This window comes from Schistocerca piceifrons, chromosome 3 (assembly GCF_021461385.2).
Source record: "Schistocerca piceifrons isolate TAMUIC-IGC-003096 chromosome 3, iqSchPice1.1, whole genome shotgun sequence".
NCBI classification, from domain to species: domain Eukaryota; kingdom Metazoa; phylum Arthropoda; class Insecta; order Orthoptera; family Acrididae; genus Schistocerca; species Schistocerca piceifrons.
This window is the reverse complement of record NC_060140.1, coordinates 169,704,663-169,993,020: the sequence shown is the minus strand read 5'-3', so window position 1 is coordinate 169,993,020 and position 288,358 is coordinate 169,704,663. Positions and strand designations below refer to the sequence as shown.

The 288,358-nt window shown below is 41.2% G+C and overlaps 2 protein-coding genes across 3 annotated transcripts in view; one reads left to right on the top strand and one right to left on the bottom strand.

The window, feature by feature from the left end:
• The window catches only part of LOC124788063 (melanotransferrin), a 120,616-nt gene extending 63,986 nt beyond the window's left edge, over nt 1-56,630 (bottom strand). The window contains exons 1-6 of the mRNA XM_047255153.1: nt 56,435-56,630; nt 53,405-53,550; nt 41,316-41,448; nt 25,963-26,105; nt 20,268-20,385; nt 12,637-12,816 (exon numbers count right to left, since the gene is read on the bottom strand). Coding sequence (XP_047111109.1) covers nt 12,637-12,816; nt 20,268-20,385; nt 25,963-26,105; nt 41,316-41,448; nt 53,405-53,550; nt 56,435-56,513 — 799 coding nt within the window. The 5' untranslated portion in view covers nt 56,514-56,630. The remainder of the gene's footprint in view (nt 1-12,636; nt 12,817-20,267; nt 20,386-25,962; nt 26,106-41,315; nt 41,449-53,404; nt 53,551-56,434) is intronic.
• An 81,646-nt stretch (nt 56,631-138,276) lies between these two features.
• On the top strand, nt 138,277-287,710 carry LOC124789693 (phosphoacetylglucosamine mutase). 2 transcript variants are annotated; one of them, XM_047257135.1, is made up of 12 exons: nt 138,277-138,522; nt 162,985-163,055; nt 205,450-205,579; nt 205,675-205,770; nt 231,479-231,671; nt 235,368-235,517; nt 261,642-261,810; nt 263,942-264,054; nt 275,761-275,918; nt 286,662-286,839; nt 287,360-287,475; nt 287,555-287,710. In XM_047257135.1, exons 1-12 carry the CDS (start codon nt 138,407-138,409, stop codon nt 287,664-287,666), a joined length of 1,602 nt encoding a protein of 533 aa, XP_047113091.1. In that variant the 5' UTR covers nt 138,277-138,406; the 3' UTR covers nt 287,667-287,710. The 2 variants fall into 2 exon arrangements, with proteins under 2 accessions (XP_047113091.1, XP_047113092.1); XM_047257136.1 differs by lacking the exons at nt 138,277-138,522; nt 162,985-163,055 and adding an exon at nt 182,915-182,934.
• The last annotated feature ends 648 nt before the right edge of the window (nt 287,711-288,358 follow it).

Genomic DNA, 288,358 nt, shown 5'->3' with positions numbered 1-288,358 from the left:
CACAATTACAGAAAACAAAGAAAAACAAACTCAGGGGCAAATTGAGACCTCACATATCCAAACATTGGGGTCAGTACTGATGGAAGGCATTCACACTACTGAATCAGAGTCTAGACCTAAGCCAGAAGTGGGAACTGTAACCGAGAAGCTAGACCAGATTAAGATCAAAGGCTTGTCTGGGGCCCAGAGGAGGAAACTACTCGGGGAATAGAGGAAAAAGGAAGGGAAAGAATGGCTTCCTAATGACGAGTGGAGGGAATTTAAGGGATGTGAACCTAAGACCCCCAGGAAGAAACGTCTCAGGTTGAAGGGGATACACAGACCTCCACAATATCAAAGACAGGTAGCAAGCAGATAAGGGAGGCATCAAAGACTCCCTGCTCCCTGGATAAGCAAGTTCAGAAAAAAGGGAAAAAAGAAATAGGGAAACAGACCTATAGTACAGCAGTCTCGGTTTTTAAGATGGCACTTATCCAGGAAGGCTATCCACTGGTGGCCATCAAGTCACAAGCAGGAGGAATTGGTAGAGATGGCCCTCTTAGAAAAGATTGGGGGGGGGACGCTGGCCCAGGAACCAACTTCAGGAGGATCTATCTAGATTGTGGCGTCGCCATTTTTGTCCTGAGGGGGTGCACATGGTGGAATGGTTCAAGGACAAGGTGCCCATGACATCCCCGTGGGAAGATGTGAAGCTGCTGGTTAAGATGGTAGCAGAGCTTCTTAAGACTGGATAGATATCAATATGGGTACCAAAGACCCTTAAGGAAGTCTCTCCTAAGATTCTGTTCGGGAAAATAGGAGCCCAGAACCCAAAATTCTCGACAAAAGACTGGAGAGTGATCAACCAGAAGGTTGCACCGGAAGGACAAACCCTGGTGGTGGAGCTCAGAGACAAGCCCTGAAGGCGATGCGGGAGGAGTACCTGAAATTGTTTTTAGGGTTCTTGCATGTCACCGTCAGGGTTCTCAGAGACCTTAAAGATGGCAGCAAGACAGAGACTGGAGATGCTGCAGATTAATCTGCAGCACAGTAAAGGGGGCCTCTGTCACCCTGAGTCACTGCCTGGGGAGGCAGGAAGTGGACGTGGCCCGGATACAAGACCCATATTCATATAAAGATAGTGTATCGGGCCTCAGTGGGACTGCAGGAAAGCTGATTTATGCTAGAAATGTAAGAAACTCCAGAACATGCATCTATGTAAGAAATGGAATTTATTTCATGTCAATGATGAATTTCTGCTCTGGGGACTTAGTGACCATTAGAATGCAGCAGTGTGAGGAAGGTATCACGAGCGAAATTGTTTTGGCCTCAGCTTACATTCCTTACGAAGACAGCTCTCCTCCACCCTTGGAGGTGAGGAGACTGGTAGAGATTTGCCATCAACAAGGTGACCAACTGCTGGTGGGATGGGACGGCAATGCCCACAACCTAGTGTGGGGCAGCAAGTACACCAACAGTAGAGGTGAGTATCTTCTTGAATTTCTTTTAGCTAACAACTTAGAGGTCCTGAATAGGGGCAATTGCCCTACATTCAGGAGTAGCAAAAGAGAAGTAGTAATTGACATAATCTTTGGTTCCATGATGATGGGCAGCTATGTCAAACAATGGCATGTGCTGATGGAGCCATCTTCATCGGACCACATGCACATTAAATTCAAGGTTGAAATGGGAATCAGACAGATCACAATCTATAGGAATCCCAGGAAAACAGACTGGGAGACATATAGGAGGGACCTTGATTTAGGCTTATCAGAAATTAAAGCCTCGATAAGGAATCCAGAAGAATTTGAGGAAGTAGCAGAGGCTTTTACCTCTGACGTAGTGACCTCATATCAGGACAACTGCTTAATACTGTGAGACGTAAAGGACAATGGGCTAAATATCGTGACGCCCTTGTCAATTACAATCTTGCAATCAGACAAGCAAAGAAGGCATCCTGGAAGGCATTCTGTGAGGAAGAGGAGAGCATGGCTGCACAAGCCAGACTTCACAAGATTCTCACTAGAGTACCAACCAATCCAGGAGGTACGTTGAGGAAGGAGGATGGGGAACATACAAAGACAGTACCATGAGACGCTGGAACTGCTCCTAAAAACTCACTTTCCTCAGTATGTTCTGCCGGACTACACAGACCAGAATGTGATCCCCGAGAGACAATGGTTCTCAGGCACTCGAAGAGAGGACTGGGAATCAGCCGAGGAGTATGTGAACTTTAATAAAATCTAATAGGTGGTGGGAACATACCAACCATTCAACTCACCTGGCCCAGACGGAATTTTTCCAGCTCTCCTGCAACAGGTAGGAGAGTAGTTCATAGGAGTCCTATGCAGACTATTCAGGGTTAGCCTAGCACTAGCTATCATTCCCGATGCATGGAGGGCAGTGAAGGTTGTCTTCATTCCATAGCCAGGGAGAATTTATCATATCAAGGCCAAGGACATGAAACCAATCAGTCCATCCTCCTTCATTCTCAAAACAGTGGTAAAACAGGTTAATGTATTTGTTGGAGAGAGGAGGCTAAGTAGGGCCCCTCTACATTTAAACCAACACGCATATCAACCAGGTAAATCATGTGAGACAGCTCGCCACCAACTCATTGGGAAGGTGGAGAAAGCACTTCACTTCCAAGATATAGCCCTCTGCATGTTCCTGGATATCAAGGGGCCTTCAGTAACACGACCTTCGTTTCCATGGCAAGGGCAGCAGAGGTGCATGACCTGGGGACCACCATATGCAAGTGGACCAGGGCCATGCTTAGTGGGAGGTAGGTAGAGGCTACCATGATGAATTAAAAGATGGTAATTAACACCACTAGAGGCTGCGCACAAGGAGGAGTTTTGTCCCCTCTGTTGTGGAATCTAGTGGTGAACGAAATCAATGAGGAACTAGGTTGCAGACAATGCTTCTGCCAAGGATACGCAGATGACCTTGTCATAGTAATACTTAGCAAATTTACTTACACAGTTGGAAACATGGCATAAGGAGGACTGGACATTGTGCAAAATTGGTACAATAAAAAGATCTGAGGGTTAATCCTAAGAAGTCTGATGTGGTGCCATTTACAAAGAGACATAATCAACACTCAAGTTGGAATCTAAAGCTCTTTGATGAAACTCTACCTGCGAAGAGGATAGTGAAATATCTAGAGGCAATCTTAGACGAGAAGCTAATGTGGACCCCTCACATTAAGAGCATCTGCTCCAAGGCAAAAAGAACTCTAGTGGGTACTAGAAGGTCTTGTGGCAAAAACTGGGGCCTAAGACCTTGGGGTATGCACTGGATATACACCACAGAGATTAGACCAAGGATTTCCTACGGGTTTGTAGTGTGGTGGAAGAAGGTAGAACAGTGGGTTGCAGCTAAGGAGCTTGCTAAGGTGCAGAGATTGGCCTGCTTAGCCATAACAGTTGGAATTAGCAGCACACCAATTGCTGGAATGGAAGCCACGTTGGACATGCCTCCACTACACCTTTGGGTCAAGGTGGAGGCAGCAGCTGGGGCACACAGACTTAAAACTGGCAAAAACTGGGTTTCATTCGGATGGCTGGGGAAATGCCTGCTGACTATATAACAACTCCTAACTGCTCGACAGCCCTTATGTGTGTAGGAGAATATGCATAGATGCAACAAGGACCGTAGCATCTACATCTATTCAGACAGCCAGGTAGCTCTGAAATCATTGGCAGTTCCTGCAACAAGATCTGAGAATGTTGCAGAATGCCACAGGGCTCTGGTGGAGCTAGGGGGAAGCAATAGGGTAAAGCTAATGTGGGTCCCTGGCCACTCAGGGATCTGTGGCAATGAACAAGGTGACAGATTGACTAGAATGGAGGCAACAACTCCATTTACTGGACCAGAACCTTTCCTGACAATCACCAAGGCTATGATCAAATTAGAACTATGGAACTGGCTTAGGAAATAGCATGTAGGATATTGGACCAAGGTCTATAAACAAAAACATGGTAAGGTAATGATGCCCAAGCCATGTTTTAAAAGAAGCTCTGTAATCCTGGGATTGAACGGGAAAGAGATCAAACTCATGACTGGCCTGATGACGGCCATGGGAATTTCAAAAAACTCCTTTACTCAATGGGTACAATGGAAGAGGACCCCAAATGTAGGACCTGTGATGAAGGTGAAGAAACTTCATCACACCCAATCTACAAATGCATAGCAGTGGAGAGCAAAAGATACAGAATCTTCGGGTCATCGGAATCTGAAGAAATTGTGTCTAACAAAAAACTGGTAGAGGGACACCTTGCGCTATTTAAGGGCATTGGTTGGCTTTACTAGATATGCAGGGAGCGATACCACACAATAAACCTAGTGTCGCTGCAGGCAGTAGCGGGTTAGACCTAAACTGTTTTAGCTTCCCTGTTAAAATCAAATCAAATCAAATCAATCCCCATCCTGTGTCTAGTTCACAATATAATCATACAAACTGTCAACAGATGTCCGTACAAAAGCATTCTGCAGGAAACAGGGCATTCCGGTCCATGGACAACCATGCCATTGCTGACGCCAGAGCACCTGTCCATCAGGGTAGTGTTTGATGGCTAGTTTCACATCCACAATCGCTGTATACATAGTCACAGATGGTGCAGCATGGCACAGAGAAGACACCTACCAGGCACACTGCGGTGGAGGGCTACAGGAAGAATGGAAGCAGGACAGTTGGAAACTGATGTGACCTGATAGCTTATTGCAAATAATTCTCTTGTTTCTTGGATGTGGCAACAGTTTATAGAGACCCAAACTGAATCCCAAAGACCGGAGCAGGGCCAACCATGTGTGACATCAGAAATGGAAGGCCAGTAATTGGCTTTTAGGGCATGGTGGTACACCCTTAGTACAGCATGGCAACTGGCATTTGACCTTGTAGCATCCACTGGACGTGTTGTATTGAGGTAAAGGGTGTACAGAAGGCATCGGCAGAGTGGCCTTTATTGTCAGAGACCTGCTGTTGTGTATCTCTGGCATGTCTTCACAGAAGGAATGTCTGGAATGGAGTCATCAACATGCCACCTCACCAGTCAAACAGTGGGCCAACCTTCTTTTCACAGAGAAGTCCTTATTTGGTACGGAGATTGATTCTCGACGGATTCAGATCTGGAGGGAACATGGAATATAATTTCGGGAAGGAGACCAAGGAGGATTCCTAATCGTACCGACAAGAATTACATTGACCACACGAATACCTCTTCTGGAAATCGTACAGGTGAACTGGCAAAGTTTAATTGCTGTCAGGTATTGTGATGAGATATTGGGACCTCATGTGCGGTTGTTGATGGATGATAATGCTTGACCTCATACAGCACACGTGGCTGATGTTTTCTTGGATACCAAAGATAATGCACACATGGCATAGCCAGCTCATTCTCTTATTTGAATCTCATAGAGCATGTCTGGGTTGCACTAAGGCGATGGGTTGCATCAGCATCCATCAACCACTCTCCAAGAGTTGCCAACAGCTCTGCGAAGAATGGGCATTATTGCCTCAACATGAGATTGGTGACATCAGTCACAGCATGCCCCATTGTTGTCAGGCCTGTATTGCTGTCAAAAGTGTAATACATCATACTGAGCACATTAAACAGTTGTCTGCATGTGTGTGCAAATCAGTTATGTTGGAAAAAAACGAACTTTTTGTCTTCCATTATGCATCTTGTAGTTGTTTATGTTCTGTATTCTTTACAATGTTTCCACTTTACTACCACCAGTTTATATTGTTTTGTGGGAAAATAAAAGAAACCTTGAAAAATTTCCATTTGCTGCTTTAATTTTGGACACTAGTGTATATACTACCATGTTCTAACCACAATAAATACTCTACATCCTCAACAAAAATGTAGGATTGCTGTATTCATGCAAGACTTCAACAAGTACAATCAAAGCAATATCGATATATAAGTACTGATGATGAATTTCAAATATTCAGAATACAAGTTCCATCTTGGATTACCACAAATAAAACAGGAAAAAGGAGTTTTGTCCAAGAGCCACAGATTACCAATAAAAGGCTGGTGTATAGTGTAGAATGTAGTGGAACTCAGATAATGACATTAAGAACAAAATTCAGATTGTAAGAAGTACACCATGAGAAGGTGTGAAACAAATATGAGTAGGCAGCTGATCCATTATTAGGAAAAGGCAATAAAGCAAAAGACTCAACATTCAGAAAAAAAGGAAACAGAAAGTATGTATGACAGATAATAGAAAGGTTGAAGAATGCTCATAGAGGAAAAAAAAAAATATCTGAAGAGATTGTAGGAATATTTCATGTGAAACAAATGAATGAGAAACAAAGTTGCAAGAGTGACAGATTGCAACAGTGCGAAATATTTTGTCAAAAGTGAAATAATTCTAACATAAATATGGAAAGGATAGATTGCTACTCACCACAAGTGGAGGCATTGAGTCACAGACAGGACCACTAATATATCAAAACTTAACAGACAACAATCTCCTGCAATAGAATACACACACACACACACACACACACACACACACACACACACACACACGCACACACTTGCGCACTCTCACACTGCCGCCATCTCAGGCCACATGAGCCTGACAGCAACTGCTGCATCTGGCAGAACAGCAATGTGCTGGGATGGATGGTAGTGGTAAGGAGTGATGAGAAGGGTGTTATTCCATCCAAGACTTTTCTTCTTCCTCCTCCTCCTCCTCCTCCTCACCTTCTTCTTCTTCAATTCCCTAACACTTTCCAGTGTCGGAGCAGCCTCATTCTATCCATTTCTTCCATTCCACTCCATTTTCACACAATCTTTTCTTTACATGATTGTTTTTCCAGGCCTTTTGTCACAGTTTCTTGACTCTGTCCTCCCTTGCACATGCCTTTCAAATACTTGTTTAGCTTTTATTTCCTCTCATGTTCTCTTAACGTGCTCACACCATCTCAACTGAGCTTCTCAACCACCACACGCACTGGTTTCTTTTGCCCAGTCTCTTCTCATATTCTTTCATTTCTAACTCAATCTATTCTTATCTTTCCTACTACTTTCCTCATAAACTTCATATCTATGACAGTAATCCCACTTACACATTTCTCTTGTAGTGTCAATCTATCTTTCACTGTAATTGCTGCATAACTGCACTGTAAATTATTATACTTATCTCTTACTTCCCTAGTATTGTGTTATTCATCTGATAGTACCTAGAGACTGCTTTCTTAATTCTATTTAGTACCTCTTGTTCTATTCTCCCATCATTACTTAGTACGGTGCTAAGATATTCCTAACTGTCATTTTGCCAAGAGGCTTTCATTACAGAGTATATTGAGTTGTTCTTCCTGCCTGTTCTGTTTTGAAACCCACATTGCTTGTATTGGTATTCACTAACATTCTCTTCCCCTTCATATCATTTCACACCGGTGTCAGCCACCAACACTATATCATCTACACAGAGCAATGTTTGCAGATACGTTAGACACAGTCTCCACATTCCATGGTTTGTTGTATGGGTTCCCTCTTGCTTGTTTTTGCTACTTCATCTAGAAAGATATTAAAGAATAAGGGTGTGAGGCTACCACCTTGCCTGATTCCTTTCTCAATGGGGAATTCTCTTGACCTTTCACCACCTATATGAATAATTCCTTCCGGTTTTTCATAAGCACTCTCCACGGCATTCATAAACTTAATTTGTACCCTCTTTGCTACAAGTGATTCCCACACATACTGCCTTGGCACAGTCAAATGTAGCTTTAAAATCGAGAAACGACAGATAAAGGTCACAGTGCTTGGCTATGCTTTTGTCCACAATTGTTCTTATAGTGTAGATGTGGTCCTGGGTCCGTTGCCCTGGCATAAAAGCAGTCTGCTCCTCTCCAATATCCTCTTCCACAGCCCATCTCAGTCGCCTTTCTAAAATACCAGTATATGCTCTATAGACAACTGATGACGTGTAGATAGCTCTGTAATTACCACTTCTTATGCAACAGTATGACAAAAGTTCTTCCGTTCCTCAGGGATACTAATCTCCTCCCACACTCTCTGGATCTGCTTAATGGGCTTCTCTACCACAACTACTTCACCATTCTTGATTAGTTCCAGAGCTATCCCATTAAGGCCTGAAGTCTTCCTTATTCTAACTTAGTTAACCACCATTTCTACTCCTGTTCCTCTATCTCTCCTTCAATTCCTGGGTCTTGTGTAATTTCATACTGTCTTAAGATAATTTCTTCTGCTTTCCTCATTCAGTTTTTTTGGACTTTTCTTCCTAGTGTCTTCTCCACGCTTCAAGTACTGCTGCTTTCTCTGGCACTAGCTTACCCCCATCCTTAATTGTCCTTGTTTGCTTCCCATATTTCCCTCTTAAAGCTGTTTTGGTTTTCCAGAAGCTCCTTATGCTGTTCTCTCTTGCCTTGCCCTGAACCATGTTCTCCAATTCCTCCTGAGTTTTCCTTTTAGGTTCCTTCACTACTTGTTTCATTTCATTTCTTCTTTCCCTATACTCTGCCCTTCCTTCTTCTATATAAGATGCTATATGTATCTTTTCCAGGTTTCCTTCTTATCCTTTAACACCTGTTTCACTTCCTCATTCCACCAAATTTTCTTCTTTGTATTTGCTATCCCACTTACAAATAAATCTAACTGCAAGCTCTTTGACTTCACATTTCTGGAGGAGGTAGAATGAACCAGGGGGGGTGGGGGTGGGGGGGGGGGGGAGGTCGGGTAAATATGGGCTCTAAAATGCATACCTTAACAGCCATGGCTACTTGTTCAGTAGAAGAGATGTGTTTCACAGCTCTTAAGGTATGCATTTTAGAGCCCATGCTGACTAGAATTTTTTTTCTCGTTTTCGTCCATACTACCACTTCTGAAATTCACCTTTCCTATAATCTCAGCAACAACAGTACCGGTGAATTTATTCCACTATCAGAGGTTACAAACAATTCTCATTTACAACTTACGACTTGGTTGTTTCCAGACCAGTGTCCCTTACCTCACGTTGATACATTTACCCTTCTACATCATTCCTGAAGGTTTGTAACACTGTCACGGAAATCACCCGCTATACTACTTCCACCTTTCAGCTTTCCCTTCTTTGCTTAGTACTGGTTTTCTACCTGAGCATCTCATCATTTGCTGTGCTAGTTAGCACATAAACTCTCACTCCAGTGGTGGTTGTTGGCGTCATGTTTATCTTGGCTATGGTAATGCAATCATTATGCTGTCATTGCAGTTTATCTGCATTCCTACTTTCTTATTCATTATTAGACCTACTCCTACAATACACCAATTTGACTCTGTATTTAAAATGCTGTGCTCACCCGACCAGAAGTCCTACTCATCCTGTCACTGAACTGCATAAATCCCCACTATATCTAACTTCATTATGTCCATTCCCCTTTCATAAGGGGCAGTTAAATGAAATCGAGACAGATGGAAAATGTACATAAACTGTTTATTATTGCAAAAATAATCACCATAACTGTTAATACGTTTATCCTGCTGTGACACATATTTCACGAAAAAATCTTTTCCGTTGCCTATGGGATCATAATGTTATCCAGGCATGCATTTCTTCATCCACAGAAATTGACCACAATAAATGTCTTTTGGGGGCTCCAAAAATATGAAAATTGCAGGGGAGAGATTGGGACTGTATGGAGGATGTGTAAGGGCTTTCCGGTGAAACATCTGCAGTGTAGTGAAACAACAGGCATGCCAGCTCCGAGAAAGTTGTAATGATCTTTTTTGTCGACTGTAAGGGCCGGCTGCTCAATGACTTTCAGCTTAAAGACATTGTGAATAACAATAAAAAACAACCAACACTCAATAACCACTCAAATTATCATAAAAATTATAACAATTAAAAAAGTCAAGAATGACTAGGTGTTTCCAAAAGCTGCATAGTTGTATTCTCGAGGTTTCCATACTATTGGATTAATTTTTGGATGATATCGTCCCTTGTACTACTAAATAGACGTTAGTTAATTTTTATGCTTTTTATTCCTGTTCATGTTATTTCTTTTCCCCTGGTTTTGTCTAGGCCTGGCTCGTTCAGCAGTCATGCTTTGTGCAATTTTGATAAACATCTTTTGGGTGTACTCATCTTTATTAAGACAAGCCAGCAAAGCAGTTTGACTCTTAACCTGCATAAGTTCCCAAATGTTGGGATTCTGTAATTCTCCACATACATTATGAAGATATAATTACTGTGATTGATTGTCATTGTTTTTTGTTGACTGTAAACATTATCTACAATTCTGTATTTCTACCATTTCACACAGTGATTTGTATTCTTGGCAGATAAACCCGGATACGTGTGTGCTCAAAAGTGAAACCAGTAGTTGCGAATAAAGCACCTTCATACAGCTATGCAGCTTTTGGAAACACCTCATCATTCTTGGCTTTTCAACTGTTATAATTTTATGGTAATTTCAATGGTTACTTTCTGTCATTACTGCATCCGAACTGGTATTCAAACAATCATTCTTTCCACACTCCGTAAGTGAATGAAACAGGAAGAAACCCTAATAATTGGTACAGTGGGATGTACCCTCCGCCATGCACCTCACGGTGGTTTGCTGAGCATAGATGTAGATGTTGAGTGTTTTGTATTGCTATTTAGTTTCTGAAACACTATGCCGCAATTCATGTACAGGGGTACAAGGACACTTTGGAAAAATTGAAGCACACCATCCAGATCAAACGCTCATGAATGCTGACAGACGGTATCACTAGGTTGTAGGATACTGCCCACCACACACTGCTGGGGTTGTTTCAGATACAATGCACAAGTTGCACTGCGAAGCTCTCACACAGTTATGATCTCTGATGTCTCATCATGACGTTTCCATTGATCTGCTTTGGACGAAGAGATGCATGCCTGGGTAAAATCAAGGTTACGCAGGCAACTGCGAATATTTTTCCATGAAGGCACTGACCATCTTGTCTCACAGTGGGATAAATGTATTTACAGTTAGGGAGATTACTTTTGAGATAATAAGCAGTTTATGTACTTTTTCTATCTGTCTTATTCTCATTTGACTGCCCATTATAAATTTTCTAACCTACCTGCCTGATTAAGCGAGCTAACATTCCACACACTGACCTGTAGAATGCCTGTTAACTTTTTCCTGATGACATCATCCTGAATAGTCTCCCACTTGGAGATCAGAATGGTGGACCATTTTACCTCAAGAATATGTTACCCAAGAAGTTGGCATCAACCATACAGTATGGCTGCATACTCTCAGGAAAAATAATGGATTTAGTTTTCCCTGGCTTTCAGCCATTCGCAGTAACAACGAAGCAAGGTTACGCTGGCTCACGTTACACGGCCATATCAGACAGTCATTCAGATTGTTACCGCTGCAGTTATTGTAAAGCCTGCTAGCCCTCTTCAGGAACTATGTTTGTCTGGCCTCTCCACAGATAACTCTCTGTTGTGGTTGCATCTAAAGTACAGTTATCTGTTTCGTTGTGGCACACAAGCCACCTCATCTCAACCAGACCAAGTTTTGTGAAATGGGCCATCTCCCTTCACTCTCTGTCTACTTTTCATCTTTTGATGCTCTCGTATCACAAACGATATTTCTTTCATAATTTGTCATTTAGCTAACTTGGATGTTCATCAGTTGTACAAGTCAAAATGCATTTCCCTCAATTCCCAAAGTTCAGTTACATTCTCTTTACACTGAAAAAACACTTACTCATTTATATTTGGAAAGGTAAATTCCTGCTCTTCACTGAGTTCATTCACAGAGACCTACTGATCACCACACGATACATATTCACAAATGAAAAACGTATTTCAATTCTCATTTAACACCCAATAAACAACCCAATTATTACACTGACAACCAGCTCAGATTTCACAAGGATGAAATCCCAATCTGAATACTCCCTCACTAACAGAATCATTAAAATTACTTTTTATTTGACATTTCTCAAGTTGCGCTCATGTTGCCACAGTGACTCTCAGCGGCACCTCAGCTGAGACTTGGACAACTGAGAGTGGGCTGCTAACATAGGCAGAATGCTCTTCTGCCCATTGCACATTATTTGCATGCATCACACTATGGAAACACTGCAAGTGAGGTATGTTGTGTCTCATTAGCAATGGTGGAGAGCCCGCGCAGGACATTGCAAGCTCTTACTGAAGTGCAAATACTATGTGTCAGCTGACAAATCATTTTTATAAGATTATAAGTTAATTAAGAAACGCAACAAAAACTTCTGAATGAAGACTGCTGAATTTATGTTTGAACCTAAGCGCTCCTTAACATCAATCTTATTAATTATCCCATCTTGCTCAATCAGGAGAGGTAGCATTTTGCAAACCACTTAGAATCTGTTCAGTGTGTGCTATCTTTTAGATAACCCTGGAGGTTTCAAGTATCATTACTCACATGAAGCACAGTTAATAAGAACAAGAAGGTTGAAGTTTAATGTTCCATTGATGTCAAGGTAATCAGAGACAGAGCACAAGCTTTGGTTGAGAAAGGATGGGGAAGGAAATTGGCCATGTCCTTCTCAGAGGAACCACCACGACATCTGCTGTTGGAAACCACAAAAAATCTTAATCTGGTGGCCAGGTGGGGATATGAACTGATGTCCTCCTGATTACAATTCCACACAGTGTACAAGAAAATAATTTACTAACCAAAATTTGATCCAGTACCCAGCATCGAGTCCACTGTTGTATGTTTTAAAAAAGCAACGTCACCAGCTTCAAGAAGGCACTGGAAGGCACCCTCAGAGTCAGCATATGGATCAGCACTTGTGCAACGTTGTCCAGGAACTGTACTAGCACAAAGCTGACACAGCTGGTCAGAGTTATCACCTGGAAAACAAAACAAAAACAGTGATGATTTAAGGCAACATTGTGATATCTTCACAATTACATGGTACCTTATCCAACTCTTACTTACTTTGTAAACTTAACATTTTCAGATGACGCTTACAGTATTATTTAAATAAAAGGGCCTGCATATTAAGAGAGGGGCTTAAATAGAACTTAATGCTCATGACAGAAAAACTATACGCTACATGGAGCTCAAACTTAGATCTTTGTTTTTTGCCAATAAAATGCCATTGCCAGCTACCAAAGAATGTCTCAGCGACTGGTGACATACAAGCTACATCTTGATACCTGTTTTCAAATCCCCATGCAAAATAGAGGAACATCTCTGGGAGAAAGCACACTTCTTTCTGGAGAGTGGCTCAACAATGCAGTGATCCATGCTGTAAATATTGCTTATATGGCTGTGGTTGACTGTGCATGTAAACTCCAAATAAGAAGTCAATAATCGTAGCTTTGAACATAATATGAGATTGTTAAATGGAAAACAGTTGTCAATTAGCAGAATGCAAAACTGGTAATCATTCTGAGAAAATGGTAAATGGAATTACACTTAAAGGAGTCATATGTACTGTATAAGAGATCAAAGAGTACAAGCTACAAGAGATATTATAAATAGAGAAGATAAAAGATATCAGATAGTAAAAAATTACATGTGAGTCAACAGTGCACTACATAAAAAAATGACAAATCTTCTGAAATATCAATTAGACAGAAGCTGTACAAAAATCAAATACAATTCAGGAAGGTAGGAAAGTTATAAATACGCATACATAAGCAAACAAAATTAAGTATAAAACATGGAAAGATTTGAGTAAATGGAAGAGAAAATAAGTAACCAAAATTTTTAAATACTAAGAAAAACTAATCTGCAGCTTTTGGTAAGATGCAAACTATGTCTCTTATTAATTTCCAATCTGTTCTATTCTGCCATCACCCTTTGGCTTAGATTCACTAGCATATTTCTGATCCATTCTTCCTGCAAAACGGTTCTGCTAATTTTCCAACAATCATCACACTTTAGTTTGTCAAACATCATTTTACATTTTTTCCTTTTTCCGATTATGTTCAGGTTCTACGTGAGATTTTCAAGTATTGGAAAAAAAACTGGGTGGAATACAAACAATGCAATGAGCTATGGCACCATTTGCTATATACTGGAGGAAATGAGCAGCAGATAGGAACACAAAAAAGAATTAGTTCAGCATAAAAAATGCATTCTTCTTCCATATGTCACTGTTCTATTGGTTTGACTTGGTAAGGAGTTGTGTTGGGTGGAGGAGGTGAGATGAACAAGGAGAAGGCATGGGAAAGGTAGAGGAAGGCTATGAGAAGGAAGGACAAAACGGGAAATGGCTAAGAATACTGCATCAGAGAGTTTTCTGCTGTGCAAACAGGGAGTTCTACACAAGGTGATATAGAGAGAGGGTATGCAGTAAGAATAGGTCATGAAAAGACTGGTGGGAAAGGAAACCACTGAGAGAATAGTGTTGAAAAAGTCCACAGGTCCAAAGAATTATGAGTAAATGTAAATAGATGAGGCAAGAGTGAATACTACTACCTTTCATTTTATGCTGAGACAAGGAACATCTGCCCAAAGTCTTTATAATTCACTCCAAAGTAATATTTAGCTATTCATTCAACTAGCCCAATCTTATGCCACTAAAGCTTCCAACACTTTGACACATGAATCATATGCAAATGGCAGATCCAGATGAAAAACATGTCCCATATATTGCCCAACATATCTTATTCCATCAAAGGCAAGGCCATCTGTGAAAGCAGTTATGTCATACACCAACTCCATTGTCATCCATGATCTGCCTTTTATGTGGACTTTTCCATTAACCAGCAGGCCACCTGCACACCATCAAATTGAGGCCCACAGCAAAGGCTAATCACTCAGTGACAAGAGCACGCCAAGAATACAAAACATTCACTTTAACATCTACTAAGCAACCCATGACATATGTGTTCTCTGTCTAACACAGACTTCTCTGAATTGCGTAGGTGAGAAGTGTCCATTCAACACATCTTCCGCCTTTGCTAAAAAAAAACCGTATTCTATACTAAGGTCCGCCACATTCCCTACCACCTATCCCACAGAAATAAGCTGCGTATTACTCAGTACTTCACTCAGGATCTTTATTTTTAATTCAACTTATGATCCTAGGAGTCTAAAAACATCTTCCACAGTGTCTAACAACACCTATCTTGAACATCACCATGTGCATCACTTTACTATATCTGCTCAAACTACGTTAACCTTTCTCCAGTAGTGAATTCCTAACCACTGGCCATCCCTTTTCTTTGCCACTTCCCCTCTCTTGCTTCTCCCTTGCTACATTTTTCCCATATCACCTAATATAGCTCATCACGTCTCCCAACACTTGGAATGGGAGTGACTGTGTAAAGTACACTTATATGTGACTGGATAGAGAATGCACTACAGGGAGAGCTGTAACATATATTTCCTTGGTGGCTGTTAAAAGGAAGAAAAATAAGTAATTTAACATAAAATACGCAGCGCATAATTATGAATTAGCCTAGGGACAGACATGTTACAAACCTGCTGGTAAAATGTGCTTACTAATTCAACACACATCATAATACATTTAATCTTTTCAGAATATTCAGTCACTGTTGTTTTAGATTTCTATGCCATCTCCAATTTTATTCCTTCAATGTATCACACCCTAGTGGCTATACAGCACCATCACTATTTGAAGGTTCATTGACCATAAAATACCACTGTGACTTCCACATAAAAAGTAGAAGTGAATATTCAATTGGACCTGCAGGTTTGACATGTAGATCACGAAATACTTAAATGACATGACGCGATGAGTAACTGGACACTTTGCCTTCAAACGGTGTGAGAGCAGTTTCCCCAGTAAATCCATCCATAAAATAGAAATTCATTAACAAATTCAATATTGTGACATCAATAGGTTATCTACAATGACTGGCAGACGCACGCTATTTAAGACTGAAAGTATTATTATTTCATAAAAGTACATAACATTACCTCTTACTACATTAACAGTGATAACAGAATTAAGTCACAAGAGGGGTAAGTCTCAGCTTCCTTAAAATATCATTTGTTTCTTTAAGAAAAACGAATGTGGTTTCTAAACAAAGATCGGTTCTACCTTGCATATACATAGTCTCTGAATTTTCTTTAAGGCTTGTTAATTAATCATTACACACTACTCATAATAAAATAGTTTTTAACAAGGAGAAAGTTCTTCATATAAAAAAGTTTTTAATAAGTATAATGTACACCCTGGCAACTGTATACAAGCATGAAGCTTCATCCTAGCATCAGCAGTACCTAATAATAGTGACAAGCTAAACAGACAAAATATTGTATCGGTATGAAATTCACAACCAGCTGCATCTTTAGTTACTGTCTGGTATTTTTGGTTCTCTTTATATCTAGCCACATCGAGGGCTGGAAAACTGTTTCTTGCACCTGGTGTGTACATTGCCCACCAGAGCAGATCAATAAGGCAGGTTGATACTGTTACCACACAACACATCTGTTATGCAGGGTAGCACATGTGGCAGTGGCTGAAAAAATACATTTCTGCCCAATACTCCACTCCTATTGGAGCTAGGTTATAAACCCATAGTGCTGATACTTATGAAGCTTGCTGTTTGTGTGCCAAATTTGGTTGAAATCGATCTAGCGGTTTAGGAGGATATTCCAGACATACCCAAATATATGCTGCTTCATACAGTGTGTCCCAGCTAACTCTGGCACCACATATTTCTGAAATGAAACAAAATGTGAAAAATGCAACTGGCCAGGATGCATCTACACCAGGGGCTCACACAACACAAATACACAATCCATAAATGTAAACAAACATCACTTTCAACACAAAGTTACTTTTTTTTTTAAATTGCACATCTATATTTTTCTATCGAAATGAAAACTGGAGGTACAATAAGTGACGTCTGACTTGTTTTCACTGTTCTAAACCTCACACCATCTTAAATATGTAGACTTTAAAGCATGGCAATGGCACCACAGTTTTACTGTAATTCACTGAGCAAGAGTTGCCTACAGCAGGCTCTAAGACAGTGCTGGCAACCCGCATTATGGCATCACGGCAGAAACTGTGGCATTATCACCAATTGTACCTCTAGTTTTCATTTCAGTGGAAAGAATGCACATGTGTCAGTTAAAAAAAAGCTGAAAGTAATGTTTGTTTGTTTATTTGTAGGGAAAGCGCTTTCCTGCCCATTGTGTGAGCCCCCGACATGGCTGCATCCCTGATCAATTGCATTTTTCACAATCTGTTTCATTTCGGAAATATGTGAGGCGGCAAATATACGTGGGACATCCCGGATGCGTGTAACCTTTTCCCCACTGCTTCACTCACATAGGCATTTGACATATATATTGCCACATATCTCCTCCTCCCCCTCTCACTGACCATATATTCCTCTCCCTCACTTTGTCTATAACCTTTTCCACCTCTCTCAGACCATATCCTCCTCCTCATCATCATCTTCCTTTTCCACCTGCCTAGTCCTCTCTACACTTTCCACTTGCCTCCTGCATCTCCCCATCTGTCCAAATCTTCCTCATCTCTCTCTCTCTCTCTCTCTCTCTCTGTCCATCTCCTTCAGCCCCCTTTCCTTACCTATCTCCTCCTCCCCAACTCTCCCTATCCATCCCATCCTGAGTCCTCTCTCTATCCACATCCTCCTCCCCCTCTAATTGTCTCCTCCTCCTCTGTCTGTCCATCTCTTCTCTATCCATCTCAACCTTCCCCTCAGCTGTGCCCATCTGCGCTAGTAGCCCTTGCCAAACAGGTTGATAAAGCAGGCCAATACTACACCCACAACACCTCTGTTGTGCAGGGCAGCCTACACATCAGCTGTTTGAAAACTGTTTCCCAGTCCCTGACAAATAGGCTGCCATGCAAACCAGGTCAATGAAGTAGGCCGATACTACTACAACCCAACATGCCTGTTGCGCAGCACAGCCTACGCATCAGGGTCTGGAAAACTGTGACGATTTCTTTTTGTGTGGTTAATTTGGTTGATATCGTGATCCCAGAAAAATATACGTGCCACTTCACATTTATACACTATACTTTTCTTTGCAGCTTCACTCGCATCTGTGATTTGATACGTATATTGCAGACATCTCCTCCTCCTCCCTCTCTCTCTCTCTCTCTCTCTCTCTCTCTCTCTCTGTGTGTGTGTGTTCACCTCTTCCTCCCTCCCATCTCTCTGCCCTCCTCATCCTTCTAGCTCACCTCCTTCCCATTCCTTATCTCCTTCTCCTCCTCCTCCCCCTCTCTTTTTCCATATCCTCCACCCCTCTCTACGAAGTCATCATCTCCCCCCCCTCTCCTTCTGTCCATATCCTCTTCCCCTCACTCTGTCAATATTCTCCTGCCCCTCTTCCTTTTTCACCTGTCCACTACCCTTCTACACATTGCACCCACCTCCTGCATCTCACCCCGTTCAATGTATATCCTTTCCCCTCCTCTCTCTGTCTGTCACCACTTCGCCTAACTCTCTCTTTCTCCTGCATCCCCTATCTCCAAACATCTCTTCCCCTCTCATTTCTCAGTCCAGCTCATTCTCTTCCTCTCTCACAATCCATCTCCTGTCTCCTCTTTTCTCTGCTCAGCTGGGCCCATCTGCAGATGTCCCTGCAGAGAGTTCGATAAAGCAGACTGATACTACAACCATAAAACATGCCCGTCGTGCAGGGCAGCCTAAACACTGGGGTCTGGAAAACCATTTCTTGCCCCTCATGTGCAGACCACACTGTAAAGCATGGAGGTAAAACAGACCGATAATCCTCCTATTCAATCCATCTGTCATGTAGGGCAGGGGCTGGAAAAAAGTTTGCCTTTATCTCCACTCCTATGGGAGCTAGGACGTTATAAATCCCACAGTGCAGTTACTCGGTACTCCTGCTGTTTCTGTGCAAAACGTGGTTGAAATCGATCCAAAGACTTGGGAGGAGATCCCGGACATACACACATACATTCTTGCTTTATATATTAGTATCTGTAATGGTTCACTTTCTCTGAATGTTGTGATTTTAGTCTTTGCTGGCAGACATTCATTCAGAATAAACTGCTCTGCTCGTTTCATTAGTGTGTACAGCCTCCAATGAAAATCATCTGGTATAGTGTATGTCCTTGTGTAATCTCTGCCTGTGAAGTGTTGTATCCTCCTTACTCATCACGAAGCTTTCATTTAACTGGTAGCTCTTTATTTGGATCTATTAGAAGCAAAACTCTTCATTTCTACACAAACAGAGACTCCTGCATTATTTATAGCTGTTTTATAAATGTGAGTTGCAGTCTTCCTTGGTCTATCTTTCCTTATAACATTCAAGTAATCTGTCACATAACGTTCTGATTAATATTCTGTTGCATGTACTTTGGGCAGCCCTTAAAAAAATTTATGGTAACCACTTGGTTAGATATACCTGAAATCACTTAACATCATTTTCATAAACTGCTGTCTAGTAGTCAATGAAAGCATTGTAAATGAGCATGATATATTCTCTGTAATACCTATTAGTTGTGCTACGTTGAACAGTCAGTGGAATGTCTCTATGTGTGTAAGCCATTTTCAATGTCTTTTTGAATTGTTTGCACAATCACAAATACATGCCACTGAATTATGTTGGCATATATTTTGCAGATCCTGTAATTTACAGTTTTCATTCTTTATATTTTTTCAATTCTGGGCATAAAAAAGCTACATTCTGTTCCGCAGGTGGATATCTGCAAGTCCAACAACAGCTTAAGAAGTTCACCCATCAAATTTTAAAATTCAATTGCCCACATTTCAGCAATTCAGATTTTCTGTCATCATATCATTGAGTTTATTTTCAAATGTTGAGAAAAATTATCATTTGGTCTACATAAATATTTCTGTATAGTTGCACTCCCCAGTCCTACGTGGTCTCCACTCTTGAGAGTCCAGAGATCTGTAAAATACTGTGGCCACTCCTCCTGTAGAATTGGGTTAATGGTGAGCTTATCTTTCCTATTTAGAGCAAATGTCTTAGTATGTGGCACATTTTTTCTTGCCTGCCATGAGCACCTCAACTCTGTCTTTTGCCATGGCCTTCTTTTCCTAACTTATCTAGAGAGAAAATATTTTATCCTTGGTGTTCTTTAACTGTTCTAATTCAACTTCTCTAGCTTGCTTAACTGGATTTGGTTGCAATAGCTCATAAAGTAACAAAGACTATTATATTATCACAGAGGAAAAATGATGAAATTCCTCAAAAGACAGTCAAGTGATGTAAGTATTTCTACTACCAAGTGCTCCACTCTCAATTTCTTTCATAAAAAAAACTTGCAAATCACATATAGCACAATGACACAGATGAGGTTTAAAATGTAACTCTCTGAAAGAGAATAACTTCCATATTAACTTACCAATCGGATTATATTTATCTATCAAAGAATTCACAGCACAACTTGGACCAAAAAAGTTTATGGCTGATTTCACATGATTATTGCAATCTATCACTTCCATTCCACCTTCTCTCATAAGCTGAAAATAAAACCATCACTGTTATGTAACAGAAAACCAAAGAATTGCAATACAAACAGAGCTACTCACATGTAAATATGGTTACAGTTACCTAATGTAAAATACAGTGATTATGTCTCTTGCAGTATGATACAATCAACTTCTTTGTAAACTCTGTTCAGTGATAATGAAGCAACAGGAGAAAAGAATATGTAATAATACAGAAGTTAGTACACTGAGAAAAATGTCAAATCAAGATGCAGAGCATGCATCAAAGGAATATCAGGAAGGAACAGCCGAGGTTAAAACTGCCAACAACTGGAAAAGATGAGGATCTGAAAGGAAAGACAATCAATACATAGGAATAACTTCATAGAAAATAAATAGAAAATAATACAAGTTTGTAGGTATCCATGAGAAGTGTCACTTTGATTAAACAATGTTGGATATTTGACCACGTCATTAAAAAACAGTAAAGCAACTAATTGCTGACGTTTCTACCAACTTTGCAGCAGTCCTTTACAGAGTGCTTAACTATAGTAAATGCAGTTAACCGCCCTAAAAGGGCAACTGCATAGTAGGTTGAAATGTCAGCAATTAGTTGTTTAGTGTTTTATAATGACGTGACCTAATATCCAAAATAATTTTATTCAATCATAAAACACAGTTCTGAATAACAAATTATTTAGGAATAGAGGAGATGACTCACTGAAAGCCAGAAGTTCTGCATCATCAACAGATACACAACAGAGCCTCACTCTGCTAGCATTCAGAATGAAATTCCTTTCTCAAGCTGTAGGAGAAACACACACACACACACACACACACACACACACACACACACACACACATTCTCACTCTCTATTGGGTGGGGGATGCGGGTACAGTGAGTAACCCTAGGTTTAGGTTAGGGAGGTTTTGTGATTGAAGCCCTGACAAAGGACATGGTTCAGTCATTCCAGTCCCGGGTGGTAATGGGTGACACTTCTTTGTGGTTGGTTTTTGGGATAGATGTGAGGATCAGGTGTGTGTGTGTGTGTGTGTGTGTGTGTGTGTGTGTGTGTGTGTGTGTGTGGGGCACAGGAGATCGGTTTGTTTATTAGGTCTGTGGGGGAGGGGGGGGGGGATTGCCTGTCTGTGAAGCCTTTGTGAGGCCTTTAACATACAGGGTGAGGGAGTTCTCATCACTGCAGATGCATATGCCATGGGTGGTCAGGCTGTATGGGAGTGATTTTTTAGCGTGGAAGGAGTAGCAGCTGTCGAAGTGCAGGTACTGTTGGGGATTGGTGGGTTTGATGTGGACTGAGGTGTGGATTGGGCCATCTGAGAGGAGGAGATAGGTAGGCATCTAGGAAGGTGTCATGATGGGTGGAGGAGGACGAGGTGAACTGGGTGGGAGAGAAGGTGTTGAGGCTGTGGAGGAATGAGAATAAGGTGTCCTGATCTTGAGTCCAGATTATAGAGATACCATCAATAAACCTGAACCAGATTCCAAACCTACCACTTCATTCCTCGTACATCTAACCAACTACATTCTAATGCATAACTATTCCAGTTTTGAAGATAAGGCATATAAACAAATTCGTAGCAGAGCCATGGCACCCATCCTGCCAACCTCTTCAGGGGCCACCAAGAGGAAACATTCCTTGCTTCCCAAAACCCAAAACCTTGGCCCGGTTCATGTTTACAGACGACATCTTTATAATCTGGACTCAAGGCCAGGACACCTTATCCTCATTCCTCCACAATCTCAACACCTTCTCTCCCACCCCCTTCACCTGGCCCTCCTCCAACCATCATGCCACCTTTCTAGATGCTGATCTCCTCCTCTCAAATGGTTCCAGCCACACCTCAGTCCACAACAAACCTACCAATAACCAGCAGTACCTGCACTTTGCCAGCTGTCACCCCTTCCACGCCAAAAAATAACTCCCATACAGCCTGGCCACCTGTGGGAAACGCAGCTGCAGTGATGAGAACTCCCTTGCCCTCTATGCTGAAGGCCTCACAAAGGCCTTTGCAGATAAACAATACCCCCAGATCTAATACACAAACAGATCTCCTGTGCCATATCCCCACACACACCTGATTCTCACATCCATCCCAAGAATCAGCCACAAAGAAGTGTCTCCCTTGTCACCCAATAGAAACTGGGACTGAAATGACTGAACCATGTCCTTCGTCAGGGTTTTGATTATCTATCATCATGCCCTGAAATGAGGGACATCCTACCCAAGATGTCTCCATCTCCTCCCAGAGTGGTGTTCCACCACCCACCCAACCCCCACAACATTCTACTCCATCTCTATGCTACTCCCACCCCCAATCCCTTGCCACAGGAATCATACTCTTGTGGAAGACCCAGATCCAAGACCTACCCTATACACCCACCGAGCACCTCCTGCTGCAGTCCTGTCACAGACTTATCCTACCCCATCAGAGGCTGGGCCACCTGTGAAAGCAGCCACATTATATACCAGCTCTACTGCAACCACTGCACAGTGTTTTACATTGGTATGACAACCAACCAGCTGTCAACCATAATGAATGCCCACCGTCAAACTGTTGTCAAAAGCAAGGTGCACCACTCTGTGGCGCAACATGCAGTAGAGCACAATATGCTAAATTTCAATGGCTTCACAACCTGTGCCATCTGAATCCTCCCCACCACCACCAGCTTCTCTGAGCAGTGCAGATGGGAACTATCCTTACGGTAAATCCTTTACTCCTGTATCCTCCCTGGCCTAAACCTAAGGTAACTCACAATACCACCACCCAATAATATATATATATATACCCTCCCGACCTGGCACAGAAGCAAATAACCAGAGCCACTTCCTCATCCTCTCAAACCCAGAACCTCCCACAGAAGAACCACAAAAGTGCCCCACTTGTGACAGGATACTTTCCGGGACTGGATCAGATTCTGAATGTGGCTCTCCAGCAGGGATACGACTTCCTCAAATCCTGCCCTGAAATGAGATCCATCCTTCATGAAATCCTCCCCACTCCACCAAGAGTGTCTTTCCGCCATCCACCTAACCTTCGTAACCTCTTAGTTCATCCCTATGAAATCCCCAAACCACCTTCCCTACCCTCTGGCTCCTACCCCAGTAACCGCCCCCGGTGTAAAACCTGTCCCATGCACCCTCCCACCACCACCTACTCCAGTCCTGTAACCCGGAAGGTGTACACGATCAAAGGCAGATCACCCACGTGATCTACCAACTGACCTGCCTACACTGTGATGCATTCTATGGGAATGACCAGCAACAAACTGTCCATTCGCATGAATGGACACAGGCAGACAGTGTTTGTTGGTAATGAGGATCACCCTGTGGCTAAACATGCCTTGGTGCACGGCCAGCACATCTTGGTGCAGTGTTACACCGTCCGGGTTATCTGGATACTTCCCACTAACACCAACCTATCCGAACTCCGGAGATGGGAACTTGCTCTTCAATATATCCTCTCTTCCCGTTACCCACCAGGCCTCAATCTCCGCTAATTTCAAGTTGCCGCCACTCATAACTCACCTGTCATTCAACAACATCTTTGCCTCTGCACTTCTGCCTCGACTGACATCTCTGCCCAAACTCTTTGTCTTTAAATATGTCTGCTTGTGTCTGTATGTGTGTGGATGGATATGTGTGTGTGTGTGTGTGTGTGTGTGTGTGTGTGTGTGTGTGTGTGTGCGCGCGCGAGTGTATACCCGTCCTTTTTTCCCCCTAAGGTAAGTCTTACCGCTCCTGGGATTGGAATGACTCCTTACCCTCTCCCTTAAAACCCACATCCTTTCGTCTTTCCCTCTCCTTCCCTCTTTCCTGATGAGGCAACAGTTTGTTGCGAAAGCTTGTATTTTGTGTGTATGTTTGTGTGTCTGTCGACCTGCCAGCACTTTCATTTGGAAAGTCACATCATCTTTGTTTTTAGATATATTTTTCCTACGTGGAATGTTTCCCTCTATTATAACTATATATATAAAAACAAAGATGAGGTGACTTACCGAACAAAAGCGCTGGCAGGTCGATAGACACACAAACAAACACAAACATACACACAAAATTCAAGCTTTCGCAACAGACTGTTGCCTCGCCAGCGCTTTTGTTCGGTAAGTCACCTCATCTTTGTTTTTATATATAATTTTTCCCACGTGGAATGTTTCCTTCCATTATATATATATATATATATATATATATATATATATATATATATATATATATATATATATATATATGTGTGTGTGTGTGTGTGTGTGTGTGTTCTATGGCTTGAGAAAGGAATTTCATTACAGAAGTTAGAAAAGTACAGCTCCGTACCTTTTGCTTGTGTATCTGTCGACAACATAGCACTTCTGCCTTTCAGTGAGTCGTCTCCTTTATCCTAAATAATTTGTTATTTTCAACCAGAACTTTCTGTACATTAAAATACAGTCCTGTAAGATAAACGGGGTGATCCCATGCCAAATGGTCTAATTTTTAGAGAAATTCGGCAGTTGACTTTACAATTTTGTTCAAGTTTGCTGACCAGGTTCGCTAAATGACAAAGGAAGGTATACAAATTTCTAGGCCTCACATTTCAATACTATGAGAGATGTAGCCTTTTTAGTGAGATACAAGAGTTTAAAAATAATTGATTTTTGCAGTAAACCTTTTTCCTTCAAATATATATATAGCACCAAAAGTAAAACACCAAGTTCACAAAAAGAAGAGCTCACTCAACCAACAACGTGAAGAGAATAAGTTTCAGAAACTCTGGAGAAATTTTGTACTAATTAAATTTATTGACAACTTTTGTACCATTTTGAGCAAAAATAATGAATCAAACGACATGAAACTTACAGAATGAACACAATGCAAACTTTTTGACCATCTTTCCATGTTTTGCAACTTTACAATAATTATTCCGTGAAATGAAGTACTTCAAACATGGTCCAAAATTTTAAAATGTCGCTGCAGTATTTTGTCACCTATCACCCAAGAAGCTTCTTCTCACACAGTATTGAAATTTGTGGGCTAGAAATGTTTGGCTCCCAAGACATTTGACATGGACATGGAATTTTATCCGTAAACCTAAAATTGAATTCTTAATGTTACATGCAGTTACATTGCAGACAACCCTTATGACTGTAAAATTGGCACTAACATGTACTAATAGATCTAAGAGTTTAAAATAGAATCAAATGCTCAGACATCTCTGAGATGTGGAAGCCACATTAAAAAGTGCAAAATATTTTATGATTAACCAACTCTCTGGGTTATTAACTTTTTCTTAAATAATTGGACAACCAAATTATTTAACACATGAAATAAAGAGTTAGAAACAGAAATTAATTCTACAGACATGGGCAAACACTACTAAAACAATACTCAATGAAGTGCTAAAATCTTCCAAAACAACTGTTATTAACTACTGCTTGGGGGGAGGGGGATAGTAATAACAAATTTTAAAAATCCCAGAATGACTTTTGATCAAAGTATGAGGCTAATGGCAGTAATCTATACACTGACATTTGGATACCAGGATATTAGCTACATAGACATCACATACAAATAGTATGACGAACAAACATTTTTAGCTTTTTTATTTTATACTCACGGTATAAACAGGTATAACCCAGCCTGCCATCGTTCCAACACTCCCAAAGCAGGCACGCTTGCCACGTAGAGCATTCAGACTGTGCACATCAGACATGTTCCCACGTTTCACCACAGCCACAGCATAGTAGAATAACTGACCATCTGCAGAAGTACACATTTTTAATTGTGTCAATTGTGTTAATAAATTGCTTCCCTCATTTAAGGATTGGATGAAAAGTGTAATACTGCTTAGAATGGATAAATGACTAAGAAACACTTTACTTGTATCACTGCTTTAATTGATTTTTAATTAAGATTGTGTGCTTGTTCTGCACTGCTTTTTATTTGTATTCTCAATAGATCTGGCATGGTAATTTGTTAATACAAAGTTATATGAAAATGTTTACCTCTAAATACCCTCAACACCCCAAACACACTAAACGAGAGATACCAAGAATGCTACTTTACAACTGGGCTATATACATAGGCAGTTTTCTGGAGAAAGGAGAAATGAAGGGAGAGGGAGGAGGAAGGGGGGGAGGGTGGGAGGGAAGGAAGGAGATCATTATGAATTGCATCCAATTCAACTGAATACACATCACCAACTCTAGCTTTTACAGGGAAATTTGTATCTAATTACGACTGCAGGACAAAGAAATTCTTACACAAAAGGTAACAGTATTTGCCTTCCATGAAGCAAGAATTAAAATGCAAGCCATGACAAGTACCAACATATTCTCACAACTGGAACAAAATGCTAAACAATAGCAACCACATACAACATGTGAGGGAGTAACAATCTTTTATTTAATAGCTGAAAAGGCATAACTTTAGTCTTTAACATTATAACTGACAAAGAAACAGCTTTTTCTGCTGCACAGTCACTACATATGCTGAATTGCCAGTCAAAGTTCATCAGATAAAAGGATGGGAATTATTACATACACAGACTACAATTGAAATGTAAATCAGAACATGTAATAAAGATTAGGAAGACTAATGCAAACAAACTACAGAAGAAAATCAGAAACTAGTATCTATGCCTTCAAAATATGTCACTAAACTGTGCTCACCTTCACTGTGTTACATTTTTCAGCTTCCCCAATAGAGTTCAGCTTCTAATACGTCCAAATCCATGTCATTTGCAAGTCAAAAATAAAGGAATAAAGAAAAGGAAAAAAGGAATGAATTTCTTTGAATAATTCTGAGAACTCAAAGAGTATTGGAACAAAATTTAACAATTCTGATTTTAGAAATAAGCAACAGTAACACTATTTGGCCTCTACAAAAACTTGCAATAAGAGCACAGAATGACCACTATAGGTTTCATCCTTTACAGTCACATAATTTTCCATCCATATACTCCCGACATTTTCTTTCACAGATCTTCACAATAAGATTAGTGCCAGCTGATACAGCTATTGCACCATGTTGGCTTATGGATAAATCATCTTCACATTGGCAAGTTGTGATCATGGCACCTTCTAATGTAAACAACCACACAAAGTTGGTGAAAATGGTCATACATATGGTTCAGGAGAAGAGTTTAAATATAAAGTAACCTCAGTCAAAACTGGACTGCCTTTATGAATCTACAGGCTCATAAATCAGAAAAATAAATAAAATGACAGGCAGGTGACATGCCTCAAAGGGCCATTTGAAGCTTAGACTATGCATGCACTGCCACTTTATGGTTGAAAATGTTGTGAACACAGGAAGTTTCCCACCGAATTGGTTTATGCCATGGTCACATCGTCTGAACATTTGACTACTATCATTAGGCAAGAAATATTAATAATCAATCTTGTAGGGTCACCACTGTCAACAACACTGGCTGTTCATCACTGTACAAATTATGGCTTGTTTGTATTATGCAGACACTTTATGAGGAGTGTGAGAAAAGTATCTACAAAAGCTTTGTTTTTTTTTCCAAACAATAATATTGTCCCCTACAAAGTAGTTCCCTTCAGCAGCTATACATCAGTGGCATACTCATTGTTCCCAGTCTTAGCAGCAGTGTTAAAAGGCTCCAACTGGTAGGACCTTGAAAGTGTCAGTCACATTCCTTTGAATGTTCTCCTTTTGAATGTCATTTTAAGACTTTTTCAATTTTAGGAAAAGAAGTAAGTCACATGGTTTCCTATCAAGTGAATGTGTGTGTGTGTGTGTGTGTGTGTGTGTGTGTGTGTGTGTGTGTGTGTGTGTGCGTGTGCGTGTGCGTGTGCGTTTGTGGTGGGGTGGGGTGTGATGGAAGTGGTAGTGTGACACGGGGCGTTGCCATGATGCAGCATCAACTTGTCTGCAATGTCTAGTCCCATTCGATTCACCCTTTTCCTGGGGCTTTCAAGGACATCTCTGGAAAACACTTGGTAGACAGTTTGTCCCAGAGGAACAAATTCTTTATGTAAATCGCCCTACTATACTGTCAAAACAGCAAATCAGAATTGTTTTGACCTACGGTTTGCTCGTTTGTGCTTTTTTTAGTGGAGGAAATGTCTCAGTGTGCCCCTCCTCACATTGTCTCTCTGTCTCAGAATCACACTCAAAAATCCAGGAACCATGAGCTGTGATCACATGAATGAACCATTTGGGGTCACTGGCAATCCCCTCATGAAGATCAACATACGCATTTCTTCAACAGGCCTTGTGCTCAGTTGTGAAGGTTTTTGGCACCCTTTTGGCACAAACCTTTTGCATGTGCAAAACTTTGGGCAAAATCTGATGCATAGTGAAAGTGTTTTAAGTTTAACGGGCCACCCATCATCCTTATTGTTGAATGTCGGTCTGATTTCACAAGAGCTCACACATGTTCAACATTTTCTGAAGTTGAAGGCCCCCCTGACTGAGGTTCATCTTCAACGTGCTCTCAGCCTTCCAAAAATGATTTGTACCAGCAAAAAACTTGTGCTCTTGACAACAAATTTTCCCCATAAGCTGTTTCAACATTTCAACGGTCACACTCGCAGATTCCCTTAGTTTAACAGAAAACCTGATGGCATAAGATTGCTCTAAATTCCACAGCTCCATTTTCATAACACACAACATAAACATGACTTCACTGATGTCACTCAAAAATCACATTCTGGCTGTATGGAGCTGAAACTCAGACTAAGCATCTGGAAGGCATGAACACACTGATCTACACAAGTAAAAGAACACAGCATTGCCAGCTCACACACAGTTTTATCACTGTCATTACTTTTTTCAGACACTTCGTACAGTGGCACTTTTAAGAGCGGGGGGAGGGGGAGGAGAGAGGTGTTCTGAACAATATTTGCATGAGACACCAATAGAGTCTGAACTACCACATTTATTTATTATAGTGCTACCAACCTCAGCAAACAATTGTACTGTAGCTGTTACTGAATCCTTTGTGTTGTGGGTTCCTGGTTGTTTCCTTTCCTTATATAAGTTTTTGCACATTTACAAAAATGTCATGCCATACGTACAAGGTGGGGCAGAATGGACTCGCTAGTTTCAAATAATCACTGAAAAGCATGTAAGTGCAATAGTGGAGTGGGAGTAGTGGCGTTACGTGGGGGAAATGATGCCACTTTCAGCAGTCACCATGCCGTGGTCTGGTGAGCATTGAGGCTTTGTTGTAGAAACATTCTTTAAAAACAATGATAGTGTGGTGGTGATGCAGAGGGCTTTTCATAGGTGGTTTGGTTTGAATCATCATGACGGGGTTCCTGATGCTAAAACCATTAGGAAATAATTTACTAGTGTTAGGACGACAGGATGTGCAGTTCCTAGAAAACCAGCTGGCCGACCTAAAAGCGTGAGGACACCTGAAAATGTCGTGGTAGTGCGAGTGTCCACGGAACAGTCTCCATTGTGCTCTGTACGGACACATGCTTCTGCTCTTGGAATATCGTTCAAAACGGTAAGACGAATTTTACACTCTGACCTTCCTTCACTTACATTCCTACAAGTTGATGGTTGTTCAAGAACTTAGTAAAGAAGGCTGAGTAAAATGTACCAATGCTTGCAGTGCAATATTAGCCTCTTTGTAACCTGACACTACTCTGTGGTCTAGTGATGAACTGCATTTTCACCTATCCGACTCAGTAAATAAGTAAAATTTTCGTTATTGGGCGACTGAAAACAATCATGAACTTAATCAAATACCTCTGCACAGCCCTGTGTCCTCCAGAGGCATTACTGTGTCTTACTTTTTTGAAGCTTGAGGTACAACTGTTAATGTGAATTCTGTGCACTATTGTGAGATGGTGGAGAAATTTTTACTCTCCAAAATGGAAGAGTATGATGAGGAGTATGACACAGAAGCCTTTTGGTTTCTTACTCCCCATCGTTCATGCCAAATACTGCAAGAACAGTTCCCGGCCTCCTGATCTCCTTACAAGGAGATGTTCCATGGCCCCCCTTCACTCCCCAGATTTGAGCCCCTTTGACTTTTTTGTTTGGGGATACTTCAAAAAGTTTGACCACAGACATCGGAAGCTCTTAAGAAGGCAATTGTAGATGTCATGGCTGGAATAATGCAAGATATGATGGGAGTCCATTCTGCCCCACATTGTATAATGAATACATACACCAAGTTTCACATTATATACTACTATATATTTATATAATAGAGGGAAACATTCCATGTGGGAAAAATATATCTAAAAACATAGATTATATAACTTACCAAACGAAAGCGTTGGTATGTTGATATAGACACAAACAAACACACACACACACACACACACACACACACACACACACACAAAATTCAAGCTTTTGCAACCCATGGTTGCTTCATCAGGAAAGAGGGAAGGAGAGGGGAAGACGAAAGAATATGGGTTTTAAGGGAGAGGGTAAGGAGTCATTCCAATCCTGGGAGTGGAAAGACTTACCTTAGGGGGAGAAAAGGACAGGTATACACTCGCGCGCACACACACACATATCCATCCGCACATATACAGAAACAAGCAGACATATGTAAAGGCAAAGATACAACCTTTTTACGCAATGAACGGACCTCAAAGTCCAAGACGAAGACACTGATAATGATCCTATTGTCCTTTGGCCCCCTATGTACGACAGACAAAGTGAACACCCCATCGCTCCAAGTTCATGTGTAGTTCATCATAAGACTGTGAGAGCAAATGTCTGTGGAAAATGATGCACTGAACTGTACTATGACTTTTATAGGGAGTGACAGTCACCGGTATATCACCTAGCTCGTTATAAGCGAGCAGTGCTCATGACTCGGCACGAGATGCCGTTTTGATCAAAATTGACCCACTCTTCATTTTGGAGATGGTTGAAACTTCCTCAAACTTGTCCTCTATAGTTCCTATAAAGAATAAAGGCTTCATGGCCAAGACGGAATCCCCATAAGTCCTCGTCCAAACGAAGTATTGGGGGAAGTATTTCTCTGCTTGCCCCTTAGCCCTACATTCCTCCCAAGGCACAGCTAGAGAAGGGAACATTTTAGGGCCATATCTCTCTGCATTAACCCTTTGACTGCTGGAGGCACACCACTTGCTTGGCACCCTGAGTGCTGCAGCCTGGAGCATAATCCAGCTACCTGTGCTTGTGCCCATTCCTCGAGCCGCCGCCTGGACCAGAGCAATCCGCACTGCCCCACATGTCCCTGTGCTGAATATTTCTGGAGTGATAACGACTCCAGACGAAGCACTGTGCACTCTCACAGCTGATACAAAATAAATGCTCTAACTACATAGTTTCTCTGCAGATGAATTACCGCAAAATCAGATTGAATCGTTAAACTATTTTCCATCACTAAGAATTATATCTTTCTTGTAGTTTTTTTTTTTTACACGATTTTTGTAGCTTATGTTGAAAGTGACGCAATTCATTAGATTTACCCCAATAGTTTACTATTTTTTCTTGCATACCCGTTTATAACATCTGATTTTTCTCCATGGGTTCCTCACTGTACTAACTCAAGAACAAATCAAATAAGCCATAGATTACAGATTACTATATGGTGTTTTTCTTGTTCAAAATGTCATATTACGTCATTTATGGGAGAAAGCAAGACACAGATCATATTTCAGATTGCACTACAACATCGGAATTTTCTGTGAGCAATGGCAAGAACAAATTTTATTTCACTTCATTAAATTCATTTTCTGATTCATTTGGAAATTTCAAACGGTTTAGTATTTGTTTCTGAGAATACATCAAACTGAGTGCTTAGTTATTCGCAGTCAGACTCTTTACCCGTAATAGGTACACTGTGTAAAGTTTTCCATCCAGGCACAGATGCAGCTGTCCTTAGCAGATATATAAATTGAAAGCTTTATTTTTATTAGCATATGTATTTTTTTCTTTAGTTTGGAAGTGCTGTCATAATTTGGAATTGCTGGAAATGACTGACTGACTGAAACAAATTGTTTTTCTTGTGCTATACTTCTAATTGTTGCACATTAAGTACTCAACAGATTTTCCAACATTTGAAAGCTGTGAAGTCTCTCTCTTTTTGTTAGCTCATTAAATTCACTTATAGAGAAGATTCAAAGTCATTAACTGCAAATTTAGGAGTACCTTTTATACTCTGTGAATATATTTTCCATCCTTCTTTTTGATCCAGGTTTTGGACCAGGCCTGACAAAGATAAAAAAATCTTTTTATTTTGTTTTTTACTTTTTTATAATTTCTTTTTTCGTTTTCGAAGTTTTTTTCTGATAGCATTGTTGATTCATTCTGTGCTGCAGTTAATAATTCGTTTTCGTGTTGTAACTTTCAAAACAGGGTACAACACACAATGGTACCTTGCATGTTTTACTTTCATACTTGCTTTCTCGACACACTTTCTGTTTCCAGCAAACAATGCATCTACATGTTACTGTACTTTTCTTGGAATGCTCACTTGTTCCAACATTTGGAAAATGCCTTCCCACAACCCTTACACGATAATCATCAGAACACCTTCCCCTGCCAGCTTTTCTGCACTCTGCTGCCTTTGTTTCAGAAAGTTCTCTTACCAGTGACAGATGAAACTCCGCTATTGACATTTTACAACATATTAGTGCCCTGTGTAGGGCGTGAGCATTTAAAACACAAAGATTAAGAACATGAAAAAAGAACTACTTATACCACTTCATTGTTTTCCTCACACATCTGACAGAGCTAAGCAGCATATAAGAACGGCCGACTGTTCCCATATTCAAGTTATAATCTACAATGCTTCGTGGTTTCTTAATTTTCTCTCTGCTATTCCTGCCAGGCTTTCCCATGTCAACTATCATATCATGTTACATGTTGTCAACAGCCACACTTCCCTTTGTCACACCACTTTATAGCAAGCACTGTATTAGTACACATAAACTGAAGTTTCGCTATGTTGTGTCTGTTCTTAAGGACATAGCTGTGAAGCTAGGGAAATAAGTCTGGGCTTGAATACCAACTATCAAGGTAGACGGTAAGTTTACGTTCTAAACAAGGCCTTATAAGTGTAGCCACTATGTCACGACTTTTCCCCAAACTGTGGAACTCAGTTTCTGACGATGTCCCTGTATAAAAAATGAAATCTAAGACATAGCCAGTCTTACAATCACAAAACATAAATGTTTTTATTCTGAATCTACTCCGTTTTGATGGAATGAATTGCCTGAAAGATAAGAGTCCTTTCATCAATGTTGATATGGATTAAATGCACAACAGAAAGCTGTACAAACTTCATCGAAAATGTTCCTAATTTTGAATGATCTGACTCTGCTAGTATTGGCAGAGTTGTCACTGAAATGAGACATTCTCAAAGGTAAAAAAAAGCAGTCTCCTCACTTACATTAATTAAAAATTGGAATATTTAGAAAAAACCTCTGGTCCAGTATTCGCTAACTTTCATTTTTTTCACATGACGCATCAAAAGACAAACAGCCAAACAACAATAAATTTCTTCAAGTCCAGTATCTTTCCACTTTGATATTTGAGAATGCACTGATTCTGGAGTATTCTCCTTGGTGAACAAATAAATCCGATTCGTTTCGTCAGCTATACAGGGTGGTCCATTGATCTCATGAAATAAAAGTCAAACAAAAAAACTAAAAAGACCGGAACTTGGCTACCTTCAAGAGGGAAACCAGATGGCGCTATGGTTGGCCTGTTAGATGGCGCTACCATAGGTCAAGTGGATATCAACTGCATTTTTTAAAACAGGAACCCCCATTTTATAATACATATTCGTGTAGTACATAAAGAAATACGAATGTTTTAGTCGGACCACTTTTTTCGCTTTGTGATAGATGGTGCTGCAACAGTCACAAACATATGGCTCACTATATTTTACATGAACAGTTGGTAACAGGTAGGTTTTTTTAAATTGAAATACAGAATGTAGGTACATTTGAACATTTTATTTTGGTTGTTCCAATGTGATACATGTACCTTTGTGAACTTATCATTACTGAGAACGCATGCTGTTACAGCGTGATTACCTGTAAATACCACATTAACGCAATAAATGCTCAAAATGATGTCCGTCAATCTCAATGCATTTGGCAATACGTGTAACGACATTCCTCTCTACAGCGAGTAGCTCGCCTTCTGTAATGTTCGCACATGCATTGACAATGCACTGACACATGTTGTCAGGCGTTGTCGGTGGATCACAACAGCAAATATCCTTCAACTTTTCCCACAGAAAGAAATCCGGGGACGTCAGATCCGGTAAATGTGCAGGCCATGGTACGGTGCTTCGACGACCAATCCACCTGTCATGAAATATGCTATTCAATACTGTTCAACCGCACGCAAGCTATGTGCCGGACATCCATCATGGTGGAAGAACATCGCCATTCTGTCATGCAGTGAAACATCTTGTAGTAACATCGGTAGAACATTTTCTAGCAAATCAGCATACATTGTACCATTTAGATTGCCATCGATAAAATGGGGGCCAATTATCCTTCCTCCCATAATGCCGCACCATACATTAACCCGCTAAGGTTACTGATGTTCCACTTGTCACAGCCATCACAGATTTTCCATTGCCCAATAGTGGATATTGTGCTGGTTTACGTTACCACTGTTGGTGAATGACGCTTCGTCACTAAATAGAACGCATGCAAAAAATCTGTCATCATCCCATAATTTCTCTTGTGCCCAGTGTCAGAACTGTACACGACGTTCAAAGTTGTAGCCATGCAATTCCTGGCGCATAGGGTACGGGTGCAACCGATGTTGGTGTAACATTCTCAACACCGACGTTTTTGAGATTCCCAATTTTCGCGCAATTTGTCTGTTACTGATGTGCAGATTAACCACAACAGCAGCTGAAACACCTAATTGCGCATCATCATTTGTCGCAGGTCATGGTTGACGTTTCATGTGGCTGAACACTTCCCGTTTCCTTAAATAACGTAACTATCCGGCGAATGGTCCGGACACTTGGATGATGTCGTCCAGGATACCGAGCAGCATACATAGCACACGCCCGTTGGGCATTTTGATCACAATAGCCATACATCAACACGATATTGACCTTTTCCGCAATTGGTAAACGGTCCATTTTAAAAACGGGTAATGTATCACAAAGCAAATACCGTCCCCACTGGCGGAATGTTATGTGATACCACGTACTTATACGTTTGTCACTATTACTGCGCCATCTATCACAAAGCGAAAAAAAGGGTCCAACTAAAACATTCATATTTCTTTAGGTACTACACGAATATGTAATAAAATAATGAGGGTTCCTATTTTAAAAAACGCAGTTGATATCCATTTGACCTATGGCAGTGCCATCTATCGGGCCAACCATAGTGCCATCTGGTTTCCCCCTTCAAGCTAGACGAGTTTCGTTCTTTGTAGTTTTTTCGTTTGATGCTTATTTTGTGAGATATTTGGCCCAGTCAGTATCAATGGACCACCCTGTATATTTCATCAGTTCTTCTGCAAAATGAAAACTGACAGAATACTTGGCTCATTTCCTATTCGAAACACCTGTCCCAGTAGTTTATCATCAAATGCATGATTAACTGGCCAAAAATCATCTTCTTTCCAGTCAAATTTATCATTAAGACGTAGTTTCTTCATAGGCGTTTCACTATAACTTTCTGATTCTTCAGATTCAGAACAACTAACGTCTCTTGTTGAAACATGAGACTGCACTGACAACTCTGCTGACGTGGACGGTTTATGACCACAGCTTTCCGATTCTATGGAAGAGCTATCACTTTCGTCAAAAATCAAGCAGTTCATCCTTACTGTTGCCCCTTGTAGAATATCCGTAATTTCTTTCTCAGTGGACACATGATGTCTTGTCATTTTCTTTGTAAAATACAGGACATGAAGAACACCGATGTAAATTAAGATGAACAGTGAACTATAGTGAGAAGCCTAGGCTCACAACAGACAAAGAATTAAATGCCTAGCTAGCGGCAAGAACTGCAAAAGGCCAGTGAGACATGGGGCAGGAAGTCTGCTGTGCGACTTATCTCATCATCATCTCTTAGATGTGGTGCATCTACACTCATCATCAGCACTCAGGGGCAGGCAAACGGGTGTGACTTAGCTCGTCAACACCGCTCAGGGCAAAACCAGTGGCCGCGACTAAACTTGGCATCAGCACCCATGCAGCGGCAGGCAGCACAATGAGTAAACTCATCAACAGCAGTCAAAGGATTAAAAGAAGACTGTCCTTTCTTAGAGACTGCTGAGGCCTTATGGCCACCAGCGGGAAATAACTTTATCCACTTCATCTGTGGCTCATCTGCCATGGTGCCACATATTCTGAATGGGGCTATTCCCATTCTAAACGGGGCTATCCCCACAGGTGTCAGCAGCTCTAAGCAACAGCTGCCTGGCTAGTAATCTGTTGCTCAGAGTTCCCATACCACAGTCACGATGAGCACATACTCCTTGGCAGACATGGGAAGTTTTCAGCTCAGGCACCAACAGTGCGATCCCTGCTTGGTGAGGGGGCTACCATCATGCAGGTACATGATGACCACTCCACAATGGGATGGCTACTGTGCTAAATTTTGTGTATATTACCTTATTGAAGGGAAAGGTACAAAGATGGACAGGCACAAAGGTAGAGCATACACTGCATTGGGCTACATTCCCTGAATATCCCCACTTCTGGAGAATTCTGAAAATTGTTTGCAGGACAAACCCAACAATGGGGACCACATGTTTACTTAATGAAAAGTGGTAGAAAATGCAGTAAATGTAAACTTGAGTCCCAATCACAAATGAGGTCTAAGTAGGGTCTGCAACAAGAGAATCACCTGATGGAAATGCAAAGGGGGCAAAGATTGTGGAAGTATAAGCTTACGGCACAGAAAGCCAGTAATGCTGCAAAGGGTGGGGCCCTGAGATGGCTGAGCATGTACTCACAAAAAAGTTATGAGCCTCTGAGAGGGGGGGTTTCATGTACTTTTCCCAGTTAATTCTATCATCAACTTTCTTTTTTAGTTTTTTTTATCCTCACTTTTTGTGTCCCGTCTGTGTTTGCACCCCTGGCAGTGTCCTATCTCACCATCCTGTCAGTACAGTCTTGCTGATTAGGGCTATTGTAAAAATAATATTAAGAAGAAGAAGAAGAAGAAACGAGAATAATTAGTTTTCATTCTCTACAGTAAGACATGTAGCAGATGATTTCTCCATTCCTTCTAGCACTATGGAAGCAACCAAAAAAGTTATGTGTCTAAAAAGTGAGTGCCAGACGGATAGGAAATATAACTGCCTGAAGTGATAAGCTTTTGCCTATAAAACACTACGCACAGATATATTTACACAGGGGCCAAAGTTGCTTCCTCTTCGTATGATAGCAAATTTATACAGCAATTAAAACATTTCAAGCTGTTACATGTAAATTGCAACCAGTGTTTCAATTTCGGAATACAGAATGGCAAAATGTAAACTTTGATGAAACATGCTTAAATCAATGTGAAGCCCACACAGCAATATAGACAGTACTGTCACTCAAATTAATTGAATTAAAAAACTTCAAACAAACTCAGTCTCCACATCAGGTCATGAAAAGTGTGTGTTTGAGCCACATGTGTGTGCCTTCAGTTAGTTTCATGAAGCCATAATGTCAATAACATCTGGAAGTGCGGTCAATCACTTTCAAAGCTGAGACACAAAATTCAGAATCAAGGACATGAAAATCAGAGATCTGCATCTGTCGAGATTATTACGAACTTTAACTGAGAAGTTTTAAACACCCTTCCCCTATTGTGCTGCACTCTTGCCATACTGTGCTACACTCAGTGTCTACTGCCCATCACCATGTCTAAAGAAAGGCTTGCACCTCAATATTCTGAAGTTAGTGAAATGTTGAAAAAATATCAGTGTCTTTTTTGATCATCTTTTTCCAACTATTCCTTTCCTTTGAGATATGATACACGGTTGTTTCTATAAATGCACTTGGGCACACAAAACAACAAATTCTGCTGCATAGAGGGAAAAAATAGGTGTCACTTAATTTACCAATCAAGTACAGGGCTATTACAAATGATTGAAGCGATTTCATAAATTCACTGTAGCTCCATTCATTGACATATGGTCACGACACTCTACAGATACGTAGAAAAACTCATAAAGTTTTGTTCGGCTGAAGCCGCACTTCAGGTTACTGCCGTCAGAGCGCTCGAGAGCACAGTGAGACAAAATGGCGACAGGAGCCGAGAAAGCGTATGTCGTGCTTGAAATGCACTCACATCAGTCAGTCATAACAGTGCAGTGACACTTCAGGACGAAGTTCAACAAAGATCCACCAACTGCTAACTCCATTCGGCGATGGTATGCGCAGTTTAAAGCTTCTGGATGCCTCTGTAAGGGGAAATCAACGGGTCGGCCTGCAGTGAGCGAAGAAACGGTTGAACGCGTGCGGGCAAGTTTCACGCGTAGCCCGCGGAAGTCGACGAATAAAGCAAGCAGGGAGCTAAGCGTACCACAGCCGACGGTTTGGAAAATCTTACGGAAAAGGCTAAAGCAGAAGCCTTACCGTTTACAATTGCTACAAGCCCTGGCACCCGATGACAAAGTCAAACGCTTTGAATTTTCGGCGCGGTTGCAACAGCTCATGGAAGAGGATGTGTTCAGTGTGAAACTTGTTTTCAGTAATGAAGCAACATTTTTTCTTAATGGTGAAGTGAACAGACACAATGTGCGAATCTGGGCAATAGAGAATCCTAATGCATTCATGCAGCAAATTCGCAATTCACCAAAAGTTAACGTGTTTTGTGCAATCTCACGGTTTAAAGTTTACGGCCCCTCTTTCTTCTGCGAAAAAAATGTTACAGCACACGTGTATCTGGACATGCTGGAAAATTGGCTCATGCCACAACTGGAGACCGACAGCGCCGACTTCATCTTTCAACAGGATGGTGCTCCACGCCACTTCCATCATGATGTTCGGCATTTCTTAAACAGGAGATTGGAAAACCGATGGATCGGTCGTGGTGGAGATCATGATCAGCAATTCATGTCATGGCCTCCACACTCTCCCGACTTAACCCCATGCAATTTCTTTCTGTGGGGTTATGTGAAAGATTCAGTGTTTAAACCTCCTCTACCAAGAAATGTGCCAGAACTGCGAGCTCGCATCAACAATGCTTTCGAACTCATTGATGGGGACATGCTGCGCCGAGTGTGGGAGAAACTTGATTATCGGCTTGATGTCTGCCGAATCACTAAAGGGGCACATATCGAACATTTGTGAATGCCTAAAAAAACTTTTTGAGTTTTTGTATGTGTGTGCAAAGCATTGTGAAAATATCTCATATAATAAAGTTATTGTAGAGCTGTGAAATCGTTTCAATCATTTGTAATAACCCTGTATTATTTGCTGAAAAGTTTGATTAAAGTGCATGTACTAATTCTACACATTGTATGTAGTTTCTCTAATTAAATTAATCTGTCATATGAAAATATTATAAGAGGTGTTCAAAAAGAAATGAGCCGGAGTCTGGAATGCACAAACCGGTGACAGGAGGGTAATATTGTGGCGTGTGTAACGAAGTGTGGTTCCACTCAGAGGGTGGAAGGTCACAGCCCATCACTAGAGGGCACGTCACGTTAGTATACAGAGCTAGCAGCAGCATTTATCAAGTGTCCAACGCTGTCAGTCACATTGCAAACAGTGACACGGAGGTGGCAACAGAAGAGCAAAGAGGTGGCATTCGTTTCCTGACAGCAGATGGAGTAGGAGGAATGGACATTCATCGACAAATGTCACACGTGTACAGTGAACACTGCATGTCCCTTGCAAGAGTCAAAGCATGGCACAAGCACTTAAGGGATGGACGGGTGTCGTTAGCCAATGATGGACGGTCTGGAGCACCACACTGCATTACCGATGACATCGTCCAGCTGGTGGATGCACTCATTACCCAGGACCGTCCAGTAATGGTGAAAGCTGTGGCCGCCGTGGTCAGGTCGAGTGTTGGAAGTGTTCACACCATCAAGCAGGAACGACTGCACATGCGCAAAGTGTGTGCCCAACGGGTGCCCCACAGTCTTCAACCAAACCAGGAAGCAAGTCAAATGGCCCACTGTCCTGCTCATCTGCAGCGCTATGCTCGGGAAGGGAATGCGTTCCTGGCACGAGTGGTGGTTGGAGATGAGTCATGGTGTCATCACTTCGAACCACAATCAAAACGACAAATCTCCAGTGGAAGCATACAGGGTCACCACTACCAAAAAAGACCAAGGCCATCCACATAAGTGCAGGAAAAGTTATGCTGACATTCTTCTTTGACCTTCTGATCCACTTCCTGCAGCAGGGGACAACAGCGAATGCCCAGCATTACTCACAAACCTTGACCACCCTTCACCAAGCGATCAAATCAAAACGACCAGGCAATCTCACCCGTGGGGTCATTCTGCTCCACAACAATGCAAAGCCTCAAATGGCCAACAAAGTCACAGTACTCCTGCAGAAATTCAAATGGGAGGGTCTCGGCTACCCTCAATACAGCCGTACCTCTCTCCCCCTGACTACGCCATTTCTCTTCCCCTTAAAGAAGGCTCTGGGGGCAAACAATATCACCTCAGACGATGACATCCAGGTGTATGTGCACAACTGGTCAACATGGGAGTCCAGGGAATTTTATGAGACAGCCATTCACCACCTTGTATCACAGTGGGACAAGTGTCTCAACAGCCAGGGTCAATACTTCTAACATACAGGAACTGTTTCTGTAATTATGCCTCCAGCTCGTTTCTTTTTGAACGCCCCTGATATTTTATTCACACAATTAGCAGATATCAGAGCAGAACTTTTATACTAGGCAACTCAATCAATATGTAACAATACCTCACTTAAACAAGTTTGTTTCTGGATACAATACTGCAACATATTACAAAAATTCAAGCAAAGCTTACAAGTGTCTTCACACAGTAACATCATGTTTTAAAAGTAATATGTTCAATATCACAAACCTTTATGAACTTCTTGCATTATAGGAACAAGACTGTGATACCGGCCACCAATGAAGACTTCACCTGCATCAAGACTAATAATATCTGCCTTTTCTTCATCCAACAGTGTCATACACTCCTCTCTGCTAAAAGCCTGGAAGAAATGTTCAGACATGTAAATCCAGTCTTTATTTGTAACAAAATGCTGTAAACTGTGGTATTAAGACTAGTGAGTTTCACTGTGACACTCGAAAAGACGAGGTTTAAGACAAATGAAATGATGCACTATCTATCAAATATATGTTGCCACTACTGGTAGAATGGGGGACATATTTGTGGCAGAGGATTCTGAAAGCTTAATGGTGTACTTGGTATTTAGGGATGTGCAATAGAAATGATTACTGTGATGATCAATATTAAATTTGGTGGATTTTTTAAAAAGGGGAAAAAAAGAGAGCTCAAACCATGACTGACAGTCACTATTCCTTTTACTCTGTGATCACAACTTCTGGAATGCCATCATTGCAACAGAAACTCTTGTCCTCAAAAGTCAGAGCAGCATTTCCAGCACTATCTGAGAAACCTGTCCCAGCTACTTCTGTCTTATGCCCATGTGGGATTACCTATAGGCAAGAAATAGCCTACTACCCTGATCCAACAGCCCTCCATCCCTGCCCCCAATCAACTCCTCATAGTTTCTTAGCCTGTCTTGCTGACTTAACCCACCTTCCACATCCCCATAACTTCCTCCACTGTCTATCAAGCACACTGTTCTTGAACACCCATCCCATAACACTATTGTTTACCTTTCTGTCAGACATTTACAGAACCCCCCAGACATCACAGTACTTTCTAAAGGTCTCACCATTTTCCCAAACCTAAGTTCAACCATGCTTTACTTGTTACGGACCTTATTCCCTTTACCCATTCTCTGCTGTGGAAATATTGCTTCACCATGCACTCCACTGGCAACACTCAACCAAAACCCACATAAAATCTTGTTTTAAAACAGTTCCAACCTACTTCTAACTGCGATCCTCCTTTCCTTCAATCCATTCATTCCCTGGTAATCTTTAAGGACTTCCTTAATTCTAACTTAACCTTACCTTTCTTTCCTAAATCCCTTCCCAATGAGTGTAAATCATTCCTATGAAACACACTGTTATCCTCAACCAAAGACCAATCCAGATCTTATCATCCTTCCTGCAAACAACGCCTCCACCTCAGTGTTCATGCACATGAATCGCAGTGGCTGTGCGGCTGTGGGTCTCTGCCAACTTTCTGGTATCTCTGCACACAAACTTACAGCAATGATCCTATCCCAGAAGTTCAATAAGAGCTTCAAGCAGCTCTTTAACATGAGCTCCAAGCAGCTCCTTCCCAAAATCGGACACCTGAAACTATCTCCCTCCTCACACCAACACCTCCCTCCCCCCTCACTCTTATCTTTTACCCACTCCACAAACACAACCCCACAGGTCTGCTATTGGTCGTCCCATTGTGGCAGGGTGCTATGCTCCCACAGATCAAATCTCTGCCTTTGTTGACAAACATCTCCAAACTTAAGTCCGTAATCTCCCATCTCACATTCCTTCCTTCAACACCTTTTCAAAGTTCCTCTCCATAACCACCAGACTCACTGTTGGTCATTGTGGATGTGACATGCTTATACACCAACAACCTCCATGCCCACAGCCTTTCCCAACATCATACTAATACCAAACTCACCACCTCTTTCTAATCTTCCTAGCCAACTACATTCGACCCACAATTGATTCACATTCGAAAGCCAAATTTGTGGTACTGCCATGGGTACTTGCAGAGCACCATTCTATACCAACTTATTAATGGGCCATCTGCAGAACTCCTTCCTATCCAGTCAGCCAGATAAGAGGTTTCGACCTCTTATCTGGTTCAGATTGACTGATAGCATTTTAATGATCTACACTTGCGGCAAGGTCAACTTCTGCTCTTTTCTCCATAACACCAACACCTACTCCCAAATCAGATTCACCCTGACCTTCCCAGCACAAGCCACCTTCCTAGATGTTGATGTGCACCTCTCAGATGACTCCAAGAATATATCTGTTCATATCAAGTGGAGCAGCCACTAACAGTACCTCCACTTTGTCAGCTATCACCCGCTACATCTCAAAAAGTCTCTTTCGCACAGCCTTGCCACATATGGAAACTACACCTGCTGTGGAAAGCAGGAGTTGTCTAAATATATCAATAACCTTACCTGAGCCTTTACTGACAGACAATATATTATCCAGCACATCCAGAAGCAACTCTCCTGGGAAAGCTACTCCTTCAACACCAGTAAACCAGTTAATCAGCCACTGACCAGCACATCTCTGATCATCCAGTATCACTCGGCACTTAAAGTGCTCAGTCACATCCTTCACCACGGCTTCGAATACCTCTCATCCTGCAACCTGAGATGTGGGATATCCTACCCAAAATCCTGTCTATATCACCCAAAGCAGTGTTCTAACACCCACCCAACCTAAAGAATATCTTTGTCCATCCTTATTCCAGTACTGCTCCCAATCTTGCATCATATGGGTCATTCCCTGGTGCAAGACTTGTCCCATGCCCCATCCCACCATCTCCCACTGCAGTCAACAGGCATTTCCTAAGGCAGCCATGTTGTATACCAGCTATGCTGCAATTACTGTATAGCATTCAATTGTCATGACAAGAAACCAATCGTCTATTCGCATAACTGGCCACCACCAAACTGTGGCTAACTGCTGACTTGACCATCAGCTGCTGAACATGCTGCACACCAGAACACATATGACTTCAACCGCTGATTCACTATGTGGGCCACAGGGATATTTCCGATCGGCAAAAGTTTCTCAGAACTACGCAGTTGGGAAATGTCTTTCCAAAATATCCTGTGCTCTCACAATCCACTTGGCCTAAATCTGCACTAACCTGTTTCCCACTGCCTCATCCTTATCTACTTCCTTTTCTCTTCTGTCCACACCACTCCTTCCCTATGCAGATCATGTACTTCCTTCTCCCACCACCATTACCACTACTACTACTACTACTACTACTACTACTCCACCCACACCCATGCAGGTATCCTCCCTCCCTCCCTCCCCTCTCTCTCTCTCTCTCTCTCTCTCTCTCTCTCTCTCTCTCTCTCTCTCTCGACCTCCCCCTCTCCCCCTTTTCCACCCCTCCGCCTTTCTCTCTCCCCTAACTGTCCCTCTCTTCATCACCACCTTCTTCTCCTTTACATCCTTCCTTCCCCTCCTCCCTTGTTATACATCTTTTATATGCTCTACCACCTGACCTCCTTTCATGTTGATGAGCAGTCACTGAGTCATCTGCCCAAAAACATGCCTCGCACTATCCCACTACCTCCTCCTTCCATCGTGTATCCCTTCCCACCCATTCCCACCTCCATTAGCCCACGCCATTGCTCCTAATAACTAATAATCGATAATAAGACTCTCCGCAGCTGCAGGAGTGTTCATGTGTGTGAATGTGTGTACTTCTGGTAGAAAAAAGAGCAAGAGCTCAAAAGCAAGTGTGAATAACATTTTATTTTACATGTATCTATGTGCCACACATCAGTCTGCTATAGGTGTGTATTTGCCTTTCCCTTGTTTTACATATGGTTCCACTCAAGAATTTCTCTTATTGTTATAAAGAGAGAGAGAGAGAGAGAGAGAGAGAGAGAGAGAGAGAGAGAGAGAGAGAGAGAAACAGAAGTAGTGCACTTTAACAGGATATTACATAGTCAGGATACAGTGTTGAAAAAAAAAGAGAAAGAAACAAGAAAAAGTAAGTGTCTCCAACAGAAGTGACCTAGACACCTGTTGCAACTGACACAACAATCTCTTATACACATATTTGGAAAGGTCAAATATTAATGCTAATATTAATCAACATGCTATAGCATTCATGTAAAAATATAGTGTTGCATTACACATAAATAATGTAACTGTAATTGATCTGATTGATGTGGAGTGCATAGCTAACAAGACAATGCGGCGGCAGTATCTTCGCATTTGTGAGAAGCAAAGACGAGCTAGCCAACATAGAGATGATGTAGAATAACCAGCAACCACACAACAGGAAGCCCCTTTGTCACAATGATCTATGTAAATTATTAACCATAATAAAAAATCTTCTTTGTAAGAACTCTCAGTGGAAAAATAAACTGAAGAAGACTTACTATTCATCTACAGTGATGTCATGTTGCATTCATCAATGACAATTAAAGTTGTTATCAGTCTGAAGACTGGTCTGAACACTATAGCACTTTACTAGGTTACTCCGAATCTTGAGCTGACTCACCCAGTTAGCTACAGGGTGACCTACAGTCTGTGGACTCCAAACCATGTTGACAACACCACATTTGCTTCACATAGAACCCATCACTACTCAACGTAAATCATCAATTTTTAAGTGGAAATACACTGACTTATTTTTGTACAAAGTTAATAATAATTTTGAGATGCCTCTAGTTAAAAGTTTGTGAAACTGGTACAAACAACTTTACTATGCAGAATTACAGCAAGTACTACAAATAATAATACTACAGGTGTAATTAAAACTTTGTCAATTCATTTACAGATGCAAATTCATCAAAAAGTGATGAATCTATTTACATGATTCCAAGCAAAAGAACTTAAAGATAACATTATTTTAAGTTTTATTAAAACTTTCTTGTCTGTCTGAACATAATAATATACAAAACTACTACACAGATTTTTAGAGGTTTCACTGGCAACTTTAGTTAAGCTAGGGACACCGTATAGGTTATATTTGGTCAAAATTGGATTATAGAAAAAAGCAATTATACATTGTCTTACAGCCACACACACACACACACACACACACACACACACACACACACACACAAAACTCCTCCTCCAAAACCAATGGACCAATTTCAACCAAACTTGGTCTTACTGTCAGGAGAGAACTGCTGCAGGGATAAGAACCACCTATCTATCAAAGAGTTCAGAGTGGGGTTGAATAAGAAGTGGATGCCATGAATAATGAATACTCAGATTTTATTCATCCAGTATTTGAGAAGGAGATCACTTAGTGACTTGCAATAAACTTTACATCTAAACATGTAACTTCCAATTCTTACATAACATTTTCTCACTGACCCCCCCTCCATGTAATGATGAAAGGAAAAGTTAACTACATTTTCGTTGTTCATTTTTGATCAGCCACGATGTTTTAATTATTTATTACTTCTTCACTACTAACTGTATTTGCAACACATTTTGCACGCAGTGCTCACATACACCTCTGAATTTACCTACAATATTATATCATTGTACAACAGATCATGCAGGATATATAATGTGAAAAACAGTGAGATGCATGAAGAACTGTTGTATCATGCATGACATTTGAATTTATTATTCTGAACCTGCTGAACCAATGTTGATAAAATTAGGTGAGGAGATAGCTTGAACCCTGAGGCAGAACATAGGGTACTTTAGGAAGTGTATAATACAACACACTTATTGATTTAAAGAATATTATGTGAATTACAGAAAAATATTTAGTCTTTGAAAAAGTCTTTTTGATTTTTGAACTTTTATGTTGTGAAGCTGCTTTTCTGGTTGATATGTGCTACTTTATATGATTCAAAGTAATGAGTATACTGCTTACTTGAAAGGCAGCAAGTCCTTTGGGATCGCCTTTTTTTCCATTTTATTTGTTCACTTCAACTGGGCACATGCAATTAGAGCACTTGTATCAAGTTTGGCTGACAATGTGACAGATATGATGTTTATTAAAGAGGGCTGACAGTCGTCGTGTACTAAGTTCATTGCTAGTTAATTGCATGGAGTGTGTTTGAGGTGGCAGGGCTAAGTTTATATTTTGATGGGCAGTTACACTGGCAGCTGGGCAAAGGCAAGCTTGTTGGGGATTAATGGGGAAAAGGCCACTTTACTGGCAGTGTGGAGAATGAGGATGAGACATTACTGCAGGTATAGTGACTGGGCCTGAAAGCCTTGGTCATCGCTTTCACACAGGAGAACATATTCTGGCGTACATGGCCTGAGCAGCACATGGTCCCCTTGCCATGGGCAAAGAAGAGTTCTCATTCTCAGTAGATCATAGTACATTGTCTCAGAGCCTTGCGACAGTTTTTACAATTTCTTCAGCCAAGGCACGACGGACTGACAACCCGATAAATGTTCTCTGTTGATGAAAGTGCATTCTTCAGATTCTACAGGAATCCAACAGATTTTTTTTACCGCCCCCCCCCCCCCCCTGTGGCCTTCCCGTGAGATCCATACCTGTTAGGATCATGAAAACATTTCGCTACGGTGGCTGAAATGAGCTGGCATGGCAGGATGCCCAACACAATGTTCTTGGCATGGCCACTGCATTTTTTAGTGTCACATAGGCAATCATGCCAAGCTGCTCCCTGCACAGGCAGAGAAATAACGTCTTGATTGGGATGCTGATGGTACACCTGTTGTATGTCAAGGAAAGTGATACGACTGTAGGAACAGAATTTGCCAATCTTCCGGAGGGAGGCTGTACTGAGAGTGGGCAATTATGTGATTGGCATTTAGGAGTGCTGCCACATTGTGATTATTTGTTTAGGCTTTGATCCTGGCAGGGTAGTCAATTTATACATGTCTAGTTTAGTGGGAAGGTATGTGGTGTACCTCTAATGAATTTCTACCCTGGAATATTCTATTGCACAGAACCACCCTTCAGTTAAACCACTGTGAAATTAAACGCAACAGGATATTTAGACATAATTGACATATTTGAGTCCCTAGCAGTGAAACTGAAGTTGACACAATGGATAATACTTCAAAATAGCTCCTACTATATCCCACATAAATCAATCAAATTAATAAGTGACGAAGGAATGGTATATTTCAAAATAACAGATGACATTCAAGATAACAACAGATTTACTAAAACCATGAATGTCATTGGACATGAATATGCATAAACAACCTTGATTACATACAAGCTCCTGTTTAATGAAATTGATTATGTGCACATGTACATTTGATGAAGTTGGGGAACACAGGAAAGTTAACTTCAACTCTGACTTAAATTACAGATAGTGTGATCTGACTATTTTGTCTGCAATGATTGTGAACCACAAAAATTGGACAGCAGCTGCTGCTGTTCAAAAGAGCAAATCATGGATGGTGAAACTTTACCTTAAAGGTCCCTAATGCACCGGAGCTGCAAAGTCCTCATCACAACCCGCAGGAGTCCACAATGCGGCAACCAGTGTCCCTCTGTGTCAACTCTTACTATGAACCCCCATCTCCTCTTCTTGCCCCATGATCCGCGACCAGTCTCCAGATCAAAACCAAATACATGATCAGACTTGCCTCAGGGCCAACAACTGACTGTATCAACACACCATGCCAAAAGCCTGAAGCAATTTACTTGTGGCCATAGCCCAAATATATCCACCCAACTTCTCAGTCTTTCGACCACCGTTTTGAAATACATTCCATGTGGAGAACTCTCAAAAAGCAAAACAACTAATCACAATGTAGCAGTGCTTCTATATGCCACCATATAATTCTCACTTCTCAGTGCAACCTCCCTCCAGAAGATAAGTGCATGCTGCTCCACCAATCCTATTGCTTTTCGTAGTACAGAACAGGTGTCCAGTGGTACGTCCTCTGATGTCATCGTCAGCGACCCAATCGAGGTGCAGTTTCTCCAATCATATGGAGAGCAGCTTGGTGTGGGTACCTATGTGACTCTAAAAGAATGTATCCGCTATGCCAACAACATTGTGTTGGGAATCCTGCCATGGACACCCATTTCAGACACCGTTGTGATTCTGTTTCACAATCTTAACAGATACAGGTCTGGAAAGAGGGTTCACAGGAAAACATAAGGTGGATGGATATCTGCAGAATCTGAAGAACGCATTCCCTTGATAGAGAAGAATTGTCAGGGTGCCAGTCCATCGTGACTCAGATAAAGAAATTGTAGAAACTCTGCCAAAAGCCTCTACAACAATGTACTGTGATCCGCTGAGAGTACTTCTCTGGCCTTGGCTAGGGGACACACTGTTGCTCAGATCATGTATGCCAGTGTGCATTATTCTGCATAAAAGCAGGTCCAGTCATTATACCGGCATCCACATCCCTTCCTTGTTCTCCGAACTGACACCAATAAAGCATCCTTTCTGCCATCAACCCCCGGCAAGCTTTGCTTCACTCAGCTGCCGTCATAACTGCCCATCAAAATGTAAACTCAGTCCTGTAACCCAAAATTACTCCACTTAATTAGCTATCAATGAACTCAATACACAACCACTGTCCACCCTCTTTAATAATCACATCAGCACAGTGTCATCCTAACTTCATACAAATGCCCTAATTGCATGTGTCCACATGAACTCAATAAATATAGTGAAAGAAAGACAAGTGCAACGGACTTGCCATCTTTCACACTCTTTAGTGTGTTTAATTAATACACCCACACTATTTGTTGCATAATGTACACAGTGCATAACATATAGCTATTACACACACTATATAGTACTTAGTGACTTGCAACAAACTTTGCACCCAATTTCAAACCTTTATGAAACTTTTCCTCACTGACAACCCCCTCAAAATATGAAAATAACCAATGCTTATTGCTTACTGCATTTTGTTCTTCATGAGGCGAAACATGAAAAGGGATGACACCATTATGTTTAAATTTATTTCTTAAGGAATATGTGCCCTGCTGGATAATAATAATTCAAAATAGTTGGTGCTGCAGTTGTTAGACCAAAAAAGCTCGATGTGCTAAATATCATGCAGCACAGCAAGTCAATAAACTGTCTTATTGCTACTTCCATCATTGCAGTAAATTTTATATTCCTAGTTTCTCTCCTCGCATCTACTACTTACTCGAAGCCTGAAAAACTCTGGGAGATGCAATGACACATTGCGTGAAAAAAAAAAAAAAAAAAAAACAGTGACTTAAAAAGATGTCTTGCACAGAATGATGTATGTCCCGTACTCTAATACAGTAAGCTATCGTTGCACTTTAAAGGTTACTATCAATTCTATCTAAAAGCTTTCACCCCTACAGTCTTGGTAGCCATGGTAAACACATAGGCCAAGAAAATGATTCATTGCAAAATTATGCAAAACTGCAGATATTTGTAGCCAGGTTGAATGTGTCATTTCACACTACATTTTCCATCTTGTGTTTCTCTCACATTTAGATCTGCCAAGTGTGAACCTCAGGTTCTTGTTTGTTTGGGCTCCAACCAAACATGGGCATGAAGGAGATTAGAAAATAAATATAAAGAATAACACACAGTTAAAGCAAAGATATGAGTGTCTTATTCTTGTTATTTAAGTAAACCTAAGAATTATTTATAATATTTATCTCAAAAATTTCAATTTAGCTGTACAAGAATTTGGTTTAGAATCTTATTTACATTACCCTGTGCAATCTCTTTGCTCCTGTCTCTTTACTTTTACCATCCATGTGCCACCCAGGAAGAGAGAAAAATAATATCTACACACCCTCCAGCATAAATCATGTAAGGTGTCGTCTGAAGGCACACTTTATGAAACTGCAGCACATGTTTAAAAACTATCCTTCAAGTTCCCATGTTGTTGTTGTTGTTGATGTTGTGCCACAAACTTCTCTTCTCCCCAATCCTATTCAATACCTCCTCATTAGTTACGTGATCTACCCACCTTATCTTCAGCATTCTTCTGTAGCACCACATTTCGAAAGCTTCTATTCTCTTCTTGTCCAAAATAGTTATCGTCCATGTTTCACTTCCATACATCGCTACACTCCATACAAATACTTTCAGAAACGACTTCCTGACACTTAAATCTATACTCGACGTTAACAAATTTCTCTTCTTCAGAAACGATTTCCTTGCCACTGCCAGTCTACATTTTATATCCTCTCTACTTCGACCATCATAAGTTATTTTACTCCCTAAATAGCAAAACTCCTTTACTACTTTAAGTGTCTCATTTCCTAATCTAATCCCCTCAGCATCACCCGATTTAATTTGACTACATACCATTATCCTCGTTTTGCTTTTGTTGATGTTCATCTTATATCCTCCTTTCAAGACACTGTCCATTCCGTTCAACTGTTCTTCCAAGTCCTTTGCTGTCTCCGACAGAATTACAATGTCATTGGCGAACCTCAAAGTTTTTACTTCTTCTCCATGAATTTAAATACCTACTCCAAATTTTTCTTTTGTTTCCTTTACTGCTTGCTCAATATACAGATTGAATAACATCGGGGAGAGGCTACAACACTGTCTCACTCCTTTCCCGACCACTGCTTCCCTTTCATGCCCCTCGACTCTTATAACTGCCATCTGGTTTCTGTACAAATTGTAAATAGCCTTTCGCTCCCTGTATTTTTACCCCTGCCACCTTCAGAATTTGAAAGAGAGTATTCCAGTTAACGTTGTCAAAAGCTTTCTCTAAGTCTACAAATGCTATAAATGTAGGTTTGCCTTTCTTAATCTTTCTTCTAAGATACGTCGTAAGGTTAGTATTGCCTCACGTGTTCCAACATTTCTACAGAATCCAAACTGATCTTCCCCGAGGTTCACTTCTACCAGTTTTTCCATTCGTCTGTAAAGAATTCGCGTTAGTATTTTGCAGCTGTGACTTATTAAACTGATAGTTTGGTAATTTTCACATCTGTCAACACCTGCTTTCTTTGGGATTGGAATTATTATATTCTTCTTGAAGTCTGTGGGTATTTCGCCTGTCTCATACATCTTGCTCACCAGATGGTAGAGTTTTGTCATGACTGGCTCTCCAAAGGCCATCAGTAGTTCTAATGGAATGTTGTCTACTACCGGGGCCTTGTTTCGACTCAGGTCTTTCAGTGCTCCGTCAAACTCTTCACGCAGTATCTTATCTCCCATTTCATCTTCATCTACATCCTCTTCCATTTCCATAATATTGTCCTCAAGTACATCGCCCTTGTATAAACCCTCTATATACTCCTTCCACCTTTCTGCCTTCCCTTCTTTGCTTAGAACTGGGTTACCATCTGAGCTCTTGATATTCATACAAGTGGTCCTCTTCTCTCCAAAGGTCTCTTTAATTTTCATGTAGGCAGTATCTATCTTACCCCTAGTGAGACAAGCCTCTACATCCTTACATTTGTCCTCTAGCCACCCCTGCTTAGCCATTTTGCACTTCCTGTCGATCTCATTTTTGAGACGTTTGTATTCCTTTTTGCCTGCTTCATTTACCGCATTTTTATATTTTCTCCTTTCATCAATTAAATTCAATATTTCTTCTGTTACCCAAGGATTTCTATTAGCCCTCATCTTTTTACCTACTTGATCGTCTGCTGCCTTCACTACTTCATCCCTCAGAGCTACCCATTCTTCTTCTACTGTATTTCTTCCCCCCATTCCTGTCAATTGTTCCCTTATGCTCTCCCTGACACTCTCTACAACCTCTGGTTCTTTCAGTTTATCCAGGTCCCATCTCCTTAGATTCCCTCCTTTTTGCAGTTTCTTCAGTTTCAATCTGCAGTTCATAACCAATAGATTGTGGTCAGAATCCACATCTGCCCCTGGAAATGTCTTACAGTTTAAAACCTGGTTCCTAAATCTCTGTCTTACCATTATATAATCTATCTGATACCTTTTAGTATCACCAGGATTCTTCCAGGTATACAACCTTCTTTTATGATTCTTGAACCAAGTGTTAACTATGATTAATTTATGCTCTGTGCAAAATTCTACAAGGCGGCTTCCTCTTTCATTTCTTCCCCCCAATCCATATTCACCTACCATGTTTCCTTCTCTCCCTTTTCCTACTGACGAATTCCAGTCACCCATGACTATTAAATGTTCGTCTCCCTTCACTACCTGAATAATTTTTTATCTCGTCATACATTTCATCAATTTCTTCATCATCTGCAGAGCTAGTTGGCATATAAACTTGTACTACTGTAGTAGGCATGGGCTTTGTGTCTATCTTGGCCACAATAATGCGTTCACTATGCTGTTTGTAGTAGCAAGTTCTCTTGCAGAATAAGAAAACATGTTTAAGACTTTATATTACCCATGAGTTCCATGATTTCAGAGCAAGATGATTTAAGAAACTAATACTTACTTGAACACAGTCAAGTTTCATTAAATCTGGACCAAACAGGGCTTTGTCCCTGTCAACTGCATCAGCAAACTGTTTGCACTTCCTTTGTTCAGCTGAACTTGTAGTACACCAAGTCATCTTCTCCAGCATATCAATATCCGGATGCCCTTAAAAATTGTTATTAGGATGTCAGCTAAAAGGAGCAGTACATTTATAGGTTACAGAACATTATCACAGTTTCCAATAGCGTAATGAGAAATTCAGAATTGAAAGAAGAGTAATGCAAAGACAGTCCACATCATCAAAGCTATTCACAGTAGTTCCATAAGATGTTTATCAGACTGTTAACTGAAAAAAAGAGAAGAAATAGATCTTAATGCAACATACCTGAACACTCTTTGTTTTGATGATGGCACTGTACTGTTTGCCACTAGCACACACAGTTTTCAACAAGTAATGAAAGAACTAAACAGAACAAATTTACAAAATGGTTCAAATGGCTCTGAGCACTATGGGACTTAACAGCTGAGGTCATCAGTCCCCTAGAACTTAGAACTACTTAAACCTAACTAACCTAAGGACATCAGACACATCCTTGCCCGAGGCAGGATTCGAACCTGTGACCGTAGCGGTCGCGTGGTTCCAGACTGAAGCGCCTAGAACCGCTCGGCCACCACAGCCGGCCAACAAATTTACAAGTAGGGCTGAGAAAGAATAATATGACTTATAATCAACATACCAAACAGGAAATAGTACAAATCAACACTGAAAGCATAGAATCAGATGATAGAGATCTTGTATCAGGGAAGTTGAAGGCAATAAAGGGATGGACAGATAAAGAATCAAGCAGAAGAGTAAAAATGGCTTGGAGAGCTTTTAGCATACTAAATAGTGTTTTCAAAACTAAGCTTCCGATGTTTCTGAAAATCACAATTCACAATAAGTTTGTATTATCAGTATTTACCTATGACACTGCCACACAGACAATGTGAAAATCAACCAAAAACTGTGGGCAGTTCATCAAGCAACAACATGAATATAAATCTAAATCTGTGGTGGGAGGTGTTGAACAACTACTAGAACTGGAATAACATGGGGTAATACTTGAGGAACATAGTGTCTAAACATTTCAACAGCATACTGACAACTATTGGTACAGCACCTCAAATGCTAACCCCTTTATCAGCTACCTATAGGAAACTTTCCTTGCTACCAAAAATACTGAAACCTTTGTATGGGTCAGGTCCACCATTAAACAACAACCAAGTGTTATCAGAATGAGATTTTCACTCTGCAGCGGAGAGTGCACTGATATGAAACTTCCTGGCAGATTAAAACTGTGTGCCGGACCGAGACTCGAACTCGGGACCTTTGCCTTTCGCGGGCAAGTGCTCTACCAACTGAGCTGCCCAAGCACGACTCACGTCCCATCCTCACAGCTTTACTTATGCCAGTACCTCGTCTCCTACCTTCCAAACTTTACAGAAGCTCTCCTGCGAACCCGAGTTCGAGTCTCAGTCCGGCACACAGTTTTAATCTGCCAGGAAGTTTCATATCAGCGCACACTCCGCTGCAGAGTGAAAATATCATTCTGAAAACATGCCCCAGGCTGTGGCTAAGTCATGTCTCCGCAATATCCTTTCTTTCAGGAGTGCTAGTTCTACTAGGTTCGCAGGAGTAATTTCAGCATCTCTCTTGTTCATGTATTTGGACAGTTTCTTAGAATACTCATGTTTTTGGACTATTAACTACTGTCCTGTAATTAGGTTTGTAGAGATCCTTACAGGTTACAGATTCTTCCAGTTGCTTGCCACAATGCTACTGTTATAATGGATTAGTTATGAAATTTCAGTTCCAACAAACACTTCCAGATGTTGCTCTATGCAAAATAGTTAAGATAACTGGGTTTGTGACGAGCAATATGCACCTTTCATTCTGCACACATTACACAAAATGGGGATGGTGTTCAATTTTCAAGTTTATACACAGCTTTTATTGGTATTTGATGTACCTACCCAATGCAATACACTGCATGACTCCTTGGGGAGTAGAAATATAGATATAAATTTTAATATTGCACACTAGGTGTGCACCTGCCACACTATACTAAACATCAGACCTAACAACCGACACGAACTGCTGGATCTGCTTCACTGTAGCATTCTGCTTTCACCAATAACAGCTGGTGATCACTATTTGTAGGGCTTGCATGGACATAAATTATTCAATGGATATATGACAGAACTTACTGGTGTCAAATGGATGGGTTGCATCAATGAAAACAATCTGAAACTAAATTTAAAATGCCAACATCGTCTTTAGATGTAGTATCCTGAGAGCATCTTAGTCGCCTAAATTGCCACAATTGCACACAATCAAGGTCCCACCTGAAAAGGACCCTGCGATAATTGGCATCACATATTCTTATGAATGAGTGCCCTCTTTGTATGGAACTGAGAAAACTTTAGTAGTGAATTTATAATGAGCCTGATACTTCACTGCACCTCTTGGATGCAACCCCACATATCCAGTGTGGAGAAGGATCCATCCACATATCCAGTGTGGAGAAGGATCCATCCACTTGTTGAGTGTCATTATGTGGAAAAACTGGTCATTGTTGTTAACACAAATTAAGTGCTGAGCAGTAGAGAGACTTAATCTACGAAACTATAATTGAGAATGGACAAGATACAAACGGTCCAAATCATGTTGCACTGTACATGACAGAAGGACTCTATTCTGGCTCAGGATGCAACAAGGTTCATTTGACATGACGCAAAGGGAGAATTTAGACGAATGACATTGATGTTGTTGCATGCTTTGTGTGCTATGAATTATTATATTAACTGACGCAGGATTACACTTCATTTTCTCAGTATGTGTCATCAACAAGATGCCCCTCCAGATACAGGCAGTGCAGAGCTTTCTTGGTATGAATTGATAACAAGTGGCATAACAATACTCCTAATGAAAACTTTTACAGAAATATTTGACATAAAAGTTTCACAGTTTTAAAGCAAACGTCAAGTTTCTTAACATGTAGAGGCTTACCCTGCGTGTAAGCGTTGCAGCATATCATACTCCCCGTAACGACGAAAACCACAGAAATTAGGCGTAAACTACAAGACATTTTTAAACACACTCAATAAAACAAATGCACACAAAACATTAAACACATCCAAACCGTAACACCCACTAGTACGTCACATCACACAGTACCCGCCCTGAAATGATTACCAACAGAACAATTCGTTGACCAGAGATCATAATACCTATGAAAACCACTTGTGTCTACGGACAGCAAACCTTGGTGCCTATCGGGTGATCCGATGGTCTGCGCTCGACTGACATCGGATTTGCATTTTGCATCTCGTAGCGTTTTTTCAGTGGCAGACAGCGAAAACATACTGTATTGTCCTGTGCACTGTTTGCGTGTTTTGGTTATTGTGCGTAGTTTAGGTTAATATAACTTTCATTTCGAAAATGGAAAAATATAGTCGCATATTCGTAAAAATTAACAGTACTTATAACCTTTTTTTTCACTCTAGAGGAATCAAAATCACCTGAGAAGCTGGGAAAAGCAAGTTTCTGTTTAACGTGCATGGCCTTTCTGCAAATTACATTTGAAGGATTTCGTATATGCTCGCTTTACAGTAGCAAGTTATTGCAGCAATTTACTTGCGCGGAGGAACTTGCCGCGCGATTTGCGAGTGTAAACATATTGCCAAGTTGACTTGCGACTGTTGCAATTTATTGCGGAAGTGACTTGCTGCACGTTTTCCGCTTCCAGTGTGGACACCACGCAAGAAGTATCTGCAAGTAACTTGCAGCTTTTAGGATTTATTTCTATTTCCTGCAAATAGGAAGCGCAAGTTATAGTAAGTATGTCGTCTGCATAACACTCATATTTAACATTTTACTTAATGTGGTGACTTAATTTTATGCAACCATCTTGTTATATGCAAACAAATTTCAGAAATGGAGGAGAAACGTGAATGGATGAAGCAGGATACAGAACATTTTATTGAAGCCGTGGACAGTTACCCCGAAATACGGAACGTGCATAATCGAGACTTTAAGGATAGAGTGAAGAAGATGAGCGCATTAAATGAAATCTCGTCGATGTTCGACTCATCTATAAAAGAAGTACATAGAAAGTAGCATAACTTGAAGACACAACCCCTTTGCCACCTGCATCCACTCGCTTGTTGTTTTAGGAGTGTAGAAAAAGACAATGTGTAATTATTACATGTTCTATTTACTTAGCTTGTCACTTTACATTTTATGAGCATTAGAAAAAAAAACATTTATATAAGCATATCATTCTGTAAAATGCAGTTTATTTCAATAAAAAATTGATTTCATTGTTGTGTTTTCACATACCTTCAAATAATTTTCCCTTTTCAAGATGTTAAAAAAGGCTCTACATACATCGGGTACGATCAGAGAAATCGTGCTGACGGGAATATGAAACAAATATATTAGGAACTTGTATGAGTCTCCTACAAAGAAATGATTTCAAAATTCAAACTTTTTTGGTTGTGTGTGTCACATAAATAAATGAAATACCTATTTTTTTGGTAGCTCACCGGTAGCTATAAATCATAGAGTGACTAGCAAACATTCCTTTGCTACAATAGCAGTACCGAAGTTTGTGTCTCGTTTTGATATGACGGGCGCTATTAACATCAACAATCTTTTTCTTTTTCACGTTTTGCATTACAATTACAAGAGCTGCAGCATCTCACACCCGCCTACTTGTCATTTTACACTCCGGCTGACACTTGTAGCTAGTGGTACTGAAAGCATATGTAAACAGTATCAGCAAGTTGTTGACGCAAGTTTCTTGCTAAAGAACTTGCCGAAGAATCTTGCTTAATTCTTGTGCTGCTGTGTAAACACAGCTGCAAGCGGCTAGCAATAACTTGCAGCAATAACTTCTGCAAGCGACTTGCAGTGCAAACCCAGCTTATATAGACTGTCTCACTTGCATATATGCAATTTAAATATCTCATTTCTGAGACCTTTATAAGTTTACGAGTCGTATCAAACAAACGTACTGTCACCTAATTTATCCTTGTTCTCCCCATAAAAAATGTGCTCTGACAATTTGATTTACCGAGCGAGGTGGCGCAGTGGTTAGACACTGGACTCGCATTCGGGAGGACGACGGTTCCATCCCGCGTCCGGCCATCCTGATTTAGGTTTTCCATGATTTCCCTAAATCACTCCAGGCAAATGCCGGGATGGTTCCTCTGAAAGGGCACGGCCGACTTCCTTCCCCATCCTTCCCTCATCCGATGAGACCGATGACCACGCTGTATGGTCTCCTTCCGCAAAACCAACCATCCAACCAATTTCCTTTACTTTTTTAACACATTGTCATTAGCAGTGACAATTTTCATTTGCTTTTTATTTATCGGCGAAACACTAATGGCAATCGGACTATTTAGCCAGTTTTTATTGTACTAAAGTGATGTTAATAATCCTAAATTTCTGAAACATCTGGCAATTCCTTCATGTGAAATGTCTTAAACAAGAAAGCCTCTATATAACTCCTACTGAGACTATGGACTCTAGAAACTGTTCGCACATTTTTCAAAATATTTCAAACACATATAAAAAGCGCATAAAAACTGGTATCGCATAGATCTGGCTCTAATAATAGACTGTTTATCTAATTAGCTTATATCAAAAAATCTGCCAGCTATTTCTGATTCTCCATTCCAGTTCAGTACATTTATAAAGTACTTCTCCACCGCCAGGATTGTGAAAGCTTATAGCTAAAACAGTCTTTGTACTATTGGCAAATTCAGTCCACTGAAAGGAATGTTATATATAGCTACTGGTTAACTCCTGTAGTTGGATATGAACCTCTCGAGAGAAGTACATAAAGCTCCGCTACTGACCTTACGACTTATCTTAGAAGAAAGATAAAGAAAAGGCAAATCTACGTATCTAGCATTTGTAGACTTAGAGAAAACTTTTGACAATGTTGACTGGAATACTCTCTTTCAAATTCTAAAGGTGGCAGGGGTAAAATACAGGGAGCGAAAGGCTATTTACAGTTTGTACAGAAACCAGATGGCAGTTATAAGAGTCGAGGGGCATGAAAGGGAAGCAGTGGTTGGGAAGGGAGTGATACAGAGTTGTAGCCTCTCCCCGATGTTATTCAATCTGCATATTGAGCAAGCAGTAAAGGAAACAAAAGAAAAGTTCGGAGTAGGTATTAAAATTCATGGAGAAGAAATAAAAACTTTGAGGTTTGCCGATGACATTGTAATTCTATCAGAGACAGCAAAGGACTTGGAAGAGCAGTTGAACGGAATGGACAGTGTCTTGAAAGGAGGATATAAGATGAACATCAACAAAAGCAAAACGAGGATAGTGGAATGTGGTCGAATTAAGTCGAGTGATGTTTAGAGTATTAGATTAGGAACTGAGACACTTTAAGCAGTAAAGGAGTTTTGCTATTTGGGGAGTAAAATAACTGATGATGGTCGAAGTAGAGAGGATATAAAATGTAGACTGGCAATGGCAAGGAAAGCGTTTCTGAAGAAGAGAAGTTTGTTAACACCGAGTATAGATTTAAGTGTCAGGAAGTCGTTTCCGAAAGTATTTGTATGGAGTGTAGCCATGCATGGAAGTGAAACATGGACGATAAATAGTTTGGGTAAGAAGAGAATAGAAGCTTTCGAAATGTGGTGCTACAGAAGAATGCTGAAGATTAGATGGGTAGATCACATAACTAATGATGAAGTATTGAATAGAATTGGGGAGAAGAGGCGTATGTGGCACAACTTGGCAAAAAGGAGGGACCGGTTAGTAGGACATGTTCTGAGGCATCAAGGGATCACAAATTTAGAATTGGAAGGCAGTGTGGAGGGTAAAAATCGTAGAGGGAGACCAAGAGATGAATACACTAAGCAGATTCAGAAGGTTGCAGTAAGTACTGGGAGATGAAGAAGCTTGCACAGGATAGGGTAGCATGGAGAGCTGCATCAAACCAGTCTCAGGACTGAAGACCACAACAACAACACTTAAAGTTCATATTCATCTCCAGGTTAATGAAAGAAATCAGTGTCGATGATGTCTGCAAGACATCGACGATAAACTCGGGATAAAGACTGATCTATTAGCATAGTCCTCTATAGTAAGAGATAATAGAATTACAGTAGTTAGTAAACGCAATAAGAATGAGAACACTTTTCCATGAAAAATTCCTTGTAATTTGGGAAGAACATAAACTTAACTTCGTTTTTAATTGTCAGTTATATTTTCGAGGACATTTTTTTGAAGTAATCTGTAGGTCCTAAAAGCAGCATATGCAGCTCAGGTACTGCGACACATTGTGATGATAGTAGTAGATGTAGTTGTGGTAGTAGTTTATTCATGAAGCGATAATGTACATTGTGTGGATATCGTCAAAGAACATAATAAAAATAAGGTAAGGGTGTACAGTTTCCTACATAACACAATGGTTCATTGTACCCATCACAATTTTTTTGGGCAACATAACTTTGATTACTGTAATAATATAAAAGTATGGGAAGGATATTTTACATGAAATACATTAGAAGTAAATAATTGATTTAACACTTTTGTTCAGACCATTTCACAACATACGTTACAAGTAAATAATTGATTTAACACTTTTGTTCAGAAAGCGTAACACTGAGGCTGTGGCAAGCTTTTGATTCATGGTACTATCAACATATAGTAAATGAATGTAGTTACTTGCTATATGGTTACCGCAGATATTCATTTATACTATAATAGCAGTTGGTCATTAAGAATTTAAATATTGCTTCCTTCAATGTAGACAACGTTTTTCTTTCTTTTAGCTGAGTTGACAGTTTGTTGTACAAAATAGTTCCCTGAATATTGGTTTGTTTTCGTGTTAAACTTTGTTTACTCTTTTCATGTGGATATCATTGCACATTCTTGTATTGTATGAGTGAAGATGTGAGTTGGTTTTATAATTGTTAATGTCAATTTTTATATTAACAACACTTTTTTCTTATATACAGGCATGGTAAGGGTATTGCATCTGCATCTGCATATATTGGCCAGACGACAAGAACTGTCCATGAACGATGTATAGAACATGAAAGATACACCCGTCTGCGGCAACCGTCAAAATCGGCAGTAGCAGAGCACTGTATTTCATTGGGACATTCAATGGAATACAATGGAACAAAAATTTTAGCCCCGGTTTCCAGTTTTTGGGATTCTGTAATCAAGGAATCAGTGGAAATACGTCTTGCCAATAATCTTATAAATCGTGACAACGGCTTTCAGCTGGATAAAAATTGGAATCCTGTTATTAAAATTATACAATCACAGCGGAATCGACAGTGTCATTCGATACTCAATGACTAGATGAACCTTTATTTTCACCACCGAGGGCAGCACGTACAACTCGGCTATGCTGCACATGTCAACACCTGACGCATGCGCTGTAGGATGCCAGTACATTTCGCATGCGCGAGATTCGGCATAAATACCGCGACTGCACCTGGGCTCTTCAGTAGTTGTGTACTCACCTGATGATGGCCGGACGTCTCTGGGCCGAAATATCGTGGCAGAATGTCGACGGGATCTGGCTGCATACCCGGAAATTATTAGAAGAAGAAATACACCGGGAAAATTTCAGAAGTTATATAATTAGTTTTTGAAATATTTAAGGTTAGCTTGTTCTGTTCAAACCAGTTTTGTATGTATGCCAAAACTCTGGTTGCAGATGTTGGCTACACCCTATTTATGTCTGGTACAACAATATTTGTGTCATCACCAAACAAAGTTATGTGTGTACCACTGACTGGGATCTTGATATCATTAATATATATAAGAAATAAGAGAGGTTCTAGGACGATGCCCTGAGGTACTACATGTCCGATCTGTACACAATGATTTGGTTTTTATTGTTTGCTGAGGTAATTTGTACTACCTGTTTTCTATTGTGGAGATATGACTGATACCATTTTAATGCAACGCCTCGTATACCTATAGCTTCTAGTTTGTCTAGCAAGGCATCATGACAACTGTATCGAATGCCTTCAATAAGTCCAAGTTTAATGCTACTGTACTGTTATTTCTGTCAAGTGCTATTACAATATTTTCGATGAATTGGGTAATTGCTTTTTCTGTACTCATACCTTTGTGAAAATCAAGTTGTTTTACAGACAAGAGATTGAATTTTTCGAGGTAATTTATAATTATATTTTTCATGACAGTCTATTATTTTTGAAAATACAGAGAACAAAGCTATTGGTCTATAGTTTCCCACTTCACATATGTTACCCTTTTTATACAATGATTTTATTTTTGAAATTTTTAGTCTTTGTGGGAATGCCCCTTCTGCTAATGATATGTTTATGATACGTGAAAGTGGTTCTGCAATCACACTAGCGCATTTAATTATGACTGAACCTGGCACCTCATCAATTCCAGAGGACATTTTATCATTCATTGTTTTTATTATCTTAAGAACTTCTAATTTATTTGTGGGACATAGCAATATTGAATTACCACTTTGCTCTCTTTGAACTGTGATACTACTATTACTAGCAAAATTTTTATTCAGATTGACTGGATATTTATGAAATAGTCATTGACGTAATTTGCTAGAGTACCATTTCTGAGTAACACACCATGATCATCTTTTAATACAATGTCATCTTGCCTTTTAACACTTTTGTTTGCTTCCTTTTTTACCATATTCCAGAAGGCTTTCGACTTGTTTGCTATCCCTATCAATGGCTTCTTTTTTTAAAAAATGAGGGGCATTTCTTATTGAATGACCCTAGTAAATTGCTAGCATCAAAGGCGCCTTTAAGTTATTTTTTAATCATTATCCTTAACTTGTAAAATTTTCCTAAATAAAGACCACCCTCCTTGTTTGAATTTTATAATCTAATCAGCGGTTCTCAAATCGTTGTGGTAATGCTCTTTCTGTAGTTGTAGAGAAGACATATTTGGCTCCTCTAAATTTTATGAGTGCCTAAAGGGCTCGTGAGGTCTATTTTTATGAATATTGAATTTGTTATTTTAAAGAGCCATTATGCCCTGTAAAAAAAATTCAGCTGCTACAAGGGGTACTTAAACTGCCTTGTGCAACGTTTGTTAACTGCCTTAAATTTTCTGTTCTGTCATGGCTTCTGTATTGTAAATATAGTGTTTCTGTAAAGAAAAACAGACACTGTAAAAACGTAATACAGCAGGAAAACCACACCATGTTGTAAGAAGGTATGAATACACAATTTTATGTGCTCTTAAAAATCTGTAATTACTATTTAGAAACTAATATTTATATATATTACCACCCTATGTAAGAAGAAGATATGAATACACAATTTTATGTGCTCTTAAAAGTCTGTAATTACAATTTAGAAACTAATATTTATATTTATTTTAACAGTAAAGAACATTCCTTATGTTTAACAGCCATAATAATAAAAAACCAACTAATGATGCTCAACTACAGTGAAACATATCTGCGACAAAAAACAATATTGTGTTCTGCTAAAGGCAGACCCCATCCAAAAAAATACATTATTAGTATTTCTGGTTTATCACCCTCAAATCAGTCTTAAACAGTTAGTATTGATTTGTAAGTTATTGTTGTTTTAAGTATATCTTGTTAAGTAAATGATTGCCAACAGTTAGGAAACAACAATAAAGCAATAATAAAAAACCAACTAATGATGCTCAACTACAGTGAAACATGTCTGCGACAAAAAACAATATTGTGTTCTGCTAAAGGCAGACCCCATCCAAAAATATACATTATTAGTATTTCTGGTTTATCACCCTCAAATCAGTCTTAAACAGTTAGTACTGATTTGTAAGTTATTGTTGTTTTAAGTATATCTTGTTAAGTAAATGATTGCCAACTGTTAGGAAGCAACAAATGACTCACCCTCCACCTTCCTCCCACCCATTAAGTTGTTGTCATATCCTGGGGCATCCACTCAGTGCAGTGGTAGCAGAGCATGGTCGTTTTCCTCTTAGAAGTCATTTTTTGCTGGTTAATTCGTATATTGTGTCTAATATATTATAATTGTTTCAGATGTGGGTTGGCATGACGGAGATCAGGGCATGTGTTGGTTATCTTACTTCTGACGGGAGCAACTTCAATATGATACCCAAATTAGGCAATAAGAGGTCGTGGTGGGGGCCTGGGGGAGGGTGGGTGTCCATGAACTTGCGGCTCGATTACGCGGCGTCCAGTCGACATTACCATGGGTACCATTGGCGAGACAGGTGTCGCAATTTCTAGTTGTTGTTCTGTCTTAGAAGAACTCGACCAAAATCTTATGTTCCTTAGAGACTGTAAACCGACCCTCAAATAATTATAGCTCAACTTTGTCACTGGAACAATCGTTGGGTGATTCGGGGGGGGGGGGGGGCTCTCAAGTTAAGTTTAGTCAGTCGCAGCAGGAGGCAGCTGATAAGTTACAGGTTGAGGTTCAGAAATTATTAGTTTCAACTAGTACCTTACGATAGGAAGAGGTAGTCGTTGATACTCAGGCTGCAGTTTCGGCTCTGACCAATGCAGATCAGGGGATTCGATCTGGGTATCCCTTCGAAACCAAAGCTCATGTTGCCTCCACCTTTGCCAAATTGTCCAACCCGATTGTGTATCTGCTGAAGGACGTATCAGTGCTGTCAGTCGACAGTTAACTCAGGTAGAACGTATATTATCGTTAATTGTCTGTTTCGAACTTCATGCTGACACTCTTCAGGTACCTCATACCGCTATCCTTAGTTTATTGTACCTGCTAGCCCACAGCTCCCTAAGTGATTTTTTGGCCGAGGTCCTCCAAAGTTGGGATAGTCTGATTTGAAATGGTGTATTATCAAAGAGAATTAGAATGTACACATTATTGGCGCATTCAGGATCTGAATGAGGCTTTGTTTTACTTGTATAGTGCGCGTTCACACCGCAGTTTTTTTCCCTACAGAAGACAGTTGCGGGACTAGAGGACATTTTTACCATTTAGAAGGGATGAAGCGCGACGACAGGAAATTTTTGGCAATAAACCCACCATCTTTTCGGGATTAAACCAGTTAGTCAGTTCGACTGTGGCGTTAAGGTTTGCTGATGAACCTTTTATTTTAAATCTCCTCCTTCAGAAAAGATAGAACTGTTTCATGCCGTTCTACCGGTGCTAACAATTCTGTCCAGCTGTAGGAATCGGAATTTGGCGTCAGTCCTTTGGGACTCAATTACAGGCGAGAATTGTTAAACGTTTTTGGGGATTTCCTAATGTCTTGAGTGATAGACTCAGTAATACTAATCTCATCCAGTACAAAGTCCGTCTTACTGACAAATGCCTTTCTGCCTCTCCCCATTCAAGATGGCTTGTCTTTGGACAAGATAAATCAGGACGTCATTAGACCCTTCACTCTGCCATATGCCTCCCCAATATTTTTGGTTCCTGAGAGTCCAGACAATGATTATAGGCCAGTTATTGATTATCATACCCTTAATAAGAAATTAATTTTAGAGTCTATGCCACTTCCTTATCTTTATAACACTTTACATGTTTTTAAGTGCCTCTTACTTCACAGTGCTCGGTTTAAATCAGACATATTATCAAATACCTCTTCCTGAAGATTCCAAGCCAGCCACCGCCTTCTGAACTGACTGGAACCTGTAGGAATTCAAAAGGGTCCTTTTGGCTTGTCCACTGGTGCTACTGTTGTGTCCTGGATGTAGGATCATGTGTTGGGGGATTTAAAGTTTCGCTGCATGTATAACTTCTTAGGTGATGTGTTCATTTATAGTCAATCGTTCGCCGATCATCTTGAACATCTTCGTCAGGCTTCGGTACGATTGCGGCAGGCTTGTCTGACCGTTAAACCACTGGAGGTCAATTTGGCAAGGTGCCAAGTTTCCTTTTTGGGGCACCTGGTGTCCAGTGACGGAATTAGAGCTGACCAAGAATGCACGGGTGGCCTAAGCAACTTTCCCGCTCCTATTATTATTTACTTGTCCAGTTCTGTAGGACCAAATTGAGGAGCAAATCTCCAAGGTCATGAAACGTATCAGTACATGAAATTACAACATAAACGTAATAACAGATAAAAATAAATGTTCATGAACCTTAAAAAAAGTCAGTCCATAAGTTTAAGTAAACGCTATCAGCAATACAATAAAAATCAGCTTAATTTTTCAAGGAACTCCTGGACAGTATTGATGGAATGATCCATGACGAAACTCTTCAGTTCCGATTTGAAAGCGCGTGGATTACTACTAAGATTTTTGAATTCGAGTGGCAACTTATTGGAAATGGATGCAGCAGTATACTGCACACCTTTTTGCACAAGAGTTAAGGAAGTCCGGTCCAAATGCAGGTTTGATTTCTGTCGAGTATTAACCGAGTGAATGCTGCTTATTCTTGGGAATAAACGAATATAGGTAACAAGAAACAACAATAAGGAATATACATATTGAGAGGCCAATGTCAAAATACCCAGACTGGTGAACAGAGGTCGACAAGAGGTTCGTGAAGTCACACAGTTTATTGCCCAAACCGCTCGTTTCTGAGCCAAAAATATCCTTTTAGAATGGGAAGAGTTACCCCAAAATATAATACCAAACAACAATAGCAAATGAAAATAAGCAAAGTAGACTAATTTTCGTGTCAAACGATCACTCACTTCTGATACCGTTTGAATAATAAAAATGGAAGTATTAAGTCTTTGAACAAGATCTTGAACATGGGCTTCCCACGATAGCTTACTATCAATCTGAACACTTAGAAATTTGAACTGTTCAGTTTCACTTATCATATGCCCATTCTGTGAGATTAAAACGTCGGGTTTTGTTGAATTGTGTGTTAGAAACTGTAAAAACTGAGTCTTACTGAGATTTAGCGTTAGTTTATTTTCTACAAGCCATGAGGTCGTGTGCTGCAGTATTTGAAACCGAGCCAGCAAACAGAAGTATTTTAGAGTTACCCGTAATACTAGAGGGCATATCATTTATATAAATAAGGAACAAAGTGGCCCCAACACTGATCCCTGGGGCACCCTCCCCCCCCCCCCCCCCCGCCCCCACCTGACAGTACCCAACTCAGATCCCACATCAGAGCCGTTATCAACATTGTGAATAATGAACTTTTGCTGCCTGTTGCTAAAATAAGAGGTGAACCAATTGTGAGCTACTCCACGTATTTCGTAATGGTCCAACTTCTGGAGCAATATTTTGTGATCGATATAATCAAATGCCTTAGTTAAATCAAAAAATATGCCAAGCGGTCGAAAACTTTTATGTAACCCATCAGTGCCTCATAGAGAAAAGAGAATACAGCATTTTCAGTTGTTAAACGACTACTAAAGCCGAACTGTACATTTGATAGCAAATCTTGTGATATAAAATGATCAATCAGCCTTACATACATAGCCTTTTCAATAACTTTTGCAAACACTGATGGCATAGAAATAGATCTAAAATTATCTGGAATATCCCTTTCTCCCTTTTTAAAAAAAGCGCATTTACTACTGAGTACTTTAATCGCTCAGGAAACTGACCATTCCTAAAGGAAAAATTACAAATATGGATAAATACAGGGCTAACATGTGCAGCACAGTACTTTAATATTCTGCTAGGCACTCCATCATAACCATGAGAGTCCTTAGTCTTCAGTGATTTAATTATTGACTCAATCTCCATCTTGTCTGTATCACAGAGGAGTATTTCAGATGTCAATCTCGGAAAGGCATTTGCTAAGAAATTTATATGATTTCCTGTAGATACTACATTTTTATTTAATTCACCAGCAACGCTCAGAAAATGGTTGTTAAATACTGTACATATATCTGATTTATTAGTAACAGAAATATTATTACTACAAACTGACTTTATATTGTCAACCTTGTGCTGCTGACCAGACACTTCCTTCACAACTGACCATATGGCTTTAATTTTATCCTGTGAATTAGCTATTCTATTTGCATACCACATACTCTTTGCCTTCCTAATAACATTTTAAGCAACTTACAATACTGTTTGTAATGGGCTACTGCAGCTTGATTGTGACTACTTCCATTTTGATATATTTCCAGCTTTGTTCTACATGATATCCTTATCCCACTAGTCAGTCACCTGGGCTGCCCATTACTGCTAGTACCCTGTTAGGATATTCTAATGGAAAGTAACTCTCTAAGAGCATGAGAAATATGTTAAGGAAAGCATTGTATTTATCATCTATGTTATCGGCACTATAAACATCCTGCCACTCGGGTTCCTTGACAAGGTTTAAAAAACTCTGTATTGGTGTTGGATTAGCTTTCCTACGTAGTTTGTAATTAAATATGACATTGATTTGAGTACAAAAGCCCCTTAGTGTTAAAATTTGAGCATCATGGTCTGAAAGACCATTTTCACTTTTACTGACAGAATGCACATCTAGTAATGAAAAATGAATAAAAATATTGTCTATGGCTGTGCTACTGTTCCCCTGCACCCTAGTTGGAAAAAACACAGTTTGCACCACATCATATGAATTTAGGAGATCTACCAACATCCTTTTTCTTGCACCATCATATACAAAATTTATATTGAAGTCACCACGTATAACTAGTTCCTGGTACTTCCTACAAAGTGAATCAAGAACCCTCTCTAGCTTGAGCAGAAATGCTCTGAAGTCGGAGTTAAGGGACCTATAAACAACGACAACTATAAGTTCAGTTTCACTAAATTCAACTACCGCTGCACAACATTCAAATATCTGCTCAATGCAGTGTCGTGAAACGTCCGTGTACTCAAATGGAATACTGTTTTTTATGTAGAGATCCAATCCCTCACTCCACAAGGAAGTCCTCGAGAAACAGCCAGCTAATCTGTAGCCTGGTAAAGGAAGCCTCTGAATCGTCAAATTACTTAAGTGGTGCTCTGATATACCAATAATTTCGTAGTCAACATCTATAAGCAGTTCACTAACTTTATCTCTAGTTCCTCTTACATTTTGATGAAATATGCTAATTCCTTCTCTACTTGGAAACATTTCATCCTCAGAAGGTGAGCCCTTAGCTAGTGTGACTTTCTGTAAGTAGGTATACCAATCAGCTGACTTCAATCAAAAAAAGGTGCAGTTATAACACCAGCTACTCCAGGAATTTTTCCATGAGTGACACCACCACCACCCACTACAATGTCACCTATAATCCGATCTAATGACAGACCCAAGTGGCACCACTGAGATGTGACCTATTTGCTCTGCCATCAGCACCCTTCCCAGCCCCACGTTAACGCGCCTACCAGCCGCAGTAAGGTGAGGTCGATCATGACGCTGAAACAGTTGCACGAAATGTACATTAGTGCCACCAGTTTGAGTACCTATCTTTACCAGGTCACCACCTACATCATACTCCCTGTCCCTATCGAGACTGTTCCCTGCTCCACCCACAATCACTACCTGATCCTCCTTCATAAAATTCTTCCATAACTCCCCTATGCTGTCAGTCACCTGTGCCAACCGTGCACTAGGCTTCACAATGTTGGTGACCTGGTACCCACTCCCCAACACTTCCTGCAACTGCTGGCCCACACCTCTACTGTGGGAGCTACCTAGCAGCAGAACCTTCTTCTTTTTGCTAGACTTTGCGACTAACCAAGGCCTCCTAATTGCTGAGGACTGCTGCATTTTCCCTGAACCAAACGGGGGCCATGACGTCAGCTGATGATGCAAGTACCATTATCCAAGATGTCGGTTTTTCACGGGAAAGTTCCACACCCCCCTCCTCCAGAAAAATGGCATGAGGTTCAAACTCCAACAGGAAATGCACCACACCACGGTTATCTCTACTAAGCAAAGAAAATCGCGGGGGAGATAGACCACTTGGGCTATCTCCACTAACCTAAGTAACCCGACCGCCACTTCCTCCTATGAACTGGAGCCAAGTTTGAATTTTGGCGGTAAAAAAAGGTCACTTGGGGTTTTGGTGCTAATCTAAAAAATGGCATGAAAGAAAGGACACTTGTACTAACCTCAGTCACCCGACCGCCACCTCCTCCTAAGGATTCGTGGGAAAAGGACTTGGACATTAGTCTTTATTTAAACAATTTCAAGCAGTACAGCCATCTGGTGTGTTCACCACAAGGTTCAGAGCTCAACTGACTTAGTACACATCGCCACCACCAGAGGGTGCTCTCATCTGTGACATAATCCAAGATTCCAGCAAACAGCGCATTTAGCATGAGGTCTGGACTCCAACTGACTTAGTGCACAGCGCCACCAGCAGAGGGCGCTACCATGACGTGAGGTGATGACGCAAGTACCTTTATCCAAGATGGCGTCAAACAGTGTGTTTACCACTAGGTCTGGACCTAGTACACAGTAACACCAGCAGAGGGCGCTGTCGTCCCTTTTGTGACATAATCCAAGATGGTGGGGGGAAATGGCGGGAAAACGACTCTGGACACAACTCTTCATTTTGCAAGCAGTCTCTCCACCATGAGCTCTAGGCTGCAACTGACCTAGTACACAGTACTGCCACCACATGGTGTTGTCATCCCTCTTGTGATGTATTCCAGATGATGGCCTGTAGGGGGAAAATGGCGCCAAAATTACTCAGCCTGCACTGGGCTGCTGTATAGAGTAAGAAAGGAGTGCACTCTATTTTTTTTAACATCTTATTTAGGGATCGAGTACATTTATCACACTGATACAAAACACTAACGCTGATGTGCTTGGGGCCATGTCACACAGCCCACAGACCTGTAAACTACTTCTAAACAACGCTCTCAAGACATGCAAACAACTCCTAAATTAAAGAAATAATTTCAGTACACACTGGCAAACTCATCCTAAATAATGCAGCACAGTGATGTGCAGACACACTCAGTACTCCTAAACTGTCCAAATAACACATAACGAGGCCTACAGACCTGCTTGCAAAATAATGCAATCAACGCACACAAGCCCCCTCCGCCATCCCCGGTCCCCTCATGAAGTGATGCGTCCGTCAGCTGTCAAACTACTCACAGATGCCCTCAAGCCTGAGGCAGCGACAACCCTTTCATACTTGACACCAGAGAAATTCCTATCGCAATACATGTCCACCTAGACGCTGATGATTACACGATCGGATAGGAGCGTAGACTTATTTCCAGTGCGCAGGTACCCCAAGCTGAATCGAGCGCGCGTGTGGTCGACGCAGCCGACTTGAATGGGCGGAAGCGCAGACGCTCCAGGGGGCACATACATCAGCGAGTCGCCTCCGGACACAGGGGAAAGTTGTCTCTATTTCCAAGAATACAGTCACTGTTATATCGAGGTCACAGAACTCCAAGGCGCGTTCAAGTCTGTCTCTTACACGAGACACGTCAAGGCAGCACTTGCCTTTAGCGCTGATGACAGAACAGCACAGGCTGCTTTCCCCCTAGCGTTTGTAACGGACCAAGCGTGACATGTTCAGCTGTGCATACCCACCCCAGCATGGTTCACACCTCGCCTCGCCGCGAAACGTCTGCTTGGCGACTCGCCATCTAAAATGTTCTCAATGTTATTCTTACATCACATGGATTTGTTAAAAATAACAGCCAAGTCGACCTCTTGGGAATTGTATAGTATCCCAGAAATAGGTAACACTCGCTTTCTTGATTTCACAGCTTGTATGCACGGAAATTCTTATCCTAACAGAACCTGTTTGCGAAAATAACGCCGAATGCAGTCTTCCTCGCGGATCTGACGTGATAGCCTTCCCACTCTCAACATACGCAAATGTTCTCAGCGCTAGACTCCTATATCCCAGCACAAACGATGTCAATGAATCGAGCATTATCATTGGCTCTTATTGAATTTACCTGCCGGTATTGAAGCACCATCCACCTTTTCTTTCTGGGACTTTCAGAGGTAAAATTATTTTGCACAAATCGCTAAATTGAATGGACAGTTAAACCTGCAAAGTTGTCTACAGATCTTCAAATACATACGAGACTCACAAGAATATTGGAACCCAGGAAGTTGTTTACCATTGTAACTACACTTAAATATTACGATTGCTGTTACAGTCTGACACCAATCGATGTACAGGTAATGTCTCCTCTTGACAACTGCTCTTCTGGAGCGAATCTCAGTATCTATACCGCATATAATTTTCCACGTGAAAAATCTCTCACAGACCCCCGTTGTTATTGATGTGCTGAATCTATACGTCCCTCACGATAGGACACACAGTCATCCTCTCTAGTCATGCCATAACATAAACCATAGTAACTTTACAATGCAATATATACACATTTTACACAACATAAGCCACAGTAAATTCACAGTACAATATATACACATTTTAAACAAACAGTGCAGTTATCTTTTAAATCTGTACAGCACTCGAAAAAATTATTGTATGCCTACACTGACACCAGCTATATATCACGATGTTCCCCTCTTAGGAAAGCACTGTCAGCCTTTTCTTTGTTTCTACACACGAGACTTTCAGTGGCAGTAAACTATTTTACATTGATCACCATATCAATCTGACAACTAAACCTCGCAAAGTGCCATACATATCGTCAAATACGGGAAGACTCTTTCTCATTTACGCTGCTCTCCCACCAAGGACAGGAGCTTGAATATTAGTCTACAAAACCGATCTCCAAAGCGGCAGTATCTCACCACTAGGGCATCTACACCTGACGGGCGCCCACTGCACCTCAGAACCGTTCTACAAATTCAGGATCGTTTCCCCTCAGCACAAACGCCTAACTGTTTCTGCTTCCTTGCTTGCTCGCTTTTCTACACACATCTCCGGACTCAGGGTTACAAGAACACATGTATTTCGCATGGTTGGCCATAATATTATACCATTTTCGCCTGTACTTCTCGATATCAAGCACTAGGCAGAATCCTACCGATCACTAGCGCAACATAATTCCCAAGATATAGACTGGAAATCAAGACATAGTTTCTAACAACAAGAAAGCAAATAAGAAAATGAAGAAGTTGCCTGATTTGGGCTGCTGATTTCTTTGGTATGTATTTCATTCACTTCTGTTGTTAGTCACTTAATTTTCCTTGCTTCCTTCGTGTGATGACATTATTTTGTTAGCACCTTGTTCACTGACAGATTGTTTGAAAATTATTCAAATATTTGGTATTGCAATCAGCTCATTATAATGTTTTCAACTTATTTCTCCCATTATTTGGCAGTTGCTTGTCCCACATAGAATAATATAAAGATGAAGGTCCTACTTGTGGCAACAGGCGACAATGACAAACACAGTAGGTCTACAGAATGATAAATGAGCTGTCGATTGCTTTTGCATGTAGAGGTACATGTCTGTGCTTCTTATGTGTGAATCTGTGTGTTTATATTCTTTTGATATTAATGTGGTAAGTTGTGATTCCATCCAATGTCACAAGTGTTCCTTCACGAAAGTGTTGTAGCTTGCCACTCGATTCATGGTTTTTTTCCATACTTGCGATTATTTTAGAATCATTTTTTAGAAACATATATGCCTTCTGATACTACACAAACCCTTGGAGGCAAGAAAATAACTCAAATATTTCGTAAATCACGTAGGACATGGATGCAAAACAAACGTTATGCTTACGACACGTCCGACGTTCACCTCACTCGTCGCTTGGAGCGACGGTGTCGCTCCATCTGTCAAACGGTAACAACTTTTACAGCAGTGAGTGTCGCGACTGTTGTGTTAGACTGTGGTTAATATCTTGCAAGTATGGAACTGGATGTGAACAAAATTGTCGTTGTGGCGTTAGTTTACGGTTTTCTGTTTTGTGTGGATACTGCATTAGTAGTTCATGTAGCAGATCCAGTATTCCAGATTTCCATGATGATGAGAATGAAGATGAACCTTCTGTGCAGGAGTCCATTATCTATTAGTGAGAAAGATGATTTAGGCGTTTAAGATGTGAGTCATGTTTTTAATAGCAAATTTGTGAGACTATTGGAAAAGGTTTCACTCTCATCTTTTTTCTCCTATTCACTGCATAGAGGCCTTTGGTGTACAAAGGGTATTGTGTGACCCAAGAATAAAGGATGTTTTTCCACATGCAAGTCCAAGCTGCTCTGCTATTTACAGACAAGAGAAGAGATGTTTGTCTCTCCTACATGTTCAAGCCTGTCTGTTAGACATAAGTTACCAGTCTGAACCCACTGGACTCATAAACATGTTTTTGACCTGCCAGCTGATTTACTTGCAGTTAGTTGAATTAAATTTCAATTCAATTCAATTCGAATTGAGTTCAGTTTCAATTCTAATTCAGTTCAATTCAAAATCAGAGCACACATTCTTTACATTTAAAAATGTTGCTAGCCTATCTGCTCAAAGTTTAAACAATTCCTCTCTGACATCACTCTAAGTCTGGATCTGCCCATTTGTTTTGTGCTGGAAAAGATAGGAATATTTACATCTCTAACACTTCACACGATGTGAGAGGGGGAGACCACTTTGTACTACCCCTGCACCACTGTCCATGGTAACTGACTATGTCTGTGTGTGCCATGTGGTGAGCCACAAGTGCTGTGAGATCCCAATGGGCTACCTCCACTACTGCCTCCAGTGTGCTTGGGTCAGTCAGCTGTCACTCAGCTGCCAGCTCTGATGTAGAGCTAGTGCTAAGTGTATCTGATGTTAAGTTTGATCATATTTCAATACACTTTTAATGAAATAAAAAGGCATCCTTTCTGATAAAAAGGGTATACACAATTCAGATGTACCTGCCTACTGTGAAACTGACAGGGCAGATGTGTGCGTCTGCCTCAGTAAAGAAGTTAAAGTGTAAATGCGTCCATCCTATCAGGAAAAGATGTGTGCAATATAGATTTAACTGGATGTTATATATATATATATACAGGGTGATCCATTGATAGTGACTGGACCAAATATCTCACGAAATAAGCATCAAACGAAAAAGCTATGAAGAACGAAACTCGTCTAGCTTGAAGGGGGAAGCCAGATGGCGCTATGATTGGCCTGCTAGATGGCACTGCCATAGGTCAAACGGAATCAACTGCTTTTTAAAAATAAGAACCCCCATTTTTTATTACATACTCGTGTAGTACGTAAAGAAATATGAATGTTTTAGTTGGACCACTTTTTTCGCTTTGTGATAGATGGCGCTGTAATAGTCACAAACGTATAAGTACACAGTATCACATAACATTCCGCCAGTGCGGACGGTATTTGCTTTGTGATACATTACCCATGTTAAAATGGACAATTTACCAATTGCGGAAAAGGTTGATATGGTGTTGATGTATAGCTATTGTGATCAAAATGTGCAACAGGAGTGCGCTATGTATGCTGCTAGGTATCCTGGACGACATTATCCAAGTGTCTGGACCGCTAGCCGGATACGTTATTTAAGGAAGCAGGAAGTGTTCAGCCACATGTGAAACGTCAACCACGACCTGCAACAAATGATGATGTCCAAGTAGGTGTTTTAGCTGGTGTCATGGCTAATCCGCACATGAGTAGCAGACAAATTGCGCGAGAATCGGGAATCTCAAAAACATCGGTATTGAGAATACTAAATCAACATCGATTGCACCTGTACCATATTTCTATGCATCAGGAATTGCATGGCGACGACTTTGAATGTCGTGTACAGTTCTGCCACTGTGCACGAGAGAAATTACGATTACGGGACGATGACAGATTTTTTTGGACGCGTTCTATTTAGCGACGACGCGTCATTCACCAACAGCGGTAACATAAACCGGGATAATACGCACTATTGCGCAACGGAAAATCCATGGTAACTGCGACAAGGGGAACATCAGCGAGCTTGGCGGGTTAATGTATGGTGCAGCATTAAGGGAGGAAGGATAAATGGCGCCAGTTTTATCGATGGCAATCTAAAGGGTGCAATGTATGCTGATTTCCTACCTAATGTTTTACCGATGTTACTACAAGATGTTTCACTGCATGACAGAATGGCGATGTACTTTCAATACGATGGAGATCTGGCTCATAGCTAGCGTGCATTTGTAGCGGTACTGAATAGCATATTTCATGACAGGTGGATTGGTCGTCGAAGCACCATACCATGGCCCGCACGTTCACCAGATCTGATGTCCCCGGATTTCTTTCTGTGGGGAAAGTTGACGGATATTTGCTTTTGTGATCCACCGACAACTCCTGACAACATGTGTCAGCGCATTGTCAATGCATGTGCCAATATTACGGAAGCCAAACTACTCGCTGTTGAGACGAATGTCATGACACGTATTGCCAAATGCATTGAGGATGACGGACATTATTTTGAGCGTTTGTTGCATTAATGTGGTATTTACAGGTAATCACGCTGTAACAGCATGCGTTCTCAGCAATGATAAGTTCACAAAGGTACATGTATCACAGTGGAACAATCGAAATAAAATGTTCTAACGTACCAACATTCTGTATTTTAATTTAAAAACCTACCTGTTACCAACTGCTCATCTAAAATTGTGAGCCATATGTTTGTGACTATTACAGCGCCATCTATCACAAAGCGAAAACAGTGGTCCAACTAAAACATTCATATTTCTTTATGTACCACACGAATATGTAATAAAAAATGGGGTTTCCTATTTAAAAAATTGCAGTTGATATCCTTCTGACCTATGGCAGCGCCATCCAGCAGGCCAACCATAGCGCCATCTGGTTTCCCCCTTCAAGCTAGACAAGTTTCGTTCTTTGTAGTTTTGACGCTTATTTCGTGAGATATTTGGCCCAGTCACGATCAATGATGGACCACCCTATATATATACAGGGTGAGTCACCTAACGTAACCGCTGGATATATTTCGTAAACCACTTCAAATACTGACGAACCGATTCCACAGACCGAACGTGAGGAGAGGGGCTAGTGTAACTGGTTAATACAAACCATAAAAAAAATGCACGAAAGTATGTTTTTTATCACAAACCTACGTTTTTTTAAATGGAACCCTGTTAGTTTTGTTAGCTCATCTGAACATATAAACAAATACGTAATCAGTGCCGTTTGTTGCATTGTAAAATGTTAATTACATGCGGAGATATTGTAACCTAAATTTGACGCTTGAGTACCACTCCTCTGCTGTTCGATCGTATGTATCGGAGAGCACTGAATTACGTAGGGATCCAAAGGGAATGGTGATGGACCTTAGGTACAGAAGAGACTGGAACAGCACATTACGTCCACATGCTAACACCTTTTTATTGGTCTTTCTCACTGACGCACATGTACATTACCATGAGGGGTGAGGTACACGTACACATGTGGTTTCCATTTTCAATTACGGAGTGGAATAGAGTGTGTCCCGACATGTCAGGCCAATAGATGTTCAATGTGGTGGCCATTATTTGCTGCACACAATTGCAATCTCTGGCGTAATGAATGTTGTACACGCCGCAGTACATCTGGTGTAATGTCGCCGCAGGCTGCCACAATACGTTGTTTCATATCCTCTGGGGTTGTAGGCACATCACGTTACACATTCTCCTTTAACGTACCCAACAGAAAGAAATCCAGAGGTGAAGATCAGGAGAACGGGCTGGCCAATTTATGCGTCCTCCACGTCCTATGAAACGCCCGTCGAACATCCTGTCAAGGGTCAGCCTAGTGTTAATTGCGGAATGTGCAGGTGCACCATCATGCTGATGCCACATACGTCGACGCTTTTCCAGTGGGACATTTTCAAGCAACGTTGGCAGATCATTCTGTAGAAACGCGATGTATGTTGCAGTGCTCTCCGATACACACGATCGAACAGCGGAGGAGTGGTACTCAAGTGTCAAATTTATGTTACAATATCTCCGGATGTAATTAACATTTTACAATGCAACAAACGGCACTAATTACGTATTTGTTCATATGTTCAGATGTGCTAACAAAACTAACGGGGTTCCATTTAAAAAAACGTAGGTTTGTGTTAAAAAACATACTTCCGTGCATTTTTTTATGGTTTGTATTAACCAATTACACTAGCCCCTCTCCTCACGTTCGGTATGTGGAATCGGTTCGTCAGTCGTCAGTATTTGATGTGGTTTACGAAATATATCCAGCGGTAACGTTAGGTGACTCACCCTGTATATATATATATATATATATATATATATATATATATATATATATATATAGAGAGAGAGAGAGAGAGAGAGAGAGAGAGAGAGAGAGAGCATGCTTGAAGTAGAAAGCAATCAAATGACAAGGGTTTATCGAACTAGATTTATTTATCCATCAAAACATATTTCTGATAATATATTTTTATAAAAATATGTTGGACTAATTCATCTTCACATAACATACACTAACAGAAATTATTGCAACACCAAGAAGAAATTGTGCAACATAAACGAAAGTTGGCTGTTTCTAGGTCTGAAAGTTGACATCTATTCAGATTTCTAGCTGGTCACATAAGAGTGGCGCTAGTAGCGCCACTATGAGCATACAAATCAGGTTTGTTTTAAATACACGCTGTAATTATCGTGAGCATTAGTTATCTTTGAGATTGGACATAGTGAGTTAATGTTAGTCAGGAACGCCTTAAAGCGACAAAGATGCCATTATCAACATCTCACTGTGTTTAAGTGAAGTCGCGTAATAGGCCAACAAGAAGCTGGATGTTCCTTCTTAGGTACTGCAGAAAGACTTAGCAGAAACGTAGCCACTGTAAATGACTGCTGGTCATGAGAACGTACCATCGCAAGAAGACCACGATGGAGATGCCCATGTGGCACTATCAGGAGGGAATACCACAATGTTTTTGGTGTATGGTTCTGACACATCGAAATGAACCTGCAGCAGCAATTTCAACACCAGTTGCCACTATAGTGCCAAAACCAAGTGTTACACACAGGCTGTTTCAAGGACAGCTCTGCGCCAGAGGCCCTGTAGCGTGCAGACCACTGACCACAAACCACCTCTATTTGTGAGACCAGCGGTGTCAAGTGAGAGGTGCAGAGTAGAGGTCTATTGTGTTTTATGATGAAAGATGGTTTTCCCCTTGTGCCAGTGATGGCCATGTGCTGGTTAGAAGGAGGGCAGTTGAGGCCCTGCAACCAACTTGTCTGTGTGCTAGACACACTGGACCTACATCTGGAGTTATGGTCTGGGATGTGATTTCGACTGATGGTAGGAGCACTCGCTTGGTTACCCCTTGCAATCTGACTGCAAATTTGTACATCAGTCTGGTGATTCGACCTGTTGTGCTGCCATTCATGAATAACATTCTATATCACGCTTTCCAACAGTATAACACAGTCCACATACAGCTGTTGTAACAAAATATACTCTACAGATTATCAACATGTTGTCTAGGCCTGCTGAATCACCAGATCTGTCTCCAATCGAGCACATATGGAACATCTTTGTATGACAGATCTAGGGTCATCCACAACTAGCATTAACCATCCCTGTATTGGCCAACCAAGAGCAATAGGCATGGAATTCCATCCCACAAACTGAGATCTGGCACATGTAGAATACAATGCATGCATGTTAACATGCTTGCATTCAACATTCTGGCGGTTACAGTGGTTGCTAATGTACCAGCATTTCACAGTTGCATTGGCATATCTTTCGTATACATTAACCTGTGATCTCACAATGTTCATCACTTAAATATGTTACCTAGACAAATATATTACAAAAATTTCATTACTCTGTACTAATTATTTTTTGGTGCTGTGATTTCTTTTCTGTCTGTGTATATGTTTCAACATATAAAACATACAATTTGCCTCTTGTGCTGAATTTTTACATAATATACTTGTTTCAGCAAAAAAAATCGCCATCAAAAATTTTATATACAATATTTTAAAAAATTTTTGTTCTTCCAGCAGCTTTGAATGGTCGTAGCACAGTTTATAAAATTGTTGTTCGGTTGTGAGACTGATATATTTTATGCACTTTAACTACACTTGACATGAAATATTTTATTAGTTCCCCTGGAAGATATATCACTAAACTAAGTGTGATCTTTTTGGTATGGGTGACAGCAGTGAAATTTAATCTATTGTACAGACAATACACACATTTTGAGCGAAACAAACTCACTCACACAGAGTGCAGTAAACCAAAGTCACAGTGTGCACTCACACACATAGTGTGCAAAAATCAATGTAACTCGCACCCATAGTGTGTAAAAACAAACTAATTCACTTGGGTACTCAGTATGTAATCACACATATGCACTCACAGGTATACTGGCCTTTGTACACCATATTAAGGGGGTCATACTATTCCAAATTCATGCACGCTTTTTCACCATATATACAACACAGACACATATCATCTTATCACTCAAGTGAATATTGTGCATACAGTACATTTCCGATACTGTCAGCACAGATGAGCCATTTGTCATCATGTTGCGGCAGGCCAATTCTTAGATGTGATACAGTGTGCACCTCATTTCTTCATGAATGAATACTTAATTGTTGCATCATATGTGGAGTGGGAGATAAAGCGTTGCCGCCGCCGCCATGCGGGCGTTTCAAGTAGTCTTCAACTGTGATAACTACTGATGCACCACACCACACATTCAGCCTGTCTGAGGATGGCAACTGTCTGTACGGTACATTACCGAATGGAGACGTACAAACTCCATAATAGGTGGCTCATCTTTCATCATGCCAATAACCTTGTTATTTTCAGGTGTTACACTACAAGGATTATCAGCCACATATCCAGACATGTTGAACACATTGGATGGCACTTTCTTACTTCATACAGACTGCAACCCTTTGCCCAATAGATGCTGTCCATATCCATATAAGGTAATTTTGGATCTGCAAATTGAGTTTTTCGGACTCAATGGAAATGGTACATGTGGAGTTTAGACACATCTAATATATACATTACACACATAAACAGGTTTTTTGTACTTAATCGAAACCTTAGCTGTCTCCAGAGTGGCGTAATATTGTTGAAGATTGTGGCGATATAATCTGCTGTGCCATAATGCATCTCCCAGTGGATCCATGTTACCAAACAAGTAATCAAGACAACCACAATCGAATCACTGACAACAATATTTCTGAGCAGCATACCTGAACATCCTCATCTTCATTGTCAGAACTGTTGGAGAGACTGCTCCTAATTGTAGGTTAACTGGCACTAGACCCCAAAGACATGGCCCAGTTGGAGGTAGTAATGCTGCTGCTCATTGTGGTACTGACAGCACTGCTGCTGCTCAAAATGGGCCATCTGTGTGTTGTGTCATGGCCGCCAACGCTACTGGCCAGGGAGGTTGTGGTGCAGCTGCCAGCACTGTTGTTACAGCTCGTAACAGGCTGGCCACATGCAGTGCTGTAGCAGTGGATGCATTGCAGGCTCCAGTGCTTATGACAGTAGTAGTGCTGGTGATAGGGGCGGCAGCTCCAGTTTGTCAAGGATTTCTGAAACATCGCAACACAACACTCTACAGGTATCAAAAAATCATCACACACACAAGTGTAGAGATGAACATATGTTTACATAAAAATTCTACCTCATTCAATTGAATCAAGGGTTCATATCAAGGTAGCCATTCAGTTGCTTCATTAGCTCATTATTCTGAACTTTAGTTCTCCTCCTTATCGGTGGCAATGTGAGTGTGGTGATAAGGGTCGTACCTCCAATGCTTTGAGCATTTCTTTCAGAGTCTTATAGTTGGCTAACAAGAATCCACCAGCCTAAAAAACAAAATTCATGGCTTGCTGCATCTGTGTCATTAGAATAATAATGCTTTATTAAGTGCACATGAAAACAACAGCACTCAGTGTGTATAGACCTGCACATATGCAGAAAAAACAGTGATTTATTACTTACCATCGATAAGGTCTAGGATGGCATGGCCAACATCTCAATACCCAGGTTAATGTTTAATTGCTGGTGATGCTGAAAATGGTGTGGGTGCCAGCAAGGGCTCCGACTTCCCAAAATTTCTGTGGGTGCATATCAGTGGTGGTATGTAGTATATGTTTTTGGGGGGCGCACGATATTTTAAAAATGATTAGCTTACATTTATAATCTTTTATGAATACTGCCTGTGTCATAAAGACGTGTGCTGAGATAAAGTAAAATATACTGGTACTATAAGCATATGCTGAGACTGCACTAGCTCAGTGGGTCACACAGCTGACTTAAATGCAACAGAAGTGAGATCAAACTCACGTTCAAATGTACTTAGATGAACCCACAGAACCAAGGCATAACATACACGATACGGGCCTGCCTGCAAAACTAAAAATCGTCATCCTCTAACATAACATGTATAATCTATCATTAACTAACATAATTTTCATTACAGCAGGTAGAATAGAAATTTAATGGAGTGTGGTATAAAATCGCATTTTATATAAACAAAAATATCATTCATTTATTACATTCAAAGTATTAAACAAGTATTGTTAAAACTGATAAATGTTATTAAAAATTAAACATATTATCATGGTTGACAGTCATTATCAATAAGAATAGTTCTATCTGTTGTTTGATTGGTTTGTATTTATGAAACCTCACTGTACTCACCTTGACTACTAGTGAAACTGGACCATGTGGCGTAATTTCTGTGACAGAACATATTGATTATTTAACTAGCATCAATAGATCACTTTGGATACTGTTGAGGTTGAGTTCACTACTTCTGTTTTAGGTCATAGTAATCCACAAATAATTCTTTATAAGTATGAACTTCAAAAACAAGCGTTCAGCAAAAGAAACAGCAAAAGGAAGAGATAAAAACAGGTAAAATATTGTGCTGTAATGCGGAATCTATAGCTTCAACTGAATTCTCTGTTATAGTTTTGTTAGTCAACTATTGAGGTCATTAGGGGTATTTCTTTTTTCAGAGTTTTTTTGGAAATGGGAACTTTCTGGATAAATCCTCCTCATATCTATTTTTTGGAATTACTACTGCATTATAAATCTCTTCATTGGAAGCCAGTTTATAAATTTTGGGAAAATAATTTTGAAGAAATGCTTGACATTATGCTTACCCTCAAATCTGCTCTTTTACTTGGCTACAACAATTTCCAAACAGCCATTAGAAAGTCCTATTTCTTTGCCAAAGATGTGGCCAGTGATATTGCTTCTTAAAAATTGTGTCAATAGCAAGATAAATTATCAGCAGCATCTGAACTTGAAAACACGCTTTATTAAGCTCTACCTTTCCTGAGTGCATAATTTGAGACACCAAATCGTAAGGCTTTAATTGCAGCGCTATCTGAAAAATGCATTAGACAGATTGGTACCTCAAAGACGAAAGCATTAGATGAAGCTTTTTTAAGGAACAAGAAGATATCAAAAGTTCCCTTCTTTTAATTCTATGACTGATGGAAAGATACAACGTTTCTACTGTGTCATAATAGGACCTGACTTCTTGAATTCCACATGTAGCATCGTCAAGTGCTAGAGTTAAAGTGTGCACACACTATGCACATGTTTTTCATTTTTTTGTCTTTGTTGCATTCTCATTCTGATAGCTTTGTGTATGCCTGACATATTGGCACAATCTTGATAATGCTGACCACAGCATTTAGTTAAAAAGTCCCTTTTTATCTATTGCACTTAGTATTTCCTTTACTGTTTCTAATGCGCTTTGATCTTTCATTTCACGGAAACTTAAAAAGCTTTCATATATCTTCCTGTCACAAGGCTTTCCACCATAACATATCAACATATCTGAGTTAACTGATCTCTTTTTGTAATGTTACATGTGTAATAACAGAAATGAATTGAAGGTCTAAGGTATTTTTGCATATAGGCCTATTTTTGTCTATTTCTTAGATCGCGTAATACTATATTGTAATTAGAAAGATGGTTTCTAGAAAGTTTCCACAGTTTGATTTTTCCAATTTCTTCCTATGTCCCAGAAAAGCTATATTATTGGATTCCTGTGTTACTAGCATATTCACAGAAAGCTCAAGCACTTATTTTCACATGTTCTCACTTTTCCTTAGTTATGAATACATACCGGTGTCAACTGTATTTTTCTTATGAATTGAATACAACACACGTCTTCAGATTTGCATATAGTTCTGTGCCACACTATACTTCTGGTTAGCCACATCCAACCTCAAACCACTTTCCTCGAAGCTGAAACACTTTAACGAACAAAGAACTTCTCAATTTCATCATCTAACTGATAATCTGTTCGATAATTTGATTTGTTTGCAATATTAATAGGCCTAACTACATTTCTGGCGATTTTTCTATCATCTTCTTTTTAGCCTTGATAATTGCTTTTGTAACTTTTCACTTCAGAATAGCACTCATTTGTGACACTGCAAACTTCTGTAACTGATGTGCTAAACTCGGTAGACTGCCCTTTATTACACCATTACTTCTTACTGGGTAATAGACAGTGTTTCTGAATACGGATACGAAATAAGTTCAATATTCAGAAAAATATGCATTATACAGTCTCTGGTACACTAAACATCAAGAATGGATAATTTTCTATCTAAATGTGATAATTTGGTATACTTTTTCATTGTTGTCATTGTTCTGTAATAACTAACCTGCACCACACTTTTACGAGGTCCGAGGAACATGCTGCATCCGAAGTGGTATGAGAGGCAGCAAGGACAAGCATTGTTTACATGCTCTGTGCTAAACTCAAGTTAGCATTGACTGATTCCTAAGAAACCGTATTGATCTGACCATTTCTATGCATTTTACATTATTGTTTATTGTATACATATTTCTGTGTTCATATTTGTATATATTATATTTTCTATTTTAATTTTAACTCTTAATAGAATAACAATAATCTTTTACTTTGTATGGGTCGCGAAAGTACCAGGCAGACCTGCATTGCAGGCCCTAATATTACAGCCTTGTACACCCACACAGGTGGTACATTCCTGAGGTCTGCTCAGTCTGAAATGTATACTGGAGGAAGCCCTGGATCCAAAGTGACTCACTGACCACGCATCCATTCACACAAAGGCATCTGTGACAGGCAATGTTCCACATGGGCTGTTGCGCTATAGTTCAATTCTTTTATCTTGGCGGCTCACGCATGCCCGCCCAGACGCGGGAGATTGCAGCATCGCCAGTTGCAAACGACGCACGCGCCAAGTGAAGCAACGCCATAGTCTAGTATCGTTCGCAAACTTACGTTTAGGAGGGAGCGCGCAGTTTATGAAGTGAAGCCACCACGGCCGCATTAACCCTTTCGTTGCTACGGAGACGTGCTCCCCGCATTCCGCGCTGTGCGCGATTTTGTCATCACTACACTGCTCACCTGTGCTGACACATGGTGTTCCGATTGCTTTGCCACACTTATCATTCGATTTCACAAAAACTATTTAGCCCAAAAATATGGTTTTTAAACATCTTCTTGACTGATACCTGCCCCCCATAATTGACTTAACTTTGTTTCGATGTTCAACGCAGTTATTGTGCAGCATTAAATGTAGTAAACCATTGCACGAAATTTTGAAGAGTTTGCAGAGGTAAAAGTCCATAGCGTGCACTTTCCGTATGGACGATTTTAGTTGCCACAATGTTGAGAATGAAATATGGACAAGATACCTAAATTTCATATAAAATTTACTGTATAACAATATCTCATTTAATTTAAGTACCAGATAGGTGTTGTATGTAATATTGAGAAATATTCCGTCTTTCACGATTGTAATAAAAGTTTTATTCATATCAGAGTCATTTCGCTTTTTTCTAAAAAGATCTGATAAAAATGAAGTTGATGAAGTACACAAAACTGAATTGTAGACGTAAAAAAACATAGAAACTAAAATATATTGTCAGTGAGACGCAGTGCACAAACAATTTGTGTTTATCACAACGGACAGCAAATACTTGCCAAAACATAGATCAGTCAACATTAACATAGAATACGATGATGTTGCCAAAGCAGCGAAGCAAAGAATTGTGTCAGACAATCAAGTAGCTCGGCAACGTATGAGCCGAAATTATGCTCTGAATGATACTTTTAATACTGCCGCAAAAGAATATATCTCAATATGAATAGTAAAACAGCGACTGTGCAAGAGAAGATACACAAACAAAACAGATAATGTGAATATTGTATGTGTGTGTTTTCATTGTTTTTAATTGCTGTGAAAAGAAATATTGGAGGACAAAATTAGAAAAACCGGAAACTTATTATGATTATAATGAATAGACAAAGCACTAAAAATTTCAAAAAATTATATTCAAACGAATAAAATTCATGAAGTAAGACACTTCAATATTGTTTTTAAATAAAGAAAATATTAAGCACTGAACAAGGTTTGAACTACAGAACCTCTCGCTTAGCAGTCTAACACCTTAACCCTTACGCTTACGCAGTTCATCATTCAAGAGATCTCCTTGAGGGCTCTAATATATCACGACAACCACTGAAGGTATGACTATGAATTACGTTTCGTCGAAGTACAAAAGGAAATAAACAATCACCGCTGTTCTTTATTGCGAAAAAGCGGTTCGTGAGAATGATACAAACACCTTTCCATGCTATCGCCTGAATTAGGAGGCTTATTGCTTGTTTGGTTTAATTAATTAATAGAATATGAAGCAACTCGTATAGAGAATACTTTTTCCAAACTTTCTATAAAAGAAAGTCTGCTATCAAGTCATTGCTTTTGTTCAATTACTTTATAATGACTGAATGTTTCTAAAACTGAAGACACTCATCAATGCTCTGCACTGCACTCGAACTCTGGCAACATCGTTCTCTGTTCATTGGCTGATTGTGTTTTGTGATGTCAGATGTGCAGGACGAACCTAAACTCGGTCGCCGTCGTAAATGACGCGCACTATAGTGGGTTTGGATTATAAGGATAAGTTACTGTAACAAATATTCACAAATTATGTAATCATTGCATTCATCGATGCATTCTGTACTAAATTATTTGTCTTTATTCCACTTTGAATTTGCTGACAAAATGCCAGTTAGATCTGTGTCAGTTATTGTGCACTTTAAACAACTCATGTGCACAGTGACTGCAAGAGGCAACGATGGTATAAATGCACAACTAAAAGAAAATTACACATTCATACAAATTAAAATGAAAATAGTTTTAATTTATTGATGAAAGAACAATCCAAATATTTATTTGTGAACAGAACTACAAAATAACTCACTTTATGTACCAAATAATAATCATGATATATTAACCTTCAGTATAAAACACTTTCCTCCTTAGGTGATTTGCACACATGAATTTGTTGCTTATTTTGGTAATTAAATAGTTTTAGTCACTGTTTTATGAGCATGCAAAATTGACAAGTCATTCCTATCTTTTCGTGTCATTGTTGTCTAAGCATTGAAAACGATCACTCAGAGGTATGAGAAGTAACAGGTATTGTTAAAATCATTAGAACAAAGTTCACAATTTCTATGAGCCTTTCAAGCATGGGACCACTGTTTTCTCTGCTTGAAATATTTGTAATGTCTTACAAGTTGACCACTCCCTCTTTCTTTGTTCTGCACACATCTAGAAACATGTCCCCATGCAATGTTAGCTTGTCCTGATCAAAGTCTGCCCCATAGAACTGTAGGATTCGATCAGCATCAATTTGACCGATAGCAAAAGCTTCAAGTTGTGAAAAAAGTTCCAGAACCTTTCAGTCAAATCTACGATTTAGCAAATCCACAGCTACATCAATTATTTCAACAAACATTGGTCTTGTACATTTGATAGTGTGGGGATCACTATCTTCATCGTGGCGTTTTGGCATCTTCCTTTTTCTGGCCAAAACTAGTTGATCCGCGATGAGTTGCTCCGTTATCCTAATGGTCTTATTTCACAACTCCAAAAATATATCTCTTTGTGAAGCTCAAGTTGCAGCCAAGGTTTTCGTCAATGTTTTGTTTTCTCAGTATGACAATGATTTCTTCTGAGAAGAAGAATGAAGTTGATCAATCTTGCCGAAAACCGAAATTAATATTTCCGGTGAAATAAGAAATTTGAATTGATGCAGTTTTGAAAAATGTCCACAAGCCTCCTCACCGACTTCACTTTTTTCTTCTGGCAGAGCTTCCAACAATTTCAGGAGAATGTCGTAATTACTTTCCAACAATTTTAGTGATTGTACCCTGAGACGCCACCTCGTAGAACAGAAGGGTCGCAAAGTCAGTCTGTGAACATTTTTCACAGCACCATCTTCATTGCCTTTTGTAGCGATTGAACCACCGCTAGCCTCTTTGCCGAATGTCTTACAAATGATACTAAGTCACAAAAAATCATTAGAAAGTCTCGCACATAACTGATACTTTGAATCGCATCTTGTACCTCCAAATTCAAATTATGTGCCGAACAATGAACAAATATAGCTCTCAGCTCAAACTGACTAATCCTACTTAGTAATCCTGTTAAATGTCCATAGATATTGGTCGCGTCATCATAACATTGAACATGGCAGTATTGTATATCGTATGATTAGCGACTTCTAATATCCTGGACGTCGTCAAACGATGTCCTAGAAAATGATGAAGCTACTGCATGAAGCCTATAAAAACTTCTAAAAGTTTTTATTGACGTACCTGAAAGATATGGACAGTTGTTCCCTCACTGATATTTCAGAAGTCTCATCTATAATAAGAGAAAAAATAGTGCCTCCTTAGTAGATACTACAATGTTTTGCTGTGCATCGCTGGATAATAACGAGACAGTTTCATTCATTACATCATGAGAAACTCACTTATATGAAATTCGCTGCAACCAAGATTCCAATTCAGGAACATCTTCTGCTCTAAGTAGCAGCAACTGATGAATATTTGATGCTTAATCGGTGAGACTCCGAATTTTTGGTCCTTGCTAACTTAAAAACTGGAGGGACTTTATTATTTTTAGAATTGCTTTGCGTGCATTTTTCATACTTCTAGTTTAAGTGTTGAGAGAAGGGATGACACATTAGTATCTCGTTTCGTAGTTGCAAGAGCAGTCACTTACGAAAGGCGAAGTGTACATTTTTCATGAATTCCTAAACATTCAGTTGCCTTTTGCCACTGTGAAAATCCATTTCGAACAAATGCATTGCACGAATCGCTGTCTGCAGAAGTAACAGTTGCTGATGGAAGCTCTATATTAGAATCAAAAGTGTTTTTACACGCACTACAGAACACTTTGTCCAATTCTTTGTCACAATAAATCCAAGGAAATGGGTTTTTTCATCCTTCACAGTGTGACCTACCTGATGGTTTCTTGTCTCTTCTTGCTGATGTACTACAGAAAGTGGTAGAAGACACGTTCTCGGGTTCCTTATTTTTTGGCTGAACATACTTTTCACTATTCTCAGTGTTTGTAATATCTATCTATGACGATGACGACAAACTTATGACGACTTTATCCATAGCATATGATGAATTTATGCATAGCGAATAGGAAACTGTTCGATTTTTGAAAGTATGTATAGAAGCGATACTCAATATTGTGTTTCAGCTTTCGATAGGCGTCCAGTAATCGCCCAACGTTTTAAAACTGCGAAAATTTTTGCCTGTCAAAGAGTTTTTGGTCTATGCATCCGGTCAGTAGAACCACTTCTTTGTACTATACTTCATGCATCATAAGAATAAACCTGACGTAAACAAACACAAACGCGATGATTGTTCAGAAGCCGTAGCACATGTATACTGGTGGTGTCATGCTCTTGGAAGTAGGTCCTACTTATGTATTAGATATATTACTACTAAGTTACATTAAATTACAATTTAAGATATATAACTTTATTAACAGCCATCAACGTTTGTCTCAATCACGCTTTAGCTATGTAGTTTTCGTTTCAAAAATCGTGTACAGTCGTAGCCTCTGCACTTTCGTGCTCCGACTGTCGCGCTGTTGATGCGCAGTATGAAAATGGCTAGGCTGCTTCCCGTACCATAGCAATTATATAGTCGGCTTTGAAGTTTTCTGTAGGCCTGTACAGCTTCAGTTGAGTCACACCCACATACTGGACGTGTAGCGGAATCAGTAGCGTAATTGACTGAAAATCATTTCATGGTTTGCTGGTTCAAATCTCGTCTTCGTCGCTGTTTTTTTTTCTCGTTCAATTTGAAATACCTGCATCTCGTAATTGTAAAATTCATCATCATTTTTTGTGGATAATGCATGTCTTCTTGTTTCTAATTACATATTGCACGTGAAATTCCTGTTATCGTTTCAAATATAAATTCTTAATGATCGATATTTTATGAAGGGCTGTTAATAAAAGTTGCTTAAATTAAGGAAACATAACAATTCAATTTTAAAGCAAAAATAAAAAACCAAATACTCTTTATTTGGATTATGTCCATCGTTTTTGTGGTGTCACCGCCAGACACCACACTTGCTAGGTGGTAGCCTCTAAATCGGCCGCGGTCCATTAGTATACGTCGGACCCGCGGGTCGCCACTGTCAGTGATAGCAGACCGAGCGCCACCACACGGCAGGTCTAGAGAGACGTACTGGCACTCGCCCCAGTTGTACAGCCGACTTTGCAAGGAACGGTTCACTGACAAATACGCTCTCATTTGCCGAGACGATAGCTAGCATAGCCTTCAGCTACATTTGCTACGACCTAGCAAGGCGCCGTATTCAATTGATATTGAATTCTATTAATGTATCATCAAGAGCGATGTTCTACAAATGTGGATTAAAGTTAAGTATTCCAGAAGCTACGTACTTTTCTTTATAGCATTCATTACGTATCCTGTTTCAGACCTCACGGCATCCTACGTGAGTTTAAGCGCGTGCCTTTCGGCTTCCTCTCATTGTGTCTAGGCTGTCTTGTCTAGACACAACAGTTTTATACCACAGATGTAGATAAATGTCGTAGAAAAATGGAAGACAATCACTTTCATAGCATCGAGCACACCATACAAATGCTGCATTTTTACATTTGGCATTATACCATTACAATACAAACAGAAATTATCTGGAGCCAAGTTACTGGATTTGGGCCTAGAAGTAACAAGACTTTTAAGCTAGCAGACTTGCTGGAACTAACGCACGCTGGTTTTTTTAAATGTCATTGACGAACGCTAGCGGGATATATAATCCATTCATCATAAGAATAAACTTGTTGTAAACATTGCACTATGTATTCTTCGGCGTTTGATGGAGCCTCATTGGATTTCCGTTTCACGTGGGACTGCAGCCAAGCTGTCTCGAGTACTGTCACGTACGATAATAAGGGTACGTTTTGTGCTGTGCATTGCGCGCACATCGACTTTGTGATAATACCTGACAACAGCTTTACCGGCGTATTTAACTTTGACAGCACTGGCCGGTCAGCTGGGAGAAGCTAACCTGCAGTGACGTGGCCAGCTGCAGTTCACACGTGAAGAGAAACGAGCAGGGGAGCAATACCGCTTCGAATGTCATTTAATTTTTAAGCAGAATGAAATGATACAGTGCAAATCTCCCACAATACGCTTCTTAGACGACCGGACGAAAACCGCAATACGTTATCGTTTTTGGCTAACATACTATTGTAATTATAAACAAGGATGATGAAAATTCCTAACATAACCACAGGGTAATTTTTTCTGCATAAGCTGTGTGTAACGTAAGAGAGCACTGAAGGATTTCACCGTATGGTTAAATATTGAAGCCACTAAAGGTATTACAGTCAGTCGTCTGGTAATCTCTTAGCTCCTTCCTTATCCGAATCCGAGAAATACGTTTCAGCTCTGGAAGTGTCAAATGCTATGTTGATAACGAGCCTATCAACAACAGAATCCATGAAGCCAACCAGGTGCAGCATTTTCTCTTCTTCTTTTATGACGAGCCATTCCATATCCCGCCAGCGTTAGGCAGCGATGTGTGAAACAACTGCTTGCGTTAGTTCCAGTGCGTGTGGCAGCTTAACAGCCTTGTTACTTGTCGGGCCAAATACCACAGCTTGGCTCCAGATCAGCTCTGTTGCAATCATATTGTAATGGTACAGTAGCAAATGTAAAAATGCAGCATTTCTATGATGTGCTCGATTCTGTGAAAATTATTGTTCTTTTCCATGTTTCTACGATACTTATCTACCCCTGTGGTTATAATTTAAAACGATGGACTTGGTCCAAATAAAGAGGATTTGGTTTTTCAAATTTCTCCTTAAAAAATTAAATTGTTGTGTTTTCTTAATTCAAACAACTTTTATGAACAGTCTTTCATAAAACATCGATAAATAAGAATTTATATTTGAAATGGAAACAGGAATTTCATGTCCAATATGTAGGCCTAATTAGAAACAAGAAAATGCATTACTCATAAAAAATGGTGATGCGTTTTATAATTAAGAGATGTAGGTATTTCAAACTGAACGATTAAAAAAGTGATACTAGGAATGTTTGAACCAACACACGAATAACAACATAGTGCCCACGTTCCAGTACGGTGCCAACTGCCCTGCCTGTTTGATGTACCTCTGTGTATCAACTGCGGTATATACAGCGCTGGGAAAACTTCAAAGTCGATTATCTCCGGAAATTTATGAAAACCATTCAGAACAGCCTGTTTCTCGGCACTTTTTAATCGTGTTCCACGCGCGTGTTTCATTACGGAACAGAAAGAAGACTCGGCCATTTTTATACTACACATTAACAGCGCGACAATCAGAGCACAATGCTGCAGAGGCTGTGACTGTCCACGATTTTTCAGATAAGAACTACGTAGCTAAAGCGTGATGATGAAAAATGTTGATGGCTGTTAATACATTTCAATATCTTAAAGTTTTATTTAACGTAACTTAGTAATAAGATACCTAATGCATAAGTAGGACCTACTCCCAAGAGCGTAACATCCCCGAGTATGTGTGCTACGGCTTCTGACCAATCATCGCGTTTTTGTTTGTTTGCATCAGGTTTATTCTTACGATGAACGGATGATAGAATGGCTCGTCATAAAACAAGAGGAGACAATGCAGCCTCTGGTGGGCTTCGTGGATTCTGTTGTTGAAAGGCTCGTTATCAACGTAGCAGGTGACACTTCAAGAACTGAAATGTATTTCTCCGATTCGGATAAGGAATGAGACATCTGACTGTAATTAGCACTTTCAGTGGCTTCAGTATTCAGCATTATGGTGAGACCCCTGCAGTATGCTTTTGTATCACACAGCTTGTGGTGTCACCGCCAGACACCACACTTGCTAGGTGGTAGTTTAAATCGGCCGCGGTCCATTTAGTACATGTCAGACCCGCGTGTCGCCACTGTGTGATCGCAGACCGAGCGCCACCACAAGGCAGGTCTGGAGATACGATATAGCACTCGCCCCAGTTGTACGACGACTTTGCTAGCGATTACACTGACGAAGCCTTCTCTCATTTGCCGAGAGACAGTTAGAATAGCCTTCAGCTAAGTCCATGGCTACGACCTAGCAAGGCGCCATTAGCCTTACATAGTTTGATAGTTATCACATGAAATGTCTCATCAAGAATGCTGTATTCACATCAAAGAATAAAAGATAAGTATTCGAGGAGCTGCATACTTTTCTTATGAGAATTCACTACTTATCCTGTTCCAGAATTCACGCCCGTCTGCGTTAGATAGCGTGCATTTCGGCCACCTCTATCTACAAGGTGTTGGCACATTTACCAACACATCATTGGCGACGAGGATGGGATCTTGTTCTTTCTAATTGCTTACATTTACTTGTGTCATGGCTTCGCAGATGTACTGTCCAAATTTTATCGCTTGCAGAATCAGCAGACGCAGGCCTTATTGGATGCCCTTGGACAGCTCGTCCAGGGTCAACGTGCCATTCAAACCGATGCGGCAGCCGCTGCTTCACCGCTCCCGCAGCCACAACATGCAGTTACACCGCAGTTTCGCAATTTTGATGCGGCGCACGAGTCTTGGACCGAGTGGTCACGCCAGTTTGGATTTCATCTCGCCGCCTACAGAATTCAAGGTAACGAGCGGCAGCCTCACTTATTGTCTTGTGTCGGCGTGTAAACGTACCGTGTGATAGTAAAATTATTTCCCCACGCGACGTAGCGACTCTGTCCTACGATGAAATTTTGTCGGCATTGGACGCCTATTTCAAAGAAACAGTAAATGTCATTGCAAAAAGGTGTACGTTCTTTCGTACAAAACGTATGGCCGGTCAAACTAATTGGGAGTGGGTTGCAACTTTGCAAGGCCTTACTAGGGATTGTGCTTTTGAATGTGACTGTGGCCTTCCTTATTCAGATACTATGGTGCGTGATGCAATAGCACAGAACGTTTCTGATGTTCGCATACGGGAGCAAATTTTGAAACTAGTTAATCCCTCCCTTCAACAAGTGATAGACATATTGGATAGGCAAGACACACTTGAATGTGCTCAGGACTCATTTGCAACTTCGCCAGCCGTGTGTAACATTAACCGGCCTGCCGGGCGCGCTGCGCGGCCCGGTCAACTGCCCTCGCGCACACCAACGCAGCTGCCGCCACGCTCTAAACCAGGTGTGCCGCGCCAGCACACAAATGCAGTGAAATCATGCCCGCGGTGTGCTACTAGACATTCGCGTGAAAATTGCCCGTCACGCCAAGCTATTTGCTTTTTCTGTAATAAGAAAGGACATGTTCAAAGTGTTTGCCAGAAAAAGCTCAGATCAGATAATCACAACCATTCCAGGCCTTTGCTTCACGCCGGAATCGAACCAAGGATACTCAGGCTCGTGGACCTTCCCCCATGGACATTCATGTAGCTAATTCCACTTCGTCCAGTGCCACTGTCTCTAACAGTGACTGTGTTCGTCCCACAAGATGTGTGCGCCGGCGTCGCCGGAAATCACGTCAATTAGCAAGTGATTCTGTACCAGTGTCTGCTCAAATTGCACAAAACAGTCACTCTTGTCGTCAGCAAGACAATAAACTTTTTGTAGATTTGGACTTTAATGGCAAGGTCATACCATTCCAGCTCGATACCGGAGCTGCTGTTTCATTGCTCAATCACGACACGTACAAACAACTGGGCAAACCTCCGTTGCGTGCCGCAAATGTTCAGCTCAGTACATATTCAGGACAGAAAATTCCTGTGTTAGGACAGTGCAGCCTTCTTGCAACATACAAGGGACAAACAAAACTTGTGTCATTTTACTTTCTTCGTTCATCTACTGCAGTGAACTTGTTTGGTTTAGATTTATTTCAATTGTTTAACATGTCTATAGTAAATTAGGTCCTATCAGTGAATCAGACTGTGCCTTCAGACAGTGTTTCTCGTCTGTGTGAAGATTTTGCCGACATTTTTGCACCGGGCCTTGGTTGCGCTAAGAACTATGAAGCACATTTGGAACTGAAAGTAAACACGCAACCGAAATTTTTCCGAGCGCGCAATGTTCCCAACGCATTGCGTGATGAGGTCGCAAGAACATTAAACGATTTAGCATCACAAGGTGTGAGTGAATGTGCGCAATGCCTCTTCCATTTCAGCTCCGCTTCATCGCTTACGCCGTACAGGTGTTCCGTTCGTCTGGACGACGGAATGCGAACGCGCCTTTCGCCAGTTGAAATCGGCGTTGCTTTCAAATACTTGCCTTACGCCATTCGATCCCCAGAAACCCCTTTTGTTGATGGTAGAGGCATCGGATTTCGGGATCGGTGCTGTGCTTGCGCACAAAGTTGGCTCGCATGATCGCCCTATTGCCTTTGCGTCAAAATTGCTCTCGTCTGCGCAAAGAAATTATTCCCAGATAGAGAAAGAAGCTTTGGCTCTCGTGTTTGGTGTTACTAAGTTCCATGATTTCTTGTATGGTCGTCACTTTACCATCATCACAGAACACAAACCTTTGACGTCGCTTTTTCATCCGAACAAGCCTGTACCTCCGCGTACAGTGCAGAAATTCATTCGCTGGTCTCTTTTTCTCTCGCAGTACCGCTACGATATCTTGTATCGGTCCACTGCTAAGCACGGAAACGCCGATGCGTTGTCCCGTTTGCCTGTTGCTGAGGATAAAGCATTCGATTCTTCCGAACTTGCTTGCATGTTCATTGATGCGGAAACCGATGAAGTGGTCGAATCGTTTCCGATTGATTTTCGTCGTGTAGCTACAGCCACAGCTGCTGACCCTGTCCTTGCTACCGTTTTGCGTTTTGTTGCTACGCAATGGCCTTTGTCTAAGTCTCGGATCGAGGATCCGTTGGTTCGCCGATTTTTTGCTCACAAGGAGAGACTTTTTGTACGACGTGGTGTTTTGTTGTTGCGTTCTGATAATGATCAGTCCAGAGTCGTGGTCCCACGTTCGTTACAGTCCTCTGTCTTAAAGCTTCTTCACCAAGGACATTGGGGTATAGTGCGAACGAAACAACTTGCTCGTCAGCACTGTACTTGGTTCGGAATCGATGCTGCGATTACGAATATGTGTTCTTCTTGCATGGCGTGTGCCGAACAACAATCCGCACCACCGTGGAAAGTCTTTGCATGGCCAAAAGCCACTTCCCCTTGGCAACGCTTGCACATCGATTTTGCTGGTCCATTCTGGAATGCTCGATGGTTGGTTCTGGTAGATGCCTTCAGTAATTTTCCTTTTGTTGTCCGGATGTCTTCCACGACGTCATCTGCCACCATCCAAGCGTTGTCTGCTATCTTTTGCATTGAAGGTCTTCCGCAGACTATTGTTTCCGATAATGGCCCACAATTCATGTCCGCAGAATTTCAGTCATTCTGCCAGGCCAATGGTATTCAACATCTGACATCCGCGCCGTTTTCGCCTCAGTCAAACGGTGCCGCTGAACGATTGGTCCGGACTTTCAAGTCACAGATGTTGAAGTTGAAAAAGTCGCATTCTCGGGAGGACGCCTTGTTGCTCTTTTTGTCATCGTATCGCTCTCAGCCCCGAGATGGTCGCTCGCTGGCTGAGTTGCTCCACGGTCGTCCTCATCGAACCTTGATGTCTTTGCTGCATCCGCCGCATCAGGTTCCTGTGCAGCGGCAGACTCCTGCTTTTGCTCCAGGCGAAGTTGTATTCTATCGCAACTATCGCGGTTCACGACGTTGGCTCGCAGGGCGCATTCTTCGCTGCCTCGGCCGCGCGATGTATTTGGTTTTGGGGGCCTCTGGTGCGGTGCGTCGGCATCTCAATCAGCTGCGCCTCTGTCGTCGCACGGGTTCTGCCGCTCCCCGTCTGCTTTCAGCGACGGTGCCGTCCGGTCAGCGCCCTGGGGACCCATCTACTGGCTTGCCTCATCCCCAGGTGTTACCGACGATGCCTTCCATTTTGCCCCATGGCGACGCGCCGCCGCAGCCGCCGCCGCCGCCGCCGCCACCTGTTCTCCCGCCGGCGCCGCCCGCATTCGACGCTTTGCTGCAGCCGCCAAGCGCCTCCCTGGGTCCTGCGCCGCCGATCGCGTCCCGTGACCAGCTGTCCTCCGCCATGGAACTCTTGCCCGCTCCGGACCACGTGGCGTCTTAGCGCGTCGGATACCCCGACGTGATGGAGGTCGACCCTTCGGCCCCTCCTGTCTCTTTACGGGAGCATACACCGCATGTTGACGTGCACCCTGGAGTAGGTTTTCAGGCGTTTCCTAGCTCCCCTCAGACCGAATGGACGGGTGCGGGTGGCACAGCCTCGCCTGTTGTTAGGCTCCCCACCTCATCGCATACGTCAACATGCGGTCCTCCCCACGGCGGGCGGAAGCCTTATCACACGACCGTTCGCCGATTTGCGGGGGAGGAATGTGGTGTCACCGCCAGACACCACACTTGCTAGGGGGTAGTTTAAATCGGCCGCGGTCCATTTAGTACATATCGGACCCGTGTGTCGCCACTGTGTGATCGCAGACCGAGCGCCACCACAAGGCAGGTCTGGAGATACGATGTAGCACTCGCCCCAGTTGTACGACGACTTTGCTAGCGATTACACTGACGAAGCCTTCTCTCATTTGCCGAGAGACAGTTAGAATAGCCTTCAGCTAAGTCCATGGCTACGACCTAGCAAGGCGCCATTAGCCTTACATAGTTTGATAGTTATCATATGAAATGTCTCAACAAGAATGCTGTGTTCACATCAAAGAATAAAAGATAAGTATTCGAGGAGCTGCATACTTTTCTTATGAGAATTCACTACTTATCCTGTTCCAGAATTCACGCCCGTCTGCGTCAGATAGCGTGCATTTTGGCCGCCTCTATCTACAAGGTGTTGGCACATTTACCAACACATCACAGCTCACTCAGAAAAATCACCCTGAGTATAAATTTTCACCACTCTTGTTTATAATTAGAATATCATGTTAGGTGAGAACGAGACCATGTTATGCTTTCCGTCTGGTCACCTAAGAAGTGCGCAGTAGTGCTGGAGTTTCGCTGAATATTATTTCATTCTCTTTAAAAATTAAATGACATTCAAAGCTACATTGTTTCTTTGTTCGTCTCTTTTTATGTATGAACTGCAACAGCTCACATTAGTACAGGTTAGTTGGATCGCTGGCTGGGCAGTGCTGTCCCAAGTTTAATGCGTCGGTAAAGCTGTTGTCCCGCATTATCGCTCAGTCTATGTACATTTAACGCAGCATAAAATGTATCCTTACGATCGTACTTGGCTGTACTGGTCACAACTTTGTCTTCCACTCCACATGAAATGAAATCCAATGAGGTTCAACCAAATGCGGAAGAATACATGGCGTAATGTTTACATCAGATTTATTCTTACGATGAGCAGAGAATAGCTATTAATGCGATAACATCCCTTCAGCTAGGACATAAGATGCTGCGTCCTTCAAAGCCATTGTCTCACCAAACAAAGAGATAATAATCCAGATTACATGAAAACAATTTCACTGAAATCTTAAACCACAACTCTGTTATGTTTTTAAAAAAATTAGCTATTGAAGTAGACTGTAACAATCGGATTTTTTTAGTAGTTCATTACTTTTTTATAAAGGCAAACGAGAAATATTTATTTTATTTTGTTTTTATTAAACTAAAAATTTTGTGTAGGCGGCACACCCACAAGGTTATGTATGTGGGTGCTCGAGCCACAGTGCACCCATGTAGTCGGTGCACATGGATGACACAGCATCAGTTGATACTGAAACTGCAGGAATGACACTGGTTAAGCAAAAAATGTGAGAACAAAACAGAAACTAACATGGACATGTACGATTTGTGATACAAACGCTGAGATGGTGTAGCTAACATCTCATTGTGTGGTCGTCCACAACCCCTCTGATACTGTTGAAATTGTGACTGGTGTAGGTGGTTTAATGTTACAATTGATCGATCCTGAAACAGCGTGAACAATACTGGCTAAGTAAAATGAGAAAAAATACAGACACTTCACATGTATAGAGATACATACGATCATCGTCAGGATCCTGGGATGACCTAGTTAAATCAATCATATCAGACTCCTGTGGTGGCGTACATTGAGTGTTGCCCTTAATGTGTGTTCATTCATCATTCCTAAAACAACAACATAACAGTCAATAATTATCAAAACTACAGATACATATTCATACAGAAAATAAATGGTGCTTAAGTTCGAGATTACTATCTTCCATCACACAAAGGAATAAGGAAGACAATACCCCATCATTGAAGACATTCAGTGGAACACTGCCATTGTGGATCTCCACCTCAAAATGATAGCACTTATTGCTGCTGTTAGTGCTGTTGCCACTGTCACTGCCTGACAACTTCATGGTCGATGCTATTACTGTTCTTACGAATGTCACCCATGAATGCTAGAAGCAGACAGATGTGTCATAAATAGACGTGGCTGGTCGAGCAGTGGTGAGGGTAGATTTCAGCCAATACCCTTCTAGTGTCCACTGGGAATGGATACATGTTGTGGTGGCTCTTGGGATAGAGTGCTAGGCGTTTATCTGCAACATAAGAAGACATGAGAGATACTTTCAAAATAATTTATTTATAATCTAATTAAATAACACCTTTACATTATCCAATGCACATATAAAACAATTCTTCTTATTCCCCTGGAGCCTAAGGCGATGTATTGGAGGACATCCATATCTTTTTAGATATCTAACAGCGTCATTCTTCAAGACATCATGTATCCATAAAGATTTTTCCCCATCTTCCATGTAAACGACTGAGTCAGTGTGATCAAAATTTCAAAGTAACATCACTATATTTCCAAAAATCATTCCATTTTCTTTCAACTTAATACAATGATAACATTAACTCAATCATAACATACATTTACACGTTTCTTAGCAGCTGATGTCTTTGAAATTTTTATTTGAAGCTACGATCGTTGAAAATGTTATGATAACTCGCTCCTCATTCATAAAGGCGATAAATGTGAAATATTTAAATAGGAAATGTCCAGGTTTATTAAGGAAACCTTAAACTTCGATTATATTAATAGCAGTTTGAGGTGATATGGTGAAATGATTTAGTTGTTATGTTGTGCTTATTAATTTATACAAGTCTTTGCACAATTACAGTAAGTGGGTTATAGATGACGATCCGATTGTGTAGTATTAATTCGAATGCTGATGTTTTTTCTGGAAAGTCTTTAGAGGCTTCACATTCAGTATATAATAAATAGGACCACTCTTCACTGACTCATTCTATATGGAACCATCTATATTAACAATTGGAGTTTGCTCCTTAAATCCCCTTGGTCCAATCAGACATCCTTCATTCTCTTCACTCTCATAGAACACAGGACGATACCTAGTGTATACATCAAAAAGCAGACTGTGCATGTCATTAGGCCAATTTTGCTGTAAGTTGTTATTGGGATAAAAATTTAAGTAAACTCTGGCATTTGTTGAATTACAACTGCGACTGTCGAGTTCAATCAAATCATGTTAGAAGATCGCTTTCCTATCAGCCTGAAGAGCAAGGACGGACTAATGTTTTTATAGTCTATGACTGTCTAGATGTGCTCAGAAGCAGATGATATGCAAACGGCTCCCATGATCTGAAATGTAAAGGCAGGTGAATTCTAAATCCAAGTATCTTAAAAGTTTCAAACGTTCTTGATCAGTTACAGAGACCTGCAGCACTTTCCACATAACTTTCTTCGGTTCTGTCTTGTTCTTTTCTCCATTGGGACCCTGGATATATGCATAAGTAGTGGAGTTAGGATGAAGTCAGCCCAGTGTGCATTGTTACCAAATTTATTCAAATTGGTTGCTGTACCCCCCATCTCCTCTGCCTGAATGTAGGTGTGGTAACATCGCATGATATCACCCCACCCACTCCTCCCCCTCCCCCACTTATCCACTTCCCCTTCCCCCCCCCCCCCCAAATGCAAACCCTCCACCACTTGTGAAATAGCAGAAAAAGACTCAATCTGTGCTGACCTGCTGGAGAGGAAGATCATTGGATAGTGTCTTGGGAATTGTGTTCATTTATATATATATATATATATATATATATATATATATATATATATATATATATATATATATACAATCCTGGTAGAAGAATTTCCTAAATTTTGGTGGGAAAAACGAATTGATAATTACCCTGCAGCTTTGCTGTCAAAAATTCAAATAAACACAACAGCTTAAAATTGGTGGGATGATAGAAAAACATTCTCATGAAAAAACGGATCTCATGACACAAAATGGGCTGTAAATTCGAGCAATATATTGCTGATTTATTTAAACAGTAATTTACTTAATTAATTAAATTTCTGGAAAATGTATTCAATTGACGAGATTTTGGTATTGGATACAGAGTAGCTTGATAACTTCATTACCTGTAGGCGTACATCTGAGGCCTGCATCCACAACCTGATACTTGATGATTGGAAAGATAATGGATGAGCGTAGGGGCAATACTTTTCAGCAAATAACGTGATGCAACAGGATGGGCTGAGCATGCATTTCGCAACTCATAGGGGCTACTGCCTGTGCTGGAGCTGTTCTTGTTTCTTAAAATGGCCAGTCAGTCCACAGAGCAGGAGAAAACTCTACCCTATTCCATTAATCCAGACTGAATGGACCAGAGGTGCTCGCATAGATGTATGGGGCTCAGCTGAGGTCACTTGAAACGTGTTTTGTTCCCCTTTCCGATCGCTTGTGTGTATATGCTCACCTCAATGTGTGCCCTAGTCCACAATAACACTCGAAATTGGTGGGGAACTGTCCTACAGCAACCGCCAGAAGAACTGCCTCCTACCGATCTACAAGTGTATAGCAACTGAGAAACTTGTACACATATACATGGTAAGAAGGGATAGGACAGGAAACAATCACGGAAATGTAGGGAGAGTAACTCCTACCAATCTACAAGTGTATGACTACTGAGGAACTTGAAAGCACACATACATACATGATAGGAAGGGACAGGGTAGTAAACTATTACTGAAGTGCAGGAAGCTAGTACATGCTATCACATCTGACGTAAAATACTTCACTGCTCTAATTACACATCGAAATTGTTGTAAAAAGAGGCTACCACACGTTAACAATGGATCATAGTGCAACAAACGCACTATAATGTGTAATAACACAACCACCACAAAAACCGACCAGAAAAAATCTCGCCAGGAGGAAGTGGCGGCAACTGCATGTGTGCTGTTCTCGATGTGTGGGTACTGACTAATCAGCTCAGAACCAGTCTTACCTCCTCTCCTACCTCCACTCTTCCCCCCCCCCCCCATAGGTAGGGTACAGTTTTTCCAGGCCTGTACTGGAAAACCATCAGTGATGGTGGGCAAAGAGATATATCTGCTGGCAGTGATATACTGTTTCAGATCTGCAGAAATCAGCTACAGATGGACAAAATAAACAAAAAGAGGACGCTTACTGTGTGACACATCTAATTAATGGTAAAAGTAATTACAGTGATATACACTTAACAAAGAATATTTAGTACAAGTAGTGTATTGAAACTTTAGATTTCTTGGTGAGATACAAGATTCCATGAACTACTACTACATAAAGGAAAGACGCCATGTTATCTTATTGTGATGGCATGTCTTTTTGATCTTGTTGCTTAGCTCTTTTCTCGTCATCCACTCATAGCTCTGTATGCCATTTGATGTATAGAGGTTTGCTGCATATTCATGTAAGTTAAATTACCGTTAAATAATAATTTTGAGAGTGAATTTTAATAATTTGTTCTTGGTGTGAATAGGAAACCTTTTCCTCTCCTTATGATTTATGTAAATGTTGCCAGTGCATTGTATGGGTGGAAGCTTGTGTGGTGTTGTAATTTAATTCCCTAAAGTAGCTTAAAATTATTTTTCTTTCAATTATCACACTCTAAATTCTGAACAACATGCATTTTAAAATTATTTATGAAGTCCGATTTTGAGTACACATAGTACAGTTACCTTTGATTGTTGAAATTTTATCTTTTTATAAAACCACACTAGCAGAAGCTTGAATTAACTTTCGATTGAACCTGACGAAGTAATGTTTCAGAACTAAAAGAATTTTCAATTTATTTTGAATCAGAAAGAATAATATTTAATATCTATGCCATAGATATTTTTTGTAGCAGTAAAATATATCTATGATCTCAGAATAATAATGCCTAACATCACAATTTTTTCACTTTACGTAAAGGATATAATTGAAGTGCAATTTGCATCACTGAATGTAGGAAAGGATATTCATAATAATAATAGTATTTATCCTTGTTTCCCAAATAATTGTTTAGGGAGACACAGGGTGACAATGATCGAACAATACGAAAAAAACCTAAACTAGTTACAAACTACGGGGTGCACACACGTTGTTGTTGTTGTAGTCTTCAGTCCTGAGACTGGTTTGATGCAGCTCTCCATGCTGCTCTATCCTGTGCAAGCTTCTTCATCTCCCAGTACCTACTGCAACCAACATCCTTCTGAATCTGCTTAGTGTATTCGTCTCTTGGTCTCCCTCTACGATTTTTACCCTCCTCGCTGCCCTCCAATGCTAAATTTGTGATCCCTTGATGCCTCAAAACATGTCCTACCAACCGATCCCTTCTTCTAGTCAAGTTGTGCCACAAACTTCTCTTCTCCCCAATCCTATTCAATACCTCCTCATTAGTTACGTGATCTACCCACCTTATCTTCAGCATTCTTCTGTAGCACCACATTTCGAAAGCTTCTATTCTCTTCTTGTCCAAACTAGTTATCGTCCATGTTTCACTTCCATACATCGCTACACTCCATACAAATACTTTCAGAAACGACTTTCTGACACTTAAATCTATACTCGACGTTAACAAATTTCTCTTCTTCAGAAACGATTTCCTTGCCACTGCCAGTCTACATTTTATATCCTCTCTACTTCGACCATCGTCAGTTATTTTACTCCCTAAATAGCAAAACTCCTTTACTACTTTAAGTGTCTCATTTCCTAATCTAATTCCTTCAGCATCACCAGATTTAATTTGACTACATTCCATTATCCTCGTTTTGCTTTTGTTGATGTTCATCTTATATCCTCCTTTCAAGACACTGTCCATTCCGTTCAACTGCTCTTCCAAGTCCTTTGCTGTCTCTGACAGAATTACAATGTCATCGGCGAACCTCAAAGTTTTTATTTCTTCTCCATGGATTTTAATACCTACTCCGAATTTTTCTTTTGTTTCCTTTACTGCTTGCTCAATATACAGATTGAATAACACTGGGGAGAGGCTACAACCCTGTCTCACTCCTTTCCCAACCACTGCTTCCCTTTCATGCCCCTCGACTCTTATAACTGCCATCTGGTTTCTGTACAAATTGTAAATAGCCTTTTGCTCCCTGTATTTTACCCCTGCCACCTTCAGAATTTGAAAGAGAGCATTCCAGTTAACATTGTCAAAAGCTTTCTCTAAGTCTACAAATGCTAGAAACGTAGGTTTGCCTTTTCTTAATCTTTCTTCTAAGATAAGTCGTAAGGTTAGTATTGCCTCACGTGTTCCAACATTTCTATGGAATCCAAACTGATCTTCCCCGAGGTTCACTTCTACCAGTTTTTCCATTCGTCAGTAAAGAATTCGCGTTAGTATTTTGCAGCTGTGACTTATTAAACTGATAGTTCGGTAATTTTCACATCTGTCAACAGCTGCTTCCTTTGGGATTGGAATTATTATATTCTTCTTGAAGTCTGAGGGTATTTCGCCTGTCTCATACATCTTATTCACCAGATGGTAGAGTTTTGTCATGACTGGTTCTCCCAAGGCCATCAGTAGTTCTAATGGAATGTTGTCTACTCCTGGGGCCTTGTTTCGACTCAGGTCTTTCAGTGCTCTGTCAAACTCTTCACGCAGTATCTTATCTCCCATTTCGTCTTCATCTACACCCTCTTCCATTTCGATAATATTGTCCTCAAGTACATCACCCTTGTATAAACCCTCTATATACTCCTTCCACCTTTCTGCCTTCCCTACTTTGCTTACAACTGGGTTGCCATCTGAGTTCTTGATATTCATACAAGTGGTCCTCTTCTCTCCAAAGGTCTCTTTAATTTTCCTGTAGGCGGTATCTATCTTACCCCTAGTGAGACAAGCCTCTACATCCTTACATTTGTCCTCTAGCCATCCCTGCTTAGCCATTTTGCACTTCCTGTCGATCTCATTTTTGAGACGTTTGTATTCCTTTTTTCCTGCTTCATTTACTGCATTTTTATATTTTCTCCTTTCATCAACTAAATTCAATATTTCTTCTGTTACCCAAGGGTTTCTAGTACCCCTCGTCTTTTTACCTATTTGATCCTCTGCTGCCTTCACTATTTCATCCCTCAAAGCTACCCATTCTTCTTCTACTGTATTTCTTTCCCCCATTCCTGCCAATTGTTCCCTTATGCTCTCCCTGAAACTGTCTACAACCTCTGGTTCTTTCAGTTTATCCAGGTCCCATCTCCTTAAATTCCCACCTTTTTGCAGTTTCTTCAGTTTCAATTTGCAGTTCATAACCAATAGATTGTGGTCAGAATCCACATCTGCCCCTGGAAATGTCTTACAATTTAAAACCTCGTTCCTTAATCTCTGTCTTACCATTATAACACACGTTATTCAACAAGTAAACGTCATTAAAGATACTTTATTTCGATTTAGGTTATGACATGCTCGATATGCCTGCCATCAATGGCGAAGATGTGGCATACACGAATAGTGAAATCGTGCATGACCTGTTGAAGTGTCAGAAAATCGATACTGTCGATGACCTCCTGAATGGCTGTTTTGTGCTCAGCTATGGTTTTGTCTTTAATATAGCCCCACAAAAAGGAGTCGCATTCACACCCAGAGAATATGGCAGTCAATCAAGCCCAATGCCAGTGACCTCTGGGTACCCCAGAGCCAGAATGCGGTCCCCAAAGTACTCCTTCAGGACGTCAAACACTCTCCTGCTACGACAGGGTCGAGCTCTGTCTTGCTTGAACCACATCTTGTCGAAATCAGGGTCACTTTGGATAATAGGGATGAAATCATTATCCAAAACTTTTACATACTGTTTGGTAGTCAGCGTTCCATCAAGGAATATCGCACCAATTATTCCGTGATTAGACAATGGACACCACATAGTGACCTGTTGAGGGTGAAGAGACTTCTCGATCACGAAATGCGGATTCTCAGTCCCCCAAATGCGCCAGTTTTGTTCATCAACGAGCCCATTAAAATGGAATTGAGCTTCGTCGCTAAACCAAACAACGCATGCGCATACTAATTCCCAAAATGCACCGTGGCCAACCGTGCAGTTTGAACGTCCTGACGCAAAGTGTTCAGAAGTTAAGACGATTTTATTTCATGTAGTTCAGTTATTGTCACCCTGTATTTTCTCATTTTCCCATAATAAAATCCGATAGGGTTTGCTTTACCTGCGAGCCGTTAACGTATTTCTCGAGAAGACTGACCTCCCTGGAACAATATCTCGGAAAGACTGACCCCTTGGAAGAATAGCAAATATACCTGAATATTCGTCATGAATGATGAACTGAAAGATCAGCAGCATGTGTTTCAAATGTTCTGGATGTGCTGGCATTGTCTGGAAGTGGTCCTTGGCTAAGTAAATGTAGGCTTAGGTATGGGTATTACAGTGGCTTCACGCCAGCACCTGGGAAACGTGCCCTGTGCCCAGATGCGACTGGACGTACAAAGGAGAAAGTTCTTTGCCACAAGAGAAAGGTTCTGCAATATCTGAATGTGAACACCGTCCGACCCTGGAGCGGTCGATTGGGCTGAAGTGAGAGCATGATCCAGCTCCCTCATGGTAAAGGCGGCATTGTTGCACTCACGAATCTGAGAAGAGAATAGTATCGCTCAAGCCTCCACCACTCGTTTCCGACAGAGAAAGGCAGGATGATACCGGGTGGAGCTCGAAATCTCCGCAAATAGTAGCCCAAGGTGTTGGAGACAGCAATAGGGTCCACTATGACATCATCTTCCACTGTCAGGCTGTAAATTGGGGAATGGACCTCGGTTCCACGCATTCGTCGGAAGTTGGCCCACACGACGGAAGATTGAATGGGACTGTTAAAAGAACTAGTAAAGGAAATCCAGCTAGCTTTTTTGCTATCCCTAAGAACGCAACGACACCGTGCGCACAAGCATTTGTAACGAATGCAGTCTGATATCGTATGATGACGGTTAAAAGCGCGCAGAGCACGTCTACGTGCGCGAACTGTGTCGCGGCACGCCACTGTCCGCCAACGGACCTGGACATGGTGTGAGGAATGGAAAGTTTTACAGTGGTAAGGATAACGTTTGTAAGATATTCTACTTGATCATCACAAGGTCACCGGGGAGGAGCAAAGCCTGCAGTCGGCCTTAGAAAGCTGCCATTTGGGTTTGCACCTAGGTGGCGTAGGAGGCCGCAAACGGATAGCACATGGGAGGTAGTCGCTCGAGTATGTGTCAGAGAGAACTGACCACTCGAGGCGATGGGCAAGCTGGGCAGTGCAGAAGGAGAAGTCCAAATGGCAACAAGTGTGCACGGTGTCTGAAAGGAACGTGGGTGCTCTGGTGCTAAGGCAGATGAGGCTAAGCTTATTGAGAGGATTAGCCAAGAAAGCATCTCCCTAACAGGTTGTGGAAACCCTACCTGTCGACCTGGGGCTGGGAATTACGTGTTTGCCAGTCACCTGTTACACACCGGATGTGTGGGCAGGGCCTTCAGGAGCTCAGAGGAAGGAACAAGAAAAAGAGGAACTTCAAACGCCAAAGTTGAGGCAGGGTAGGAGAAGGGGAACGAAAAAAGAAAAAACGAACAATAAACAGGGAAAGACAGTTCAGATGTTGGTTACTGAAAATGTAGAATACATTCCCAAAAACACCCCAGGCATGTTTCCCTAGGGAGGGGAAAAATAATAGCAAGAGGACAGCACAAAAGGGAAAAGATGCTGCAAAGGCTGGGGTGCCGTGGTAGCCAAGCATGAACGCACCATAAAGCAGCGAGCCCCCTGAGGTCTAGTCCAAAATATTTTTTGGGATATTAGTTAATTGTATAGGATGGTAGTAAATGTTAAGATAAAAGTCATGAGGACTGAAGGAGCAGTTGGTTTGTCCTATATTTATTGCCTGGGTTTTGGGGAGGTTGATCTTGAGGAGCCATTGATTACACCAGGAGGTAAACTGATTAAGGTGGTTTTGGGAGGATCGTTTGGATTTCTGAAGAGTGGGGTGGAGAACAAGGAAAACGATGTCATCAGCATACTGAAGGAGGTGGGCTAGTGGAGGTGGTTTGGGGATGTCAGCAGTGTAGAAGAGAGAAAAGGGAGGACAGAATGTAGCATGAGTCTTTCCTGGTGTGGAATTGGGGTAATATTAATAATGACAAAGGATAGGCGATTAGATAGGAAGGATGCAGTGAGGTCGACATAGTTAATGGGAAGTGAATATGTCTGGAGTCTGAAAAGTAGACCAGAGAGCCAGAGGTTGTCATAGACCCTCTCGATTGAGGCAGAGAAAAACAGAGGTTTTATGGGAGCTGAGCTGGTGGGATATGAGATGGGTGAAATGCAGGAGCTGGTCATCAGAGGAGAAATTCAAACAGAAGTCACACTGGTTATTGAGAAAGAGGTAGTGTTAGGTCAGGTGTTGATGGGTGCGTTGAGAGGGCTGGAGAGCATGGATTCAAGGAGTTTTCTGAACACAGAGATGAGACATGGTCTGGTATGAGGAGGTATAAGTAGAGAATTTGCCTAGTTTGAGGGAAATTTGGATTCTTGGGTTTTCCATAGTTGAAGATAGTGTTACACCTGAGGATAGTATCCCAACAGACAGTAATACGTAGCTCAGGTTCTACCTTGGCACCTCTCGGAACTGAACCGGCTATAACAATGAATGACCAGTAGACTGCCAGCTAGGGGAAAGAGCTGAGAGAGTTGCAGCAAAGGGAGAATGACCTAGCGCCCAAGCCTGAGAGCGAAGAATAATGGCATCATGGAAGCAAAGAAATACTGTCATACTAATGACAAGGCAAATTCCTGTAAGGAGGCGTCGGTTACAATGCAACAACAAGTATTCAGGTGGCGAACCACCAGAAAAGAGCTTCTGAAAAGTGAAGTTGTGAATGTCTGAAGCCACTAGGAGAGCTGACTGCCAGGGAAAACCAGGACACATGATGTCATTGCCATTTTCACTGCCACACAGGAAGCATCAACTTAAATACCTTACCCTACTTAACGTTTTTCTGATTGCTGAACCTGGATTGCTGGCTGCCCAGCGCATGGTCTCAGACGTTGTGTCAGTTGCAGCTATCCAGTGAGGGGGAGGCTGTGGATCGACTATTGACATAGCTAGATGTCTTAGATCATCTATGGAGCCATTAGTTCAGGTGGAAAGTCACTGCTGCTGCCAGATGCACTGCCAAATCTGAGGAAATGCAGACAGGGCACAGAGCCTACTATCACCCTGCAAGGCTGCTGGAGGCTTGATCTACTTGACCAGAATATGGTCCGTCAACTGTCTTCGAGAGGGAGGGCAACTGCTGCTGTTCATCCCGTTCCTGAGGCCAACATTGATGTTGACAGCTACTTTGCCTTAATTAGAGGCTGATAGCTGACTCCTTCGAGCTGGAAACTACTTCAGGTGGCCTTGGGAGGTGATTCCTGAGAGCAAATCTTCAATGTCAATGAGAGCACTTTGGAGATTGGTGCTTAGAGAAGGAGGCCACTGGCGTCAAGGGGTCGACGGCCTCCCCATGATGAAACTGCTGCCTCTTTACACTTCACTGTGCCATTGGAACTGTAAGTCGAGCACATAAAAGCTCTATTCTATGTCCTTGTCACTGTATCCCACGTGGCTCTCTCTCAATGACTAGGAGTCTGGGAACGGATCCTGTAATAGTAGTGGAGAGAACAGTAGTAAAATGGATTGAAAGAGTGAGTAGAAAGGAGAGGGGGCATCCTATTATGTATCAACAGATAGTACAGTCAGGACTGGGCAAAGTATTGTGCTTTTTTTGAAGTTCTTTATTTATGTCATGTGCTGTGACTGGTGTATTTAATTCTGATTGTGATATGTCGTCTATGTATTGGAAGCTGGGGGCGAAGGGTGGGATGGTAGTGTTCATGCATTTATGATTGGTAGGGGACAGGGAGTACTGAAAATGGGGTTCATCAGGGATAGAGAAGATATCGGAGAAATAGGATACAAAGCTTTGCTCAGGCTGTTGGGTTAAGGGATGGTGGTTGTGAAGAAGTAGGTTGTGAGAGATGGGGTATTGTAACGAATCGATGAAATACTTTACAGTTCTTGGAAGTTGTCGTGTTGACTTTGGCGCATGTCTGGCGCCAGTGCTAATGTTGATTTTAATAAATTACAGATGTCTTTTTGAATTTGATTGTGGTGTGTGGGTGAATCCTCATCATGACTCTGCAAGAAGGAGTGCTACAAGTGATGTGGTTCTTAGAGAAGGTATGGGGCTTGCGGAGAGAAGGTGGGACTATGAGAATATATGGTCTTGATAGGAATGTGGGTGAGTATAGCGAAAGACCAAGTCTGCCCTTCAAAGGACGTGACGTGAGAGATTCGTCTGGTTGCTGGAAGGTTAGGGGATGTCTTTCAATCTGGCTTTCTATGGATTCCCGGCAGGCATTCCAGTTGGCTTGTAGGTAGTCTTGAAGAACTTTTGGATGGAGATTTAGATGGAGTACATGGTGGTGAGGCAATGTGTAGAAGACAGTGAGGCCAACAGCTTGATTGTTACTTCCAATTGGATCAATGTTCTGCTGTAACGCATCCAAGGAGATTGGGAGAAGTTAGGACAATCACTCCAGTGGTGTTTGGCGTGTCTTTTGGCATTACCTTCGACGCCGCCAACTCAAAATGCACCTATTCTCAGCAGGTTATCGTCAGCACAACCTCTGTGTTCCGATGGTTTCTGCGGTGTCCAGCTCAGCCTCCCTGTGAACAGCAAGAGGGCGGAGAAAATAACAACAGGGACATCTCCGGACGTGCATCTTTTGTTGCAACTAAAACAACTTTGATAGAAAATGCAATTACATTTACAACTATAATAAAAATGATTTGAAGAATAAAACTCAAAAAAATTCAGGTAATCAGTAAGGGCAAAAAATTTGAAAGGATATTCTAATATTAACAAACAGCAATTCATCAATCTCATTGAAAATAATAATGTTAATATTAATCATGAAAGCTAAGCCAGTGATAATTTATTTTCAAAATCTTCCGCTAGATAAATATCATGGATTTAAAAACTGCCATAAAATTTTTCTGTTTATAATTTCCTAAATCTCTATTATAACGAATATAAAACTAAAATAATTAATAGAAAAATTTCAGCTTTTAAATAATAACCTATGAAATTAATAATAACGATAATATTTTAGAACCAAAAAAATATTCAACAAAATAAAAGAAGAAATAGTTACTAAGTTTAAAAATATTGCAATGTAAAGGAGAACAATTAAAGTTAATATGAGAATTTATCATAGTTTCAAGAAACAGAAAGAGATACAAGAATTTAGTTTTAAAACAAAAAACCAAGTTTTATTAACACCAATAAATTTTGAAAGTTATTATTAAAGATCATCAAATAAATTGTTAACTGAAATGGAAGAAATGGACAGGAAACAGTCAAGTTTGGCTTTATGATCTAACAATAATTTAGTATGATATGTTAATTAGTAAAATTGATTTTTTGATTGTTCATACACCGATTTACCAACAGAAATTAAAGATAGGAAAACTGTAATTAATATTAAATAACGACCAAAAATGTTACACATATAAAAACATATACTTTATATTGAGCAGACGCTAAGGTAGAAAGAGTTAATATTTGTAAAAATAAAAGTCCAGAAATACATGCAATTTTTGAAAAAGAAAAAATTAATTTTCCTGTAGAATTTATAGACACTGGAAAATCTGAAAGGAAATAAAATATTGCAATTAATGATTCCCTTTACAAAACAAAAAATAAACAAGAAAAATGTGTTAACCTCCATTTAGTTTGGAATGAAAATAAACCAAATTGTTGTTGGATAAGAAGCTTCTCTAAATTAATTGGTCCCCAAACAACTAATCGAAAGGGAAAAATTTATCCTCATGACAGACATTTAATATTTTCTAACTGTGACGAAAAATTAGGAACCACACAAATGATTGTAAGGAATAAATGTAGTAAAAATAAGTATGCCTGTACAAGGAGATAAAAATTAAGTTCAAAAATTCTAATCATTTATTAAGTATACATTTTGTAATTTATACCAATTTCATATATTTATTACTAATTATTAGTATTTGTCAGCCAAACTCTGATAAATCTTATATTAAAGCATGTCAAAAACATTTACCATTTTCTTTCAGCTACTCTACAAAAATTTTAAATGGAGGTTATAAACCCTTGTAAGACATGTTACTGTTGACACACTAAAAAAATTTGTAGAAATGTTAAAACAAGAATCTTTAGAAATTTAAGCAATGTACAAAGATGTTCCAATAAGAATGGCAAATGAAAACAAAATAAATAAAAAATTCTGAAACTTGTCTTATCTGTGAAGAGAAACGTACTGTTAGAGAGGAAACACTAAGAGATGATTGTCATTTAACAAGAAAATGTTGAGGGGAGGCCCACAAGGATTGTAATGTTAGCTATGAAAATAATCCTTTTATATTCATAATTTAACAAATTATGATGAGCACTTGTTTATAAAGAATTAGGAGTATATAGTGCTGAAATAACAACCAAAAATTTATTTCTCTCAGAAAAATAACTGCAAAATATTATAACTTTAAGATTTATCGATCCATTCAGATTTTTATCGTCAAGTGTCGAAAAATTATCTTCTATTCTCAAAAAAGAACAATTTAGAGAAAAATCAAAATACATCAAAGATGAGATATTAGTTACAATTATTAAAAGATAATTACACATACAAGTAAATGAATTCTGAAGAAAAATTAAAATTAAAAAACCTAAGAAGGAATGTTTTATCCCAAACTTAACAAATCCCATATTTGTGATGATGTATTATTATCAAGTGAAATTAGTTTGGGAAAGAATTAATACTAAAAATTTACAAGAATATACGAAATTATAATACATCCTATTTTTTTATATTAGCAGACACTTTTGAAAATTTTAGAGATACTACTATTAAATCTTACAAACTCGATCTAGCTTGGTATTATACAGCTCCACATTTATCTTGGGACACTATGTTAAACATGAATAAAATTACATTAGATTTAATAGTCAATTATGCCACGATTTTAATCTTTGAAAGATGAATTTGGGAAGATATTTCCAAAAGAATTTATAGATATGCTAAAGCTAATAATATACAAAAAATTTTATTCTAAAAAAGAATAAAGTTATTTAGTTCCCTACATACAAATTTATGTGGTTGGGGTGTCTCAACATTTACCATACAGTGGTTTCGAATGATTACATCCAAAATATTTTAATTCTAAAAATATAAAAGAAATACTTATAATTATTAATATGGCTCTTTTTTTGAAAGTGATTTGGAATAACCAAAGGAGTTTCATAATTTACAAAAAGGTTTACTCTTAGCCTAGAAGAAGGAGATAAATTACCAACAACATTAAAATAAAAAAGAACACATGTTTTACAAGACTTAAACAATGTCTATATCATATATTAAAATGAACAAAAATTCACACAGTCTGAAAATTCAATCAAGCAGATATGTTAAAAAGGATATTAAGTTTAACACAGAAATGAACAAAAAGGCAACTAATGTTTCTGAAAAGTATTTTTATAAGTTTATAAATACTTCTGTTTTTGATAAAATGACAGACAATATAATAAAATAGTAATATATCCTAAAAATATACAAAACATATTTGTAAATCAAATGATCGAAATACAACATTTTCTGAAAATTTAGTAGCAATCCAAATGAAAGGAACAAGAACGTAATTTTATTAACAAGTTACGTTGGAATTAGTATTTATACTTTTCGAAAATAATAATGTACGTTTCTCACAATGTTACAAAACCAAAATTGGAGAAAATAATGGTTTTGTAATATGGATACTGATTTCTTTATATTTTCACATAAAACCTGTTTTGAACGGATTTGATACAAGCGACTATTCAAAACATAATATTTATAGTCTACCTGCAGCAAATGAAACAGTTTACAAAATTTAGAGAAGTAAACTGGACAAATTACATTAGAACACATTATTTTAAAATCCTAAATGATGGTACATAGAGTAGAGGACAAAGAATTTTGAAATATCTTAAGGGGTTAAAAATATGAAGTGAAGAACTGAAATACTTTCAACAATTAAAAGAGAAGTGTAAACAGTAAAATAAAACCGAAAAATGGATTTTATTATATCCTGCAGACGCAAATTATATGCTGTTGAATGTAATAAAATTGTTTTAGGTGCAAACATCAATAGATAAGTTACATTAGAAAATGGGATAGATACATTACTAGAAAGAGATAACAAATTAGAGAATTAAATCTGAACATTTATAAAAAAAAAATATTTAAAGAATTAGGCAATTAAAAATTTTAAAAAGTCTAAATATATGCATATCATGGTTTTTAGAAATTTTTAAATTATACTTGAGATTTCAGAATTCAAAAAGTTTAAAATAAAATTAATTATAATCATTTTTAATAGTTTTCCTGCTAAGCGTCTTTAGGGTATGTTTTCCAGGTCATTCTAGAAACAAATTTCCGCAAATATATTCAAAATTTTCACAATATTATTGTTTATATTTTTAGTAAGAAGCATTGACACTTACTTTATGAACATTATTGTTATAATTTAACAATTCTTTGGAGGTCCAAAGCTGCATTTCAGAATATACCCTTAGAGGAGTATGTTTCTTATTCCATTTATTAACAATTTCTGTTACATGTTTTAAATTATTTTTTGCATCTCTTCATTTTTATACAATCAGTACAACTAAATTACATAGAGCAAATTCTATTTTATTTTTTCATTATCTTTATTAATTCATTTGCCCATAGGACAAACACATATATACATATTTACAATATATATACATACATACACACACACACACACACACACACACACACACACACACACACACACACACACAGATATATATATATATATATATATATATATATATATATATATATATATATAAAGTAAAAAATAAAAATGAAACACAATGAAATTTTAAAGAACTAATGAAATAAAATTATATGAAAAATTTAAACCCCTCCTATTATGAAGACTTAATATGTAACAAAGTCTAAATTATTCCTTACACTCCTAAATATCTTCATAAATCAAATATAACAGGAGACATGACTGTGTTAATAAAGAAATAAGGAAGATTTAGTATTTAAAATTAAGTTTTTCTTTACATTGATTTTTTTTGACTTAAAAATTTTGAAACTATAAAAAATTATCTTTGCCATAATTCGTTTATAACGTTAATTGTTCTTGTGTTCCTCTGATTAAAATAATTTCTACAAAAGTAAATATTATTATTTAGTAGTACTCACATCCTAAGATATAAATTAAAAGAATTTGGTTCATAGTCTTAAATTAATAATTTTTCGAAATAGTTGTTGTGGTCTTCAGTCCCGAGACTGGATTGATGCAGCTCTCCATGCTACCCTATCCTGTGCAAGCTTCTTCATCTCCTAGTACCTACTGCAACCTACATCCTTCTGAATCTGCTTAGTGTGTTCATCTTTTGGTCTCCTTCTACGTTTTTTACCCTCCATGGTCCCCTCCAATACTAAATTGGTGAGCCCTTGATGCCCCAGAATATTTTCTACCAACCAATCCCTTCTTCTAGTCAAGTTGTGCCACAAACTTCTCTTCTCCCAAATTCTATTCAATACTTCATCATTAGTTATGTCATCTACCCATCTAATCTTCAGCATTCTTCTGTAGCACCACATTTCGAAAGCTTCTATTCTCTTATCTAAACTATTTATCGTTCATATTTCACTTCCATACATGGCTACACTCCACACAAATACTTTCAAAAAAGACTTCCTGACATTTAAATCTATACTCAATGTTAACAAAATTCCCGTTCTTCAGAAATGCTTTCCATGCCATTGCCAGTCTACATTTTATATTCTGTATTGTTAGTTATTTTGCTCCCCAAATAGCAAAACACAATTACTACTTTAAGTGTCTCATATCCTAATCTAACTTCCTCAGCATCACCTGACTTAATTCGACTACATTCCATTATCCTCATTTAGCTTTTGTAGATGTTCATCTTATATCCTCCTTTGAAGACACTGTCCATTCCGTTCAACTGCTCTTCCAGGTCCTTTGCTGTCTCTGGCACAATTATAATGCCATCGGCGAACGTCAAAGCATTTATTTCTTCTCTGTGGATTTTAATTCCTACTCCGAATTTTTCTTTTGTTTCCTTCACTGCTTGCTCAATATTTAGATTTAATAACATTGAGGATAGGCTACAGCCCTGTCTCACTGCCTACCCAACCACTGCTTCCCTTTCATGACCCTCCACTCTTCTAACTGAAATCTGGTATCTGCACAAATTGTAAATAGCATTTTACTCCAAGTATTTTACCCCTGCCACCTTCAGAATTTGAAAGAGAGTATTTCAGTCAGTATTGTCAAAAGCTTTCTCTAAGTCTACAAATGCTAGAAACGTAGGTTCGAATTTCCTTAATCTATTTTCTAAGATACGACATAGAGTCAGTATTGCCTTACGTATTCCAACATTTGTACAGAATCCAAATTGATCTTCCTGAGGTAGGCTTCTACTAGTTTTTCCATTCGTCTGTAAAGAATTAGTGTCAGCATTTTGAAGCCATGACTTACTTAACTAATAGTTTGGTAATTTTCACATCTGTCAACACCTGCTTTCTTAGGGATCGGAATTACTATATTCTTCTTGAAGTCTGAGGGTATTTCGCCTGTCTCATTCATCTTGCCCACCAGATGGTAGAGTTTTGTTAGAGCTGGCTCTCCCAAGGCTATTAATAGTTCTAGTGGCATGTTGTCGACTCCGGGGCCCTTGTTTCGACTTAGGTCTTTTAGTGCTCTGTCGAATTATTCACGCACCATCATATCTCCCATTTCATCTTCAACTATGTCCTCTTCCATTTCCATAATATTGCTCTTAAGTACATCGCCCTTGTATGGACCCTCTATTTACTCCTTCCACCCTTCTGCTTTCCCTTCTTTGCTCAGAACTGATTTTACATCTGAGCTCTTCATAAAAGTGTTTCTCTTTTCATCAAAGCTCTCTTTTATTTTCCTGTAGGCAGTGTCTATCTTATCCCTAGTGAGATATGCCTCTACATCCTTACATTTGTCCTCTAGCCATCCTTACTTAGCCATTTTCCACTTCCTGTCGATCTTAGTTTTGAGATGTTTGTATTCCTTTTTGCCTGCTTTATTTACCGCATTTGTATATTTTCTCCTTTCATCAATTAAATTCAATATTTCTTCTGTTACCCAAGGATTTTTACTAGCCCTCGTCTTTTTACCTACATGATCCCCTGCTGCCTTTACTATTTCATCTCTCAAAACTGCCCATTCTTCTTCTACTGTATTTCTTCCCCCCATTCTTGTCAATCGTCCCTAACGCTCTCCCTGAAACACTCTACAACATCTGGTTTAGTAAGTTTATCCAGCATCCATGTCCTTAAATTCCCACCTTTTTGCAGTCTCTTCAGTTTATACTAATACTCATAACAAATAGATTGTGGTCAGAATACAGTATGTGGTTGTTCTTTTAAAAGCGGGATCATTTGGGGGCTACCTTCTATCATTATATATATTTCTATATTTTGTTCTTACAGAATTTCTTTTCCTTTAAACCATGGTTCATTATTTTTATCAACAATGAAACATTACATACAGATTAATTTGTTGTTTTATATATCTAAAATTTGCTCCATTTAATAAATAAAAGAATTAGAAAAAATCGTAATAATTTGCATAAATGATGATTTGTATCATGTAATTTTTTATTTAATACCTATTATGTGAATTATGAAAACCTAGCAATTTACCAAAAAATGTATCAGCTTTCTTTTTAAACCTTTTTCTACAGAAAATTTAACTGGAAAATTCATGTTTGTAGTTCTTGTTCATATAAGTTTCCTTGTATTTATTGTCTAATTAAATTTTTTAGTTTCAGTGTAACTAATTTAGTGTAAATAACACTCAGTTTCAAAAATTTTTGTTGCTCAATTGGCTGTGTATCCTCATCAAAAATTTCTTTTCTTTACTTATTCCTACTGGATCTCTTATTTTATATTTTGGTTTATTATTAGATACAACACTGGCTGTCTTATAATTTAGCCTAAGGAAATTTTGAAAAAATTTCATTAACAGTCAATAAATATTTATGTCTTTATTGATTTCTGTAATTCCTTTTAAATATTAACTAGATTGGCTTGTCATAAATTATCTACACTGAAGGAAACGATTCTTCTTTTAAAATTTTTTGTAAGTGTTTTATGTAATGTATTAATTATTTCTTCATAAATATTAGACATCCAATCTAAGCAAGCTGCAACTCATGTAGTATTATTCTAACATATCCTACAAATTTTTAACAAATTTACTCCTTTAATAATACAAATTGTACAAAGACCTTCAATTATTTGTCTCCCATTTTAATTTGTTACCATTTTAGGCTGATAGGTTTTACAATTTTTCTACACTTAAAACATCAGATATGATTATCCACTAATATACATTAAAAATTTAATAATGTACCCTCATCTTCAATTGATCTAAAAACAATTCACCAAATAAAATAGTTTTTTACACTTGCTGCAAAAGTTTAATTCGACTATTAGAAAACTTGATTTACGATTTATTTTATTGATACAGCGGCGGCCTTAGTAACTTAATTTAATGTCAACAATGTTAAAAGATAATTTTTAATTATGTTTGGGCTCTTTTATATCTACCAGTCTCCTACCTTTAAAATCAGTGTAAGTCTCAAATAACATAAAAGAATTTAGTGTAAATGTTTGTGACACTGTTTTATTACGTTTTTCTATTCTTGGATCACAATTTCTAATTTTTGAATTTTTACTAATTCTTTATTAAAAACTGATTGTAATGTTAGTGTTATTTTTTCTAATTTCGGATCTAATGATTGAAAATTTTCTAATTATCATTAGCATTTGATTATAATTCATTTTTATATTATAGTCAAAGATGTTCATTTATCACATCCAAAAATCATTCAATTTATTTTTATCTGATAATAGTCATCAGACAATTAAACACAAACGACCACAAACAAAGTCACTAAAATTTGTAGTTTTTCATCATTGTAATATAGATTACTTTTCCCGAATTATTTACTAGGTTGGTCACTATCTTTCCACCATTTCAATGAAAAACAATTTTTGCACTTTTCGCTTTATAACAACAAATACAATGAGTACCTCTCTTTGTCATAAATATCTAAATTTACTATTCCAGATCAAAAATTTTAAGGCTGGTTAGCGACAGCTAATGCTGCACCAGCTGAAGGAGGGCTAGCCTACAGCCAGTCTTACAACTGTTTGCAGATAATTCATTAACCGTAATAACATCTCTAAATATTTAATTCCTTTGCAAGGTTTTCTGTATCAAAGTTTGATTCTTTTTGTTATATTTTTTAATTATTTTGGAATATTTTGGAAAGTTTTTGTAGATTTTCTGTCTGCTTTGTTCCTTCTCCATTATTAAATTACAACTCCTTTTTCTTCTAATTCTTTATCACCTTTCTTCTTATCTATAACCACTTGGCTACAGTTGCAGCTCTTCAAGCTAATGTACCAGCAGCAGTTAAAAATATTATTGTCACCAATAGCGAAGGAAGAAATCTTCCTCCATTCTTTGTTAATCCTGTGCTTTCTTTGCTGTTGTTAGATATTCTACACAGTTTTTGACATCAAAAATCCTAAATGTTATGAGTCAAATGCTACCTGTTTTATTATCTATCTTGCTTTGTCCTACTGCAATTGCCCAAGTCCCTTGGAATGCACAATGGACATGCATGGATGAGGGTTCAAAATCTTTCAAATGGCTCTGACCCCTCTGGGACTTAACATCTGAGGTCATGAGTCCCCTAGAATTTAGAACTACTTAAACCTAACTAACCTAAGGACATCACACACATCCATGCCCGAAGCAGGATTCGAACCGGCAACTGTAGCGGTCATGTGCATGCAGGTGATCAGACAAGATGCTTATGTATGTGTCACCTGTCAGAGTCTCATCTAAATGTATCAGGGGTCAAATATCATTCCAACTGCAAACGCCCCACACTGCTACAGAGCCTCCACTAGCTTGAACAGTCCCCTGCTGACATACAGTGTGCATGGATTCATGAAGTTGTCTCCATATCTAAACATGTCCATCCACTCGATACCATTTCAAACTAGATTTGTCTGAACAGGCAACGTGTTTCCAGTCATCAACAGTCCAATGTCGGTGTTGATGGCCCCAGCAAGGCTTAAAGCTTTGTGTTGTGCAGTCATCAAGGGTACACTACTGGTTCTTCAGCTCCAAAAGCGCATTTCGATGATGTTTCGTTGAATGATTCGCATGCTGACACATTGAAATATGCAGCACTTTGCAGAAGGGTTGCACTTCTGTCATATTGAACGATTATCTTTAGTCGTCATTGGACCCTTTCTAGGAGAATCTTTTTTCAGCCAAAGTGATGTCGAAGATTTGATGTTTTACCAGATTCCTGATGTTTGCAGTACACCCATTAAATGGTCATACAGGAAAATCCCCACTTCATCACTGTCCCGGAGATGCTCTATTCCATTACTCATGTGCCGACCTTAACATCATGTTCAAACTTTCTCAAATCTTGATAATGTGGCATTGTAGCAGCAGTAACCGATCTGAAAACTGCGCCAGATACTTGTGGTCTTACATAGGGGTTGCCAACTGCAGCGCCATATTCTGCCTGTTTACATATTTCTGAATTAGAATATGCATGTCTATTCCGTTTCTTTGGCACTTCTTTGATTCTTTCACATATAATGTTTTTTTAACATTTTTTTGTCCTTCATCAAAACATTTTTTTTAAACCTCTTCTTCATAATTCCCTGAAAAACTATTTCTTTCAGATTCTTTTATAGTATAATGTGTAATCTCCATCAGATTGTGTAATTGAATAAAAATCTCTCGGTGTACATGCCGTGTCAATTCAGGATAAAACTCCAAGCTTTCGACCACTACCTCCATGGTCGTCGTCAGGGCTAAAACTGACTGTCGTGAACTAGCGAGGTTCCCACTTTTATATGCAAACGACAGCTTCTGATTGGTTGGAATATGTCATAGCAACAGCGATATGGCGCGTAGTGAAGTGGTGCCCTCTACTTCCATAGATGTAGTTTCTATCCTGCCTTGCTTGCAGCGCCATCCCTTGAATCAGGAGGTAAAGTGCGGGAAGTTTTTCTCCGCGATTTTTCTTTATCCAGTGCACTCTTCCAATTGTTGCTAAGTGCATAGCCGTTGTCTCTGTTAAAGTTATTATCGCTAAGTCTAATTTCGACTGCTTCCCAGATCACAGAGTCCCAGTAATTCCATGCGTGGGCTATTACTCTGGTTTCTTCAAATAAAATCTTATGCTTGTTAAGCAGACTATGTTCGGCCACCGCTGATTTTTCCAAATACCTGTATTTCAGGTGGCGCTGGTGCTCGATGCAGCGGTCAGCAACGGTTCTTACAGACTGGCCCACGTAATTCTTGCCGCATTTGCAAGGAATAGTATAAATTCCCGGCGCTCTTAAGCCGAGACTATCTTTGACTCATCTCAACATTTCCTTAATTTTCCTAGGTGGTCTGAAAACTGGTTTTATTCCTTGCCTCTTCAGGACTCTGGCTATCTTGCTCGTTGTAGCACCGCAATCAAGAAATACGTCGCGAAAGACTTCGTAGCCAGATTGTGTAATTGTTGATATGTCATTGAATTTCAAATAATGGTGATAAGGAATGGTAGGAAACATTTGTTTTTCTACTTCTCTATTTTCTTCATTGGCTTTCAGTACATTGTCACCTAAACCTCTGATTCCTTCTTTTACCATTTTTATCATAGCTATAACAGGTTGATCATTTTAAATTTTTTATATTCTGTTCCTGGTTGTTTCTCCCAGTTTCTTAAACTCTTCTTTTCATTCTTTCTGTTTACTTCTGTTGCATCTAGAATTTTTTACAACCTCTGGTTCATATTTTGTCAACATTTATTAAAGAAAAAAATTTAATCGTCTGTGTTTTACGTGCTTCGTTAATGTCAGTGTTTTACATTCTTGTTTAACGTTTATGTTTCTCGTTTATGTCTAACATTTATGTGTAATTTGCTGTTCGACATCTGTATTTTCCTTCATTGGTTTTTCTGGTCATATCTGTCAAAAAGAATCTGAGCTCATCATTCCATCATTTCCTACAACTTTCTTTATAACCATCACATTTTACATCACCAGCATCAAACACATGTTAAATATGGTTTAAATTTATATGGTCCTGTCAAAAAACAATTTAAAAATTTAAATTATCTCTTACTAATTGTTTTGGTATTTTAGAATATGCCTCAGCTAAATAAAAACAACCTCTTCATTTTGGCGCCCTCTAGTAAAATATTATCTAACTACATCCTGATTTTTCCGAATAAAATCAACGAATACTGTGACTGAATAATTTTTGCATTCACCCAACAGTATAATTCAACATTATTTGCAATGAATGTATTAATCTTCCCATAATTTTTAACTCTGATTTCTTTTGACATTTTTGTAGATTCTGAGAATTTTGGTTTGTCTCAACTTTTAGTATAAATAAATAATTTTATCCCAATTTAACCTTAATAATGGGAAGATAAAAAGTAGGAAAAATTAAGTACCTTATCCTTCACAATTATATTTAGTGGGTTTTTTTAAAGACTATAAGGAAATTATGTGGGACAGAGATTTTATAGTAATTTTTAATTTGCACTCTAGCATAAAATAATTCGTTTTTAGCTGGGTTGATTATCATTAAACAGTGTTGAAGATGTGACCACACTTCCCAAGGATGGAAAAATGGTTGTAGAATCGATGGAACTCCATGTTCCTGTGGTTAAAAATGAACCAGAATATTCACTAAAGCTAGAGCAAAAATACTGGTTAAACCAAAGATTCACACATCTTTCTTTGGAACTGAAACCGTTGAAATTGCTTGATTGAAAGGAAAGGGATGTTTGAGTTAGATATAACTAACTCCTATAGTTCTGTGGACTTTGGTATGCCATAATTCAGCTTTGTTGTTTCCTAAACAAATCTAAAAAATAATAAACTAATTGAGTCTTCTTTATTTCATCATGTAAAATTACACATTATCTATATAAAGAACAAAAGAAATGAAGTTTCCCCCCAAGAATTGTGGAATCCAGATACTCCAACAATGATCTGAAATCATATGATACTTTCCGAGATTTTGAATGAGTAACACAAATAAATAGCGATGTTCGTGTAAATCCATACAATTATCCCACCTGTGTATTAATATGGCTAGGAGAATGAATGTGTTAGCTATGGAAAAACCGTTTTAAATTCACGTGCTACTTTTAATAACAGAATCCCTGATGATACTTCAGCTTATATAATTTTCTATGGGAAAAGGAATTTTTCTTCTCATTCTCAACACAGAATTCTAACTGAAAAAATTAGGTAAAATTCTGTTGTAAGAATTTAAAAATTGGATTATAACAATTATAAAGTGTTATTATTTTCTGGATAGCCCCTTTTCTGTAGATTGTGCTAGGTTTTTGAATTTTTAAAATCGGTGATATTTGCTTGAGAAATTAACGAAAATCGTTCTGCTAAACTGAGCAGCTATTTTGTGAATGAGCTGGTAATATTAGGGCCAACTAAAGCAGTTTCCTGAGTGTGAGTGACACAGGAAATGAGATACATATAACACCACAGCTATAGATATGAAATTAGAGCGCCATATATTGTCTTGTGCAAACAGCCCAGCGCTAATGTAAGTGGATTCAAATCATGGAATGTTCCTTAGCTGCATTTGTGTTTCGAATCCTGCTCAAAGATAGGGTATTTTTAAATAACCCTGGCTAGTATATCGCAGGGTTTATCCACATGAGGCAGGAGTTTTTCAGAAATAACTGTTTTAGCTGCAAATTTTCTACCAATTTTTTTCTTAAACGTAGCCAAAACTAGGTAGCTGAAAGTAAAGTGAAGTAATTTTTAAAAATAAAAATTGTGATGAAGCTTAAATTATTCTTCAATACTTTGTCATAATTTTAATTTTCAAAAATCTAAATAAATTTTTCTATATATTAATAAAACAACCAACAATGATGAGCTATAATACTGAAGAACTGTTAAGCAAGCTTAATAGTTTCAGTAATGGCTCTACAGAAGCGTTTACTAAATCAATAGAATTGAGGAAAGAATAAACCTTACAGTATTTCAAAAGCCAAACTTACACAAGTTGGCCAAAAAGTTACATTACTTCTAGAATAAAAAATTATACTTCCAGATCATCATACAAAAATCTCTTCAGAAGATGAAGATCAGCTAAAGAGTCACATCAGTTCAAAATTTATATATTTAGGTAAAAAACTAAGATTATTCTTTCCTGTTATTTAATTCAAATAAATTATTTTAGAATTTTTCTTACTTTTTATTTTTTTATTTCTTAATTCTTATTTTTTAATTCTTTATTTTTTAAAATTTTTCTTTCCTTACCTCAAAATTTTTAAATTTAAATACTTGGGTATTACTGAGTTAAAATCGGGAAATTCTTTGAATTGAAAAACATTAAATGTAAAAATTGTGATTTTTTTATATCAGGGAGAATTTAAAATTTACTTTTTATTTGTGTGTCCCAGAACTCTCAAACGATAACTATCAAAATAGATCTTTTATGTTTGTGTACCACCTGCTCATTTCCCCATGTATGGAAATTAGCTACCATTCAGCCTCTGTAATCGTTATTTTGAAAGCTCAATGAATGCAAACAAATCAAAACAAATTATCCTTTCCACTAAATATAGAACTTTGATCAGAAAACTATCTCATTCTGTCAGGACAGCATTAAAACGACACTCTCCTATCAACACCATCGATAACGGATCAGAGGGTATCACGTTCTTGAACCTTGACTGGGCTAGAACCGACTGTGATCAGTTACATGGACTGACAATACTTCTATCCATGTCCTCTAAGTTTACTGGATTTGTGAATTTTAAGTTAATTGAAATGAGGAATACTCTATTTTTCTTCAGTTGGCTGATTATTACATTCACAAATGCAAGTAATTACCCAAAAACTATAGAATTACGAATGAGCACCCATTAGCCAAATGAATCCACTAAAACTGAGCAACTCGTGACGCATTTCTAGCTATGAATGTAATGACAGTTAATGCATAGAGCGCAAATTTCATCAAGGAACCACAATAATTCTTGCAAGGTTAAATGTAGAAAAACAAAATATGCAAATGCAGATAACACTTACAGACTGCATAAAGAAATATTGGAAATTAAAAGCCAAAAAAAAAGAAACCAAAGTTGTTTTACTCTGCCTCATTGGTACTAGTAGCTATTGTTTGCATAAATGGTTGTGTCGGAAATTAATGAGTTTGTAAAGTTCTTACAGTTATGAAAAGTAATAAGTAAAAGAACAAAACCAAGTTTTAACTACTGTTCTGAATGATACTGAAAATAAAACTGAATAGTACAACAACATATCAATTTACAATTATGTAAAATGAATCACCAATGAAAGTTGTTGTTGTTTCTATATAAAGAGTTTTTAGATCAATGATTAGACGGATGAAGTTCTTGGTGTCTCTTAATCAATATGTCTTCAAAACAGTTTCCACTTTGCTGATGCTACCAGTGTCTTGAGTCCCAGATAATGTAGCGTGTAATCCAATAAATTGTGCCATCTTGCTGATGTCTTTGATCTCAGTGTTTTCAGAATTAATTCCAATCTGCAAATCTGCACACAACAGCGAAAATAATACACACTTTTTTCCATTAACGTGTGTCATGACTTAATGTCATAATGTATCTTGCTGTTTAGCCACAGTTTTCAGATTTATGGTTTATAATCATAGCATGGTATTTTTCACAGTATATCGGCTGCACAAAAGTTAATCAAGTCGATTGTACTGTAAATAATTAGTCCATGGTTTAAACCAAACAATAAGTGCTGGCACAGTTGTCTACACAGTCACTTCAGTTACATGGTGATCAGCACACCATACATCCACAGCTAAAGTTCGTCGTGACAACGTAGGACACGGAAATGTGTTCCATATTTTCTATTTCATTCCACAGACATTGGCAAGCACTGAACAGTTTTTGCTGCCTTTAATCGAAAAAAGTAGCTTTACTGCGTACCTGCATATCTAAGTTTTATGCTTAATGAGTCAAAACGCAGTTCCGGCAAATGAGCATCGAGACACATGAAGTCGCTAGTTCTGTAATCGCTGTACACTGCGAGATCATAAATATAGTGCAGTCCAAACACTGGTGTTCCTCATCGGCTATGAACACATTGTGTAACTGTACGAGTGCAGCACAGTAAACACTTTCAGTCTCTTCTTCTCTCTTTCTTGATTTCTTATCCAGCGACTTATTGATATCGCCCATAAACCTCACTTTAAATGACACTTTCAAAGATTCTGATTACATCGAATTATAGTTTTATACAAAATCACAACTTCATAATGAATTCAAATAACATGTTAACATATAAGGAAGTATACAGTATCAGAATAATTGAAAATGGCAGTCACATTCATAACAATTACATTACCTAAACAGAAACATAATTATACCTCTAACTCAATTTACAAAACTCTCTCTGAAATATCCTTTTCAATATACAATGAAAATAAGGTAGGAAAGAAGTAAAAGAAATAAATGAAAATACAGTAAAAAGGAAAAAAAATTATATCTGCCTGTAGTGTTATCTTCACACATCGGACAATATATACAGTATGGTCCATTGATATATCTCACGAAATAAGCGTCAAACGAAAAAACTACAAAGAACGAAACTTGTCTAGCTTGAAGGGGGGAACCAGATGGCGCTATGGTTGGCCCGCTAGATGCCGCTGCCATAGGTCAAACGATATCAACCGCGTTTTTTTTAAATAGGAACCCCCATTTGTATTACATTTACGTGTAGTACGTAAATAAATATAAATGTTTTAGTTGGACCACTTTTTTTCATTGTGATACATGGCGCTGTAATAGTCACAAACGTATAAGTACGTGGTATCACGTAACATTCCGCCAGTGCGGACGGTATTTGCTTCGTGATACATTACCCGTGTTAAAATGGACCGTTTACCAATTGCGGAAATGGTCGATATAATGTTGATGTAAGCCTATTGTGATCAAAATGCCCAACGGGCGTGTGCTATGTATGCTGCTCGGTATCCTGGACGACAAAATCCAAGTGTCCGGACCGTTCGCCGGGTAGTTACGTTATTTAAGGAAACAGGAAGTGTTCAGTCACATGTGAAACGTCAACCACGACCTGCAACAAATGATGATGCCCGAGTACGTGTTTTAGCTGCTGTCGCGGCTAATCCGCACATCAGTAGCAGACAAACTGCGCGAGATTCGGGAATCTCAAAAACGTCTGTGTTGAGAATGCTACATCAACATCGATTGCACCCGTACCATATTTCTATGCACCAGGAATTACATGACGACGACTTTGAATATGGTGTGCAGTTCTGCCACTGGGCACGAGAGAAATTACGGGACGATGAGAGATTATTTGCACGCGTTCTATTTAGCGACGAAACGTCATTCACCAACAGCGGTAATCTAAATTGGCATAATATGCACTGTTGGGCAACGGAAAATCCACGATGGCTGCGATAAGTGGAACATCAGCGACCTTGGCGGGTTAATGTATGGTGCGGCATTATGGGAGGAAGGATAATTGGCCCCCATTTTATCGATGGCAATCTACTATTACTACTACAACTACGCGATCAGGCCCAGGGGACTGCACACATCTACAAGTTTCCTCCTCCACTGTATTCTGTCCATTGCTGCTATCCGCCACATCTGGTGACACTTGGTTTAAATCTTCATGGAGTCCATTCCTCCAAAGCTTCTTGGGTCTCCCTGGCGGTCTCTTTCCTGTAGGGGTGAAATCCAGGAGCTTCTGAGGCAATCTAAATGGTGCAATGTATGCTGATTTCCTACGTAATGTTCTACCGATGTTACTGCAAGATGTTTCACTGCATGACAGAATGGCGATGTACTTCCAACATGATGGATGTCCGGCACATAGTTCTCGTGCGGTTGAAGCGGTACTGAATAGCATATTTCATGACAGGTGGATTGGTTGTCGAAGCACCATACCATCGCCCGCACGTTCACCGGATCTGACGTCCCCGGATTTCTTCCTGTGGGGAACGTTGAAGGATATCTGCTATCGTGATTTACCGACAACGCCTGACAACATGCATCAGCGCATTTCTAATGCATGTGTGAACATTACGGAAGGCGAACTACTCGCTCTTGAGAGGAATGTCGTTACACGTATTGCCAAATGCACTGGGGTTGACGGGCATCATTTTGAGCATTTATTGCATTAATATGGTATTTACAGGTAATCACGCTGTAACAGTATGCTTGCTCAGAAATGATAAGTTCACAAAGGCACATGTATCACATTGGAACAACCGAAATAAAATGTTCAAACGTACCTACTATCAGTATTTTAATTTAAAAAACCTACCTGTTACCAACTGTTCGTCTAAAGTTGTGAGCCATATGTTTGTGACTATTACCGCACCATCTATCACAAAGCGAAAAAGTGGTCCAACTAAAACATTCATATTTCTTTATGTACTACACGAATATGTAATAAAAAATGAGGGTTCCTATTTAAAAAACGCAGTTGATATACGTTTGACCTATGGCAGCACCATCTAGCTGGCCAACCATAGCGCCATCTGGTTTCCCCCTTCAAGCTAGACAAGTTTCGTTCTTTGTAGTTTTGACGCTTATTTCGTGAGATATTTGGCCCGGCCACGTATGCTTGTAGTGTTATCTTGACACATCGCACAGCTTCCCCTCGATGTGGACCTCGACCAATGCCACACAGCTAGTGATCTCATCCTCCATGATGCATTGTGGTGTGTCCAGCAGGGTTCGTCGACCAAATGCATAGCCTTGGCACACCCAGATCTACAGTCATTATTGGCACATTGACATGAGGTGTCCTCATGGGATGGAGTCGTTCTGGTACAGGGCAGCAAAGGTCGCACTCGGGCGGTCATTCCTGGGGTCCTCCACACCCTACATCCTCTATTTACTACATGTCCTCATGAAATGATTAGCCAGACAACATATCTACTGGTGGGGCCGCATTACAGTCCTGGTTACAGCCTGCCTTAAATGCCAAAGCAAGCAAGCTGCTCTGACAGGCCAGTACTTCCCTTGGCCAAAAACATCTACCCCTTGGTCCCAACCTTCACCTTCACTTTGCTGGATCCTTTCTCATTTTCTCATGACTTGTCACTGTGGATGGCGACATTGGGTTTCTGGTTGTCTCCCACATTACTTCTATCTCTGCTACTCAGACAATTAAGACCCTGACACTCATTTTTGTCCTGGAAGGTCTTCCAGAAACCATTGTAACTGGCAATGGCCCACAATTTACGTCCTCTGAGTTTCCCTCCTTTTGTGCCTCATATGGTATTTCTTTGAGGCATATTGCCCCTTTTCACACCACTTCAAATAGTGTGGCTGAACTTTTGTTCAGACAATTAAAACTCAAGTGTCCAGGCACTTGTGTCACCGTTCCTTGGATGTAGCACTCTTTTCCTTACATCATACTGGGCACACCTGCACAGATGTTACATGGCTGACCTCTCCAATCTTCACTTCCATTCTTCAACCTCAGTACAAATGCCACCTGTCCCTTCTTCCCCTCAACACAGGTTCACTCCCCAAGATCCTGTCTAGGTTAGGAATTTTATCAGTGGGCAGCCCCAGTGGCTTCCCACTACCATCTCCCGCCTACTTGGCTGTGTCATGCTCCTGCTTACTCTTCTGGATGGCACCCAATGCTGCAAGCATCCCCATCAGATCCACCCCCAACGTGTATTCCTTCCTACACTAGAGCACCATTCTCTGTTCCAGATACGCGAGACACAGTGGGATCCCCTGCAGACACTAAGGAACTGGTATTACCTCCTCCCAATACATCACATCACTAGACATTGCCTCCAGTCATTCTCAACTTGCGAGCGAGCGAGACCCACACAGACAGTGACATCATTGACGAGTTCAACACTTACCTCCACCTCTCCTTTGTAGCTTCCAGAGGGGTGGGAAGGGGGGAGAAATGGTGTCTCAGCTTCGCCATCGACGTCACCAACCCGCAACACATCTATTCGTGGAAGGTTATCGTCAGCTCAACCTTTGCATTCAGGCTGGCTTCCATGGTATCCAGCTCACACTCCAGAGGGCCTGCCAGTAACCAAACAGAGGGCACAGATTGCAAAAGGGTTGCTCCAGACATGCATCTCTTGCTGCATCTACTGAAACTTCGATAGCCAATAGGAAAATTTTAACCTTCCATCACGTGAGTATTTTTGGCCAGGTGGAGCCATCTAGAGCCAGTTCCATGTTTTCCAGTCAGCGACTGATGCACCACCACCACATGGACACTGCCTCAGATCAGACGTCGCATTCCCACCCAGACGGCTATGCTTCTGTGCTCTGTGCTCCATGCCTTGGTGTTCCGCACCATGGACAAGTCATGCTGTTCGTGAGATATATATTTTGTTTTGGAATCAGAGATTTCATTGGTGAAGAGAACATAATCTACGCTCTCAACAATATTTTCGTTTCGTTGGAGAACAGTCGTTTGTGACGAACTTTTCTTTCACATCATTAAGAAGACTTTCTGAAGAACGTTTATTTTATTTTGTTTTACAGCATTAGAAGTAGCAGACTGTTTGTGTTCAGAGTTCAATGTGAAAGTATTTCAAGTGAGGAACACTTCAGTGTTACTTTCAGGACCAGTGTGGTGTGAGATGGGAACAATGTTACCCTGCAGGAAGTAAGTAAACTGACACCATCTCTGGAGTTCTGCAGAAGACCTAATGTGGATGTTGATGTCAGGAGTGTGAATATAGGTGGAAAATGTTTGGTCTGTGTGGGTGAGGAAGTCATAGAGGATAGGGGATTAGGTTAGCTGTAGATTATGGCACAGGTAATGGCTAGGGTTTTGAAAAAGAGGGAAAGGATAAGGAATTTGGTGGGACTATTTCATACGGGTTGTGGCTGAACAGGGATGTTCTTGTGATGGCCAATTGCAACTCCAGCTCTGGCCAAGGGAAGGGGACTATCTGCATGATGGAGTATAGAAGGAGAGGTTTGAATGGTGTGGCAGAATTGGAGAAACATTTCATTAAGGATGAAAGGATGGACATTGTATTGCGACAGAGTATGCATTAATAGATGTTCATTGGTGGGTAGGGAGTGCATGTTGTGGTACCTGATTTTTTTGTGCTGTCGTGTTATAAGGGATAAGAATGGTTTGTGAAGGTGAGGAAATAGAGAGGTTCAGACAAGGGCGTCAAGGCAGGTGAAGAAGTGGACCTGGTTGTGAGAGTAGGTAGCTTAAGTGTTGACATGGAAGACAGACCAGGCAGCAAGAAAGATTTTTTGGAGGGTGTGTGGATGCTGGAAGGGATGGATGTTTTGGAGGATGATTATCATGCATTTGATAATGTCTTCAGCAGTGGGAGTTGGGTTAGTGAATTTCTGGAGTGAATGGGGCTATGAACGGAATGGATTAGGACAGTGAGTTCAGGTTTGGTAGGCTATGGATTAGCTTTGCATTTCACAGAGTAGATGAGGTTGTAGTCGTTGCAGGCAGGAAGGGAGTCAAGGTTAGGGCAATATTTAGGAAAATGAGAGGCTTTGCAGTGTAGATAGGTGTGTGTGTTTTTACAGTGTGCAGTGTGGTGATAATTGTAAAGGAAAATTTCTGGCTGTGGTAGAACTGTGTATGAATTTGGAAGGTTGACCTCGTGGCAGTGGTAGTATATCAGGGTTCCCTCTTTAAGGAGAAGCTCTGTGGTGGAAACAGATTCAGTGAAAACGTGCACAAGGTGAGTGACCAAAGCCATTGTTGACTCAAGGCGCTTTCTGAACTTCAAAATTCGGGATGTTGTTCAGTTTGGATTCCACTTCCTCATCCTTGATCTCAAGATCGACTTCAGTAATCACTGCAGTAAGGGTGGGAAGACGATAGGAAGTTAGGGTTGGTTGGTACGAGCTGTTGTGGAGAGAGGTGTTAAAGAGACTTTGGGACCAAATGTAATGCAAGGAATTTTGGAGAGGTCAATGTGAAAGTTGAGGTTCAGGGACTTTAGTAGAATGGAGTCTTTTCTTGGAATAATATGTTGAATGTAAAGACTGGATAGGTATTTTTTTGCTTCAAGGGTGAGAAATTTGGGTTTGAGAAATTTTGGGTCTGGGCTGCAGAAGATGAAGGTGTGGATGGTAGCGGAAGATGTTGGAGAGGGAGGAGTTGTGTTCATATAATGAATGTCATTGGGTTCAGTTTGTTATTTTTTTACGTGGTATTGGAAGAGACGACAGTTTTTTGATGCTTTGTTGCTTTTTTAATGGTGTTTGGTTGGAAGGATCGTTGTAGTAAGGGGGTTGGGGTGGAATATAACATTGTTGCGGGTTACTTGGAAGTCATGTAAGTACTTCAGCAAGAGTTGCACTAGTTGCTGCAGCGACGCCTGAGGAACTGACCTTCATAATGTCATCTGTTGCGACTGTTAGTTGGTGGGCAGTTGCATGTGTGGCAGTGGTGGATGTGGTTGCGATGAATAGTGGCTGAAAGAGAAAGATAGGGGCCGCTCGGGATGGAGAGAGGTGCATGTGTTAATTTTGTGGTAGGAGAAGATACTGTAGGTAAGGGAGAATAGATGCAGGGATAGGGGGGGGGGGGAGGCGAGTTAGAGGACATGCTCCGTATAGTGTCAGTGGGATCAGGAGATGGAGAGGTGTAGATGACAGACATTGTGGGATGATGCATAGTAGCAAACAGTGATGAGTGGTGTTGAGTGCGGTTGATTTCGGTTGAGAGCGACTGAAGCGGCGCTGGAATGACGGTGACAAGCTGTGGTGGAGTTGTGAACATGAGAACTTCTTTGATGTGAGAGGGATAGAAGTACCAATGTCCACGGTGGTGCAGTGGTTACATCTAAGAGATGGAGGTGGTGGCAGTGGCAGCGGCAGTGAGAGGGTTGTTTAGGAGTGATGCATTGTTGGCATCATCAATGGCGGCGGTGGTAGTGACGATGATCCACAAAATAATACGTTGACGGACACACATGCGCACATAAACATACAGTAGATGTCTTGTTGACGTAAACAAGATGCACTGAAGAAAATCTTGACGACGTAAGTGAAGTAAACAGACGAACAGGTACAGACGCAAGGCACAGGGAAATACCCCTGCCAGTCTATGCAATAAGGAAAGTAGCAGCAAAAGAACTAGTACGAGGGAGCACGCTAGCTGATCGAGTCGGTAAGTGCTGGGGAAGTATATGGATGTCGGCACTGTGAATACATCAGAGGGAAAGTGGAACATTCATGTCGATAGTTTGACTATGTTGACAGGGAATTCAACAATGAGTACTATATATTTACTGCACGACAATTAGATAGTTCCATACCATGAATGTGTTCACTGTATGAAGACTAAAGTGTTTTTATTTCCCTTTTTCTAAATAAGTGTTCTTAACATGGTAGCAGTCAGCAACTGTAGACTAAAAAAGGAGACTGTCATTTAGAAAAGTAGTGATCGGTTGTGAACTTAAAAGAAGATCATTGTTCGAAAAGAGCACTTTGTGAAAGTAGACATTACTGACATTAAGATACCAGTGTTTGAGGGTAAGACTATGGGCGCTGGAAATGGAAAACAGAAGTGAATCTGAAAATGAAGAAATGCTGTACAATGGCTTCAAGAGTGAAAACGCACATGGAGAAGGCGGATATTTCGTTTGAAGAAAATCTGACTTCAATGTGCTAGATAAACAGAGCAATCTCAAATAAGCAATTAGAATTCATGAATGATACAGAAACTGTATTTTAGATAATAAAAAGTTCGACGAATTATACCCCAGAGAATCAACAGCACTACAAATTGCGTGACAAAAAAAAAGGTAGACAAACTGAGGTTAAAAGACTGCAGTGATATGGCGACAGCTGTGAATGACGTAGCCAATGCGAGCATTAAACGCGGTCGTAGCGAGTTATCTTGTGAATTTTTATTCCATTTGCTGCAAGTTGTCATGGCTCATGGTAGTGGGAACCGACAGATTCTACACAAGTAAGTGAGAGACATAATCTGCAGGATGCATGCTTACATCAAATGCAAAGCGCATGAATGCAACTGTCACTTGGAAATGGCAACAATGCAATCCCTGACCGTTTCTCGATCTGCACGAACTGCCATCTGTGGATTGAACTATAAGTACGTCATTCCAGGACGACGCTGCTTGTCTAGAACTTGTGGTAAAGGCGAAATGTTAATGTTACACATATTCGCCCTGTTTTATATACGTTTGTGCAAGTCTGAGTTTTAGTAACAGCTATAGCACAGTATTGACATTGCTACAAATGTGAAGAGAAGTGTTTGAAAGGACAGTTACTTTTCAGAGGTATGCACAATAAGTGTATAATTGTAAATGTCATTGATATGAGCACTTTACGTGTTGAAAATAGTCGAGGCACCGTATTAAAAAGTCTTGTATTTTAGTGATAACTTCTGTGATAGTATGGGCATGAATTTATGAGAAGAGTGTTACATAAGTTTGCAACTGTGTTTGAGTAAACTGCCAGTCTGTGTGTACATATTGGTGCTATGTTAAAATACAGATAAAATTTATACAGGCCAGCGATCAATTTCCTCGAATTTATACAGGTTCTCAAAACGTTGTGTCTATCTAAGTATTTCTGCACGAGGCTGTTTCCTGTAGAGTGTCACAGTAATATAATGAGTTACAACAGACCGGAGAATAGCAATCAATGCAATAAAAAACGTAAAAAAGGATTGTTGACAGTCACTTCTTTTATTACTCCACTATTCGAACATCGATCTTGTATTTTTCTTTTTTATGTCTTGTGTATGGCTTTACTTTTCTGATGAGAGGCGAAAAAATATTATACTTATATGGATATGGTTTCTGATCTTTCGGGCATGTCTGAAAGAACAGACACCATTCATGTTCTGCAGCCATCTAGAACAAAATTAGAATCACATATTAATACCTTCAGCTGCTGACAGGGGTTGATATATATTAACGGGGACAGGTGAAAATGTGAGCCCCGACCGGAACTCGAACCCAGGATCTCCTGCTTACACGGCAGACACTCTATCCATCTGAGCCACCGAGGGCACAGAGGATAGTGCGACTGCAGGGATTATCCCGCTTATGCCTCCCACGAGACCCACATTCTCACATTATATGTCTACACACTACATTCATAGTGTCCCTACCCAACACTCTCATTACTCGTGGAATACCATCTTACCAAGTCCTGTAAGAGTTTGGGTAATATGTGTGCATCCACACAGAAGAAGAAGGTCATGGCTGGTATTGCCAGAACTATGTACTTGTATGGATATGGTGTCTGTTCTTTTGGACGTGTCCGAAGTCTAGATCGTTTCCAACTATAAGGTGGTTCCGTTCCTAACGGCTCGCAGTTCGGAGCCACACCTTCCAGCTCGCAAAAACGGCCAGCAGGCGGTGCTGTCGCCCAGACCTTAAGTGCAGAGGAAGACGGCACAAATGTGTGACTCAAAATATCGCCGGCGATCCAGGTATGAAATCGTTAAGATGTCTATAAAACGCGTATACAAAGATTCATGGTACTTCTGAAGGTGATCTGAATGTATGAGTAATAACACTCAAAACACGTCAAGTGGTACAGGCTAAAACGGGCTGACCCAAAATCACGTGAGTTGAGCTTCTGGAGATGTTGCGGCCAGAATTATCGTTCTGCGCGTCCGAATGCTCACTCCACAGAATTTTATACCTTATGGTTGGTTCGCGGGAAAACCGACTACTAGTGGAACACGAGTGAGCACCGCCGCATGCGGCCCCAACCCCGCCGAACGTTGTATGTTGGCGCTCGTTTACCCTCTATGGTAGAATCCTCTTTCACAGGTGCTCGTTCGCTAGCTTCGTTTTGGTGCAGACCAAGCTGTAAATGCGTCTTTGCGTGCTGTAATTAGTTTCGTAGTATCTTCGCAGGCTCTAAGGGACAATTATTGAACAGCACAACAAATAGCAGTACCTATTCGCAAGTACGGAACACCTTTTCTGCTCTTTGTTGATCCATTATGGATCGTGTGACGATGGTTGGCATGAACTTCTTGATGCAATAATTTACCAAGAGCCGTATGATTTGTAGAAGTTTATTTTATTTTATGACACAGTCTGTGTCGCCTGGCCACCGAGAGCTGTTGCAGGACGATTGATTCACGTCTCCAGTTATATGGCTTCTTCCGTGTATAGCGATTTTACGACTATGACGAGTGGGGCCTGAAGATAGCATCGATGTAATGCCGAAACTGGTAGCACATAGAAGTTCATAAAATAAAATAAAATAAACTTCTACAAATCATACGGCTGTTGGTAAACAATTGCATCAAGAAAAACCTTTTCTGCTAGTCCGCATGTTTGTTTACAACCATTTTAGCACAGATAATTCCATTTAATGCCGCGTATATATAAGTGTAGCATGCAGTCATGCTTTTTAAGAATTAATTTTTTTGTGTTGTTTCAATTCTTGTCTGATTACACATTCTTTAAGTTCCTCTTTTTATGACAGAATTTCCAGAAAATGATTCGAAACATTTGTTGGAGAGTGAATGGTTCACCTCTCGTATGTCCAAGTTTGGGAGCTTTATGTACAAAAAGTCTACGGTGTGATACAGCCTTTCCAGTCTAACAGTTTTTAACGGAACCCAGTAGTATAAACTGCACAAAATTTCTTTTTGGCGGAAAGGGTACAATACATTATGTTCTCTCAGTCCATCTCATTGTATAGGAGCGTACTGGCAACAAGTGTTACTCAAAGTGACACCAGTCGTAGCTATTAATAAGAGAGAGATGTAATATGCTGGCAGCTGGTTATTGTTGAACTCCGTGGCTGTGTTTGATATACTATGGGCTGTTGGTGGATAAGGCACCCAGCCATAATAACATTTAATTACACCAAAACCTCATATTGCAACAGAGCTATAACTAAATATTTTGAAATATTATACTAAGTTTTATTGTGCATTATGTTTTATTACAAAATCTTTCAATATTACGGCAGAGACGCAAGTTTATTACAACAAACATGATTTAATAAAGATAACTGTTATTTACTGCTGGTAAGTTTACATTCCACTCTTAAAGAAATTCTTCGGTTAACCTGGAACCTGTCTCGCATTTGCTAAACATGAATGTAGAAAAGGAAAAGGGATATTGTAACAAATTGTCGCAACAGTCCGTATTTCATTATATATTGTGTATTATCATCCGATAATCCCATATGTTTGTACGAAATCAGATTTGCTTCATACTACTTAAAAAACTAGCAAATATTTCATTATCTTCCGGTACACCAGAAGAAGAAGATCGGCACCTGGCTGAACCACGCGGCACAGCCAACAGTTGTTTACTATAACTGTCAACTCCAGTGACGTCAGAGGTGTGGTACGCATGCAAACAGTTGCGTGAGCAAACCGGGTTGTTTGGAAGTGGTACTGAGAAGTTTTGTATTGTGTGAGTGCGTATTTATAAGTAAAGAAATGTCGGGAGAAATTAAAACGAACCTATTTCGTGAAGCAGCAAAGATTGGAGCGGAGAAGCATCCGAGAAAGAGTACAAAAACTGTTGGGTATGGAACAGCTGGCTTTAGGACCAAGTGGGTATTTCATCACTCTGCCTGTGTTAATGTCACAATTTATTTTCATGTGTAGTCTTGTTACTAACAACAAGTGCCGCTATAGAAATTAATGTGTTAATGTACGTTACAGATTGATGTATTGGTATATAGGTCAATTGAATAAGGTACCGTTCTATTATAAAAACTGTTATCTGAGCAACTCTGATACGTTTATTGCCACACCCTAAATAGGTGAAAGGTCGATCTTGTTTCCAATGTACTTTGTCCATGAATATGTATCTTCCTAATGCAGTTGAAAAACTTATTCCTTGTAGTTCGTGTCTCGTACCAGTTTGGTAAGGTTTGCTTCACTCAACAGCTGTGGGCATTAAATTCCCTTATATCCTAACCCATAATTTATAACGTTCGCTTTCCAGTTGTGCGAAGGAAATCAATGATATTATGATGACAAAACTAACCTATCAGAGACCATGTAATACCAATCGCCAAATTCTTTCGCTTAAGACATAATAATACACAATATTTTGATGTCATGTGCCCACATGATGCGTAAGGTGTGTGTACCAAGTGGGAAGTTCAAGTTAAACTATATTTAGAAACTGTGATTTTCAGTATTAACTGTTTAGCTACTGGTAAGATGGATGAAAGTATCTTCTTTCATTCCAGCACGTTGACCTACGTATCATAATACTGAAGTAATAGTGGAGCATGAAAGCTTCTGAGTATGCAAAATTCTTTCTTAAATGAATTATAATTGAAACTAGGTTTCTACTTCTGTTGAGGTCTCAGCAAACCATTTTATTAAATCAAATGTGAATTAATTCTTGTGCCATGAAGTCAAGTCAAAGAAGGGAAAAAGGGAAAATTTTTGTATAGTCTCAAATCCTTGTACAGTTGTAATAGGGAGGATAATGAACAACATAGGGAGGGATGTGGCATTTGTAGGTCACACACTAATGCTTTGCTTGCAAAAATATTTCCCAGTACAAAATTAAACCACTGAAATTTCACACAACACATGCTGCATTCATTTTTTCTTCAGGGCTATCAGTTTCCTTGTTGTGAGAGATGGAAAAATCACAGATTATCAACAATAATGTTTTAATGATGTACAGTTGAATTTATTGTTAAATGAAGTGACTTAAGGACAAATATAAATAGTGTGTAACACATCTAAGTGGGGTATAACTTACTTACTTACTTATCGCGAATGGACCCAGAAGGATCACGCAAAGCTTTCTGACGTCGTTTCTTCCATACTTCTTTCATTCGTTCTCCATGTTTTCTTTTTCTTTCTTCTGTCCATTTTGTTCCTGGTCTCTTTAGTGCTTCCTTCTCCGACAATACAATCCACTTTTCCACCTTATTTCTAAAAGTTTTTCTATCTTTGACATCTTTAAGTTCAATATTTGCTTTTTGTAAATCTAATTTTACTTGGCTAATCCATGGTGTTGTTGATTTGACTTTTTCTATGTAAGTGAGAATTCTGTTGGTGAGTCGTGTGGGGGGGAAGTCTAGTGACATGTCCATAAAATTTTAATCTTCGCCTTCTTATGTCTGCTGCCAGGTTTGATATAGTTTCTGTGGTTCTTCTTGATTGTATCCGGTATCCTTCTTCTGTTAATTTTGGACCTAAAATCTTTCTCATAATTTGGCGTTCTTCTTTTAGTATTTTTTCTAAATCACATTTTGTGTGGAGTGTGAGCGTTTCACTAGCATATAGTGCTGCTGGCTTAATTACTGCGCAGTAGTGTCTGATTTTTGTGTTTGAGGAGATGCATTTTTTATTGTATATTTCATGTGTCATACCATATGCTCTCTTCATTTTCTGTTGTCTGATCTTCTGTGCAACTTTCTCTCCTCCGATTGGCTCCAAAATTTCACCTAGGTATTTAAAATGTTTTACTCTATTTATTTTTCCATATTTTGTGTTCAAACTCTGTATATGGAATTTCGTACAGAAAAATTCTGTCTTTTGAAACGAAATTTGTAAACCTACTTTATCTGCGCATTCCTTAAGGATCTCTATTTGTTTGGTGGGGTATAACTGTATTAAAACTGTGCTCCAGTGGTACAACAGAGTGGAAAGGGGTGGAGGTGGAGAGTTGAAGTGTGAAGGAAGGAAGGTCACCGGATTATTGCCATGCATTTCCCTCCTTTGTAGGTCTGTGAACCAAAGTGTGACCAGGCAATTCCCTATTATCTCTACCACACTACATCACAAAAGGCAACTACAGAGTGTTTCACAAAGTTATACTGATACTGCTGCAGCTCGCCTTACGAATTACTGGTTATGCAGTGTGCAGACATGCCTGGGGACGCTAATTTTTCACAAAATGCGTTAATGCTACATATAATACAGATAGGAATTACCCGTAATACTAACGCAGGCAGCACAGAAGGAGAGAATCTATGTAAATCTGTTCACATTGCTCTACACTGCTAGAGGGGAAACTTATTCTTAGCCATTGTGTACGGCAGCCATAGAATTCTTCTGGGAAAAACTACTCCGCCCCCCCTAGGAGCACTACTTGCTTTTCAGTTTACAAATGGACTATACATCCCTCAGCACTTCCCGTTCAGTTCTCTCATGTGAGTGGGCAAAACAATGTCACTAAGCTCAGGTTTATATAGTGAAGCTATTTTCAATTTAATGAGTGAGTATTTAATTGCAGTTATTAAATGAGCTATTGTGAAAAAAAAAAAAAAACCTGCCAGAGCTAGAGCTGCCTACTGTCTGCCTGTCTGCGACACTGAAGAGCCTGCCCAAGCGTAACATGTCAATACGTATGCAACCATACGATCATTTCATTTCAACGCCTATTTCATTGTCTCCGTTATCAGTGCTGGAATGCTCTTCACAGTGTGAGTGGTATCAAATGCAGCAGCTGAGACTCAGCTTTGCCAACATCTGAAGAGGCCCAGAGGCACAAACTGGGTCAGTGTTATGAAGTTCCATACAGCAGATTACTGTTCTACATTTGAATGTAAGCAGTCCTATTCTATCGGACATGCTGATACCAACCTTGCAAGATATACTGCGGAGGTGCACCAATTGACTGCAGCAGATTTACATTGCTTTACAGTATGCTGTCAACAACAGACAGTAACAACATGCAACATTTACCAATCCAATTCCTTTCCCACCAACACTACACAGGTTACTGACATCTTCACACGTAGTTCATTTAACAGCTGCAAATAAGTACTTGCTTAATAAACTGAAAGTAACTTCACCATACAAACAGCAGCTCACTGAAGTTATTTAGGCTACTCACGTAAGAGAATTGGACAGGAAACACTGAGGATATACAGTTTGCTTGTAAACTGAAAAGAGAGTAGCACTCATGGTGGGGAAAGTCATCTTTCCTGGTAAACGTACAGGATCATTAAGAATCAATTTCCCGTCTAGCAGTGTAGAACACAGTGCTTAAATTTATTTAGAATCCATTCATGTGTATTTTCTCTTTTGTTAGTGTTAATGCGTTTTGTGGAAAATAAACATCCCATGGTCTGCAGCTCGTGGTCTCGCAGTAGCGTTCTCGCTTCCCAAGCCAGAGGTCCTGGGTTCGATTCCCGATGGGGTCAGGGATTGTCACCTGCCTCGAGATGTCGTCTTCATCATCATCATCATCATCATTATTCATCCCCATTACGCTCGGAGGAAGGCAATGGCAAACCACCTCCGCTAGGACCTTACCTAGTACACTAGTGCGGGTCTCCCACATCGTCCCCTATGCTCTGTCAAGGAGTATGGGACTTCATCACTCAGGCATGTCTGCACACTACCTTGCCAGTGCGCTGCAAAAGGGTCGGTATAACTTTATGAAACACCCTGTAGTGGCTTTTTGTGACGTAAAGAGGTGGTGGGGAATTACCTGTTCGCTCTTCAGTTCACAGACCTACAAAGAACAGAAGTATCTGATGACAATCTAGTATCTGCCTTCCCTCACCTGTTTGCTTTCTAGCCCCTCCAGCCTGACACACCACCAGAACACAATTTATCCCTTAATACACTTGTACTGGACTTGTGAGTGATACACACGTAACATTTGTTCCTAACCACTTCATTTAACAAAAATCATCAGTTTCATATAATTAAAACACTACATTTTAATAACCTGCAATTTTTCTATCCCCTGCAATATGTGGAAACCATTAGTCTTAGGGAAAAAAATGAATAGGACCTTTTTTGTAAAACTTTTAATGCAGATTAATGTTGCACTGGGAAACATTTTTGTTAGAATAGGGCTTTTCAAGATGTTCAAGAAAAACATAAAGTTACCTTTAAACCCCCCACCCCCTCCCCCTTGCTAACTCCCCATGAGTCAGTATTTTTAGTATGTTGTGCATGACACATACCACTTACAAAAATTTGCAACTTTTGTAGTAGCTGCGACACTATACTCACATCCAAATGAAGCAAGGTTCAGTTTGGCCACACAAATATAGGTTTTTTGTGATTTCCCTAAATCGTGTTAAGACAAATTTTAGGATCATACTTTGAAAATTACATGACCATTTTCCAGTCCTATTCATGTTCGATTGGAGCTTGTCACCAGTTTCTAGGTATTACTACTATTGATAGTGTGTTAATCCTAGTCTTCCTGTCATTTACATGGATTAGGAAGAGCAGAGGGCCTATAACACTTCCTTGGGAAATGCCAGATCATGAACCCAGTCACACAACTGAGACAGTTTTCCACAGGCAACCAATTTGATTAAAAGTCGCTTGTGAGGAGCAGTACCAAAAAGCTTTCTGGAAATTTAGAAGTAGAGACTCAATTTGAGAATCCCTATTGATAGTACTCATTACTCAGGGTGTTTCACAAGAACAATATTTTCTGAACCCATGCTGACTGCTTGTCAATAGGATATTTTCTGTGAGGTTATTCATAATGTTTGAACACAGTATACGCTCCAAAATCGTGCAAATAGACGTCAGTGATATGGGTGTGTAATTCAGCAGATTACTCCTATTTTCTTGTTTGAGTATTTGTGTGACCTGTGCAACTTTCCAGTCTTTAGGCTTGACTCTTTCATTGAGTGAGCAGTTGTGTGTGGGTGCTAAGTATGAGCTACTATATCAGCATACTCTGAAAGGAGCCGATTGGTATATAAACTGGACCAGAAGACTTGCCTTTATTAAGTGATTTAGGAGGCTACAGCACACCAAGGATATCTACTTCTAAGTTATGTTGTGGAAAACCGTGTTTATTAACTTGTCTTTATTGGAACTGTCACTGGTAACATTACCATTCCTATTGCGCAGTGAAGGTATTGGTTGTGTCCTGCCACTGGTATATTTCATATACAACCAGGATATCTTTGCCCCCTGCGGTATTGGGGTCTAGAATAGACCTGTGGCTAATCCGTGCATATCATAAGAGTTGACTAATAGGAGTGTGTTTGTTTGGTCATGTTTTTACCTTGGTATTTTGACTACTCTTTCTACTTCTGAAGGTTTTTGCTCTTTCACTTTTTTTTTACACTTTTTAAGTTCGGTGCGACGGCTGGAGAGACCTCTAGTAGTAATCGAGGTCCATGCTGTCTGGTGCAGATTCGAAACCCGGGACACTCGATACCAGAGACACTGTATGATAGAGAGCCATGTGCAAGCAAGGACAGCAGGCAGTGCTCAATAAGGTGTTTCGAGGCCAGGGAATGAGGACGGTAATTACTGTAAGCGGACACTTCAGTGAAGTGTGCTGCAAACATTGGGCAGTATAAGAGGAAGAGTGCAGATGTTACCACTGACAAGGGTGCCACGAACTGCCATGAGTAATGGAATGGCTGCAAACATGGCAGAGTTTAGTCCTTACCTGGGATGATGGGGTGTGGGATTACATGGATGATACATATTACTCCTAACACTCCTGCTTCCTTTTCTTTACTAAAAACTGCTCTTTCGTGTAGTGTCTCTCGAATGCTATTAAATTATCCATACTGTGATGGTGCTTGTGCCGTTGAAGTGCCCTGCAGTATTCCCTGGTAACTGTGGCTATATCTTCAGACTACGATGGCACAAGCAGCCTCCAGGAAGAGTTGGAGGAGTAGGGTGTCATTGCTGTTGCAGCATGAATAATAGTATTGATAGTACTCTGCACCACTTTGTCAGTATCTGTCGCATGACTGACTGCAAAAGTGGCTGTAGAGGAGAAAGCCTGCCAGTCAGTTTTCTGAAGCGACTGACATGGAGCATGTTCCAGATGACTGTGGGTGGAGAGGGAGAGAACAATAGGAAAATGATCACTGTCACAAAGATCACCATGGATGCACCATTGAATCAGGGGTAAGATACATGGGCTGCAAACTGTGAGCCACACTGAAGTGTGTTTAAGCTCCAGTGTTGAGTAGGCAAATGTCCAATTCTGAAAGGAGACACACCAATGGCCACGGTCTCTACTGCAGTAGTATGGGGCACCTACTCACTGGAAGTATCATAGCGTATGAGGGTACAGATCTCATCAGATGCTCTCTCAATATTTCCGCAATTAGTAAGGTTTTTAGTTTTTCAGAGCAAGGAAGTGCTATGCCAATTACAGAGCAATTAGCCATTAAATGGCGGAGTTTGGTCAGATGGTGATAGCAGCAATTACAGTTCCATTGAAGGAGCACTGGAGTCAGATCTGGGAAAGTGGCGAATAGAAAGGATGGGTGTGATTACTTTGCTACCAGGTCATAGTCTATCTAATTGTGTGATCCGTCAGTGTGCATAGGCTCAACCTCTGTAGGGACAAGAAGCAGAAAATCCAAAGCCTCAGGAAGCAGTTTATCTTTCTGCATAGCCTTCTTTGGTGAGACTTTGATTTCTGTGAAGGTTTCCCCATTTTATCTTCCAGGAGCAAAGAGGCCTGTACTTTTCTGCAGCCAACAACCTGTGGCTGCTGGTCCTTGTCTTGAGAGGGGGGCACCTTGACAGGTGTACTTGTCCCTGATGACTCCAGAGGACAACTAGGCATCTCTGATCACACCAACAGTGGAGGAACCACCAGTAATATAGGAGTAGGGTGAGGGAGTTGACATTACCTTCCCCGACTGTAGAGCAGGCCCTGGAATATGACCAGGGCCAAGAGGTGCCGTGAGAGAACTGTCATTGCAGGACGTATGGACCATGGCACAACATTTGCAAACTTTTTCTTTGCATTTTGATAGAGAGGGAGTCAAGCGTTTTATACTCTTGCGCTTTCTTCTCCCTCTTGAGCACTGAGCACTGTGGTGAACCAGGAGGGTGTGGTTCTAGACGGTTGAAACACTGAGGTGGTTGGTCCACAAGGGTTGCCCTCTTGTGACATCCATATACGTGCCCTACAGACAGCCCCTTTAGAACAGCAGGAGGACATGTGTCCCAACCTTGGCACCTAAAACATCAGAGAAGACGAATAGGGCATGACATCACACCTATAAACCTGACTTTAGCTTTCTCAGACAAAATGTTGCCTTTGAAGGTTAGGATAAGAGCTCCAAGGTCCACTCTATTATCCTTTGGTCCCCTCTGGAAGCACAGAACAAAATGGACTCCACACTGTGCCAGATTAGTATGCAGCTCTCCATCAGTTTGTAGTGCTAGATCCCGATGGAAGATAACACCTCGAATTCTACTGAGCTTGATATGAGGAGAAATGGTGACTGGTATATCTCCTTTGTTGACACAGGTCTGAGGTCTCCTTGACTAGTTGGCACACGATATTTTGATCAGAAAAGCTCCATTTCTCATTTTCTTTATTGCAGCAACCTCCCCAAACTGACCTTCGATGTTTTCAATGGAAAACAATGGCTTTGTTTTAGCAAAAGATCCACCATCAGTTCAGGAGCAAACCAAGAACTCAGCAAATTGTCCACTTCCATTTCTCCTCACCTGGCTCTCGTCGTCTTGAGGCATGGTCAAAGACGGAAATGCAATAGGATTGTAAACCTCTCCATTAAAATCTCTTTTCCTGGCTGTTGAGACAGCATTGGACAGTTATTGCGCCACAGTAAGGTGCCCTTCCTCAATTTCTGTACAAATTGGAATGTGGAAGTCAAGCCCAAAAAGGGAACCAGAACTTAAAAAGCCAAAAAATGTGGACAAAAAAGCTTTTAAAAAGAGCGAAAATCTTCAGAGATAGAAGGAATAATCAAAATACCAAGATAAAAACAGGACCAAATAGAAAGAGTCCTATCAGTTACCTCTTACGACATGCAAATTATAGCCACAGGTCTATTCTAGCCCCCGACACTGCGGGGAGGGGGCAGAGATATTCTGGTTGTATATGAAGTATACCAGTTTGCAGGAAACATCAATAAGATTGATCCATTTCATCATGGCTCATTTCCCCAACGCTACTCACTCTGATCGGAGCTTCTCTGCGTGGGTGCCACCCTGCCAAGGTAAAGACCTCCTGGCACAGTAGCCATTGCCCCTGGCCCGCGTATTACGTGAGGGTGCCACAATGGAGCACGTGATCCCAGTGGCCAATAGCAACGTACTATATCAGGTATTTAAGTGCCTGCCTCTCACTCCGCTGGCAATCTGATATTCGCGTTAGTCTATCGACATCATGCCTACAGATAGCGTGTTTACTTGGTTTCCGTGTACGAGTGGACGTTGTGGATTCGTCAGTTTTCGCTTCTGACCCTGTTCTTATTTGCATGTTGTTGTTTGTTAGGTCTTGCTCGGTCGTCCGTCGTTGAGCCTTACAGCGTTTTGGCCAAGTGTTGAGATACGACCCCTGGACCTGTTGAAGTCCACACCCAAATGCTTAAACATCATCGTGCCGACAGCATGAAAAATGTCCTCGGGCTTTTTAATTGTATATGACAGGAAGGATAATTTCCCTCTCAATGACGGGAAGGTATTATTATTCCCGTTCTGAAACTGGGAAAGGACCCACAGATTTTAACTAACTAATGGCTAATCATTCTGATGAATGGGATGTGTGAGCTATTTGAATGAATGGTTAGCCACTATCTATGTTGGTACCTTGAAGCTCGAGGACATATATCACAATTCCATAGTGACTTTTCGACTTTCCGGTCCACCACAGATCAGTTGGTTCACCTGGAATCTGCAGTGCACAATGCTTTCACGTATCACCATCCTCTGATTGCTATGTTCTTTGACCTACAGAAAGCATATGATTCCACCTGGTGACATAACATCTTATGTACGTTTCATGAGTGGGTTTCAGGGGCAGTTTTCTCACTTTTATCCAGAATTTCCTATCTCTCTGACTTTTTCAGGTCTCGATAGGTTCAACTCTCAGCAACCAATGTGTACTGTGAACTGGAGTCCCTCATGGATCGATTCTGAGTGGTATGTTATGCGCTATCACCAATGCTGTGGGCCCAACAGTCTCTCCGTTGCTGTTTGTGGATGATTTTTGCCTGTATTGTGCCTCTGCAACGCTGCACATCACTGAGCGTCGACTTCGGGGGCTATCTGGAGAGTACATGACTGAACCTGAATCACAGTTATCAATTTTCTCCTGCAAAATAATGGGTTGTGCATTTTTGGTGACTCTTGAATGTGTACCCACACTTAGAAATTTATTTTGATGACCAATTACTTGAAGTCATTGCAACTTTTTAATTCTTAGGTATTTTATTTGACAACAAGCTAACTTGGCTGTCACATGTCCTCTGGTTCAAAGCAACATGTACAAAGAAGCTAAATGCTCTCTGTTTTCTTAGTAACTCCTTGTGGAGGTGGACCGCTTAGTTCTTCTGAGATTTTACAAAGCACTGATTTTACCCCATGTGGGCTAAGTATGTATTGCCTATGGGTTGGCAGCATCATCCATACTGAGCTTGGTGGACCCTGTTCACCACACTGGTGTGCATTTGGCAACAGGGGCCTTCCGTACGAGTGCTGACAGCCTCCTGGCGGAAGCCAGTGACCCACTGCTGCGATTTAGACGGCAGCAGCTTCTGGCAAATTATGCAGTCACAATCTATCAAATGCCTACTCACGCATCTCACTCATTCTGTTTCATAACCAACAGTTCAAATTGTTTTGACCTCAAGATGGATGCTGATCTTACCCTTCTTCGACACCTGTTTGTTCGATCCTTTGTGACTATTCTAATTTGGTATGCATCTACATGGGTGGATTGTAAGTCAATGACAGCATTAGTTATGCTATTGCACGTGCAGTTGGACATGAGAAGCACTTTCAGCAATGAATGCACTACAGAATTGGTTTGCCGTATCTGAAGCTTTGCGGTACATCAAATTCCTGGCCATGACAAACTTTGATCTGTAGCAATTCCATGAGTTGCTTAAAAGACATATCCCTGCTCTATCCCAAAAATCTTTTGGTTGCTAACATCCAGGATCTATTGGTTGACCTCTACAGCTCTGGAAAGACAGTGACCTCCACATGGACATGGAGCCACATAAGCATTCCAGGAAATGGATTCCCTGACTGTCTAGCTAAAGACACAACTGCAGGACATCAAATTGACATCGAAATACTGGGCACCAACATATGATTACAGTTTTGATGCAATGTTTTGAGGCTCTGGGAATTGGAATGGCAGGCTACTACAACCCAAAATAAGTTGAGAGCATGGCATACATCATTCCAAGCCTTTTGGAAAGATGCCATTATGTTGTGCTGACTATGCGTTGCCCACACAAAACTCACCAGCAAGTACTTTCTGCGTTCGGAGGATCCTCTTCACTGGAGCTGCAGTAGTCCAGTGACAACAGTGCATCTTCTTGTTGAGTGCATTCTGCTGGCCACTCTGTGACACACTCTCAGCTTGCCTACCTTACTACCTCAGATGCTTGCAAATGATGGAACAATCACTACCAAAGTGTTACATTTCGTGAAGGAGAGTGCATTTTACACTAAACTATAATACTCCTCTACTTTCAGCCCCCAGGGGATCCACAACACTTTTGTGGATGCGTGTGTGGCGAGCATGGGGCCCCGAGCTAGTGCAGTTCTCCTTCCTTTCCGGGCTGCCCTACCCCTCTTCCCCATCCCTCCTCATACCCAATCCTCCCCCCCCCCCCCCTCCCCTTACGTCCCCTTCACACTCCCTCTTCTTGGGAGTAATGTATCGAGCCTTTGTAAGGAGACGGACATTTGAAAACTCCAGGATCCTGTTTCCTTTGTTCTTCTCCATCCTCATACTTTCTTCCTCTATTGGTCTTTCCCTATGTTCACTCTATGGCACTGTTAAGGACATTGTTTACCATTTCTTCTGTTGCTGCATGTATGCACATTATTAGTGGGGTGATTACAGTATTCTGCAAAAAGAACTATCTCTGCTTGTTTCATATTAGCTGGAAGATCATTCACATATATGAAGAACAATGGTGGACCTAAGATTGAGCCTTGGAAAACATCATATGTGATTTCTCCCCAGGCAGAGAATCTCCCTTGATTACATTGATTGAATTACTAAGTATAACTTTCTGCATTCTTTTAGTTAGATACAACACTATCCATCAATTCCATGAAACTACAGTTTATCTAGGAGAATACTGTGACTCGTGCAGTCAGATGCCTTAGATAGGACACAGAAAACACTAACTAGCATTATTCTATTGTTTAATTCTTGTAAGATTTGATGAGTGGACATGTAAATGGTATTCTCAATGGAACAACTCTTCTGAAATCCAAATTGTGATTTGCTGAGGATATTATTTTGTTTGGCTTAGATACTGTTCTAGAATAGGTCACTTTCTCCAAAACTTTGGAAAATGATGTCAGCAGTGGAACAGCTTGGTAAGTATTGACAGCTTTCCTGTCACCTTTCTTTTAGGTTCAAGAGGCTGTAGATTGCAGTAGTTATGCAAAGTTGAAGACACTTGCACCGGATAGACTAGTGTGGAGAGCTGCATCAAACTGGTTTTCATACTGGAAACAACAACAGCAACAATGGCAACAAATCTGTTTCTCCTGCAGGTTTAGACATGCTGCCAATATCTCTTGCACTCCTTCAAATGTGATTTTATGCCTCCATCTGAGTCCCACTCTATTTTCTGGGTTCTTGTTACACTCTGAATTCGTTGGTAGTTTTGTACGATGTTTCTGAATACAACCTTTTCTCAGCTTTGTTTCCTGGTGTACTAGTTTGTTGTGGATCCTCTTTAGGGTTTTGTAAACATCACAGATTTTTTTTTCTTTGGGGGTTATGAAGTCCAGGTCGTCTCATTAAGCCAGTCCATTCTGTATATGTGCCAACTAACAGTTTTGTTTCTTTCTAAGTGATGTTTTTGGTTCTGTCTTTGTGTACAATTCTTTATTGGGTCTTAATTATATCTTTCCATTTAACCATTTGGGAACCTCATTTTATTATTACTTTTTCAATGATTTGTGTTCCTTTTTAATCAATTGATCCCTTAGTGCTCATAGTCAAGGTTTCTGATATGTGGATTCCTATTGTTTTGAAAACTTCCTATATATCTTATCTTTTCTGATATTGACTCAAGTGCTAAGTGCTTCATGTTGTATAAGTTATTTGTCAGATGATAGACCCAGTTTAATTTTATTTAATATCCTATTATTGATTGCTTCCTGCTCCAGCCCATATTTTTTGGCCCCCCAGGGGGTCCACAACTCTTTTGTGGATACGTGCGTGGCGAGCACGGGGCCCCGAGCCATTGCAGCCTTCTTTCTCTCCCGGGCTGCATTTCCTTTCCCTTCCCCTCCTTTCCCCTCCATACCCCTTTCCCCTCACCCTCTCCTCCCCCTCTATTGGTGTCCTTGCTTATGTTGGCCCCCGCTATCCTCCTGGTTCTGTTGGTTTTACACTCTGGCTTTGTTGCGTAATCATCTCCTCCTTTTGGCATTCCTTGGTCCCCCTCTGGGGTTTGACCTCCATTCCAAAATTTCTCTTCCGTAGTGTGAGCCATTTGGGGAAGAGCACCTTACCTAGTGTCTCCGACGTGTGCCCTCCTAGTATATTCCACCTTTCTTCTACGTCGTTGTCTGATGCTAGGGTGCATAGCCAGCACGGTAGCCAGCCCGTGTGGTGGGGTCGCTATGTACCCTTATGGTTGAGCCCCCTGAACACACAGGGATCACACTTCTGATACCTGAGCTGTGACCTCCTCATGCATGCCTTGGAGTGGTTGCTCGTCATCCTGGAGCATCGGAACTCCCGGCAATGGCCGCCGTGCCAGACGGCCCTTGCTGTGGCTGGGTGGCGCCCGTGAGGAGAGCCCCTGATCGGAGTGGGTGGTATCAGGGCGGACGCTACGCAGATCAAACGCATAAGGGTCCAAACCTCTGGCCGCTCTTCTGCGGCCGTCTCTCTGCGTGGTACTGATTCCTCAAGTGCTGCTTCTCTTGCCCCTTCGGCCTTCCCTTCCGTGGCTACCCCCTGGGAGGAGGGTCAGGCCCGTCGTCTAGGGGCAAAACCTTTCCCCCGTTATCTAGTTTGCACCAGGACTGATGGAGATACTTTCACCAGTGTCAAACCTTTATTCTTTGTGGAACACATTGAAGACAAGTTCGGCGAAGTGGACTCCCTGAGCAAGATGCGGTCGGGTTCGTTACTGATAAAAACTGCTTCGGCTGCCCAATCTGCGGCCCTTCGTGCCTGTACCCATCTTGGCACAATTCCCGTGTCCATTACCCCTCACCAGTCTCTAAATATGGTACAAGGTGTGATTTTTCACAGAGACCTCATCCTTCAAACTGATGAGGAACTTCGGGACAATCTCGGACGGCGGGGTGTTCACTTTGTTCGGCGTGTTCAGAAGGGTCCTAAAGATAATCGTATTGATACTGGTGCCTTTATCCTGGCCTTTGAAGGGGATACCCTTCCTGAGAAAGTTAAGATTATGGTCTATCGCTGTGATGTGAAGCCGTACATCCCACCTCCTATGCGGTGTTTTAAGTGCTTGCGTTTTGGCCACATGTCTTCTCGCTGTACCCAGGACCCTCTCTGTGGTGACTGTGGACGTCCACTCCATGAGGGGAGTCCCTGTGTTCCCCCTCCTGTATGTGTAAATTGTCATGGTAGTCATTCTCCACGTTCAGCAGATTGCCCAGTCTATAAGAAAGAAAAAAAGATACAGGAGTATAAGTCTCTTGATCGTTTAAGCTACACAGAGGCCCGTAAGAAATATGCACGATTGCACCCTGTGTCCATGACATCTAGTTACGCCTTGGTTACATCTTCCTCCCTTCCTCCCCCTTCCTTACCCCCATCCCGGACCCCTCTCCTTCCCCCCTCCCCTGCGGCTCCCACACCTTCTCCCCTGGGCGCTGCTCCCCCTCCCCAGCCGGAGAAGTGTCCCACTCCTTCGGCGTCTGCCGGTCAAGGGCGCCTCTCCCGGGATGCCCCTTCCCGGCACCTTCCAGGTCAAAGGTCTGCTGCAGCGCGGCGACCGCGAGAGCCGCGGTCTATCGGCCCCCAGGTCGCCCGGTCACTTTCTGTTCCTGATCTTGCTGCAGCTGGCTCCATTATGCCACACAGCCCTCCTCGAACTCAGCCTGAAAAGAAGAAGAAACATAAGTCCCGGGACAAAGAGCCTCTGGTGTCACCGGAGGTCCCTTCCCCGGCTTCACAACCGGATTCTGACCTGTCGTTTATGGATGTCGCCCCCTCCTTGTCGGTGACGGGTGGGGACCCGGCGGTATGACTGGATTTAGCGTGTTCAGCCCTCATTTAAACCATCGTTCTGTGGTTCTCCAATGGAATTGTAATGGCTACTATCGTCACCTTCCGGAATTGAAATCCCTTCTTTCGTCCTACTCAGCAGCTTGTGTGGTTCTCCAGGAATCTCATTTTACTGATGCTCACTCACCGACCCTCCGTGGGTTCCGTGTTTTCTGTCGAAATCGGGTCGGACCCTTGCGGGCTTCTGGTGGCGTTTGTACGTTGGTCCGTACAGACATTGCTAGCACGTGGATTCCTCTCCAAACTACATTGGAAGCAGTTGCTGTTAGGGTCCACTTAGACTCTGCAGTCACAGTATGCAATCTTTATCTCCCTCCTGACAGGACTCTTACACCTGCTGCCTTAACCACCCTTCTTCAGCAACTTCCTCCTCCCTTCCTCCTCCTTGGGGATTTTAATGCTCATCATCCTTTGTGGGGCAGTGCCTTTCCATCTAGACGAGGTCTTCTTATCGACCAATTTATTGCAGACCACGACCTGTGCCTTCTTAATGATGGCTCCCCTACTCATTTCAGTGCTGGTCATGGTACCTTTTCTGCCATTGATCTTTCTCTTTCTTCTCCCTCTCTCCTCCCTTCATTACACTGGTCGCCACACGACGACCTTTGTGATAGTGACCATTTCCCGTTGATTATCACGCTCCCTTCCCGCTCCCCGATGGAGAGGTTACCTCGTTGGTCTTTCCACCGCGCCGATTGGCCTCTATATACTGCACAGGTCGAGTTTTCTCCCTCTTTGTCGGGTTGTATTGATGACGTCCTACGTGACGTGTCTGACGCGATTGTTCGCGCTGCTAACCTTGCTGTCCCGCGCTCATCTGGACAATTTCGTCGTCGGCAAGTCCCGTGGTGGAGTACGGCCATTGCCATTGCCATCCGTGATCGCCGTCGAGCTTTGCAACACTTTAAGAGGCACCCATCTGTAGCCAGCCTTTCTACCTTTAAGCGCCTTCGCGCTAAAGCCCGTTATTTAATCAAACAGAGCAAGCGGATATGTTGGGAACGATTCGTTTCTTCCCTTGGTTCCACTGTCCCTCTGTCACGGGTATGGGCTACACTTCGCTCTCTCCAAGGTTGCCATCGGCAGTCCACCCTCCCAGGCCTTCACCTCCCAGATGGCATTTCTACGGACCCATTAGTTCTTGCAGAACATCTTGCGACCCATTTTGCAGTGGCATCAGCGTCGGCCTCCTATCCAGCTGCTTTCCTTCATCAAAAACAGCAGGCTGAAGCTGTCACCTTATGTTTCACCACTTGTGAGTCAGAATCTTACAACGAACCTTTCACTGAATGGGAATTTCTTTCTGCTCTATCTGCTTCTCATGATACGGCTCCTGGCCCAGATTCCATTCATAACCAGCTGCTTCAACATCTCAGTGCTCCACAACGGCACCATCTTCTTCGGGTGTTTAACCGTATCTGGCTCCAGGGTGACTTCCCTTCTCAGTGGAGGGATAGCATTGTGGTTCCTGTCCTTAAGCCTGGTCAGAACCCCCTATCTGTTGACAGCTATCGGCCAATTAGTTTGACCAATGTTGGTTGTAAGTTACTTGAACGGCTGGTAGCCCGTCGGCTCACTTGGGTCCTCGAATCTCGGGATCTATTGTCCCCTTACCAGTGTGGCTTTCGAGAGGGACGATCTCCATTCGATCATTTGCTTCGCTTGGAATCCGCAGTTCGGCAGGCTTTTTCCCAGCGCCGCCATTTGGTTGCAGTGTTTTTTGACCTTCGCAAGGCCTATGACACGGCCTGGCGCCATCACATCTTACTAACCCTTCATCAGTGGGGTCTTCGGGGCCCACTCCCGATTTTTATCCGCCAGTTCCTGATCCATCGGTCATTCAGAGTTCGAGTTGGTACTGCTTTTAGTTCTCCACGGACCCAGGAGACGGGCATCCCACAGGGTTCTGTCTTGAGTGTCCTTCTTTTCCTCATTGCTATCGATGGACTTGTGGCCTCTGTCGGTCCCTTGGTCGCCCCTGCCCTGTATGTGGATGATTTCTGCATTTGGGTTAGTTCCTCCTCGATGCCATCTGCAGAACGGCAGCTCCAGGTGGCTATACGGCGTGCCTCTGCATGGACCCTCTCCCACGGGTTTCAATTCTCTCCTTTAAAATCGCGGGTGGTCCACTTCTGTCGCCGTACTACGGTCCACCCTGATCCAGAGCTCTATCTCGCTGCACAAAGATTGCCTGTGGTTCCACAGTTTCGTTTCCTAGGTCTTCTTTTCGACAACAAGCTCACTTGGCTGCCCCATATCAGACTCCTGAAGGTAGGATGTTTCCGTAAACTCAATGTCCTTCGCTTCCTTGCCCACTCCTCCTGGGGTGCGGACCGTTCCCTCCTCCTCCGTCTTTATCGTGCTCTAGTTCTGTCACGTTTGGACTATGGTTGTCAAGTTTATGGTTCAGCTGCTCCTTCCACGCTGCACGTGCTGGATCCAGTCCACCATCGTGGTATCCGTTTGGCCACCGGTGCCTTCCCTACTAGCCCTGTTGATAGTCTCCTGGTTGAAGCTGGGATCCCCCCCCCCCTTTCTGTTCGGCGGTCCCAGCTTCTGGTGTCGTATGCCCTTACTATCCGTTCTTCTCCCGCTCATCCTTCCTATTCTATCCTATTCCCAGACCATGGACGTCGCCCGCCTGACTCCCGCCCTCGGGCGGGTTTACCGGTTGGGCTGCGCCTTGCGTCTCTTACCCGTGATTTTCGGCTTCCTTCTTTGTCCTGTCTTCCTCGCTCCCTCCCCTCCACCCCTCCTTGGTTAGTTCCTCGGCCTCGACTTCGGATGGATCTCCGCCGCGGACCGAAAGATTCCATCCCCCCGGTGGTGTTCCGTACCTTTTTCCGCCAAATTTTATGGGAGTTTCGGGATGCTGTTATTTTTTACACTGATGGCTCGAAATCTGCTGATCATGTTGGGTATGCCTTCACGTCCTCTGTTGGAACGGAAAATCATCTGCTGCCACCTACATGTGGGGTGTTTACTGCGGAATTGATGGCAATTTCCCGGGCCCTTACCTTTATTAAACAATCCCAACACAACCGCGTTTTGTTATGTACGGACTCGATGAGTGGCCTTCTTGCTATTGACCGGTGTTTTTCGCGCCATCCCTTGGTCTCTGCCATCCATGACCATCTCGCTGATCTTCACCGTGCTGCTTGTTCCATTGACTTCTTATGGGTCCCGGGCCATGTGGGTATCCCGGGTAATGAGCTCGCTGATCGTTTGGCTGGGGGAGCAGTTACTTACCCCCCGTTTTCCGTAACCCCTCCTGCAGCGGATTTACGGCTTCACATCAAATCCCACTTTGCACAGTCATGGGCCAATTCTTGGGAGGCTACTCCACTGTCTAATAAACTTCGTGCCATTAAGGTGAATACAGGCCCATGGCGTTCTTCCTTTAGCCTCTCCCGCAAGGACTCGACCACACTGTGTCGTCTCCGCATTGGCCATACCAGGCTGACCCATGGTTTCCTTTTGCGTGATGAGCCACCCCCGCTATGTGGTTGTGGAGCCTTCCAGTCAGTGGCCCACATTTTGGTTGAATGCCCCCTTCTTTTGGCTCTGCGTGCTAAGTACAGACTCCCCCACACTTTACCTTTGATGTTGGCTGACGATTCCCGGATGGTCTCTCTGGTTCTAGGTTTCCTCCGGGAGAGTGGTTTTTATTCTCAGTTTTAAAGTTTTTAATCTCCCTCTGGTGTTGGGGCAGGGCGGTGAGTGTTTGGGTGTCTCCCACTGTAGGCAGTGTTCAGAGATTCCCGATTCACCTCCCTGGCCGGAATCCTCTTTTCTTTCCCTTTTACTCTGTTTTTACCCCTTCTTTTTAAGGCTTGGTTAGTTTTTTCTATTCCCATACGTACTTTCTGCATTATAGCAGTTGTACCTTTTAAGTCACAGGTGGTCTTGCCTATGCTGTTTCAGCATAGTGTTGGGTTCGTTCTCTTGCCAACTTCCCTCATTTGTTTTTACTAATGACATCGTGACTGACCTTTTACGTTTCCCCTTTATCCGTTTTATTTTTCTGACTATACTGAGATGTCCCGTTAGCAGAATGGAGTCTATTTGAAACAAGGGACTGATGACCTTGCTGTTTGGTCCCTTTAACCTCAAACAACCAACCAACCAACCATATTTTTTGGAACCAGTACATCTATATATCTGACTTTATTGTCCCATTCAGTTTATCTTTGGATAATATTCATTCAGTTTGATCCATTATTGAAGTTCGAAATATAGTTGTTGTGATATTTAAGGAAACCTGTAGACTTACTCTTTCATCTGCTTCCTTGTATCACTGAAGCATTTTAATTTCTGAGTAGGTGTTGTTACTTCTATGTAGATGGTCAATATATACTGTTTTGGCTTTGGGTCCAGCCAAAGTTGATCCTCTGTGTGTTGACTCAGTATTTCATGCCAGTCTTCAATAACATTTTCCAAAACACAGCTGAAGAGAAGTGAAGAATATTCATCACTTTGTCTGCTAGTCTTGATCTCAAATGCTCCTAAGATATTTTTTGTGAATGTCACATTTGATGCAGTGTTCATGCAGATCTCTTTATTAGGTTCCTGGATATGTCACCCTCTCCATACTCTTCCAAAATATTAAATACTGATCCTCAGTTTATTGAGTCATACACTTTCTTGAAATTAACAAATATAACCCTCTGCCCTCATTAAAGCTGCCAGAAGAAAAAGAGAGGGCGGATTAGACACATAGTTTGAGCTTTAAGTGCTCTGAATGATCATGAACATCTATGTATTTCTCATTATGCGCTTTTGTTGGAGAGTCATCAGGAGTTGTAGAAGTAACTTCAGGTGTGCCCCAGAAAAGTGTGTTGGGACCATTGCTGCATATATTGTACAATAGTCACCTGGCACACAATGTTAAGACATTTTGCAGATGATGCTGTTATCTATAATGAAGCAGTGTCTGAAAACGGTATACAGATATTCATTTTGATGACATTTCAGAATGATACAGAGATTTGCAATTCAGCTTAAATGTTCAGAAATGTAAAACACTGCACTTTACAAAATGCAAAAACATAGTACCCCATGACTGCAATATCAGTCACATTTGGAACTGTTACTTCACCCAGAAATGAAATTGCTGACAAATACTCATGCAACCCGTCCTAGAATATATTTCAAATGTGTGAGACTCGTACCAAATAGGTATAGTTGGGGACATTGAATGAATATCACTCAGCATGAATGACAACATGTTTGTTAGACACAAGGTAGAGAGTCGTGGAAACTCTGAATAACCTGAACTGGTAGTTGCTTGAAGATGACACCAACTATCCTGCAAAAACCATTTTAACAATGTACCAAAAACCAGTGTTAAGTGAGGAATCTAGTAATATACGACAACTGCCCATGTGTTGCTTTCATAGTGACTGCTGAGACACACTTAGGTTAATAATGCATGCATAGCCAGTGCTCTATATGCAAATGGAATGGGATGAATTGCTAATGCAATCTGAAGTACCCATACCGTGCACTTCAGTGGCTTCCAGATTATGGATGTAGATGTAGCTCGAGATATAGAGCTTTGGTTCTTGTCTTTTTATCCTCCTTTATACTATGTATTACGCACACAGCATTTCTTGGTAAAACTGAAATTCGTCCAGTGGAATCCCTGTCTGTGCCTGTATTGTTTCACCCTCATGTTTTTTGTACCTTTGCCTTTTTCTGCCCCATCTTGGCTTTGAGTGGGCGATGTCTGTGGGGCATTTTTCTGTTTATAGTTCTCTTAATACCTTCCCTGTCTTAGCCAGAATTATCTGTTTCCAGAACTTGATATTATTCTCTCGTCCAGCTTAACTCCAGACAAAAATAATCACAAAGGGAGGGAGGGGGAGAGAGAGAGAGAGAGAGAGAGAGAGAGAGAGAGAGAGAGAGAGAGAGAGAGAGAGAGAGAGCATGCATGCATGAGTGCAGCACATTCATAGGATGATATTATTCCTGAACAATGATACACTACAAGCCTTTTTTTTATTTATTTTTTTATTGGTTTAGAGGGATGCGTGTGTGACAAAGCCAGTACTGTTGAAGCAGATGTGTATTTTGCACAGTGGGTCAAACTGAAGTGCTCCCTTCTCTTGCAGTGATATGATCGGGTTTCTTCTTCTGGTATATCTATCAGTATTATTTTATACTTCAAGAACACATTGAGTGAGTGTGGTTATGTAGAAAATCAGTGATTGTACCATGTACTGTAGATACTTGCAACATGTCCTGTAATTTTGTGTGTGCTGCTGTGTTTCAGATCCACAATAGTCTTATATATTGTCATATTCTTTTGTGGCTATTTTCTGTAGTCTATGAATTAGCTGTTTATAATAATCCTACATCTTCTTTCTTTCTGCTCTTAGTAAAATTTTTAGATTTGCATTCCGTAATGTTCATTACAAGGGTAACAAAACATTATGATTGTTGTGCCCAAGTAGCCGATAACAGTGGAACTTTATTGAGTATGATAAACAAAATACTATAAACAGAATCCTAGAATGTGAGTTGACACTACTCAATTCAGTCTGATAGTTAACTGATGAAGCACTGCAATGACCTAGCAGGTAAGCACTGACATTGCACGGGAATGTCCTAGCAGTTCATAACTGACATTGCACAAAGTTTTTCATATGTGGACATGTCCAGTGAGACAGTGAGCTCTGAGATGAAGTCCTGCAAAGCAATGAGCTGTGGTGGACTCCAATTGATGGACTGTTAAGGATGACTAATTTAGAGCAGAGAGCGCAGAGGACACTCAGTGGAGAAAATCTTGACTGATGGACGTCTAGGCTCTAGGCGCAGACGGCATAGAGCCGAGACCATAGAGCACACTTGGTGAAAGAACTCCAATTGAGAAACTACTAAGTGCATTCGGTGTAAAGCCCGGAGTGTGAAATGCCCGCAGAACAGTTGGTTGGTGACATGAATTCTCATATAGCAGAAGGATAATGATGGAGGCAAATGACTCATGGAAACAAATTCTTGCCACAGTGGCAGTGCTGTTTAGGCCAATTCTTAAGCCTCTGGCAGCAAGGCTAGTGCCACACCGTACCATGGCAGCTGGTGGATGTTTAGTTATAAACGACTAGATTCAAAATGACCTGATTTATTTGTGTGTTGCTGCAGATTGTTTTCGTCTGAGCTCCAGAGGAAGTCTTGTTAGTGGGACAAGCTGAGGCATCCTGCAATACTCAACCATGTGTGGTTTGTGGCGGTGTCACCAGGGAATACAGCAATCCTTATCCCTCCCCCCTCTCCCTGCCCTCAAGGGAAGAGATAGAATAACATCTTGAAGATGATGATGCTGCTGGAGGAAGGAGCCAGTCGAGGGGATGGGTGCTCGCAATGGCGAAAGCCAGTGAATGGTACTGGGGAATTGTGCCAAATGACTTGATTGGATCTGTGACTAATGGTGTGTGGTGCTGGTGCATCATGGCTATGGTGCATCATGGTGCTAGTGTGGAAACTGTGCAAGAGAATGAGGGGGGGGGGGGGGGTTGTCAGTCTATGAGGAAGGATAGCAGGATGCCAGGAAAAACATGGAGACCCCGCGTAGTAGTGCAGCAAGGGACCCAATGAGAATGGGTTGTGGTCGGGCATAGCCAGAGGTGGATGGCCTGCGATACCAGACTGGAATTGTGTAGAGTCTGCAGTGTGATGCCGGAGGCAGTGCTGCTGCCACCAGAGGCAGTGCTGCTGCCAAAGACGATGCTGCCATGCGGCAATGGCGTCTGGCAGCGGTGCAGATGGGTCCGGCGAGACTGTTCTGGAAAGGGCTATTGCTGCAAAAAGATGCCACTGGAGGAACAGAAAAGGGAAGGAAATCACATGTGAGTGTGGATTAGAGGAAATTTGGAAAGATACTGCACACGACAGGTGGGGAAAGGCCATGAGGTGGCAGGTGCACTGAAGGCTTTGAGTATGTAGATAAGAATAGGAAGGCCAGAAGGTGTTGAGGAGTGCTGTGGAGGATGCCAAAAAGTGTGTAAGATGTTGAGGAACAGCATGGAGACCACCAGAAAATTTGTTATGTGCAGGTGAACACTGAGAGTGCGAGGAGGAAGAGGATGGATGGGCAGTGAGGAAGATGCCACAGATATAGACTGTGCACTGGAGCATTAAAATTGGCATAAGAGATATTGAATTCCGAGTGGGCTTAGGGCAGGGGTAGAAGATCAGTACCTCAGTGAAGGAACTGAATAATGCCATATGTGAAAGCATCGGAGTTACCAAGGAGGTAACTTAATAGAGGCAGCGGGTTTTGACAGCACACATGTGATACAGAAAAAACCAGCAACATACTGAAATAGTGCCCAGATATTGAAGGTTACTCTGAGTAAGCTCAAAGCAAAAAATAATGCACACTGTGGGGACATAATCTCTAAGCCAAGTCTCCTGATGGCCATTGTAGTGGAGATGAGAATGCCGAATCTTCAATAGTTGGTGCAGCAGACACTGACTAAACATTGCAATCTTTGATCCTCATTACCATTGTTGGGACAAGGAGGGTGCAAATGTCGATTTGATCATCATTGACATTATAATGGGACAAGGAGGGAGCAAATGATGATCCTTATCACTATTGGAGTTGGACAAGGAGAGAGCAAATGGTGACCCTTGTTGCCATGGTAGTGTGGGACAATCTTAAAGCAAAAATTTATCGTCTTCACCATTGCAGTATGACAGTGAGGGAACAAACAGTGATCGTCATCAGTACTGTACTGTTTCTTGCAGTGTCAATTGGCGCTATGGGGTTCAGTTTGATAGTTAATCATTGGAGCACTGGAACATTCCAGTAAGAAAGCACTACTGTTGCACTGGAACATCCTACTAGGTAATCACAGAGATTGCACAGAGATGTACATATTTAATGAAGCCTGTGGTGATATTGTCTCATAGGGCGGTGAGTTCAGAAATAAAGTCCCACAAAGTGATGCGCTACAGTGGGCTCCGATTGCAGGGCCACAAGTTGCAGACAGTGTAGAGCATGGAGTATAGAGGGTGCTCAATGGTAGAACTCTGATTGATGAACCACCAGGCACAACCATCATAGAGCCAGGAGTATAGAATGCTCTCAATGAAAGAACTCCTATTGAGGGACCACCATGTGTGGTCGACATAAAGCTTGAAGTGTGAACTGACTGCAGAGAGCTCGGGTTGTGACCTAAATACTCACCTGCGAGGAGGATACCAGTAAAGGCATGTGACTCACAGGAGTGAGGTAGTGCCACGATGGCAGTGAGACTGATGCCGTATGGCTCTGTTGTGGTTGCTGGAGGTTCGGTTGTCAACAACCGAGTGTACTTGTGTGTTGCTGCGGGTTGTTTTCATCTGAGCTGCAGGAGCAGCATTGTAAGCGGGCCAGAGCTTTGGCAACCCTCAGTACACGAGTGTGTGATTGGTGGCTGTGGTGCCATGGGATACTGCACATTCACACATGTAAACATAAATCTTGACATTGTGATGAGTAAAATGAAAGCTTCCAACTTCGTGTATGGTGTTGGTAAGAGGAGTGAGAAATCCATTTTTCATTCCTTGTGCTCTGTATGACACGCAGCAAGCGGTTTTGTTATTGAATCTTCTCACATGCTGTTTTATCAGCTTAAGTTGTAACTGATTTTTCATTAGTGCTGCCAGCATTATTGTATATAAATATTCCTCTGTTGCTTTGTTCATTTTTGATTTGATAAATGCTAGAACTCATGCTAAAAGCCCCCTCTGTGTGGTTTCTTTACTTTTCTCTTATCTCCTTATTGATACAGAAAAGTAACCTTGGTCATGTTAAATGATTGTCAAGCACACATAAGCTTTTTGTTTGTTTTTCATTTTTTTTTTTTAGAGCCGAGACCCTGGACCATGTGATGTACAGAATGGGATTATTAGCAGTGTTAAGATCAAAGACAAAAGGAGGTAAGATTATCAGTTTAAATTTTTCACCTGTTGGTCACTGATATGGTACAGTCGAAACATGCAGTTTCCATATTAAAGTTTTTATTTATTTTTTTTTTACCTGGATTATCTTACAGTGGTATTGAATTTGTTATTGTAAGTAAATCTCAAAATTACACACACACAGAATATATAAGTACACTTTTAAGAGGACAAGATCGATGTTGGCTGTGGCCTTGGTGAGAGAACCAAAAGCTTCCCTGGTACTGATTTAGACTGAGTTGTGAGGAATGAAGGAAGTTTTCTTGCCGTTGGTGGGGAGGCTTGCGTGCCTCAGCGATACAGATAGCCGTACCGTAGGTGCAACCACAACGGAGGGGTATCTGTTGAGAGGCCAGACAAACGTGTGGTTCCTGAAGAGGGGCAGCAGCCTTTTCAGTAGTTGCAAGGGCAACAGTCTGGATGATTGACTGATCTGGCCTTGTAACAATAACCAAAACGGCCTTGCTGTGCTGGTACTGCGAACGGCTGAAAGCAAGGGGAAACTACAGCCGTAATTTTTCCCGAGGGCATGCAGCTTTACTGTATGATTACATGATGATGGCGTCCTCTTGGGTAAAATATTCCGGAGGTAAAATAGTCCCCCATTCGGATCTCCGGGCGGGGACTACTGAAGAGGATGTCGTTATCAGGAGAAAGAAAACTGGCGTTCTACGGATCGGAGCGTGGAATGTCAGATCCCTTAATCGGGCAGGTAGGTTAGAAAATTTAAAAAGGGAAATGGATAGGTTGAAGTTAGATATAGTGGGAATTAGTGAAGTTCGGTGGCAGGAGGAACAAGACTTCTGGTCAGGTGACTACAGGGTTATAAACACAAAATCAAATAGGGGTAATGCAGGAGTAGATTTAATAATGAATAGGAAAATAGGAATGCGGGTAAGCTACTACAAACAGCATAGTGAACGCATTATTGTGGCCAAGATAGATACGAAGGCCACGCCTACTACAGTAGTACAAGTTTATATGCCAACTAGCTCTGCAGATGACGAAGAAATTGAAGAAATGTATGATGAAATAAAAGAAATTATTCAGGTAGTGAAGGGAGACGAAAATTTAATAGTCATGGGTGACTGGAATTCGTCAGTAGGAAAAGGGAGAGAAGGAAACATAGTAGGTGAATATGGATGGGGGGACAGAAATGAAAGAGGAAGCCGCCTGGTCGAATTTTGCACAGAGCACAACATAATCATAACTAACACTTGGTTTAAGAATCATGAAAGAAGGTTGTATACATGGAAGAACCCTGGAGATACTAAAAGGTATCAGATAGATTATATAATGGTAAGACAGAGATTTAGGAACCAGGTTTTAAATTGTAAGACATTTCCAGGGGCAGATGTGGACTCTGACCACAATCTATTGGTTATGACCTGTAGATTAAAACTGAAGAAACTGCAAAAAGGTGGGAATTTAAGGAGATGGGACCTGGATAAACTAAAAGAACCAGAGGTTGTACAGAGATTCAGGGAGAGCATAAAGGAGCAATTGACAGGAATGGGGGAAATAAATACAGTAGAAGAAGAATGGGTAGCTTTGAGGGATGAAGTAGTGAAGGCAGCAGAGGATCAAGTAGGTAAAAAGACTAGGGCTAGTAGAAATCCTTGGGTAACAGAAGAAATATTGAATTTAATTGATGAAAGGAGAAAATATAAAAATGCAGTAAGTGAAACAGGCAAAAAGGAATACAAACGTCTCAAAAATGAGATCGGCAGGAAGTGCAAAATGCCTAAGCAGGGATGGCTAGAGGACAAATGTAAGGATGTGGAGGCCTATCTCACTAGGGGTAAGATAGATACCGCCTACAGGAAAATTAAAGAGACCTTTGGAGATAAGAGAAAGACTTGTATGAATATCAAGAGCTCAGATGGAAACCCAGTTCTAAGCAAAGAAGGGAAAGCAGAAAGGTGGAAGGAGTATATAGAGGGTCTATACAGGGGCGATGTACTTGAGGACAATATTATGGAAATGGAAGAGGATGTAGATGAAGATGAAATGGGAGATATGATACTGCGTGAAGAGTTTGACAGAGCACTGAAAGACCTGAGTCGAAACAAGGCCCCCGGAATAGACAATATTCCATTGGAACTACTGACGGCCGTGGGAGAGCCAGTCCTGACAAAACTCTACCATCTGGTGAGCAAGATGTATGAAACAGGCGAAATACCCTCAGACTTCAAGAAGAATATAATAATTCCAATCCCAAAGAAAGCAGGTGTTGACAGATGTGAAAATTACCGAACTATCAGCTTAATAAGTCACAGCTGCAAAATACTAACACGAATTCTTTACAGGCGAATGGAAAAACTAGTAGAAGCCAACCTCGGGGAAGATCAGTTTGGATTCCGTAGAAACACTGGAACACGTGAGGCAATACTGACCTTACGACTTATCTTAGAAGAAAGATTAAGGAAAGGCAAACCTACGTTTCTAGCATTTGTAGACTTAGAGAAAGCTTTTGACAATGTTGACTGGAATACTCTCTTTCAAATTCTAAAGGTGGCAGGGGTAAAATACAGGGAGCGAAAGGCTATTTACAATTTGTACAGAAACCAGATGGCAGTTATAAGAGTCGAGGGACATGAAAGGGAAGCAGTGGTTGGGAAGGGAGTGAGACAGGGTTGTAGCCTCTCCCCGATGTTGTTCAATCTGTATATTGAGCAAGCAGTAAAGGAAACAAAAGAAAAATTCGGAGTAGGTATTAAAATTCATGGAGAAGAAATAAAAACTTTGAGGTTCGCCGATGACATCGTAATTCTGTCAGAGACAGCAAAGGACTTGGAAGAGCAGTTGAATGGAATGGACAGTGTCTTGAAAGGAGGATATAAGATGAACATCAACAAAAGCAAAACAAGGATAATGAAATGTAGTCTAATCAAGTCGGGTGATGCTGAGGGAATTAGATTAGGAAATGAGGCACTTAAAGTAGTAAAGGAGTTTTGCTATTTGGGGAGCAAAATAACTGATGATGGTCGAAGTAGAGAGGATATAAAATGTAGGCTGGCAATGGCAAGGAAAGCGTTTCTGAAGAAGAGAAATTTGTTAACATCGAGTATAGATTTAAGTGTCAGGAAGTCATTTCTGAAAGTATTCGTATGGAGTGTAGCCATGTATGGAAGTGAAACATGGACGATAAATAGTTTGGACAAGAAGAGAATAGAAGCTTTCGAAATGTGGTGCTACAGAAGAATGCTGAAGATTAGATGAGTAGATCACATAACTAATGAGGAAGTATTGAATAGGATTGGGGAGAAGAGAAGTTTGTGGCACAACTTGACCAGAAGAAGGGATCGGTTGGTAGGACATGTTCTGAGGCATCAAGGGATCACCAATTTAGTATTGGAGGGCAGCGTGGAGGGTAAAAATCGTAGAGGGAGACCAAGAGACGAATACACTAAGCAGATTCAGAAGGATGTAGGTTGCAGTAGGTACTGGGAGATGAAAAAGCTTGCACAGGATAGAGTAGCATGGAGAGCTGCATCAAACCAGTCTCAGGACCGAAGACCACAATAACAACATGTGTGAATGACATTTACAACTGGGAAAGAAAAGAAACAACCAAGCAAATGAAGTTTCCTTATTTGCTAATGGCAGTTCTCAGAAAAATATATATATATTAAAAATAAGTTTTATTTATTAGTTGAATAGCTGTGGGGGCTTAAGGCATATGGTTAAACATTGGTATTGTCAAAAATCAGCCAAGATTGATGAGTCTGATGGGAGTCCTTATTTGTATTCGAATGGAAGAGAAGGTAGGTCAGGCTCATTTTTAAAAACACTCAAAAGACAGATATACAATTTTGATTTGATATTGCAGAGGAAAATTTGTGAAAAAGTTCTGCAACATCGTTTTTATTCAACATTGACAAGTCTCTATAAAAATCAGTTTGCATTTCAGAAGCAATAATAATGAAAGACTCATGTTGCTTTCTACATATGTCAAGTTGAGGAGGGATATAAATAGAAGTGATACGACTAGTGACTTTTCTCCAGATTTTGAAAATTATTTGCTACGTAGAAGTAATAAACTTTCACAAAAAATATTTTGGTTTGCAACCAAAATGATTTCTTTCCTGACATGGCATCACTAATACTCTTACATAAAATATTTTGACTTGCAACCAAGGTGATTTCTTTCCTGATATAATGTCACCAAACGATGAGAACGAACCATTTAAGAGGCCATATGATCTTGAAAGTAACACAAAACTGTTGATTTTTACTCAGCATTTCATTCTTAATCTGGAAAAATGGCAGATGTTCTAGTATCTTTGTGTGTAACCCAAGGATTATAGGACCATTACCATTCCCCCCTGCATGTTAGAGTAGGCCCGAGGTATTCCTGCCTGTCGTAAGAGGCAACTAAAAGGAGTCTCTCACTTTTTGGCCCTATGAGTTCAGGTCCGATTCTATGGTTTGACCTGCCACAGAGATGTAGGCCATATGGGGAAGGATGCCTTACGTGGTGCATGAGTGCCCTTAGATTTGATCTCCTGAATCTCTGTCATGGCTTTGCATCTCCACCTGTGATTCAACTATTTGGGTGAGGACACTTTCCAGGGTATGTCATCTTCTTCCATTGTCTCCTGTCCTCTTTCGCTCCATGACAATATTGGATTTCTCTGCACCCAATATCCAGCACGGTAGCCAGTCCGTTGTGGTGGGGCCGTCTTGTACCCATTTGGTGGTAGACTCCTGACAACACAGGGATCGCACTGCTGATGCCTGAGCTGTAAACTCCCCACATATGCCAAGGAGTAGATGCCTGTCTTCCTGGGGCATCAGGACACCCAGCAATGGCCATCATGCCAGTTGGCCTTTGCTGTGGCTGGGTGGCACCCAAGGGGGGAGAGCCCCTGATCGGAGTGGGTGGCATCAGGGCGGATGACCTGCAATGAAGTGGACTAAGCCATCTCTTGCTGGTGACGGTATGGCACCAGCAGTCTCTCAGAAGGGCAAGATAGAATACAATGTTGACAGGTATGACCCTAAATCGTTGCCCTCCATCGCTACACCATGGGAGGAATGTAGAGCTACAGAATGCAGAGAGCCATATTCACCTAGGTTTTTAATCTGTAGCAGAACTGATGGGGACTCTTTTTCTACTGACGAAGCCTCAATTTTTCGTTGAAAACCTTGAGGATAAGTTTGGAGAAGTGACAGTGCTGTCCAAGCTGCGAAACAGCGCAGTCTTGATTCAGACAGCATCCCCAGCCCAATCCCGAGTGTTACTCGCCTGTAACAAGCTGGGTGATATTCCTGTTTCTGTCACTCCCCATAAAAGCCTCAACATGGTCCAGGGGTTATTTTCCATTGTGACCTCTTGCAATCTGACGACAAGCTCCGCGCCAATTTAGAAGGGCGGGGTGTTCATTTCACCCAGTGCTTTTACAGGGGATGTCCACTGCACCCAGATACTCCATGTGCACCACCTCCCACTAGCATCAACTGTCAAGAGTACCACTCCCCTTGCTCGCCAGACTGCCCAGTACTCCCAAAGGAGCAGAAAATTATGGACTACAAGACCCTGGACCAGTTGAGTTGCACAGAGGCTAAACATAAATTCGAAAGATTACACCCAATTCTGTTGACATCGACATACGCTGCAGCTACATCACCATCACCATCGCCATCGCCGTCCCAAGTGCCAGTGATTCCTCACTCCGTGCCACGAATAGTGGGCCCTCTGGACCACCAGAATACATCTGCCCTCTTGGTGGTAGGGGGCAAATCTTCCTCCGTTGGTCCCAAATCACCTACTTTGGGAGCAAGGCTTCCGCAAATACAAGGGACATCTGTCCCCTCCCCCCTGCTGGAATATCAACAGCCTCCTCTGACTCTTTTTGTGCAGAAGGGGTCCCTTGAGGCCCTGTCTTCCAAGGTCTCCACTAATGCCATGGTGGACACTCGCCTGTGGCTCAAGGAGCCAAATGCTGTTGGATGAAGAACTTCAATGTCTTCCTCTGTGCCTGAAGCTGCTTCAGAGAAATATTCCCAGCAAGCCCCTTACGAGAAGTGAGAGAGCAAGCAAACCAAGTAGTAGTCTGCTAAGAAACGGAACCCTCTGGTGGCCGCAGCACCACCACTGCAATGTGGACCCCTGCCCATCATGGCTATAAGGGATATTACAGGCACTGTAGCAACTATAATAGTGTCAGGTGGCATTTGTGTGTATGTCCTGAACTCATTATGTAGTGAACCTGTGCCCCTTCAAACCCCTCTCGAAGCTGTGGCTGTCAGGATAAGGACGACACAGGAAATAACTGTCTGCAAACATATATCTTCCTCCAGATGGTGCAGTACCTCTGAACGCATTGGCTGCAATAGTTGATCAACTCCCTAAACCTTTCCTACTTTTAAGTACTGGGGCTGCCACACATTACAGTGTGGCACATGGCACATATTCGGCCATTGCTCTCTCGGTTTGCAGTCCTGGCCTTCTCCCATCTATCCACTGGAGAGCACATGACGACCTGTACTGTAGTGACCACTTCCCCATCTTCCTGTCACTGCCCTGGCGTCAGGCCCACAGACGCCTGCCCAGATGGGCCTTGAACAAAGCGGACTGGAAATCTTTCACCTCTGCTGTCACTGCTGAATCTCCCTCACACAGTAACATCGATGTGGTGGTTGAGCAGGTAACTACAATGATTGTTTCTGTGGTGGAAAACGTGATCCCTCGTTCTTTAGGGTTCCCCCAGTGAAAGTCAGTCCCCTGGTGGTCGCCAGAAGTCATAGAGACAATTAAGGAGTGTTGGCGAGCTCTACAGCGGCATAAGTGGCACCCTTCCCTGGAGCACCTCATAGCCTTTAAACAGCTCCGTGCCCACATTCGCTAGCTTATCAGAAGGCGGAAACAGGAGTGTTGGGAGAATACATGTCGACCATTGGGTGCCATAGGTCACCTTCCCAAGTCTGGGCAAAGATCAAATGAGTTTTTGGGTACCAGACCCCAACAGATGTTAACATAAATGACGTGCTATCTACTGACGAAAACACAATTGCTGAGCACTTTGCTCGCACCTCTGTGTTGGAGATTACCTCCCAGCCTTTTGCACTCTCAATTGGCGCGTGGAAGAGAAAGTCCTCTCATTCACTACATGCCACAGTGAACTCCATGACTCCCCATTTACAGAGTGCGAGCACCTCAATGCCCTTGCACATTGCCCCAACACAGCTCCTGGGCCCGATCGGATATACGGTCAGACGATTAAAAATCTCTCATCTGACTACAAGCAACATCTCCTTGTGATCTTCAACTGGATCTGGTGTTATGGCGTCTTTCCATCACACTGGCAGGAGAGCACCATCATACCAGTGCTCAAACCTGGCAAAAACCCTCTTGATGTGGATAGCTATCGGCCCATCAGCCTCACCAACGTTCTTTGTAAGCTGCTGGAACGTATGGTGTGTCGGTGGTTGGATTGGGTCGGGTCCTGGAGTCACATGGCCTACTGGCTCCATGTCAGGGTGGCTCCCACCAGGGTCGTTCTACCACAAATAATCTTGTGTCCCTCGAGTCTGTCATCTGAACAGTTTTTGCCAGACGCCAACATCTTGTTGCCATATTTTTTGATTTACGAAAAGCTTATGACACCACCTGAGGACATCATATCCTTGGCACATTATACAGAGGCCAGCTCCCGATTTTGTCCAGAATTTCCTGTCACATCGCACTTTCCGTGTCCAAGTTGGTGCCTTCCATAGTCTCTCCCCCCCATATCCCATATCCAGGAGAATGGGGTCCCACAGGGCTCTGTATTGAGTGTATCTCTATTCCTGGTGACCATTAACAGTATAGCAGCAGCTGTAGGACTGTCTGTCTCACCCTCTCTGTATGCAGACGATTCTGCATTTTGTACTGCTCCACCAGTACTGGTGTTGCTGTGTGGCACCTACAGGGAGCCATCCACAAGGCACAGTCATGGGCTATAGCCCACGGCTTTCAGTTTTCGGCCGCAGAATGAAATGTTAAGCACTGCTGTTGGCATCGTACCATTCATCTGGAACCAGAACTTTACCTTACTGACAATCCCCTCTCTATAATGGAGACGTATCGATTTTTGGACTGGATTTCGATGCCCAGTTGACTTGGCTTCCTCACCTTCGTCAGCTTAAGTGGAAGTGCTGGCAGCACCTCAATGCCCTCCGCTGCCTGAGCAACACTAACTGGGGTGCAGATCACTGCACACTGCTTCAGCTCTACAGAGCCCTTGTCCAAACCCAAAATGAGTATGGAAGTGTGGTTTATGGTTCAGCAGCGCCTTGAACATTGCATTTACTAGACCCTGTGCACCACTGTGGGGTTCGATTGGCGACAGGAGCTTTTAGGATGAGTCCGGTGACCAGCGTACTGGTGGAGGCTGGTGTCCGTCCACTACAGATCAGATGTGTGCAACTGCTCGCCAGCTACGCAGCACACATTCATAGTTCCCCTGCGCATCCGAATAACCGTCTTCTTTTCCCGCCTGTGGCAGTCCATCTCCAGCATTGGCGGCCCAGATCGGGGCTAACGATTGCGGTTCATGTGCGGTCCCTTCTCTCCAAGCTGGAGTCCTTCCATTTACCACCTCTGCTTGTGGCCCGTTCACATACGCCTCCATGGTGTACACCTCAGCCGCAGCTTCGTCTGGACCTTTTGCATGGCCCTAAGGACTCCGTTAACCCCGCCGCTCTCCGCTGTCACTTCCTCTCAATTCTTGACGGGTTCCGGGGCTTTGAAGTGGTTTACACCAACGGCTCAATGGCTGATTGTCATGCACGCTTTGCCTATGTTCATGGAGGACATATTGAGTGGCACTCCTTGCCAGTTGGCTGCAGTGTTTTCACTGCAGAGCTGGCGGCCGTATGTCGTGCTCTTGAGTACATCCGCTCATACCCTGGCCAAACATTTCGACTGTGTACTGACTCATTGAGCAGCTTACAAGCTATCGACCAGTGCTACCCTTGCCACCCTCTGGTAGTGTCCATTCAGGAGTCCACCAATGCCCCGAAACTGTCCCCCTGCTCCGTGGTGTTTGTGTGGACCCCAGGACACTTCGGAATTCCTGGCAACGAACTTGCCGAGAGGCTGGCCAAACAGGTGATGCAGAAACCGCTTCTGGAGATAGGCATCTCCTAAGCTGACCTGTGTTCTGTCTTACAACTCAGGGTTTTCCGGCTTTGGGAGATGGAATGGCATAACAGCAAGCATAACAAACTGCTTGTCATTAAGGAGACTATGAATGTGTGGAAGTCTTCCATGTGGACTTCTCGCAGGGAATCAGTTGTCCTCTGCCGGCTCCGCGTTGGCCATATGTGGCTAATGCATGGATACCTACTCCGTTGCGAGGACACACCTCAGTGTCACTGTGGCTCCCAAATGACAGTTGCCCACCTCTTGCTGGACTGCCGACTTTTAGCCACTCTGTGGCAGACTTTTAATTTTCCCAGCACCCTGCCTTTGGTGTTGGGCGACAATGCCTCCACAGCAGCTTTAGTTTTATGTTTTATCCGTGAGAGTGGGTTTTATACTTCTATGAAGGTTTTAGCGCATGTTCTTTGTCCCTCTGTGTCTTCCACCCTAGTGCTTTTAGGGTGGAGGTTTTAATGTGTTGCAGAGTGGCTGGCTTTCGCTTTTCATTCTCGTGGTTGGCCAGCCACTGTAACCTGCTTTCACGTTTTACTCTCTTCTGTTTCTAGCATCTCTCTGTTGTTTTTTTGTCCTCTTTTGTTCCTTTTAGTGTTTGTTGCCTTCTCTTTGTTCTTAAGGCTTTTCCTTTCTTTTCGTTTTGTGTTATATGTTTCGTTCGTTTTGTTCTCAAACTTGTGGCACTGTTTTATTAGGAACAAGGGACCGATGAGCTCGTAGCTTGGTCCCTTCTTCTGCCTTTAAACCAACGAACCAACCAACAGAGCCCTTGTTAAATCCCACCTTGACTATAAGTGTCTTGTTTATGGTTCGGTGGAGCCCTCAGCATTGTGCTACTTGACCCAGTGCACCACTGTGGCGTTCGGCTAGTGACATGAGCTTTTAGGACAAGTCCAGTGAGCAGCATCCTTGCGGAGGCTGGAGTTTCTCCATTGCAGGTCTGGCATGCACAACTGCTTGCCAGTTATGTTGCACATGTTCATAGTTCTCTTGCGCATCCAAATTACCGTCTCCTTTTCCCACCTATTGTGGTTCACCTCCCGCATCAGCAGCGCAGGTCTGGGCTTATAATTGCAGTTCGCATCCTATCCCTTCTATCTGAATTGGAGTCCTTGCCTTTATCACCTACACTTGAGGTCCAAACATGTACACCTCCATGGTGTACACCTAGTCCGCAACTGCAGCTCACTGCTGTCACTTCATCTTGATTCTTGAGATGTACCGAGGCCATGAAGTCATTTACACCGACAGCTTGAGGGCTGATGGTCACGTTGGCTTCGCGTATGTCCATGGAGGGCATATTGAACAGCATTCCTTGCCCGATGGCTGCAGTGTTTTCACTGCAGAGCTGGTGGCTGTATCTCGTGCTCTTGAGCACTTCCATTCATGCCCTGGGTAGTCGTTTCTTCTGTGTACTGACTCCTTGAGCAGCCTACAAGCTGTCAAGTAGTGCTATCCTCGTCATCCTTTGGTAGCAAACCATCCAGGAGTTCATCTGTGCCATGGAATGGTCCGGTTGTTCAGTGGTGTCTGTGTGGACCTCAGGACACATCAGAATCCCAGGCAAGGAACTTGCTGACAATCTGGCCAGACAGGCTACACAGAAAACGCTTATGGAGATCGACATTCTAATAACTGACCTACATTCATTTTTACGTCGCCAGGTTTTTTGGCTTTTGGAGACAGAATGGCATAGTCTCAGTATGCACAACAAACTGCGTGCCATTAAGGAGACTATGAATGTGTGGCAGTCCTTTGTGCAGGCCTCTCGCAGGGGCTGTGTGGTTCTTTGCCGGATCCGCATTGGCCACACTTGGGTGACCCATTGCTACCTCCTGTGCTGTTAAGACCTGTGTCAGTGTCAATGCAGCACCCAGTTGACAGTGGCCCATATTCTGGTGCACTGTCCCACTTTGACTGTTCTGCGACAAAATCTTCATGTACTGGACTTGTTGCTGCTAATTTTATCTGACAATGCCTCATCGGCTGATTTAGTTTTACATTTTATTCGTGATGGTAGGTTTTATCATTTGATCTAAATTTTAGTGCATGTCCTTTGTCCCTCTCTGGCCTCCACCCTAGTGCTTTTAGGGTGGAGGTTTTAATGTGTTGCAGAGTGGCTGGCTTCTCCTTCTTATACTCAGCCTCAGCCAGCCATGGTAATCAACCAACCATTACCATTAATGATTATATAAATGACAATTCACAAAACCAGAAAAATGTAGTACAGGAAGACCTGCAAAGGGTCAGCATTTCTTGCAGGAACTGGCAGTTGACCCTCAATATTAAGGAATGAATGTAATATATTCCACATAAATAGCCAGAAAAACTCAGTATTGTTAGATTACAGAATTGGTGAGCAATGCATGGAAACAGTCACAACTGTTAAATATCTAGAGGTGTGTGTCCAGAGCTATTTGAAGTGAATTGACCTTATAAAACCAGTTGTAGGAAAAGTAGATGTTAGACTGAGGTTCACTGAAAAAGTTGCAAGGAAATGTAGTTAACTGATGATGGAGGTAGCTTGCCAACATTTTGTTCGACTGGTTCTTGAGTATTGCTCATCACTCTGAGAATAAGCAGGTTTCTCCACCTGTTGATGTGGAATATAGTGCATTTATTAATGTTGAGAGTAAACTGCCAGTTCCTGAATCAAATGTCCAGTCCAGTAGTATTAATAAAGAAAATCTAAAGAACAGCAGTATCTGTAGTCATTAGTTAGTTTAGTCAGTACAACAGTGTTATGGAAGTTGTCCTCCAACTACAGTGACATGACAGACACCATAAGACTGGAACAGTGTATCATGGAGACAATTACTGATAACATCTTGAGAGTGATTTTGTTATTCAAGTTGAACAAATATATTTCAAGGAAGACGCAATACATGAAAGTCACAGATCAAGTAAACAGAGTAAGAAGTGTGTACACTTTAACAGTCAAATCATAACTGAGTCCAAGTCTAGCGGCCGCTGGCTGGCTGGCTGGCTGGCTGGCTGGCTGGCTGGCTGCTTAGGTGGCGCTGCTGCTGCATGGCTGGCAGACAGCGCCGCATGTAGAGGACGCACGTAACTGCGCAGCGGCTCTTTGAAAGATTGGCGAGTCACAACACTTTTCCCCTCCTTTGAAGTTTTTGCACAGGTCTTCATGGAGGTGGCCTGTAGATTGCTAACGTCCATAGGTGTTGTTTGACTGGCCGTAAAGTCTCGAGGAGGAAGCTTCCCGTACGGATGGATGTGTCCCCGATGATTACGGGTCGAGATGACAGGAGACGTGGGGGTTGAATCTGCTGGGGCCCCATGCACCAGTCTGCCCGTTATGGCAAGTCCGGTTGTTATAACAGGAGACATGGGCGATGTGTCTGCGTCCGAAGGAGAAGGAGGCGAGTAGAGTTGCTCCGACAGATGATGGTCATCTGGTTCCTGCATGGGCACGTCTCCTGGTGGCGTCAGTTCTTGTGCTGGCACCAATATGATGATGAGAGGACTGCGTTGTGAGTAATGAGAGATTCCAGTATCCCGAGCCGAAGGTGGTGTAGCTGCATCAGGAACAGGCATTGCTGGCACACGAGGCCAAAGCTGGTCCGAATGACACACTGAAACACCCGTGTCCATCTGGATTTTGTACAGGCATTGGCCATGGTGTCGTAAGATGTGGCCAGGACTCCATTTTGGCCATCTGCCATATCCCCGTACCCATACAAGGTCTTCGGCGGTGAACCGGCCAAGCGAAGGCACCCGCGGCCATGAGGCGGAAGGCCGCAGAAGATGAAGTAGCATGCGGGGCTGTCGGCCATGTAAGAGCTCAGTCGGGCTGTGGTCGCCCATGGGGGTGAAACAGTAAGAAGCCAGAAATTGGAGAAGCGCATCAGCAGCCGCAGAAGAAGTCAGGAGTTTCCTCATCTGAGCCTTAAATGTGCAAACCAGTCGTTCAGCCTCACCATTTGACTGTGGATGGAACGGAGGGGCCGTGACATGCATGACGCCGTGACGGGCACAAAAATCCTCAAAATCGGAAGAGGCAAATTGCAGACCATTATCAGTAACAAGAGTAGAGGGAAGGCCTTCCAAAGAGAAAATGTGTGCTAGAGCATTGGTGGTTGCCGCGGTGGTAGGCGACGTGCAACAGACAATGAAAGGAAAGTTAGAGTAGGTGTTAATAATGAGAAGCCAATAAGTACCTAAAAATGGTCCCGCGAAGTCATCATGAATACGCTCGCAGGGCTTCTCAGGCAAAGGCCACAGTGACAAAGATGACTTCCGGGTGGCGGCCTGTGACGCATAAGGGCCGCAGGCAGCGACCATGTGTGTGATTTCAGAGGCGATGCCGGGCCAGTACACATGACGGTGTGCCAGAGACTTTGTGCGAGAGACACCCCAGTGCCCTTGGTGAAGGAGGCGCAAGACCGAAGCACACAAAGATGCAGGTACCACAACACGCGGCGAAGCATTTTCGGTGGAAAGGAGGATAACACCATCCCTAGCCGTGAGGCGGTAACGCAAAGCGTAGTAGTTCCGCAACGGATCAGAAGTCTTAGCGGATGGACGATCTGGCCAACCCTTCTGAATACAGCGTAAAACCCGGGAGAGGGTAGGGTCAGAACCTGTAGCAGCCGCCAGCTGGTCCCTGGTGATGGGGAACCCGTCCACAACCCGCTGTTTGGCAACATCCAGGTGGAAACACAAAAGTTCGTCCCTATCGAATGCCAGATCAGGACCCATGGGAAGGCGAGACAGTGCATCAGCATTCACATGTTGAGCTGTCGGCCGGAAATGAGTCTCATAATTGAAACGAGACAAGTAAAGAGCCCAACGCTGGAGGCGGTGTGCAGTCTTGTCGGGAAGTGATGTTGATGGATGAAACAAGGAAACAAGTGGTTTGTGATCCATAACAAGATGAAACTTGGATCCATAGAGAAAAACGCCAAACTTATGAAGAGCATAAGTAATGGCCAAAGCTTCTTTTTCAATTCGAGAATACTTTTGTTGGGCATCCGTGAGCGTTTTGAAGGCAAAAGCAATGGGTTGTTCAGAACCGTCAGAAAAACGGTGCACAAGGACTGCACCGACGCCGTATTGAGAGGCGTCCGTGGCAAGAACAAGATGTTGGCCAGGTTGATAAGTAGCCAGGCACGGGGCCTGTTTCAGCATAGTCTTCAATTTCTGTAAATCCACATCGCATGGTACGGAACAGTGAAAAGGCACGTTTTTATGCAACAGGCGATGCAACGGCTGAGCCACCAAAGCAGCAGACAATAAAAACTTGCGATAGTATGCTATTTTCCCCAAGAAGGCCTGCAGTTCCTTAACAGATGTAGGGCGAGGAAAGGCATCGATCGCAGCGACAGTTTGCTGAAGCGGACGAATACCATCCTGAGAGAGTTGAAACCCCAAGTACGTGTTAGATGCCTGAAAAAATTTTGATTTCTGAAGACTACACTTAAGACTGGCAGTCTGTAAGACATGACAAAGTGTGCAGAGATTTTGAAGATGTTCGTCAGTGGTGGAGCCAGTGAGAACAATGTCGTCCTGGAAATTTATACACCCAGTGACAGTGAGCAATAATTGTTCCAAGAATCGCTGAAAGAGAGCAGGGGTGCTGGCAATCCCGAATGGCAATCGTTGGTATTGATAGAGCCGAAAGGCATGTTAAGGACCAGAAACTGCCGAGAGGAAGTTGATGATAAGCTTCTGACAGGTCAAGTTTAGAAAAATACTGGCCTCCAGCAAGTTTAGTGAAAAATTCCTCAGGTCGAGGCAGGGTAAGTGTCGATAAGGCATTGAGCATTTACAGTGGCTTTTAAATCGCCACAGAGACGAATATCACCATTTAGCTTAGCAATGACAATGACAGGAGAGGACCACTCACTGGAAGTGACAGGAAGCATGACACCTGAAGTAGTGAGACGATCCAGCTCCCATTTGACCCGATCACGAAGGGCCACAGGAATGGGCTGAGCCCCAAAAAACTTAGGCCAAGCAGTAGGTTTGAGCATGATATGAGCTTCAAAGTCATTTGCACGGCCTAACCCAGGAGAAAAAAGGGACAAAAATGTCGTCGACAATGAATCCAAATGAGCATAAGGAATAGCATCATAGACGATATTGACAGAGTCATCTATGGAGAACCCAAAAATGCGAAAGGCATCGTAACCAAAAAGATTCTCCACGTTACTATGGTCGACCACAAATATGGGAACAGTGCGAACGACAGATTTGTACGATACCTCAGCATCAAATTGTCCCAAGAGAGAAATCTTCTGTTTATTGTAAGTCCATAATTGCCTAGTGACAGGTGACAGGATTGGAGGACCCAACTGAAGATACGTTTGAGAATTGATGATAGTGGCAGCAGAACCAGTATCCACCTGCATGCGAACATCTCGACCTAGTATTTGGGCAGTGAGGAATAACTTCCCTGAAAGGGAAGAAGTACAATTGACAGACAACACAGAATCAGAAGCATCATGTATGCGGTCGGATTTGCAAACGGATGACACATGACCCCTTTTTTTTTTTTTTTGCGTTTGTGACACACGGCCCAACGTTGTGGACGATCTTCTCGTGAATGTTTCGTAAAACACCGTGGACATGAAGGAAGTTGCTGTGGGTTTTGCTGCAGTTTCTTAGAGGTTTGTGTACTGTTAGGCCGACGCTGCGCTTGGGAGCGTACTGCGACCACGTCGGCCAGCGGGGACACGCCACACACTTCTTCAACATCGCACAGAGGTTGTATTTCCCCGACATCGCCCCTTGCCTCTATTTGCGCTCCAGCGGCGCAAGAAATTTCAAAAGAGTGAGCGATGGATAGGACTTCATCTAGAGTTGGATTTGCCAACTGAAGGGCACGTTGCCTAACTTCTTTGTCGGGCGGCGATCCGATAATAGCATCCCGTACCATGGAATCGGCATAGGATTCTTTGTGAACTTCAGTTACTAATTGACACTTTCTACTGAGGCCGTGAAGTTCAGCAGCCCAAGTGCGATAGGATTGACTCAGTTGTTTTTGACAACGATAAAAGGCAACACGAGGGGCTTTTGAAAATAGACGGACAGAAGTGAGCACATTTCGCCAAAGGACAAAGATGCAGGATCTTTCAAAGGAGTCAATTGCGACAACAACCGATACATTTGAGGTGAAATCCATGAAAGGAACAGAGACTTACATGTTTGTTCGTCCACGACATGAAATGCCAAGAAGTGCTGTCGAAGACGTTTTTTGTAATCAGACCAGTCTTCCGCCATCTCGTCGTAAGGAGGAAAAGGAGGTAGAGACAACGACGAGAGACGCCCCGCATTTGATGCCGCGACGAAATCACGAATCACATTTGTGAGAAGCGTTTGCTGTTCTATGAGGCCTTGCAATAGTTGCTCTAAAGTAGCCATGGAAACATGTGGGTCAACGATGGAAAAGAAAAATCACTACCTTGGCGCAAGTTGTAATAACTTCAAGTTGAACAAATATATTTCAAGGAAGACACAATGCATGAAAGTCACAGATCAAGTAAACAGAGTAAGACGTGTGTACACTTTAACAGTCAAATCATAACTGAGTCCAAGTCTAGCGGCCGCTGGCTGGCTGGCCGCTTACGTGACGCTGCTGCTGCATGGCTGGCAGACAGCGCCGCATGTAGAGGACGTGCATAACTGCGCAGCGGCACTTTGAAAGATCGGCGAGTCACAACAGATTTCCCAAAAAGTTTCGAGAAACTTATTATGTTCTCCCACATATATCTCATGAAATGGCTGTAATGATAAAAATCAGAAACATTTGAGTTTGTAAGATACTCTTACTGACAGTTATTTATCTCATGCACTACTTGCAAGTAGGAAAGAGGGTGGTTGGTATGAAAACTGTCATTCATCCCACACTATGAAGTTTCACTTGTAGAGTATAAATGTATGTTGTTGAACTTTGCACATATATTCATCATACCATATACTCTGCTAAAGACTAACAGATTATCTCCATTGTAGCCCAGTGTAAGGATTTGCCATTGGCTAAACATAAGCATAATGTAAAAAATGTACGCAGTGAAGTATAAGTGTAAGTGGCAAACATGACAAATAAGTGTTCATTCATATGGTGCTTGGAAATACACATTCAAATGAGAGAAATTGAAATGCCAAATTCAATTAGTGGGGAAGGCAACTGGCAAATTACTTTCACAAAGAACTGTAACTTCTTTTCTGATGTGTGTTACTGATATGGAGGTTCAGATTTGGTATTTTGTAATTTGTGAATCAGTTACACGATCTATCCATATAATTTTCAGCATACTTCTGTAGCACCACATTTCAAAAGCTTCAACTCTCTTCTTATCCAAACTGTTTAGCAACCATGTTTCCCTTCCATACATGGCTACACTCCAGACAAATACCTCCCAGAAAAGATTTCCTAATATTGAAGTCTATATTCTATGTCCTTTGCTGTCTCTCACAGAATTACAATGTCATCGGCAAACTGCAGAGTTATTTCTTCTCCATGGATTTTAATTTCTACTCCAAATTTTTCTTTTGTTTCCTTTACTGCATGCTCAATATTTTTTTATATGACAAAAATGTCACAGGTGCGCTGTTTCCCTACTAGGGGGTCCATGAACATTTTGATGCTTGTAGCTATATGCCCACATGGTACCACTTTATTGGTTGACGTCAGAGCCAATGTCTTCTTGCATCAATAGCCTATGCATCATCCACATACTGCTTCTCACAGAGTGTATCCTTCATTGGAACAAACAGGTGGAACTTGGAAGGTACGAGATTTGGGCTGTAAGGGGAAGGAGGAAGAGCAGTCCACTGAAGTTTTGTGCCGATGTTTGACAAAACATTGTCACCATCAGCCTCAAAAAATGCAAGTAATTCCACGCAGATGGCCCTTTGTTGCTCTTTATGGTCTTAGGTGATGAGGAACCCAGCGGGCACACTTCTTTAAATATCCAGTGTGTTTGAGGTATTTCTTTGTGATTTGCTGACCACCTCAGAGGTGAGTGTCTGCATGTTCCAGCATTGCAGGAGTCACAGTTATGTGTTGTCGGATGGCGTGCGGGAGATCGGACAGGTTTGCACGATCTCATTGAGATGACGACAGATGCCTCATCCAATGACTCACCGTGCATTTGTTCACTGTCAGCTCTCTTTAGACATTCTACAAGCATCCACGGATATCTGTCATGGTCTGGTTCTCTGTCATGAGAAGTTCAATGACAACTCCCTGCTTGGAACGCATCTCCATTACAGATGTCATTTTGAACTATGTATAGGGCTGCTACCTGTCGGATGAAACTATAGGGTCTGAAGTGGGAATATTCCACAATGGCCTACTACAATATGCATTTTTGCCGCTGAAATTGGCCAAGGAAAAAAAAGTTGCATTACTCATTGAACACCCCTCGTAATTTCTATTTGTCTAGGTTGGTAATTATATAGCCCAAGCATGCCACTTGTGTTGTTGGCTGTTCATTAATGCAGAACAAATTGGTAGCTCATAAACAGTTCAAAGAGCAAGCAACAATTTGTGTTTTACATATGATGTCAAGATTGATATCTCCAATAGGCACAAGCTTGCAGTTGCCATATTTCATCTCCAGGTAATTAGATTCTCAGTATCTTCAGTAAATGAAGTAACATCAGAGTGCAGGCTAGGTAGGCAGAGGCAGGTATTAGCATAATACTGGAAAGCAGTATCAGCAGTTAGGTTTATCAGATCAATGGTATTTCTTATTTACTCTACTTCATGTTGCAAGATGCAGGTGCGGGTGAAGATGCAATTGTTTATGCATCACGGCCTGAAGCAAGTACTCAAGAGAGAGGAGTCGAATCTTAGTTATTTTGTTTGGTGTTACAAAACAACTGTTGAGATATTTCAATAGAAATCTATTTATTAATGGTTATAGTTACTTGTATGTTCCATGGACCGTAATTGTGATCTCTTGCTATATTGTGGAATACATCAATTTTGAAATTATAATACACTTTTACAGTGATAAATGTGACAGTGTGCTGAACTTTTGTTATGATTCCCCTTCACATTAATATTTAACCTTTAATTCTTTACATCCATTGATTTACATATGTTCAGTTACACACACACACACACACACACACACAAAATTACAACCACAATTATATTATTACACACTCAAAAATTCTTCTTTGAATTAGAAGCCGTGAAACAGGTATGATTTCAGATTTTTTTTTTTTTTTTTTTTTTTTTTTAAGTTAATTCTAACATCTATTAGATTCAAGATGTCACAAAGTAAGTAATCAAATATTTTTGTGACTGAAAACTTGATCAAATAGTGCTAGCATATTTTTGAAAATAGATGACACAAACAAGTAATGTGACAATAAAAAAAAAAAGTTTATATTGAGGGTATGGGAAACTGTTCAATGACTTATAAGATTAAACAAAATGAAAATTAAACAACTGTGCTAATAATCACATAGCTACCTTTCTTTGATTGTTAACTAACTTGATACAAAATTATATGATGTGGAAGTAGACTGCATGCTTGCATAGTTTGGAATTCCAATTTGATTGCAGCGTGGATGAATGAAATTTTTTAAATATGAAAACCTGTAGTGTGTGAAATTTTGAACAGACTGTTTTACCTGTGGTGGTGGTGGCTGCTATGGTGAAGGTGACATCAGTGATGTCGGTGGATGCAGTATGATTCGTGGTGGCAGTGCAAGATTAAGAAACTGGTGATAGGTGTAAGTATGGTGGCTGTGAAGATGCTTTATGGTAGAGATCCATGTCATGCTCAGAAATATTGATTTAATGTTGTTATTGTTGACAGTTAGCCATCATTTTATATCTTAATAGACATTTGTATTATGTCATTATTCCAAGAAATAGAAAATTAATACCAAGGCTAAGCTGTATGACCCAGACCCATTCCAAACTCTTGAAATATTGTTGTTGTTTCCAGTGTGAGTTAATCAATATGTTAAGCCCATCCTTACACATTTTTATTTCATACTAAAGAATAACTTTCTGAATTGTCTAACATAAATAAAAAATAGTTTGAATTTTACCTAAATGTTGCCTTCTCTAGTGTGCTAAACATGTGTATATCCATCAAACTGTTCCCCCTGCGGGTCCGGGGGTTAGAATAGGCCCAAGGTATTCCTGCCTGTCGTACGAGGTGACTAAAAGGAGTTTCACACGTTTTGGCCGTTATGTGATGGTCCCCTGTAGGGTTTGACTTCCATTCTTCAAAATTTTCTCAAAGAGCGGCCAATTGGGGAAGGGTGCCTTACAAAGTGCATAGAGTTCATCATGCATTGAGATCTTTAGTCCAATTTCTCGTCGTCGCATTGTAGTCCTGCCCATTCTCCATCTCTTGGGCGAGTACATCTTCCTGGGTGTGTTTTCCACCAAGCACTATGCAGTGTCGATTTCTGTGTTGACAATGACCATGGACGTCCTTGCACCTGATATCAACCACAGTAGCCAGTCTGTTGTGGTGGGGCCACCATGTACCCTGTTGGTTGTAGCCCCCTGACCACACAGGGGACCCCTCTGCTCATGCCTGCACCGTTAACTCCCCATGTATGCCAAGGGGTAGATGCCCATCCCCCTGGGGCATCGGGACTCCTGGCAATGGCCATCCTGCTAGGTGGCCTTTGCTGCGGCTGGGTGGCGCCCGAGGGGAGGGCCCCTGGTCGGAGTGGGTGGCATCAGGGCAGATGACACATGATGAAGCGTAGTCCATCATCTCTTGGTGGTGGTGAAACACCAGCAGTCTCTAAGCAATCACGAGCTCAATTCAGCGCACAGAAGTATGACCCCAAATTGTTCCCCTCCCTGGCCACACCATGGGAGGAACGTCAGGCTGAGGATGGCAGCAGATCTTATTCGTCCGGGTACCTTGTATGTTTGAGAGCTGATGGGAAATGTTTCATGATGACGAAGCCTTAGTTTTTTGTTGAGAATTTAGAGGACAAGTTTGGGGAGGTGGAGGGGTTGTCCAAAATGAGATCTGGGTCAGTCTTGATCAAAACAGCATCCTCTGCCCTGCCACGGGAGTTACTCACTTGTGACAAGCTGGGGGATGTTTTTGTAACCATCACGCCCCATAAGAGCTGAAATATGGTCCAGGCTATCATATTTCACAGAGACTTTCTTTTGCAGTCCGACGATGAGCTGTGCACCATTTCGAGCAGTGAGGTGTGCATTTCATCCGGAATGTCCACTGGGGTCTGAAGGATAATCAGGTTGACACTGGTGCCTTCATCTTGGCCTTTCAGGGTGATACATTGCCTGAGAAGGTCAAGGTGACGGTCTACAGTGTGATGTAAAGCCCTATATCCCTCCCCCGATGCAGTGCTTTAAGTGCTGGAAGTTCAGCCATCTGTCTTCCCGCTGTACTTCCAGCGTCACATGCCGAGATTGCGGATGTCCATCACATCCCAATACTCCGTGTGCCCCATCTCCTATCTGTTTTAACTGTGGAGAACACCATTTGCCTTGCACGCCTGACTGCAGGATTCTTCAGAAAGAAAGAAAAATCATGGATTACAAGACTCTGGACAGACTGACCTACACTGAGGCTAAGAGAAAATTTGAAAGCATGCGTATGACATTGTCTTATGCCGCCGCTACAACAGTTCTGGCACCATTAGCCCCACCAACCCAGGTCACCTCCCAGAGCCGGAAGCCTACACCTGCCCCCTTGGTGGGAGGGGGGGGGGGGCATTTCCCTCTCTGTTGCTCCTGCACCACCTACTTCGGGAGCAACACCCCTCAACCATTGGATACGTCCCTCCCCACTTCTAAGCCGGAGAAGCGTGAGTCTTCTTCAGTTCTCTTGCTAGGAAGGGGTCCCTTGGGTCACTCCCTTCCCAGGTTTCTTCTAGTGGGAAAGATGATACCCGCCAATGGCTGAAGAGCCCAAAAGCAGCAGGTCGTAGGGCTTCACGCTCATCCTCAGTCCCGGAGACTGAGCCAGTGAAGTCCTCCCAGCCAGGCAAACTCAAGGAGCAGCGAGAGAAATCCAAAAAGAAAACCCCTAAGACCAAGGAAATTGTGGTGGCACCCACACCACTGCTACCTACAAGCTCTGCGGCTGAGGATGGGGTGGAGATTTTGGAGTCCGCTGAGGACCTAGATCTCACTAGACCCTCAGACGTAATAGGTATAGACTGCTCAGGCAATAAATCGGTGGCAGCAGGTGACTCTGAGGTGTTAACTGCCTCATTGAATGTTCCCTGCCTTCCCAGTCTCATGATGTCATCCTTCAGTGGAATTGCAGTGGTTTTTTCCTCTGCCTGGCTGAGCTATGGCAACTGTTAAGCTTTACACCTGCTATCTGCATTGCCCTCCAGGAAACCTAGTTCCCAGCAATGTGGACCCCTGCCCTCTGCAGCTATAAGGAATATTACAGGAACCGTAGTGACTATAATAGTGTGTCAGGTGGAGTTTGCGTTTATGTCCTAAACTCGGTCTGTAGTGAACATGTGCTCCTTCAAACCCCTCTTGAAGCTGTGGCTGTCAGAACAAGGATGACACAGGAAATAACTGTGTGGAATATATATCTTCCTCAAGGTGGTGCAGTACCCCTGAATGTATTAGCTGCACTGATTGATCAACTCTCTAAACCTTTCCTACTTCTTGGAGATTTTAATGCACATAACCCCTTGTGGGTTGGTACCATGCTTACTGGCTAAGGCAGAGATGTCAAAACTTTACTGTCGCAATTCGACCTCTGCGTCTTAAGTACTGGGGCCACCACACATTTCAGTGTGGCTCATGGTAGTTGCTCGCCCATTGATTTATCAATTTGCAACCCAGGACTTTTCCCATCTATCCACTGGAGAGCTCAAGACGACCAATGTGGTAGTGACCAATTCCCCATCTTCCTGTTGTTGCCCCAGCATTAGCCGCACGGACGCCTGCCAGATGGGCTTTGAAAAAGGTGGACTGGGGAACTTCCACTTCTGCTGTCACCTCTGAATCTCCCCCACATGGTAACATCGATGTGAGCTGTCCCTGGTGTTACCATAAATGGCGAGTTACACTCCGACGCAAACACGATTGCTTAGCACTTTGCCGAGCGCTTTGCCGAGCGCTTTGCTTGAGTCTCAGCGTCAGAGAATTACCCCCCAGCCTTTCGCACACTCAAACGGCGGCTGGAAGGGAACATCCTCTCATTCACTACATGCTACAGTGAATCCTATAAAGCCCCATTTACAGAGTGGGCGCTCCTCAGTGCCCTTGCACGTTGCCCAGGCACATTGCCCCGACACAGCTCCTGGGCCTGATTGCATCCACAGCCAGATGATTAAACATCTCTCATCTGACTACAAGTGACATCTTCTCGTCATCTTCAACCAGATCTGGTGTGATAGCGTTTTCCATCACAGTGGTGGGAGAGCACAATCATTCCGGTGCTCAAACCCAGTAAAAACATGCTTGATGTGGATAGCTATCAGCCCATCAGCCTCACCAACGTTCTTTGTAAGCTGCTGGAACATGTAGTGTGTCGGTGGTTGGGTTGGGTCGGGTCCTGGAGTCACATGGCTTGCTGACTCTATGTCGGGGTGGCTTCCGCCAGGGTTGCTCTACCACTGATAATCTTGTGTCCATCGAGTCTGCCATCCGAACAGCTTTTTCCAGATGGCAACACCTGATAGCCATCTTTTTTGACTTACGTAAAGCATACGACACGATTTGGCGACATCATATCCTTGCCACATTGTATGAGTGGGGTCTCCGGGGACCACTCCCGATTTTTATCCAAAACTTCCTGTCACTCCATACTTTTCATGTCCAATTTGGTGACTCCCATGGTTCCATCCATATCCAGGAAATGGAGTTTCGCAGGGTTCTGTATTGAGTGTCTCTATTTTTAATGGCCATTAACGGTCTAGCAGCAGCTGTCGGGTCCTCCGTCTCACCTCTGTATGCAGGTGACGTCTGCATTTCGTACTGCTGCTCCAGTACTGGTGTTGCTGAGCGGCGCCTCCAGGGAGCCATCCACAAGGTGCAGTCATGGGCTCTAGCACATGGCTTCAAGTTTTCAGCCCCAAAGTTGTGTGTCATGCACTTCTGTCGGCGTCGTACTGTTCATCTGGAACCCGCACTTTACATTAAATATGATCCACTCACTGTAGTGGAGACATATCAGTTTCTAGGATTGGTTTTTGATGCTCGATTGACTTGGCTCCCTCATCTTCGTTGGGTTAAGCAGAAGTGCTGGCAGCACCTCAATGCCCTCCGTTGCCTGAGCAACACCAATTGGGGTGCAGATCGCTCTACGCTGCTGCAGCTCTACAGAGCCCTTGTCCAATCCCGAATTGACTATGGGAGTGCGGTTTATGGTTCGGTATTACCTTCAGCATTGTATTTACTCGACCCTGTGCACCACTGTGGGGTTCGATTAGTGATAGGAGTTTTTAGGATGAGTACGGTGACAAGCATACTGGTGGAGGCTGGTGTCCCTCCACTGCAGATCAGACGTGTGCAGCTGCTTGCTAGGTGTGCAGCACACATTCATAGTTCCCCTGAGCATCCAAATTACTGTCCCCTTTTCCCACCGGGGCAGTCCATCTCCTTCATTGGCGGCCCAGATCGGGGCTAACGATTGGTGTTCGCGTGTGGTCCCTTCTCTCCATACTGGAGTCCTTCCCTTTACCATATCTACTTGCGGTCTGTTCACGTATGCCTCCATGATGTACGCCTTGGCCGCATCTTCATCTGGACCTTTTGCATGGCCCTAAGGATTCCGTTAAACCTGCCATTCTCCGCTGTCATTTCCTCTCGATTCTTGACATGTTCTGGGGCTCTGAAGTGGTTTACACCTATGGCTCAATGGCTGATGGTCACGTAGGCTTTGCGTAAGTTCATGGAGGACATATTGAGCAGCACTCCTTGCCAGTTGGCTGCAGTGTTTTCACTGCAGAGCTGGCGGCCATATCTCATGCTCTTGAGTACATCCGCTCATACCCTGGCGAGTCATTTCTCCTGTGTACTGACTCATCGAGCAGCCTACAAGCTATTGACCAGTGCTACCCTTGCCACCCTCTGGTAGTGTCCATTCAGGAGTCCACCAATGCCCCGAAACTGTCCCCCTGCTCCGTGGTATTTGTGTGGACCCCAGGACACGTCGGAATCCCTGGCAACGAACTTGCCGAGAGGCTGGCCAAACAGGTGATGCAGAAACCACTTCTGGAGATAGGCATCATCTAAGCTGACCTGTGTTCTGTCTTACAACTCAGGGTTTTCTGGCTTTGGGAGATTGAATGGCATAACAGCAAGCATAACGAACTGCTTGTCATTAAGGAGACTATGAATGTGTGGAAGTCTTCCATGTGGGCTTCTCGCAGGGAATCAGTTGTCCTCTGCCGGCTCCGCATTGGCCATATGTGGCTAATGCATGGATACCTACTCTGTTGCGAGGACGCACCTTAGTGTCACTGTGGCTCCCAAATGACAGTCGCCCACCTCTTGCTGGACTGCCGACTTTTAGCCACTCTGTGGCAGACTTTCAACTTTCCCAGCACCCTGCCTTTGGTGTTGGGCGACAATGCCTCCACAGCAGCTTTAGTTTTATGTTTTATCCGTGAGAGTGGGCTTTATACTTCTATGCAGGTTTTAGCGCATGTCCTTAGTCCCTCTTTGTCCTCCACCCTAGTGCTTTTAGGGAGGAGGTTTTAATGTGTTGCAGAGTGGCTGGCTTTCGCTTTTTATTCTCGTGGTTGGCCAGCCACTGTAACCTGCTTTCATGTTTTACTCTCTTCTTTTTCTAGCATCTCTCTGTGGTTTTCTTGTCCTCTTTTGTTCGTTTTAGTGTTCATTGCCTTCCCTTCGTTCTTGTGCCATTTTCTTTCTTTTTGTTTTATGTTATATGTTTTGTGCGTTTTATTCTCACGCTTGTGGCATTGTTTTATTAGGAACAAGGGGCTGATGACTTCATAGTTTGGTCCCTTCTCCCACCTCTAAACCGACCAATCCATCAAACTGCCCTTGGATGATAAATTCTTCTACACCCCAAATAAGGGTAAGGCAAATGTTTTTAGGGCAGCAATGAAAGACTGTGTCAAAAATACACATATTTTTTTACTAAGGTCAGTGCATTTTATATCATATTTTTCCAAGTAGTGTATTCCATCTCCTATGTTCAATTTTGAAGTTTTACTAAATTAAACATTTCACAAGAAGAATTAAGCTCTATGCCAGATGGGTGCCATATTTATTAAGTGTGGCTGAATATCAAGTGAGAAAAAGAATTTGTTTGCAGTGTTGGAAGTTTTTCAAAAATAATCCAGTTGGTTTGTGTGACAATGTGTGCATGAGATATGGAGCAACCACATTGCACTAGAACAGAAACAGCAGTCAGCGTAGTGGGTGACCTTTTACTTAATAGAAGCAACTGATGTCATCTGCTGGAAAGGTTGTAATCATTGTTTATCGTGATTCAAAATTGATTACCTTGCAGTATATAAATTCAAGTGATTCCTACACAAATATAGTGGACTAACTGGATGGAAAATACTTGAGAAATCTTTGGGTGGTGCATATTTAGAGTCCAATTTTAGCTTATCCGTTTTCAACTGTACAGTGGATTCTGGTAGCAGCCCTTCCGCCGAAACTGGATGAAAAGTATTTTGTGGGAATAACCAACTGTCAATAATGTAGTACACATCAAAAATTGCACTTTAATTACACTTGGATGCTGAAAAAACAACTGTATGTGACCAGTTTGTGACCTGTCTACTGTTATTATGGTAGAGATAAACTGATAGCCACATACCACACTCAGATGATGTTTCCAGTTGTAGCCAAGTGTAATAACATGGATATACAATCACAACTATTCACATATGACAAACAAATAATTAGCACAGTCACTAAATAAAAATCTTAAAACATTGTTCTTTAAATCTGATAGTCATATCAGTGTGAAAATGATGTGCTCTGTCAGTTTCTTTGGAAATAACACCTTTCGTAGCCTGATCCTGTTGCTACAGTAAGCATTAGCCATTATTGGAATGTTAACACTGTCAATGGAAAAATTACAATTTCACAGTGAAATATCAAAAACAGTCATTTGAATCGTTGGGTAAACAACTGGAATATGAAGTTTAGGTTACACGTGGTACGTTTTCCTGACTTGTAATCTGCACTAAATCATCTATGATACATTTCCCATGTTGGTGGACACAGATATCGCTCATTTCAAAACTCACTGCAGATTCAACTAAAATGGCTTCCAACATGCCTCTTTCAGTAATTAAAACTGAAGTAGTCTATTGTTGCTTGCCCAGTTTTCACACTCTACAATTAAAGATTTACAGTTCTAATAACTGAATAGTGGATGGATATTCGTTTGAACATAAACTTTCAGATACAGTAATAATTTCTCTGTTAACTTATGGTGATTAGCTTTCCTAAATATGTGATTCTACTTCAGTAACAATGTTTTATATGAAAACGGTAATTACTCTGAAATTAAATGAGTGTAGGTGTTGCTAACAGATTTTCATTGTTGATTCTATGAATACCTTGTTTATAAATATATGTTTTATCTACTTTATCAGGAAGTCAGTAATCATGTATATGTTTATGTATGAACAGTGGTAATGAAATATTACTGTTATTCCATGATTAGTATGATTTTTAGGCAAACTAACAAGCTCATTATAATTCCAGTTATCAAAAGAATGTAACAGATAATAAAATTAAGTTGAATTAGCCCTGAATCAGTATTTGAGTTTTTAGGTGCTCTGCACATGTTGTATAAATGACCGCATTGAAAATATAAGTAACAATGATGATGATGATGATGATGATGATGATGATTTTGAGGGAGGAGAAACATAACAGCTGGAAAGAACCCATTTGCTTTTTTTCACATTGGAGAACTTGTGGTAGCTCTAGGTGTTGCAGTCAGCATTACACTTGCAGATCTTTCAAAAATCATATGTCTAGGTTGAAATTTAATGATAGGAAAATGTTGGACAGAAACAACTGGTCTAAGGAAAGCAAATAAAAAGCAGGTGCAATTCAACAACAAAAAATTTTTCACTTACAGGCAAGAGAATTTTTCTGATTGCCCAATTATGCTTGTAAAATAACACGTCATGTCTGTTACCCTGCTTAAAATTTCAAACTTTTTGTAGCTGACTGTGATGGCTTAGATACTGAGAAACCATATGTGTTTTTCATGTGGTGCAATGTTCAACTCTTTCTGCAGTGATTCTGAGTACATTTCCTGCAGATTCGCCAAAACCATTGCAGATAAATACCAGATTAGCATTTACATGCTGCATATGCTTCCCTCAATGTGTGCTCGATTTCAAATGACACCAGTGCTAACACACTACTGAATTTCAGCCTTCTCATCCTATTGGAATTATGCTCCCCAGTTGCAAGACAATGTTTGATTTTAGGCTTGTACATATCCATTGATATTTCTTGTCAGCTCAGTAATTTGTGTTTAATTGCTTCTTCACTGAAACATTCTTGCTGGAACAGACTGGTATTGATTACTAAAACAGTATGTTTTCTTTTTTGTGAGGATTGTTGGTGGTAGGTGAGAGAGTGTTGTTTATTTTCAAACTCAATAGATCTTTTAATTTCTACCAAGGAATTATGGCAGCTGGAAAGAAACCCTCAGATGATGTCATTGGACTCGCATTCGGGAGGACGACGGTTCAATCCCGTGTCTGCCCATCCTGATTTAGGTTTTCCGTGATTTCCCTAAATCACTCCAGGCAAATGCTGGGATGGTTCCTTTGAAAGGTCACGGCTGACTTCCTTCCCCATCCTTCCCTAATCCGATGAGACTGATGATCTCGCTGTTTGGTCTCTTCCCCCAAACTCTCCTATCCCTCAGATGATGAGATTTACTAGTGTGTCATTAGAACTGACCAACCAAATACATTTCAGAAAGTTTTAGATAAGCCTCTGGCAGATAACAAGACCACAAACACCTATAATGTCAATCAATATCTTCAAATAGATGGGTATGAGTAGATACTGTGTTGGGTGTTGGACTCAAGTAATAAACAGTCTTATTTAGACATCATACAACATAGTCTAGGTTGGTATTCCTGTTGTGCAACTGCGTGTTGTGGCTGTGGTAGCGGTGAAGCGGTGGCTGCCGCATCGTTTTGCATTGCACGTTGACCCTGGACGAGCTGTCCAAGGGCATCCAATAAGGCCTGCGTCTGCTGATTCTGCAAGCGATAAAATTCGGACAGTACATCTGGAGATTGTGGCAAAGCCATGACACAATGAAATTGAAGCAAGTATAAAGAACAAGACCCTTTTTTTACTCGTTGCCAAATATGTTGTGACTTAGCACGACAGCCAAGTCACAACGAGAGGAAGCCGAAAGGCACGCATTAAGCTCACGCAGATTGGCGTGAGGTCTGGAACAGTTAAGGAAATGAGAACTTAGAAAATGGACGCATTTGCTGTAATACTTAACTTTAATCCACATTTGTAGAACATCGCTCTTGATGATACATGCTTCACAATATTAATTATCAATTGAATACGGTGCCTTGTTAGGTCGTAGCAAATGTAGCTGAAGGCTATGCTAACTATCGTCTCGGCAAATGAGAGCGTAGTTGTCAGTGAACCATTGCTATGAACGTCGGCTGTACAACTGGGGCAAGTGCTAGTACGTCTCTCTAGACCTGCCGTGTGGTGGCGCTCGGTCTGCTATCACTGACAGTGGCGACACGCGGGTCTGCCTTATACTAACGGACCGCGGCCGATTTAAAGGCTACCACCTAGCAAGTGTGGTGTCTGGTGGTGACACCACATTCCTCCCCCGCAAATCGGCGGACGGTTGTGTTATAAGGCTTCCGCCCGCCGTGGGGAGGACCCCATGGTGACGTATGCGACGAGGTGGGGAGCCTAACAACAGGCGAGGCTGTGCCACCCGCACCCGGCCATTCGGTCCGAGGGGAGCTAGGAAACGCCTGAAAACCTAGTCCAGGGTGCACGTCAACATGCGGTATATGCGCCCGTAAAGAGACAGGAGGGGCCGAAGGGTCGACCTCCATTGCGTCGGGGCACCCGACGGGTGAAGACGACATCTGGTCCGGAGTGGGCAAGAGTTCCATGTCGGAGGACAGCTGGTCACGGGAAGCAATCGGCGGCGCGTGACCCTGGGAGGCGCCCCGGCGGTCGCAGCGACGCGTCCACTGCGGGCGTTGCCGGCGGGAGAACAGGTGGCGGCGGCGGCGGCGGCGCGTCACCATGGGGCAAAATGGAAGGCAGCGTCGGTAACACCTAGGGATGAGGCGAGCCAGTAGATGGGTCCCCAGGGCGCTGACCGGCCGGCACCGTCGCTGAAAGCAGACGGGGAGCGGCAGAACCCGTGCGACGACTGAGGCGCATCTGATTGAGGTGCCGACGCACCTCACCAGAGACCCCCAAAACCAAATACATAGCGTGGCCGAGGCAGCGAAGAATGCGCCCTGCGAGCCAACACCGTGAACCTCGATAGTTGCGATAGTATACAACGTCGCCTGGAGCAAAAGCAGGTGGCTGCCGCTGCACAGGAACCTGATGCGGCAGATGCAACAAAGACATAAAGGTTCGATGAGGACGACCGTGGAACAACTCAGCCGACGAGCGACCATCTCGGGGCTGAGAGCGATACGAGGACAAAAAGAGCAATAACGCGGCCTCCCGAGAATGCGACTCTTTCAACTTCAACATCTGTGACTTGAAAGTCCGGACCAATCGTTCAGCGGCACCGTTTGAGTGAGTCGAAAACGGCGCAGATGTCAGATGTTGAATACCATTGGCCTTGCAGAATGACTGAAATTCTGTGGACATGAACTGTGGGCCATTGTCGGAAACAATAGTCTGTGGAAGACCTTCAATACAAAAGATAGCGGATAACGCTTGGATGGTGGCAGATGACGTCGTGGAAGACATCCGGACAACAAAAGGAAAATTACTGAAGGAATCGACTACAACCAACCATCGAGCATTCCAGAATGGACCAGCAAAATCGATGTGTAAGCGTTGCCAAGGGGAAGTGGCTTTCGGCCATGCAAAGAATTTCCGCGGTGGCGCGGATTGTTGTTAGGCACACGCCATACAAGAAGAGCACATTTCCGTAATCGCAGCATCGATTCCAAACCAAGTACAGTGCTGACGAGCAAGTTGTTTCGTTCGCACTATACCCCAATGTCCTTGGCGGAGAAGCCGTAAGACAGAGGACTGTAAAGAACGTGGGACCACGACCCTGGACTGACCATTATCAGAACGCAACAGCAAAACACCACGTCGAACAAAAAGTCTCTCCTTGTGAGCAAAAAATCGGCGAACCAGCGGATCCTCTATCCGTGACTTTGACAAGGGCCATTGCGTAGCAACAAAACGCAAAACGGTAGCAAGGACAGGGTCAGCAGCTGTGGCTGTAGCTATACAATGAAAATCAATTGGAAACGATTCGACCACGTCATCGGTTTCCGCATCAATGAACATGCAAGCAAGTTCGGAAGAATCGAATGCTCTATCCTCAGCAACAGGCAAACGGGACAATGCATCGGCGTTTCCGTGCTTAGCAGTGGACCGATACAAGATATCGTAACGGTACTGTGAGAGGAAAATAGACCAGTGAATGAATTTCTGCGCTGTACGTGGAGGTACAGGCTTGGTCGGATGAAAAAGCGATATCAAAGGTTTGTGGTGTGTGATGATGGTAAAGTGACGACCATACAAGAAATCATGAAACTTAGTAACACCAAATACGAGAGCCAAAGCTTCTTTCTCCATCTGTGAATAATTTCTTTGCGCAGACGAGAGCAATTTGGACGCAAAGGCAATAGGGCGATCATGCGATCCATCTTTGTGCGCAAGCACAGCACCGATCCCGAAATCCGATGCATCTACCATCAACAAAAGGGGTTTCTGGGGATCGAAAGGCATAAGGCAAGTATTTGAAAGCAACGCCGATTTCAACTGGCGAAAGGCGCGTTCGCATTCCGTCGTCCAGACGAACGGAATACCTTTACGGCGTAAGCGATGAAGCGGAGCTGACATGGAAGAGGCATGGGGAATATATCGGTCGTAATAATTAATTTTACCCAGCACACTCTGTAGCTGCTTCAAATTCTGCGGCGAAGGCAAGTCTTGTATGGCACTGAGGTGCTCTGGACTAGGATGTATGCCTTGGGCATTGAGTACATGACCCAGATATGGTAGGTCATGAGCAAAAAACACACATTTGTCCTTCTGCAAGCGAAGACCATTTTGTCGCAAGACCTGAAATAATGTCCTGAGATTGGCTAAATGTTCTTCTTCCGTCTGTTCGGAGATCACAATATCGTCCAGATAGTTTGCTGCAGTAGGGACCGAGGCACAAACAGTTTGTAGATATTGCTGAAACAATGCGGGGGCGGATGCACACCCGAATGGCAGTCTTTTGAATCGGTACAAACCAAGATGCGTGTTAACCACCAAGACGCGCTGGGATTCGTCGTCCACTGGTAGTTGCAAGTATGCATCTGCGAGGTCCAATTTCGAAAAATATTTACCCGGGCACAGTTTGTCAAAAAGATCTTTCGGGCGGGGTAAAGGAAAAGTTGCAATCACTAGTTGTGGATTCACTGTAGCTTTGAAGTCCGCTCAAAGTCTCAATTTTCCGGAAGGTTTCGGCAAAATTACTAAGGGTGATGCCCAGAGAGAAGCCTGCACACGTTCAATCACACCTTATGATTTCAAATCATTTAATGTTCTTGCGACCTCATCACGCAATGCGTGAGGAACATTGCGCGCTCTGAAAAATTTCGGTTGCGCATTTACTTTCAGTTCCAAATGTGCTTTATAGTTCTTAGCGCAACCAAGGCCCGGTGCAAAAATGTCTGCAAATTCTTCACATAGACGAGAAACACTGGCGGAAGGCACAGTCTGGTTCACTGATGGGACCTGATTGACTATAGACAAGTTAAACAACTGAAATAAATCTAAACCAGACAAGTTCACTGCAGAAGAAGAACGAAGTACATAAAATGACACAAGTTTTGTTTGTCCCTTGTATGTTGCAAGAAGGCTGCACTGTCCTAATACAGGGATGTTCTGACCTGAATATGTAGTTAGCTTAACATTTGCGGCACGCAACGGAGGTGTGCCCAGTTGTTTGTACGTGTCTTTATTGATCAATGAAACTGCAGCTCCTGTATTGAGCTGGAATGGTATCACGTTGCCATGTATGACCAAATCCACAAAAGTTTATTGTCCTGCTGACGACAAGAGCGACTGTCTCGTGCAACGTGAACAGACACTGGTACAGAATCGCTTGTGACTTGACATGATTTCCGTCGATGTCGACGCACACTATTTGTGGGACAAACACAGTCACTTTTAGAGAGAGTGGCACTGGGCGGAGTGGATTGAACTACATGAATATCCATGGGCGTAGGTTCACGAGCCTGAGCATTCTTGGTTCGATTCCGGCGCGAAGCAAAGGGCCTGGAATGGTTGTTGGTGTCCGATCTGAGCTTTTTCTGGCAAGCACTCTGAACATGTCCTTTTTTATTACAGAAAAAGCAAATAGCTCGGCGTGACGGGCAATTCTCACGCGAATGTCTAGCAGCACACCGCGGGCATGATTTCACTGCATTTCCCTGCTTACGCGGCACACGTGGCTGCGCGGACGAGCGTGAGGGCTGTTTACTGTTCCGTGCAGGTCGCCCGGCGGGCCGGTTAACGTGACACACGGCTGGCGAAGTTGCAAATGATTCCTGAGCAAAGTCAAGTGTGTCTTGCCTATCCAATATGTCCATCACTTGTTGAAGGGAGGGATTGACTAGTTTCAAAATTTGCTCCCGTATACAAACATCAGAAACGTTCTGTGCAATTGCATCACGCACCATAGTATCTGAATAAGGGAGTCCACATTCACACTCAAAAGCACAATCCCTTGTAAGGCCTTGCAAAGTGGCAACCCACTCCCGATTAGTTTGACCGGCCGTACGTTTTGTACGAAAGAACGTATACCTTTTTGCAACTACATTGACTGATTCCTTGAAATATGCATCTAATGCAGACAAAATTTCTTCGTAGGACTGAGTTGCTACGTCGCGTCGGGGAAACAATTTCACTATCACACGGTACGTCTGGACGCCGACACATGATAATAAGTGAGGCTGCCGCTCATTACCTTGAATTCTGTAGGCGGCGAGATGGAATCCAAATTGGCGTGACCACTCCGTCCAGCTTTCCAGTGCTGCATCAAAATGACGAAAAGGTGGTGCAACTGCGTGTTGTGGCTGCGGTAGCAGTGAAGCGGTGGCTGCCGCATCGTTTTGCATTGCACGTTGACCCTGGACGAGCTGTCCAAGGGCATCCAATAAGGCCTGCATCTGCTGATTCTGCAAGCGATAAAATTCGGACAGTACATCTGGAGATTGTGGCGAAGCCATGACACAATGAAATTTAAGCAAGTATAAAGAACAAGACCCTTTTTTTACTCGTCGCCAAATATGTTGTGACTTAGCACGACAGCCAAGTCACAACGAGAGGAAGCCGAAAGGCATGCATTAAGCTCACGCAGATTGGCAGGAGGTCTGGAACAGTTAAAAGGAAATGAGAACTTAGAAAATGGACGCAGTTGCTGTAATACTTAACTTGAATCCACATTTGTAGAACATCGCTCTTGATGATACATGCTTCACAATATTAATTATCAATTGAATACGGCGCCTTTTTAGGTCGTAGCAAATGTAGCTGAAGGCTATGCTAACTATCGTCTCGGCAAATGAGAGCGTAGTTGTCAGTGAACCATTGCTATGAACGTCGGCTGTACAACTGGGGCGAGTGCTAGTACGTCTCTCTAGATCTGCCGTGTGGTGGCGCTCGGTCTGCTATCACTGACAGTGGCGACACGTGGGTCCGCCGTATACTAACGGACTGCGGCCGATTTAAAGGCTACCACCTAGCAAGTGTGGTGTCTGGCGGTGACACCACAATTCCATTAGTGCCAGAATTGGTTTTATTCTAGATCAGTGATTTAGATGGTAAGTATGAGAGATTATGGCAGCCAATGAGAGCAATCATACAGCCAGGGGACCAAAAACATAGGTGTTGTATATAATGATGTGCCTTGATGGTGTATCAAGTTTTAACAGCATTTTTGTGGAACACGTAACAGGTGACCCTTGGTCTAATTGATCATCTAGCAGTAGTGTGAGATATTATACACTACAATGTTTTTGTTGTTGTTATTAGTCTGTCAGCTTACCATTTTAGGAACCACAATAGTATTTCAATTGCCCATCTTGAAATTTTCCCATTGTATTAAGTATTTGATGAGGTTTTTGGATTGCAGCCTGGTGGCATCAAATCCTTGCCACAATCTGAGCAGCCATTCTCAAGTGAGTTTTACAAATGGGGAGTCTTGGTGCACATTACTAAATTTATACCAAAAATTGGCACTGTGGCACTTATGAGTAGGTGTGGGTTGCGTGACTGCTCTTGCCAATATTAATTCCATCTGTCACATATTGCTCCATTTGAGATCTGAGGGGCATGCATAACAGTGGTACTGCGTGCATGTTCTCCGCCAAACTGAAAACCAATGGAGTTAAAATTCAGTGGTCAAATTGATAAAATTAATTGTCGCTGTATGTTCTATTAAGTGTAAAATTCTGTCATTGTAGCAAAATTGAAGAGATCATCAGCTCCCATATTGTATCCATCTGCAAGCTACCATTATGGTTAATAAGCCAAATCTATTTCCGTAGATCAAATAACTGAATCCCAGAAGGATTGATGCAATGTCACATGGAGATGATAATCCTCAGCTATGGCTGTCTGTCCTACTGTGCTGTAAACGACAAGTGTGGCGATCATATCCCATGCTCCTTTCATGTAATGTACATGTGCTCTGGCTAGTGTAACCTTTTTACACTGACATGTAGACTGCAGCGTTCTACAAATTTGGATCATACTTTACCAAGTTGAGAAGAGCTCAGATCTTTGTAAGTGACTGGGAAATTATTTTAATATATACACTGTGGAAAAAAAAATCACTTTTTCGAAACACTGTAATTGTCTCCAGTTGCAAAGCATAAGTTTGAAATTTGACTCAGATGTGCCTGCAACGTTCCTCAGCAATGGTGAAAAAGCATGGCACCTGTAACTTCCTCCTCTGGTTCGAAGATGCTTCAAGCAGAAAGGTGTTGACATGTGAAAAAAAAGCCATAGCTTAGAAATTCATGTGAGATGTAAGGTGGGTTAATGATTTCACACTGGCACCAAATTTCACCACAATTCTGCCCAGTGTCATCGTGGGTGTATTACATGAAAGGGGAGTTGTCACACCCCTGTAACTCACATTTCTCCCCTCATTTTGAAGTCTCTGCAATGGAGGTCAGAGCTGTGATACCCAGAGTTGAAATCATGCAGTTTTCTTATGGGTGGCTGCGGAAAACATTTCAGATACAGAATCAACAACCCCACCTAAAGAGTGTCGAAGGGGTTGCGTGCCCTGAGGCACTAGAGCAGCCATGAGTCACCACTCTGCTGAATGGGTGTCGAAGTTTCTGACAGGTATATTTTTAATGTGCTCAACAAATGTGTGTTGGTGGCACCAAAGATATTCCCAAACAGGGTGGAGGTGGGGGGGGGGGGGGGGCGCCTTAAAGGTACCCCTTTCCATTTTATTCACATACATGTCAATATCGCAACCTCCCCTTCCCCCATCAATCCATGTTTTTGCCACTGGAGGACATGACACAGGAAGGCTGGAAAATCATGAACACCCTTTGCTGCTCGAAATCAACATTCAGATTTCGTCAAATGGTGTTGAACAGTTCCTAGTGGTTCCATCCTGTACACCAGAGGAAAACATAACAGTCACAATATACTCCAAAGGTGTCGGAGCAGCTTCAGTGGGGTTGCAGTACCACAATGTCCTTAGAGTAGGGTTGGATCATCTGTGGGAGGACAGAGGTGTCAGCAGTGTTGATATTGTGAAGAACGTCGTCCTGTTGCTCGTCACATTGTGAACCGTCATTTTCCAGTGCGAATTTTGTAGGAATCAACGTCTTAAGAGAAGAGGTGGTTTCATTGATGCCCATTATGCCACCTGAGGGCTTCCTTGTCGATTCTGAGCAATGTTGTGTATGAAATGTTTTCCCTGGCAACCCATAATAAAACCACAATTTCAACTCAGAGGCATCAAAAGAAGGGGTAAGATGAGGATAAGAGGGGGTGTGACAACCTTCTTGTTGTTCGATACCTCCATCATGGCACTGGGCATAATTGTGGTGAAATTTGGTGTCAGTTTGTCTTCTTTAACCCTCTTTAACCTCACATGAACTTCTAAGATGTGACCTCTTCTTCATTGTTTGAAGCTTCGCCAAGCCCGAGGGTGACATCACAGGGTGCCACGCTTTATCACTGTTACAGAGGGAGGCTGTAGGCACCTTTGAGGCAAATTTCAAACTTATGCATCACAGTGGGGTTGCAAAAAGTTGTATTCACCAAATAAGTTTGGCACATATCATGAAGACAGCAGGAAGTGAACCCCACACCACAGAAAGTTGTTTCTGTATTGATGTGTATGCTTACACACTGCAGCTGTCTTGTCACAAGGCTATGACTACAACAAAAATAATATTGACACAAAGTGATAGTTAACAACCATTTATTAAAATAATGTACATAATACAAACTCTTGTTTGATGAGAAGGCATGTAAAAGTTGTGAACACTGGTCTAACATAACTTAATGAACACTAACTAACTAATCTAATTGTACATCAGTATAGACTTAAAAAGTGCAAAACCTGATGACGAATGTGGTAGTGTAATAATACTTGTTGACAACTGCTGATGACTCATTGATAACTGCTGATGGAACTAGTGTGATAACTACAACTATCCAAGTGAAGTGTGCACAGTTAAATCTGCACTCAGTACAAGTATATTCATCTGTGAACTATATGGCAGGTGAGGGAAGTAGTCCTTTGTGTCAGCACTTTCTCTGGCATCAGGCATAACTATCAGCAGATGGATCTGTCTACATAAACATCTACATGACTACTTTGCAGTTCACAATTAAGTGGCTGGTAGAGGGTTCATCGAACCACCTTCAAGCTGTTTCTCTGCCATTTGACACTTGAACACTGCACTGGAAAAAGACTCTTACATCTTTCCATGTAGGCTCTGATATCTCTTATTTGATTACAATGATTATTTCTCCCTATGTGGGTTTAGATCCCACACCGTGCAGAAATGCTCCTGAAGAGAATGCATGAGCATAATGTAGGCAGTCACTTTAGTATAACTGTTGCATCTTCTAAGTGTTATGCCTGTAAATCACAGTCTTTGCTTAACTTTCCCCACAGCATTATCTGCGTGAGTGTTCCAATTTAAGTTGCTCGTAACTGTAATCCCTAAGTATTTAATTTAAATCACAGTCTCTAGATTTGTGGACGTTATCAAGGTTAGAAGATTCCTTTAGTACTCATGTGGATGATTTCATACTTTTCATTATTTAGAGTCAATTTACACTACACAAATATTGTGTCTAAATCATTTGGCAATTGGTTTTGATCATCTGATGACTTTATGAGACAGTAAATGACACCGTCAGCAGCAGCAATGTAAGAGGGCTGCTCGTATTTTCTCCTAAATTGTCTTTCTGTTTGCAAGTCATGTGTTGGAAGCATAATGTTGTTCCTGTTAGGTGCGCCTTGTACGTGATGACCGATTGTGACTATGTGGCACATGCTGAAGACTGCTGGGCATGTAGCACCCTCTGTGTATGTCACTGTGTACCATATCAGAGGGCAGACACAATACATATATATATTTGAAAGGATTCTGCCTAATTTAGATTAAATGTTGCCCAAATATCAGAACAATACCCCTGGTTTGAACACCACCTTATCCTGTTTATCTTGTGACTTGTCAAGTTCACTTCTCATTAAAATTGCAAATCTGATGTGGAGAGCATCCATTTTTTGTGAATGCAGACTGTAGGTGTCCCAATCCCTTTACAAGGCTGTCAGTATCAGAGATATGTACCCAGTGCACTAGCAATCAAAGGATGCCCGGAGTTTGTGAAGGACGGTGGCAGCTAGACACCCACAAATATAAGTCCCCATGTGTGGGCTTATGATGCAGTGCCCTAATGATCCATCTACTTTCTGACTAAGATGACTGAAAGCCATCTTTTTCCACTTGCATCTTAAATCGGAAAGTCTCACAGATTGAATTTAAATTATGTAAAATTTGTTACAGTTTCATAATGTCTTTAATTTCTTCACAGAGACAAATTTTATATCTAATGCATGTACAGTGAAAATTAATTTTATCAGTTTGATCTCTGAATTTTAGGTAAGTGGGCCTGCAATATGGCAGACTGTGTGAATGCAGTAACAGTGTTACACATGAGCCTGTGTACCTCACTTAGAGCTGCACTGAAGAGCCAATGAAACTGGTACACCTGCCTAAAGTACTGTGTAGGGCCCCTGCGAGCACGCAAAAATGCTGCAACACAAAATGGTATAGACTCAACTAATGTCTGAAGTAGTGCTGGAGGGAATTGACACCATGAATTCTGCAGTGCTATCCATTAATCTGTAAGAGTATGAGCAGTGGAGATCTCTTCTGAACAGAACATTGCAAGGAATCCCAGATATGCTCAATAATGTCCATGTCTGGGGAATTTGATGGCCAGCATAAGTGCTTAAACTCGGAAGTGTGTTCTTGGAGCCGCTCTGTAGCAATTCTGGATGTATGAAGTGTCACATTGTCCTGCTGAAATTGCCCATGTCCCTCAGAATGCACAGTGGCCATGAATGGAGGCAGGTGATCAGACAGGATGCTTATGTATGTGTCACCTGTCAGAGTCATATCTAGACATATCAGGGGTTCTGTATCACTCCAACTGCACGTGTCCCACATCATTACAGAGCCTGCACCAACTTGAATAGACCCTGCTGACATCCTGGGTGGCCAGGATTCATGAGATTGTCTCCATACCTGTACACGTCCATCCACTTGATACAATTTTAAATGAGACTCGTCTGATAAGGCAACATATTCCCAGTCATCAACAGTTCAATGTCGGTGTTAACAGGCCCAGATGAGGCGTAAAGCTTTGTGTCATGCAGTCATCAAAGGTACACGAGTGGGCCTTTGGCTCCGAAAGCCCATGTCAATGATGTTTCGTTGAATGGTTCACACGCTGACACTCGATGGTGCCCCAGCATCGACATCTGCAGCAATTTGTCACACTTGTGTCACATCGAACGATTCTCCTCAGTCATCATTGGTCCCATTCTTGCAGGATCTTTTCCCGGCTGCAGAGATGTCTGAGATTGGATGTTTTACTGGATTCCTGATATTCACGGTTTGCTTGTCAAAAGATGGTTTGGGAAAATCTGCACTTCATCACTACCTCGGAGATGCTGTGTCCCACCACTCGTGCGCTGACTGTAACGCCAAGTTCAGACTCACTTAAATTTTGATAACCTGTCATTGTAACAGCGCCAGACACTTGTTGTCTTATACAGGCATTGCGAACTGCAGCACCGTATTCTGTGCATTTACATATCTCTGTATTTGAATATTTATGCCATTTCCAGTTTCTTTGGCGCTTCAGTGTATAAGGGTTGTCAAATAAAAGGCAGATGAAAAAAGGTAAGTAGTCTTTATTATTTCAAAAGTAAGTGTTATAACTGTTAATACATTTATCCAACTGTGAGACAAGACAGTCAGTGCTTTCATGGAAAAATGTTTTTGGCTGTCTGCAGAATCATTATTGTATGCGGGTGTGCTCCTCTTTGTCTGAAGCAAATCAACAGCCAGGAATGTCTATCTCTAGGACTTAAAAAAATAAGGGAATCACATGAGGAGAAATTGGGACTGTATGGAGGATGTGTAAGGGTTCCCCAGTGAAGCTTTTGCAGTTGTAGTGAAAATAAGTCATGCCAGCTCTGGAAAAGTCATGATGACCTCTTGCTTTGACTGCAATGGCCCGCAGCTCATTGATTTTCTGGAATGTAGCACCACAATGAACATACTGTGGTATGTGTACACTTTCAAAAATTGAAGTGCACCAACAAACACCCAAGAATGTTGATGGACGGCATCATTCTGTTGCAGAATTATGCCCACCAGCATGTTGTCAAGGATGTTTCAGCTATACTACTGAAGTTTTGCTGGGAAGCACTTACACACTCTCCATACAGTACCCGTCCATCCCTATACGATTTCCATGTTTTTGGAGTCCTGAAGAAATAAGTTTGTGACCATCAGTTTACTTCAGACAAGGAAGTGCACACCTGGGAACAATCATGGTTCTGTAGGCCACCACAAACATTTTTGCATGAAGGCATTGACCATTTTGTCTCACAGAGGGATAAATGTATTAACGATTACCACAATTACTTTTGAAATAATAAACAGTTTGGTTACTTGTTATCCATCCGTCCCGTTATCATTTGACTGCCTGTTACATAGTGAACAGAGGGCTCTAAATTCAACAAATGGCAGTAAAGCAGCACAAATCTTTGCCCATGCACAACCTGCCAGTTTTTATCAGTATATACAAGGAATCTCCAATTTTAAAACTGATAGAAAGACAGCTACCTGGTTGTAGCTGATACATTGTGACAAGAAATCAAAGGCATTTGGCTGCAATCCTGAAAGCTTATGGAATAATGTTTTATTTGGTTAATGGTCTGTGTGACACACAGACCAAATTCCTTGGTTCATTCTGTTGCCAGGTGTGGCACATATTTCACAAATGTAGACACAGTGCCATGGGTTCCTATTATAATTGCTAATTTTAGGACAGAAAAATGCCTGTCATGTGCTGTTAAGGAAAATTTGAATGATACCAGAAAAGAGAGAGATTAGACTTGCAATTTCTGTCTCTGAGGTGTTACCTAGCATCATCTGCTCCATGTTACAGTTGATATAAAGAAGATTATTGGATAGTGATGTGTGAATATTCTTTTTTTGAAGAAATTCATGTTAATTTCTTGATTTTCATTGTAGCAAATTCATCTTTAATAATTGAAAAAATGTAAAAGGTGCTTTCGCACTAAAATACTTATTCTAATAGGTGCCGTTACAGAGAATATTTGATTCTGTCATGATTTGAGTTTTCAGTTTGTTTGTTTTTATCAACAAATTTTCTCTTAAGGATGAAAATTCATTTTAGTTTGAATATGCCTATTTTGCTTAGGAAACACTCAGATACTCGTATGAAGTATATTTTTTTCTGTTTAATAGCAACCATTGGTGCAATGGTGACAGCTTCACATAATCCAGTGGAAGACAATGGTGTGAAAATTGTTGATCCTCTTGGAGAAATGCTTGTTCAGCACTGGGAAAAAATTGCTACAGACCTTGCCAATGTTAGGTAAAATCAATGTTTGTTCAATCTTCCAGAATTTTGTTATTTTTCTTAGTATTCACCAAAGTAAGCATAAGTAAGGTGCATTCCCTATGTTTCAGTGATGATAATTTAGAAGAATGTCTTTTGGAGATAGTGAAAAATGAGAAGATAAATACTGATGCAGCTGCTTCTGTTTTCATCGGAATGGATACCAGGTAAAAAAATTAAAAAAACCCATGAACCAATATAGAGAATGTTGGAAATACTATCCACATACCTTTACTCTCTCTCGGTGCTGCCTAGCTTTCTGTTACCATTTGTTAGAAAGCTGTTGACAAATAGCCAACAGCATTCATAACTGACAATCTTTGTTGTCATACAATACTTAAGCACCATAGTGTCCACAGTGAAGTTAAACATCTCTGTTTTTAAATTTGTGCTTTTGTAAAATATGTTTGTAATTTAGCAACAAATTACATTGCACAAATATATCAATTTATAAGGCAGTTGCAACTCCAATTACAAGAAGTATTTAAACAATAAAGAGGCAAGTCAACTTCTAACTTGTAGCTGATGGATTTTTGATGCAAAGAAACATGTAACAGCACAGAGACATTACTGGTTTTTTGAGTCTCCACAGTCTCTAGTTTAATTATTCTCTCTCTCTCTCTCTCTCTCTCTCTCTCTCTCTCTCTCTGTCTCTCTCTCTCACACACACAAAACACACACACACACACACACACACACACACACACACACACACACACACACAGAGAGAGAGAGAGAGAGAGAGAGAGAGAGAGAGAGAGAGAGAGAGAGAGAGAGAGAGAGCTGCACACAAGCAGCCAGAGTGACATTATTTTTAGATTGCTGGAGGTCATGTTGGATTTCCAGAATTCAGTTGTAGTGGTAAGGTTTGTAAGCAGTAGTCTTGAAAAGTTGTCTCAGCTACATATTCTACTTCTGACATTTCAGAAAACTTGGCTTCATCCTGGTGAGAATACAGCTCCATACACCTTTACTGAAATTGTTCCATACTTGAAGTACTTCCTAAAGAACTTTCCATTAAAATCTATATTTCTCCCCATCAACCATTCGTTCATTAGGATCTTCACCTTTTCTGATTCCATGAGTTTCTCGTTTCAGTAACTGGTCCAACATAATCACACTATCAAAGCTTAGACCATAAGTATGTAACTATCTCTGCAATTCTTGCAAAATTGTTTTACTCTGCGACAGAAATTTCTAGCGCACCATATCTTTGGCAGAGACTGTTGCCATCCAACAGCTGGAACAACATTGCCAACAGCATCTTGTGAAGCTGTCTTGCTCCTTAAGTCGTAGTCCCACCTCAGAGTACCTGTCACAAACAATGAACCTATCATTCCCATCTAGCCGTTTCATAAACATCTCATAGCCATTAGACTAAGCTTTATTGATGTACTCCACTCCTCACATCTCCATAAAATTTTTTTTTTTTAATGCTGTAGTGATGTAAGTGATTGAAACTGTTTTTACTGCCTTTTATTTCTGTAGTATATTTTCTGTTTCTTACCATAGCTATGCTAATGAGGATTTCATGTCATCGGATTGTGGCTATGCATGTCCCTCTGCAAACTAAAGAATGAGCAGGTTAGTCCCTGCCTTCTCTACCCCACTACATCACAAGAAGCAAATACAGGGTGTTTCACAATGTTATGCTGACCCTTCCACAGCACGCCTTATGAACAATGGCGATGCAGTGTGAGGACAGCCCAGTGATGTTTATTTTCCACAAAGTGTGTTAACACTACATGGATTACGTACATGAGTTACTAATAATAACTAATGCTGTAAATGGATGTGAACAGTTTCACTGTAAATCTCCATGTGCCGTTATACATTGCAACAGCAGAAATTGATTCTTAGTCATCCTGTATGGCAGCTGCAGCATTCTTTTGTGAAAGGCAACTGTACTCCACCACAAGTGCTGTCAGCTATTCAGTTTACAGACAGACTAACACCCCCCTCTCCCCCCCCTCCCCACTACCCCCCTCCCACCCCATAATTTCTTGTCCCGGTCTCTTATGTGAGTAGAAAAACAGCTTCAATGAGATCCCGTTCATACCATGGAGTTATTTTCAGTTTATTGAGTGAGTGCTTGCTTGCAGCTGTTAAGTGAGTTTTTATACATAAAAGCTCAATAGCTGGAGCTGTCGACTGTCCGCCACACAGAAGCGTCTGCCCCCAAGTGTAACACGCTGTCAGTATGTATTTGAGAATTTCGATTTCATTGTCTCAACTTTCAATGGGTGAAATACTTTTCAAAGTGTGAGGGGTATAAAATGTGTCACCCTAGCCTCACCTCTCCCTATGTCTGGAAAGGCCCAGAGGCCTAAATTATTTCCTTCTGCTACTTCCTTTGCAACAGAAGTAGGTCACCTAGGTGTGATTGAATTTATAAGATATTGCAGCATAAGTCAACCAGAGCATTACAGCTGATTGCTGTTTTAGACTTGAACATAATCAGTTCCATTCCATTTGGCATATTTACACCCACCTTGCAAGACTTATTGGGTATGTGTGGTAAGTGGCTCATCTCAGTGCAGCCTACTGTACAGGTGCCAGCGATTCGTGAATAGTATTGATTTATTCCCTCTACCAGTAACACAGTTATTTGTGATAAAAGTGCAGTATTTTCCTGGTCATTCATTAATTTGCCACCAATTGATTACAACACAATTACATGGCTCCACAATATGCTGTCAATGACAGTAACAAGGTGCCAGATTTACCAGTTCAGTCTCTTTCTAATCAACAGTACGGAGGTCACTTAAAAATTAAACACATCTTGGCAATTGTTTGTAGGCATGTGTTTTACATAAAAGATCACTTAACAACTGCAAGTAAGTACTCACTTAGTAAACTGAAAATTACTTCATGAAGTTATTTTGTCTACTTACATAAGCAAATTGGACAAGAAATGATGGGGAGTTATAGTTTGTCTATAAACTGAAAAGTGAGCAGCACTCTTGGTAGGGAAAGTTGCCTTTTCTGGAACAGGCTGCCATACAGAATGACTGAGAATCAATTTTGTTTCTAGCAATGTCTACAGAGATTTATGTAGAATCGGTCAATATGCGTTTCTTGCGTTAATGTTATTAGTAACTCATAACTGTATTCCATGTAGTGTTAAGGGGCTCCGGAACACCCTATACTTGCAATGTTAAAATAACGCTTATAAATTACATCTTTCCTCACAAAGTATTTGAGGTAGGAAGTTGAACTTTTTACAGATTATTTATTGGAATATGGGCTACAACTTAACACAGGGATTTTACAAAATTTTAGTTCAGTTATTAAAGATGATTTTTTTTTTCAATTGTAATGAAAATTCACAACATTTTTTTGCAATTCTTTATTTATATATTCAAAAATATACAGTTTTTTGGAAAAAGGCTGTGTTAAATTATGCAGAAGGTACTGTGTAACTTTTACTGAAAGTTTGAAACAAATATGTTTGGAAGATCCTTAGAAAACAGGTAATTAGTATGAGAAAATAAAAGTTTTGGGAATCGAGCGACAAAGATTGGATTAACTTTTTAGTGCATTCCAGGTCCATAGGATGGATTATCTTCATCCTCTGCAAACTCCTCCTCCAGCTTCCTCTTGTTCCTCCTCCTGTTTACTCTTGCTTGTATTTCTAGACTCTTTACAGCCCTGTCTGCAGCCCGAAGGCGTTCCTTGTCTAAAGCAAGCATCGCTCGTTGTTGTGTTCGTAGATTTTGCTACCATTGTTTTCAGTTGCAGTTACTGCAACACTGTTCCAAAAGGTGGTCATGTATGAACACTTATCACATTTCAGTTGTATTTCACTAGCAAGTCCTACGTGCTTTATTATGGAGAGTTCCAGACCAACTTCACTACAATGAATGCATCTTACAGAGTTTGAAATAATTCCTTTGAGAACCGACATATCAAATATTTCATTCACATCCGATTCGCCCATAAAACATTCATAGTTTTCACTCATTGAACCAAGCTTCTTCTGTGAAGTATTTTCTTTCCCACTTTGACTGCTATGGGCAGGTGTACTTGAGAGGTTAGGTTCACTCACTTGGTTATCGTCTTTATTGTTTACAGTAATAACACATACCTTTGGCTTTCCAACACTTCTCCTTTTCCTAAAAGCCTTCAGAGGATTTCTAATAACTTTACTTTTACTCATTATTATACTTCAACAAAACAGAGACTCAAGAAACAGAATTAATTACGAATATTTTCGAGATAACGACAGAGTAAATAAACATGAAACAATCGACAATCACACCAGCGATATATATTGAACCATCACAGGTTAGCCACGACACATACTTTATCTCACATCACTAAAATGTACCTGATGAACACGGACGTTAATAATAACACTATTTGACAGGAGTTTAACAGCGCCACAGTGGGTCACGCCCATGTAGAACACATTTCAAAAAAAATTTAAAAATAGTTGTAGTCTTCGGAATTGAATAAATTATATATCTATTAAAAGGTAATAGTCTGCAGATTCAGAAAACGCAAAAAAGTAAAAATTGAACTTTTCATGATTTTGAGCCTTTCCGGAGCCCCTTAATACACTGTAAAAAATGCACAACCTCCCACGCATGTCTGCACACTGCATCGCCAGTGACTCTACAAGGTGCGCTGTGGAAGGGTCAGCATGACTTTGAGGTACACCGTGTAGTAGCTTGTTGTGCTTTAGTGAGGTAGGCGTGGGGCTCGCCTGCTTAGTCCTCAGTTTGCTGACCTATGAAGGAGGAAAATGCGTGATCACAATTCAGTGACCTACCTTCCATTATGTGTCTCCCCGCACCCCTCACCCTCCAGCCCACCACATTCCCAGAACACAATTTAACTCTTAATACTATTCTACTATACTCAGATGTGTGCACACATTTAATATTTTTTTCTTAATCCACTTCATACAACAATAAACATTACCTTTATATCATTAAAATTCTATTTTTTCATCCCCTGCAATGTGTGAACTATTAATCCTAGAGAGAATAGGGCTTTTTTGTAGAAAAATTAATGTAGTTCACGTTTGTACTGGGAGACATTTTCACTATGAGCCACGGTTTTCAAATTATTAAAAAAAAAAAAAAAAAAAAAAAAAAAAAAAAACTGCCTAAAAAAGTGACCTTTAAATGCCCCCCACTTTCATGCTCACTCTGCATTGGTCAGGATTTTTAGTATGTTATCCATGGCACTTCCTCGTACCCCTTAGCAAAAATTCGTAACTACATGATCTGTTTCTTGCGTATTTGAGCATTTTTGGTCTTTGTTGACTGGGCTGTAGATTTTTCAATAGATTAGAGATTAGATTAGATTAATACTTGTTCCATAGACCATGAATACGACACTTCATAATGATGTGGAACATGTCGGGTTAATAAAAGATGTCTGTACAAAATATTACATTACAGAAAATATCGCATGACACTAATGTTTAAGTTTTTTTTCCCTTAATTTATATCTAAAAATTCAGCCAATGAGTAGAAGGAGTTGTCATCTAGAAATTCTTTTAATTTATTTTTAAATGTTGGTTGGCTATCTGTCAGGCTTTTGATGCTGTTTGGTAGGTGACCAAAGACTTTTGTGGCAGCGTAATTTACCCCTTTCTGTGCCAAAGTCAGATTTAACCCTGCATAGTGAAGATCATCCTTTCTCCTGGTGTTATAGCTATGTACACTGCTATTACTTTTGAACTGGGTTGGATTATTAACAACAAATTTCATAAGTGAATATATATACTGTGAGGTTACTGTGAGGATCCCTAGATCCTTATTAGATGTCTGCAGGATGACCGTGGATGGGCTCCAGCAATTATTCTGATTACACATTTATGAGCAATGAATACTTTTCTACTTAACGATGAATTAACCCAGAATATGATGCCATACGAAAGCAGTGAATGAAAGTAGGCATAGTAAGCTAATTTACTGAGATTCTTGTCACCAAAATTTGCAATAACCCTAATAGCATACGTAGCTGAACTCAGACGTTTCAGCAGACCATCAATGTTTTGCTTCCAGTTTAACCTCTCATCAGTGGACACACCTAAAAATTTTGAAAATTCGACCTTAGCTACAGACTTTAGTTCAAAGTCTATATTTATTACTGGAGTTGTGCCATTTACTGTACGGAACTGTATATACTGTGTTTTATCAACATTTAAAGAGAGTCCGTTTGCTGAGAACCACTTAATAATTTTTTGAAGAACATCATTTACAATTACATCACTTAGTTCTTGGTTTTTGGATGTTATTACTATACTTGTATCATCAGCAAAAAGAACTAACTTTGCATCTTCATCATTGTGGAATGGTAAGTCATTAATGTATATCAAGAACAGTAAAGGACCTAAGACCGAACCCTGTGGGACCCCGTACTTGATAGCCCCCCAGTTTGAGGAATCAGCTGTTGTTTTAACATTACATGAACCACTTACTTAAACTTTCTGCATTCTTCCAGTTAAGTATGAATTAAACCATTTGTGCACTGCCCCCCTCAAACCATAATGATTTAGCTTATCTAAAAGAATTCCATGATTTACACAATCAAAGGCCTTTGAGAGATCACAAAAAATACCAATGGGTGATGTCCGCTTATTCGGAGCATTTAATATTTGATCAGTGAAAGTGTATATAGCATTTTCTGTTGAAAAGCTTTTCTGAAAACCAAACTGACATTTTGTTAGTACTTTATTTTTACAAATATGGGAGGCTACTCTTGAATACATTACTTTCTCAAAAATTTTTGATGGAGCTGTCAGAAGAGAGATTGGGCGGTAGTTGTTGACATCCAACGTATCCCCCTTTTTATGCAATGGTTTTACAATGGCATATTTCAGTCTTATCGGGGAAAACACCCTGCTCCAAAGAGCTATTTCATACGTGGCTGAGAATCCTACTTATCTGTCGGGAACAAGCTTTAAGTACCATGCTGGAAATGCCATCAATTCCGTAAGAGCTTTTACTTTTCAGTGAGTTTATTATTTTACTGATTTCAGAGGGAGAGGTTGGTGGAAAGACAGTTGTTTCAAACTGCACAGGTATGGCCTCTTCTATTAGTAGCCTTGCCTCTTCTAGTGAAGATCTAGATCCTATTTTCTCCACAACATTTAAAAAATGATTATTGAAAATATTTTCAATTTCTGATTGTTTGTTAGTACACTTGTCATTCAGTTTTATGACACTAAAGTCTTCCTGTGCTCTTGGTTGCCTTGTTTCCCTTTCAATAATATTCCAAATTGCTTTAATTTTATTATCAGAGTTACTGATCTCAGACATGATACACATGCTTCTGGACTTTTTAATAACTTTTCTTAGTACCGCACAATAGTTTTTATAATATTGAACAATTTCGGGGTCAGTACTCCCTGTTGCTGTTAGATACAGTTCTCTTTTACGGTTTTGAGATATTCTTATTCATTTAGTTAGCCAAGGTTTTTTATATATTTTCTTGGAATTATGTTTAACTATTTTCTTGGGAAAACAATTTTCAAATACCCTTAAAAATGTATCATGAAATAAGTTATATTTCAAGTTTGCATCGGGTTCCTTATACACTTCATCCCAGTCTAGCTGCTGTAGGCTTTCCCTAAAGTTTGCAATATTTATATTGTTAATTGAACGCACTGCTTTGAAATTCTGATTTGATATACTGCATGGAGCTATGTCATGTACTGTAACTAGCTGTGCACCATTATCTGAAAGACCATTCTCAACATGATAAACAATTATGTCCTTAAACTTATTTTGGTCTGTAAAAAGTTATCTATCGATGTCCTGCTGTTCTTTGTTATCCGAGTAGGAAAATCAATGACGGAGCTCAAATTGAAAGAGCTGAGCAATACTACTTCCTATTACACTCTTTCAGGGAATCAACATTGAAATCCCCACAAATGATAATTTGCTTCCCCCCTGTCTGACAGATAGCACAACAGAGCATCCAAGTTTTCTAGAAATAGCTGGAAATTCCCTGAGGGGGACCTACACACTGTTACAATTATGAAAGTGCCATCATTTAGTTTTAGTTCAGTGGCACATGCTTCCATATGTTGCTCTACACAAAATTTTTTAGTTTCTAAATTTTTTACACTGTGGAAGCTTTTGACACATGTGGCAACTCCTTCTCTCATCATATTATCTCTACTTACATGTGCAGCTAATTTGTACCCATTGATGCTAACCTTTTGCACATCAGTGACAATGTGATGCTCAGACAGGCATAGTACATCTATTACATTCTCAGTTTCTATATCTTCTAAACACAGCAGAAGCTCATCAATTTTATTCTTCAGTCCCCCAATATTTTGATGAAATATACTAACATTATTTTTCACTTTACTTTTGTGAGTATCTAGAACTTTTTTAACATCTTTAGTACTTGCCTGGCTGAGTTTCCCACTGGACACTGATCTTACAACAAAAAAGAGTTTCCACCATGAGATGTAGTTCCTCCCCCCTTTAAATTTCCTGCTATCAGCCCAAGGAAAAATCTACACTGTGCATAAATAAGTACATCAACAGGTGAAAAACATTGTTAATGAAAATTGTTTCAATAATGAGAAAATAAGCTCTATTGAAGGAGAAAACTAGTTTTAGTCATGATACTTCAAAAGAAAACAATACACAAACGATGAAGTTGCAGGTGATATGTGCTCTGTTCTAAATGTTCTAAATATTGCTTGTTATGTTTGTGTACTCATTCTCGCCCCCCCCCTCCCCCCCCCCTCCCGCACACACACACACACACACACACACACACACACACACACACACACACATTTTCTTGAGCCAACAAATGATGTTTTTAAATATTTTTAAAACACGTTTCCTGTTCTTTCAATTCTCATCCCTATGTCAAGACCATCCATTATTTATTTTGCTTTGGTTATTAATATGGGATTTAAATGGATGATTGAATGCTTTTCCTACATTTGAGACAAATGATGCAGCAGAGATGAAAATCACAGTGTAGCTTTTGATAATATTGTGAAAAGGATAGTTGCTATTCATCATATAGAGTAGATGCTGAGTTGCAGATAGGCACAACAAAAAAACTGTCAGACAAAGCTGGTAAAGTGCAGCTTACCTCTTGGCTTATGTCCCTGTAATAGACACAGGTGCAAGACCTGTTCCATACATCCTCCCATGATAACCTACTCTAATCCAGTCACAAGCACTACCTATCCCATCAAAGTCAGAACTACCTGTGAAACCAGTCATATGATCTACAAATTTAGCTGCAACCATTTGTCTGCGTTTTGCTTGGTCATGACAATCTACAAGCTTTCTGCCCACATTAATGGGCACTGAAAAACTGTGGCTGAGAATCAGCTGGACACTCAATTGCTGAGCATACTGCCCAACACAAAATCCTTCATTTCAGTGACTACTTCACATCCCATTGCATCTAGATCCTACCCAGCCTCTCTGAACTGCGCAGGTGGGAACTCTCCGTTCAATGTATCCTATGTTCCATAACCTAGTGGCCTAAACCTTCATTAGTCATTGACCTTTACCCACCTATCCCCTTCCTAGTTCCCACACCAGCACTACACAGCCCTCCATTCCACCAATGCATCCACAGTCTTTTTACTTCTCTCCTTTTTCCACTGCCTTGACAAACCCCCCCCCCCTCCCCCTCCATCCTCTGTCTAACCTCCCAAATGCACCTAGCTGTCCTACCCTCTCCCCACCTCGTCCCTGTATGCTCCCACAAGCAGCACTTTACTGTCCCTCACCCCTACCCTGATATCGCTCTCCCTCCCCTTCGCAGTCTTTTTGTTGTGCCTGTCTGCAACTTGCAACTCAACATGTCTGCTATGCAGTGAATAGCAACTGTCGTTTTCGTAATATTGTCATTATTCCATCCTGATTGTCCATTGTTTGGCAATGGAGGTTTTTTTTGTGTTTATGGAGAAACTATGTTCATGGAGAAGGTGTGAGTTGTACTATAGTGTTCTTTTGTGTTGTTAACTATTAGAGTTCATAACTGCGAAAGTAATAAGTAATTTATGTGAAAAGTCAGAACCTTTTTGCCCTGTTCTCTGTCATCATCGCTCATTTCTTTATGCTGATATTTTATTTCAACTTTTTAAAGAAGGATGGGCTCTTATAAGTACACTTTTGCTATTCAGGTGCCAAACTGCATGGAAGATGGTAATTTTGGCACTGACATGTAAACAAAGAAAACTATTTGTGGCAGCCATAATACACCAGGGTCACTGCAGTAGGCTCATTTGGTATGAGTAGCCAAAATTGATTAGAAAGCCACTTGTGTAAAAGAGTGGGCAGTGGAGATATTATTGAAGTTTTGCGGAATATAAAGTTTTTGGTGTGTGCTAGCTGATGATAAACTGAAAAGATGGCTTCACCTTACATATTAATGATTGAATTTTTTTGCCTTGCAACTTCTCAGATGAGCAAGTACGTTAATGCTAACTGCTTGTTTCTGTCTGGAATGCCCCCCCCCCCCCCCCCCCCCTCCAATTTCTTGACATATGAAGCTAAGAACTACAGATTATACCAAAAGTTCAAGATGTGGAGCACATTGTTAAAATGCCCTCATGATGTCAAGGAGACTGGACTGCTTTTCGAGTAAGTAACAAATTTTTCACTTCAAATATGTGGCTTAATGTGAAAATTGTTACTGTTGACATCAGGAGCCGTAATATTAGCTTACAAACTCTGAAAAGTGAAGAACTTATGTCATGGTGTGCAAAATCATTTTTGTAATTGTTATGAATATCAGTATGCCACAATGCCTTATATCGACCATGACTCATATCCCATTTCAATCTCTTCGTGTTGTCAGACTTTACAAAGCCGTAGGATTGTTTTTTGGTGGCTATTGTGTGGAAATCAGGGTCTGAACATCAGGTCACAATCTTTTCTAAGCCTATGCTGCTATAGGCTTTCTCAACAAAACTGATGAATTTTGGATTTGCTGCCGAGTTATAATTTCCTCTTTACACAATATTTTGACAACTTTCTCAGTCATCTATATCAGCCCTTGAGTGCAGATTTTGCTGCCTGCTGTTTGGACTGCAACCAAACTGTGAATGATACATGGTGTGCAAAACCTCTGTGATTTTTTTCTCAGTGCCATTTTCAACCAATAAATATATCAGCAGAAGTTCAATCTAACATAAATGCTTTGTAACGTGTTAAATAAGTAAAATGCTTAAGGTAATGCCAAAAAGCATCATAAGAGGCATTTACCTATAAGGAGAGGGGGTCGAGGGGGGGGGGGGGGTAGAGAGAGAGAGAAAGAGAGAGAGAGCACGCATAGCGTTCCAAAGGATTGGAAAAGGGCACAGGTCATCCCCGTTTTCAAGAAGGGATATCGAACAGATGTGCAGAATATATATATATATATCTCTAACGTTGATCAGTTGTAGAATTTTGGAACACGTATGATGTTCGAGTATAATGACTTTTCTGGAGACTAGAAATCTACTCATGCAGCATGGGTTTCGAAAAAGACGTTCGTGTGAAACCCAGCTCACGCTATTTGTCCACGAGACTCAGAGGGCCATTAGACGCAGGTTCCCAGGTAGATGTGGTGTTTCTTGACTTCCGCAAGCTGTTCGATACAGTTCCTCACAGTCATTTAATGAACAAAGTAAGAGCATATGGACTATCAGACCAATTGTGTGATTGGATTGAAGAGTTCCTAGATAACAGAACACAGCATGTCATTCTCAATGAAGAGAAGTCTTCCGAAGTAAGAGTGATTTCAGGTGTGCCACAGGGGAGTGTCATAGGACCATTGCTATTCACAATATACATAAATGACTTTGTGGATAACATTGGAAGTTCACCGAGGCTTTTTGCAGATGATGCTGTGGTATATCAAGAGGTTGTAACAATGGAAAATTGTACTGAAATGCCGGAGGACAGGAGGATCCGAAGCGAATTGACGCATGGTGCAGGGAATGGCAATTGAATCTCAATGTAGACAAGTGTAATGTGCTGCGAATACATAGACAGAAATATCCCTTATCACTTAGCTACAATATAGCAGGTCAGCAACTGGAAGCAGTTAATTCCATAAATTATCTGGGAGTAGGCATTAGGAGTGATTTAAAATGGAATGATCATATAAAGTTGATTGTTGGTAAAGCAGATGCCAGACTGAGATTCATTGGAAGAATCCTAAAGAAATGCAATCTGAAAACAAAGGAAGTAGGTTACAGCACACTTGTTCGCCCACTGCTTGAATACTGCTCACCAGTGTGGGATCCGTACCAGATATGGTTGACAGAAGAGATAGAGAAGATCCAACGGAGAGCAGCGCGCTTCGTTACAGGATCATTTAGTAATCGCAAGTGTTACGGAGATGATAGATAAACTCCAGTGGAAGGCTCTGCAGGAGAGACGCTCAGTAGCTCGGTACGGGCTTTTGTTGAAGTTTTGAGAACATACCTTCACCGAGGAGTCAAGCAGTATATTTCTCCCTCCTATGTACATGTCGCGAAGAGACCATGAGGATAAAATCAGAGAGATTAGAGCCCACACAGAGGCATACCGACAATCCGTCTTTCCATGAACAATAGGAGGCTGGAATAGAAGGGAGAACTGATAGAGGTACTCAAGGTACCCTCCGCCACACACTGTCAGGTGGCTTGTGGAGTATGGATGTAGATGTAGATGTAGATGTAGAGAGTGAGTGAGTGAGTGAGTGAGTGAGTGAGTATGCATTGAGGTGTTTTCCAATGCAAACTGAATGCTGGATCCCACAGTTAAGTTAATGTCTATCTGCCACTCTAATCTTGATTGCCTCTTTTAATAAACCAACTGATACATTTGTTGCCTGCACAATATACTGGTACCTTCAAACTTCATTCCATGCTCACTGGTGAGGTAGTGTTTGATGATAGATGATTTAGTCACCAGCTTGAATCAGGTGTGACACTTTTATTCTTCACATCTTTGTCCAACATATAACATGCTGTATTTGGTCTAGTATAGGGTATACAGCCAAATTCTGGAGCCCTGGACTGTCTTTTGCACAACTTAGAATATCTCTTAGTTGGAAATTGTACTGTTGAAGTACTCTCCAAATCTTCTCGGAAATGATGTGGATGTATAGAAGGTATGTAGTTCTGACTGCTTCTTCATTGGTATCTGTCCTACAACAGGTGGTGTTAATTTGCTTTGGAGGGCAGGCATCATCAACTGTTGAGAGTTATTTTTGAAAATTTGCCGCAAGTGGCAGAGTTCTTTGGTGAAGCTACCTTTGTCTGACAACATAGGTATTGTGGGGACCAGAGTTCTAACTAGGGAACCTTCCCATTGCACCTCCCCTCAGACTTAGTGGTAAGATGTCCCAGTGGATAGACAGTCAAAAACTGAACACAGATCAAACATGAAAACATGAAGAAAGTGTACTGAACTGTGAAAAAAGAAGCAAAATAGAAACAGCAAACAGTCGAAGCTCTAGATATGCAACAGTGAGGTGTAAGGAAAGTACCTCCAGACATGTGTACTTCCTGAATGAAATTTTCCCTTTGCAGCAGAATGTGCGCTGATATGAAACTTCCTGGCAGATTAAAATTGTGTGCTGGATCGAGACCCGAACTTGGGGGCCCCACACTTTGCAGGCAAGCGCTCTACTGACCGAGCTACTCAAGCATGACTCGCCCATCCTCACAGCTTTAATTCCGCCAGTACCTCATCTCCTACCTTCCAGATTTCACAGAAGCTGTCCTGCAAAACTTGCAGAACTAGCACTCCTGGAAGAAAGGATATTGTGGAGACATGGTTTGGTCACAACCTGGTGGATGTTTCCAGAATGAAATTTTCATGCTGCATCGGAATGTGCACTGATATGAAACTTCCTGGCAGATTAAAACTGTGTGCTGGACCAAGACTCGAACTCTGGACACCTGCCCTCCTTTCTTCCAGGAGTGCTTGTTCTGCAAGTTTCGCAGGAGAGCTTACGTGAAGTTTGGAAGGTAGGAGAGGAGGTACTGGTAGAATTAAAGCTGTCAGGATGGGTCAAGAGTCGTGCTTGGGTAGCTCAGCCGGTAGAGCACTTGCCTGCAAAGGGCCAGTGTCCTGAGTTTGAGTCTCAGTCCGGCACACAGCTTTAATCCGTCAGGAAGTTTCATATGTACCTCCTATTTATTCTACACAAGTACCACATGTTACGACTCTTGCATTCCATTTTATAAGTTTTAACTCTTGAATTCCTTTGTTGTGGCAGTTCAAATTCATTTGTTTGTTGTTTTTCATTTCTGTGAGAGGTCTATTTGGCATCATGCCTTATTGCCACTATTTGTCACATTTATGATAATACATTCCTACCATATGACTCATATTCCATAAAAAATGTGTTGTATGACAGTTGCCAATTTTATGGGGGCAAAAATAGGCCATGAGGAAGATCTGAATGTGGATCTCCTGCTTTGCAGTCTAACACTGCGACACAACCATGATACCCTGGTTGTAGCAATTGACTCAATGTTGCGCATCTTGAGCTTGGGCCCTTTACTGTTTCTACTTTGCTCCTTCTCTTCACATTTCAGTACACCTTTTTTCTGTTTTCGTGCTTGATATGTGTTCAGTTTATGACGGGCTATCCACTGGCCTATTTTACCACCAAATCTGAGGAGTGTGCAGAGGGAAGTTTCCCTTATAAGCATCTCTGTGATGCGGGATGATTGCTCGTGGCATGTGATGGAAGTCATTATGGATTCAATTCTTGTAGACACCATATCTCAGGGGTCTGCTTCTGTGTACATACTCCACAAGCCACCATATGGTACATGGTCGAGGGTACCTTGTACCACCACTAGTGATCCCCTTGCTAGTTCTGCGCACAAAGGGAGCAAGCAAAAAACGACTGACTATATGCTTCTATACAAGCTCTAATTTCTGTTATCGCATCTTCATGGTTCTTATGTGAGATGTACGTTGGTGAAGGTAAAATTGTTCAGCAGTTGTTGCAATTGTCAATTCACTACATTTTTTCAATAGTGTATAACAAGTTCTGTAATAATTGCATGTTGATCAAACCTACCGGTAACAAATATAGCACTCTGCCTCTCAGTTGTTCTGATCTGACCTATTTGGGATCCCAAAAAGTGAAACAATAGTCAAGAATAGGTTGTTGTTGTGTTCTATACTTGTTTTCCCTTATAGATGGGTTATACTTTTGTAGAATTGTCCCACTTCACTAAAGCCTACCATATACTTTCCCTACTACCACCTTAGGTGTTTGTTGTATTTTATATTGCTTTGCAATGCTATGCATAGATATTCCATTGACATGACTGTGTCAAGCAGTACACTGTTGTTACAATATTATGAGAAGGAACTTTGCTACTCACCATATTGCAGAGATGCTGAGTCGCAGATAGGCACAACAAAGAGACTTCCACAATTAAAGCTTTCACACACACTCATGCAAACGTAACTCACACACATGTCTGCAGTCTCAGGCAACTGAAACCACACTGTGGGCAGCAGTACCAGTGCATGATGGCAGTGGTGACTGGGTGGGGGTAAGGAGGAGGCTGGGGTGGGCAGGGGGAGGGATAGTATGGTGGGGGTGGCGGACAGTGATGTGCTGCAGGTTAGGCGGTGAGCAGGAGAGAGGTAAGGAGGGGGTGGGGGAGTAGCAGAAAAGGAGAGAAATAAAAAGACTGGGTGTTGTGGTGGAATGACGGCTGTGTAGTGCTGTAATGGGAATAGGGAAGGGGCTGGATTGGTGAAGACAATGACTAACGAAGCTTGAGGCCTGGAGGGTTACGGGAACATAGGATGTATTGCAGGGAAGTTCCCACCTGCGCAATTCAGAAAAGCTGGTGTTGGTGGGAAGGATCCATATGGCACAGGCTGTGAAGCAGTCACTGAAATGAAGGACATCCTGTTTGGCAGTGTGTTCAGTAACAGGGTGGTCCACTTGTTTTTTGGCCAGTGTGTTTGTAGCCATTCATGCTGACAGCTTGTTGGTTGTCATGCATACATAGAATGAATTCAGCACAGTGGTTGCAACTTAGCTTGTAGACCACATGACTTGTTTCACAGGTAGCCCTGCCTTTGATGGGATAGGTGATGTTGGTGAGTGGACTGGCATAGGTGGTGGTGGGAGGATGTATGGGTCAGGTCTTGCATCTAGGTGTACTACAGGGATATAAGCCATGAGGTAAGGAATTGGGAATAGGGGCTGTGTAAGGATGGACGGGTACATTGAGTAGGTTCGGTGGGTGGGGGAATACCACTGTGGGAGGGGTGGGAAGGACATTTCTCATTTCAGGCCAAGACGAGAGGTAATTGAAATCCTGTCAGAGAATGTAATTCTGTTGCTCCATTCCTGGGTGGTACTGAGTTATGAGGGGAATGCTCCTCTGTGGCTGGACTGTGGGACTTTGGGAGGTGGGAGAGACTGAAAAGATAAGGCACGGGAGATTTGTTTTTGTACAAGGTTGGGAGGATAACTACAGTCAGTGAAGGCTTCATTGAGACCCTCGGTATATATTGAGAGGGGCTGCTCATCACTACAGATGCGATGACCATGGGTGGCTAGGCTGTACTGAAGGGACTTTTTGGTATGGAAGTGGTGGCTGCTGTCAAAATGGAGGGTTTGCTGGTGGTTAGTAGGTTTGATGTGGATGGAGGTACTGATGTAGTTATCTTTGAGGTGGAGGTCAACATCTAGGAAGGTGGCTTTTTGGGTTGAGTAGGACCAGGTGAAGCAAATGGTGGAGAAGTTGTTGAGGTTCTGGAGAAATGGGGATAGGGTGTTCTCACCTTCGATCCAGATAGAAGGATGTCATCAATGAATCTGAACCCTGTGAGGGGTTTAGGATTCTGGGTTTTTAGGAAGGATTCATCTAGGTGGTCCTTGAATAGGTTGACATATGATGGTGCCATGTGGGTGCTCATAGCCGTACCCCAGATTTGTTTTGTAGGTAATGCCTTCAAAGGAGAAGTAATTGTGGGTAGGATATAGTTGGTTATGGCGACTAGTAAGGAGGTTGTTGATTTGGAAACCATCAAGCATTGGAACAGGTAGTGTTCAATCGCAGTAAGGCCATGGGCAGTAGGATGTTAGTGTACAGGGAGGTGGCATCAATAGTGACGAGCAGGGCACTGTGTGTAAAGTGTCAGGAACCGTGGAGAGGTTGGTATCTTTTATATAGGGGGTTAGGTTCCAGGTAATAGGATGAAGGTGTTGGTCTATGAGAGCAGAAGTTCTCTCGGTGGGGGCACAGTAACTGGCCACAATGGAGTGTCATGGGTGGTTAGGTTTATGGACTTCAGGAAGCATGTAGTAGGTAGGAGTGCGGTGAGTGGTAGGAGTGAGTAGAGAGATGGACTCTGGGGAGAGCTTGTGGGATGGGCCTAAGGATTTGAGTAGTGATTGGAGATCCTGCTGGATCACTGGAATGGGGTTACTGTGGCAATGTTTGTAGGTGGAGCTACCTGACAGCTGCGGAGTCCTTCTGCCAAGTAATCCTCGTGGTCAAATAACAGTGGTGGAGCCTTTGTCCGCAGGTAGGATTATAAGGTCAGGATCAATTTTTAGATGGTGGACTTTGGTTCTTTCTGCAGATGTAAGGTTAGTCTTCATGTTGAGGGATTTGTGGAATGATGGTGAGGCAAGGTTTGAAGTTAAGAAATTCTGGAAAGTTAACAGGGGGTGGTTTGGGGGCAGTGGGGGTGGATCACGGTTGGCTGGAGGAGTGGACTGAGTTAGGCGAGGTTCACTATTGGTCTTTGGTTAAGTCTGATTGGTAGGGTTGGTGGCGAAAAAGTGTTTCCACTGTAGGGACCAGGAGAAGGAGAAGTCTTTGACAAGTTCTGCATGATTGAATTTGGGAATGAGGCTAAGGCCTCTGGAGGAAAGTTTCATGACTGTGTTGTAGGTCTGTTTAGGTTCTGGATTCTGTGTGGTGGTGGGAGGGAGTTTTGTAGGGTGGGGTAAGTGTGCGAGATGTGGCTTGTCAGCTATGAGGGGATGTGGGGGAGGTTTGGAGGTTGTTGAAGAGGTGGCGGACAGTGGTACTCCAAGGCGGGAGTAGGAAACGAACAGGATGGAGAGCTTTTTGAGGTGGCATTGTGCTTGTTGCTCAAGTTCCTGCAGGTCGAGAGTTACAATGTGTTTCATGGGTTCGAGGAATTTGGGATTGCATAACAGGAGAACTTTGTGGATGGAGAGAAGATATTGCAAGGAGGTTTGGACTTGGTTGATATGGTTTTGCAGGACTATGTTGGTGAGAGCTAAGATTTGGCAGAATTTGAACAGGTGGAGGTCATTGTGGAAGGAGGGATGGCAGCTGGAAATGGGTAATTTGATGGTAAGGCCATCAGGGGGGATTCCATGAGCCAAGCTACAATGCAGGAACAGTATGTGTGACTGGGATCTGGCTAGGGATAAAGAAACTTTTCTGTATTGATGCAGATGGAAGGAGCAAGGATCCATGCTGGTGGAAAAATGCGCAAAATTACATAAATAATGTAGAACTACGTCCGAAAAATTTCGCAAAAATACACACAAATATGTGTGAAAATTCACAAAGAGGATGAAGTTGGTCCAAAAGGGGGAAACAAGATGAACTCTGAGGGAGTAGATGACAGCAAAATGTGAAAACTCACTAAAATTGGTGAGAAGTCACAAGAATCAGAGTAAAGAATAACCAATAAGAAAATATATATTACTGTGGGTAGCAGGTCTGAGTGTGGATAAGTGTGAAGGGGGACAGCAGATGTGACTGGATGGTGGAATTAGTGGGAGCGAGTTGGGATAGAATGGAGAAAGGGGGGGGGGGGGGTGTTCCATAGGATGTGAGAGAATATCTTGTGGCATTGGAAAGGTGTGAGAGTTAACACGCAAAAATACAAGAAATGACGCATGGAGAGTGATCAGTTTGTAAGTATATGATTAATTATAAGGGGCATTCAAAAAGAAATGAGCCAGAGGCATAATTACAGAAACCAGTACCTATATGTTAGAAGTATTGACCCTGGCTGTTGAGACACTTGTACCACTGTGACACAAGGCGGTGAATGGCTGTCTCATAAAATTCCTGGTGCTGTGATGTTAACCAGCCACACGTCCAGCTGGACATTATTGTCCGAGGTGAATTGTTGCCCCCCTCAGAGCTTTTTCAAGGAGACCAAAAATTGTGTAGTCACAGGGAGAGAGGTCCGGACTGTATGGAGGGTGGCTGAGAACCTCCCATTTGAATTTATGCAGAAGTGCCGTGACTTTGTTGGCCATATGAGGCTTTGCATTGTCACGGAGCAGAATGATCCTGTGGGTGAGATTGCCTGGTGATTGATTTGATCGCTTGGTGAAGGGTGTTCAAGGTTTGCGAGTAGCGCTGGGCATTCAGTGGTGTCCCATGCTGCAGGAAGTGAATCAGAAGGGGACCATCTTGGTCAAAGAAGAATGTCAGCATAATCTTTCTCACAGTCATGAGGATGGTGACGTCCAGCTGTACGTGTGGAACTGGTTAACATCGTAGCCCTGGGAATTTTATGAGACAGCCGTTCACCGCCTTGTGTCACAGTGGGACAAGTGTCTCAACAGCCAGGGTCAATACTTTTAACATACAGGTACTGGTTTCCGTAATTATGCATCCGGCTCCTTTCCTTTTTAACGCCCCTTACATATCTTACTACAATTTCAAAAGAACATCTTCAAATATTTTCCGAAAATCACTTTTTGATGAATTGGCATCTGTAAATTAATTGACAAAGTTTTAATTACACCTGTAGTATTATTATTTGTAGTACTTGCTGTAATTCTGCATAGTAAGTTGTTTGTACCAGTTTCACAAACTTTTAACTAGAGGCATCACAAAATTATTAACAACTTTGTACAAAAATAAGTCACAGTGTATTTCCACTTAAAAAATTCATGATTTACGTTGAGTAGTGATGGGTCCTATGTGAAGCAAATGTGGTGTTGTCAGCATAGTTTGGAGTCCACAGGCTGTAGGTCGCCCTGTAGCTAACTGGGTGAGTCAGCTCAAGATTTGGAGTAACCTAGTAAAGTGCCATAGTGTAATTATGCCTCCGGCTCATTTCTTTTTGAATGCACCTTATATATCAGCGGGAGTAATGTGGAACATCAGTACCTCCATCCACATCAATCCTACTGTTGTTTGCATCATGGAAGAAGGCGGCCCAATTTTCAGCTGCTCTGCGCGTTCGCCTCGACTAGCCACTGACAGCCAATAATATTCATTCTCTTTGCGAGCAGCTAGCAGCGAGTTACAGCAAAACAACAAGAATCTTGCTCCTACATGCTGCACTGTTGCCATACTTTGTGACAACTGAATTATTCATTCATCTGTCAATTTTGTTTGTTTTCTTCTTTTTTCTTTCAGCAGTACAGCTGTGAATGTATATCTGTAATTGTTTAAGTGCGATAAAAAAAAGTCGGGCAATAAATCTGAAGTGCTTCACAAGCAGGTGAGGCAGATTATTTACCGCATTTATAACTTTTTAAAATGTGAATTTGAAAGCAGGTCTCCTACTGTTGACATTTGAAAACACTAGAACGGACTCCAGAACCGTGTGGTGTTGCCAAGAGAACTGCAAAAACAATTGCAAACTAAAGTGTCAGAGCTGTAAGAACCGTAGAAACAGTTGGTTTCGTGTTGCATGGAAAGCATCGAAATTACAAAGAACCTGTAACACAAATGAGTGGTTTTAAAAATAATGTTTTAAAGTGCTCCATGTGAATGATGACTGCCCGAAATCACAAAAACGTGTTGCAGTTATGCAGGCTTCAGTGGTTGAGCACTTCATCAATGTAAAGAATTTTAAAAGACTTTGGTTCCAGATACATTAAGAAGAGAGTTTTTAGTTCAAAGAAGTGACATAGGTGCAGTACGGTACAAGAAAATGAGGTAGTTCAACAGTATATTATCTTGGTGAAACATGGGTCATTTAGAATCATTCCAAGATGATTTGCCTGAAAATGAGCAATGGTACGATTTTGAAGTTCTCATAGGAATAGGTTCTCGGATAATTATTCTGCATGCTGACTCTTCTTCTGCGTTTGTTTCTGAGGATAAACTTGAATTTACGAGTAAGAAAAGCAGCAGTGATTACCATTCGAAAATGAGCGCTGTCAGTTTCATGGCATGATTCACAATTCTTATCATACCTTGCATTAAAGTTGGTCATTGCCAGTTATAATTCATCTGTTACAGAGAAAACATCAAGTACAAACACAAGAAAAGTGGACATTTTTCCCCAGCTTGAAAATAAAAATATTAAGTTCCATATAAACCAGATTCACGCCAATCTCCTGCAGCTCGTTAATTTATGTAAATCATGTGACAGAACATACAAACTGACTGAATGGGGTCACACAGTTTTGCATTTATCCACATGTCGCTGTCAGTGTAGACCCATGGAATTAATTTGGGCAAAGGGTTTTCAGGCTATGTGGGAGTAAAAAGAAAAACAAAACATTCAAGATAACATACAGTTAATCCCTTGTGCATGAGGCAATAGACAATGAAGCATTAGACAACATCCCTCCTGTAGCATTGGTACAGTGTGTGACGTGCTGAAAAGCTTCAGAAAGAAGGATTTGACAGGGAAGTGATGATGTATATAAGCCTTGAACGTATCATCGTAAATTTACAGTTAGATTGTTTGGAAACAGACTCAAATAGAAGTGGCGATGGTATTACAATGTAGATTTGGAACAAAGTAATAATATTTCTTAGTTTTAAAGACTTCTGGTTTTCTAAAACTTGTTTGCCAACGTATCAGTTGCATACATAATAATGAGAACTACCTAGCCTTTTTGATTAAGACTTTGTGTCCTTTAAATTATGCAGACTATAATATTCAACATATCGCCCAAGGAGAAGATAAGCTTCTCCCACCATGCTGTATGCCCTAATAACTCACGAGAATGCAGCTGGATAAATTCATCAGAAGTCCGATAATTCCAATGTAAACCCCAGTTATTTTCAAGGCACAAACTGGATAAAGCCCGAAAATGACAGTATATCGATGGCTTTCGATGTTAGCAGTCAATATTCCCTGGAGTTATTAGCAGATAGTGGTTAATTGTTTGCTTGTTCAATGTTATAAATGCGCTCTCTCACTGTAATACTGAGCATGTTACATAATGCCTGTTAGCAGTGAAAGATACTGCAACTTATGGACCATTTTTACAATAGTCTTTTACATTAGTCTTTTCTACCACTAATTCTTTTTTACACGCAGTGATTACACTTAACTATAGTTAAGTAACATACACGCGCACACACACATTCTATTGAGTAGAAGCAGTTGTCAAGCAAATATAATGATTTCGGATTTTGCTTGAAGTTAATATCATTGTGTGTTACATTTTTATTTATAATGCAATTCATATTGAAATAAATGGTAATTATTGCAAGCAGTTTCAATGACCTTGTCATTAGACAGTTTTACTTTGCGAAAAATTGTACTTCACGTCTTCACAGAGCTGTGTCAGCTGTTCTCGTCTCCCAACGTCACACGGAGTAAATCTGTGGAGCAGTGGACGTGACGACGTCAAGCCGTGAATTAATATTTCTCACATGACAATTGATCGAAATTGGTTTTAACATTTATTATACCCCTCGTAGATTTGAACATATAATACAATGTACTGTAGGCAAATGAGCCTGATTGTTGTCCACAGCAACGCAGTTCGGCAACATGGACTTTGTTTGCCCGCTCTCTGCTGCCGTGCATGCACAGTTCTCATTTCCCCCATGCTTCCTTTCTGCTCTGCCTCTATGTATGGAAGCGCCGTCCTAGGTGACTTGGGCTTTAACCCCCAGCAATACCTCCACTTCGACAGCTGCCACCCCTTCCATACCAAGAACTCCCTTCCATACAGCCTAGCCATCCATGGTCATTGCATCTGCAGTGACGAGCAGTCCCTCTCGAAATATGCCGAAGGTCTCACTGAAGCCTTCACTGACCGTAATTATCCTTGTACGAAAAAAAAAATCTCCTGTGCCTCATCTTTCCAGTCTCCCAAAGTCCCACCGTGCGGCCGCAGAGGAGCATTCCCCTCATAACTCAGTATCACCCAGGAATGGAGCAACTGTATTACATTCTCTGACAGGATTTAAATTACCTCTCGTCTTGCCCTGAAATGAGAAATGTCCTTCCCACCCCTCCCACAGTGGTATTCCCCCATCCAGTGAACCTACTCAATGTACCCGTCCATCCTTACACAGCCCCTGTTCCCAATTCCTTACCTCATGGCTTATATCCCTGTAATAGACCTAGATGCAAGACCTGACCCATACATCCTCCCACCACCACCTATGCCAGTCCAGTCACCAACATCACCTATCCCATCAAAGGCAGTCATGTGGTCTACAAGCTAAGTTGCAACCACTGTGCTGAATTCATTCTATGTACGCATGACAACCAACAAGCTGTCAGCATGAATGGCTACAAACACACTGGCCAAAAAACAAGTGGACCACCCTGTTACTGAACACACTGCCAAACAGGATGTCCTTCATTTCAGTGACTGCTTCACAGCCTGTGCCATATGGATCCTTCCCACCAACACCAGCTTTTCTGAATTCCGCAGGTGGGAACTTCCCTGCAATACATCCTATGTTCCTGTAACCCTCCAGGCCTCAAGCTTCGTTAGTCATTGTCCTCACCAATCCGGCCCCTTCCCTGTTCCCATTTCTGCACTACACAGCCGTCATTCCACCACAACACCCAGTCTTTTTATTTCTCTCCTTTTCTGCTACACCCTCCCCACCCCTCTCCTTACCTCTCTCCTGCTGACTGCCTAACCTGCAGCACTTCACTGTCTTCCACCCCCACCATACTATCCCTTCCCCTCCCCATCCCATCCTCCTCCTTACCCTGTTCATAAATCGTATTGAATATATGTTAGTGCATATAACAGCAAGGAAAGAATAGATCTCTTACAAGTGATTTCATTTAGATTTTGTTAGACATTTGCCCAGTAAACATTTTCTACAATCAGTAACATTATCATTTCATTTAATCCTCACAGTAAGATTTTGAACTAGAATAGTTAAGAGCTCTAAATACAGCCACTTATAATACCATTTTAGACAACTCTAATGAACAAAATTGCAGCACAAAATGAATAAACAATTGCCTATCGTATCAAGACATGCAGTGTCTTATGTTAAGCATTAACACTGATCAGAATAGAAACGATATTACATCTAAATAAAAGAGGTTAGTTAGTCACTATAAATCAAATATTTTAGAAGACTTCTTAAAGATGTAAGGTAGAGGGATGTTCACATTGCTCATGAAATTAATGAAATACACACACATTAATTAATACTGTTATTACTTTGTTTGATAAATGTTGTAAAGCAAGATTAAAATAATTAAACAGAAGTACGCAAAAGTTGTGGATTGGTAGAAGAATAGAGGTAGGAAAAAAAAAAAAGAAATTTATAATTTTTCCATGTCTCGTCTGATATGAAAAACTTGTTTGATATGCATGGGAGGCTCCTCTCTCTGTCCTGTTTACTCATTTGATTTGTTATTTCACTTTAAAATCTACATCTGGAAAATGAACTAGATATTAGTGTAAAAGATTAGGATTTTTATGTAAAGTAATATATGATCTCAATAATCATGTACAGAAAGAAAATTGCTCATCTAGGAATAAATGAGCATAGTTCAGCTGTTGTCCTTGATTATGTCTAGATAATATTTTTCTTTGTTATTACTATTAAAATTGCTCTTTCAAGTGAATTATAACCTGCCCATGTAATAAGCATACATTTAATATACATCCTTTGGATGACCTGTGAACAATACTCAGTCTGTTACATGCCTTTAGTGTGTTTCAGAATGAACCTGTTGTCTTGTTCTCGCTGTCATCATCTCATTAAGCTGGATCACAAGCCACTACAAGCTTCATAAAACCAACTATAAAAAGCATACTATCTACACAAACTAAACGTTTTTTGTAAGACCGCCTAATGTCCAAGTACTATTTACAGACTGTATATAATCTTTCTTGGCTTATAACATATGAACAATATAAATACCATGGCCACCAGCAGGGAACTATTCTGGACCTCAAACAAACTGTTTGATGTTCTTCTTACTTTTTAATTTAATGATTAATTGATGTTAATGTGTTCCAGTTTGTAGTTGTGACATCTTAAACTTAGTGATTCTAGAACCATAACACTTCCAATTATCTTTCAGTGCTTATGAATACAGAGTGTTTATTCCATTTGGACCTATAGAGACAGTAACTGGCCTTCCAATACATACTTCATCCTTGCCACTTTCCTGACTGCTTCTTCTCAATCTTCTACTCTTGGTTATTAGTTTTTTCCTTTACTTCTTTTTTGTGGGGGTTAATCTGTCTTTTTAACCTATGTCTTTTAAACCAGTTCCGTGCTTCTGTTATCCTTTGTTGCCACATGTGCCAAATTATTTACTGTGAGCTTTTAGCTGTCATTTTTTTACGTGTATTAATTAGTGTTATGATTTTGGAATTTGAATTTCAACCAATTTCCATTGTCATTCATATCCTGTCCCCGCATCTCGTAGTACAGGCAACATACAGATTATTCTTCTTTAATTATCTCTACAACTCTCATTCGAGGTTTTCTGTTTCACATCTTTTTCTTCCAATACAGGAAACACCTGATATGTACTGAAATCCTGAGATTCAAGATCTGTGTTTTACACTCCTTTCATTATTGCCCTAGCTGCTCTTTTTAAGTAGATGGCAGAACATGCTTCTGTGAGTTAGCGTTAAGAATATTTATGACCTGTACATGTATATATTTTAACAGTAAGGTTTTCTTTATCTGCTCATCACAGTTACTTACTAATTTAGGGCATACTGTTTTTTTTTTCTTTTCTAACATTTCTTTGGGCACTATAGACCTAGCAACATAGAGCTCTCCAATGCTCTTAAGGAAGGTGTCACTGCTGTGGGAGGAGAAATTCATGATTGGGGTGTTGTGACAACACCAATGCTCCATTATTTTGTGGCTGCCAAAAACAGTGGACTGACACCATCTAAAGAAAACTATTATAGAAAGCTTGTTGACAACTTTAGAACTCTTAGAAGCAAGGTAAATTGTATGAGACTTTTTTTAATTTCCTTCTCAGTGTTGGAATGCTTTACCTCTAATTTAACACAGTAAGTAAAGTTTGAAAATTGTGATAGTAACTAAAATATTTAAATCGTTATAAATCAAACATATTTTAAAAGCAGTGTACAGTATATTTACCACTGTGATTACATGGTTTTATATAATCTGTCAGTTAAATTTTTATTTCGCCTGAAACTCTGTTTACAAGGGGCATTCAGTAAGTAACCCAATACATTTTTCTGAAAGCAGGTAGTTTACATTCAGGATTCCAATATGCTGTATTATTTCCCACTCTTTTGGTTACAAAACCCTATTTTGCAACTTAATCTTCATTTAGTGTGATTGTCTTACACCACCTTACCAGGAAGGACTGTATGCTGGCATGGTACCACTCTACTGGTCGACGTCAGAACCAACATCTTGCTGCATCAGTAACCTCTGCATCATTCATGAACTGCTCTGCATGGAGTGCGTCCTACATAGGGCCAAACAGATGAAAGCCAGAATGTTGGAGATCCAGGCTTTAGTCTGGATGAGGGAGAACAGTTCTATGAAGTTTTGTGAGATACTGTCAGGCGCAGTGACTAGTGTGAGGCCAACAGAGACATTCACTTGAGCAGTGAAGTGTTTGATTGTGATCCATTGATCACCTTGACTGAGAGTGTCTGCATGTTCGAACATTGCAGGAGTCACAGCTGTATGCTTACTGGCTGACACGCGGGAGATCGGACAGGTTTGCATGACCTTGTTGTGAAGATGATGACACCTCACCCAATGAGTCACTGTGCGTTCTTTCAGTGCCAAATCTCAGTAGAAATTCTGCAAGCACCTATGAATGTCTGTGATGCTATGGTTTTCCACCATAAGAAACTCAACATTAGCTCTCTGCTCGGGGAGCACCTCTGTTACAGATGCCACATTTTGAAAGCTATGTATAGTGCCACCACTTATCGAAACTTCATGAAACTGTAGCGGCTGAAGTGGAAATATTCCACAATGTCTCTCAACAAATTCTGCATTTTTTCAACCAAATTTGGGTGAGAAAGAAAATGTTGCATTACTTATTGAGCACTCCTCGTAGAACTACAAAAAATGACCAAAAAAGAAGTCTATGAAGTTAGTGATTAGATATTGCATGTGCTACAAGAAAACTATACAGTAATTTGTGATAAAGTAGCATTTTATTATCTTTATGCACCATAATGTTTGAGTAGATGGTTGCAAGAAATGCAGTAAAATAAAGAAAAAACAGTGAAGTAGAAGATAAAAGTTGGCTGATGAAGTGCCGATTTCAGAGTAACAACTTTGAAACCCATAAATAGTTGATAAAAATAGTTATAGGTGTGGTGAACTGTGGTGTGATGTGAGTCAATGCCAATTAAAATTGGAAAGCATAAACTGTAAGAATTTGAGAATAGGTGAAACACATACAGACTCTGAGAACTGGATTTGCAAGTTTAGCGATTGTCTTATACTGGTATATAATTTACTTTGTTTTTCATATATTTCAAGAATCTTTTTCACTTAAAGGAACAAACATATTACAATACATGCTTGTGACAAAATTGTTTCATTGTTGAATGAGACTGCTAAAACCAAACACACACAATTTCATAGATGGATTCTGCACCTTCTGTTCATTACACCACCAGGCAAGTGATGATTTCTCTTGTGAAATATCAACTGTGTGGTGAATGCTGCAGATTTCCTAACTCGACAGTCCACAGAATACCTACCATGAAGATTAAAGCTTGAGAGATACCATATTTGATTTGGAAGCTTGAACTTCTAAAATAGCAGTTTTTTTAAATAGATTTGTAATTGTTCCTCTTTCCAGATCCTGTGGTAAATTTTTCAAAATTTAAATCAAGTATTCAGTTAACTTAAATGCTGACCATTGCATCTTTTTTTAACTTTTGAATTTAGTCTGGTTATGGTAAACGTTTCTCCTTTTGTTATGTCATGTAACTAAATTTCATATAATGTAACATCAGTTCTTTACAGCAGTGCTAACATCTAGAGACTAAACATATGTGTGTATGTCAAATTAAACACCTTTCAGCTGTCTAGTTTTCAAACTTATTTTATTTGGCTACCAGTTTCAGTGTTTTGCTATGCCACCTACAGACCCCTGACCGACTCTGATCAAAATAGGTGCCAGCAATACTAGTATTAATAGATTTATGCTATAGTGATCACTTCAGCAATCATCTGTCAGCAGAAGATGGTTGAAATGATTGCTATAGCAAAAATCTGCTACTGCCAGTATTGCTGGCACCTGTTTTGATCAGAACCGAGGTAGAATCTTCCTGCACATCAATCGGGTGCCTGAAGATAGTGTAGTAAAATGCTGAAACTTGTAGCCAAATAAAATAAGTTTTGAAACTAGACAAGGTGTTTAGTCTGTATCGAAGAGCTGAGTCCCGCGACCATCTCTAGAAGGGACATACAGAAACATATGTGTATTTACGTAATGTAGAACACTAAGTGTAAGGAAACATGCTCACAGTGGTATTTTGTAAACTTTTTTTGTCTATGGCAGTTGTCAATGAACCATTTGGATGCCGTTATACAGTTTAAAGTCCTCTGTTTTGATGTCCTCTAGTAAAGTATCCATTATCCAACGTAGGTTATGTGCCACCAGTTCACCACATATAAACCTCCAAAAGTAAATAACACAAATGAGTATCAAGTTAGTAAACAACATGCCACATAGTTATACATAAACACATGTATATGAATTCAAATGAGTGTGTGACTCATTCAACTATAGGAACTGGTGTAGGACATGACAAAATTTTACCACTTAATTTTTTTGTTGTGTATGTGTATGGCTCTCTTCATATGATTCATGGAAGCATTGATGAGGAAAGAAAAGTGTACAGGAAGACATTTAGTGTGGATCTAAAAATATGCTTTGAATGGAACTACAATAGAAATAAGAATTCTTTTCTGTCATGAGCTTATGATTACAGTGTTAGTCCTGGGTGGTTAGTGGACCTGTACAAGTCAGAGCAGAATAATTTAAGACAAGATAACTTTCTCACAGTGTTTCAAATGTGAAGGGAGTGAAATAACATGATATAGTAAGATACTGGATAAAAGTCTATTACAAGACTATACGTCAAACGACAATGGTGGGAAAGTTAAGCGTAATTACAAACAAATCTACACCACCTATCAGGCAAAAGAGAAAAGAAAGTTAAGAACTATTTGAGGCAAATAATTGAATCTGAAATAGAGAGAGAATTTTAATGGCATATAGTTTTAAATGAAGAGTTATTGAGTGAAAAGCACACAGGTACTTCGGATATGGCATCACACCATTTCATAGAAAAAAATGTTTTGAAAGGATGATTACATATGTTTTGCATTAAAATATTACTGCCATAACAGAAACACTGTGCAAAACAGATTACCATGATATTTGTCTGTGAAACGTTCCTTATAATCATGAAAGGTGGATTCCATTCTGCCTGTATTTTTGATAATGTCACGGGTATTGAGAGTTGAATTGTGCAATAATGAAGTAACATGGTGTTTTTTTTTTTTTTTTGAGGGGAGAATACCACTCAAATGTTATAAGTTATTTTTTGTTGTAAGGAGGCTTGCTGATGAATACTAATAATTTAGAATCATTTATCTCCTTTTTTTTAATTGTTACCTGTTTTACAGAATTCTTCCAGCGGCAACTATGTACCTGAAATTTTGTTTGATGGTGCAAATGGCGTTGGGGCATTGATTATGAAGGAGCTTATCCCACTCCTAGATGGACTCCTAACAATCAAACCATACAATAATGGTGAAGGCAAGCTGAATTATCATGTGAGTATGTATTTCTTAACTCAGAAATTGTAGCTTGTGGTAATCTGGCTTTGGTCTTACGAAAAGTATAAGAATGTCCACAGAATATAACAGGTGGAGCAGAGAAGTCATTTTGTGCAGAAGACACATAACAGCCTTAAACTCCCATTGCAATTAACAGATACTGAATTTACCATGGTCACAGTCCATTTTAGATTAAAAGTATTATTTGCGTGATAAAAATTACTAAAACAAAATATTTGAAACAAATATCACAAAATATGGCTTTCTCTTTGTTTAGTATCTGTACTGCAAAGATGCAGTTTCTGTGCGTTTGCTAATCTGCCTCCACTGAAACTTATCAAAGCCATCTATAGTACTATTAATTTACCATGTATCCTCTGTAAGCCAGATGGAGTGATAAGTATTATTGTCTTAGTCACTGAATTAGATGTATTTCTGAATGTGTAAATGTTGTGTCATAAGCACAGTTTATCTTTCTTCTCATAGACTTACCTTTGTTCATCATACATTGCAGAGACGCCTGTATGCAAGTCCAGTAGAGCACTCATATTTTTGTGTTGTGTTGTACTTTGCCTCTAGTTATGGTTGCTGACAACTGGTCAGTTCCATACAAAAATTGTTCTGTTTGAGTTTAGACTTAGTGTTTGAGGCATATAAGAATCTTTCATTGTGAAAGTAGCCAGCCTCATTTGTTACATTAAGACAGAATGAATTTATAAATGCACAGAGAATCAGCACTTCAATCATTCTCAGTGAGAATATTTTTATGTTGTTGAAGATAATGATCTGCTGATGATAACATGATCTTCCAACTAAGTCTGTCAGCCATACTAACTTCACTTCTCTGTTATTGTTTTATACTATTCTTCTTTGTCACTTAATTTTTTTATTTTATGTATAATTGAAATCATTTGAACAAGGAATAAGTTTTCTATGAACATTTATTGGTAAAAGGGCAATAAAGAAATATGCTTTTTATATTTATACTGTTCTGAAAACAGTAAAAAAGTCGTAAGATGAATCCATAATAAGAAAACGGTGAAGTGGCAGAGGGGTTGGGTGGGAGGAAGGATGGGAGATGGGTCCATTATTACAAGTTTTTGGATTTTACAGACATTTGTAGTGGCTTTGTGACTTAGTTAAGTTAAAGTAAATAGGGGATATATTTTCTTAGTGTAGGTGTTAGATTACAAATGCAAAGATCTGAGATTCAGTCTCCCATGGACCCTACGATATTGTTTGATACTTGTTGCTTCTTTTATCTCTGGCAGTGAGTTACACAGTGTGGGGCAAATAAAAGTGGCCCGGAGAACAGATTTCCAGGGTACAAGGACACATGGCACAGGAAAGGAAATACAGTAATAACCTGACTATAGCAGTTGTTGAAAGTGATCACTATTCATCTCTTGGCACTTCTGGGCTCTGGTCAGCAAGCTGCTGAAGGCAAATCAAAGCTGGACTGCTGGAATTGCTGCAGTCTCATCCAAAATGTTCTGCTGCAGATCTTGAAGTTTATGAGAGTAGTTGTGATCCACCTTAGACTTGAGGGCTCCCCACACAATGTAATGCACACTGACAAATCAGGTGCCCTGGGTGGCCAGCTAGGGCCATGATCAGACTGACCTGTGTGAACAACTCTTGTCAGGGGTGAAGATTTTGTAAACATGCTCAAAGGTTGTATGGGCAGTTGCTCCGTCCTGTTGGAAGTAATTGTAAGTCTTTTCCTCCTCCATTAACACTTCCACAAACTCACGTCCAATCTTATCCACTCCTCCAGGTCACCTTTATTTGCCCCACCTTGTATATCTCAAAAATGGCAGTTTGCACCATGGTTTGAAGTCTGCGCTAAACTGATGGTCCCTTTTAACTGATCGATTAAGTGAGCGTGCGCTCGTGTGTGTGTGTGTGTGTGTGTGTGTGTGTGTGTGTGTGTGTGTGTGTATGTGTGTGTGTGGGCGCGGGTGCGCGCACAAACACTGTGCTGTCAAACGTTTTGTGACAGACACCAGAGGCGCTGTGTGTGTGTGTGTGTGTGTGTGTGTGTGTGTGTGTGTGTTATTGTTTAGTTATGCTTTTTATATTTTGTATCTTCCATGTAAGTAGGTTGTGCATAATTAAGACATAACTCCGATGTTTTTGTTCCCTGCATGTTCAAGGGAGTTTTTGTGTTGTTTAGTTCCGTTGTATCATGTACACACAGGTTCTAATAGTCGAATGACAGTCTGCACGGGTTGTACCGACAAAGTGGTGACCCCAATGTAAACAAACATTTAGTATCATTGGATTAATGAGCTCTTATGAAAGAGATTTACAGAATGACTAATACTAATCCTGCCATGTCATGCCTGGCTGTAAGACTACTACTTTTTGGCCACACAATCCAGCTTTGTGGTTGTGCAGGTGGAGGCCAGTTTTTCCTGTTCTGGATTTTCAGTGGATGCTGCGAAGTTTGTGCTGGTAGTAAGCGTATTAGGTCACCAGTATGCCACAGAAGTGCAAGATATAATTATCTCACCACCAGGGGCTAACTCCTATGACCAGCTTCAGGCAGAACTGATCTGGTGAGTGTCAGCATCACAAGAAGAGCGAATCTGTCAGGTTCTCACACAGGAAGATATCAGAGGCAGAAACCATTGCAGTACTTGCAGCACCTAAGAAGAAAAGTAGACATGGGAACCATTCTGGACAGCTAACTGCTCACTATATAAAGGCGTCGTTTGCCACTTCTTCAAAGCAATCATAGCATCACAGGCTGACTTACCCTTGAATGTAGTACCAGAGTTGGCAGATAAAATCCAGGACATGATGATACCGACTCACGTCAACGCAATCATCGTGCAGTGTACTAGCTTGAAACCAACTGTTTCTGCTCCAGTTATGATGTCTTGGCAGCCAAGGTAGATCTATTGATGCAGCAGACTGGCGAACTGTTATCTTGACACGGTCCGAATGATGACAGAGACCTTAATTGATACCAAAGATGGAGGCAGATCATAGATGATCTCTTCTGCAACTGAGCTGGATCAGTAAGGTATCTCCTAGTATCACTCGGAGTTCAGAAAGCAAGCACGCAGATGCATAACCCACTGCACTAACCCAAATGGCTGCGGCTTTCGGAAGTAGGCACCTCCTGCAATTGCTGGTCAGCGTCTCTGGGCCTATTTGTTTGTGATTGGTGGTCTGGCTGGAAATTTTTAATACACACTGGATCTAATTTGTCCATTTATCAATGGACTGCGTTGCACAGGAAGCAACCACCCATATTATTCTGTCTGACTGCTGCAAACAACTCGGTCATAACAACGTGCAATACTCTGTGCTTGTAACTAGACCTGGGTTTATGATGAGTCTTCGTTTGGGATTTCACCACTGCTGAACCTATCATTGGATCGAACTAACTTGCCCATTACAATCTACTACTGGACATGAAGAACTAATGCCTAGTTGATAACACCACAGGTTTAACAGTGGCCAGATTTTGGCGGCATACAGCCTTTCATACTGCCAAAGTTATTTGGGTGGCAGAAACATGAATGCCAGAACAATGCTGGACAGATATCCAGTGCCATTGTTATATGGATGTGTTGAGTGGTGCAGTTACTTTTAGTGCCTTAAACTGCATAAAAGTGTACACACAGATCATTGTAGCTGAATGAGTCATTCTCAAGACAGCAATCAGCACGCTTTTCAGCCTGTTTGAGAGCAAATTTATGACTTTTGGACTCTGGAACACTGCTCAAAGTTGGCAATGCTTCATTCACTCAATGCTCCAGGGCCTAACCTTTTCGTTTGCTTACCTGAACAATATTTTAGTTTCTTTGCATAGACAGAGGAACATCAGCAGTCAAGCCGTGGGAACACCACAGCGTCATCCTAAACACTACTATGAGGGTGGTTTGAAAAGTTCGCGGTATCACCACGAGAGGTCAGCAGTAGCACAATGCATTGTTCATGTGATATTCAGTGGACTGTTGCCTGTAAACACATGCCATGTCATTGCACTTTGAAGAGAGCTGTGGGGGTGACATGCTCTGTTGTTGTTCCCGCGTAGTGATTTGCAAAGATGGAAAAAATCGAGATTCGAGCAGTGATTAAGTACTTTGTAAAGAAAGGTATGAAAGAAAAGGATATTCATACCGATTTTCAGAATACACTGAGGGATTCTGCTCTTTCATATTCAACTGTTGCCAAGTGGACAAATGAATTTAAATTTGGCCGAGAGATCTTGGATGATGATTCACACAGTGGTCGGCCAAGATGTGTCACTACTCCAGAAACCATTCCAAAAGTACACAAAATGGTTATGGAAGATTGCCAGTTGAAAGTTTAAGAAATTGCTCACACTTGCCAGATGTCATCTAAAAGGGTATATCACACTTTAACTGAAGAATTAGAAATGAAAAAATTAACGTGCAAGATGGGTGCCGCAACTGTTGATGCTGGATCAAAAACGCAAGAGAGTGGAGATATTGGAGATATTGGAACAATGTTTGGCCCATTTTAGAAGAAATGAACTAGGTTTTTTGCACCTGTTTGTGACTACAGATGAAACTTGGGTGCACTACTATACCCCAGAGACAAAACAACAGTCAAAGCAGTGGAAACATATTGATTCTTCGACACTAAAGAAAGCAAAGACAATTCCATCAGCGGGAAAGGTCACGGAATCGGTGTTCTGGTATGTGAAGGGGATTCTGTTTGTAGATTATCTTCCCACTGGGCAAACAATTACTAGAGAATACTGTGCTAACCACCTGGACAAATTACAACAAAAGATATGTGGGAAAAGGCCAGGTTTAGCAAGGCCGAAAATCATCTTCCATCAAGGCAATGTGCGCCTGCACACATGTGCCATTGCCATGGCATAATTACATGAACTAAGATATGAATTGTTGCCACACCCAGATTATTACCTGATGTGGCTCCGTTAGACTTCCATCTCTTACCAAAACTGAATTTTTTTTTTTTTAGTGGATGAAGATTCATTTCAAATGAAGAATTGATAGCTAGAGGTGACAACTATTTTGCAGGCCTTGAGGAAACTCATTTTTGAGATGGGATCAAGGCACTAGAACATCGCTGGACCAAGTTCATTAATCTACAAGGAAATTACATTAAAAAATAAAAAGTGTTTCAGTGATGTAAGTACTCTTTTTCTATTCTGTTCTGAGATCTTTTCAAACCACCCTCGTAGATATGTCTTTGGCCAGTACAAAGTGGATTTACTAGGACATACAACAACAGCAGAAGGTTTGCTACCTCTACCAGAAAGCCTGGTTGCCATCTTATGGATTTCGCACTAAAGTATAGCTAAGGAATTGCATTGATTTCTGGACATGTTAAATTTTTATTGCCATCACTTGCCACACTCTGCTGCATTACAAGAGCTGTTAATTGCAGTACTCACCAACCCAAAGAATAAGGGTAACTCACCTATAGCATGGACTGATAGTGTATTGTGATGTTTGAAGCAGCCACAAAGAGCATCACAGATGCCGCTTTACTGGCGCACCCTGAGCCTACTGCACCTTTGGCACTGGAAGTGGATGCTAGCCAGGTGGCAATCGGCGCAGCGTTGCAACAACAATCTAGTGACATACAACAGGCATTCTTGTTTTTCTTGCACAAACTATCACCTTCACAAAAGCTTGGAGCACATACAACAAAGAAATTCTGGTCTTTTACGGGATTGTCAGATAATTTAGCCCTCACCTAGAAGCTAGAGAGTTTATTATTTACACCAGCCACAAACCACTAACTTAAGCCTTTCACCAGAACAATGTGAACTTTTTACGTAGGCAAGACAGTCAGCTTATATTTATTAGCAATTGAGCATGGACGTCAAGCACATCTCTAGTACTGACAATGTGGTGGCCGATTGTTTCTCTCAGGTTGAAAGCATTACTAGCATGATCAATTACATTGAGCTTGCCACCTCTCAACAGTCAAACCAAGAACTACAAGGACTTTTATCAACAGGAACATCAGCATTGGATCTGCAACTTATCCAAATTCTAGCGAGTGATGTCAGGCTCTATTGTGACATGACCATGTCAAGTCTGTGACCATTCCTACCTATTGTCTACAGAAGGGACGTCTTTAGTATGCTACACAGCCTGTGTCATCCTGATATTTGATCGATGATTAAACCTGGCGACAAATCATTATGTATGGCTGGGAATGTAGGACTGCCAGGAGTGGATGAGTTATTTTAAATGCCAACACAGCAAGATACATTGCCACATACAAGCACCAATAGGGAATTTTCCAATTACAGCAGCCCATTTTAGTCATGTCCATATCAACATCATTGGTCCATTGCCATTCTCTGAAGGCTTATGTTGTATACTTCTGATGATAGATTGTTACACCAGCTGGCTGGAAGGTGCACTGATTTACAACATTACAGTAGAAACTGTGGCTTTTGCTTTTGTGTCATATTGGGTGTCGCATTTTGGCTGCCACGACAGACAGAGGACAACATTTTGAATCAAGTCTGTTTGACCAACTCAGGAAGTTTTGCAGTGCAACTTGCCACTAAATGACAAACTACCACCCGGCCAGCAATGGGATGATGAAGAGATGGCACCGCTCACTTAAGGCAGCACTAATGTGCCATGATGCTGAGAGGACCAAGGCCCTTCACATGATATTACTCAACTTCATATACACTTTCAAACCAGATCCAGATACTTCTTTGGTGGAACTGGTGCATGGTGAGATGCTGAGGCTTCAAGGAGAATTCGTGGAAACCAACATCGCCCTGTCAAAACCAAGAGATGATCAATCGGAATTCCGCAGTCAGCACTGCAACATAATGGTGCAGAATTTTAACAGCACCACCACCCCAACGAATTTTCACCATATGGGGGAATAAAAAGTGAAAACTAATGTAAACTACAACAAAAATGTGTCTTAATTTGAACAAGGAATCTAATGATGAACCAGTCGGTTTGAACTGGTAACGACACTATTTATGTGAATAAATAGCATTAAAAAAAGTGGCTCGTTACCGTTACCTTATCTGCAAGAAACAAGCTGTAAATCATAATAATTTTAATGTCTTGTTCTTAGTTAGTTACAGTAATTTTGTAGGGGTGACACTGAATGTGTTATTAATCTTTTTTTAATCACTGGTAGTTAGTCATTAAGTTGAACACTTCTTTTTATCAAATAAAAATGGTCATCTTGGGTTTCAAAAACTCTGCAACAGCATGCTTATCTGCAGTTATCTGCAACACACTTCAGGTTCCAAAACAGTGTGTCTCATCTCTGTTGCAGGGTGTATTTTCCTGTGAAGCCACACTCTTTGTTAGTGACCTAAGTTCTGACAACTTTGATTTATTTACAATATGCTATAGAAATAGTACGAAAGACAAAAAAAAAATAGAGATTTTTTGACACTTCCTACACAGTGAATAGTGGCATACGTGGGTGGGTAAATTATTGAAACTGATTAATAATTGCTGTTTGGATAACTGAAAAAAATTGATTGTAAAGAATAGTCGAAAGAAATTTGAAGGTCATTTCTAAATCTGTACACATATCCTGGGTGAACTTCAACTGGCACCAGTATCAACAGACCTTCAATATCAATACATTTATGATCAATATTCATAATTTGAGTTATGCACAACTTCGCATTAATTCTATTGTGGGTAGTCCTGATTATAACAATGCTGATACAGGATCGCTCCTCCGTTGCTCGCCCTAATTCCTTTTGTCTGCTCCGAACCTCCTGATGCAGGATATCAGTGGCAGGCAAAATGATGAACAGATAAGTGTGGTGGTCATGAATGTATGAATAAACTTTGCTTTCCTGATAACTTTTTATGGCACTTTTAATATACGGTTGAAATACACATTTTTAAGCAATAGTGGTACGACGGATCTAATCATACGTCCTCCCACTACCACTTATAGAAACAAACAGGTGAAGGTACAGGAATTAATAAATTGAAGAGTGTATTTCTTCTCCCTTTTTGTCATGCAGCTGTATCAAAACATTATCCTTGCCACAAAACAACTCGTTAATTTATCTTTGTCGTGGTCTATAAGTCATTCACTTAATATATAGCTTACATCTATTAAAAAAAAGACTCAACATAATTGCCTCTCACTGTGCACTGACGTCATACAGAAGTGCACAGTGTCTGAGCTTATTTCCCTTTTTGAGGGTTGATAATCCTGGCCAGTATGGGCATAGCCTTGATTTTTAGCCATTGGAGCTATCCTGAATGGTATCAGTTTATATAGGCATGTTAGCTTCTTTTAACACATACATACATACATACATACATACATACATAAGTTTTCTCTCGGAACAAAGTGCCTGATGTAACCACATAGTCCCTTTGTTGTCAGTCAGCGTCTGCACAGTGTTCAGATTGCGAAGCGTATGTGCGCAGCCCAATGTCCGTTATCATCCCAGTTTGCACTCACATGTCCAAAACGAGGCCAGTGTGTCCGTGTTGTGCATTTACAGTAGCTTTCACTGCGCAAATTTGTGAAGCTCATGTTCAGCAGCATGATCCTTTGTGAAATCTTTTATTTCACCTCATTGCTCTTACTTATTCAGTGAGGACACCAGCTTTACATCTGACATCCGTCAACAAGGTAAGTTCCTTGCCTCTTTTACGACATTGTCGAGCACAAAAAATTCATGTTACACGAAGTATTGCCATCTTTAGTTTATCACATGCACACACACGTATATCACACGCACACTTAACACTTGCAACCAGGTTTTGTATGTTTTTGTGCTTTGTTTTCAAGCGTCTTTCATACAGTTGCATTACATAAAGTTTCTGTAGTTTCATTTCCACATACTATACACATAACATATTAAAATACAAATACAATTACAAAATAAACTTAGCCTATTCATTTGCTGACATGTCATTATCCTTGCTTATATACATTATAGTTTGTAACATATTCTCTCCCCTTTTTATACATAGTATCACTGCTTGTCATTTTGTTTTCATTTTTGTAACATTATTTGATTCCAATTGTATGAGTACACATTTAACTCTCATTTGGTTATACACTCTTTATACAACATTCATACAATAATAGATTCTGTTTTTATTTATGGCATAAATTGATATACATTTAATTTCAATATACAATGACTTCTTGTTGGAGCATATTTATCAATTCCAAAGAATTAAAGAAATAAACGATAGGTGCTACAATAGATACTACTTGCTGCTCTCTAGCATTCTCCAGGAAGGATCTACACACCACAGGGTTGAGGAAATTCCACGGAAAGGCATTTATGTGCTCAGTTACATCTCATTAATAGACTTAACTGTGATCCCAAGAACAAAATAGTTTTTAACTATATATGACGGTAGTATCTGTTCCCGAAAGAACAGTTACCATTGAGGACCATACAACTTTGCTAGAAATGAAATGATAATTAAATGGACACCCTAGCTGCAAACTGGCATTGATGTACTTCATTGGGGACATATTGAAAATGTGTGTCCTGACCAGGACTCGAATCTGGGATCTCCTGCTTACATGGCAGACGCTCTATCCATCTGAGGCACCGAGGGGCACAGAGGATAGTGTGCCTGCAGGGACTTATCCCTTGCACGCTCCCTGTGAGACCCACATTCCCAACAAGTCCACACCACTATATTTGTAGTGCGCCTAATAGATGTTTGCCCATCATACTCATTACTCATGGCAGATTAATCTACCAAGTCCCGTACGAGTTCGGGCATAGCGTGTGCATTCGCACAAGGAGGTCAGTGGCTGGGAAGCCATATTTTTTAACTATATATGATGGTAGTATCTGTTCCCAAAAGAACAGTTACAGTTGAGGACCATGCAGCTTTGCTAGAAATGAAATGATAATTAAATGTACACCCTAGCTGCAAACAGGCGTTGATTTACTTCATTGGGGACATTTAATTATCCACTTAATTATCATTTCATTTCTTGCAAAGCTCCATGGTCCTCAACGGTAACTGTTCTTTTGAGAACAGATACTACCGTCATATATAGTTAAAAAATATGGATTCCTGGCCATTGACCTTCTTGTGCGAACGCACACGCTATGCCCGAACTCGTACGGGACTTGGTAGATTAATCTGCCACGAGTAATGAGTATGATGGGCAAACATGTATTAGGCACACTACAAATGTCCCACTCAGGGCACACATTTTCAACACGTCCCCAATGAAGTACACCAATGCCTGTTTGCAGCTAGGGTGTCCATTTAATTATCATTTCAAAATAGTTTTTGTTTCTACACACAACTCAAACCTGACGATGCCAATTGAAGCATATACTTATTCAGTGTTTAAAAGTGCAACTCAGTATTTACATGTTATGTTCATTGTATAAAGGATAACCATTCCATGTGCTGAGGTATCCAGAGTTGTATCATCAATACGGTATATTACATACAATGAGTGTACAACATTGTTTATGTATGTAACAAACATGCATAAAAATTTCAATATAAATCAGGTGTTTAACGCTTTCATGGATAGCATCGTGATATGTGGCATTCTGCAACTGTTTTCTTCTTCACATACTTTCACACCATTGCATTCATACATAACATAAACTTAAAACTATATTTATCTTGTGGTGTGGTCCTTCCTTATGTTTATGTGGTACGTAACACTCTACAAGCATTTATCTTTCTTCACTTCAGGATGTGTGGATGCATCGTTCCCTGGAAGAAAAAAACTTAATACTAACTTAAAACTAAATCTTCTTGGATAAGTGTATAGTGGCTTAATGGCTACTAATATCTTTTTCAAATATTCAACCATGTATTCACACCCCTTCGCTTCAGTATGCAGTCGTGCTATCACAAAACTTATTTAATATCATGTGTGCATCTGTACTTACCTTATAAATCTGAAAGAAAAACTGTATTATAGGTGTGGTGCAGCCTGTTTATTCAGCTTGCCGCTTACACTGTACTCGCTTGTTTACCTGCAGCAAGACTTTTCTGGCCCATCAAGTATAATTAGAGCTTGAACTTCCAATACTTAAATTTGTAAATATTGTACGTATATAGATGTAATGTATATAGTAGCATAGTGTAAGTAAATATTTTGTAGTTTAGCATCCCTTTCCCCCATGTATAATACCTGTAGCTTATCTTTGCTAGTGCAGGCTGTAGCTCATCAGGTTTGTTTTCTTTTTGGTGCTCCAACACTCCCTGCTGTGCCTGTCTGCATTGCATGCGCTTGTGGTATGTTGACTAGCTTGCTCCCCAATGTGCATGTACTGTGTTGCTCTGATACCACTTTTGTCTCGGCGAGTTCTGTATTGCACTGTGTGCTACCATGTGTTTCACAAGTTCGTTTATTTGTTTACAACTGGGTTACACGCATGTCAAACTGTTGTATTTAGAGTATTGTCACCTCCTGACACGTAAAAGTAAAACTGGGTTACACACAAGGTGAACCATTGTTTTTAGAGTATTGTCATCTCTAAATGCACAAAAGTAAAATTCCTCCTTGTTACAACCACTCATTTTATTGTTTACACATTCGACATATAAGAAAAAACACTAACAAAAAATTTTCCTTATCAACTAACCACATAAATTCTGGAATGTGACTTTCCAGCATCGTAAATCTAACATTGTTATACATTATATCTGAAAACAAAGATGATGTAACTTAACAAATGAAAGCGCTGGCATGTTGATAGACACACAAACAAACATAAAAATACACACAAAATTCAAGCTTTTGCAACCAGCGGTTGCTTCATCAGGAAAGAGGGAAGGAGAGGGAAAGACGAAAGGATGTGGGTTTTAAGGGAGAGGGTAAGGAGTCATTCCAATCCCAGGAGCGGAAAGACTTACCTTAGGGGGAAAAAGGATAGGTGTACACTCGCGCGCGCACACACACACACATCCATCCGCATGTACACAGACACAAGCAGACATTTGTAAAGGCAAAGAGTTTGGGCAGATATGTCAGTCGAGGCGGAAATACAGAGGCAAAGATGTTACTGAATCACAGGTGAAGTATGAGCGGCGGCAACTTGAAATTAGCGGAGGTTGAGGCCTGGTGGGTAACGGGAAGAGAGGATATACTGAAGGGCAAGTTCCCGTCTCCAGAGTTCTGACAGGTTGGTGTTAGTGGGAAGTATCCAGATAACCCGGACGGTGTAACACTGTGCAAGGATGTGCTGGCCGTGCACCAAGGCATGTTTAGCCACAGGTGATCCTCATTACCAACAAACACTGTCCGCCTATGTCCATTCATGGGAATGGACAGTTTATTGCTGGTCATTCCCACATAGAAAGCTTCACAGTGTAGGCAGGTCAGTTGGTAAATCACGTGGGTGCTTTCACACGTGGCTCTGCCTTCGATCGTGTACACCTTCCGGGTTACAGGACTGGAGTAGGTGGTGGTGGGAGGGTGCATGGGACAGGTTTTACACTGGGGGCGGTTACAAGGGTAGGAGCCAGAGGGTAGGGAAGGTGGTTTGGGGATGAACCAAGAGGTTACGAAGGTTAGGTGGACGGCGGAAAGACACTCTTGGTGGAGTGGGGAGGATTTCATGATGGATGGATCTCATGTCAGGGCAGGATTTGAGGAAGTCGTATCTCTGCTGGAGAGCCACATTCAGAGTCTGATCCAGTCCCGGAAAGTATCCTGTCACAAGTGGGGTACTTTCGGGGTTCTTCTGTGGGAGGTTCTGGGTTTGAGGGGATGAGGAAGTGACTCTGGTAATTTGCTTCTGTACCAGGTCAGGAGGGTAGTTGTGGGATGCGAAAGCTGTTTTCAGGTTGTTGGTGTAATGGTTCAGGGATTCCGGACTGGAGCAGATTCGTTTGCCACGAAACCTAGGTTGTAGGGAAGGGACCGTTTGATGTGGAATGGGTGGCAGCTGTCATAATGGAGGTACTGTTGCTTGTTGGTGGGTTTGATGTGGACGGACGTGTGACGCTGGCCATTGGACAGATGGAGGTCAACGTCAAGGAAAATGGCATGGGATTTGGAGTAGGACCAGGTGAATCTAATGGAACCAAAGGAGTTGAGGTTGGAGAGGAAATTCTGGAGTTGTTCTTCACTGTGAGTCCAGACCATGAAGATGTCATCAATAAATCTGTACCAGACTTTGGGTTGGCAGGCCTGGGTAACCAAGAAGGCTTCCTCTAAGCGACCCATAAATAGGTTGGCGTACGAGGGGGCCATCCTGGTACCCGTTGCTGTTCCCTTTAATTGTTGGTATGTCTGGCCTTCAAAAGTGAAGAAGTTGTGAGTCAGGATGAAGCTGGCTAAGGTAATGAGGAAAGAGGTTTTAGGTAGGGTGGCAGGTGATCGGCGTGAAAGGAAGCGCTCCATCGCAGCGGGGCTCTGGACGTGCGGAATATTTGTGTATAAGGAAGTGGCATCAATGGTTACAAGGATGGTTTCCGGGGGTAATAGATTGGGTAAGGATTCCAGGCATTTGAGAAAGTGGTTGGTGTCTTTGATGAAGGATGGGAGACTGCATGTAATGGGTTGAAGGTGTTGATCTACGTAGGCAGAGATACGTTCTGTGGGGGCTTGGTAACCAGCTACAATGGGGCGGCCGGGATGATTGGGTTTGTGGATTTTAGGAAGAAGGTAGAATGTAGGGGTGCGGGGTGTCAGTGGGGTCAGGAGGTTGATGGAGTAAGGTAAAAGGTTTTGCATGGGGCCTACGGTTATGAGGATTCCTTGAAGCTCTGCCTGGACATCAGGAATGGGATTACCTTGGCAAACTTTGTATGTAGTGTTGTCTGTAAGCTGATGCAGTCCCTCAGCCACATACTCCCGACGATCAAGTACCACGGTCGTGGAACCCTTGTCTGCCGGAAGAATGACGATGGATCGGTCAGCCTTCAGATCATGGATAGCCTGGGCTTCAGCAGTGGTGATGTTGGGAGTAGGATTTAGGTTTTTAAACAAGGATTGAGAGGCAAGGCTGGACGTGAGAAATTCCTGGAAGGTTTGGAGAGGGTGATTTTGAGGAAGAGGAGGTGGGTCCCGCTGTGACGGAGGATGGAACTGTTCCAGGCAGGGTTCAATTTGGATAGTGTCTTGGGGAGTTGGATCATTAGGAGTAGGATTAGGATCATTTTTCTTCGTGGCAAAGTGATATTTCCAGCAGAGAGTACGAGTGTAGGACAGTAAATCTTTGACGAGGGCTGTTTGGTTGAATCTGGGAGTAGGGCTGAAGGTGAGGCCTTTGGATAGGACAGAGGTTTCGGATTGGGAGAGAGGTTTGGAGGAAAGGTTAACTACTGAATTAGGGTGTTGTGGTTCCAGATTGTGATGATTAGAATTTTGAGGTTTTGGGGTGAGTGGAGCTGGAAGTGGGAGATTGAGTAGATGGGAGAGACTGGGTCTATGTGCAATGAGAGGAGGTTGAGGTTTGCTGGAAAGATTGTGAAGGGTGAGTGAGTTGCCTTTCCGGAGGTGGGAAACCAGGAGATTGGATAGTTTTTTGAGGTGGAGGGTGGCATGCTGTTCTAATTTGCGGTTGGCCTGTAGGAGGATGCTTTGAACAGCTGGTGTGGATGTGGGAGAGGAAAGATTGAGGACTTTTATTAAGGATAGGAGTTGACGGGTGTGTTCATTGGCTGAGTTGATGTGTAGGTGAAGGATTAGGTGGGTGAGGGCAATGGATTGTTCAGTTTGGAACTGGTATAGGGACTGATGGAAAGAAGGGCTACAGCCAGAGATGGGAACTTTAAGTGTGAGGCCTTTGGGGGTAATGCCAAATGTCAGACAGGCCTGAGTAAATAAAATATGGGACCGTAATCTGGCTAGGGTGAAGGCATGTTTGCGAAGGGAATGTAAATAAAACTTAATGGGGTCGTTGTGGGGATGTTGTGAGGGTGATATGGTATTATAAGGTGGAAAGTGTAACATGAGGCTGAAATGTAAATGAAAATAAAAATATATGGGGAGAGATAAAGGTGAATTAGAAAGCAACTGGAGATCTGGTGTGAAAAAATTTGAAAAAGTGTTGGTTAAAGCTGAGTTATGTTGATCCTGTGGTGAACTTGGGTTGGTAAACAATGATGTGCACAAAGGTTAGGTGGTTGTGTTGCCACCAAAACACGTTAAAGGGTGGAGAAATTTGCGAAAATTTCGAAAAAACTGCGTGTAAATGTATTAAAAGGAGTGGTTTTGTGGTGGCAGATTATGAAAATGAGGCTAACAATTTTCTGACGAAGAAATAATGACGTTAAAACCTGTGGGAAGCGGCTAAAAATGATCAGTGATGTGGGAAAAATGGAAATAGAAATAAAGCGAAAGTTGTTGGAACTAGCCGAAATGGTTGTTTAATAGGTGAAAGGAACTGTTTGTGAACTGGAAACGGTGGATTTTATAGTGTTGAAAGCAGAAAAAAAATTTTTTGGTTATGGTTTGGAAGTGGGTTAAAGCAAACACAAAAATACGCACAAAATTCAAGCTTTCGCAACCAATGGTTAACATTGTTATACATATATACAACTTAAAGGGTATACAGCCCTTCTTTCAATATATAAACATTTTCAAGTATTTGTGTGGGTAAAGGCCTTTGTCTTTACACAAGTTCATGTGTATCAATCTGATGCTCCCGGGTAGGGGATTTTAGTAATTATATATGGTCCGGTGTATAGAAGTTGCCACTTATGATTCAGTTTTCAAATTTTTATGGATTTAGGATGTGTCCTAAGTAACACCTTTTGTCTTATTTAAAATTGTGTTGTACGTTTCAACTTTCTCATAAATTCCTTCTCTGTATTTAGCCTAGGTTTGTTGTATTTTATCGTCCAGTGATAATTCCGGTATCAGTATCTTGGGCAAAGGTTTTTCCCACTTGTCTGTTTGTTTGCAATTGAACATCAGCTCATTTGATGTAAATCCAGTAGATGTATGGGAAAGATTGTTAACAACTTGTAAGAAGGCAGTGACATATTCAATCCACTTGGTATGTTTACGAGGTATATAGGTCCTCACAAACCTTTTTAATTCCTTAAACAACCTTTCTGTGTGGGATGCTTCAGGATGAAATTTGGATACTAAAATGTGTTTGATGTGGTTGGAATCCACAAACTCTTTTAATTTACATCCAAAAAAATGTGAGGAATTATCTGTTAACATGATTTCTGGTTTTCCTACTCTTACAAAATTATCGTCTTTGATTTGTCTTATTATTGAACTGGCTGTAATGGCATACAGTTTCACATATTTGGGGAAAATATCATGGATACCTACTATATACCTTACTCCCCCTTACCTCTGTGATAGGGTCCAACCACATCCAACGAAACCTTTTCTAGATATTTTTTTTTTTTTTTTTTTAGCCACGATGAGATGTAGTTTTATCTGTTTGGAGATGTTAAAATGTTTTGCTTTCTGGCAGACAATACACTTTCTTACCCACTGTAGTACTTTTCATCTAAGGTTGAGGAAATAACAGTATGTACCTATTTTGTCAGTGCATTTTGCAGTGCCATAACGCCCCAAGTATTGTGGGTATGTAATATAAAATCATCCACATATTCCTCTGGCAAACACACGTGCCATTGTTCTTGTTCGGAATAGTTCCTATGGAGCAGAATACCTTTGAGAATAGTGAAAAACCTTTTTAACTTTCCATCACCACTTTGTTTAAGTTTCGCTCTTACCTTACTCCAGTGTTGTCTTCCTGCCATAATTGCTCCATGTGTTTACACGTGTGGACATAGTATGGTTGGAGTGTTTTGTCTTCCATCAACATAGCTCTTATTTCCTGCTCTAAAAAATCGTTGAATTCATGTAAGCTTTGTGGTAATTGAGCAAGAGCATCAGCTGTTATGTTTTGATTTCCTTTTATGTATACTGTTTCAAAATCGAATTCTTGAAGATACATACACCACCTGAATATCCATTGGCGCATCAGTTTACAAGTCAACAAAAATGATGGGGACTGATGGTCACAGTATACTTACTCCATGGAAAATATTCACGCTTTTTAAAGGACCAAATTACAGCCAAACCCTCCAACTCCGTAACTGAATATGAACATTCAGCTTCAGATAAGGTGTGGCTGGTGAAGCTAATTACTTTAGGGATGAGATTGCCCTCTTTTACCATTTGAAAAAGGCATGCACCCAAACCTTGAGAAGACGCATTAGTGCATACGCAAAAATCCTTCTTCATGTCTGTTTGAGATAAAATATTAGCATTGCTTGATGTTCTCTAAATTGGTTTGACATTGCTTGTCCCATAGCCAAGGTCTGTTTTTTTTTTGGAGAAGATTGAGTAAAGCACAATTGTTCATGAGTTGTTAAGGAATGAATTTCCTGAAAAATGAATCTAGGCCTAAGTATGCACTCAGTTGTGTCTTGTTTTGAGGAACAGGGCAGTTCCTAATGGCATCAAGTTTTTTAGGATCTGGCAGCATACCTTCCAAAGAGATTACGTGTTCTAAAAATTTTACCTTTTCCTGACTGAAATTACATTTCTTGAGATTTGCTGTTACTCCATATCCAGAAAAGTGGCTCAATGCTTGTTCAATTAATCTTAAGTGTTTTACCCAAGTGGGTGTGGCGACTAAAAGGTTTTCAAAAACAGACATAATGTCTTATGGGATAACAGCAATCAGTGATTTTATTTTTTTTAATTTATTTTTATTTTTATTTTATTTTATTTTTATTTTTTTTTTTTAGATCAAGGTCAGATATTTTGCCTTTAATAGTAGCTTGTACCTTGCCCTTTGTCAAATTTTTCTGTTTATCCTCATTACTTTGATATAGATCATCTTTCACATTACTACCTAGATCGTATCTGATAAAACAAGTGCTGATCAAGCTCGTGCCCTCACTCTCCTCCCAGATCACAGAATGGGGGGCCTATTGTGACTGGTTAAAGTTTTCCGGTGTCGCAGTTGCATTGGTCTCTGGGTTAGGTGTAACCTCTTCTAGATGGACTCTTGGTGTTTCTGATTACACCAGTTAGTATCCTGTGAGGCTCTCGACTGAAATTCTCTTTGCCTTCCCACGTTATTCGGCATATGTGCATTACTTTGATGGCTGAATTCCACAGTCTGTGGATTATTTGGCTGTCTGGTATTGTTTCGTGTTTGTCAAGCAATCAGCTGATTATTGCTGGTAGCTTGTATCTGTAGGTATTGTACATGCTGGCCACATGCTACTTGCCTGTTGTAGTTGTTTTTGTGAAATTTTTGCCCTTTTCTTTTACATCTGCCCTTGAATTTACGGCTTTCTATGTTACTGTTGTGATTGCTGTTACCGTTACCATATGTCTGTGTGGGGTAAGGTTGCCATCCATGTTGTTATGAATCTTGTTCACTTGTTGGTCCATAAATCTCTGTGGCACTATTTGGATATTAACAGGCTTGGGTTGTGCTGGTCTCTCTTTGTATATCAAATCTATTGAGTCTAGTACAGATAGTATTCGATGTCATGTTCCAGAATGGTTCTGAGTTAGACGGCTCTTTGAAATACCAGATTCATCCAGTATCTAGTTTTTGTCAAATATTTTTCAAAATAGCCTCTTAAGCTTCCATATTTGCTATTGAATGGAGCTGGGTTGAATGCTTCATGTCCGAGCTCCTCTTGTATGGCCTCAGACCAACATTTGTCCAGAAAGGCACTCTCAAACTGTTCATAGTAGTGGAAACGTTTTGCCATGTCTGCAGCCCATAGCAGAACGTCACCCTGTGTGTATCCAACAACAAACCTAATTTTCTGGGCCTCAGTCCAGGTCATTTCGAAATGCTCTGATAAAGACCATGGGATTTGTTCTTTTCCCTTCAGAGGTAAATACCTGAAATTGTCGTTGTCTAAGTAATCCTTCTTGTGCAAGTAATGTTGACAAGCACGCTGTGCTGTCAGTGACAGCTGTGTTTGTGTTCGCTTGTGGCGTAGTGCATGGCAGTTATGCTTGCTTGACAGGTACAGCTGCTGGAAAGTGTTTCTGCATTCTGCAAAATTCGCTATTTTCATTCAATGGGCATCCCACGCATTGTGGGTAACCAGTGAACGTATCTAATTTCTCTAAAAGCATGGGTTTGTCTTCTGTCAAATGTTATTTTGGAATGTCAGTAGTTTTAGCAATACTGCCTCATAAATAACCTTTCCTCTACATTCCTTAAACCTGAATCTATTTTAGCTACCAATTCACTTTCTTTCTCTAAACTTAACTGGCCTACTTTTAGTCTTAACTTTTGTACTTTTGTAGGTAAGTTTTTGCACGCGTCTTGCAGCTCACCGACTATGTCCGTCACAATTTTTACCAATGCTCCCCCTTGGGATTGCATCTCCTGAATTTGACAATATGCTTCACTAAGGTTTTGTAACTCACCTGCAAGTTCTTCCTGTTTATTGTCCACGGGTGATACTCTTTCTGTTAATGTACTTATATTGCGGGACAGGTTGGTAATTATTTCTTGTTTTAGATGTTTACCTAGCTCTGTCAACTTCCCAGATAGTTCGTCAAATAATTCAGTGCATATAATTTTGCTCACCTCACTGAACTGTCGACTAATATCGTTCTTGAAATCGTTAAATGCCTGATTTTGCTGTGTAAACTGGTGTCCCGTATTATCCTGAATTTTTGTGAACTGCTGTGTCATACACTGAAGTTGTTGTTACACTTTCCTGAAATTCCTGTTGTTTTGTGAACTGCTGTGTTATTTGTTGCATGAGTTGTACCAAATTGTGTGTCTCACTAGTATTTACATTGTTTTTACGAACTGTTTCCTGTTCTTGTGTTTGCGATGTTGTGAGCAAGTAATGAAAGGACTTTAAGCTGTTGTGCCCTTCAGTTTCACTATTTGAAAAAATGTTTCCCGGTGAGAACTGTGAAATTGTCTCATTGAGCGTCATAAAAGTGACATCATGAATAGTTATATTACTAGTGTCGTCATTTTTTGATAGTTGGACATCAGCCTCATTGTTTTGGTTACCATTGGCCAGTTCATGAGCTGGTGCATTACCTCCAACTGTTGCCAAGCTCGGATTTCCGACATCTTGGCATATTGCATTTTGTAATGAATTTTCAACAATGGCCATTTCTCTTGACTCATTTGTGAATAGCTTTTAATGAAAATATGAATAATTTTTTTTGTTTCAAAAATTTTGTATGTATCGGTACTTTTAATTAAAGTAGATTTAGCTGCATATTCTAATGAACCTGATTATTATCTGACACATTCTTATAGAATTTGAATGACTTATCTTGCACTTTAATGATGACTTTATACAAATTTTCATCTTTTCTGTAGAAATGCGCTTTCCGTAAAGATAAAAGATTATCTACTGCCAGAGAGACAGCGCCAAGTGTGGCCATATAAGCATACAGTGTTGCAGCTTCCTACGTCTACCTCTGAAACCAGCATTCCCGGCATGTCTCATTTTTAGGCAGAATTTAATTTTAATTTCCACTTTCAATGTTTTTTTTCTTATTCCCAATCTCATGGACTTGTAACCAATACAACTAAAGTGTCATTAGTTTCTTGTAAAAAAAAAAAAAAAAAAAAAAAAAAAAAAAAAAACCAGAGAGAGAGAGAGAGAGAATCATTTACCTCAAAAAAAATTTTTTATCTCAACAATTGAGAGGTCTGTTCATATTTTGCTCGGTGCTGTTCTTTAAATCGCCATTAAATAGTGGCATATGTGGGTGGGCAAATAATGGAAATGGAAAGCTGATTAATAATTGCTGCTTGGATAATTGGAAAAAAAATTGATTGGGAAGAATAGTTGAAAGAAATTGGAAGGTCATTTATAAATCTGTACACATATCCTGGGTGAACTTCATCTGGTGCCAATATCAATAGACCTCCAGTGTCAATACATTTAAGATCAGTATTCATAATCTGAGTTTTGTACTGCTTCACATTAATTTTGTTGTGCGTAGTCCTGATTATAACAATGGTGATACAGGATCACTCCTCCGCTGCTCACGCAGATTCCTCTTGTCTGCTCTGAACATCCTGGTGCAGGATCTTGGCAGTGGGTGAAATGATGAACAGACAGGTGTGGTCATCGTGAATGTATGAATAAACTTTGCTTTCCTGATAACTTTTTATAATATGCGATTGAAATACACATTTTTAAGCAATAGTGGTACGACGAATCTAATTATACGCCTGCTCACCATCACTTATAGGAACCAACTGGTGAACGTACAGGAATTAATAAGTTTGAAGAGTGTATTTCTTCTTCCTTTTTTTAAGCAGATGTGTCAAAACATTATACTTGTCACAAAACAACTTGTTAATTTATCTTTGTCGTGGTCTATAAGTAATTCAGTTTTCATGTAGATTACATGTATAGAAAGGGAAAAAAAATGATTTAACATAACAGCCATTATTATGTAAGCAACAGATATGTTTGTGAGAATGATATAATTGCATGAGAATACTGTTGTGTCTGAAAATAATGAACTAAAACTAACTGTTGCTATGATTGCTGTTCACTTTGGATATGAAACCTCTTTGGAGTCACAGCTCTTTGTGCTTCCTTTACTAGGACTTTTGTTTCATCTTGGGACTAGGATTATAAACCCGGAGTTCTTCATTTGCCATCTGCAGTAATTTTTAAGTATACATTACCAGAGTATTTTTCCAGCGCATGTAAACTGACCGTCATCAACCTTCCTTCTCAGTAAACAGTGCTTATGACATCTAATAGGGGGATTCCCAGTACTGTATTAATGATAGTGTCATCTACATGTCCAGCCCCTGAGCTACAACTCTTCTTTTGAAGAATCCTTTAGTGGCTTGCATGAAATGTGGGTCATTGTCACTCATTTCTTTGATCCACTTAAAAGGTTTGGACCAAAACTTTATTGGTGATATGAAGCAAGTGATAGATGTAGTCAATCAGTTACAGATGGGTTTCTTTATGTTATTCCTTTTATGTGTTGAAGCTGTAAGTGTGCCGCATTTACTATTAACTTCCAGAGAATTGCACTGGTTGTTCCACCAAATCAGTTTTTAATGGCAAATCAGTTTGTAACTGCATCCATTCCAAGTCAAAGACTTGTTTCGGTGTGCATACTTGTACTTCTCCAACAGCAACATTGTGGGATCATCTGCAACTCCACCCTCCCAACCCTCCCATATATATATATTATAGAGGGAAACATTCCACGCGGGAAAAATATATTTAAAAACAAAGATGATGTAACTTACCATACAAAAGCGCTGGCAGGCCGATAGAAACACAAACAGACACATACATACACACAAAATTCACAAACTGTTGCCTCATCAGGAAAGAGGAAAGGAGAGGGAAAGACGAAAGGATGTGTGTTTTAAGGGACAGGGTAAGGAGTCATTCCAATCCCGGGAGCGGAAAGACTTACCTTAGGGGGAAAAAAGGACGGTTATACACTCGCGCGCACACACACACATATCCATCCACACATATACAGACACAAGCAGACATATTTAAAGACAAAGAGTATGGGCAGAGATGTCAGTCGAGGCGGAAGTGCAGAGGCAAAGATGATGTTGAATGACAGGTGAGGTATGAGTGGCAGCAACTTGAAATTAGCAGAGATTGAGGCCTGGTGGGTAACGGGAGGAGAGGATATATTGAAGAGCAAGTTCCCATCTCCGGAGTTCGGATAGGTTGGTGTTGGTGGGAAGTATCCAGATAACCCGGACAGTGTAACACTGTGCCAAGATGTGCTGGCCGTGCACCAAGGCATGTTAAGCCACAGGGTGATCCTCATTACCAACAAACACTGTCTGCCTGTGTCCATTCATGCGAATGGACAGTTTGTTGCTGGTCATTCCCACATAGAATGCATCACAGTGTAGGCAGGTCAGTTGGTAAATCACGTGGGTGCTTTCACATGTGGCCCTGCCTTTGATCCTGTACACCTTCCAGGTTACAGGACTGGAGTAGGTGGTGGTGGGAGGGTGCATGGGACAGGTTTTACACCGGGGGTGGTTACAAGGCTAGGAGCCAGAAGGTAGGGAAGGTGGTTTGGGGATTTCATAGGGATGAACTAAGAGGTTACGAAGGTTAGGTGGACGGCGGAAAGACACTCTTGGTGGAGTGGGGAGGATTTCATGAAGGATGGATCTCATGTCAGGGCAGGATTTGAGGAAGTCGTATCCCTGCTGGAGAGCCACATTCAGAGTCTGGTCCAGTCCCGGAAAGTATCCTGTCACAAGTGGGGCACTTTTATGGTTCTTCTGTGGGGGATTCTGGGTTTGAGGGGATGAGGAAGTGGCTCTGATTATTTGCGTCTGTACCAGGTCGGGAGGGTAGTTGCGGGATGCGAAAGCTGTTGTCAGGTTGTTGGTGTAATGGTTCAGGGATTCCGGACTGGAGCAATTTGGATGGTGTCTTGGGGAGTTGGATCATTAGGAGTAGGATTAGGATCCTGGATCCAACTCCCCAAGACACCATCCAAATTGCACCCCGCCTGGAGCAGTTCCATCCTCCGTCACAGCGGGACCCACCTCCTCTTCCTCAAAATCACCCCCTCCAAACCTTCCAGGAATATCTGACTTCCAGCCTTGCATCTCAATCCTTCTTAAAAAACCTTAATCCTACTCCCAACATCACCACTGCTGAAGCCCAGGCTATCCATGATCTGAAGGCTGACCGATCCATCGTCATTCTTCCGGCGGACAAGGGTTCCACGACCATGGTACTTGATCGTCGGGAGTATGTGGCTGAGGCTTTCAGGCAACACCACATACAAAGTCTGCCACGGTAACCCCATTCCCGATGTCCAGGCGGAGCTTCAAGGAATCCTTAGGACCTTAGGCCCCCTGCAAAACCTTTCACCTGACTCCATCAACCTCCTGACCCCACCGACACCCCACACCCCTACCTTCTACCTTCTTCCTAAAATCCACAAACCCAATCATCCCGGCCGCCCCATTGTAGCTGGTTACCAAGCCCCCACAGAACGTATCTCTGCCTACGTAGATCAACACCTTCAACCCATTACATGCAGTCTCCCATCCTTCATCAAAGACACCAACCACTTTCTCAAACGCATGGAATCCTTACCCAATGTGTTACCCCCGGAAACCATCCTTGTAACCATTGATGCCACTTCCTTATACACAAATATTCCGCACGTCCAGGGCCTCGCTGTGATGGAGCATTTCCTTTCACGCCGATTACCTGCCACCCTACCTAAAACCTCTTTCCTCATCACCTTAGCCAGCTTCATCCTGACCCACAACTTCTTCACTTTTGAAGGCCAGACATACCAACAATTAAAGGGAACAGCCATGGGTACCAGGATGGCCCCCTCATACGCCAACCTATTCATGGGTCACTTAGAGGAAGCCTTCTTGGTTACCCAGGCCTGCCAACCCAAAGTCTGGTACAGATTTATTGATGACATCTTCATGATCTGGACTCACAGTGAAGAACAACTCCAGAATTTCCTCTCCAACCTCAACTCCTTTGGTTCCATCAGATTCACCTGGTCCTACTCCAAATCCCATGCCACTTTCCTTGACGTTGACCTCCACCTGTTCAATGGCCAGCTTCACACGTCCGTCCACGTCAAACTCACCAACAAGCAACAGTACCTCCATTAAGACAGCTGCCACCCATTCCACATCAAACGGTCCCTTCCCTACAGCCTAGCTCTTCGTGGCAAATGAATCTGCTCCAGTCCGGAATCCCTGAACCATTACACCAACAACCTGACAACAGCTTTCGCATCCCGCAACTACCCTCCCGACCTGGTACAGAAGCAAATAACCAGAGCCACTTCCTCATCCCCTCAAACCCAGAATCCCCCACAGAAGAACCACAAAAGTGCCCCCTTGTGACAGGATACTTTTCAGGACTGGACCAGATTCTGAATGTGGCTCTCCAGCAGGGATACGACTTCCTCAAATCCTGCCCTGACATGAGATCCATCCTTCATGAAATCCTCCCCACTCCACCAAGAGTGTCTTTCCGCCGTCCACCTAACCTTCGTAACCTCTTAGTTCATCCCTATGAAATCCCCAAACCACCTTCCCTACCCTCTGGCTCCTATCCTTGTAACTGCTCCCGGTGTAAAACCTGTCCCATGCACCCTCCCACCACCACCTACTCCAGTCCTGTAACCCGGAAGGTGTACACGATCAAAGGCAGAGCCACATGTGAAAGCACCCACGTGATTTACCAACTGACCTGCCTACACTGTGATGCATTCTATGTGGGAATGACCAGCAACAAACTGTCCATTTGCATGAATGGACACAGGCAGACAGTGTTTGTTGGTAATGAAGATCACCCTGTGGCTAAACATGCCTTGGTGCACGGCCAGCACATCTTGGCACAGTGTTACACTGTCCGGGTTATCTGGATACTTCCCACCAACACCAACCTATCCGAACTCCAGAGATGGGAACTTGCTCTTCAATATATCCTCTCCTCCCGTTACCCACCAGGCCTCAATCTCCGCTAATTTCAAGTTGCCGCCACTCATACCTCACCTGTCATTCAACATCATCTTTGCCTCTGCACTTCCGCCTCGACTGACATCTCTGCCCAAACTCTTTGTCTTTAAATATGTCTGCTTGTGTCTGTGTATGTGTGGATGGATATGTGTGTGTGTGCGCGAGTGTATACCCGTCCTTTTTTCCCCCTAAGGTAAGTCTTTCCGCTCCCGGGATTGGAATGACTCCTTACCCTCTCCTTTAAAACTCACATCCTTTCATCTTTCCCTCTCCTTCCCTCTTTCCTGATGAGGCAACAGTTTGTTGCGAAAGCTTGAATTTTGTGTGTATGTATGTGTCTGTTTGTGTTTCTATCGACCTGCCAGCGCTTTTGTATATATATATCTCCTATCCTAACTTTTCCTGTGGCCAAGAAGTAATAATTTTGCATCATATTATCATTATCATTTGTCCTTTTCCTCCTTTTTTATATGCTGCAGTCATGCTTTATTTATTTTGTTATAACCAGCATGAACTAAATAAATCTGAATATAGTTGATATGTTTGATTGAGCTCTCATCTGCGTAGTCTTTAAAATTGTTTAAATTGTTTATAAGCACAGTAAGGGGACACTGTGCAACAAGAAAATGTATATATAGGCTTGTAATGATATGTGATGTGCATGTTTTCATGACTGTGTTCCATAGTAGGTTATAAACAAGTGTGATTACTTACATTTCTTTCACCAGTGTGGAGCAGATTTTGTGAAGGTAGAGCAGCAACAACCAGAAGGTGTCCCAGAAGTCAGATTGGCTCGATGTGTTGCAGTAGATGGGGATGCGGATCGAATTGTCTATTTCTTTACTGATGACAATAATAAATTTCACCTGCTTGATGGTGACAGAATAGCAACATTGGGTAAGAATAAGGTCTGTTTAAATTCAGTGTTAAAAACTTATGTGATGTTCCTAACAAAGAGTTAAGTGGATAGTAAAACCACCATAATTAAAACACAACATGTTATAAAAAAATTGACATCTTGTAACAGCGTTCAAGTCCAACGTTGGAAGCAGGATCATCAGTGAAGTACAACACTTCACAGTAAAAGCATGTTTATTACAAACATCAGTGTATGCCAGAACAGAACTGAACTCCTGGCTAGAGAGTGCTGCTATTTATACAAACATCAATTATTCCAGAGTAGGCTATATCTTGACTTAATTTCCTGTGGGATTAAGGCGCTCCTGTGAATTAACAGTATGCCTTTCCTGTCTCAAAAGACACTGAATGACTATAATTTCCTTTGAAGATAAATTTGGTATCATTTCACAGGTTACTGTGGTGAACTGATAAAGAGCTCATTTCACTGACTATTGTTTAGGTGGAGGTACACGTACGGAAACAATGTTTCATAAACTGTAGCAATGTTATTTAGAAAACAACCACCTTTATCCATTTATCATAGCTGAAACATGAGAGCCAAAATGACTCGGTGGAACTTATGATCTTCAGAAAGAATTATGGACATTTAATGAACACGAAACTTGTCTGTCACTTACTACTCCGTATAAAACTGTTCATCAAACATAATCAGAACTGACTAGTAATTTTGGGATTGTTGTTCACATATTTTCTTAACTTTTTTGTGCATTTCTTGTGCTAGTTGATCAGTGTCCCTTTGTAGTCACTATTATTGTGATATAACCACTACATAAAAAACATATCGTTTACATCACATGCTCAAACTAGTGACCACTGGCATTCGTAAACATTCTCATTCTATGGATGATGGATGCCCTACATAGTCACCATTCGCATTACTGCATTTCACTTCTTGCTGGGGAAAATAGCACTGTGGCTGCCCAGCTGTGTCTCTCAGAAGTTGGTGAATTTTTTTCTCTCTCTCTGTTGTCTCCCCTCATCCTGCCTTCCACTGCAATAGATTCACAGTGCATACTTCACAGCAACAGGATTTATCACAAAGGGACAGTGATCTTCCCTGTGACTGCTATTATGTAGTGATCCAGACAACTTATTAATGCACACTATATACTGTATGTTCTCTTTCCTGTGCAGTACGGAAACAGACGCTACTTTCCAAATTACCATTGTATGCCAATGTATGGGTGAACCACTTTTATTCAACAGAACATTAACATATCTTTTCGTAGGACAAGACCTGCCTCCATTATATCCATCGTATTATGTCTTGGCACCACCACCACCACCACCACCACCACCACCACCACTACCACTACCACCCACTTGACGTACACAGCTATATAAAAGCATCCTCCAAACAGTGTACAAACCAGGAACTAATTCCGATACACTGCTTGGCGAGAATTGATTTTTGTTTCTATTATTTCTAGTCCTCTCTAGCTGTGATATGGGGATGGTAGTAGAACATTGTTGGTTTCTTACAGCATAAGCTCTATGGGGTCAGTGTCTTAGTCTTATCCAGGGTTCCCTGCCATTTACAAGATGCTTGCTTTACAATGTGTATTTTTTCACATGTTTATATTGCAGTATTGTAGAAAAGACAACATGGGAAACATAACTGTAATAGTAAAGTCATTGTCTGACTTAATGCAGTAATACAAAATTTTAACGTATGTAATGGAAGTGTTTTACTAGTGAAAGAGTCAGTGGTTGAGAATTTCTTACATAGAAATGGCACATTCCAATTTTGTCACTGCTATTGCCTTGAATTAGAAAATTTTGTGTCCTGTTGTTAGTCATGACAGAAAAAAATGAACATAGAGCAGCTTTACGGGCTATTAAGAAATATTATTCATGATGTCTGTGATGCCTGCAGATCATGTTTTCTTTTACAAAAAATAATTTTGAGAACTATGTAGTAATAATTGGTGCATGTGCTGATTACATTCCTCTGATTTTTTGTTTTCTAGGCACAAAAACAGAATAACTTTCATTTGACACTTTGTTGTTATTGTATAATAACTATTCAGTGAATAATTTATATCAGCTGTACTTTGAATATTATATTTAAAGAACTACTAATTTAAGTTCTTTGGTTTCTTTCTAGTGGCTGGTTACTTAATGGATCTTGTTCGAGAAAGTGGTTTAAGCTTGCGATTGGGACTTGTGCAGACTGCTTATGCTAATGGAAATTCAACAAAATACATATCACAGACTCTGGTAATTTGTTTATTGTGTTTGGCTAAAGTCTGCTGTAATTCTGTAAAACAAATAACTTTGTGAAATACTTTAATTATTCTGTTCTTTAGAATTAAGGAACAAAAAGAAAACCCAAGAACAGTGTTTCAAAATTTTTGGAAGAAAGCAAATTGACACATGCCATAATTAAAATGACTTGCAACTCTTGTCTCACCATAAACCTCAGTATACCAGTCACAGCAGCAGTTGTATATGGTGTTCTGATAAGACTAACAGGCCTCTCACTTCAGAGTTACTTGAAATTAATATTGATTTATGTAAACTTTTGGAATGTGTAAGTTTGATGTTTATAAGAAAAGGAAGATTTGATTTCGAAATTTGTTGATTTCACAGAGAGACAGATTGGCTCGCTTGTATGTATCTCTGAGTTACAAATCTTAAAGTTTAATAAACAAACATTCAAAGTTAAGGGGCTTAATACATACAAGGTCTGTTCACAAAATTCTGGAACTTCGTCCACAAAATTTTTCTACGGTTTTCCTTTACTCACTGTGCATAGTCCCCTTCCAGAAACACTCCTGCACAATTGATACATCACTCCCAATGCCATTTCCACTTCCAGGTGCAGTTTTATTGTGCCTCATGCTGGATTGTGCGAAGCACCATCTGCAAATTTTCTTTTATCTCGTCTGTCATTGCAGATCTTCATCCTTTCAATGGGGTTTTCAACTTTGGAAATAAAAAAAAAAAAGTTCGCAGAGGCAAGTTCTGGAGAATACAGAGGATGAGGCAGCAAACAGATTTCATTTTTTGTGCAGTTGTCATGTACCAACAGGGATGATCATGCAGGTGCATTATCGTGATGCAAGAGCCATCTCACCACATTTCAGGCTGTTTCTTTATCACATTTTGTCGTAGGTATCGCAACACGTCCTGATAGTACCATCAATTAACGGTTTGTCCCTGTGGTACATGGATTCATGATGAAACAATCCTTCAAAGTCAAAGAAAACTATCAGCATAGCTTTGACATTTGACCTTACCTGACGAGTTTATTTTGGTTGTGGAGAACCTTTCCTGACCCATTGTGAAGATTGAGCCTTGGTCTCAACATCATAACCGTAGACCCATGTCTCATCGCCAGTTAGACTGCTCTTAAGGAACATCTCGTAATCATTAGTGTGATCCAAAAGATCTTCACAGACTGTGAGGTGGAGGTCTTTCTGGTCTTGACTCATGAGCCATGGGATGAACTTGGCGGCAACACGATGCATTCCAAGATACTGTGTCAGGATTTCATGACATGATGCAACTGACATGTTACATTCTTCTGCAATCTCTCAGACAGTGGTCTTCAATTTGCACACAGAATTTAATAAAAGTTCCTGACATGAACTATGTGAACCGTTCTTAACATAGAGTACACAGCTTAAGCATTCATCACCGAAGGCTTCCTGCATCATTTGGTGTGTCTCTGTAACGGCTTTCTTCTGTTTCACGCAAAATTTAATGCAGATGCATTGCTCCCCTAACTTTGCCATCTCAAAATTCACAAACTGTGCAACACAATGTTCTACTCAACACAGCACCGTACAATAACTAACAATCCGTCAGGAGCGCGCCCGTCAGCGTCCTCCGCCGTGGACGCAGACAGAATGCTTACACCGAAAACTGAACGCGGCCGCCGAGGCACCATGTGCATGCCGCTGGTCCACCGCAGCCACCCGAGGTCTAGTGGAGTGGGGTGACCGGGCTTATAAATAGCCCGCTCTCTGCAAATTTTGACACATTGCCAGAAGATGGGTAGTATGACACTTCCTGAAATGTCGTGAAATATCAATGCTACCACCCTGCTGGAGTCCCGAGAAACCTTCATCAATAACTAACAGACTTACAACAATGAAACTTCTGACAGTTTAAACACTGGCATTTGCAGGGACGCCAACTGCATTTCGCTTCACACACCATGGGTGCAAAATTACAAATGTCCCGGAATTTTTTGAACAGACCTCATAAATGATCTCATTTAAACACTGTACACACTACTGAAGCATTACAATGTACCTTGTAACACATTAACTGAACTTCATCATCCTTATAAATTGCAAGTCACATAGTGATCTGTCATTTCATAATGAAAGATTGCAAGGAACATCACCATGTAAAACATAAAATACCACAAATATAAAACATACATCCTGTTGTGCTGATGTCTTAGTGCATTTGTTCACTTAACACTACATTAGTGACTGAGCCAGTATGATATTTGCACAGTTAAGTCTATATACAGTTAATAAATGAAAAGCACCAGTTTGCTTTTGTTCTACAATATTACTTTTATTGTTAACCGGTTTTCGGCGTACAAGACCATCTTCAGACATTAATTTCCCTTTCATGCTGCATGTATATCCTCTTGCAATTCTTTTTCCCCTCCCTTTGGGAATGTTCCACACTGTCCGTTGCTAACATAAGAATGATCTCACCACCGTTTCTCATTCCTATTTCCTTTCCTTCTGTACCTTCTTCTGTCCTTCCTCTGCTTCGACGTTTGAGGTTCCTCTTTTTCTTATTCCTCCCTGTGCATTCATGAAGGCCAGCCCACAAGTCTGACATGTAACAAGTGACTGGGTAACGTATAATTCCCTGCACGGGTCAACAGGTAGGGTTTGCACGTACACCCTAGTACAGGCCAGGGCAAGGGAGGGTTGATTGCCTGAGCTGCCACCTTCCCATATTGCCAACTGGTCCCTTTGTCAGGTGTTCAGGAGGTGTGACCTGAGGTGTGAACGGTCACCTAAGGCGGGTGCGCCCCCTTGTGAAGGGGGCCGCCAGTTGGAAGGAGCCTGCTGCCGAAGACACTGGCAATCACGGGGGATTTTCTCACAATGAGCCAATCATCTTCACAAACAATGTCTACGAAACGTTAATGGAATGAGGCTAGTGATTCAAAGACCCTTCCAGCTGCACTATGGTTCCTCGTGGTTTCACGTACTGAAGACTGTCAATCCTCTGCAACGGTAAATCCGTTTATTATCAGAAATGTGTTGATGCAATTGCCGCCCCTGTGAAATCCTGCTCTTGTTCACAGAATGGCTCATTGCTTTTGGAGACCACTTCTGATTCTCAAGCACAACAACTGCTTGCTGCTTTGCTACTCCTCGGCTATCCTGTTTGTGTTGAGGCCCATAGAACTCTGAATTCTTCCCATGGTGTTATTTACACTAGGCTGCTCAATGGACTGACTGAGGCCAAAACCAAATCATACCTCTCTGATCAGGGTGTCATTGCCGTCCATTGGGTGATGAAAAAGCTGGATTCCTCCTTAGTGTCCAACCCGCACTCTTTTCCTCACCTTTGGTAAAGTGGTGCTCCGATCCAAGATCAAAGCAGACCATGACATTATCACAGAGCGACCATACATTCTGACCTCGATGTACTGCTATGAGTGTAATTGTTTAAACCACACTTTAATGTCTTTTCGATACCTGACCAAATGTGTAACCTGTGGTAGGGATGTGCACGAGGGCGATTGTCCACCTCCTTCTCCCCGCGGTATCAACTACAGCAGCGGCCATGCTGCCTCCTCTCGAGGTTTTCCCCTGTATCTTTATGAGCGGGCTGTCCAGGAGATCCAGGTAAAAGAAAACATTCCTTACCTGGTCACTCGCAAGTTATCGGCTAGTCGCAAACTCTGTGTTCTACTGTCTGGCACTTATAGTACTGTTCTTGCTACATCTCACTCCATGAAGGACATGGCCATGCAGACATGTGGCCTCAAATTCAGTTCTGAGGTTGTGAAATTACCCAGTGTCAAGGTAGCCTCGCTGTCGCCTTGTCTAGCTGTGCAACAAGCCATCAAACTCTTGCCTCGAGGGGTGAAGTCACCAGCTACACAACCTGCAGGCCACAAAGGACAGGAGTGGTATTCCTGTGAAGACTTCCTACATCCCTCGAGCCAACGAACACTTGAGTCTTCCTCTGCCAACCAGAAAGGCTTGAAGATGTCCAACAAAGGCAAACAGTCTTCTCCTTCGCCAACTCGAAGAATCTCTTCGACAATGTCACCATGCGATACCTTCATCCAACTGACCTCCGTGTCACCGGTGCGGACCACCAATCATTTTTCTGCATTGGACTCAGCTGACTGACTGACCGACATCACAAGAAAGCTGATGCTTCTTGGGCCTCATGGAGCAGGATCTTTCTGCCTTTGTAAACTGTAACAGCGAGTCTTCGCAGGCTGACACTCAGCAGTCGCCTAGGTGACACACCTTCATTTTTTCTTCATCATGACCCTCTTCCAGTGGAACGTTCATGGCCTTCGGTCCAACAAAGAGGATTTATGGCTGCTTTTAGAATTGCAGTGTCCCCTTGGACTCTGACTTCAGGAAACAAAATTGTGTCCTCACAACTGCTTTGAGCTTTCACATTTCTTCCTTGTCCATTTAGACCTTCCCAGTGAGGTCAGCATACCATCTCATCGGGGAGCCATGCTGCTCATACAGGATGACGTTCATAGTCAACGCATCTCCCTGACAACCAGTCTTCAAGCTGTTGCAGTTCACATTTTCCTTCCTCACCTGAAGTTTTTGCTTTGTACCGTTTATATCCCTCTGTCATTCGATGTCACCAGGGCAGACTTTCTCCAGCTTATTGGGCAGATCCTCACCCATTTCTGCTGCTCAGTGACTTCAGTGCGCACCACCTTCTTTGGGGTTCTTCCAGAACCAGTCACAGAGGTGCCCTCTTGGCCGACCTTAATTGACTTAACCTCTTCTGCCTTAACACAGGAGCACCTACATTCCTTTCTGACTCCTCATACACTTATTCCCATTTGTACCCATCCTTCTGCACTGCTCAGCTTGCCCATTGTCTTGAGTAGTCTGTTCTTTTTGACACATACTCTAGCGATCATTTCCCATGTGCTATCCGTTTGCTGACTCCTATCCCTCCTGCATGCACACCCAAATGGCAGCTTACAAAAGCTGACTGGTGGCTTTATTCGTCCATGGCGACCCTTGAATAACAATATTTCCCCAGTTGTGATGACCAGGTGCAATATCTTAACAAAAGTTATCCTTACCGCTGCAGAATGTTCCATTCCTCGCACTTCCTCTTTACCATGCTGTGTTCCAGTCCCATGGTGGGCTGAGGCATGCCGTGATGTAATTCGTGTGTGGAGATGTGCTTTCCACATTTTTAACTGTCATACTATGATGACAAACTGTATTCATTATAAACAGATGCATGCACAGTGTTGTCACGTACTTCGTGATAGCAAAAAAGCTAGTTGGATTTCATTCGCTAGTTCTTTTAACAGTCTACCCCTCCTCTGACGTGTGGGACAACCTCCGACGGCTCGCTGGAACCAAGATCCATTTCTGGCTTGACATTAGCAGACGATGTCATCATGGACACTATTACTATCTCCAACACCTTTGGCCACCATTTTGCGGAAATTTCGAGCTCTTCCCACTGTCACCCTGCCTTCCTCCATTAGAAACGAGCAGAGGAGGCTCGGGCAAACCCTTCTCTTCTCAGAGACGTGTGTGCTACAATGCTTCCTTTACTATGACGGAGCTAGATCACGCTCTTAGTTCATCTCGATCCTCCACCCCAGAGCCAGATGCTGTTAACACTGAGATATTGCAGTACCTTTCTCTTGCTGGTAAGTATTTTCTGCTTAATACATACAACCACCTCTGCGCAGAGGGCATGTTTCCCAGATGCTGGCGTGGAGCCACTGTCATATCCATACTCAAGCCCGGTAAGGACAAACACCTTCCTTCTAGCTACCGTCCCATCTCTTTCACCAGCTGTGTTTGCAAGGTTATGGAACGTATGATTCATCCATGGCTGGTATGATGGCTCAAGTCTTGCAATTTTCTAATCACTGCACAGTGTGGATTTCGAGTGTGCCATCCAGCAGTTGAGCATCTTGTCACTTTGTCCACCCATGTCACGAATGGTTTTCTGCAGAAATCTCAGACTGTGGCCACGTTTTTCGATTTGGAGAAGGCCTACAACACCTGCTAGAGAACTGATATCCTCTATACTCTTTACACGTGGGGCTTCCATGGCTGCCTGCCCAGTTTCCTTGAAGACTTTTTAAAAGACTTGAGTTTTCGAGGTGCATGTGAGTTCTGCCTCGACGGACACCTTTATCCAGGAAAATGCTGTGCCTCCGGGTTCCGTTCAGAGTGCCATCCTCTTTGCTATCGCCATTAACCTTGTAATGGTCTGCCTTCTGCTGGGCATCTCCGGCTCGCTTTTTGTTGCCATCTATTGCAGTTCTCCATGGACCTGTCTCATTGACTGGCGTCTTCAGCAATGTCTCAATTACCTTTACTCATGGATCATCGACAATTGCTTTCATTTTTTCACTGACAAAACCATTTGTATGATTCTTGGCAGCGCAGTTGTTTTCTCCTAACATCTTTACATCTTGGGTCTGTCGCCCTTCCATTCATTGAAACTGTGAAATTCTTGGAGCTCATGCTCAATAGGAAACACTCTTGGTCCTCCCTTGTGTCTTACCTGGCAGCCCACTGTACATGGTTCCTCGATGTCCTACGTCTCCTCAATGGTGCTTCCTAGGGTGCAAGTTGAACCACCCTCCTCTGTTTGTACCAGTCCCTTGTTTACTCAAAACTGGACTATGGGTGCTTTTTATATGCGTCTGCACATCTATCCCTCTTATGCCATCTCAATACTATCCACCATTGTGGCATTCGTTTGGCCATGCCGCTTTCTATGCTAGCCCAGTTGAGAGACCGTATGCTGAAGCTGCTGAACTATCAGTCCTACCGACGTGACTTTCTCCTCGACAGGTATGCATGCCGTTTGTCTGCCAAGCATGTCCACCCATCCTATACCTCCTTCTTCAGTGACTCCTCTGATCGCCAGTATGGGGTGCATCCCTCTTCTCTGTTACTTCCTGGGGTCTGCTTTTGGCTCTTGCTCAGGCGGCTTAACTTCACAATACCTGCTACTTTCCTGGTGGTGTGAACCCTTTACCACCTTGGTTTCATGCAGCGGCCTGTGTTCACCTTGGCCTTCATTCGCTTCCTAAGGACAGTACTCCAGCCTCGCTCTATCACCTTCAATTTCACGACCTTCGCATGGAACTTTGTGATAATACTTTTGTGTACACTGATGGCTCTTGAACTGACCATGGTGTCAGATGTGTCTTCGTCATTGGCACCAGTGTTTTTTGGTGTTGGCTTCCGGCACACTGCTCAGTATTTACAGCAAAGCTCTTCGCCCTGTATCAGGCCACGGAGTACATCTGTTGACATAGGCTTTTCAATTGTGTCCCCTGCTCAGACTCACTCAGCGCCTTTCAGAGTCTCTCTGCACTGTACACCACCCATCCCTTAGTGCAAGAGGTCCAGGAAAACTGCCTTTTGCTCACTCTTGCTGCCAGAGAACGAGGGTGCTGACAGTGCTGCCAAGACTGCAGTCCTCGTACCTCATCCCACTAGTTCGTATATTCCCTCCAATGATCTCTGTGTTGCCATCTGTCAGGAGGGGGTGTGACTTTGGTATTGCCATTGGTCCTCCCATCATGGGAATAAGCTCCAGATTATTAAGCCTCTCCCAGCGGCTCGGACGACCTCCACTTGGCCCTCCTGATGGGAGGAGTTCATTTTAACTAGGTTGCATATTGGACACTGCCTTTTTAGCCATCGCCATTTGTTAGGTGGTGCTCCCCCACTACTTTGTGCACATTGTGCCCAGGTTTTAACTGTCCGCCATTTCCTGAGGAATGCCCATTTTTTAACCGTTTGCGTTCCCACTTGGGTTTGCTGTCGGATTTATCGGCCGTTTTAGCGAACAATGTGGGCTGTCAACCACGTTTTACTTTTTATCCATCGTAGCAATATGGTGTAGGTCATTTAATTTTTAGTTCTGGACCTCCATTTCTCTATGGCGTATTTTGTAGACCTTTCTCCATGTCCCTGTTTTTAGCTGTGTTCTCTTACATCGATTGAGACTGACATGTAGTCGTTTTTTAACTCCTCTCTGTCTTCGTCTTCTATAGTTTTGACTTGGACACTTATGACCCCAGTTGTTTTTGTGCCCTAAAACAAAACAATCCAATCCATTGCTGTACTCGACAGCAGATTTGTTCTCACATCACTCTCAAACTACATGTGCCACAATACAAATTCTTTCTTCATTCCAATCTCATGAAATTACTTTCATCAGAACTAGGTAACATTTTTAAAATTACAGATTTACAATAAATTACATTTTTAAAATATACAGTGTCTTTTTTTAAATGTAAATTCATGATAAAAATATAAATTCATGATAAAAATATAGTTCAGATTATTTATCTACACAACAAAGACTGGCAGGGGGCTTATGCGAGAAGGAATGATGGTCGCATGGGCTAATATATCAACAAAAATAACCAATTATCGTAAATATAATGTAATTGAATGGATAAAAGATCTACTCAAAAAGTGGCAGTAGGAAAATACACCTATAAAGATGTAAACATTTGCAAGCTTTCAGAGACTGTGGCTCCTTCTTCTGGCAGAAGGATTGAAGGAGAAGGAAGAGGGGTGAAGGGAAAGGACTTGTGAGATGTAGGAAATGAGGCAAGTTCAGAAAAGTTGTCCAGAACTACAGGTCAGGTAATACTCACTAGACTGGCTGAGAAGGAAATACTGGTTGTTAGGGACTGCATCAGACGAGATTTGAAAACTGAGAACTTAAAAAGGTGGAAAATAGGGTATTATGCAATTTAGAGATTACTGAAAAAAATATTGTGCACAAGTTAATAAAAGCTAAGTACATTGTATGTGGTATAGGTGGTGCAGGGGACATAAGACAGCTCAGAAAATAAAATACATAGAAAACTAAAAGGAGTAAATAAAGGAAGTCACTGAGAAGAAGTGCTGAGACCAGACAGGTTAACATAAATTAAGGCCAGGTGGGTGGGGGAGGACATATGCCAGCACATGCCAGTTCCCACCTGCGGAATTCTGAGAAACTGGTGTCGAGGGGAAGAATCCCTGTGACAAGTGTTGTGCAACAGGCACCTTTGTCATGACTGTCATGTTGTAGAGCATGCTGTGTCACAGGATACTGTCTGTTGCCAGTATATACCCTCTGTCTAAACCCATTCATCCCAACTGGTAACTTGGTGGTAGTCATGCCAGTGTAAAAAGTGACGAAACAGAGTTTACATAGCAGGTGATACATTGCACGTGCCATTTCACAGTTGGCTCCCCCTTTGGTAGTATATGTTTTACCATTTACTTGACAGAAGGAGCCTAGGGTCTGACAAGGATATTTTGGAGATTGGGAGGGCAACAAAAAGCTATTCTAGGAGTGAGCAAAGTGTTGGATGGAATGGACCTCATTTCAGTGCATGTTTTTAGGAAGTCATAGCTTTCATGAAGTACCTTTTTTTAAAGAGGATCATGAGTACCAGGATTGGGCATGATGACCTGGGATATCTCCTATTGAACTAGGCTGTTGAGGTAATTATGTGCAGTGAAGGATGAGGTGAGAATGATAATGCAGTGCTGTAAAGTGTCTGCATCTGCAAGGCCACCATGTCCAATCCTGGTACACTTTTGATCCCTCCAAAAAAAACTAGTTTGGAGTACAACCCTCATCAATAAATATTTTTCTGGTCTTAAATGTATTAATTAGCTATTTCGACAAGGCAGTGACTTCCTAAAATCCTGACCTGAAATGATATCCATTGTGTCTGTAATTTTGTTCACCACACCTGGACTCAGACCCTATGCTCCTTCTACATCCATTTTCGTATCCTGTGGCTCCTACCCCTGTGACTGTCCCCACTGTAAGACTTGTTGCAGAGAATGCTCTACAACATGACAGTTAAGACTTTGGTGCCTCTTTCAACACAGGTATCATGTGGATTCTTCCCCTAGACACCAGTTTTTCTCAGCACTCCGCAAGTGGGAACTGGCATTACATTATGCCCTTGATTGTCACCACCCACGTGGCCTGGCCTTAATTTATGTTAACTTGTTTGGTCTCAGCGTTTCTTCCCTGTAACTATTCCTTTACTTACTCTCTTTTAGTTTTCTACATGTTTTATTTTCTGGCCTGTCTATCCCCCCCTCTACCACATACAATGCACTTAGCTTTCCAACTCTTATTAATTTGTGGACTATTTTTTTTTTCAGTGATCTCTATATTGCATATTGTTCCATTTTCTACCTACAAGCTCCCAGGTTTTCAAATCTCGTCTGATGCAGTTACAAACAATCAGTCTTTCTTTCTGATCCAGTCCGATAAGTCGCACCTGATCTGGGGTTCTGGGCAACTTTTCTGAACTCTTCCCATATCCTAAACTTGACAAATCCTTCTCCTTCAACCCTTTTTCCAGAAGAACGGGCCACTGCCTCTGAAAGCTTGCAAATTTACGTACCTTTATATGTGTGTTCTCCTAGTGCCACTTGATGAGTAGATTTTTTATCCATCCATTTACTAAATATTCTCAAAAATTGAATATATTCATTGATACATTGGTATACACCCCATTTTATCTTATTTCTCTCAACTCCACCTCACCCCCCTTTAGGATCCATTGTTGAGCATATTGTAGTCTCAAATGGAAAGGTCATAATAACAGTTAGGTACCTAAGCTTCATTGTGTATTTAACCAAGTTTTGTTTTGCCAGTCCATTACTTCCAGGGGTCTTTAAACTGTGTCCAAACAGTTCGACAGTTCCTGTGTGGCAATAAGGCCATAGACAATCCTACTCATGGCCTGCCAGGATACCGAAAGAATTGGTGTGATGTGGGGACAGAGGTATTGCACAGCAGAGCTGTGTTTGCAATTAGTGTCTGCTCAGACCTAAGTGCTTCTCAAGCAAAGAGCCTAGGACCAACACAACCAGTTTACTTGCTGATAATGTGCCATCGGACACCTCAAGTAAACTATCTGTGTGTCACCCATTATATATATATATTATATATTTAGTCGAGAGGGTAACAGACTTTTGAGTCACCTTGCTGTCTGTAATGCAGATGGGTTGCTGAGCAGCCCACTCGTTTTTGTTCCTCATCAAGCAATCCGTAAAAATTCTCATTGTGATGTAATTAAGGCCTCTCCCCTTTTCCACAATGCCCTTCCCTCCCTCTTTTTTCCTAACAACCCTCTCTTCTTGGTAGATTCACTTCCTGCAGTATTTACTTACACAAAACAAAGGAAGAACACATGAAAAGTTGTTTTGCACCATGTGCTGTGATTGTCATTAATTTCTTAATTTATGGTGGGCTGTGTATGAACTGTGTTTCAATAACTGAAGCTATCTTGACTTGTCTCACAATGGTTCTTGCAATAAAGCCATAACCTATTCCTTCACCCAATCTTTCCTCACTGAGTTTGTGTTCTTTGTTCAGGTGTTGTCAACTTGTTCTTAAACTCTAGCAATCCTTGTTTCTCACCTTTCATGTCTATCGTAACATGGCTCAGAATCGGCGTGCATTTTGCCGTAATCTTTGCAGTGTTATACCTCTGATACAGGGTAATTCCATGTGGCACTATTCACATCAGAATGCACACTGTTAAGAGCATTACTCTTACAATCTATCTGTATCAAGAGACTTTTTGTAATTAACAAACTTTCATGTAGAGATACGAAAGTTATTGTTATACAGTATAATACACCTAGTGCCAGCACTGTGTTCCACATGACATTAAAATATTGTAAATTAAATATTTCCTTTCAGCATGTCCCAGTAGTATGTGTACCAACTGGTGTCAAACATCTGCATCACAAGGCGCAAGAATTTGATATTGGTGTATATTTTGAAGCCAATGGCCATGGAACTGTATTGTTTGGACAGAAAGCTGATGAGCTTATAATAAAATCTGCTGCAGATTCTAGGTAATATATTTTGTTATATTCTGAAACAGGCTGAAACAAAAATCACAGTAGTCCAAATTACTGGATGTTCACAACTCACCTCACTTAATACTGGCTCTTGAAACTATAAAAGTAAGCTTTCGTGGGATAGTTGGCATTTATCTCCAAGCTCTGCCAGTTCAGGTTTTTTTTCTTCATATTTATGACAGTCTCTCTCAGGTTAAGTAAATGTGTGACTATTCATACTGCCCTTCTTTGTATACATTCAGTATCCTTTGTCGACCCTATTTTACAATAGGTTGTATGAGTGTTTTGTAATTGATCTCCTTTCTAAACTGATTGCGTTTTCCCATCATCCTGCCAGTGACACGAATTCCCCCATTTGCTTTATGCCTCTGTGATCATTCCGTTTCATTCTTGGACAAAAAGATACACCCAGGTATTTGTATGAGTTGGCTGTCCCCAATTATGACTCATTATGTCGTAATTGAAGATATTTAGTGAACTGCAAGATTTTATATGTAATATGTTCTTTGTGTAACCTTTAAGCTTCCACGGATTACAATAGGACAATGCAGTGAAGTTAGAACTGATCTTTCATTGTAATTACAGTACAATCTTGCAAATAATTTACTATATTTAAGTACAGTTGTATTATTTTTAATAGAATGATTATAATTGTTATGGAAGGGCCGGCTCTGGCTGTGGAGTGGCTTTAACAGAAAGCTGTGGGACGTGTTCTACAGTATTGCCGCAGGCACAGAGACAGGAATGCTTACTCAACAGGAACATTGTTTATTACTTGACTCCTTCCATACAGTACTTCGACAGTAGTGGCCTATGTGCCAATTGTAACATCCCCAGCAGTATGCTGAGACAGCAGCAGCTGGTAGAGTACTGCTGGCACTCTGCGATGCTGGCAAGAAGTGTGCAAGGACCATGTCAAACCTGGGACACTCTGAGACTGGCTGGAGTGTCAAGCAGTGGCAAGAACATCAGGGCTAGCTGATGACTTGTAGATCAGCAGCTTTGGTTAGTCAGTTATGCTGTTTGATGTGGCTGGAGTAACTTAGCCATACATTTCACCAATGACTGGTGCAGAGGCTGTGCCAGTTGAATGCACAACACTGAAGGAATGATGTTACCAGCAGAGCTCCCTCCATCTGGGTATTTTAAGAAAGGAGGTGGGCTCCTGTCACATACTCGACAGTGGAAATGCCACACTGTGCTGTAGTCAGCCAATGACACAGAATGCTACATTGCAAGATACTGCACTTGCAATGTTGGGGCTCCTAGCTACATGTAGTGTGTGCAATAGCAAGTTCAGGATATTAATTTAGTTCTTTGGTTCATGTGTGGTTTTTCCATCTGAATAATTGTTGAAAAGTTCATTGTTACATACAGCTGTATTAATTTATTACACTACTAGTTTGTCATAACCAAATCATCTTCAACTGTGTTGCGACATCATAATCAGATATGTGACAACCCATAACCAAAATCTCCATTCAATTATAAATCAGGAACAAATACAGCATATAGTAAATCTGTCACGATGTACATGACAATAATGATACAGCATTTGATCTTCAGTTGTGAATACACAATAATGTCCCATTCTACATGTCATTACATTTGATAACTAAAAATGTGATACTTATTTTATTATGATGTTAGATCAGTGCCTTGAACAAAAGTGATCAAGATTGAATAAAACAGCTTTCCTCCTCATGAGTAGTAGATGAAGAATGCTCTTAGATAGCTTATGTTTTACAGTCACTGAAGTTTGGTCTTAACTCTTAGATTTGTTACACTGTGGTATGATTCTAGCCATAATTGTCATTTATCCACACTCATATAATTGTGTGTACCATGCACTTAACTCGTGCAGATGTTTTCGATGTACACTGCAATCAAGTCATGATTGTGTATAGTGTTCCTGGAAAATAAGTATGCTGGAGACTGCTACTCTTGACCTAAATAAAAATCCCGTGCAACTCTCAACTATGTTTTTACTGGTGAAATCACTGAATGATGACTGGATATGGAAAATAGTACAACATTTGGTACAAAATTAAGTACAGAACTGTCACTAAGAATTAAAACAAAGGAGAGTACTCCAGAATGAGATTTTCACTCTGCAGCGGAGTGTGCGCTGATATGAAACTTCCTGGCAGATTAAAACTGTGTGCCGGACTGAGACCCGAACTCGGGACCTTTGCCTTTCGCGGATAAGTGCTCTGCCAACTGAGCTACCCAAGCACGACTCACGCCCCAATCTCACAGCTTTACTTCTGCCAGTACCTCGTCTCCTACCTTCCAAACTTTACAGAAGCTCTCCTGCGAACCTTGCAGAACTCAGTTGGCAGAGCATTTGCCTGCGAAAGGCAAGGGTCCCGAGTTCGAGTCTCAGGTCCGGCACACAGTTTTAATCTGCCAGGAAGTTTCAAAGGAGAGTACTGTTTAGATTAGAATTTTACTTTCCAATCTGTTATTGGTTACTGTAAGTAGCAGCTAGCATAACACACTGAGAGAATCTCCAGCTGTCAGGTACCTTGGTGTTACATGCAGCTTAACCCATTAGCACCGGAATTAATTTTTTCGTGATTTTTAAAAATTTGTTTTCGTTAGTATGTCTGTAAAAGGCATAAATGACACAACAGAGTTGTTTCAACGAAAGTCATTACCGCCATTAGCGAGATATTTGATGTTGCCATATGGCAACGCTAGGCGCCTTCACTACCTAAATTTATATGGATTACAACTTCAACTAAAATAAGTAGGTTATTGAAATTTCTTATTACATATACAAGTTTTGTGCAAATTTATTATTCAGTCTTCACCATACGATTGATACTTTATAACACAGTACAATTAATAATCAAAAATCAAACCTTGAACTCAGCATTATTTTACGTGAAAACAGTCAATACACAATCCCACATCACACTTTGAACACATTGTTCTCACAATAGATTTACAGTCCTTGTGTGCACACCTTTTATTCTTCTTTCCTTCTGTGTGCTGGATGAGGTGGTCAGTCTTATCAAACCTAATTGAATCTTATATGTGGCTGTCGGAACATGCCCTTGATGCAGGTGGTCTCTCGGCTCCTTTTGGTAAAGCTTGGTGTCTTTGCAAGTACACTGCTGCTACTTCTCTCTTGATATAGTTTGGTTTCTTGCTTTATTATACAAAATCCAACTGTTTTGTATGGCGACATCTAACATTCAGGTACAATTGGATCTTGTGCAGTACGCATTTATGGTGCCGGTGGGTTACAGTGCTCATAATCAACACCGATCCTTCCGTTATTTGGGATCATTTTCAGCATTAGCTCGTAGTTGACGAGAGGACAGGTTGTCTAATAATCTATAAAAATAAGAAATGAAATAGCAAATCATAATAAAGTCGGCATCAGTATATAAACAATTACAAACCAATGATAGGCATACTTACCCGACAACATGTTCATTTCCCGAATTTTCATCTATGTCTACATTCGGATCTGGGGACTCAACAAACACATCACCTTCAATATCGTCATTATAAAGAATCTCCAGCACCTCAACAAGCGAGAAACCTCTTCTAAAATGAAAAAGAGAAAATTCATCTTTTTACTGAGTACAAGCGCCTAGCATTGCCATATGGCAACACCGACGTTCAAATGGCCTAATTTATTTCACAGCAAGCAGTAACCTCCAAAGAATATATATTTGAGTATTTAAAGCACAACCATACTAAAAAAGCAAATTATATATCGTAAGTTACTGTGTAAATCATACTTACTCGAACTTATACTCCATTTTTCTTCATCACTCAGCAAACGACGACTTCCAACACTGCTTATGCCGCAGAATGTAAATGTATTGTTAAAAATGTTGCATTGTTGTGATCTTTACAGTCTTGCGGAACGGAATCCAGTGCTGCCAACACTCTCGCTTCCTTGATGTCGTGGAATCAACGATTTTAAAAAAGTGTTACAAACATTGCCATATGGCAACACACGTCGCTAATGTGTTAACGCAAGTTTCCATGTCATCTGACATGGGTATCTGCCTTCTGTACGGAACAAGAAATATGGCTCAATAGGAATCAAAATAAAGTTTTATTCATTCATTTACTCTTCAAACAACAGTTGATTTTCTGTTCAAAATACTTTCATTTGTGTTCATTAACATTTCTGTACCCTTGACCTACAATCTCCAAAATTACTTTTTCATCCACATGGTTTATTGGAGTTGACATGTTGAAAACAATTCCAGTAGAATTCTGACTGCACATGTGGCTTCTGAGGCAGTGGTGGTGGGGGCGGATGATTGTGCAAGTTTTCATTGCCTGTGGAAATGTGACTTTAACCCTTGAACGGACACTCCTATGTATAAAGTGCACCAACCACAAATAAGTCTGTTGTACTGTTCCATTGTTGCTGTGAGTCCATACCTATTTCTTCATCTGGCACATTGCTAACTTCTGCTGTCATACGTCCAATTGAGCAGCAGTAATATCAAACCAATGGCAAGCTAGGTGAGAAAAAAATGAAAGATCTGTGTAAGAAAATGACACAGATTCTGAGTTAGTTGCACAATCCCACAATGAGGCAGTTGTTTATGAGATAATTAGCAGTCAAATAAGTGGTTGGCTGTGGTCTGATGCATCTGCGCTATTTAAGGCTTCGAATGTGTCAATACTGTTGGGTAACACTGTAAGCAGCATCAGAGTGATATAATGAAAGTTTATCATTTTTAACTAAACTAAGATTTTGCTCCTACATGTTTATCTTGGTAACAAAAACACAACTACTTTTTACATGTGTACAAATACGCTGTGAGCCCTCTCGTGTTCCGCTCGAGGATTAATAAGTGTTGTGCAGTAGTAATGAGGGACCAAAGCTGGTATACCTCAGCAGAATGCCTAAGTTTTCAATAATATTGTGGTGTCACCGCCAGACACCACACTTACTAGGTGGTAGCTTTTAAATCGGCCGCGGTCCGGTAGTATACGTCGGACCCGCGTGTCGCCACTGTCAGTGATCGCAGACCGAGCGCCACCACACGGCAGGTCTAGAGAGACGTACTAGCACTCGCCCTAGTTGTACAGCCGACGTAGCTAGCTACAGTTCACTGACCAATACACTCTCATTTGCCGAGACGATAGTTAGCATAGCCTTCAGCTAAGTCAATTGCTACGACCTAGCAAGGCACCATCACCAAGTTATATAGAGATGATAATCCTGTATCAACAAGACCAATGTTCACCAATTGTGGATTAAAGTTAAGTATTCCAGCAGCTACGTACTTTTCTTTATAGCATTCATTACGTATCCTGTTTCAGACCTCACGCCAGCCTGCGTGAGTTTAAGCGCGTGCCTTTCGGCTTCCTCTCATTGTGTCTAGGCTGTCTTGTCTAGACACAACAAATATGATTTTGTAAATGCAGTACAACAGCATACATTTCATTGTGTAGTCTCATCAATAACTTTTTAAGTTTGTCCTCCTTACAGTGATAGAAACAATGGACCTAAGCAACTCCACATAAGTTTCAGCATAAAAGGAAACTGTTCACAGTACTCTAGAACAGAAGGGAACAATCATAGCAACAACAGATTTTGACTGCTTCCCTCCACTGGAAGTTCCCAAATTTGTATTGCAACTTATAGCTGAAGGAAGATAATTTATTAAAAACCCTGTTAGAAATAAGCAGGAATAGTGACAAATATTGTTCTGTGAGAAAACAAAACTAAATTGTTGAAATACCATAAATGAAATAGTGGCTCCTGCTGTAAGATTTTTTATTTTGACGTACAAAGTAACAGAGATCACAGGAATAGATCTATATTCCTTAAAAGTAGGGTATTCAGTAATGATTACCAAAGAATACATTTGGCAATATGTTATTTCAGGTAGACTGTTATGGTAAATCACCAATCATCTCCCCCCCCCCTTCCCCACACACACACACACACACACACACACACACACACACACACACACACACACACGCATGTTTATTTGGTGTTGTTACTTTCTTACTTTCACTCTCAATTTGTTTACATTCTACCAAAACTTCCATACTATATTTATTCATTATTAGATATGACATAACATTTCTCAGGTAAACAACTCTCAAATCATGCTTCCGCAGCTCGAATCTGTCTTACTTACATGGTAAGTACAAATATAAAGATTTCTGTGCATCTCAGGTTATGAGATCTTAAAAATTATCTTAATAATAAAACTATGAAGCAGCTTGATGAGCAAATCAGAACAAAACATTCTTTTACTTTTAAGGTGACAGTAGACACACTTTATTGGAGCTGCACACAATAAAAACACTTGTCACAAGACACAGTCCACAGATCAGTGTCGAAATAATAGTTAGTACCAATCATTTCCCACTTAGAAACCAGTCTGTAGACAATGCCTGTCACTATAACAACCACTTTTCCAAATCATCTTTTTTCTTATTGTTCAATCTCCTTCCCAGTTTCCAATTCTTCAGTTATTTACCTTTTAACTCCTTTCTTGAGCCCATTTTTCTGTTTCCATGGTGCTGATTCACCAAAAGTAGTATTTTTTTCATCCGAGAAAACTTTGAAATTCTCAGATTTAGTCTTTTGCTGCCTTGGTGAAGTCGGAGAAATCTCCCTTTTCATCACTGTTGTCAAAAACGGTCTTCTGTGACGAACATTACATAAAACTCTGACTCGGTCTAAGGGGACCTCACACTTCTCAGCAGGTTGAGGTTGTTTTTCAGGTAGCATAATGTTCTGGTTGGATTCCCCTTTGACTCACAGTTTTTTCTTGAGTTGAGAACAGTTCCTTCACAGCTTTTCTTTACCATGTCCATAATAGCACTACACTGCACTAAACAAACATTTTATTAATAAACAAACATTTCCTGCACCATGGAATCGTAAACTCAAACTAACAGCAATGGCTAATGTGGCAGTTCTGGGCCTCTGGCACATGACTCAGATGCATTCTTGTGGCAATTATTCAAACCACTTCCACAGTAAATATCAGGTAGCCTAGATTTACTGTATTTACTCGAATCTAAGCTGCACCTGAAAAATGAGATTCGAAATCAAGGAAAAAAAAATTTCCCGAATCTAAGCCACACCTGAAATTTGAGACTCGAAATTCAAGGGGAGAGAAAAGTTTTAGGCCGAACCTCCTAATCGAAACAAAGTTGGTCCATTGTAATATGAGACACAATTTAGATCGAATGAATGACGATACAGCTACAGTAGTTTGGTTCGAGTCATAAGCTTAACAGTTAAGCTTTACCAGGTAGCCATTGCTATGTGTCAGGTGCTCCGTCTGTATTTATACGGGTACCCTTCCTTTTTCACGTGCTTCGTCTGGTTTGAATTGATTGCTTATTTTTCTTTGATCTGATAAGTGCCATTCTCTTTGTTATAGGTGTTTATGTCACTCTAAGCTGAAAATGCATTATTGTACTGTGTCTTGCATTGCTTGTCGCATTTTGATAATGAGTGTTTTCGACCTGTCGCTGCTGGCGGCATGTCTTGCTTTTGTGCGCGCTACCGCCGCTTCCAACAAAAAAAGAATAAGAATCGTCTCATTAGCGAAACAATGGCAAGAGACTGCTATTTGTTGTTACTCACACTGCTGCTTTCTTTGATAATCATCAACAAGAACCAAATAATAGACTGCATGTGATAGAAGATGTGAAGGAGAGTTTAGTGAAAATTTTTCTTTGTTTGAAAATCTTTGCAGACGCCTCTTTAGTACATTACATTCTGGACAGAAATTAGAGTCATCTTAGATTTAAAAATCTAGTCAGTTGTCGTGCTTCATTTCTGACTGTATCACTATTCGGCGTAAGAATAATACGAATATAAACATGGCATTTGTATATTCTTCCGCGTTTGCTGTTGTCTCATTCTAGTTTCGTAGTTTATTAGGCAGACAGGATTTCATTGAGATAGCAGCAAACACGAAAGAATACATGGCAAAATGTTTATATTTGTATTATTATGGTGAAGAGAATACTGCATGTGATTCACAATTCATAAAAGTTCCTATTAGCAACCATCTCTTGTCACAAGTATGAAAAAATTCAGATCGTAGAGTTGGCCATATTGACAAACATCCCAAACAGTCTTGCCAGTCAGATTTTCATAGCATATTGAAAGGCTGCTACATTCGAAGATGAACAATACGGAATTTGTATTTACTTCGTTGGATAATGTATGAAAAAGCAGTGGTCGAAACTCGGGGCGGAGAAAAAATTTAGTCTCCAATCTTAATTGTTTTGGCGCTAGTGTTTATCTTTGTGCCTGCAAAACATGCCTCTGTAGCGCTACATACATTCGAGGGCAGAAGTTAATTGTGGTGGCACCTACCAACATTTTACAGAATTTCCGCTTACTTTGTACTCGATTCTAAGCCGCAGGCTGTTTTTTGGATTACAAAAACGGGAAAAAAAGTGCGGCTTAGATTCGAGTAAATACAGTAACTGAGTAGTGTTAGGTGCATAGCCCACATTTTGATTAAACAATATTTTTTTCATTTGTGGCACTTAGAATGGATTTCATTTTCAGTCTACAGTTGATAAAATGATGAGCTTACTACAAGAATTTCGGAGAATGCTCTCATTGCTTCAGAATCCCGATTTAACTAGATACTGCTTTCATCAGTAGATGGCTAAGTCTGCCCTCTGAAGAGTGAAGCAAGTCAGGAAATATGTCCTGACTAAAAACTGTCAATATTTGTAATTGGTTAGGGAGTGCTTATGTTGTTTCAAGTAAGAAACGCAATTTGCTTTATGCCATTTTTTATCATTCCAGTATAAAAATGGTACACCCAGGTATTTGTGTGAGTCGACTGTTCCCAATTGAGACTCATTATATATTAAAACTGCAAGATTCTACATTTCTTAACATTTGGAATCGTATCAGAATCCGACCATATATCTATACAGCTTTGTGTATTAACTTTACACTCCTTCAGCTCGTAAGTAGTGCCAGAGGTAGTAACATGTTCATTAAGCAACTTTTGAGCTTCCAAGGATTACAACAGGACAATGCAGTGAAGTTAGAACTGATCTTGCATTGAAATTACAATACAATTTTACAACAAATTTACTGTATTAAGAAAAACAGTTTCCATCAAATATTTTGAGTTCATTTAAGTCAAATAAATATGGATAAAATGTAGTCTTCAACTTTCATTGCTTGTAACATTCCAAATATCACACTGGTAAAATTCTGAGTTTATTGATGCAACTATAGTTTTAAATGATACTAGATTGTCACATAACTAATGTACATTCAGTTGAGATAACAGGCAATAGAACTATTTTCAGACAAAACAATATACAGGGCTATTACAAATGATTGAAGCGATTTCATAAATTCACTGTAGCTCCATTCATTGACATGGTCACGACACATTACAGATACGTAGAAAAACTCAAAGTTTTGTTCGGCTGAAGCCGCACTTCAGGTTTCTGCCGCCAGAGCGCTTGAGAGCGCAGTGAGACAAAATGGCGACAGGAGCCGAGAAAGCGTATGTCGTGCTTGAAATGCACTCACATCAGTCAGTCATAACAGTGCAACGACACTTCAGGGCGAAGTTCAACAAAGATCCACCAACTGCTAACTCCATTTGGCGATGGTATGTGCAGTTTAAAGCTTCTGGATGCCTCTGTAAGGAGAAATCAACGGGTCGACCTGCAGTGAGTGAAGAAACGGTTGAATGCGTGCGGCAAGTTTCACGCGTAGCCCGTGGAAGTTGACGAATAAAGCAAGCAGGGAGCTAAACGTACCACAGCCGACGGTTTGGAAAATCTTACGGAAAAGGCTAAAGCAGAAGCCTTACCATTTACAATTGCTACAAGCCCTGACACCCGATGACAAAGTCAAACGCTTTGAATTTTCGGCACGGTTGCAACAGCTCATGGAAGAGGATGCGTTCGGTGCGAAACTTGTTTTCAGTGATGAAGCAACATTTTTTCTTAATGGTGAAGTGAACAGACACAATGTGCGAATCTGGGCGGTAGAGAATCCTCACGCATTCGTGCAGCAAAGTCGCCAAAAGTTAACGTGTTTTGTGCAATCTCATGGTTTAAAGTTTACGGCCCCTTTTTCTTCTGCGAAAAAAAACGTTACAGGACCCGTGTATCTGGACGTGCTGGAAAATTGGCTCATGCCACAACTGGAGACCGACAGCGTCGACTTCATCTTTCAACAGGATGGTGCTCCACCGCACTTCCATCATGATGTTCGGCATTTCTTAAACAGGAGATTGGAAAACCGATGGATCGGTCGTGGTGGAGATCATGATCAGCAATTCATGTCATGGCCTCCACGCTCTCCCGACTTAACCCCATGCGATTTCTTTCTGTAGGGTTATGTGAAAGATTCAGTCCTCCTCTACCAAGAAACATGCCAGAACTGCGAGCTCGCATCAACGATGCTTTCGAACTCATTGATGGGGACATGCTGCGCCGAGTGTGGGAGGAGCTTGATTATTGGCTTGATGTCTGCCGAATAACTAAAGGGGCACATATCGAACATTTGCGAATGCCTAAAAAAACTTTGAGTTTTTGTATGTGTGTGCAAAGCATTGTGAAAATATCTCAAATAATAAAGTTATTGTAGAGCTGTGAAATCGCTTCAATCATTTGTAATAACCCTGTAGTATGTGGACTTTACATGAAGTTACTGAAAGGACATCAAAACATTCACAGCACTGTTAAACAGCTTTTGATTCCATGTATATATTCATGTTTTAGTAATGATGCTGCACAGCAACTCCTTGCAACCATGAAACTAATCAATCAAGCAACTGGAGATGCACTATCTGACCTCCTGCTAGTAGAGGCTGTGCTAAGTGCACGTGGATGGTCTGTTATGGACTGGGCTGCAGCCTATACAGATTTGCCTAACAAGCTACTCAAGGTCACTGTCAAGGTGAGAAATATTTATTACCTGTTGTCCATTAATGATTTAAACTTCATGTGAGTAGATTAGTAAAGCAAACAGCCAAGGAGAAGATATAACTGTGGGAAGGACATATCACCCTTCTAAGCATTTGGTAGTGAATGCCATTTATAGTTACTCAAGTAAAACTTACTTGCCTCTGCCGTCTAAAAGTTACAGTAAAAAATTTACCCAATGAAATACTAAATCATGAATTGCAGCAGTACAAACGACAGCTGTGATAATTTTTGACATTTCCACTGAGACAGACATATGTAAAAAGCACCTTTAGCAATAACATGTCAAGTCAGTTCTCAACGTTTGAAAATACAATTTTCTGAACACAAAAGTTGGCCTATGTTTAACATCAGATCAAACTTTGGTCCCCCTTTACCTACTACAGCAACTTTTGAGTTAAGGATTGATTTGTCATGCTAGTTTTTCTACAAGGAACACACTATATACACTCTTTTGAGGCAAGGTTACATTGTGTTTGGTCTGTTTTTAATAGGATCGTAATTTAATTAAGACTGCTGATGCTGAGCGGAAATGTGTATCACCTTTGGGTCTTCAAGACAGAGTGGATCAGCTTGTATCTCAGTACCCCAGTGGAAGGGCTTTCATTCGGTGAGTATAACTTAATAGTTGTTAATTTTGAGAGTCCATACTGTTTCAGATTTTCAGTGTTTTTGTGAATTACTTGCAGGCCTTCTGGCACAGAGGATGTTGTCCGTGTTTATGCTGAGGCTGATACTAGAGAACATTGTGATGAACTGGCTCAAAAAGTGGCTGAAGCTGTTTCAGAGTTCACAGTTTGAATGTAATGAATCAGAATATTGTGGAATAAAATTCTGAATATCAATTGTGTAGCTTCCTTTTCCTGATGTGAAAGATCAGTGTTAAGTAACATTAAAAATGTTATGCAGTCAAACACCTGTTTTACATTTTCATGTGGTCCAGGCTTAAAAAACACAAAATTTGTATAAAATTTAAGTGAAAGAAATTAAATGTACAATGTTTAAGCAATAATTTTTGGTAATGCATTTCATTACATGCTGTTACAGCAAAAATTGAAACTGGTGTCTGGGTAAAAGGTAATAGGGCTATTTACCAACTTGCTACGACCACAAATTACATATTCAAAACACACATTTGAGAGATCATCCTTTTTGCTCCCCAGAAAAAAGCAAAAACTGATGAACACGTTAAATTAAACCAAAAACATCACTGCAGCTAAGTGGTTAAAGCATAAATGTGGACATCTGCTTAATGGCAAACTTTGTTATTGTTTAATGCTTTCCTTATGAGCTGCACTTAATATGCTCACAATTCACACCAGAACCTTATTAGAAGTTGGCTCAGTGAATTTGTCACTATGTAAGTTTGAAAACAAGCTCAGATGCTAGTTCTGCTTCATGCACTATCACTGCTGCCAATTTTTACAATCTAGTGTATGGATCAAAATATGTGTGTAGTTGCTGCAACTGTATCATGTCAAATTTGAACAGGA

What these genes read in the sequence shown, in the direction of transcription:
- LOC124789693 (XM_047257135.1), top strand. Translation starts at nt 138,407, where the DNA reads ATGTCGGGAGAAATTAAAACGAACCTATTTCGTGAAGCAGCAAAGATT. An exon ending in TTCATCGGAATGGATACCAG is followed by an intron (nt 205,771 to 231,478) that starts GTAAAAAAATTA and finishes TGGGCACTATAG; the next exon opens with ACCTAGCAACATAGAGCTCT. An exon ending in AAGGCAAGCTGAATTATCAT is followed by an intron (nt 235,518 to 261,641) that starts GTGAGTATGTAT and finishes TTCTTTCACCAG; the next exon opens with TGTGGAGCAGATTTTGTGAA.